This window comes from Dendrobates tinctorius, unplaced genomic scaffold (assembly GCF_039654945.1).
Source record: "Dendrobates tinctorius isolate UK_male_01 unplaced genomic scaffold, ASM3965494v1 ptg000069l, whole genome shotgun sequence".
NCBI classification, from domain to species: domain Eukaryota; kingdom Metazoa; phylum Chordata; class Amphibia; order Anura; family Dendrobatidae; genus Dendrobates; species Dendrobates tinctorius.
In genome coordinates, this window is record NW_027361737.1 from 3,853,070 (window position 1) to 4,141,427 (window position 288,358).

General features: G+C 44.0%; 1 protein-coding gene across 1 annotated transcript; it reads left to right on the plus strand.

Moving 5' to 3' along the window:
- Positions 1-48,948: 48,948 nt before the first annotated feature.
- AGTR1 (angiotensin II receptor type 1) lies at positions 48,949-223,139 on the plus strand. Its single transcript, XM_073581061.1, has 3 exons — positions 48,949-49,053; positions 49,161-49,193; positions 213,866-223,139. The coding sequence occupies exon 3, from the start codon at positions 213,910-213,912 to the stop codon at positions 214,993-214,995; it is 1,086 nt and encodes a 361-aa protein (XP_073437162.1). The 5' UTR covers positions 48,949-49,053; positions 49,161-49,193; positions 213,866-213,909; the 3' UTR covers positions 214,996-223,139.
- The last annotated feature ends 65,219 nt before the right edge of the window (positions 223,140-288,358 follow it).

Here is a 288,358-nt window from a genome sequence, read left to right on the forward strand (position 1 = left end):
ATCCTCATTATCAGGTGGCAGGCCTCTGTCAATTAGATCAGCTCCATTACCTCCTGTAGCCACCAGAGGGAGCCCAGAAAGAGAACTTGCGACTCCTCTGTCAATACAACCAGCTCCGCTACCTTCACTAGCAACCAGAGGCAGGCCAGAAAGTGAATTCACAACACTACCCCCCCTTGAGGAGGGGTCACCGAACCCTCATCCACGCCACCAGGTCAATCAGGATGGGCCCGGTGAAAAGCACTAACCAATCTATCGGCATGAATGTCAGAAGCAGAGACCCAAGAATTATCCTCCTGGCCATAACCCTTCCATTTGACCAAGTACTGGAGTCTCCGTCTAGCCAAACGAGAATCCAATATTTTCTTTACCTCATATTCCACATTGCCTTTAATAAATACAGGGTCAGGAGGTGCTGCCATAGGAACTACTGGCTCAACAAACCTCTTCAACAGAGATTTATGAAACATGTTATGGATCTTAAACGTAGCTGGAAGAGCCAATCGAAAAGAAGCAGGATTAAGAATCTCCAAAATCTTATAAGGTCCAATGAATCTTGTTTTGAACTTTAGAGACACAACCTTCATAGAAATATTCTTTGATGACAACCAAACCATATCACCCACTTTAAACCGGGGACCAATAGGCCTATGCCGGTTGGAAAACCGCTGGGCTTTTTCCTGAGAGAGGGACAACTTATCCACCACTTGGTCCCAAATCTGCTGCATTCTCTCTACCACAGTGTCCACACTTGAGCAGGTCGAAGATTCCACCTGCCCTGAAGAAAATCGAGGATGAAACCCAAAGTTACAGAAAAAGGGCGACATCAAAGTGGCAGAACTAGCTCTATTGTTTAGCGCGAATTCGGCCAAGGGCAAAAGTGAGACCCAGTCATCCTGATCAGCAGATATAAAACATCTCAAATAGGACTCCAAAGTCTGGTTTGTTCTCTTAGTCTGCCCATTGGTCTGAGGATGAAATGCAGAGGAGAAAGATAACTGAATTCCCAGATTGGAACAAAAAGCTTTCCAAAATCTGGAAACAAACTGGACTCCTCTGTCCGACACAATGTTCTCAGGAATCCCATGCAACCGAACCACCTATTGTAAAAACAAGGGCACCAACTGTGAAGAAGATGGCAACTTTGGGAGTGGTACAAGATGTACCATCTTAGAAAATTTATCACAAATCACCCAGATAACAGTCATTTTCTGAGAGACAGGAAGATCAGAAATAAAATCCATTGAGATATGGGTCCATGGCCTCTTGGGCACCGGCAAGGGCATCAACAACCCACTAGAACAAGAACAGGGCTAAGACCGAGAACAAGTCCCACAGGACGGTACAAAATTCCTGACATCACGAGATAAGGCAGGCCACCAAAAAGACCAACTCACCAAATCTCTGGTACCAAAAATACCTGGATGACCAGCCAATGCGGAGCAATGAATTTCAGGCATCACTCTCTTCCTCCACTGGTCAGGAACATACAATTTTCCCCTAGGACAACGCTCATGTTTGTCCTCCTGAAATTCCTCCAGGGCACGTCTCAAATCAGGCGAGATGGCGGAAAGAACTACCCCCTCACCTAGGATAGCAGTAGGCTCGGTCACAATAAGAGAATCCACAAAAAAACTCCTAGAAAGGGCGTCTGCCTTAACATTCTTAGTGCCCGAACAAAAGAGACCACAAAATTAAAACGTGTGAAAAACAAGGCCCACCTAGCCTGTCTAGGATTCAAGCGTTTGGCTGATTCAAGATAAATCAAATTCTTGTGGTCGGTGAGGATCACAACTTGATGTCTAGCTCTCTCCAACCAATGTCTCCACTCTTCAAATGCCCATTTCATGGCCAGCAATTCCCGATTCCCCACATCATAGTTACATTCAGATGGGGAGAATTTTCGAGAAAAGAAGGCACAGGGATTCATTTTAGAAGTCACCTGATCTTTTTGGGACAAAACAGCTCCTGCACCAATCTCAGAAGCATCTACCTCCACCTGAAATGGAAGTGAGACATCAGGTTGCCATGGAACTGGAGCAGAAGTGAATCTCCGCTTAAGCTCCTAAAATGCCGAGACAGCCTCTGGAGACCAATTCAGCACAGCCCCAGCCGGGGCTGGCGGACCACACAAAACTGAATAGACAAAACCAAATCAAATCTGAACAATAGCAAAGAACACTTAGCTTGAGCGTGCAGGGACTGAACTGGAAACTAAGACCTCAGGAGGCAGGAAAAATCACCAGCAGGGATAGGGGGAGTCGGCTGTCTTAAATCCAGTCAGAGACTCCAGATGTCCAATCGTCATCCTCATTATCAGGTGGAAGGCCTCTGTCAATTAGATCAGCTCCATTAGCTCTTGTAACCACCAGAGGGAGCCCGGAAAGAGAACTCACGACTCCTCTGTCAATACAACCAGCTCCGCTACCTTCACTAGCAACCAGAGGCAGGCCAGAAAGTGAATTCACAACAGTGTGGGTAGTGGTGGACCGCTTCTCTAAAATGGCCCCCTTCGTTCCGCTACCCGGTCTTCCAACTGCTCCTGAGTTGGCGCATCTGTTCATCCGGCACATCTTCCGTCTCCATGGTTTCCCTCTCCACATCGTTTCCAACAGAGGAGTCCAGTTCACCTCAAGATTCTGGAGAGCAGTTTGTAAACTGGTAAGAATTGAACTGGATTTTTCCTCAGCATACCATCCCCAGTCCAATGGACAAGTGGAGAGGACAAATCAAATCCTGGCTGGATTCCTGCGTCACTTTGTCAATGTGCACCATGACGACTGGGTAGACGTACTGTCCTGGGTCGAATTTTCCTACAACAGCCAAGTAAGTGAATCTTCTGGAAAGTCTCCCTTTCAGATTGTCTTCTGACTGCAACCCGGGATACCTCTTCCCATCTCCGGATCATCTGGCGTTCCGGCTGCCGATACTTGCTCCGAAGATTTTTCTAGGGTCTGGAGGGACACCAAAAACAGCTCTGGAGAAAGCCTCCCAGCGTATGAAAAGGCACGCGGACAAGAGACGTTTGGATGTGCCTATCTTTCGTCCTGGAGACAAGGTATGGCTCTCTTCGAAGTATATCTGTTTAAAGATGCCATCCTACAAATTGGGTCCCGGGTTCATCGGACCATTTGAGATCTTAAGATAAATTAATCCAGTCTCGTACAGGCTGAAGTTGCCTAATTCCCTACGTGTGCCTAACTCCTTTCATTTTTCTCTCCTCAAACCAGTAGTTTTGAGCCCCTTCTTTAAGGATCCGGGTACCACTCCTGACTCTGTCTCGGAGGATGATGTTTTTGAGGTAAAACATATCCTGGCTGTAAAAAAAGTAAGGGGTAAGACCTACTACCTGGTGGACTGGAGGGGTTTTGGTCCTGAGGAGAGATCTTGGGAGCCTAGGGAGAACACGCAGGCTTGAAGAGGAGAGGGTGTAAAGAGGGGGATACTGTTACACCCGGTCCCTGTCCTGGTGCGGCGCCCAGGTCTGCCACTGTTACACCTGGTCCCCGTCCTGGTGCTGCGTCCAGGCCTGCCGCTGCTCTCCGTTCTGGGCACTCACCTCAAGCCTCACATGCTGCCCTTAGGCAGCAGCCGGCCTCCTCTGGATCTCATGCTGCTGCTCAGCATTCTGGCCTCGCTCCTGCCTCCACCTCCTGGTATCCTGTGAGGAGATCTGTAGCAAAGGCGATTAGGGCACGCCCGCCCGCTCTCTTGCCTTCTTAAAGGGCAGCATGCATTATTCAAAAAGTGCAATTAACCAATGGCAGCGCACTGGCTGCTATTTCTGGCCTCTCCTCCATAGGGAGAGCACCGGAGCAACGAGTATCCATCATTGCTACATCTGGTTCTCATGCTAACCTGTCTGCACTACGTCTGCAGTCTCTGTGCATTGTCTAATGCTCTCTGTCTCCACAGCATGTCAGTATCCTGTGCTTCCTGGTTATATCTGCAACCATCTGGGCCTAAGCCATCCCATTCCGCTAACAGCTATCCGTATCTCAGGACTGTGTGAAGGTCACTGGAACCGACTCCTTACCATCTACCCAGATCCAGGACCCAGATCATTATGGACTCTGCTGTAACTATTGTTATCCCTTTTGGTTCCGCTGGGACAGCTGCCACATGTTCGGGGTCTAACTGGAGGTAGCACCTGTGTCCTCTGGGTATTCCATTCTGGCCCTGTCTGAGGGGCTCTACTATGGGTACCCGGGGCTCACTAGTCACGCCCCCCATGGTCCCGAGGTTCCACTTAAAAAATAAAAACGAATGTGAACTTCACCATCTCTGCCTCCACTTCCATTCGTTGCAAAATGTCACTTCTTTCTTTCCGAGCCTTGCCCCGTGTGTCCAAAACAGAACTTTCTGAATACATGTGGGGTATCGCCACACTCAGGAGAAAATTGGTAATAAACTGTGGAGTCCACTTTTTTATGCTACTTCTTGCAAAAGTGAAAAATTTGGGGCTAAAGTTACATTTTTGTAAAAAAAATTGAAAATTTTCAATATGAAGACCGATTGTTATCAAGTTCTGTGTAATGCCTGTGAGTTCAAAATCCTCACTATACCTCTAAATAAAATCAATGAAGGATGTAGTTTCCACAGTGGTATCACTTGTAGAGAATGCCTGCTATTTAGGCATATCAGGAGTCTTTCAAATGAGACCGTGCGCCTGCAATCTATATCAGCTAAATTTGTGTTCCAAAATTCAAATGAGGCTCCTTCACTTCTGAGCCCTGGCGTTTGTCCGAATATAGGTTTCTGATGACATGTGGGGTACCAGCACTCTCAGAAGAAACTGGGTGACAGATTATGTGGTCCATTTTCTCATTCTATTCCTTTTTAAAGTGAAAAAATTGGGGCTAAAGTAACATTTTAAAGGAAAAAGTACAATCTGTTTTTTTTCATTCCGCTTTGCATTTTTCTCCTGTGTAGCACCTGAAAAGTTGAAAAAATTGCTGATAGTCATTTTGAAATATTTCAGGGGTGTAGTTTTTAGAATGTTTTCACTTTTGTGAACTTTACAATTTATAGGCCCCTCCATTTAAATCTGAATAGATATCTTAAAGAAACAGGTTATGTAAAAAAAATGTAAAAAATGAGAAATTGCTGCTAAAATTGTAACACTTTTAACACCCTAACAAAATAAAATGGCATTTAAATAATGTTGCAGATGTAAAGTAGACATAAGGTATAATGTGCCACAAATCAACAATCTCAGAATCAGTGGGATATATTTAAGCATTCCAGACTTATTACCACATAGATATAAAAAATGTGGCCTTTTGATAAAGCTCAAAATTGGCTTCATCACTAAGGGATTAAAATATTAAGCTGCCCTGGAAAAATGAAAGCTATTGCTTGCTATGGTTACGGCTATGCTACAGTTTTGATAAACTAGTCAAAAAATATATTGTAAAGTTGTAGAATTTTTCATGTGTACCCTAATTAAGCTTTATTTATCAAGAACTTCAAATCATTTTAAAGCTATGAAAAATCATTTACAATTTGACATGAGCCATATAGGCTTTAAATTTGTTATGGACTGTAAGACTTCAATTCTTAAAGTAGAATCTAGGAGCAAAAAAAAGTGCAAATAGGGTCTTATCTGAGAATAACAATTATGTCAATAAAAATTATGCTAACCTGATAAGGTTGTGTGACACACAACAATGTGTATGCATGAAAACAGCTGCTGTAGATCAACAGGTCTTCCAACCAGGAAACAGGTAAAAAAAAAGGAGCCTTATGTGGGTTATGAAATGGTAGGGAATGAAAAGCCAAATGGAATAATGAAGGATTTTTTTGCTAAACCATGTGTATTAATGTGTTCACCTTCCACTGTCTGTGTATATGGTTTGTGTCCTGAGGAAGAAGTTTGGAATGACTTTGAAATGCGTTGACTAAAAAACCTGTAATAAAAAATCCTTTATTATTATATTTCCATTTGGATTTTCATTTCCTACCAGCAGCGCAAATAAACCACAGTTGGCTCATTTTTCTCAGAGTTCAATTCTTAACAGGGCTTCCATGTACCATCTTGCCACTTCTCTAAGCAAGTCCCAGGGAACACTTTCGTTTTCACCCTCTCATATCTATACAGAGAGGTGGCCTTCTCTGTTATGTCCCCCTGACTATATTCATGAAGTAGCTGCTGGCCGGTGAAGCAAGTTGGCAGTAGAGTACTTAAAAACCCAGGTCAGAACCAGAGGGCAGTACCAAAGACAGAATCAGTAAGCAGCAGCATAACCATAGAATTGCAAAAGTCAATTAGGCTGTGTGCCCACGTAAGCGTTTTTTAAGCATTTTTTGGGGTCAAACCACTTCAAAAACGCTTAAAACAACCATCCCATTCATTTTAATGCATGTTGGCCTTTTTGTGCCAATGGATGCGTTTTTTTCCGCATAAGAAATGCTTAGCGGTTAAAAATGCAGCATGCTCATTAATTTTGCAGCAAAGTCCACGTTTTTAGCTATTTCCTATGGTCCAGAAGACGCACGGAAAAAAACTTATCAAAAACGTGCATTTTTTTTTAGCAAAAAACACGCGTTTTCTGGGAAGGAGTCCGTTTCTGAAGCAGAAATTTTCTGCATATGTGGGCACATAGCCTTAAGGAGGAGTCAGGATCAATAGGCATGTGAAGGGTTAATCAGTCCAAAATCAAGTAAAAGAAAAATGATGTAATAAGTTGTGTCAGGTATCAGGAATAATAAACAGGAATATTGCACCAGAGTCAATATTAACACTTATAACTGGCAAAAGACGAAGAGACATGTGTAGTTTTAAATATGGTGCTTTGATGAAGAATTGGCCTGCTGACCAGGCCTGGCATTGGTTGGTCAGCAAGTCCTAATACATTGTCTAGCTATAAATTAAAACTATAATCTACTGGGCAAAAACAGGAAAAAGGGTACAGTCGAGTCTGTTCAGACAGTAAGAATAGAAAACTATAGGTGTTATCACTAAGGAATACATTCCTACAATAAGTATACTATTCACTGGTATTAGATGAACAGATCCACAGAGGTACAAGAATCCCAAGAAGCAGCCTCCTTGATTACAGACACAGGAAGGACAACAGGATGTCTCTTGTGGTCTTTTCCGTGAAGTTAAAATATAACTTATATTGTTACTTATATTAAAATAAAATCAAAAATTGAAAAATGCAGGACAAACAGACACATTTACACACATTGGTACTTTGTTACACCAAATAACCTTCTTGATGGTTGGTGTATAGTATGATATGAAACTGTATTTCAGGATCTAACCTAAGTTTTGCAACCCGTAGTGAGTAGGCCCATAAAGCTAACTGCAGCGAGTCATAATATATGTTACAAACCAGATCATGTGCAGAAAATGTTTCTGTAGGTTAATATACAGTATGCAAAGCATATTAAGAATCAATATCTAATTGCTGCTTCAACGCAAATCATGTGGCATAAGATACCAATCTTGAATCATAGAGTACCTTTATTGCACTAAAAAAGCAGCAAATCACTATCTACAGCATTACCTTTATAGTAACTAAGGATAATCAGCGTCAGATGACTCTGATACTCTTATATAGTCATTTGCAGCATTAGGGTATGTGCACACGTTGTGGATTTGCTGTGGATCCGCAGCGGATTTGCCCGTGGGGATCCACTGCAGATCCGCAAGAGATTTACAGTACAATGTTATTCTATTGAAAAAAAAAAACACTGTGCACATGCTGTGGAAAAATCCGTGCGGATACGCAGCAGTTTATTTTCCACTGTTTGTCAATTCTTTGTGCAGATTCCGCAGCGTTTTTACACCCATTCCATTATAAGAATCTGCAGGTGTAAAAACACATGCCAAATCCGCACAAAATCTGCAATAAATCCGCAGGAAATCTGCATAAAAAACCCGCAGATTTTGACCTGCGGATTCTGCCAAAATATTCAGATTCCGCACGGAAAACTCTGCATAACAATCCGCAACGTGTGCACATACCCTTAGAGATAAGGAGATATTAGAAGAAAAAGGGGCTTTTCTTTCCCCCATGTAGTGAGCTTAATATACTTTAAACTCAGAGAGCTAATCTGCTGGCTTCTCAGTATATTACTCCCTTCACCCCGAAGCCTGTTTTCACCTTCCTGACCTGGCCAAATTTTTACAATTCTGACCACTGTCACTTTATGAGGTCATAACTCTGGAAAGCTTCAGTGGATCCCACTGATTCTGAAAATACTTTCTCGTTACATATTGTACTTCATGATAGTGGTAACATTTCTTTGATATGACTTGCGTTTATTTGTGAAAAAAATGTAAATTTGGTGAAAATTTAGCAATTTTCAAACTTTAAATTTTTATGCTCTTAAATCAGAGAGTCATATCGTACAAAATAGTTGATAAATAACATTTCCCACAGGTCTACTTTACATCATATATATATATAAACTTATATTTGTTTTGTGTGTAACCATTATAAATTTGAACATGGTATGTAATAATATTATGGACTTCAATGGAGAATGAAAAAGAAGAGGTTGAAGAAGGAAATTACATCACAATTCTTTTTTCTTTAACCCCTTCACCCCCAAGGGTGGTTTGCACGTTCATGACCGGGCCAATTTTTACAATTCTGACCACTGTACCTTTATGAGGTCATAACTCTGGAATGCTTCCATGGATCCCGGTGATTCTGACATTGTTTTCTCGTGACATATTGTACTTCATGTTAGTGGTAAAATTTCATTCAAATAACTTGCGTTTATTTGTGAGAAAAACGGAAATTTGGCAAAAATTTTGAAAATTTCGCAATTTTCCAACTTTGAATTTTTATGCCCTTAAATCACAGAGATATGGCACCCAAAAAACTTGATAACTAACATTTCCCGCATGTTTACTTTACATCAGCACAATTTTGGAACCAAAATTTTTTTTGTTAGGAAGTTATAAGGGTTAAAAGTTGACCAGCGATTTCTCATTTTTACAACACCATTTTATTTTTACGGACCACATCACATTTGAAGCCACTTTGAGGGGTCTATATGATAGAAAATACCCAAAAGTGACACCATTCTAAAAACTGCACCCCTTAAGGTGCTCAAAACCACATTCAAGAAGTTTATTAACCCTTTAGGTGCGTCACAGGAATTTTTTTGAATATTTAAAAAAAAAATGAACATCTAATTTTTTTTCACAAAAAAAGTACTTCAGGTTCAATTTTTTTTATTTTACCAAGGGTAACAGGAGAAATTGGACTGCAAAAGTTATTGTGCAATTTGTCCTGAGTACGCTGATACCTGATATGTGGGGGGGAACGACTGTTTCGGCGCATGGCAGAGCTCAGAATGGAAGGAGCGCCGTTTGACTTTTTCAATGCAAAATTGTCTGGAATTCAGATCGGACGCCATGTCACGTTTGGAGAGTCCCTGATGTACCTAAACAGTGGAAACCCCCTACAAGTGACCCCATTTTGGAAACTAGACCCCCCAAGGAACTTATCTAGATATGTGGTGAGAACTTTGAACCCACAAGGGCTTTACAGAAGTTTATAACGTACAGCAGTACAATTAAAAAATCATATTTTTTCCACAAAAATGATCGTTTCACCCTCAATTCTTATTTTTCCAAGGGTAACAGGACCCTAAAAGTTATTGTGCAATTTGTCCTGAGTATGCTGATACCCCGCATGTGGGGGTAAACCAATATTTGGGCGCATGGCAGAGCTCGGAAGGGAAGCAGCGCCATTTGACGTTTTTGGCTGGAATTGAGATCGGACACCATGTCGCGATTGGAAAACCCCTGATGTACCAAAACAGTGGAAACCCCCCATATGTGGGAGAAAACTACTGTATGGGCACACGTCGGGGATCGGAAGGGAAGTAGTGACGTATTGGAATGCAGACTTTGATGGAATGGTCTGCGGGTGTCATATTGCCTTTGGAGAGCCCCTAATGTACCTAAACAGTGGAAACCCCCCACAAGTGACACCATTTTGAAAACTAGACCCCCTAAGGAACTTATCTAGATGTGAGGTGAGCACTTTGAACCCCCAAGGGCTTCACAGAAGTTTATAATGCCCGGGCATGAAAATAAAAAAATCGTATTTTTTCCACAAACATGATCAATTAATCCCGAATTTTTTTATTTTCCCAATGGTAACAGGAGAAATTGAACCCCAAAAGTTGTTGTCCAATTTGTCCTGAATACGCTGACGCCCCATATGTGGGAGAAAACTACTGTATGGACACACGTCGGGGCTCGGAAGGGAAGTAGTGACATTTTGGAATGCAGACTTTGAGGGAATGTTCTGCGGGTGTCATGTTGCATTTGGAGAGTCCCTAATGTACCTAAACAGTGGAAACCCCCCACAAATGACCCCATTTTGGAAACGAGACCCCCTAAGGAACTTATCTAGATGTGTGGTGAGCACTTTGAACCCCCAAGGGCTTCACAGAAGTTTATAATGCCCGGGCATGAAAATAAAAAAATCGTATTTTTTCCACAAACATGATCAATTAGTCCCCAATTTTTCATTTTCCCAAGGGTAACAGGAGAAATTGGACCCCAAAAGTTGTTGTCCAATTTGTCATGAGTACGCTGACACCCCATATGTGGGAGAAAACTACTGTATGGACACACGTCGGGGCTCGGAAGGGAAGTAGTGACGTTTTGGAATGCAGACGTTGATGGAATGGTCTGCGGGTGTCATGTGCGTTTGGAGAGCCCCTGATGTACCTAAACTATTGAAACTCCCCACAAGTGACCCCATTTTGGACACTAGACCCCCCACGGAACTTATAGAGATGTGTGGTGAGCACTTTGAACCCCCAAGTGCTTCACAGAATTTTATAACGCTCGGACGTGAAAATTAAAAAATCATTTTTTTTCCACAAAAATGATATTTTTGCCCCAATTTTTTATTTTCCTAAGGGTAACTGGAGAAATTGGACCCCAAAAATTGTTTTGCAATTTGTCCTGAGTAGGCTGATACCCTACATGTGGGGGTAAAACACTGTTTGGGCGCATGTCAGAGCATGGAAGGGAAGGAGCACCATTTGACTTTTTCAACTCAGAATTGGCTGGAATTGAAATCAGACGCCATGTTGCATTTGGAGAGCCCCTGATATGCCCAAACAGTGGAAACCCCCAATTCTAACTCCAACCCGAACCCAAACACACCCCTAACCCTAATCTCAGCCCTAACCCTAGCCCTAACCCTAGCCCTAACCCTAACCCTAGCCCTAACCCTAACCCTAACCCTAGCCCTAGCCCTAACCCTAACCCTAACCCTAATGGAAAAATGGAGATAAATACATTTTTTTTATTTTATTATTTTTCCCTAACTAAGGGGGTGATAACGGGGGGTTTGATTTACTATTTATGGCGGTTTTTATGTTTGGCGGCTGTCGCACGCTAAAAGATGCTTTTTATTGTAAAAATAGTTTTTGCATCACCACATATTGAGAGCTATAATTTTTCCGTATTTTGATCCACCGATTCATGTGAGGTCTTATTTTTTGCGGGACGAGTTGATGTTTTTATTGGTACCATTTTCGGACACGTGACATTTTTTGATCGCTTTTTATTCCGATTTTTGGGACGCAGAATGAACAAAAACCAGCGTTTCATGAATTTCTTTTGGGGGGGTGCGTTTACACCGTTCCGCGTGCGGTAAAATTGATAAAGCAGTTTTATTTTTCGGGTCAGTATGGTTACAGCGATACCTCATTTAGGTCGTTTTTTTATGTTTTGGCGCTTTTATGCAATGAAAACTATTTTATATAAAAAATAATTATTTTTGCATCGCTTTATTCTGCGAGCTATAACTTTTTTATTTTTTCGCTGATGATGCTGTGTGGTGGCTCTTTTTTTGCGGGACAAGATGATGTTTTCAGCGGTACCATGGATATTTATATGCGTTTTTTTTATCGTGCGTTATTACACTTTTTGTTTGGCGGTATGATAATAAATCATTATTTTTTGCTTCGTTTTTTATTTTTTAAGGGGTTCGCTAAAGGGGTTAACTAATGAGACAGTTTTATAGGGCCGGTCGTTACGGACGCGGCGATACCTAATATGTGTACTTTTATTGTTTTTTGTTTTTTTTATTTTCAAAAAATGGATTTATTTGGGGGAATATTTTTTTTTTTTTTGTAATTTATTTGGCGATTTTTTTTAAATTATTTTAACACTTTATTTTTATTTTTTTTTTACTTTATTAAATAGTCCCAGGTGGGACATCACTGTTCTGTGACAGATCGCTGATCTGTCACATCACAGATCACTATGACAGATCAGCGATCTGTCACAGGCAGTGCACAAGGCTTCCTCATGCCTGCGCTTTGCAGGCACTGAGGAAGCCAGCTTCCTGCAGGCCCCCGAATCCAAGATGGCGACGGGGGGCCTTCGGGGGCCTGCAGGAAAGGAGCCCCCGGCAGCAGCGCTGCACATTGCGCTGCCGTGGGGGGCTCAGGGAAGCACGGAGGGAGCCCCCTCCCTGCCGATGCTTCCCTTTAACTCCCGGTACACCGCGATCATGTTTGATCGCGGTGTGCAAGGGGTTTAACATGTCGGGGGCGGTCCGTGACTGCCCCTGACACATTGTGCCGGGTGTCAGCTGTGATAATCAGCTGACACCCGGCCGCGATTAGCGGCGCTCACCAAGTGGGCGCCGCTGATCGAGGTAGACGTACTATCCCGTCCATGGGCATAGGGGCCCGGGTCCCATGGACGGGATAGTACGTCGGATGTCAGGAAGGGGTTAATATATCTTTATTTAGCTCTATGGATTTACAAAAATGCATGAAAAAAATGCATTCTAAAACACTTAAAAAATGCAAGTATTTTCCACTGCATTTTTCTGCCAAGAGATGCATAAACCTTGTAGAAATTTCTGCAAGCAAATACACAATGTGCGCACATAGCCTAAAGTTAGAGTCTATATGTGTACGGGGACAGCAGTGAGCAGAAGGAGTGAGTGGGGATGTGAGTGGTGAGATAATTATTAGTTATTTTTTTTTTTTAGTCTAAATCTTACGCTTATAATGTTCCGGGGTCCCTTCAGACCTCTGAGCATAATAAGGGACATTCAATTTATAGAGAATAAATTTGCTACAAATCGAATTTCCTGGTGAAATCTGCATGTTTTGGTTAATCCGCACCTCATCTGATCAACTCACCTTCATTGAGCACTTGCACTTGGTTTGAACATTTTGTGTTGACAGGTTCCCTTAACCTTCATTGGCCCACATCATAAAGTATTCCTATTCACCCTGATCAATGTGACAAGCTTTTTAGAGCTGTCCTTAATGGGGTTTTCCAATTAACAATAGTTCATGCTAATAGATTTGGAATAATAAAAGTTTTCACAATTGAATTGTTTGAAAAAAAATGTTCCTGTGCTAAGATAATCTTGTAAATGTGTCCCCTGCTATGTACCATATAATGGCTGACTGTATAGGAACATGATGTTATCATGCTACAGCTCCTGGGCGTGTGGGGAAGCAAAAGAGAGGATACAGACATTACAGCATGGGGATCGCAGCTGACTCTTTTTGTGAGGCAAAACATTTCCTGCCTGTTTGTAAACCATGTTATACTTCAAAGAAAGAATTATTTGCAATCCCGAGCTGGAAAGTCTGTATACTCTTTTGCTCCCAGCCCAGGAGCTGTGGTATGATCAGACCATGTTCCTGCACAGTCAGACACAGCCATTACACAGTACACAGCAGGGGCACATTTCTAAGATTATCTCGGCACAGGAATAAAATTTTAAACACATTCCATTGTGGAAATTATTGTTGTTTGAAGATCTATTGATTAAAATGAACTTGTTTTCATGGAAAAACAAGAACCGGTAAACCTTTGAGACATATTTGATAAAATGTTTTTATGGCTTGGGAAAATAAATGGGAGTTATTCACAATTTTGAAAAAAGTCTAAATTAGTTTTAGTATGAAACTTGCAAGAGTTAACTAGTACAGTTTTTGAGGTTACCTTAAGAAACAAATATAATAAAACAATTCACCATAGTACTGTATTAGTGACACAGTTCTCTAAGGTCACTTATGCTTATAGATCATTTCTGCATGAAACAAATGTTCTGTTGGTTATCTGATAGGTTTAATACTGTATAATGAAGTTGGCTGCAGATGAATAAAATTGCTTGAGTGGTCAGCACACCAGTATATCAAGAAGAAACATTTGCCCATATTCGGATCTAGACATGATGACTAGAAATTAATTATTTACTATTTCTACATGTACTCTCTAAAAATGGATTCAGCAGCCGTAATTGTTTGCACAAACTAAGCAGTCAACATGAAAAACACTAATATTATAATGCGACAAGGGCTCATTAAAAACTTTAAACTTTACTAGGATTAAGAATATTTCCATCCAAATGTGTTTAGTTATAAAATATCATACATGTGTAAATATGATATTAAATGCAATCAAGGGTAAAGATGAGCAAGCTAGCTCGGAAAATGTTCGCCAATCTCAAATTCATCACAAATGTAGCACATTCAGATTTGTGTTCAGATTCCTGAGCATTTTTCTTTAAAGTCAGCAAAATTTGGGTACAGTTCGGTAAATGATCGCATTTCCACTAATGCTTTTGTTAGGACATTGGCTATGACAGTGGTGCTGTCTAATGAGCGGGGGGTGCATGTTTTATGACGGGATGGGTAAAGGTCAGAAGAGCGTCGAAGTGTAATTTTTTTTAAAATTAACTTAATGTATGTAGTATCCATCAGACAATCAGGACACAGAAGCCATCCACAACATCCAGACACAAGGGCTTCTGTCATTGGCTGCCAAAGTCATATGTCCCTCTCCATATAAAAAGCAGACATGTTGTTTTGCTTGTGCCATTTTGTCAGTGTAACAGCACAGAGAGACTCTTACTGCTGCTGCTGCAAGTTAACATATAGCTAGACAGGATCCTGTCCTTTGTGAAAACGACCTTTCTTCGATCATCTCAAGATCTCCTTCTCTACTCCCCCCTTATCTCTTCTTCCCACAACCGCATACAAGACTTCTCCCATGCTTCCCCCATACTCTGGAACTCTCTGCCACAACACATCAGACTCTCATCATCATCGGAAACCTTCAAGAAGTACCTGAAGACCCACCTATTCCGACAAGCCTACAGCCTGCAATGATCCTCGGTCTACTGAACCACCGCATGACCTGCTCTACCCTCTCCTACTCTATCCTCACCCATCCCTGTAGACTGTGAGCCCTCGCGGGCAGGGTCCCCACTCCTTATGTACTTGTGTGTCCTTTGTCTTACACATGTTTATTATACTTGTCTACATTTCCCCTTTTCACATGTAAAGCGCCATGGAATAAATGGCGCTCTATAAATGCATAATAATAATAATAATCTAACTTAGTTGCGCTAATACTGTTGCCCAGATAGGAGTCCACATTTCTGGTTAAAATCATTTGGACTAATACTGTGTTGCAGTTTGTACTCAGGAGGTCACATTTCATAATCAAAATTGTTTGGGCTAATATTAGGGAGCAGGCACCAGACCTCATCTCCTAATCTAAATTATTTGGGCTAATATTGGGGTGCAGGCACCAAGCCCCATTTCCTTATCCAAATCTTTTGGGCTAATACTGTGTTACAGTGAGAACTCAGGAGGTCACATTTCCTGATCCAAAACATTAGGGTTAATATTGGGGTACAGACAGGAGGACCCATTTCCTAATCAAAATTGTTTGTGCTAATATTGGGGTGCAGGTAGGAGTCCATATTTCCTAATTAAAACAGTTTAGGCTAATAGTGTGTTGCAGTTTGTACTCAGAAGGTCGAAAAGTATTTCCAGTTTGTCAAGGAGCATTTCCGGCTGATTCATTAATTACTCTGAATATTTCAAGGAATATTCAGAAAAAGAAGGGGGGAGCAGATCTAAGTGCAGAGTTTTAATTATGTCAGATAGAAATAAAAAATTATTTTCACCTTTTTGGTGTCTTGTTGCTCAGCGTATAACCCTGTGTTTGGATACTGGAGTAATCGTCTGTATCTGCTGGCCTGCAGCTCAAAACAGGTGGAACGAACTACCTTGTAGGAAATTCATCAGAGAATGCAGAAAAGGATTTCCAGTTTGTCAAGGAGCACTTCTGGCTGATTCAGTAATTACTCCGAATATTTCAAGGAATATCCAGTTTATTGTTAGACATAAAAACACAACGCGTTTCAGGTATACATAAAATTAGCCTTCATCAGGTAAAATCATATATATCTTTAAAAGACACATTTATATAGGGGGAAAAAAGTTCCACCCTTCAATCAATTATCATCAATTAAAAACACACCATGCTCTTTCAGCACAGCAGCCAGCCCTCGGTCCTAAAGTTGTAATCACGCAAAAGAATGTTTCTTTCCTACAAATGCCAAAGCTAAGAGCTTGAACTCCACCAATCTGCAATCTGTTGGCCATGGAAATGCTGCCTTTCCATCTGGTGGATACAGACAGTTTCCAAAAGCTGATGGCCATTGCAGTCCCCCAGTAGAAGTTGTCCTGTCGCCATTACTTTTATATGACATCATTAACACCTGGAAGAGCACACATGGCCAGGGGCATTACATTTCACACTGGGTGACTCTGGTGGCTGTGGGGGCAGGCAGGCAAGGGGCTGCTGCACAAGTCTTGATATACCCAAGGCTTGCTGGACAAACCTCTGTATTTAATGCTTCCTTCAAAGCTCTACCTCTTTTAGGGCCTCCACCTGTGCCTTCAACTTCTCCCTTAATGAGGCATGCATTCCAACAGTGCAGAGAGAATACCCCCCTGTACTGCGAAGTCAGCAATGGCTGTCTCAACTGAACCTGGAGGCAGGTAAGGCCATGTGCAGTAACAGTACGAGCCTTTTGGTGGCCCTACGCTGGGGCAACCTCACACACGTACCTTACATGCCTCACATCCTCATCCTTATAGTACAGTAATTACGGTGGCTCTGTGCTCATTTCCTCTGTTCACACCCTGCATGTCATTGACTTGCATCACTCTTGAGGTCTTTTGGCCTACCGGTTAACTGTTTGATATACGATGTGCCGACACAGTGGAATTCCACTCTGCACATGTTGCAGTGACTGTGGCAGCAGCGACAAGCCCTAGTGCAGTATGTCCTTTGCATAGCCTGGGCCAATGCAGTACGGACATGGTGCAAATCATGCTTGTGAAATGGGTAGAGATGAATGACCTCTGCACCCTTTCACACAGTTTCAAAATGGTGCTAAGATGGTTAGCGCTGATGATGCCATCATCAGCATCACTATTACAGTCATCTACATTCTGGAGCACACTTTGAATAGTCTGCATGAGGAGGTAGTGTTCCCTGAGGAAAAGATGGTAGCAGAGGAGGATGCAGAAGGAATTACAACATTTCTAAGTTACAGACTGTTGTTGAACAGGTGGGTGTCATGGGAGAGTGGATTACAGTGAACAAGGGGGGGCTAATGGTACTAGATAAACTGTTAGTAGATGTGCAGGAGCCGAGAAACAAATTAAGGAGGAAGAGATGATGGACAGGAAACAGTCAGGAGATGAAGCATCATGGAACTCATGGAAGCATCCGAGACATGAGTGTATTCTTACTGCACTATCTTCAACACAATTGCCATATTTGTAGGGTCAGAAATGGTGCTACTGGATTGCCACTCTGTTAGATCCCTGGCAGAAGAGTAAATTTTGCCAGATGGAGTATTGAAACACGCTTGTAGACAATGTTAAGAGTGCTTTTCCCCATGATAGCAGTGTAGACAGGTACATAGTGTGCATCTCAGTTATAGACTTCAAACCCTGGGAATGCTGTGTTTTCAATACAAAAACATTAGCAGCAGCAGTGTGGCATAAGCAATTTCTGTGAGTCATTTAACCCCTTCATGACCCAGTGTATTTTGACCTTAATGACCTGACCATTTTTTGCAATTCTGACCAGTGTCCCTTTATGAGGCTATAACTCAGGAATGCTTCAACGCATCCTAGCAATTCTGAGAATGTTTTTTGTGACATATTGAGCTTCATAGTACTGGTAAATTTAGGACGATGATTTTTGCATTTATTTGTGAAAAAAGCGGAAATTTGGCAAAAATTTTGAAAATTTTGCAATTTTCAAATTTTTAATTTTTATTCTGTTAAACTAGAGAGTTATGTGATGCAAAATAGTTAATAAATAACATTTCCAACAGGTCTACTTTACATCAGTACAATTTTGGAAACAACATTTTTTTTTGTTAGGAAGTTATAAAGGTTAAAAGTTGACCAGCGATTTCTCATTTTTACAACAAAATTTACAAAACCATTTTTTTAGGGACCATCTTACATTTGAAGTCACTTTGAAGGGTCTATGTGGCAGAAAATACTGAAAGTGACACCATTCTAAAAACTACACCCCTCAAGCTACTCAAAACTACATTCAAGAAGATTATTAACCTTTCAAGTGCTTCACAGGAACTAAAGCAACGTGGAAGGAAGAAATGGACATTTTAATTTTTCCAACAAAAATTTTCATTTGGCTGTAATTTTTTAATTTTCAAATGGGCAGCAGGATAAAAGTGATCCTAAAATTTGTTGGGCAATTTCTCCTGAGTACTCCGATACCTCATATGTAGTCATAAACCACTGTATGAGCGCAAGGCAGGGCTTGGAAGGAAAGGAGCGCCATTTGATTTTTTAAATGGAAAATTAGCTCCAATCGTTATCGGACACCATGTCACCTATGGAGAGCCCCTGTGTGCCTAAACATTGGAGCTCCCCCACAAGTGACCCCATTTTGGAAACTAGACCCCCAAGGAACTTATCTAGATGTGTGGTGAACACTTTGTTGCCCACTTTGTCCTGAGAACGCTGGTATCCCATATGTGGGGGGAACCACTGTTTGGGTACACGTCGGGACTCGGAAGGGAAGTAGTGACGTTTTGAAATGCCAACTTTGATGGTATGGTCTGCGGGCGTCATGTTACGTTTGCAGAGCCCCTGATGTGCCTAAACAGTAGAAACCCCCAGAAGCGACCCATTTTGGAAACTAGACCCCCCAAGGAACTTATCTAGATGTGTGGTGAGTGCTTTGAACCCCAAGTGCTTCACAGAAGTTTATAACGCAGAGCCGTAAAAATAAAAAAAATCATTTTTTTCCTCAAAAAATGATTTTTAGCCCACAATTTTTTAATTTCACAAGGCTAATAGGAGAAATTGGACCCCAAAAATTGATGTCCAGGTTGTTCTGAGTATGCTGGTGCCCCATATGTGGTGGGAGCCATTGTTTGGGCACACATCGGGGCTCGGAATGGAAGTAGGGACGTTTTGAACTGCAGACTTTGATGGAATGGTCTGCGGGTGTCGTTACGCTTGCAGATCCCCTGATGTGCTTAAACAGTAGAAACCCCCCACAAGTGACCCCATTTTGGAAACTAGACCCCCCAAGGAACTTATCTAGATGAGTGGTGAGCACTTTGAACCCCCAAGTGCTTCACAGAAGTTTATAACACAGAGCCGTGAAAATGAAAAATCTTTTTTTTCCGCAAAAATAATTTTTTAGCCCACAATTTTTTATTTTCCCAAAGGTAACAGGAGAAATTAGACCCCAACAGTTGTTGTGCAATTTTTCCTGAGACCCCATATGTTGGGGTAAACCACTGTTTGGGCACACATTGGGGCTTGTAAGGGAGGGAGCACCGTTTGACTTTTTGAAAGCAAAGTTGGCTGGAATCAACGGTGGCGCCATGTCGCGTTTGGAGACCCCCTGATGTGCCTAAACAGTGGAAACCCCTCAATTCTAACTCCAAGCCTAGCACCAACAAACCCCTAACCACAACCCTAAACTCAACACACCCCTAACCCTAATCCCAAACCAAACCATAACCTTAACCCCAACACACCCCTAACCCTAATCCCAACCCTAACCATAACCCTAAGCACAAGCTTAACCCTAATCCCAACCCTAACCCCAACACACCCCTAATCTTAACCATAATTCCAACCCTAACCCTAATTCCAACTTTAACCCTAATTCCAATCCTAACCCTAATTCTAACCCTAACCCTAATTCTAACCCTAACTCTAACCCTAACCCTAGCCCTAATGGAAAAATAAAAATATATATTTTTTATTTATTTTATTATTTGTGCCTACCTATGCGGGTGATAAAGGGGGTTATATACTTTTTTATTTTAATCACTGTGATAGAGCTTATCACATTGATCAAAATGTACCTGCGATGAATGAATGAATCTGCCAGCGGTGGCGCCCATCACCAATGGTGGTGGGACAGCGGGCCTCAGAAGGTGACGGGGGATGGGGATCAGAAGGCGGGGGAGTGAAGGGAAGGGGAGGGGGAGCAGATGCTGATGGTGGCGGGGGAAGATTGCCCCTGTCAGTTGGTGGGGGGTGGTCTGATTACTGTCTCCAGCCATGGCCGATGATATTTCAGCATCGGCCATGGCTGGATTGTAATATTTCACCAAGTTTCTTTGGTGAAATATTACTATCGCTCTGATTGGCTGCTTTACTTTCAACAGGCAATCAGAGCAATCATAGTCATGGGGGAGCTAAGGCATCTCCCTGGGGTGAAGCACAAGTGTTCCTGTATCTTCGGGTCGGGTGTCCTTTCAGTGACCTCGGTCACCTGACCCGCATGAACGCGATTTATACCATGATGCCTACATAGGCCACATGGGTTATATTGGCACAGCTTTTCTTGATGCCTACATAGGTGTCATAGGTCAGGAAGGGGTTAAAACATTTTTTAGACACATGCACCAGCAGAACAGAGTACAAGTCTGACACATAGTGAACTACTGAAGAGGATGGTGCAGGAGTATATCAAGCTCAATATCAATGCCATTAGAGAGGTTTGGACCCTTTCGCATTTTCGTCTTCAAAAATGGAAGAGTGGCCTGAGCTCGCCAGTCACGCCTTGGAGGTTTTGTCATGCCCGGCATCCAGCGCTCTCTCAGAACGTGTCTTCAGCGCTGCTGGTGGTGTCCTGATGGATAAGTGCTTCCGAATGTCCCCTGAAAGTGTAGACCATCTAACTTTCATCAAGATGAACAAGTCAGCAATCTCCAATGACATTTGCACCCCAGTGTCAGACTGGGCAGACTAGATGATGGTGTTGTTTTTAGTGTGATGCATGGATCTCGTGTTATTGCAGTCTATGACACCTTTGTCGTGGCTTCTGTGCCTGCTGTTACTACTGTCACTAATGTTACAAGCAATTTTTTGAAAGTAGTGTGTGACAATAAGTTTTGGAAATGTGGAGACTCCAAGTTGAATCTCCATCTGGTGGGTTGCCTGTAGTGGAAGGGGTATCAGAGGCTCATTATACTATTTTTTCTCTGGGGAAATTAATGCCTCTTTAGTGGTGTGTGGCAATAGTTTTTTTAAATGTTTGCACTCCAAGTTGGGTCTCCTTCTTGTGTGCTGCCTGTAGCAGTAGGGCTCCCAGACAAGTAAGCCCGCACTTACTTTCAGGCAACTACCTCTATTACTTTCCTTACATTTTTCTAACTTTAGTGGTCTACCAAGCTGAAATTTGTAGCACCTGAGTGTGGCTGAGCAAAAATCCAGTTGGAGCTGTTGCATGAGGCATCAGGGCTCCCAGCACAACAGGCTTACAATGTTCCCTCCCACCTCATCTTAATTGAAACCTCAATTCAAAGCTGTATATGCTGACCCAGATCCTAATACCTCAAGCATGGCCCATGGCTGACTGCTTCTGTGGCATTATCAAATTTCTACTGTGGGTGAATTGATCATCAGCCAACTATCTTTTCATTTTTCTACCAATAGTAGTCTACAAAACTGATGTTTGTGATACCTTAGCGTGGCTGAGCAAAAATCCAGTTGGAGCTGTTGCATGAGGTATCAGGGCTCCCAGCATGGCAGGCTTACACCGGTATCTCACCCACCTCACCTTAATTGAAACTTCAATTCAAAGCTCTAAATGCTGGCCCAGACCCTGATTCCTCATGCATGGCCCATGACTAATTGCTGCTGTGCCATTATCACATTTCCACTGTGGGCGAAATGATCAGCAGTCAACTACCTGTGTTACTATCCTTACATTTTTCTACCAATATTATTTTATTAAAATGATGATTGTGGTACCTGAGTGTGGCTGAGCAAAAATCCAGTTGGAGTTGTTGCATGAGAAATCAGGGTTCCGAGCACAGCAGGTTTACAACGGTCCCTCATCCACCTCATCTTAATTGAAATTTCAATTCAAAGCTGTATATGCTGGTCCAGAACCTGATACCTCAAGCTTGGCCCATGGGTTACTGCTGTTGTGCCATTATAAAATATCTATTGTGGGTTAATTGATGTCACTTTTTCAAGAGTCTGCCCCTAATTTTTGGAAAATTTTGGACACCACATTGTGTCTCCTTCATGTGTGCTGCCTGAATTTGGCAGGCCTATCAGAGCACCAGGCCGACATCTGTCACTCATCCACCTGTTACTGATCAATGTTTCAGCTACAAATGCTGGTCCAAGCCCTGTCACATGCATTCATACTGCACAATTATACCATTTATTATCTGGATCAATTGTTGCCACTTTTCCTGGTGTTGACCCCTAATTTGAGCTGTTTTGTAAGCTTTTTGCCCCCCCCCTTAAGGTGTAGTCTATGTGTTTGGTTTTGCCTCCCATTGACTTCAATGGGCTTTGGGTATGTTTGGCGAACCAGTCGGCTAATATGTTTGGTGAACATCGGGATGTTCGCCAAAGAGAACCAGACCTTGAAAGGTTCACTTATCTTTAATGCAGGGTATAAATACACATCCTGCAAGAGAGCAGCACGGATATATCAAAAATAATAAACAGGTAACTTTTGACTTGGTGACCGACAGGACCTCTTTAAGAAAAAGCAAACTATCAGGTAAAAAATAAAAAAAAATTCTAATACTATAGAAGACGTGTTTCCTTTCCAGCAAGGAGTAAAAATACAAGTAATTGGCCATAGAACACAAGCTGTTTGCCTCTTCTGTCTGAAGATTTTATTAATGTCTGTTAATTCCTGACTGGATGTCCAATAATAATTGCAATGTCGTCATTTTCCCGTTAATAATTGAAGCTGAGAAACATTGTACTCTTCACCCAGAAATAGCAGAACACTGTGCAATTACTCAGTCAGTGCCTCTTGTATTAAGAAAGTAACCCTCTTCTAGGTTATTAGCAATCATGAGCCCTACTGAGCCAATTTCCTATGCATGACGTTCATGTTAAAAGTAATGGGTAGGTTCTATGTTTTGAAAATTAGTTAATGGGAACTGAATACATTTTTAATTTTGAGCTGCAGTGGGGTTCATCTTAAATTTCCGGAACTGTCTGTGAGGATATTTCAGTAATTTAATTGTGCATAATTATTTAAGAAAGGCACATTACACGGCCAATTAGTTTTCTTCTTCTTTTTAATTAAACACATTTAAAATAAGGCCCAAAGTTATCACACAATTATGAGGCTATCATTTAGTAAAGTTGCCAGAATGGGCATTACATGCACCATAATAAGTTCTCATTTTTATAGCATTTAGCCTGTTTAAAAAAAACTACTTGCTATATTTTTTTCTTTTTCAGAATTTAAGAGAAATTAAAATTTTACTAACATATAAGGAAAACAACTCTAATGCAAAAGGATAAAGATGGAAACTCTAATTCTATCTATAGGTAGTTACCATAGAATCTAACCCTTTATTGAGACCAATAAATATTGCTATAACCAAAATGTATCTGACTGAATTAGAGATAATATCAAGCGATAAACCAAAAGAAAAATGGTGCCACAAGTATCCCATAAATAAATCAACTTTATTAAATATAAAATATCATACCAGATTTTGTTAAAAAACAAAGTAGCTCAATGGAGGGCTAATAACAAAGTTCCCAAGGCTATAGACAGTATCAGAAGCGTAGATACAGGGGGAGCAGAGGGGGCCATCGCCCCAGGATCCGTCACATGAAGGGGCCCACCAGGAGTCATGAGGCAGAAGATAGCACAGGAGAGCAGGAAGACTCTGCACGCTGGTAACACTGTGGCCAGATGCAGAATGTCCCCCCTGCACTGTACGGTGCAGGCTTACTGACCTGAAGAGCTTCTGTCAGGCTGCAGTGCACGCTCGGATTGGCTCAGGCATGCTGGGTCCTAGTGCCCACCCTGCATTTCACTCTGACACTTCCTGGTCCTGCCTCACTTCCTGCAAACTTCATCATTAATTGGGGATGGAATTTATTAGATTTATTAAATGAAGGCATGTCATGGTCACTGGGGGGTGAATGTGAGAGGATGGGGGTATTGTAGGAGCTGAAGTGAGGGAGGGAGACAGGGCACTGGGGGGTGAATGTGAGAGGGTGGGGGTATTGTGGGGGCTGAAGTGGGGGTAGGGGGCAATGCACTGTGGGGTGAATGTGAGAGGATGGGGGTATTGTGGGGGAGGGGGGACAGGGCACTGTGCACTGCAGTACTTAGCTCTGCCCTCAACAGGCCAGAGAAGTACGCCAGTGCAGGAGCGCTGTGCTGAGGAGACTGTGTGGATGACGCAGGGATGCGTCATCCACACGAAGCAAGCAAGAGGACAGGGATTGTAAGAAGATGGGCGGTGCTGGACCAAGACCAGCAACGCCCATCGGACCAGACCACCCAGTAAGTGAGCATAATTAATGCAATTTTTCTTCTCTTACAGGTCGGGTTGGGGGCAGATATACAGCATTATAGAATGCTGTATATTAGCCCTGAAAGGTGATGGCCGTATCACTTATTGGCCAAAACTGGTGACAGGTTTCCTTTAAGAAAGTAAAGTAACATTACATGGGTAGGAAAATTAAAGGAAAAGTGTATAAAATGCATACAGCGTGGTACAGTCAGTCTGTATGAACCCTGTTGGCCCAACATAGGTTTTGTTGCTACTTCATCAGGAGGTCATAAGTTAATAGGTCATACACATCCCAGGGGGTGACAGATTACCGTTAAAACACCACTCCAGCATTTTTTTTATTTCACCCTGGAATGGCACCTTAAAATCCAAGACCTCTACTGACTGTCTGATACCTTCCGGCATTTTCATCTGCTTTTGCAGCCGTTCTACTTCATCTCCTGCAGTTTGTGACCTGTCCCCTGCTCCAGTGTTTCATGGAGCGGCACAGAGATCCCTAATTAATGTGAGTCTATGAGAACCTCATTCTGGTCTTGTTCTGTCTTTCATAGACTTATATTGAGCACTTGTGACATAGCTTCAAACTTCTGGTCTGTCAGAAGCTGCGTTCACAAGTTTGAGCCATGGGATTGGAGTGGTGCCAAAAAACGGTGAATACGCCTGAGGATGAGTATATCACCGAGGAAGGGGACTTGCACTTAAAGGGAATCTGTCACCAATTTTTAGTGATATCATGTAAAGATATCACCCAATTGTGCATCCCATAAGGATTCTATTAGGACTTTTGATTCCCCCCTACCCCACACCTTTGATGCATAAATACCTTTTTTATCTTAGTGGAGATGTATGGAAGTCGCCGTGGTCTGGTCTGATGGGCAGGGCTTATTCGCCTTCTCCCCCCCCTCCTCGGCTTGCTGAACGTAATCTTCATCTGGGAATATCACAGATGCCGTAGTTTTCCACGCTTGCGCACTAAAAAGGCCTCCGGCGCTTGCGCAGTATGCTTTGCCCAACTGTGGGCAAAGCATATAATCGGTACTGCGCATGCGCCAGTATTTTTCAGCGCAGTTTATGCCCCGGAAGTCTTCACATGCAGGACACACTTCCGGGGCATAGACCGCACTGAAAAATACCGGCGCATGCGCAGTACCGATTATATGTTTTGCCCACAGTTGGGCAAAGCATACTGCTCAAGCGCCGGAGGCCTTTTTAGTGACAGACTCCCTTTAAGGCATCTCTCCAGTGGTGAAAAAAAACCTGCTGGAGTGGTGCTTTAATAATTTCATAAGCTATTTATTGTTATAATGTCAATTACGGCTTGAAATAAATGTCTGCAGTCACTTTATGTGACTGCAGACTGCCAAATCATTACAAGGAGCACCTGCTGCATGAGTTCCCAATATCACTGTCACTATCAAGTGCACGTGTCCACTAGAAAGATTTGACTTCTCTCAATAGAAGAGAATTGAGAAAAGCCGAGAGAGTCGTAATATTATGGCCTGCTCGAATCTGTGTTACTCGGGCCATTGTTACTGTACATGGTGGGGCTCAGGGGACATTATTAAATGTTAAGTGGGCACTTAAGAAGCATTATTGTTATAGGGGCACTCAGAGTATTGTGACTATCAAAGTTGCATATGGGGTATTATTACTTTTTAGGGAAAAAATGTGGAAGGCATTAGCACAGTGCATTAACACTTTTTACTATCTAGAGAGAACAAATGTGGCATTATTACTATGTAAGCAGCACAGTGGTGGCAGTATTATGTGGGGTGGTAAGAGGAGCATGGTTATTGTACCGCACAGTAGGTGCAGCAATAAGGACACATACAACAGCAGTGGATCAGTGTTTGGGTCAGCAGAATGAGATGTTTGTGCAGGTTGGGAATAGATGGGGAAGGTGCAGGAAATTTGGGAAGTCAGATTTGTCTTTGTTGTAATCTCTGCAGACAAGTCCTGTTTGGAGAAGTTGTCATGTTGGTCTGGGCCAGATGGAAAAGATGGGAAAAGTGAACAAGTCCATCAGAAAAAACATCAACTGTAATTCATCATCTACTGTATAACTGTGCAGTGATCTCTTATATGGTCTGCAGGACTGGTATCTACCACTCTATGTCACCATATAGTAATATCAGTGTTCGTTTCTATATAGAGTTATTTTCAATCACAGCGCGGTCATCTGCTGATGTTCCCCTATTCTCACAATTAGGGTGCTGTAGTCAGGATTGCCTGATTATGGGCCCACCCAGATTTTTCACCCCCCCGAAGCTGAAACCCTAGCTATGCCTCTGGTCAGTATTTAGTTAGTATGCTCACATACTGTATCTACTGCAGTTATTCCCTAGTGGCTAACATATGCATCAAAAAGAAGAGCACAGGATGCAAACTAACATAGTAATAATGTGAAGGTGTGTGGCTCAAGGCTCTTTTCACTCAGCTTTATGAGGGGCGCAGTGTAAAAGAAAGGTCTGTGTAATATAGCTATACATTATGGTTCTGATTCATCACTTTTCAAGCCGGTCTTGATGAGCGAGGATGGTGGTTCATTAAGAAGTGTATGCCTCTTAATGAATCAGGTGAGACGCAAAGTGACTTTCACCTCCATGTGCACCTTGCCCCTAATCTGTATGTAATGTAAAGTGCTGCGGAATATGTCGGCACTATAGAAATAAAATTATTATTATTATTATTATCTGACACCAGTCATCACTCCCTGTTATTCTCTTGTCCTGCCATTAGCTCTGCCCACTGATAACACCAAAAGTCGGACGTTTTTTGTGCAGTCTCATGTTGCGCAGAAATTTTGTGACTTTTTACGCCAATAAATACTTTTTGCGCCAATTTTCTGCCATAAAGTCTTTAATGAAGCAAAGCCTATGAGCTATTAATAGTAGTACCCTCACAGAAATTTGGATAAAAATGATTTATTACGGACTTCATTAACTGTTTCTTTAATCAGTCAAGCCTCTCCATCATCTGGGTGTTGTGATCTTTTTCACAATGATGCGATCAGCTGAGGAGGAATGCCTTGTTTATTCTTTTCTCTATCTATGAGGAAACCTGTCTACCAAGTGAAATGCATGAAAACATCATCAATGCAACATGATAAAGCAGCTGTAGGTTATTGTGGTCATGCAGCTTGCACTTCGTCTATGGAAGTTTCCAGTCTCTGCAAAATGTTTGCTAACATTAAGCAGAGATCCTACACATGGAATGTACATAGTAGAGAGCTGAAACCTTTATTCAGGATTTAAGCTTTGTAGAACAGCCATTTCAACCGTTATTTTCTTTGGTCCTTTTTTAATTTATCTAATTTATCAAGTCTGGTGTTTTTTTCACTGTAGCATTTATATAAGGGCAAATGCACACTACCGTTTTTCTCTTCATCCGAGTCCAATTATGCTGATCAGACTAAGAGCTCAACAGCCAGCGACAAGGCCTAAGGTGTTTTCATTTAGAGCTGGATCTTATCTGTCTTTAAAATTTTAGGCTTTTAGTCCTGGAGAGGCATACTAGGTTAGGGTTAAAACAAAGTGGTATGCCTTATAGGTGACTGTTGGGCTCTCACAAATTGGCCAATTTCTGCCCTAAGCACCTTCATTTTTAAGCATATTTTCTACAGCACCAATTTCATATATTCAATGGTGGTGAACATTAGAGATATTCGAATCAATCATCTTGAAATCCGCAGTCCAAGTGAATTCGAATAGTCAGCACTTAAATCACTATTTTACACATAGTAAAAGATTACATGAGTCATAGACTATTCAGGCTTCCCCCAAATTCCTTCCAGCTATCATGTGGTGCCATTAACCAGGAGACACTATCATAAACTGTATCTCTGATTATAATAATGCAGCAATTAGAATTGTTTGCTGGGCATGAACCTGAAAACTGAAATAATTACTTTCTGTTTGGGAGCTATAAAGCAATTCTGAAAATTGGAAACATCACCTGCAGTATGGGCATCTAAGATTGATCCTGAAATTTAGAAGCATCACTTTCTGTGCACGCAATTGTATAATGTAAGCACCACTTGCTATGTAGGTACCCTAGATGGATCCAGAAAATTGGAAGCATCACTTGCTGTGCGAGCATTCTAGATCAATCATGGAAACTGGAAGGATCACTTGCTGAGCATGCAAAGGTGTGACAAGAACTTTCATGTGCCTTCCCTCTTGAAAGACATTTGTAAAATGCGAGTTATAACATGGTTTTATTGTATTTTATTGAGTGGTGTAATATGTGGAATTCCATAGGGCCATATAGATATCAATTGATGCAGTTATTGTAGTGTAAGGTAACTAATGCACAATTTGAGTAATGTATAGTGTATAAGTAAAGGATATTGTTAGAACTAGGACATAAAGTTTAGTATAAGGCTTAGAGGTTAGATTAATAAAGGGAAATATGCAGTGGTGGGTATATTAGTAGTAGGAAATATTGTGCAGGTCAGTATATAGTTAATATGTTTGGTACTAATCCAGCATGGGAGGGGGTTAGGTCACATAAAATGGGGAGCACTTCCTGATTCGATTAGTTAGAAATAGTGAATAGTTAGAGTTCAAGGCCAGAGGGCTGGAGTCACAAGAACTACATAATGTTCTGGCAGTATGAGAACGTCAGCAACTTTCTTTGGACACTTCTTTAACATCTGGGGCCTATGGCCCAAACAAGGCCCTAGGAAGAGTGCTTTATTCCCTTCCAACAAGTGGAAGCCAGACAGGGAAATGTATGAGGGAGACGGGGCGAGCTCGAGAATGCTTCAAAGCCAAACGGAAGGTGCCGGGGACTGAGAAAACAAGTATGCCAAGGGATAGTTCAGACTGAACAAATGGAGAACATGAAGACATACTGTGCTTTATCATCAATTGAACTCGAACTATTAAGTGCAGTTGAGTTGGTTGATAAGAAGTGGGTGTCCCCTGATTTATGTGCAGCTGTTCCTGGATCTGGAAGCCTGGAGACAGCGGAGGCCTCTGGCCGAACCGTGATTGTTCTGTACTGCATACACAGCTCATGTGTATTCACTTCGGACACCTTGGTCACAAACATCGGGGCACCTCAGGGGTGTGTTTTGTCCCCGTTACTGTTTTCTCTCTATACGAATGATTGCATCTCTTCAGCAGACTCAGTAAAAATCTTGAAATTTGCCGATGATATGACACTGATTGGTCTCATCAGGGGAAATGCTGAAGACTTGTATCGGAGTGAGGTGGAAAGAATATGTGACTGGTGTAAAGCCAATAATCTTGTACTCAACACTAAAAAAACTGCTGAGATGGTTGTGGATTTTAGGAAAGATCAACATGAGATACTTCCAATCTACATCCATGACGAAGTGGTTCTTAGGGTCACAGAGATCAAATTCTTTGGTGTTATCATCTCTCATGATCTTAAATGGGGGAAAAACGTGGATGCTGTTATAAGAAAAGCACAACAGAGGATGTTCTTCCTGCGTCAGCTGAAAAGATATGGTTTGTCTAAGAATCTGCTGATCTTATTCTTTAATGCTGTCATCAGATCTGTGATTTGTTCCTCTCTGATAGTCTGGTATGGGGGAGCCACTGCGCATGACAAACTCCGCTTAAAAAGGACTTTCAGAACAGCAGAGAGAATTATAGGCTCCCCCCTGCCTAAAATCCAGGATCTTTATGATAAGAGTATTCGATCCCACGCATTGAAAATTTCATCCGATCCCTCTAACCCGGGACACTCCTCATTCCAACTACTCCCTTCAGGACGTCGCTTCAGAGTCCCCAAATGCAGCACCAACCGCCATATGAACAGCTTCTATCCACTCTCTGTTCAACAATTAAATCGTCATGTGTAGACTATATACTGTATCTGTCTTGTTAGATGTTACTTGTTGTATCTGTTGTTATATATTATGTTGCCTCTTTGCCACAAAGAATTCCTTGTATATATGTAATATGTACTTGGCGATAATAAATTTGATTGATTGATTGATTGATGTGAATTGGGACACTGTTTATTTGTGATGTGTCAGGGTGTTTGAAAACAGACCCTTGTCCATGACTATCGCCCTGGGCACCTTATGTGCATGCAACTGAATAATGTAAGTATCACTTGATATGTGGGACCCTGGATCGATCCTGAAATTTGGAAGCATCACTTGCTCTGTTGGTAGCCCTAGATCGATCCTTAAAAAGATGAAGCATTGCTTGCTGTGTTGGTTGTCCTAGATCAGTCCTGAAAATCGGAAGCATCATTTGCTGTGCCGGTCACACTAGATTGATCATAGAATTTGGAAACATCACTTGCTCTGTTGGTAGCCCTAGATCGATCCTGAAAATAGGAAGCATCACTTGTTGTGCAGAAGTCCTTGATCAATCCATAAAAATGGAGGCATCTCTTGCTATGTGGGCCACCTAGATCAATCTTAAAAATTAGAAGCATCACTTGCTGTGTGAGCATCCTAGATTAATCTTGAAAATTGGAAGCATCACTTACTGTGCATGCTACTGCATATTAGATGCATCACTTGTTGTGTGGGCACCCTAAATCGCACCTGAAAACTTGAAGCATTGCTTGCTGCAAGGGTGTCTTAAATCGATCCTGAAAATTGGAAGCATCATTTGTTGTACTGGTGTTCTAGATCAATCCTGAAAATAGTAAAATAGGAAGTATCAATAGCTGTGTAGGCACCCAAGATCATTCCTGAAAATTGGAAGCATCGTTTGCTGTACTGACACTCTAAATAAATCCTCAAAATTGGAAGTATTGCCTTGTGCATGGAAATTTTGATCAATTATGAAAAATGGAAGTATCATGTGCGGTGTAAGTGCTCTAGCTCTCTTTCCTTCTGTCTCTCACTGAGAGTAAGGGTGTGTATGTGAAGGGTAGTGGGGTTGAGAAATCTAAGGATCTGTCTGAATATCATCATTATCAATGCAATGGTATAGATAATTATGTCACGTTTAGAGTTGAGCGATACCAGCCGATACTTGAAAATATCGGATCGGAATGGATCGGCCGATCTTAAAAAAAAGTATCGGTATCGCCGATTCCGATACCGGGAACCAATGCAAGTCAATGGGGCCAAAATATCGGAATTAAAAAAACCCCTTTCTTTCCTTGTAGGTTAATTCTACATGAAGAAAAACAACTAAGAATAATGTAGAATGTATTGTGGGAGGTGGAGGAGACATTAAAGCCATAGAGGTTTAGCCCAATCAAATGGAATAGCAGGAATTAAACTTTTTTGTTAAAGATGTTAGGAGTTACAAAGATATTGACTATGTTAGCCTCATTTATATTTTGCCAGACATGTATGTCTTCTTCTTCTTTCTTCTTTCTTCTTCTTTCTTATTCTTCTTCCTTTTTTTACCTTCTTCTTCTTCTTCTTCTTATTCCTTTTTTTACATTCTTCTTCTTCTTCTTCCTTTTTTTACATTCTTCTTCTTCTTCTTCCTTTTTTTACATTCTTCTTCTTCTTCCTTTTTTAAATTCTTCTACTTCCTTTTTTTACATTCTTCTTCTTCTTCTTCCTTTTCTTACATTCTTCATATTCTTCTTATTCAACAATTATTATTCTACATATTCAACTTCTTCATCTTCTTCCTATTCTTCTTCATCATATTCTTGTTTGTGTCAGGCATTCCTGTAGTTGTTATCTGGAAAAGTTAGAAGTTTACACCTTCCGTTCTGCCTGTCACAAAAGATTTACAACAGGATTTGTCCGCGTTCAGTTTGGCCTGCAGCAGCAGGCCTTTTCCAGGGGCACCACGAGGAGGAACGGACTCACCCCCATACACTGCTTAGTCTTCTTCTGCTTATAAATAAGATAATATCATTTGCTCAGAGTATTAGTCTTATGCTTAATGTTCTTCTGCTTTGTTTTTTTTATGCTTCTTTGTCTTCTCTCTCTTGTTGTTCTGCATCTTGGTGGTTGTCTTCCTGTTCTTTGTCCTCTTGAACCAGCTGACGGTACTGGCACCGGGAGGGGCAGCAGAAGGAACAAGAGCCAATGGCACTACCGAGGACCAGCTGACGGTGCTGGAACCCGGTTACTAAGCAGGAGGTACCTGTGCTACAAAGCACTACCAAGGACCAGCAGACGTTGCCGGAACTCGGATACCGAGATGGAGGCACCTAGGCCAAAGGCTCTGACGAGAACCAGCTGACGGTGCTGGAACCCGGAGGGGTAGCATAAGCTGCAAGAGCAAATGGAAATAGCGAGGACCATCTGACAGTGCTGGCACCCGGAGGGGCAGCAGAAGGAATAAGAGCCAATGGCACAACCAAGGACCAGCTGACGGTGCTGGAACCCGGTTACTAAGCAGGAGGTACCTGTGCTACAAAGCACTACCAAGGACCAGCAGACGTTGCCGGAACTCGGATACCGAGATGGAGGCACCTAGGCCAAAGGCTCTGATGAGAACCAGCTGACGGTGCAGGAACCCGGAGGGGTAGCATAAGCTGCAAGAGCAAATGGAAATAGCGAGGACCAGCTGACAGTGCTGGCACCCGGAGGGGCAGCAGAAGGAATAAGAGCCAATGGCACAACCGAGGACCAGCTGACGGTGCTGGAACCCGGTTACTAAGCAGGAGGTACCTGTGCTACAAAGCACTACCAAGGACCAGCAGACGTTGCCGGAACTCGGATACCGAGATGGAGGCACCTAGGCCAAAGGCTCTGACGAGAACCAGCTGACGGTGCTGGAACCCGGAGGGGTATCAGAAGTTACCCCTGAAAAGCAAAGTTGGCATGCCGCAAGCTGGCCGCAGTTACCGAATCACACAGTCCTACAGGGGGTGCTTGTCCTACTGGCACTATGGAACAAGCCTTTCTTACCAGAACCCGCAGTCCACATAGGAAGCACCTAAACTGCTGGCACCCTAGCCTCGGCTAACCCAACCGCAACACGACATGGCAACTTGGGGTGGCAAACTGACATTGACACTTCCCGGAAACAGCAGGCAGGGCTGGAACCAAGCTGGGCAGGAGGGAGTACCCGTGCCAAAGTCAGTTATGAGCAGCAACTGGCGATGTTGGAGCCCAGGACAAGCACTTAGCAGGCTGAGGCCTGATGTGCTGTCAATTTGGAGGCAGCAGGACAGATTGCCATCAAAACAGCAGGGGAACAGCTGACGTTACTGAACCCCACAAACACAGGAGCTAGTGTTTTACTCTGTGAAGACGGCACTTCCGAGCAACAACTGGCTGTGTTGAAGCCCAGGGACAAGCACGGAGCAGGCTGAGGCTGCATTGAAGAAATTTTAAGATCGGTTGTAGACTACTAATTTGAACCAAGCTCCACTTAGGCCTGTGGCTTCACTGATTTTCGTATTTCCCCTGTCCTCCAACCCCGCCAGTTACAGCTCCGAAGTGGCGTCTGCACAATCCACACTTGTTCCTGTGTTACAGGTGTTCAGTCCGGTCAGTTAATCCCCTGATGTGTGTCCGGCAATGTCGCCTGCTCTGTCCACATTCCCATAATGGGAATGTGGACAGAGCAGGCGACATTGCCAGACACACATCAGGGGATTAACTGACCGGACTGAACACCTGTAACACAGGAACAAGTGTGGATTGTGCAGACGCCACTTCGGAGCTGTAACTGGCAGGGTTGGAGGACAGGGGAAATACGAGAGACAGTGGAGCCACAGGCCTAATTGGAGCACGGTTAAAAATCAGTAGTGGTATGACTGTGTAGGCAGCAGGAGACTTTGCCATCTACACAGCAGGGGATCAGCTGACGTTACTGAACCCCACTGAGACACGGGAGCAAGTATCTCTTTCCGTGTGGACGGCACTTCCGAACTACAACTGGCTGTGTTGAAGCCCAGGAAATAGGAGGGTGTAGGCAGAGTCCTACTGTATTTTGAATGAGGTGACAGCAGGAGAGACTGCCATCCACACAGCAGGGGATCAGCTGACGTTACTGAACCCCACTGAGACACGGGAGCAAGTGTCTCTTTCCGTGTGGACGGCACTTCCGAACTACAACTGGCTGTGTTGAAGCCCAGGAAATAGGAGGGTGTAGGCAGAGGCCTACTGTCTTTGTAATGCGGAGACAGCAGGAGAGACTGCCATCCACACAGCAGGGGATCAGCTGACGTTACTGAACCCCACTGAGACACGGGAGCAAGTGTCTCTTTCCGTGTGGACGGCACTTCCGAACTACAACTGGCTGTGTTGAAGCCCAGGAAATAGGAGGGTGTAGGCAGAGGCCTACTGTCTTTGTAATGCGGAGACAGCAGGAGAGACTGCCATCCACACAGCAGGGGATCAGCTGACGTTACTGAACCCCACTGAGACACGGGAGCAAGTGTCTCTTTCCGTGTGGACGGCACTTCCGAGCTACAACTGGCTGTGCTGAAGCCCAGGAAATAGGAGGGTGTAGGCAGAGGCCTACTGTCTTTGTAATGCGGAGACAGCAGGAGAGACTGCCATCCACACAGCAGGGGATCAGCTGACGTTACTGAACCCCACTGAGACACGGGAGCAAGTATCTCTTTCCGTGTGGACGGCACTTCCGAACTACAACTGGCTGTGTTGAAGCCCAGGAAATAGGAGGGTGTAGGCAGAGGCCTACTGTATTTTGAATGAGGTGACAGCAGGAGAGACTGCCATCCACAAAGCAGGGGATCAGCTGACGTTACTGAACCCCACTGAGACACGGGAGCAAGTGTCTCTTTCCGTGTGGACGGCACTTCCGAACTACAACTGGCTGTGTTGAAGCCCAGGAAATAGGAGGGTGTAGGCAGAGGCCTACTGTATTTTGAATGAGGTGACAGCAGGAGAGACTGCCATCCACACAGCAGGGGATCAGCTGACGTTACTGAACCCCACTGAGACACGGGAGCAAGTGTCTCTTTCCGTGTGGACGGCACTTCCGAACTACAACTGGCTGTGTTGAAGCCCAGGAAATAGGAGGGTGTAGGCAGAGGCCTACTGTCTTTGTAATGCGGAGACAGCAGGAGAGACTGCCATCTCCACAGCAGGGGAACAGCTGGCAGTGCTGAACCCCACTAACACTTGAACGAATGTGTTTGGCTCTGTGGAGACGACACTTCTGAACACCAACTGACGCTGTTGGAGCCCAGGATTAGGCGAGGAGCAGGCTGGGGCCTACTGGATTTTGGCAGGTGAAGGCAGCAGGAGACTTGCCATCTCCACAGCAGGGGAACAGCTGGCAGTGCTGAAACCCACTAACACTTGAACGAATGTGTTTGGCTCTGTGAAGACGACACTTCTGAACACCAACTGACGCTGTTGGAGCCCAGGATTAGGCGAGGAGCAGGCTGGGGCCTACTTGATTTTGGCAGGTGAAGGCAGCAGGAGACTTGCCATCTCCACAGCAGGGGAACAGCTGGCAGTGCTGAACCCCACTAACACTTGAACGAATGTGTTTGGCTCTGTGGAGACGACACTTCTGAACACCAACTGACGCTGTTGGAGCCCAGGATTAGGCGAGGAGCAGGCTGGGGCCTACTTGATTTTGGCAGGTGAAGGCAGCAGGAGACTTGCCATCTCCACAGCAGGGGAACAGCTGGCAGTGCTGAACCCCACTAACACTTGAACGAATGTGTTTGGCTCTGTGGAGACGACACTTCTGAACACCAACTGATGCTGTTGGAGCCCAGGATTAGGCGAGGAGCAGGCTGGGGCCTACTGGATTTTGGCAGGTGAAGGCAGCAGGAGACTTGCCATCTCCACAGCAGGGGAACAGCTGGCAGTGCTGAAACCCACTAACACTTGAACGAATGTGTTTGGCTCTGTGGAGACGACACTTCTGAACACCAACTGACGCTGTTGGAGCCCAGGATTAGGCGAGGAGCAGGCTGGGGCCTACTGGATTTTGGCAGGTGAAGGCAGCAGGAGACTTGCCATCTCCACAGCAGGGGAACAGCTGGCAGTGCTGAACCCCACTAACACTTGAATGAATGTGTTTGGCTCTGTGGAGACGACACTTCTGAACACCAACTGACGCTGTTGGAGCCCAGGATTAGGCGAGGAGCAGGCTGGGGCCTGCTGGATTTTGGCAGGTGAAGGCAGCAGGAGACTTGCCATCTCCACAGCAGGGGAACAGCTGGCAGTGCTGAAACCCACTAACACTTGAACGAATGTGTTTGGCTCTGTGGAGACGACACTTCTGAACACCAACTGACGCTGTTGGAGCCCAGGATTAGGCGAGGAGCAGGCTGGGGCCTACTTGATTTTGGCAGGTGAAGGCAGCAGGAGACTTGCCATCTCCACAGCAGGGGAACAGCTGGCAGTGCTGAAACCCACTAACACTTGAACGAATGTGTTTGGCTCTGTGGAGACGACACTTCTGAACACCAACTGACGCTGTTGGAGCCCAGGATTAGGCGAGGAGCAGGCTGGGGCCTACTTGATTTTGGCAGGTGAAGGCAGCAGGAGACTTGCCATCTCCACAGCAGGGGAACAGCTGGCAGTGCTGAACCCCACTAACACTTGAACGAATGTGTTTGGCTCTGTGGAGACGACACTTCTGAACACCAACTGACGCTGTTGGAGCCCAGGATTAGGCGAGGAGCAGGCTGGGGCCTACTGGATTTTGGCAGGTGAAGGCAGCAGGAGACTTGCCATCTCCACAGCAGGGGAACAGCTGGCAGTGCTGAAACCCACTAACACTTGAACGAATGTGTTTGGCTCTGTGGAGACGACACTTCTGAACACCAACTGACGCTGTTGGAGCCCAGGATTAGGCGAGGAGCAGGCTGGGGCCTACTGGATTTTGGCAGGTGAAGGCAGCAGGAGACTTGCCATCTCCACAGCAGGGGAACAGCTGGCAGTGCTGAACCCCACTAACACTTGAACGAATGTGTTTGGCTCTGTGGAGACGACACTTCTGAACACCAACTGACGCTGTTGGAGCCCAGGATTAGGCGAGGAGCAGGCTGGGGCCTACTGGATTTTGGCAGGTGAAGGCAGCAGGAGACTTGCCATCTCCACAGCAGGGGAACAGCTGGCAGTGCTGAAACCCACTAACACTTGAACGAATGTGTTTGGCTCTGTGGAGACGACACTTCTGAACACCAACTGACGCTGTTGGAGCCCAGGATTAGGCGAGGAGCAGGCTGGGGCCTACTTGATTTTGGCAGGTGAAGGCAGCAGGAGACTTGCCATCTCCACAGCAGGGGAACAGCTGGCAGTGCTGAACCCCACTAACACTTGAACGAATGTGTTTGGCTCTGTGGAGACGACACTTCTGAACACCAACTGACGCTGTTGGAGCCCAGGATTAGGCGAGGAGCAGGCTGGGGCCTACTGGATTTTGGCAGGTGAAGGCAGCAGGAGACTTGCCATCTCCACAGCAGGGGAACAGCTGGCAGTGCTGAAACCCACTAACACTTGAACGAATGTGTTTGGCTCTGTGGAGACGACACTTCTGAACACCAACTGACGCTGTTGGAGCCCAGGATTAGGCGAGGAGCAGGCTGGGGCCTACTGGATTTTGGCAGGTGAAGGCAGCAGGACACTTGCCATCTCCACAGCAGGGGAACAGCTGGCAGTGCTGAAACCCACTAACACTTGAACGAATGTGTTTGGCTCTGTGGAGACGACACTTCTGAACACCAACTGACGCTGTTGGAGCCCAGGATTACGCATGCCGCATGCAGAGGCCAATGGGCAGCGGTTTTTATGGAGGTTGTGGACTACTACTGATTCTAACCATGCTCCACTTAGGCCTCTGGCTCCACTGTCTCTACTATTTACCCTGGCCTCCAACCCCGCCAGCTACATCTCTGAAGTGGCGTCAGCACAATCTACACTTGTTCCTGTGTTACTGGTGCTCAGTCCCGTCAGTTGATCCCCTGATGTTTGTCCGGCAAGTTCGCCAGCTCTGTCCTCATTCCCACTACTGGTTATGGGAATGTGGACAGAGCAGGAGACCTTGCCGGACACACATCAGGGGATAAACTGATGGGACTGAGCCACAGGAACACAGGAACAAGTGTAGATTGTGCTGATGCCACTTCAGAGATGTAGATGGCGGGGTTGGAGGTCAGGGGAAATAGTAGAGACAGTGGAGCCAGAGACCTAAGTTGGGCACGGTTAAAAATCAGTAGTGGTTTGAATGTTGATGGAGCTGGTGACTCTGCCGTCCACACAGCAGGGGATCAGCTGGCATTACTGAACCCCACTAACACAGGAGCTAGTGTGTTTCTCTGTGCAGACGACACATCTGAGCGACAACTGGCTGTGTTGAAGCACAGGGATTATAGTTCAGGTGGTAGAAAAATGAACACACCAGCAGACCTGGATACAGTTGCCAACCACTAATTTAGTCTGTAAGAGGAATGGCAAAGTCTTTGGAGATCCAGGCCTTGTTCATTTTCAGAAAAGTCAGCCGGTCAACATTATCGGAAGATAGTCGCGTGCGACGGTCTGTTAGTACACCACCTGCGGCACTAAAGACACGTTCCGATAATACACTGGCAGCAGGGCAAGCCAGCACCTCCAATGCATACTGGCTAAGCTCTGGCCATGTATCCAGCTTTGAGACCCAAAACTTGAAGGGGGAAGAGCCATCTGGGAGTACAGCGACAGGGCAAGACATGTAGTCTGACACCATCTGACGGAAGCGTTGCCTCCTGCTGACTCGAGGCGTCGCTGATGGTGTAGACAATTGTGGTGGACACACAAAACTTTGCCACATTTGGGCCATAGTGGTCTTGCCTTGTGCTGCGGCACTGCCTCTGCTCCCTCTTTGTGCAGAGTTTCCTCCACTGCCTCGACGCACAGAGCTGCTTTGTAAAGCACTAGCAACAATGCTGTCGGGTGGAATGGAAAACATTATGGACTGCACCAGTGACTCTTCGTACTCCCGCATTTTACGCTCCTGGTTCAACGTTGGTATGAGCCTTTGTACGCTGTCCCGGTAGCGAGGATCTAGGAGGGTGTACACCCAATAATCAGCCGAGACGAGAATGTGGGCGATGCGGCGGTCGTTTCTCAGGCACTGCAGCATGAAATCAACCATGTGCTGCAGACTCCCAACTGCCAAAGAACCGCTGTCCCCTGTTTGAGGCGTGACCTCGGCCTGCTCTGCATCACCCCACCCTCGCTGTACATACTGAGTAGAGGTTTGTGTACCTCCCTCCTCTGGAGAGATGTCTTCCTCCTCCATCGACTCCTCCTCATCCTCCTCACAAACTGTCCCCTGCCTAGGCCTTTGTGAGGAAACACGTAGCGCAGACTGTCCAGAAGCAGATGGCATTTGGGACTCCTCATCCTCCACCTCTTCTGAAACCTCATCCCTTAGTGCTTGCAGTGTTTGTTGAAGCAGGCAGATAAGGGGGACAGTCATGCTGACTAGTGCATCATCTGCACTCGCCATCCGCGTGGATTCATCGAAGGCACGCAAAACGAGGCAGATGTCCTTCATAGAGGCCCACTCAATGGTGCTGAAGTGTGAACGGCGCACAGTGCGACTTGTTTGCGCCTGATGCAGCTGGTACTCCATGACTGCTGCCTGCTGCTCACACAACCGCTCCAACATATGTAACGTTGAATTCCACCGGGTGGGTAGGTCACATATGATGCGATGTTCCGGAAGGCCAAATCGTCGCTGCAGAGCAGCGAGGCGCGATCTTGCCGTGCTGGAACGTCGCAAGTGAGCGCACTCTATGCGGACCTTGTGCAACAGTGCAGCAAGATCCGGATAGTCCCTCAGAAAGCTCTGCACGACCAAGTTAAGAACATGTGCCAGACATGGGATGTGTGTGAGGTTGCCTAGGCCAAGAGCTGCCACCAGATTTCGGCCATTGTCACACACTACCAAGCCCGGCTGGAGATTCGCTGGCCCAAACCACACATCGCTCTCCAGCTTGATAGCATTCCAGAGCTCCTGCGCTGTGTGGCTTCGATTCCCCAAAGAAATTAATTTGAGTACAGCCTGTTGACGTTTGGCCACGGCTGTGCTCATATTGGTCGTAACAGGCTCCTGCTCTGCTGTTTCTGAGGAACTTGAGTAGGAGGAGGAGTCTATGTGTACAGACTGGAGTCCTGCAATCCGTGGCGTTGGAAGAACACGTACAGCGCCACTCTCCAGATCGGTACCCGGCTCCACAACATTGACCCAGTGGGCAGTGAGGGAAAGGTATCGTCCCTGTCCATGGTTACTGGTCCACGCATCGGTGGTCAGGTGGACCTTGCTACTAACGGCGTTTAGTAGCGCATGTTTTATTTTGCCCTCAACATGTTTCTGCAGGGCAGGGACGGCTCGCCTGCTGAAATAAAAGCGGCTGGGCACGTTGTATTGGGGGACTGCCAATGCCATTAAGTCCCGGAAAGTGTCAGTGTCCACCAGCCTGAATGACAGCATTTCAACTGCCAGAAGTTTGGCAATGCCAGCATTCAGAGACTGTGCTCGGGGATGGTTTGCCGAGTAAGGGCGCCTTTTATCCCATGCCTGTGCTACCGATGGCTGTGATGGATGGGAACGTGCTGCTATGGGTGTAATCTGACAGGGTCTCCGGACAACAGTGGCAGAGGTTCTTCCTTGGCGATCCTGTGAGGAAGCCGAACCAGCAGTGTGTGAGCTGGAGGAAGAGGGCCCAACACGAACTGAAGAGGTGGTAGGTGGTGCTGTACGTTGGCCTACGTCTTCAGGGTGTCTCTGCAACTCCAACTCGTGCTTGGTGCGCACATGTTTCCACATATTTGTGGTATTGAGGTTGCTGACATTTCTCCCTCTTTTGACTCTCTGATGACACAGCTTGCATTTGACAAAGCAAATGTCATCTGCAACTGTGTCAAAAAAGGACCACGCACTGCAACTCTTGTGAGCGCCCGGTTTGCCTTTGGAAGGAGGAATGCTCCTAACGGGTGCCGAAGTGGAGGGTACAGGCAACCAAGTCTTCCCCCTCCCTCTGCCTCCTGTTTTGGCCGGTAGGGGAATCTCTTCCTCAGAGCTGCTCCCACCACCTTCCTGTTGCTCACGCCATGATGGGTCAAGGACCTCATCATCTTCCCTCCCCTCTTCAAACAGCTGCTTCTCCGGGGTTGTCTCGCCAGCACCGTACGCACCAGAAAGTGGCAACTGAGTCTCGTCATCATCTGATGCGTACTGAGGTGTGCTGACCATAGGCACTGGCCCACTCGCCTCTTCAGATTCAGAGGGACAAAGAAGTTGCGCATCACTGCATACTCCCTCTTCTTCACATTCAGGAATGCTGCTTGGCTGGCCCCCTCTTTCCAAGCCAACAGATTCCGAGAACAGAAGTAGAGACTGTGATGGCTCCTGTCCATGTCTCTCTGACTGCCTGGGCACTTTGGCAGGTGGTGAAGAGACAGATGGTTGCTCTTCGGTGCTCTGACCCTGAGAGGATGCGGAAGTAATTGAAGTCGATGCGTTAGCTGCCATCCATCCGACAACGGCTTCAATTTGTTCCTCCCGCAGCAGTGGGGTGCGTTGAGGTCCTACAAAGCTGCGCATAAAGGACTGTTGCCTGCTAAAACTGGGGGATGCTGATCCACTGGTGCCCGCAGCAGGCCCAGAATCCCCACGTCCTCTACCTGTAGAATCCCCACGTCCTCTCCCTGCAGAATCCCCACGTCCTCTCCCTGCTGAAACTCCACGCCCACGCCCACGCCCCCGCGCCTTACTCCCTGCCTTCTTCATCTTGCAAGACTGCTTAAGATAGGCAAAAAAGTACAAAGGGGGGCCTTAGTGTGCTTATTCCTGAACAGCTGGTTACAGGTACAAGAAACACTAATTTTATGAAGTGTGTGTGTGTGGACTAGACTTTAATAGGAGCTGATGTGGCCTACACAAGTTCAAAATGTAGTGTTTGGTGAACTTTTTATGTGGTTTCTTTGTTTGAAACAAACTCAAAGTATGTGAACAAAGAATTGAAACTGATAGTATCACCAACTTTTTGGAGCTATTACAATGCAGGCAGGTAACCTACAATGCAAAAGATGAGGCTCCCAAAAAATTGGGTAATACTAATCTGGCTGCGCCGGCAGGGCACAAGCCAGAAAAAAAGGCTCCTCTATCTACTCCTATATAGTGTTTGCAACCAACCAATGTTGATGGATACGGATGGATGCACACTAATAGGAGAAGAAAAAATGAGCTGCACTCAAAGACAAATATGTGTGAGGCAGTGACGCACGTTGAGCGTCCTACAACCAGACGTAGCTGCAGGACACTCTACTCAGCGTGAGCTGCACTCACACACAGTCAGAGACCTCTCAGACAGCCGTCAACAGTGCAGCTAAGTGGGCACTGGCACTGACAGGCTGCAGAAAGGCTCCGCTGTGTACTCCTATATAGTGTTTGCAACCACCGTAGATGGAGACGGATGGATGCACACTAATAGAAGAAAAAATGAGCTGCACTCAAATAAAAATATGTGTGAGGCAGTGACGCACGCTGAGCGTCCTACAGCCAGACGTAGCTGCAGGACACACTACTCAGCGTGAGCTGCACTCACACACAGTCAGAGACCTCTCAGACAGCCGTGAACAGTGCAGCAAAGTGGACACTAGCACTGAAAGGCTGCAGAAAGGCTCCGCTGTCTACTACTAGTGTTTGCAACCAACGTATATGGATACGGATGGAAGCACACTAGATTGAAATTATGTAAAAAATGCAGCTCAAAAAATAAAAGATGTATGAGGCAGCAGTGATCACACTGGATGGCCTACAGCCTGACGTGGCAGCAGGACCCACTCCACAGCGTGAGCTGCACTCACACAGCCCTTGCAGACAGCTGTGAACACTGCTGCTAGGGCAAAGAACGCTACAGTGGTGGTTTATGTAGCCTGGGTAAAGCACTAGATGTTTGGTGGAATCGCTATTTCTAACTGTCCCTCACAGTCTTCTACAGCAGCCTGTCCCTAACTGAATTCACAGCAGAGTGACCAGAAATGGCGGCTGCGGTGGCTTTTATAGTGCATCATGACATCATTTCGGCAGCCAATCACAGCCATGCCAATAGTTAACATGCCTACATGCCTAACAGGATGTGCCCACACTTCGGAGGATTCCCATTGGCTTAATCAAAGCAAGCAGGCTCATAGCATGATGGGAACTTCCTATTCCGATTCCGATCCCGGAATCCGATATGAAAAAAGTATCGGAACTAAGTATCGGAATTCCGATACCGCTAATATCGGCCGATACCCGATACTTGCGGTATCGGAATGCTCAACACTAGTCACGTTACATATTTACAATAATATAATATTTATAGGAGCAAAAAGTTGACTTGCGATATCAGACTTAATGTACCGTCTATAGAACAGCTATCATAGCTTGCTATAGAGAGTCCAGTATGGTTACTGCAATAAGAATTGATAGTTGCAATGTGTTGCACTTATTTACGCTTCATAGATTATTGTCATTAGTCACTACCATGTTTAGAAAAAAATAATCCAATTGAGACTGCAGAATTCTCCCCAAGGGCTGACTGCTAAAAGTGTGGCTTACACATAATGGAATTTTCTTAACTTGACTAAGGATAATGAGCACACAAGGTGTTAGGTGGCAACTTTTCTCTGTCATTTGATTGGATTATTATAGGTATTTTGCTGAATCAGACATTCATTTAACTGCAGACATCAAATTGGCTAGCTTTCATTTAGAAAATATCCTACCTCATGGCCATCTTTATACGTGTCTCCATTTTGGATTCAAGTAAGAATGTATCATTTGGGTTGTTTCAACTGAAAATGATTGAAATATTTGAAATACAAGAAACTGATTGTAAGTAGCCAATAAGTGAAATCATTAGGAAAAGTTTTATATTATCAGGCACAACATGCCATTTCCAAAGAGATAATAATAAAGCCTAGATGATACAGTCATACTGTCATTAGTTCTTTTTTAGTAATTTTGACGATTACTCCACAGCCATAGACTGATCACAAGGCAGCAACTGTTAGTGATGACTTATTCATAATGTTATTCATAATGTGATCTCATGCTAATGAAGATGAAAACTTAATGAACACATTACAAAATTGACAACGTAATAGGAAAATCAAAACAATTTACCGTTTGCAATAATCTAGGCCTTACCGATGGTTTTAATAATGTGTCGGTACAGAAATACAATGTTAGAAATGTCTTTATTGAATCTTCTTCATACTGAAAGAAAATGTACAGGTTACATCTGGAAATTCAAGTCAGAGAATGTTCTATTTTTTTCATGCAATTTGTATTTCTTATGTTTCATGCAGAAATAAGGACTGTCCGTTCGCTTCAGCATATAATGGAACAAAATGACGCATTAGTGATAAATCATGAGTGTGAATGTGATCAGCTTGTTAGTTGATTTTTTTCTTGTGTACTGGTGCCCTGATCATTGTACATGTATGGGATAACATAAAACCTTCATGCAAACCACACTAGAGCACATCTATTACTATCAAATATAAATTCTTATTCATATGATATGTAGCAAACAAATATATCAAGGACAATAGAGGGATAAATCGCTACTTACACCGGAGCACTAATGAAAAATACGACCAAAACATCCCAAAAAACGTTTTTTAAAAAATAGAAAAGAGCTTTATTAGATACAACAAAGATACATGGAGACGGGGGGAGGCCAAAACCACATGCACATATGAGCAAAAAGGCGCACATGCTGAAAGGGTAAATAATATTACCGTCAATAGTTCAAAAGACCATGATATTATCCTATTGTATTGCACACTCTCAAATGGCCTAATAACAAACAGGCAAACATTGTATTATAAGTATATACAGTTAATCATCAATCATTATTATTATACGTGGTGAAGCGCCAGGGACAATGTGTAGCAGTACGCCCTCCCCGACGTGCGTTTTGGCCAGAAAAAGCCTTTGTCAAAGGTAATATTTATCCTTTCAGCACGTGCGCCTTTTTGCTCATATGTGCATGTGGTTTTGTCCTCCCCCATCTCCATGTATCCTTGTTGTATCTAATAAAGCTCTTTTCTGTTTTTTGAAAAAGTTTTTGGGATGTTTTGATCATATTTTTCATTAGTGCTATGTATGGGATAAAAGTATATTTAGAATTGAGAGTCCTCAGTGGTTGAAACCTTTTAATGGCTAACTGAAAAGATGGTAACAAATTGCAAGCTTTCGAGACTACACAGGTCTCTTCATCAGGCTAGACTAATGCAAAATCTGAAGAATAACATATTTGTACACAAGACAGCACATAAATAACTCAATAGATAAGACAAGTGATGTGAAGCGGAATAGTCATTATGGTGGAGTGATAAGCATAAATATTGGAGCAGTTCATAGATAAGCAGTGTGAAGGTTTTATTGCCCTCTGATTGCCAGTCTGGTTCTGTGTTGTGATGACCCCAGAAGGTCTGAGAGGCAAATTCCTTAATTGATGTAAAAAGACATAAATCCATGTGACACATTAATACCTGCACTGAATGTGTTGAAAGTTTTCATAAATTTGTACTCAGAGATTCTTCTCTCTCTCTGAGACTTGAAGTTACCTTTTAATACAAGTAATTTAATGTCCATCATGCTATGACCAGGGATACAAAAATGTTTTGCCACAGGTAGATCCATTCTTTTTTCTCTTATTGTGTGGTGATGAGAATTCATCCTTGTTCTCAGTTTTTGCCCTGTTTCCCCCACATACAGACCCCCAGTAGGACATTTAGTACAAATAATTAAGTACACCACATTAGATGTGATGCAGCTGAACGTACCTGGGATTCTTCTATCTACTGGCTAACATGGTACAAAGATATATATCTTTCCTGTATCATGTATGGGATAAGAAATACTGAACTTGCTGAAATGCATTTTCTTTCTGGTCAATATTCACAGGTTGCCAATGCACCTCAACACTGACTGACTTCCTAAGATTGGGGGTGATTGGCGAAATTACTGTCATGGAGAGCTGTTTGTGTTAAAGAAGTATGACAAGCATCAGAGTTCAATGCCATATTAATGTAGTTTATTAACTCAAGGAGGGGTGGCCATAACTGAATAGATTTTGTTTCTGCAACACAATCACAACCCACCTGAATATCAATAGAAGCATCTGTCCTTTAGACCTGTGGGTCACCCACAGTCGATAGCAGTCCGGTGTTCCTTTGACACACCTCAGTCTGCCTGGTATAGACCCTGCTACCTTTCACTGAGGTTGGGCTCTTGGTTGATGGTGACTTACCACACCACATTCTCTATAAGTTTCTCATTCTCTCCCTCAGGTCTATATATGCAGCTTCCAACCCCTTTGGGGCATTGCTTCACTTGTCTGGTCAGTCAGAAGAAATTGCATAACTATTGTAATTTCTACTTTTCTTCATTGTCTGCAGTCTTAGTTTTCTTTTAGTGTTGGCTGCTTGGCCAATTCTTCTATTATGTTAGGGCATAGCTATAAAAAAATGATTACAATGTAATGTGGTGGCTCGGTTCTAATGAGACAGATAGTCTAATTAATTGTGCACCTCTTGCTTTATTCCCCTTCCACATGGGCCAATCCAGGCCATAAAATGATCACCAATTGGCTATTTACAAACCAATCTTCAGTTGTTTACTAGCCTATTTAGATGAACAATCTATGTGCACAGAATTATCATTAGTATGAGTGTTCTGTTCCATAGAACAAATAATTGGGATTTACTGTATATCCTGCCATTTGACCATTTGTTATTCACTTCACTTTTAATGTTATTACTAATCAGTGTATATCACTTGTAAGGCCACATTCACATATGTGTGTCACTGTTTGAGAACAGACCACGATGCATGGACTGGCCATGATCTACTCACTTAAAGTTGTCAGCCTCATATATGCCTAGGAGAATGTCAAATTTGTTTCAGGGGACCAAGTTGTCAGCCTCAAATATGCCTAGGAGAGTGTCAAGTTTGTTTCATAGGTGGTGCAAGTATTGTAGTTCATATTCACTTAGGACCTATACTACCTTAAAGGCCGTTGAGCGATTCACGTACTTCCTAAAGAACTGAAGGGCAGAGCAGTGTGCAAATTACTTAAGGCCCCGTCACACTAAGCGACTTACCAGCGATCCCGACACCGATATCAAGGTGTCAGGATCGCTAGTAAGTCGCTATGTGATCGCTGGTGAGCTGTCACACAGACAGCTTCACCAGCGATCAGCACAGCGATGCCGAGCGCCAAGCATCGCTGGCCATCCCTGTAAAAAATAGAATCAAAATAAAAAATATAGTTATTCTCACCTTCCGACGTCCCATTCAGCCATCCTGCCTCTCTCCATGCTCCGGTCCCAGTGATCCTTTGCGAGAATGACCGCGAGATGTCATGGTCTCTTGGGATAACAAAGTCTCGCAGTCATTCGTGCAGAGGATCACTGGGACCGGAGCTTGGAGAGAGGCAGGATGGCTGAACGGGACGTCGGAAGGTGAGAATAACTATATTTTTTATTTTTTTTTATTATTTTTTACACCTGATCGCTGGTCTCCCGCCTGTCACACACAGCGATGCGTGCTGGCCAACGGGAGACCAGCGACCAAAGAAATGTCCAGAGGTTTCTTCCAGCGGTCAGCGATACCGGCAGGGGGGCCGGTCGCTGATCGCTGTCACACACAGCGATCTCGCTGGTGAGATCGCTGTTACGTCACAAAAGTTGTGACTCAGCAGAGATCTCGCTACCGAGATCGCTTAGTGTGACGGGGCCTTTACAGAAGGGAGTGTGTGCTGAAAAAAGAAAAGATCTCAGCGTGAGTAAAATAAACCATGAAATACAAAGGGGTTAAATATGTATTGTTAAAAAATAAGCCACCTAATTCTCAAAGAAACTGAACATAGATGCAGGTTAACGAATATAAACAGCAAAGAGATAAACCCTAGCTGATCTTTCACTAACTGGAAACGCAAAATAAACTATGACCAGCAGGAAATACCAGTAGGGGAAAGGCATATAAAGCTGTACCTGAAAGGTGATAGGACAGACAAATGAGTTACTGAAAACACACATAAAAAACTGCACCAAGGATAACAAAAACTAAGCACCTGGAGAAAAAGTGTATCTGCCATGGCTCAGTAGACAGAGAATCTGACCACATAGCACAGGCTCAAGGGCTTGAGCTCAGACACATGACAGAAAGCCTATTTCAAACTTCATTTTTCATTCATGACAAAATGTGTTAGTGTAGTTAATGTAGAGGTTTTGAAATGTAGATTATAAGTAATTCAATAATTGTTTCATAGCAAAATGCATTTCCTGTGAGCATGAGAGTATTACTATGTCTTTAAATGTTTGTCCATCCTGTGTTTTCTTAGTGTAAGATGAGATCAGCAGAGGCGTTCCCTGCCTCTGATGGAAAGGATAAGGGAGAAATCTGTTCTAACTGCAGTACAGCTGGGAGTGAAGGATCACAAAATTAACTGCTTCCTTGACCATCACAGATGCTCTGTTCCGCTCTAGTTGTAAGCTGATACCTGAGAGCCAGATTCTGTTTTTCAGGTAGGAGAGAGAACAGACCCTTCCCAATATATCCTTTAGTAACTTTTTATATTTTATGACCTGCTATATGATGAATATGTTGGATACTCACTGACGTTCTCTTATAGGTTGTCTACTTGCGTCCTCAAGCTGTGAACCAAGTAAGTGTTTCTTTTTTCATTCTTCTGTATAACGCAGCACATAAATCATATTCTTGTATAGTTTCTCCCTTGAGTTTTGCTCAAGTAATTAAATAAATTTAAGCTTGTCATAATTTACCTCTTGACATTTTTTCGTTGGCAGCATGTGTGTTTGGTGTGTTACTTTTGTTACAATGTAATGTTATCAGAACTATTGTCATTTCCATGTGTTTAATCTATGTTTAATCTATGGATACGTCCATCTCTCTATCTGTCTATCTATCTATCTATCTATCTATCTTTCTAATATCTATCTATCTATATAATATCTATCTATATTTCTAATATCTATCTCATATCTCTCTATCTATCTATCTATCTATCTATCTATCCATCTCTATCTATCTATCTATTTATCTGATCATGGTATCCATCCATCTCTCTATACCTAATTTGTGGTTAAACATAGGACTGAGAGTAAACTTTAATTAACTTCTTAGTGTTAAAGTTGCAAAGATAACAGCTTCAGCTCTTAAATATGCTGCTTAGTCTGACACTAGTAATGTACTTTCCTGCTCTCTGTAAATCAAGCAATTATCATTAATCATGATTTTACTTTAATGTAGTTTATTGAACACACAGCTTTGAGTGAAAGTCATGTAATATAGTAAAGTTCCATGTACATCTAAAAAGACAAAACTTTTCCAGGAGTGGAGGATAATGCTGGGAGAGGTTTACTACAATGGTCATTATAACTGCACGTTATATTCCTTTGTGAAGCAATGTGATTAGACTTTTAAGATTAATTATTGATGACTTGAATATTAAATTGTCTTGATATATTTTGATATACTGCATATTATTAAAATTGATCCACTTCAATTACTCAACTATTAGGTGACTCTGCTTAAGTAATATATTCCCGTCAGACCTCCTGACATGTCTGTTTGCATTCTCAAATCAATAACATTTCTTTTTTTTCTTAGTACTCTGCATTGTGAAGTTCACCTTGTTCTTTCTCCAGGAAGTTAAGGAATAAATTAACAATTGGTTATTACCCCAAACCTTGTCAATGGGGCATTCCCAACTTATACTTTGAAAATTAATTGAATCAGTTTAATTTAATACGTTTAATCAATGCTGCCAGTACACATTTGTGGGAAAGTGCCCTATCCCTTAGGAAAAGCAATATTGTGGTCATGTTAAGCCCACACTTTTAGGAGGACACAATGCAGAGTTTATACCGTAAGTGTTTTATTGAAAATGCAAGTATTCACTAGAGTAAAAAAAAAGAGAATATGTAACAAAATGTACTGATGTTTAAGGCAGACCTAGAGATATATGGGCTTCAGTGGTGATAATGGGTGCATACTTTTTTCTGGTATGGCAGCTTACATATAACAATGTAAGGCAATTATAAATAACAGATACTTTAGGCTTAGCTTTTCATTACATTATCATCTGTATGTGCTATCCAGTATAAGGTCTTATCTCTAGCAATAAAATAACTGACTACAAAGCCTCCTACCTACTCCTTAATAAAATATGTGCATCATTTATTGCATTCCTTTAATTGCGATGTCCCCCTTTCGCCTTTGGTACAAATAGAGAACATCTGTTGCTGCACAGTTGTTGATTAAATGTTCCTTTAAATAAACTTTAACACATTGTAGATTACATTCTTGATTATTCTAGAAGTGCGTTCACTCGATAAAACAGAAACATGGCACATTACTAAGGGAGTCTTCACAATGCACTTTTTCTAAGTGAAAGCACTCTAACTGTCCTCAGCTTTGGAGCTTATACCTACTGGATACTAAAGAGCATAATGCTCACATACTAAATATAACTCATAGATAACATTAATTAATTTCTTCCGTTAGGGAGATACTTGTTTTAGTTCAAACCTACACTTTCCATCTTGTAATTTTTCATTTAGAAGTCTTTTAGAACTCCCTAGTGAATATCTTTTTGCGTGCGTTGTTTGCTAGGCAATGGGCCAACAAAGCTTAAGAGGCTCCATAGTTGACAGGTGACGCTTCTTGGTCTCCTCACTACTGTAGCAATAAATCTATAAGTATATATAAGGTCTATAAGTATATATTTGGTAGAGCATTCAGTCCTGGCATAAGATTTATGTGTGCCTGTGGCTTAAAATTAAAGTCTGCCCAGGCAAGGTTATATTTTTGTAGAGTGTCAAGGCATCCCTCTTCTCCTAGACCAGTGTTTCCCAAATTCCAGTCTTCACAGACCCCAACACACCATGTTTTTAGGATTTCCTTAGTATTGTACAGGTGAGAGAATCGGTGGCAATCTTTGCTAGCTTGATAATAATTCCATCACTTGTGCGATAGTAAGGAAATCCTGAAATCATGATCTGTTTGAGGGCATGTGAACAAGACTTGGGAAACACTGTCTTAGATAAATAGGACTTGCCTTCTAGCAAGGTTTGCTTATGCTGACACCAGCATTTCTGCTCCTAGTAACCTTGTGGGAAATAATACCATTAGTCCCCAGTGGTTCTATTAAAATGATTTATGTCACACCGCCGCGGCCGCCGCCGCTCCTTTCCCTGCCGCAGCCGCCGCCTGCCTCGCCGCTGCCTCCTGACCACCGGCACACTTACCTGTCCTCGGTGTCCCTGCATGCTCCCGCTCTGTTTGCTGCTTCTGCTGCCCAACGGGCGCGCGGCCGCACTGTCTTTAGCAGCGCACGCGCATTTCCTTCCTCCATGGACGGCCGCTCCTCTCACTCTGTCCTGAGAGGACCCTGACCCGGAAGTTCTTTGCACATTCCCCTTATCAGGCCGCCTCTTCCTCCTGGCGGTGCCTGATTGTCAGTTGTGTCCCACAAGTGATTCTGGCCCCATGTCCTGCTGCGCAATTCTCTGCCTGCAGTCCCCGTTGCCTCTGCCTGTGTCTTATCTGCCCTCTCCATTCTCCTCTCTCCTAGAGCCTGCCTGCCCATGGTCCCGTCTTGTCTTGTATCTGTGTCTCTGCCGTGTCGTCCAGCCGGTGCCTCTGCCTTGCTGCCTTGTCCATGTTCCTGTCCTGCCAGCCAGCATTCCAGTCCTGACCATCAACTGTGTTCCTGCCCTGTCGGTTTTCCGCTAGTCTCTCCAGTCTCCCGCTGTGACTCCTGAGTCCATCCTCTGGGCACCAGCTGCCGTTGTAATAGTCTCTCTTGGGCCTGCTCCTAATGCTCCCTGTATAGGGGGTGGTCCACCAGGTCAGCTCGTCCAAGGGAGGTTCGTTGCCTCGGCCCAGCGGGTCCACCCCAGGAGTTCCTCCAAAGTTCTCACAATTTATTAATAAAAAAATATTTTGAATATTTTCATTTTGAGGGAGTTAAGAAATTATTAATATTGTTGAGTTAGTTTTAAGGTAACCCTGTTGACCACGATCCAAAATAAATTTGTATTGTTAATCTTTTGTGTAGATCATCACTTTATGCACAATATTAGACTGTCATGATCCATGCTAGATAAGGACAAATATAAAGCACAGGTAACCTTTTTTTTACCTAAGCTGTGCCGCCACCCAGAAGGAACTAGCGTTCCTGCGGGAGAATCAGTCCCGGATCATGGCTTTCTTGAAAACCATGGAGTCCCGTCTCTCGGTTTTACAGCCCTCCGATCCAGGAAGCGCGTCCCAGCTGTCCAGTCTCCAGCAAGAACTCGCCCAGCAGCGAGACACCCAAGCCCACATACTTAATTACATGGCCTCGGTGGATAATCGGCTGCTCTCGTTACAAATCGCTGCCTCGGCTCCCGCTCCGGTCCCACATTTGTCACCCCGTTTCGCTAAACCTCCGTGGTATAGCTGAGATCCCAAGTTGTGTCGGGGGTTCCTTAACCAATGCCAGTTGCACTTCGAATTGTTGCCACAACAGTATCCCACCGATCGAGCCAAAGTGACCTTTGGGGAATCTCATTTGGAGGGTGAGGCGCTGGCCTGGGTAAACCCCCTGTGGGAGCGAGACAATCCTGTGGTCTCCCAGCTCGCAACCTTTCTGGAGATTTTTCGTAAAGTCTTCGACGTGCCCGGTCGCCTGGTCTCTACCACCGAGTCCCTATTTAATCTTCGCCAGGGTACTCTCTCTGTGGGTCAGTACGCCATCCAGTTCCGTATGTTGTCCTCAGATCTAGGATGGAATAATGAGGCCCTGGTAGGGGCTTTTTGGCGAGGGTTGCTCGCTCGAATTAAGGACGAGCTGGCAGGGCGAGACACAACAACGTCCCTGGAGGACCTCATTTTCTTGGCAACGCGTACTGATCTACGCTACTAGTAGCATTCCTGTGAACCTGCCAGGGAGAGAAAACTTCCTCGTTCATCTCCAGCTACACGCAGTCCTCCCCACTCGCAATTCACCACCGTGGCTTCAGCACCAGAGCCCATGCAGGTGGATCGACTGAAGCCGGCTGAGCAGCGTCGCCAGGAGAGACTCCCACAAGGTCTTTGCCTCTATTGTGGAAGCTCCGCCAATCTTCTGCGTTCCTGCCCGGTGAAGCTGGGAAACACCTCCGCCTAGGACAGGTAAGATAGGCCTCCCTAGGTGTCACTGATACCTCTCTACCCTTGACTCTCTCCGTCTTGTTAAACCGGGATTCTAAACAATTCTTAGAGGTAGCCTATATAGATTCTGGGGCCGCAGGGAACTTCATCCAGCTCGAGCCGGTAAAAAAATTGTGGATACCTGTCAAGTCCTTGGAGACTCCCCGTCAGTTAGCTTCTGTCGACGGTGCTCCCCTGCGGGAGACCGTCACCTTGGTCACCGAAGAGGTGGAGTTACAAATTGGAGCCTTGCATCAAGAGAAGATAGCCTTTTTCGTACTGCCTTCATTATCCCATACGATTCTCTTAGGCCTCCCTTGGTTAAAAATACATGAACCTGTCCTGGATTGGCGGTCTGGAGACATTATTCGTTGGGGTCAGTCCTGCCAGACTTAGTGCCTCCATCCTGTTCAGCCTCTCAAGACTTCGCGGCTAGCCACGGTGCCTGCAGACTTGCCTTTGGCCTAGTGGGCCTTCGCCGACGTCTTCAATAAAAAGGAGGCAGAGTCCCCTGCACCGTCCATATGATTGCCTGATCGATCTTGTTCCAGACTCTACTCCCCCCAGGGGCCGAATCTATCCTCTGAATCCTCTTGAGTCCCAAGCCATGACCAAGTACATCCAGGAAAATTTGGCCAGAAGTTTTATCCGGAAGTCGTTCTCACCCGCTGGCGCAGGTTTCTTCTTTGTCAAAAAGAAGGACGGGTCTCTTCGTCTCTGTATTGACTACAGGGGCCTTAATGAAATCACAATCAAGAACAAGTACCCGCTGCCTCTCATCCCAGAGTTATTCGATCGGCTGCGGGGAGCATGGATCTTTACCAAACTGGATCTCCGTGGAGTCTACAACCTCATCCGTATTCGCTCCGGGGATGAATAGAAGACCGCTTTGAACACAAGGGACGGACACTATGAGTATCTGGTTATGCCCTTCGGTTTGTGCAATGCCCCCACAGTATTCCAGGAGTTTGTGAATGATATTTTCCGAGACCTTCTGTACTCTTGTGTGGTGGTATATCTGGACAATATCCTCATCTTCTCTCCAGACCTGTCCACCCACAGAAAAAATGTCCATCAGGTACTGCTGCGTCTGAGGGAGAATCGCCGGTATGCCAAGCTGGAGAAAGGCACCTTTGAGCAGTCGTCTCTCCCGTTCCTGGGTTACATCATCTCCGACTCAGGCTTATGCATAGATCCAGAAAAAGTGTCCGCTGTGCTCGACTGGCCGCGTCCTCATGGCATTAAGGCGATTCAGCGATTTATGGGCTTCACAAATTACTACCGGCAGTTTATTCCACATTTTTTCTCTTTGTCCGGTCCCATCTCCTCTTTGATTCGCAAGGAGGCTAATCTGGTCATCTGAGGCCGAGAATAACTTCCTGTCTCTGAAGCAAGCCTTCGCCACCGCACCCATGTTCCACCATCCAGTGGCTAACAAACCTTTCATCCTCGAGGTTGATGCCTCAGCAACCGGGGCCGGAGCAGTACTATCTCAGAGATCTTCCTCCAGACGGCTGGTTACTTGCGGTTTCTTCTCCAAAATGTTCTCCACTTCGGAACAAATTTATTCCATTGGTGACAGGGAACTGCTGGCCATCAAGTTGATGCTAGAGGATACTTATTGGAGGGAGCCGTACATCCTTTTAAAATCTACAAGGACCATAAGAACCTAGCCTACATCCGGTCGGCACAGAGACTCCACCCCCCGGCAAGCCAGATGGTCCCTGTTCTTTGGCGTTTTGATTTCGAGCTTCACTTCTGTCCTGGCAACAAAAACCTCAAGGCCGACGCTTTGTCCAAGTCCTTCGTGTCTGCGGATATTGAGGAGGAACCCACGCACATCATGGATCCCTCCAGGCTCATCATGGTCGCACCTCTCACTCTAACTTCGCTACCTCCTGGTAAAACTTTCGTGCCAGTGAAAAACCAGATGCAAGTCTTAAGCTGGGGGCATGCCTACAAACTTGCGGGTCATGTCGGTTTGAAAAAGACGCTCCATCGCGTGTCCCGCTACTACTGGTGGCCTACCCTTCTTCACGATGTCCGAAGTTTTGTTGCCTCTTGTCCATCCTGTGCCAAGAACAAAGTTCCTAGGCAGCTGCCCTCTGGTCGTCTACACCGCTCCTGGTCCCTTCGGCTCCGTTGCAGCACGTTGCAATGGACTTTATTACCTCGGTCTTCGGGCTGCACCGTCATCCTTGTAGTCGTGGACAGATTCTCCAAAATGGCACACTTCATTTCTCTCCCTGGTCTACCCTCAGCACCTGACTTGGCGAAAGTTTTCATCCATTATATCTTTCGTCTCCATGGTCTACCTCAACATATTGTTTCGGACAGAGGAGTCCAGTTCACCTCTCGATTATGGAGAGCCCTATGCCAGTCTATGAATGTCACACTTGATTTCTCCTCAGCATACCACCCGCTGTCCAGCGGTCAAGCGGAGCGGACTAACCAGAGCCTGGTGAATTATCTCCGTCATTTCTCTAATGCCCACCAGAATGACTAGTCTGACTTACTCCCGTGGGCTGAATTCGCATATAACAATCACACCAGCAAATCTTCTGCCAAGTCGCGTTTCTTTGTCGTCTACGGGCAACATCCAGGGGTACCCCTACCGGTCCCTCCTGTCTCGGGTGTACCGGCAGCTGATCTTCTGTCCGGGGAATTCTGCAGGAGACAAAGACCACTCTCAAGTTAGCACGTGACAAGATAAAAAGACACGCAGACAAGAGGCGCTTGGACCCTCCACTATACCATCCGAGTGATAAGGTTTGGTTATCCTCCAAGTTCATTCACCTAAAGATCCCTTCCCATAAACTAGGTCCCCGGTACTTTGGACCCTTTGAGGTCTTGGCTCGTATCAATGATGTCTACGGCTTCCCACCTCGCTCCGCATCCCTAATTCCTTTCACGTGTCCCTTCTGAAACCTGTTGTCCTCAATAAGTTCCATGCCTCTACTACCCATTCTCCTCCGCCTGTCTCTGCTGATGATGTGTTTGAAGTTCGAGACATTCTGTCCATGAAGAAGCAACGAGGGAGGACCTTTTTCCTGGTTGATTGGAAGGGGTTTGGTCCTGAGGAGAGATACTAGGAGCCTCGGGTGAATATCCAGGCTCCTCGAATCTTGGCTAGGTTTCTCTCCAGCCTGCGGAGGGGGGTGCGTAAGGAGGGGGTACTGTCACACCTCCGCAGCCGCTCCTTTCACTGCCGTCGCCGCTGCCTCCTGACCCCCGGCACACTTACCCGTCCTCAGCGTCCCTGCGTGCTCCCTCTCTGTCTGCTGCTTCTGCTCCCCGATGGGCACGCAGCCGCACTGTCTTTAGCAGTGCACGCGCACTTCCTTCCTCCTTGGACTGCCACTCCTGTCACTCTGTCCTGCGAGGACCCTGACCCAGAAGTTCTCGGCACATTCCCCTTATCAGGCCACCTCTTCCTCCTGGTGGTGCCTGATTGTCATTTGTGCCCCGCAAGTGATTCTGGCCCCACGTCCTGCTACGCAATTCCCTGCCTGCAGTCCCCGTTGCCTCTGCCTGTGTCTTATCTGCTCTCTCCGTTCTCCTCTCTCCTAGAGCCTGCCTGCCCGTGGTCCCATCTTGTCTTGTACATGTGTCTCTGCCGTGTCGTCCAGCCGGTGCCTCTGCCTTGCTGCCTTGTTCGTGTTCCTGTCCTGCCAGCCAGCATTCCAGCCCTGACCGTCATCTGTGTTCCTGCCCTGTCGGTTCTCCATCAGTCTTTCCAGTCTCCCGCTGTGACTCCTGAGTCCGTCCTCTGTGTACCAGCTGCCATGGTAATAGTCTCTCTTGGGCCTGCTCCTAACGCTCCCTGTATAGGGGGTGGTCCACCAGGTCAGTTCGCCTGAGGGAGGTTCGTTGCCGCGGCCCAGCGAGTCCACCCCAGGAGTTCCTCCAAAGTTCTCACAATTTATTAATAAAAAAATATTTTGAATATTTTCATTTTGAGGGAGTTAAGAAATTATTATTATTATTGAGTTAGTTTTGAGGTACCCATGTTGACCACGATCCAACGCAAATTTGTATTGTTAATCTTTTGTGAAGAACATCACTTTATGCACAATATTAGACTGTCATGATCCATGCTGGATCAGGACTGATATAAAGCACAGGTAACCGTTTTTTTTCCTAAGCTGTGCATAAGGTTTGGTTTTTGCCCCCGGTGGCCATTAGGATTATTGCACTGTTGTGTCGTTTGTTCTAAGTTTTCCCCCGGTGGTGGTGAGCATCATTGCACTCTTGTTTCTTTAGTTAAGTGCACATTATTAAAATGCAGGTGTGATTGCTGGCTCTGCCATAAAAGAGTCACATGTGTTGCAATCAGTGTTGGTGATAGTGTTCATTTCAACCATCCTTGGTGGAGGAAGGAGCTGGAGGGCAGCTCTGACAGAGTTGGTGGCAGCAATTCAGGAGGAGAGCTGCATGATGGTGGTGGACTCTGTTGCCAGGAGCAAGTGCAATAGAGTAAAGCTAAGTGGTGTTGTTTGTGTTTTTCCTTAGTGTGTATTGGCACAGCGGTGGGGCCAGTACCTGCGCCACCCAGCTCCCTAGCAAGGGATAGGTGTAGGGTGTGCTAGGGCGACAGGTTCCTGATCGGCGCCCGGTGCGGAACCGGCATAGGGAACGTTAGGAGCGTTAGGGACACTGACTCAGGGGAGTGCAGAAGGTCTCCACGTCCCCTTTCCCTATGGCAGGGCCCACCGTTGTAACTGTCTCCCTACCCCTTGCCTTGTTGTTTTAGTTACCGGCCTGCGAGTCGTGTCACACAGGACAGTATCACGTGCCGCGTCCTGTTGTTTTAGTTACCGGCCTGCTGGTCGCGTCACGCAGGACGGGTCCGCGTGACATTATCACAAACCGCAACTTTTTTTTCTGCTGAGCCATGGACCCAGTTCAGACCTTTGCCCAAATGCTGCAGACCCTTACTGATGAGATTAGGGGGCTGCGCCGTGAGTTGGTGCAGCAACTGCAGCAGTTGGTGGGCTTTGGGGGCTTGGTTCAGAGACAGGCTCAGCCAGAACCCAAGATATTCCTCCCTGACAGATTTTCTGGAGGGAGAGATCAATTCTTGGTGTTTCAACATGCCTGTAAATTGTATTTCAGGCTGTGCCCTCGTTCATCAGGGAGTGAGGAGCAATGGGTGGGAATCATTATGTCCCTTCTTAAAGGGGATCCCCAATCCTGAACCTTCTCCCTACCAGGCGATTCTCCATCTTTAGAGTCCGTGGACGAGTTCTTTGCAGCTTTGGCGCTTGTGTAAGGGGATCCTGATGGCGTCGCCCTGGCGGAATCTTGAATCCGTAGGTGTAAACAGGGAGCGCGGGTCACTGAGGAGTACTGCTCAGAGTTTAGGAGATGGGCCACTAATACTCAGTGGAATGACCCTGCACTTAGGAGTCAATTTGTGCAGGGTTTGTCTCCAAAGTTGCAAGATACTCTGGTGCAGTACGCCGCCACCAGGTTGCTGGAGGCCGCCATGTCCCTTGCCATCTGGATGGATAGACACCTTAGGGAAAGACATATACAAAAAGTGCCTCCTGATGTCCTCGCTAGGGAGGAGGACCCACGAGTGCGGACGGAGGAACTCGGGCAGACCGGTGTTGTTGATACAAAAAAGGAGGTGTCTGTGGCTCGTCGTGCTGGGGGGTATGCTTTTACTGTGGGAAGCCTGGCCATTTTATGAGAGCCTGCCCAGTTCATGCCAAGGATCCTGACAAACCCATGCAAGTTGGAGGAGCTAATTTGTGTACGGAGCTGCCTACGGTTCGGGGAGTGGTGTCGGCATGTTTGTACTGTGGGTAGACTGGTCATGTCCTGAAGGCTTGCCCATTGCGCGCCAAATTATCTGTGCCATCTGAGAAACCGCATTCCCCTGGTCGCTTGGAGGGAGGTGACCAGGGAGTATACATTTCCTCTGTTTTGCCCTCCCAAAGTACCATGTCAGCAGAGGTCTTGGCTGGCGGGGTACCGGAGGTGATACCGGTGCTTGTGGACAGCAGAGCAGGAGTCAGTCTGGTGGATGCTTGCTTTGTCCAGACTCATGGTCTGAGGTGTAGGACGCTAGCCCAGCCTATAAGCATCCGGGCCATAAACTCTGTTCCACTGTGCCAGGGGAGCTTGACCAAGGTCGTAGAGAATATCCATCTGTGTATAGGACATCATGAGGCGTCCTTGTCATGCTACGTCTTGGAGGGAATGCCAGTACATATTGTTTTAGGTCTCCCTTGGCTGAAGAGACACAACCTGGTAATAGATTGGCGGGCGAGGGAAGTGGTCAGCTGGGGGCACTCGTGCGAGGGCTGCTGCCTAGGAACTACTGTCTCTGCCGTCTCTCTGCAATGGACCTCTTCCTTTCTGGTGAGGGCAGCAGATGTGCTGCAGGTGAGTAGGGGCAAGTCTCAACCCTCGCCATTGGCCAACCCTGAGAGGCGCAGACCTCATGGTGGAAGGGGTTGGAGGGTGGTGTACCCCTTGGTGAGGTGCGGGGGTGTGAGTGTGGTGACACAGGGGGACGCCTCTGTTGTCAATCCCAGAAAGAGTTCTCCAAGTGGTGACAAACGAATGAGTGGCAATAAACGTTCAGGTCCGTACCTGTGTGTGAACGAGCGTGTATGGGTGGCCACCAAAAAACATCCAGTGGAAGTGTGTTGTGGAGTGTTACCAGCTCATTCCAAACATACACATACACAACCCGTTCCCCAGGTCAGAGCTTTGGAGATGTGTGTTGCCTCCAGAACATACGTTGCCAATACCAGGGGGCTCGTTTCTCATCAATCTGACATGCAGGTAGTTGCTGGGGTGAACTCTGGGTCTGGGCATCCCCGCTGTAGGTGGTTCCCTGATGGGGAGCGGTCTTGAGGGTCCAGAGGCTCCTCATTAAGGGGTGGGTACTGTCATGATCCATGCTGGATCAGGACTGATATAAAGCACAGGTAACCATTTTTTTTCATAAGCTGTGCTTAAGGTTTGATTTTTGCCCCGGTGGCCATTAGGATTATTGCACTGTTTTGTCGTTTGATCTAAGTTTCCCCCAGTGGTGGTGAGCATCATTGCACTCTTGTTTCTTTAGTTAAGTGCACATTATTATAATGCAGGTGTGGTTGCTGGCTCTGCTATAAAAGAGTCACAGGTGTTGCAATCAGTGTTGGTGATAGTGTTCATTTCAACCATCCTTGGTGGAGGAAGGAGCTGGAGAGCAGCTCTGACAGAGTTGGTGGCAGCGATTCAGGAGGAGAGCTGCATGCTGGTGGTGGACTCTGTTGCCTGGAGCAAGTGCAACAGAGTAAAGCTAAGTGGTGTTTCACTGTTTTCCCTGTTTGTGTTTTTCCTTAGTGTGTATTAGCACAGCGGTGGGGCCAGTGCCTGCGCCATCCAGCTCCCTAGCAAAGGATAGGTGTAGGGTGTGCTAGGGCGACAGGTTCCTGATTGGCGCCCGATGCGGAACCGGCATAGGGAACGCTAGGAGCATTAGGGACACTGACTCAGGGGAGTGCAGGAGGTCTCCATGTCTCCTTTCCCTATCGCAGGGCCCACCGTTGTAACTGTCTCCCTACCCCTTGTCTTGTTTTAGTTACCGGCCTGCGAGCCATGTCACACAGGACAGTATCACATGCCGCGTCCTGTTGTTTTAGTTACCGGCCTGCTGGTCGCGTCACACAGGACGGGTCCACGTGAAATAGACATTTGATTTTCCATAACATAAAGTGTAAAATTTACAAAATTGTAACATTTTTCTTTCTTTCCTGATCAATAAATTTTAGATATTTAATTTATTATTTTTTTTTATTATGCTTTGCTTATATAGCGCTATCTTATTCCGCACAACTTTACATACATTATCATCCCTGTCCCAAATGGTGCTCACAATCTAAATTCCCTATCAGCAGTATGTCTTTCGAAAGTGGGAGGAAACCGGAGACCCCGGAGGAAACCCACGCAAACATGGGGAGAACATATAAACTCCCTGCAGATGTTGTTCTTGCTGGGATTTGAACCTAGGATCCCAGTGTTGCAAAACAACAGTGCTAACCACTGAGCCACCTTAATGTCCTGTTGTTATATCATCAGTAGCACATACACTAGTGGTCTGTTGTTGGTCTTTTTGCTTGTGACAATGAGTTTGTGAAAGATGGAAGTTTTCCAAAATAAACTGTGCTTCTATATTAATGACGAGTGGGTGTATAGTAAATTAGATTGAGGAATGCTGATTTTTAACATGCATGCCTGACGTGTCTGAAAATGTGTCTGAAAGAGGAAACAAAAGTATCATTTCTAAGAAACATCTCTATCTACTTTGATACTTTTAAGCAACAAAAATGATAAAATGTAGAAATGTAACTGTAAGTTGTTTGCAGGGTTCGGTATGGCTTTTCTCTGGATAGAGATTACAGAAAGCTTTTATGAAGTGACTCTTTGTGAAAGTTTCCTACAGAGAGAAGCAGAGAACATCATGTTTATTTTATATTAAATATTTCTGTCTATAGTAATAAACAACATAAAATTAATGACCCCCAAATTCACATTCCATACCAGAAGCAAAATAAGTCACAGAATATTAGTTGTGTTTATTCTTGGAGGGAATTTTCTTTTTTTTTTTTTTCCTTCAACCTAAATCAGCTAAAAGAAAATAAAACTGCAATTTGCTAAATATTGTTGCTGTCTTCATAGAATATAGTATGCATAGGTTAGTTTAGGTTTTTAGAGTGAGGGTTTGTCAATCCTGTCTATTCATTTTGTATAACATTAACATTTTATATTATTTGTGTTAGAAAACTGTACAAAGCATGACAAAAATACGCACAAAGTCATACACCCACTGGAATGTTATGTCACTTTTTTTTATAATGATTAGGGATGAGCGATGTTGCCCGATATCGTATCGGAATTCCGATTTCCGATATTGAAAAAATATCGGATATCGAAATTTCCGATATCAATGCAAGTCAATGGGAGAAAAAAATCGGAATTACAAAATGACCACTACAGTGCTATATAATGGATAAAATGGAGGGGAAACACCTCAGGATAATGGGGAAGGAGTTTGCAGAGGCAGAGGAGCAAAAAAATTGCTAGAAAAATGCACAGAGCGAAAGCTGTAGCAGGAAAACTGGTCGCCATCTTCTTAACAGCGGTGTTTTTTCTTTGGGTTAGGATTAGTTGGGGTAGGGTTAGGGTTTATGGTTAAGGTTTATGGTAGGGTAAGGGTTAGGGTAACGGTTAGGGATAGTTAGGGTTAGAGTTAGTGATTTTACATTATTAAATTAAAACTGCCGGTGGTGGTGTCAATATGCCCTTTGACTGACATGTGTCCACATTCAGCTCACCTTGCTTTGCAGGAAGTTTCCCAGAGCACCCCGTGGAGGAACGGATACACTCCCTTTAAACCATGCTTAGTCTTCTTCTGCTGATTATATTACTGTTATTCAGTAATTATGCATATTGATATTCTGCTTTTGGTTCATGTACATCTGCTCCTACTGCTTCCTAAACCTCTGTCTATGGTTATCCTGCTATTGGCTGGTTGCAGAATGTCCCAAACCCAGAGGAAATACGCAGAAGTAACAGTAGGCACAGGAACTTGAGAGAACCAGCTGGTGAGTCTGGAACCCGTATAGGCAGCAGAAATCAGTATAAGAGCCAATGGAACTAACGGGCACCAGCTGACGTTACCGGAGGCTGATAACTAAGCAGGAGGTAACCTGTGCCAGAATGCACTACCAAGGACCAGCAGACGTTACTGGAACTCGGATACCACAAAGGAGGGACCTAAGCCATTGACTCTACTGAGAACCAGCTGACGTTACTGGAACCCAGATAAGCAGCAGAAGGTAAAAGTGCCAGTGGCTCTACTGGGCAACAGCTGACATTAATGTAGCCCGGATACCACAATGTAGTAGTGACATAAGTCAAAAGCCCTGCCGAGAAGCCCAAAAAACCCCCACAAAGACGCAAGTTCATGAGCAAAAAGACAGGAGTCCGGGGACATCTCCATCTGTCTTCTTGTCTTGGGTCTTCTGCATCTGTCTTCCTGTCTTGGGTCTTCTGCATCTGTCTTCCTGTCTTGCGTCTTCTGCATCTGTCTGCCTGTCATGGGTCTTCTACCGGAGTAATGTCTTCTCGGCAGAAGGTGCAAGAGCCACATTTGCCCCCGCAACCCGGACACAGTCTTCTTTATTCCGCAGTCGCAGCAGGGGAGGAGGAGGGCCTACTGGCACTGTTGAGACCAGCCTTGAGCGCCAGGTCCCGGAGTCCACGTAGGGGGCTCCTACACTGCCGACACCATGGATAACAGCAAACTGAGCCGGAATGATGTACGGCGGGGGAGTGGAACAGTGCGGCGGACACAACCGTGTAACGGCGAGCGATGTCGAAACACGGTTTGGAGCAGGAGGTACTCATGCCCTTGGGAACTCCCGAGAACCAGCTGGTGATGCTGGAACTCGGTTTACCCCTCGGGAGAGGCACCTGTGTCTGCACTTCACTGCCAGGAAACAGCCGGCGTGGCTGGATCCCGCCTCTTGTGCTTCTGCCTATAGGTGTTTGGCATCTGTCATCCTTTTTTTCCACTTTGGTCTAATGAGGTAAAGCTGGTGTTACTGTTGCCCAGAAACACAGCATGCTGTGAAAGTGGCAGTCACGGAAATGGGCACTAGCTGGCGGTACTAGAGCCCAGAAACACGGCATGCTGTGAAATCAGCAGTCACGGAAATGGGCACTAGCTGGCAGTACTAGAGCCCATGGAAAACAGTATGAGGTGAAAGAGTCAGTCACAGAACCAGGTGCTAGATGTTGGTAGTAGAGGCTAGAGCACTGGCATAACAGATGACGCTGTGTGCAACATAGGCACATGACAGAGCATGCATACTGCTACCAACCATGCATGTAACCTGTCTACTCTGGCCCAGGGCAGCAAAAGTCACCAGAAATCCAGGCCTGGTTCATTTTTAGGAATGTAAGCCGGTCCACATTTGCAGCGGATAGTCTGGTACGTTGGTCTGTTAGTACATTGCCAGCTGCACTAAAGACACGTTCAGAAATCACACTGGCACCAGGACAAGCCAGGACCTCCAAGGCATACTGGCTAAGCTCGGGCCATGTATCCAACTTGGAGACCCAAAACTTGAAGGGGGCAGATCCATCCTGAAGCACACTGACAGGGGTGGAGAGGTATTGTGCCACCATGTCACGGTAACGTTGCCTCCTAGTGCGTTGCACTGTCTGTGCTGATGGTGCCTGAACAGTTTGCGGGTTCAGAAACCATTGGAACAGGTTGGGTATACTGAACCTGTCAGTAGTAGATGTACTGCTTCTGCTACCGGCTTCTGAACGGATTCCGCTGGGCCCAGGACGCACTGAGGTGCCTGTTAGTGCACGCGCATCACTGCTATGCAGTGGAAAAGAGTACATGAGTGAAATATCCAGTGCATCTTGGTACTCCTGCATTTTCCGCGCCCGGTTCAATGGTGTAATTAGGCTTTGAAGGCTGTCCCGGTAACGTGGATCTAAGAGGGTGGCCACCCAGTAGTCATTTGTGTGGAGAATACGAGCCATGCGTGGGTCTTTTCTCAGACACTGCAGCATGAAGTCACTCATGTGCTGAAGGCTGCCAACTGACCATGCATTGCTGTCACCAGCTGGAGGAATGTGCTCTGGCTGCTCTGCATCACCCCATCCACGCTCTATCTGGTGACTACTAGTAGAGCGCTGTGTACTTTCCTCCTCTGGCTCATCCTCATAGTCCTCCTCATCCTCCTCGCTTGCTGTGTCCTGCCTGGACCTTTGTGAGGCACCCACAGAGCTTTGTACCAACCGGGCCGATGAAGATTGCCTGGTTGGTGCAAGTGTCTCATCATACTCCTCCTCCTCCAAAGAAACCTCATCCCTTAGTCCTTTAAGTGATGATTCTCTAAGGCATATAAGGCAAGAGTCAGGCTGAGTAGGGCAGCATCCTTGCTCAACATCAGAGTGGAGTCCTCGAAGCACTTCAAAATAGTGCATATGTCCTTCATGGATGCCCACTCTGTGGTTGTAAAGTGGGAGGGCTGAGATGTGTGTCGCCTACTTTGCGCCTGCTGCAGCTGCAACTCCATAATTGCAGGTTGCTGCTCACACAACCTCCGCAGCATATGCAAAGTCGAATTCCACCTGGTGGGGAGGTCAACAATGATGCGGTGCTCGGGCAGGCCCAATCTGTGCTGCATGGCTGAAAGGCGCGATGCAGCCATGCTTGAACGCCGCAAATGAGAGCACTTGTATCTGACTTTGTGCAGCAGCTCCTAAAGGTCAGGATAGTTCCTAAGGAAACACTGCACCACCAAGTTTAGGACATGGGCAAGGCATGGAATGTGAGTCAGACCACCTAGGCCCAGAGCCGCGACCAGGTTTCGGCCGTTATCACACACCACCATACCTGGCTGGAGGTTGAGCGGCGCAAGCCACATGTCGCTCTGCTCCTTGAGCGCGTTCCCCAGCTCAGTTGCGGTGTGGCTAACATCACCCAGATAAACCAATTTCAACACGGCCTGTTGATGTTTGGCCGATGCAGTGCTGAAATTGGTTGTTGTGGTACGTCTGGGTACAGGTGAGTCTGACGAGGAGTATGAGGAGGAGTCAATTTGTATGGAGGAGAGGCCTGCAATCAGTGGAGTTGGCAGGACCCGCGCACTTGCACTGTCTATTTCAGTTCCAGGCTCTACTACATTTACCCAATGGGCGGTGATGGAAATGTAGTGTCCCTGGCCATGCTGACTGGTCTACGCGTCGGTGGTCAGGTGGACTTTGCTACTAACTGCATTTTGTAGCGCATGCTTAATTTTACGCTCCACATGCTGTTGCAGGGCGGGGACGGCTTGCCTGCTGAAGTAGAAGCGGCTGGGAACGCTGTATTGTGGGATTGCAAACCCAAACATATCGATAAAGGCTGGCCTGCTCACCAGCCAGAATGGTAGCATTTCCACTGCAAGCAGTTTGGCAATGCGAGAATTCATGCCCTGTGCTCGTGGGTGGTTTGCCGAGTATGGGCGCCTTTTCTCCCATACCTGTGTGACAGATGGCTGCACACTGTATTGGGAGTGTGAGGATGCCAGCGATTGGGATGCTGATGAAGTACAGACAGTGTGCAGCCGTACAACACTGCCTGCAGATGCACCCTGGCATTCTGGCGAGGAAGCGGGAGCAGCTGTTTGCAAGCTGAAGTAAGAGGTGGCCGCTGTGGCTGAAGAGGTGGAAGGTGGGGAACCAGCTGCAGGTGGCGACTCATCTTGGGTGTGATGCTGCCACTCCACAGTGTGCCTCTTCCTGACATGCGTCAACATATTGGTGATATTAAGGTTGCTGACGTTCTTCCCTCTCCGCAGTTTGTCGACAAAGCTTGCATCTGACTACTGTAGAATCATAGAATCATAGAATCGTAGAGTTGGAAGGGACCTCCTTGGGCCATCTGGTCCAACCCCCTGCTCAAAGCAGGATTCGCTAAATCATCCCAGTCAGATGTCTGTCCAGCCTCTGTTTGAAGACTTCCATTGAAGGAGAACTCACCACTTCTCGTGGCAGCCTGTTCCACTCATTGATCACTCTAACTGTCAAAAAGTTTTTTCTAATATCTAATCTGTGTCTCCTCCCATTCAGTTTCATCCCATTGCTTCTAGTCTTTCCTTGTGCAAATGAGAATAAAGTTGATCCTTCTACAATGTGACAGCCCTTTAGATATTTGTAGACAGCTATTAAGTCTCCTCTCAGTCTTCTCTTTTGCAAACTAAACATTCCCAAATCCTGCAACCTTTCCTCATAAGACAGGGTTTGCAGACCGGTCACCATTCTGGTCGCTCTTTTGTGAACTTGCTCCAGTTTGTTGATGTCTTTTTTAAAATGTGGTGCCCAAAACTGGACACAATATTCCAGATGAGGTCTGACCAAAGAGGAGTAGAGGGAAATAATGACTTCACGTGATCTAGACTGTATGCTTCTGTTAATACATCCTGGAATTGCATTTGCCTTTTTTGCTGCAGCATCACACTGTTGACTCATATTCAGTCTGTGATCTATTGGTATACCCAAGTCTTTTTCACATGTGCTGTCACTTAGCCCAATTCCTCCCATTCTGTATATGCTTTTTTCATTTTTATTGCCCAGATGTAGTACTTTGCATTTCTCCCTGTTAAAAACCATTCTGTTAGTTGCTGCCCACTTCTCCAGTTTATTTAAATCTTTTTGAATCCTCTCTCTCTTCTCTAATATTAGCTATCCCTCCTAGCTTTGTGTCATCAGCAAATTTAATCAGTTTACCCTCAATTCCTTCATCTAAATCGTTGATAAAGATGTTGAACAATACAGGGTCCAGGACAGAGCCCTGTGGTATCCCACTTGAGACATTCTTCCAACTGGATGTGCAGCCATTTACGACCACTCTTTGGGTCCGATCACTAAGCCAGTTATGAATCCACCTAACAGTTGCCTTGTCCATTCCATACTTAGTCATTTTTTCAATAAGGATTGTATGAGAGACTTTGCCAAATGCTTTGCTGAAGTCAAGATATACTATATCTACAGCATTTCCTTGATCCACCCAATCAGTGATACCATCATAGAAGGAAATTAAGTTAGTCTGACATGACTTATTAGTTACAAACCCATGCTGACTCTGTTTAATCACTTCATTCTTATCCAGGTATTGACATACATGTTGTTTAATAATTTGTTCAAAGATCTTTCCTGGTATAGAAGTCAGACTCACCGGCCTATAGTTGCCTGGGTCCACCTTCTTCCCCTTTTTGAAGATAGGAACAACATTTGCTCTTCTCCAGTCTTCTGGCACTTCTCCTGTTCTCCAAGAATTTTCAAAGATTATGGAGAGGGGTTCAAAAATTTCTTCTGCTATCTCCTTCAGTACTCTGGGGTGTAATTCATCTGGACCTGGAGACTTGAATTCATTTAGGTTAGCTAAGTGTTTCCTCACTATCTTTCTGTTTATATATATCCTGGATTCTTCTATTCCCTTAATAGGACAGTGAATAACAGTTGATGTTACATTTCCTTTCTGAGAGAAAACAGATGCAAAATAGGAATTTAAAAGTTCAGCCTTCTCAACATCCTGTCTTACCATTTCATCATTTTCATCCTGTAAAAATCCTATAGCATCTTTGACTTTTCTTTTACTTTTGACATATCCCCAAAATCCTTTATTATTGCTTTTGACATCTCTTGCAAGCCTCAATTCATTTTCAGCTTTAGCTAATCTGATTTGTGCCCTGCAGGTTCTGCAGACAGCATTATATTCTTCTTTAGATATGCCTCCCTCTTTCCATTTTATAAACATTTTTTTCTTCCTTTTTAGCATGTGCTTAAGTTCTGTGTTCATCCATCCTGGTTTCCTTAAATGCTTCCTATTCTTCCCTCTTTTCGGAATTGTTAACAACTGTGCTTTGAGAATTTCATTTTTCAAGATTTCCCATCCTTCCTGGACATTTTTGTCTTTAAGGATATCCAGCCATTGGATCCCTCCAATTCTCTTTCTGAATCCCTTAAAATCTGCCTTTCTGAAATCTAACCTTGACGTCTGAGTCTTCACAGGTCTTCCGCCTCTAGTTATCCAAAATTCTAAAATAGCATGGTCGCTACTTCCTAGGGTCCCAGCCACTTTTACCTCCTCAACCATTTCCTCCCTGTTTATAAGGATTAGATCCAAGGTAGCAGTTCCCCTTGTTTTCTCCCTTACCTTTTGGAAGATAAAGTTGTCAGCAAGAGAGGATAAGAATTTCCTTGACCTGTTAGTTTTGCCTGAGAGAGATTCCCAACAAATGTCTGGATAGTTGAAATCTCCCATGACAACTATGTCATATTTTTTGGAGAACTTGGCCATTTGATGCATAAAGAGTTCATCCATATCTTCAGCTTGCACAGGCGGCCTGTAGTAAATGCCTACAATGGTGTCCTTTCCATTGTTCTGTCCTTGTATTCTTACCCAAACAGTTTCCACAGAACTCCCAGTCTCTGAAGCTTCAATCTCTGTGCAGATATACGCGTTTCGAACATACAATGCGACACCTCCTCCTCGTTTATCAGGTCTGTTTCTTGCAAATAAGTTGTATCCTTCTAGTCTTGTATTCCAATCATGTGTATTGTCCCACCAAGTTTCAGTGATTCCAATGACGTCATATTTCTTTTCCTGTGTTAGTAGTTCCATTTCTCCTTTTTTGTTGCCCATGCTTTGTGCATTAGTATAGAAACATTTTAGTTTGTGATTGGTTTCACTTTCTCCAATATTTTTATTAATTAGATTCTTTCGTCTTTGTTCTTCCTTTCCACTTCTAATAGCAGAGTTCTCAATAGCATTTGTCAGGTGTATGGCTTTTTCTGGTCTTTTGCTTCCCTTCCCATGTTGTTCTAGTTTAAAGCTCTCCTTACAAGTGTAGCAAGACGACTTCCAAATACATGCTTTCCAGTCTTCGTAAGGTGCACCCCATCTCTAGCAAGTAGTCCATTGTATAAGTAGTTCACTCCATGATCCAGAAATCCAAAACGTTGCTGACGGCACCATCGACGTAGCCAGTTGTTCACCTGCAGAATCTTATTCCACCTCCTTGTTCCATGGCCATCCACTGGGAGGATGGAAGAGAAGACCACCTGCGCTCCCAGTTCTTTTACTTTCTTGCCTAAGTCTTCAAAGTCTCTGCAGATGGTTTCCAGGTCGTTTCTTGCGGTGTCATTTGTCCCCACATGTAGTAGCAGGAATGGGTAGTCATCTGTAGGTCTGAACAGTTCTGATATCCTTTCAGACACATCTTTAATTTTTGCACCTGGAAGACAGCACATTTCTCTTGAAGTTATATCTGGTCTGCAGATAGCGGCCTCTGTTCCTCTCAACAGGGAATCCCCCATGACCACCACTCTCCGTTTCTTCTTCACAACATTTTTCTTTCTCCATCCAGGAGGACTCTGAAGGCGTACAAGGTTGCTGTTTGTTGGCAAAGTCTTATCCTGATGTATTTCTTCATCGTTTTCCTGCGTGAGAGCCTGGTACTGGTTTCTGAGCAGTATGGGTGCTGACTGCCTCCTGATCCTCCTGCTTCTCTGGGTCACATGTCTCCATTCCTCTGTTTCTTCAGGTGCACTTCGAATTTCTTCTCTTTCTGTAACATGAAGAGATAATTCTGCTCTGTCCAAGAACTCTTCACCTTCCTTAATGATCTTCAACGTAGCTAACCTCTGTTCGAGATTTTGCAACTTTTCCTCCAACAGGGACACAAGCTTGCATTTGTGGCATGTGAAGTTTGGCTTTTCCACTGTTAAATCTGTGAACATGTAGCACATGTAGCACATGTAGTAAATCTGTGAACATGTAACGTCATCTGCAACTTGGTCGAAAAAGGCCCATGCACCACAACTCTTGGGCGCACCCCTTGTGTTCTTTAAAAGAGCCCTGCTCCTAACGGGTGCTGAAGTTGAGGGAGCCGACAACCAATTTTTCCCTCTTCCTCTCCCACTTGGATGGCCACGCTGCGCCACACCTGCAAGCTCTTCCTCTGAGCTATCCCCACTTGCTTGCTGCCCCTCAACATGCCATGATGGGTCAAGGACCGCGTCATCCAATACACTTTCGTCAGCAGAAACTGGCAGCTGAGTTTCATCATCATCTGCTGACTGGGGTCTGGTCACGGTGAGCACTGGCCCACCCTCCACTTCTTCCTCAGACGGACACAGTGGTTGCGCATCTGTGCACACTACCTCTTCTTCAGCTGCAGGAATGCTGTCTGGATGGCACACAGATTCCAAGCCAACAGATTCTGAGAAGAGGATTAAGGTTGGCTCCTGGCCCTCTGAATATCTGGGCAATTTAGTGGGCGGTGAAGAAGCAGATGGGTGCTGCTCTTCAGTGGCCTGACCCGATGTGGTGGAGAGGTCCTGGGAGGATGCTGGGCTCATTGAGGTGGATTCCTCAGCTGCCATCCAACCAACAACGGTTTCTACTTGATCCTCTCTTATCAGCCTATGGCCCTGCGCTCCTAACAAGCTGCGCATAAATGACTGCTGCCGGGTGAACGTAGGTGCTGAGTGACTTGGGCCTGCTGCTGGCTCTGGATGTGCACCATGTCTAGCTGCTGATGTACCTCTTCCGCGGCCGCCGCGGGGACGTCTCTTGCTCCCTGCCTTCTTCATCTCTATCGATGGATTCAGAACGGCAAGACAGTAATTATTAGGAATTAGTGTGCTTATTCCTGTAGGACTACACACAGGTATAAGAAACACTACTGGCACTGTATGATGATGGTGTGTCTGCTACACTTTATTTGAATCTAGTGTGGCCTACACAAAGAGTAATGTGTGTTTGTGGCATTGGTGTACACGTTACGGTCGGATGTCACAGCATAGTAAATTACACTGCTGTGATACCAAAAAAAAGGATTCTCCGGGACTGGGCCAGGTGCTGTGTGGCACCAGCGACAGAGGTTGTTTGGGTCCCTCACAGCACAATCCCTATATAGTGTTTAACTTTGAGGAAAAAATAGGGGAAGGGGATTTAAGGGATGAAAAGAAAAGGCAGTGAGACACACACCACACAGTGCTGCAGCAAGAGGAGCTGCAGCAGCTGCAGTGAATGTGCTCTGCACTGTCTTACTAAGCACCTCACTGAGAGCCTGCACAGCACAAAAAATGAAACTGAGCGGGGTCAGTGAGGAAAAAGACTGCTTCTGTAACACACAGGGGCTGCTACAGTCGCTGAAAAACAATTCCTACGGCTATTAGAATCATAGAATCATAGAATCGTAGAGTTGGAAGGGACCTCCTGGGCCATCTGGTCCAACCCCCTGCTCAAAGCAGGATTCGCTAAATCATCCCAGTCAGATGTCTGTCCAGCCTCTGTTTGAAGACTTCCATTGAAGGAGAACTCACAACTTCTCGTGGCAGCCTGTTCCACTCATTGATCACTCTAACTGTCAAAAAGTTTTTTCTAATATCTAATCTGTGTCTCCTCCCATTCAGTTTCATCCCATTGCTTCTAGTCTTTCCTTGTGCAAATGAGAATAAAGTTGATCCTTCTACAATGTGACAGCCCTTTAGATATTTGTAGACAGCTATTAAGTCTCCTCTCAGTCTTCTCTTTTGCAAACTAAACATTCCCAAATCCTGCAACCTTTCCTCATAAGACAGGGTTTGCAGACCGGTCACCATTCTGGTCGCTCTTTTCTGAACTTGCTCCAGTTTGTTGATGTCTTTTTTAAAATGTGGTGCCCAAAACTGGACACAATATTCCAGATGAGGTCTGACCAAAGAGGAGTAGAGGGAAATAATGACTTCACGTGATCTAGACTGTATGCTTCTGTTAATACATCCTAGAATTGCATTTGCCTTTTTTGCTGCTGCATCACACTGTTGACTCATATTCAGTCTGTGATCTATTAGTATACCCAAGTCTTTTTCACATGTGCTGTCACTTAGCCCTATTCCTCCCATTCTATATATGCTTTTTCATTTTTATTGCCCAGATGTAGTACTTTGCATTTCTCCCTGTTAAAAACCATTCTGTTAGTTGCTGCCCACTTCTCCAGTTTATTTAAATCTTTTTGAATCCTCTCTCTCTCTTCTCTAGTATTAGCTATCCCTCCTAGCTTTGTGTCATCAGCAAATTTAATCAGTTTACCCTCAATTCCTTCATCTAAATCATTGATAAAGATGTTGAACAATACAGGGCCCAGGAGAGAGCCCTGTGGTACCCCACTTGAGACATTCTTCCAACTGGATGTGCAGCCATTTACGACCACTCTTTGGGTCCGATCACTAAGCCAGTTATGAATCCACCTAACAGTTGCCTTGTCCATTCCATACTTAGTCATTTTTTCAATAAGGATTGTATGAGAGACTTTGTCAAATGCTTTGCTGAAGTCAAGATATACTATATCTACAGCATTTCCTTGATCCACCCAATCAGTGATACCGTCATAGAAGGAAATTAAGTTAGTCTGACATGACTTATTAGTTACAAACCAATGCTGACTCTGTTTAATCACTTCATTCTTATCCAGGTATTGACATACATGTTGTTTAATAATTTGTTCAAAGATCTTTCCTGATATAGAAGTCAGACTCACCAGCCTATAGTTGCCTGGGTCCACCTTCTTCCCCTTTTTGAAGATAGGAACAACATTTGCTCTTCTCCAGTCTTCTGGCACTTCTCCTGTTCTCCAAGAATTTTCAAAGATTATGGAGAGGGGTTCAAAAATTTCTTCTGCTATCTCCTTCAGTACTCTGGGGTGTAATTCATCTGGACCTGGAGACTTGAATTCATTTAGGTTAGCTAAGTGTTTCCTCACTATCTTTCTGTTTATAGATATCCTGGATTCTTCTATTCCGTTAATAGGACAGTGAATAACAGTTGGTGTTACATTTCCTTTCTGAGAGAAAACAGATGCAAAATAGGAATTTAAAAGTTCAGCCTTCTCAACATCCTGTCTTACCATTTCATCATTTTCATCCTGTAAAAATCCTATAGCATCTTTGACTTTTCTTTTACTTTTGACATATCCCCAAAATCCTTTATTATTGCTTTTGACATCTCTTGCAAGCCTCAATTCATTGTCAGCTTTAGATAATCTGATTTGTGCCCTGCAGGTTCTGCAGACAGCATTATATTCTTCTTTAGATATGCCTCCCTCTTTCCATTTTATAAACATTTTTTTCTTCCTTTTTAGCATGTGCTTAAGTTCTGTGTTCACCCATCCTGGTTTCCTTAAATGCTTCCTATTTTTCCCTCTTTTCGGAATTGTTAACAACTGTGCTTTGAGAATTTCATTTTTCAAGATTTCCCATCCTTCCTGGACATTTTTGTCTTTAAGGATATCCAGCCATTGGATCCCTCCAATTATCTTTCTGAATCCCTTAAAATCTGCCTTTCTGAAATCTAACCTTGACGTCTGAGTCTTCACAGGTCTTCCTCCTCTAGTTATCCAAAATTCTAAAATAGCATGGTCGCTCCTTCCTAGGGTTCCAGCCACTTTTACCTCCTCAACCATTTCCTCCCTGTTTATAAGGATTAGATCCAAGGTAGCAGTTCCCCTTGTTTTCTCCCTTACCTTTTGGAAGATAAAGTTGTCAGCAAGAGAGGATAAGAATTTCCTTGACCTGTTAGTTTTGCCTGAGAGAGATTCCCAACAAATGTCTGGATAGTTGAAATCTCCCATGACAACTATGTCATATTTTTTGGAGAACTTGGCCATTTGATGCATAAAGAGTTCATCCATATCTTCAGCTTGCACAGGCGGCCTGTAGTAAATGCCTACAATGGTGTCCTTTCCATTGTTCTGTCCTTGTATTCTTACCCAAACAGTTTCCACAGAACTCCCAGTCTCTGAAGCTTCAATCTCTGTGCAGATATACGCGTTTCTAACATACAATGCAACACCCCCTCCTCGTTTATCAAGTCTGTTTCTTGCAAATAAGTTGTATCCTTCTAGTCTTGTATTCCAATCATGTGTATTGTCCCACCAAGTTTCAGTGATTCCAATGACATCATATTTCTTTTCCTGTGTTAGTAGTTCCAATTCTCCTTGTTTGTTGCCCATGCTTTGTGCATTAGTATAGAAACATTTTAGTTTGTGATTGGTTTCTCTTTCTCCAATATTTTTATTAATTAGATTCTTTCATCTTTGTTCTTCCTTTCCACTTCTAATAGCAGAGTTCTCAATAGCATTTGTCAGGTGTATGGCTTTTTCTGGTCTTTTGCTTCCCTTCCCATGTTGTTCTAGTTTAAAGCTCTCCTTACAAGTGTAGCAAGGCGACTTCCAAATACATGCTTTCCAGTCTTCGTAAGGTGCACCCCATCTCTAGCAAGTAGTCCATCGTATAAGTAGTTCACTCCGTGATCCAGAAATCCAAATCGTTGCTGACGGCACCATCGACGTAGCCAGTTGTTCACTTGCAGAATCTTATTCCACCTCCTTGTTCCATGGCCATCCACTGGGAGGATGGAAGAGAAGACCACCTGCGCTCCCAGTTCTTTCACTTTCTTGCCTAAGTCTTCAAAGTCTCTGCAGATGGTTTCCAGGTCATTTCTTGCGGTGTCATTTGTCCCCACATGTAGTAGCAGGAATGGGAAGTCATCTGTAGGTCTGAAGAGTCCTGATATCCTGTCAGACACATCTTTAATTTTTGCACCTGGAAGACAGCACATTTCTCTTGAAGTTATATCCGGTCTGCAGATAGCGGCCTCTGTTCCTCTCAACAGTGAATCCCCCATGACCACCACTCTCCGTTTCTTCTTCACAACATTTTTCTTTCTCCATCCAGGAGGACTCTGAAGGCGTACAAGGTTGCTGTTTGTTGGCAAAGTCTTATCCTGATGTATTTCTTCATTGTTTTCCTGCGTGAGAGCCTGGTACTGGTTTCTGAGCAGTATGGGTGCTGACTGCCTCCTGATCCTCCTGCTTCTCTGGGTCACATGTCTCCATTCCTCTGTTTCTTCAGGTGCACTTCGAATTTCTTCTCTTTCTGTAACATGAAGAGATAATTCTGCTCTGTCCAAGAACTCTTCACCTTCCTTAATGATCTTCAATGTAGCTAACCTCTCTTCGAGATTTTGCAACTTTTCCTCCAACAGGGACACAAGCTTGCATTTGTGGCATGTGAAGTTTGGCTTTTCCACTGGTAAATCTGTGAACATGTAGCAAGAAATGCAGCTCACCAAATGGCTCCTGTCCTCTTCCATCTTGAGATTTCTTAAAAACGATGAAAGATGAGCCAATTAGATCCAAGATCTCTTCCTATCTCCAACAGCAACCTATCCCTATCTGCTTTCACAGTAGAGTGAGGCTAAAATGGCAGGCGCAGCCTTTTATACTGCCTGATCACACCATCCAGCTAGCCAATCGCAGCGCAGCCCCTAGCTAGTAAGTTTGGACGCCTCCTACCAAGTTTAGGGGAGTTACACAATGTTGTCAGCAATTCTTCAGCTTCTGATTGGCTCCACGGAGCACTCAGAGGCTGAAAGATTATGGGATTTCCGATGTGAAAAAAATATCGGAATCGGAAATCGGAATTCCGATATCGCAAATATCGGGTCGATTTCCAATATTTCAGTATTGGAAAGCTCATCCCTAATAATGATCAAAAAGTTCCATATCGCCATGGTAGTCTTGTCAAAAGAGATTGAAAAGAAACCAATAGGTAACAATATCCATATCTCAAAATGATGTAACGTTACTGTACTACTTCCGATACACATTAGAAATTTGAGGAAATATGTCTGATGTTTATTCTAATATCACATGTCATTTTTTAAGGATTACTCATAAAGAAACAATGGGTTTTACTTCAAGTGTTGTCATTCGATTGGTCCATATCATTGTTTTTAAATAAATATAAAATATATATATATAATAATCTCTGGAGGCAGAGTTATCTTCCTGGCAGCGTCCTCCCCAGAGCCTTGAATAGGTCATTTATATAAAGTGATAAAAGATGATTTTTCCACAACAAGGCATCTGATATGAGACATACAGGTATCGCTCATATCTGCAGTCTATAACCTGTATGCCCATATATAAGTTTAGATAGGTCAAATGTGGTGACAGATTCCCTTTAAAAAAGTCTCACACTACAAACATTTATGGCATATTGTTTGCATTTAGTCTCTCAGCTGATTTCCAATAAACTAAAATGAATATGACTGTGCATGCCTGGTACTCTCCCCACCAGGAAGGATCTGAGAGAGTAAAAAAGTCAGACCTCTGTTCAAATATTTATTATTCATCTAACTAATATGACAATAATTGGAAAGCTTCTTTTTAAAAGGAACATGACATGATGCATCCTGCACTATGCTATAATGTACAAATGAATGCTGGGAACAGTCAACCACTACCCCTCCCCAAAATTCCTTACCAGTCATCACCAACCCCCCTGCAAAGTCACCAGTTTTGATATTTGGTCTGGAAGGGGAAAGGGGAAATAATTATAAAGCACCGGCCCTCTGGTGCCTAGTGGCAAATATGATCCTGGATATAGGCTTGCACTAAACCTTCTGTCTCCTCATGTAGTGCCCCACTGACTCTATGATATTGAGGTAAGGACACTCTGGGGCCAGTATTATCACTTCCAGGATGGCAGGTTTGAAGTAATTGTCCTGCTGCAGAATAAATTTGGTGTCAATCAGACACCTTCCTGGTGTTATTTCATGATGGATAAGTTTCGGCCAGTATTTCTTTGTATTGAGGATACGATTTATCCTGACCAAATCTCCAACTTCATTTGCTGCAATGCAGCTCCAATTTTGCAATAAATGTCCTCCATGGTTCATTGCTACCCAAAGTCACTCATTATTGCATTATTCCCCAGCCCTTCAGTGAACACAGTGACTTCATTCACATCTGGGAATGTTTGGCTTGCACAAAATAAGGCTTTGAGGAGATTTAATAGCTGTCTACATACACTCACTGGCCACTTTATTAGGTACAACCAATCACATGGCGGCAACTCAGTGCATTTAGGCATGTAGACATGGTCAAGACAATCTCCTGCAGTTCAAACCGAGCATCAGTATGGGGAAGAAAGGTGATTTGAGTGCCTTTGAACGTGGCATGATTGTTGGTGCCAGAAGGGCTGGTCTGAGTATTTCAGAAACTGCTGATCTACTGGGATTTTCACGCACAACCATCTCTAGGGTTTACAGAGAATGGTCCGAAAAAGAAAAAAAATCCAGTGAGCGGCAGTTCTGTGGCCGGAAATGCCTTGTTGATGCCAGAGGTCAGAGGAGAATGGGCATACTGGTTCGAGCTGATAGAAAGGCAACAGTGACTCAAATTGCCACCCGTTACAACCAAGGTAGGCAGAAGAGCATCTCTGAACGCACAGTGCGTCGAACTTTGAGGCACATGGGCTACAGCAGCAGAAGACCACACTGGGTACCACTCCTCTCAGCTAAGAACAGGCATCTGATGGCTACTTTCAGCAGGATAATGCGCCATGTCATAAAGCTCGATTCATCTCAGATTGGTTTCTTGAACATGACAATGAGTTCACTGTACTCAAATGGCCTCCTCAGTCACCAGATCTCAATCCAATAGAGCATCTTTGGGATGTGGTGGAACGGGAGATTCGCATCAGGGATGTGCAGCCGACAAATCTGCGCCAACTGTGTGATGCCATCATGTCAATATGGTCCAAAATCTCTGAGGAATGCTTCCAGCACCTTGTTGAATCTCTGCCACGAAGAATTGAGGCAGTTCTGAAGGCAAAAGGGGGTCCAACCCGTTACTAGCATGGTGTACCTAATAAAGTGGCCAGTGAGTGTATATCTGTAGGAATGTAACAGTGTATAGGCATCATTATTAGAGAAGAGCAAACATGTTCAGAAAACATTTACCAATCTCAATTTATTATTATCATTATACATTTATATAGCGCCATTTATTCCATGGCGCTTTACATGTGAAAAGGGGGAATATAGACAGGTACAATAAACATGTGTAAGACAAGGGACACACAAGTACATAAGGATAGAGGACCCTGCCTGCGAGGGTTCACAGTCTACAGGGATGGGTGAGGATACACTAGGAGAGGGTAGAGCTGGTTGTGCGGTGGTTCAGTAGACTGTAGATCATTGCAGGCTGTAGGCTTTTCGGAACAGGTGGGTCTTCAAGTTCTTCTTGAAGGTTTCCATTGTTGGTGAGAGTCTGATGTGTTGGGTAAGAGAGTTCCAGAGTATGGGGGAAGCACGGGAGAAGTCTTGTATGCGGTTGTAGGAAGAAGAGATAAGGGGGGAGCAGAGAAGGAGATCTTGAGAGGATCGAAGGTTGCGTGCGGGTTGGTACCGGGAGACCATGTCACAGATGTATGGAGGAGACCGGATGTAGATGGCTTTGTATGTCATGGTTAGGGTTTTGAACTAGAGCCTCTGGGCAATAGGAAGCTAGTGAAGGGCCTGGCATAGAGGGGAGGCTGGGGAATAGCGGGGAGACAGGTGGGTTAGTCGGGCAGCAGAGTGTAGGATGGACTGGAGTGGTGCCAGAGTGCTAGAAGAGAGGCCAAAGAGTAGGAGGTTGCAGTAGTCGAGGCGGGAGATGATAAGGGTGTGCACTAGTGTGCTTGTGGTTTCATGGTTGAGGAATGAGCAGATCCGGGAAATATTTTTGAGTTTGAGGCGGGGGAAAGATGATGAATTCTGTTTTGTCCATGTTCAGTTTGAGAAAGCGAGCAGAAAAGAAGGCTGAGATAGGAGACAGACATTGTGGGATTTTGGTCAGCAGGTAGGTGAGGTAAGGTCCAGATGGGTAGATCTGCGTGTCATCGGCGTAGAGGTGATACTGCAAACTGTGGGATTCTATGAGCTATCCCAGGCCAAAGGTGTAGATGGAGAAGAGTAGGGGTCCTTGGACTGAGCCTTGAGGAACAATGACAGACAGGGGGTGAGGTGAGGAGGTTGTGTGTGAGAGGGAGACACGGAATGTTCGGTCTGTTAGGTATGATGAGATCCAGGATAGGGCCAAGTCTGTGATGCCAAGAGATGAGAGAATCTGTAGCAGGAGGGAATGGTCCATGGTGTCAAAGGCAGAAGACAGGTCCAGGAGTAGAAAGACAGAGTAGTGTCGATTGCTCTTGGTGGTTAGTAGGTCATTAGTGACTTTAGTCAGGGCAGTTTCAGTTGTGTGATGCGGTCAGAAGCCAGAATGTAGCCGGTCAAAGAGGGACCAGGAGGAGAGGTGGGAGGACAGTTCAAGATATACATGCTGTTCCAGTAGTTTTGATGTATAAGCGAGAAGAGATATCGGGCAATAGTTAGACACAGAGGATGGGTCGAGGGAGGGCTATTTGAGGATGGGTGTGAGTGAGGCATGTTTGAAGGGTGAGGGAAAGACACCATTTGTAAGTGAAAGGTTGAAGAGGTGTGTTAGAGTTGGGATGAAGACTGTGGCAAAGTTAGTGGCGAGGTGGGACGGGAGCGGGTCAAGCGTGCAAGTGGTGAGGTGTGATCTTGACAGGAGGGTGGAGAGCCAGTCTTCTGTCATGGTGGAGAAGCTGGCTTTGGAAGAACAGGGCTGAGTGATTAAGAGGGGCATTGGGGGCTGCGGGCCAAAGCTTTCTCTGATCGCATCAATCTTCTGTTTAAAGAAGGAGGCAAAGTCTTCAGCAGAAATGAGAGGAGAGGGAGGAAGTGCTGTGGGACGAGTAGAGAATTGAAAGTGTTGATGAGCTGTTTAGTGTTGTGAGACAGGGAGGATATGAGAAATGAGAAGTACATTTGTTTTGTGGCAGACAGCGTGGACTAGAAGCTGGCAAGGGATTGCTTGTATGCGTTGAAGTGCTCAGTAGAATGGGTTCTCTTCCATCTCCGCTCAGTGTCCCTGGAAAACAGTCTCAGTTCTTTGGTCAGGCTGGTTAGTCAGAGCTGTCTGTTGATTGTAAGAGTTTTGCTCTGCATGAGGGGGGCGGCCGAATCAAGTGTTGCTGTTATTGTGGTGTTATGAAAAGTGGCAGCAGCGTCTGTGTCATGAAGGGAAGCTATGTCTGTAAGAGGGAGAAGGGACTCAGAGAGTGATTGTAAATTGAAGTGTTTGAGATTCCTGTCAGGGTGAGCGAATTTGTGGAGTGGGGGTTGTGCAGTAGGAGAGGAGAAGGAAGAGAATGTCAGTAGGTTGTGGTCAGACAGGGGGAGGAGTGAGTTAGTGAGATTAGTGAGGGAACAGAGATGGGTGAAGATAAGAACCAGCGTGTGACCATCTTTGTGAGCGATAGAAGTTTAGATGCAGCTGGGGTGATAGTGTCAATGGGGATGTTGAAATCGCCAATGATGATGGTGGGGATGTCAGCGGAGAGGAAATGGAGTAGCCATGTGGTGAAGTGGTCGAGAAAGGTGGAGATGGCTAGCTCTTAGGGGTGGTAGATGACAGCCAGTTGGAGATTGGAGGGGGAATAGATGCAGACGGAGTGCACCTCGAACGAGGAAAGAGTAGCGGAGGGAGTGGAATAGGGGTAAAGAAGCAGGTATCAGATAGGAGTAAGCCAACTCCTCCACCATGTTTGTTCCTGGGGCGAGGGGTGTCAGAGAGATGGAATCTGCCATAGTAAAGCGCAGCTGGAGAGGCAGTGTCAGAGGGAGTGAGCCAGGTTTCAGTGATGGCAAGGAAGGAGAGTTTGTTGGTGATAAAGAGGTCATGGATAAACGACAGCTTGTTGCAGACAGCGTGCGTTCTATAGAGCTCCAGGTAGGGGGACCGGGAGAGTGGGGGCTGGATGAATAGGTATGATGTTGTCATGGTTGCAAAAACGTGTAGAGGATTGTGGCAGTGTGCTAGAAATGAGTGTGGGGATGTGTTGAGGAGGGGATACGTCACCAGCAATGAGGAGTAGCAGACAGAGCGTTAGAAGGTGGGAGCAGGATAGGACATGTGGCCGTGTGTGTCTAGAGAAAAAGGATTGTGTGTGGAGGATCAGTTCAGAGGAAGAGGTGAGATGGCTGGGGAGGATGGAGGGGGAAATGACTAGTTCCTTACTAGGTAGGGGAATTACAGGAGTTAGGGAAAAATAAAGTAGTTTGGAGGTGATAGTAAAAAGAAGCCGAAACATTGTAGTGGTGTTATATAGTCCATTACCTTACAGTCTAATTCCAGTCCAATTCTAGTTTAATTCAGAGTAGTGTAATTAGAAATCTGTAATTTGAAATAGATGGAGCAGACTTTGTCTGGGGCAGACCCATGGTACTGAATATATGTGCAGCTAAGGACAATCAGGTGTGAGTGAAAGTAGGGTGTGACTTACCAGGCAAAATGCACAGAGTTAAGCTAAGGTCTTAAAAGGGTGGAGGGGTTACACAGACCACTCAGATGTGTGGTAAAGATAAGAAGAATGGAGTACAATTATGGATACAAGAAGCGGGTAAGCAAAGCATACCAGAAAAACAATGCAATTCACAAGGGGCATTCAGGAACATGGGAAAGCGGTGGAAATTCAGCAGTGCATACCAGAAACACAATGCAATTCACGTGGGGCATTCAGGAACATGAGAAAGCAGTGGAAATTCAGCAGGGCATACCAGAAAAACAGTGCAATGCACATGGGGCATTCAGGAACATGAAAAAGCGGTGGAAATTCAGCAGTGCATACCAGAAACACAATGCAATTCACATGGGGCCTTCAGGAACATGGGAAAGCGGTGGAAATTCAGCAGTGCATACCAGAAACACAATGCAATTCACATGGGGCATTCAGGAACATGAGAAAGCAGTGGAAATTCAGCAGTGCATACCAGAAAAACAATGCAATTCACATGGGGCATTCAGGAACATGAGAAAGCGGTGGAAATTCAGCAGTGCATACCAGAAAAACAATGCAAATCACATGGGGCATTCAGAAACATGGGAAAGTGGTGGAAATTCAGCAGTGCATACCAGAAAAACAATGCAGTTCACATGGGGCATTCAGGAACATGGGAAAGCAGTGGAAATTCAGCAGAAATTCTGCACAAGCGTAGCACATCCGGATTTGTGTTTGCTTTCACAAGCATTTTTACTCAAAGTCAGAAAAATCCGGTCACAGTTCGGTAAATCATCGCGTTTCCGCTAATGCTTTTGTTAATTACTTTGACTATGATAGTGCTGCTGTATGATGAGCCGGGGGAAAAGAGGGGATGTGTTTGATGAGGGGAGGAGGTGTGGAGAGGTCACAAGAGCATGTGAATAGGTTACAGGAGCAGCATGCATTTTTTTCCCCTTAACTTAATGTGTGTTGATTACAGCAGCCAATCAGGGCACAGAAACCATCCACAACGTCATGACACAGGTCTTCTGTGATTGGTTATTGAAGTCACATGTTCCTGGCCATATAAAAATCAGACATCTTGCTTTGCTGGTGCCATTTTCTCAGTGTCACAGTGCAGAGAGGTCGCTCCTGCGCTAGTGCGTGCACTGCTGAAAGTGAACTTGTCAGTTAAATAGATAAGATCCCGTCATGTGTGAAATCGATCTTTCCGGTATCGAAGTAAATTGTGCAAAAACTGCGTGGCAGTCTCTGGAAGCCCCATCAGCTTCTCCAAATCATTTGTGCTAACACTGTGCCTCAGTGGCAAATCAAAAAGGCCAGATTTCCACTTAAAAATCTTTCGGTCTAATATCGGGGTACAGCCTGAAGGGTCAATTAGCTGCTCCAAATCGTTTGTGATAAAATTGTGTGTTTCAGAGACAAATCAGAAGAACAGATTTCCACTTAAAAATTGTTAGGCCTAATATAGTGGGGGAGCCATGAGGCCCAATTAGCTACTTCAAATGGTTTGTGCTAAAACTGTGTTTCAGTGGCAAATCAGAAGGCCAGATTTCCACATAAACATCATTAGGCCTAAAATTGTGGTGCAACCACGAGACCCAACTATCTACTCCAAATGGTTTGTCATAAAACTTTTGCACAGTGCTCAATATTAGTGTGTGTGAGTGTGTGTGAGTACATGTATAGATTAGGGATGAGCGAGTATACTCGTTAGGATTCGGTACTCAGTAAGAAATGCGGTACTCGCGGTACTCGAATCCTGACGAGTATTTCACCACTCGCCTCGCAATATTCGGCACAGCCCACACAGTCTCCGCACAGCCCAGCACAGTCCAACACAGTCCCCGCACAGCCCAGCACAGTCCCTCACAGCCCTGCAAAGTCCCTACACAGCCCAGCACAGTCCCGCACAGCCCTGCACAGTCCCGCATAGTACCTGCACAGCCCAGCACAGTCTAGCACAGTCCCCGCACAGCCCAGCACAGTCCCGCGCAGCCCTGCACAGTCCCGCTCAGCCCAGCACAGTCCCGCACAGGCCAGCACAGTCCCGCACAGGCCTGCACAGTCCCCCAAAGTACCTGCACAGCCCAGCACAGTCCCGCGTAGCCCTGCACAGTCCCGCACAGCCCAGCACAGTCCCGCACAGGCCAGCACAGTTCCCGCACAGCCCAGCACAGTCCCCTCACAGCCCAGCACAGTCCCCTCACAGCCCAGCACAGTCCCGCACAGCCCGGCACAGTCCCCGCACAGCCCAGGACAGTCTTCGCACAGCCCAGGACAGTCCTGCACTGTCCCCGCACAGCCCAGGACAGTCTTCGCACAGTCCCCGCCCAGCACAGCACACACACACTTCCCATTTCTCGCATTTCCCACTGACTTACATTGGACTCGCTACTCGTTACGACTACCCGAGCATTAGGAGGTACTTGTAATTAGTACAGCGAGTCCGAGTATTTCACTGCTCGCTCATCCCTAGTATAGATAAAAACTGGAATGACAATATGCAATAGGGTCTTATCGGGATTAGAAAGGAAACAGTAAAATGGGACTTGCTCATCTTGCAGGTTTGTGAAAGCCACAACCCCTATATTAGCATTTAAGCAAAGATGTCTGCTGCAGACCCACCAAACAGATAGAAAGCAAACTTGGAAATATAAAACCTGTGCTGCAGAGGATCCAATATACATTAGGAGACCGGATGTGGTATCAATGCGGCTTTATTTATCTATGTGTTTCGAGGTGATCATAGCAGGACAAGCCACAATGATCATCCATACCACATCTGGTCTCCTACTCTATATTGGATCCTTGAGTCTTCATCCACTTTCATCTCCAAGTTTGCTTAATGTGTGTGTGAGTAGTGAGAGAGAGTGAGAGAAAGGGAGTGCAAGCTTGGAATTCCCTGTGTCTGCACTGTATATACATGATATAGACAAACTAGTGGCACACATCCATATATTATACAAAGAATCCAAAAAATAATCCATATACAGGGAGAAAAATGACTTTTTCAAGGGCTAATTGGCTAAAGATGTTAAGTGTGGGCTTCTTTTGTGATTAATCCCTTAAATAAAGATAGACAAATCCTGGTTGTTGGCAATTCTATTCTTCTGAACTATGCTGTAAGGTTTATCTGCTCTAACCAGGAATTATTGTCTGGAAGACTCCCTGTACCCATTGGGCATCACCAGAACAAACAGTATTCATTAAGGGTAATCTGTCAACAGGTTTTTACTACTTAGTCTGAGAGGAGCAATATGATGGGTCACAGACTCTAATTTCAGCAAAGTGTCACTCACTGAGCTGCTGTAGTGTTTTTTTTTTTATATAAAATCACTGCTTTATCAGCAGATTATTTGGCATGCTGCCAAATAGTCCAACCCCATTCATACTACTGATTGGCAGTTTTCTGTCTATTAACATTGTTTACAGCAAACAGTGGTGTGGGTTAGGTTATACGGAGCTCAGCATTCAGATAACTGCTATAATTTCTGCAATAAGCAACCCAGTAAGCGACACATCTCTGGAATCAGGGTCTCTGTCTCTACTTCATACTGCTTTCATATGCTATTGCAAAAACCTGATGACAGATTCCCTTTAACAGCTGTTCTGCAGCAGTGATTCTATGCAAGCTTGGACTGGCCCATAGTGGAACGGAGCAAACCCCTGGTGGGCCCTTATGCAGATATGAGCACTCAACCCCACTGCATGGGTAGTACTTTGCGTAATTCACTTGATTTACTCTGTACTGAAAAACAGCAGTGTATCATCACTCATTAACCAAACTACCCAGTTTACCATTATATAGAAGCATTCGTTCATTCGTGAATGAGGGAAGTGTAAAATTTGCATGCAGGTGAAAAGTGGGCCCCCAAAAGTCAATGTTACTGGTGGGTGCTTGGCACCCAGTCCGACACTGATTCTATGTATGTGCACCTGCAAGCTAAGGAAACTGTATGCATAGCTGTTGCATGACACAATACATACTGCAAATGTTTGTAAGCACAGATCATTGAAAGGAGAAAGAATTAGAGGTTACAGTTTAGTAAGGTTTTTCTTTCATATTTTACAACATTTGAAAGGCATTTATTAGAAAACTGGCCCCCACTTAAACACAGGTATTGGGCTAGATTCATTCTAGTTACACATGCTTACAAAACCTGAAATGGCATTTGTTTTTCTATAAAATTGTATTTTTACCTTACATACCGCAGATACAATGGTGACTATATTGTGCGTTGACTTACGGTTTATCCAAACATGGGGTCGACATTTCAGTGCTGGCGATAATAAGAGCAAATGGCATCTGCTACAAAAAAGTTTGCCGTCTCAACAAGTTCCTAAGACTTTAATACATCATAAGACATTTAAAAATGAATCACAATCTCCTTACAACAGTGCTGCAAATTAAAGGACTTGGCTAAAGTTTTTCTGTTGCGCATGACCTTCAAGTCTACGAATTGTAACATAGAGAAGAGATCAAAGACATTCGGTGTCTTCTGACACAGCTCAGGACAATCCAAAGTGATAGTTCCCAAAATCATGAACTGCACACTTTATGATTAGGGACCCAAGACATAAATTATAACTCCCAACTGGTAATTCTCACGTACAGTACAAAAGAGGTCTAAGGGCCGACCAATCTTTGTTGAGGAAAGAGCACAAATTGCCGTCACGGGAAAACACAAATGATCTGACAGCGATTAGAGTTACACAGCATGTCCATGTAATTGTATTAAACCAATTTGTATACATCCACAAACCCAATTAAAAACTATAATAGAAGCATGAAGGCACCATGTTCCCTGAACATTATCAGGCCTGAGAGCTTTACCATGAAATATAAAACAATAAATAGATAATGGTCAGTAATAGCACGCTATGGAGCCATAATGTATTTAATCAAGAGATTAGTGGAAGCGTGGCATTCACTCTGATAAAAAGCTACATTTTGAGTGGCAATTAGCCTGTAATTTGGTGTATATTGCTAGACATGTAGAATATGAACACATTAATTATTTTTTAATGAATGGCTCAGGTACATATTTATTATTACTCCTGTAGCTTACTGTAGGGTGAAATGGACTATTGACTTTAATGACACTCTAAAGTCAACCTAACAGCTGATATATGCTGCCCAATATACGGCTAGCATGGATCAGGCACTGGCTGTATGATCTCAGCAAGGTATGTTTGACTTTGAAATTTTGGGGCGATACAGACAATAACAGACTTTAATAGCTGCCAGGGACCGAGCCTTACTGGAGACTAATCCCTGTGGCTTCTTCCCACCCATTGCGCAGGTCTCTGCCTACTTGAGTGTATACGGATAGTCCTGTCAACATGCAAAAACTTTTGGAAACTCTGAAAATACTGAAGTTTTGCGTCTCAATTTAAGCTTAAACACTTTTTTTTTTACTTTGAGAAAATTAAGAAAAATAGCAACCTCCTGCCAGCTATTTTACTTGATTCTAAAATTTCCAAAATGAGTTATGAAAGAAATATATAATACCTTAACTCTCTCCAGCCATTTATTTTTCCTCCCTACAGCTCCTTGCCTGATCCACCAATCTTTCCTGGATCTCCAGTCTTCACAATGGTCTTCACCATCTCTGGGATTAAAGAAGCGCGCCTCCTCCCATCACAGTTTTTATCATCAAAATATAGCAATCATATTATATAGTACTATGTACTTACAATTGCTCATTCTGGCCTTCTAGCCAGATAATTCTTCTATTTTTCATTAGGTCTATGACATCACGTGATTAAAAACTGACTAGCTGAATCCTTCTAAGTTCTATGTAGAAACAGGAGGTCAGTTTTCCCTGCATGGTTCCATGAGTCGCTGTATATGTTCCTGGCAGGGGGAAGGAGGGAGCGGCTGGGTCAGAGGTTGAAGAGGGGAATGATTTTTGCTGGGAAAAGAGACTTCCTATTTCTACATAGAGCAGAGGAAAGAGAAGAATTTACAGAGTAGAAAGGCAAAATGAACAGTGCTATATAATATGATGACTTCAATATATTAAGGAGATGAAAACATTGATGAGATTGCTTCTTTAAGTAGACTTTAAAAGGTTATAACATTGCAAAACCTAGTCAGCAGTGGGTGCACCGAAGACTGCTATGACAATGGAAGAAGACTGGAGGCATCTAGAAAAGAACTGGAGGCAGCTAGAATGGGACTGGTAGATTGGTTAGTGAGCTGCGTGGACAGACAGATGAGGGCCAGAAATAGATGAGTGTAATTTTTCTTTTCTTTTAATCCATACATTTATTACACTCTTGTATACTCTAGGGACTGAAGAGACATCAGAGGATAATAAGGAATATTTGACTTGCACCAAATACATTCAATGCAAATTGACTTTCCTGTTTGAAGTCAAATGAATCTGCTGAATTTGAATTTCAGCTATGTTGCTCATCTCTACTAATTATATGAATTATTTCTAATAGTCATATGTATCAATGCTTAGCAGGACTCATAACCCACCATCTTAATAATTTGTCACAGAAGGTTACCTCACACAAATGAGTAGTGCAGAGCTCGAACAACCCCTTCTGAATCCCTGTTTCTCCTTAGTAAAATAATAACACCTATACTACTAGATATTGGTGAACCCAAACAGTAAAGATCAGGGTCCGTACTGAACGCCTAGTGTTCAGGCATGGACCCTGAACACAGACTTCTCCAGGAAGTCAGTGTTACCGTTCGAGATCGGCACCCCAAACATCAGGTTTCCCACACTGTCATCTGTCACCTGCATGACAGCATAAGAAACACTGCTTTCAGATGACATTGTGAGCCAGAAGCTGTGACCAGCGGTATAAAAAATACTGCCAGTCATAGGCGTAGGCTAATGAGAGAGTACTACTCCCATCAGCCTACACCTGCTGTCGCTGATAACAGTGAGAGCAGGCAACGCTGATGAGAGTTAAATCAGAAGAAAGAGAGACCAAAACAGTCCTATAAAATATAACAAATTTTATTAACAATATATTAAAAATACCAATTTATGGATACACATATACTGGTAACTAACAAAGATGTATAATGTGAGAACAGGATGCAAAAAGAAGCATTAAACACCACCAAAAAAGAAGAATATAAAGTGGATGGGAGACATTACATTACATTACATTACATATAAAGTGCCAGTGCCCATAATAATCCTAGCTAAAAGCTCTGTATTCAAACAAAGCATTAGGTATAATACCCATCTCCACCCAGTCCATAGTAGATCATGTATGCTAATAACTGGCACCTCATTCTCCTATGGTTTTCTGCTTGAACGGTCGCATAATGGCACCATTCAAATTGTAAACCATTTATCGCAGAGGTGAATTACGGCATGGGATAGTATGGTTTATGTTCACTTCAGATAGGTGAGAGTTATGGTTGTTTATTGCTTTTCTTTTTTACAGGGGACAAGGGCTTCAATGGAATGGGCATAAGGTGAGTATCATGGTTGTTTATTACTTTCCAGTTTTTTACATGGGACAAGGGCTTCAGTGAAATGGGTGTAAGGTCAGTATAGCTGTTTTTTATTTTTATTTCAAATACAGAAGTCCGTGTCTTTCTAATAAAGGATTTTATTCTGGCTGTATCTTTTTTACAGTCTAACTATGGGGTCAGTAATGGAGAGACGTCTTTTAGATGCCTCTCCATTACTAACCTGTGGGCTTCATGTCAGCAGCCATAAAAGAGATTACATCAAACCCCCCAATATTACCCTATTTGCTACCACCACCGGGCATGTGGGAAGAGCAAGGCTAAGTGCCAGATTTGGTGCTTCTTATTGAGGCACCATTTATGGGGTGGCTGAGGGCTCAGTCCACAGCTGTCTGTTTAGCCTTTGCTTGTTTGAAATTATGGAGGGATCCTACACCATTTTTTTCTGGAGTCTCCAAAAAAATAACCAGTAAAGGTTAACCAAACAGCTGTGAGCTGATATTCATAGCCTGGGAACCTTTAGGGATATTGCTTTCCTTCCTAGAATATTAACATCAGCCATTGGCTTTCCCTCTGCTGCTTATGAAAATTACTGCCGACCCCATGCAATTTTTTTTTTCATTTTCCCACCTACACTTTACTGTAATCCCATTTTTGTTTTTTTTTAAATATTTATTTATAGCACAGGCACCGACTAATCAGTGCTCCCATCAGCGGCACCTGCTCTCGCTGTAATCAGCAACAGCAGGTGTAGGCTGATGGGAGTAGTACCGTCTCATCAGCCGACACCTGTGACCAGAGGTAAACATTTTATGCTGCCATCTGCCAGCATGGGAACCGCAGCTCTCTAGCCTGCGGTAATAATCTTACCACTGATCAGAGGCTGTGTTGTCGAATAGTCATGCAGATGTCAGTGTGGCAAACATTGGATGTTTGGGCCCCCCCATTCATCTGAATGGGATCCGAGCTCAGGTACCTTTTGGGTACCAGAACCAAACTTTTTTTAGATGTTTGGCTGAACCCGCCTGACCAGAACATCTATGGGTTCACCCATCACTACTCACAAATGGTGCCAGCGTCATTCCAGTATTGTCAGCATTGTTACTGTATGTCACACTGTCCCTGCCACCAATCAATGGTTACTTCACTCTCTTCTCCATCTAACATAACTTGACATCTTGAGGAAGTGACAGCTACAGCTGCATTCTCACTTCCTCCGGATGTCCATAACATCTGAAAGAGGTTACAGTGGCACTAGAGGTAAGCTTAGCTGTTATAATTTTAGAATTTTACTGGGGTATACATAGTGATTGAGAAGGGATTGTCTAAGTAGAGGACATCTCCTTTTAGAAGATTAGTATAACATAAAGAGGATCCCTTACCAGAGCAAAAAGTGGCCAGTTTTTTTTCTTATTTTATTCCTCCTACTCCTCTAGAGTATTCTGTGTCTGTTTTTTGTTGTTGCTTTTTTAATCCTGTCATATGGTTCTAAAGATAGGCCTCTTTATCTATTGTACCCTGTATAGAAATTGTTATGATCTTTACCAATGGGGTGTTGCTCACAGGGTAATTATGCAGATAATCCTACGAGAAACGCCCTTTTGTACAGATAAAAATTAACATCTCTAGAAACACATAAATCAGAGGAATAACAATAAAGAGCAATCAGAGGAATAACAATAAAGAGCAAAAACTGGTCACATAATCTGGTAGCATGTTATCTTTAACACTACACAAGTCAATAACTAATGTCAAGTTAAGGCCCTTTTACATTTAGCGATGCACCAGCGATCCGACCAGCGATCCCACCCGGTCAGGATCGCTGGTGCATCGCTAAATGATCGCTAGTGAGCTTTCATACAGAAAGACCTCACAGCGATTCAGCAGCGACGCAGCGCACGATACTTACCATTCACACATAGCGATCCTGGCGTCCTCCCGCCCGCCTCCACGCGTCGCTGGACGTCACAGCAGGAAGTCTCAGCAGGAAGCGCCCGACGAGAAATGGAGCCGGACATTCTCGCGCGATCAGCGATGGACAGCGGGGGAGCCGGTCGCTGGTAAGTATCACACATAGCGATATCGCTAGCAATATCGCTATAACGTCACAAAACCAGTGACGTTTTAGCGATATTGCTAGCGATATCGCTTAGTGTAAAACCCCCTTTAGGTATAGAATTAGACTTTTTGTGATGTGACATTAATGTAAATTGACACAATTGAACCTCTACTAGATCTGTATGTTTTTACTGAAGGGATCAGTATGCACTTATGATACCGCCCATTCTGCTCGTTCACAGTGTTTTCAGAGGACATTCTAGGATAGAGCTAGATCTAAAGCCATGTATTACATAATCATCTCTGGTGTGTGTTTGGGAACCAGAGGGGTGATGTGAGAGGTACGAATAAGCATCTGGAATAAATGTGGCTTCCCATTCCTGTTTGGGAATCTCTTTTCCCAGGGGCAATGTTTTATAGTTGTAATATCCTATATAAGTCCTTTCCAGAAAGTTTGAGAAACAATAAATAATTATGCCTCCTTAAGGAATTAAAGAAGGATATCACCCCTGAGAGCATTTCATGCCATATCCAATGGAATGTTCTCCCCACAAAGAAGATTTACATGTGTTTTCTATTTTCACAAAATGTTGTGTATTTTGCATCCCTTCTACTGCATTCTAGCTAAAATAACATTTTTTTTTCTATCCAGTCATATCCAGACAGAAATTCTAGCTGAATCCTGTTCTACTAGCACTAAAATGTACACGGCAAAAGACCATATGCAACAAGCTGTCATCGCTGTTATTCTGTGAACACTGCAATAATTGATAGCAATGATCTGTTTGTACATTCCCATGGGTTAGTTATGATACTAAGGAAAGAATGCAATGTATTGGGGCAGCTTTTACTCTGGGATAGTGGATATTTACATGAATGCATCAAATGATCCTAAAAACAAACCACACATAAGTAAGTTTTCTTCTGTTAGGTTCACGAATATTGTTTCAGCAATTCCTCATCTCCAAGAAGGTCCAAAGTATATGAGGATCTTATGTGCGTTTGTATCAAGTACATGGGGTTCGGTTGGATTGAAACACGTTAAATGGGCTGGAAATTGATTTTTCTAAAATTATGATAATAGAAGTTTTTTATTCACAACGCATTTCAATGCCGTATTCGCATCTTCATCAAGTGAAAAAATGTCATTTGTTATTTTTCACTTGATAAGAACGCCAATACGGTACTAAAACGCATTTGAAAAAAAATCTTTATGATCATTGTTGAAGAATCAATTGACTCCAGCAGCGTAACCCAACTAATATGTCTTATCCAGCAGCTCCTTTTCTTCGTGCTGACATAGTTGTGCCTGTCACAGCTCCACCAGGTGACTGGTAACCAAGCATGCACCCACTCTGTCTCCATAAGGTATCACCCAATTGTGCGCTCTGTTCCCCACATCCAGGTGTCTTCTGTACCAAAAAAATGAGCTTTGCGCATAATAAAGAAAACAAACTTTTATTGACCTGCAAAACGAATCACCAATTGTCCACTGGGCTTTTCTTCATGTGTGAGGGGTCCTGATCATTTTTGGAAAACTATTTCTCTGTTCTTGATTGACACGTCCTAAAAAACATCAATCAAGAGCTGATTTGAGGGTCTCAGGAGGAGTTGTTGCCTGAGACACTTCACACATGTAGAAACAACAATCAGATACTTGGTGATTCATTTTATGGGTTGTGTGAGATAACAGGAATCTACACACATGATAGGGTTCCTTGAAGGTGTTGCAATGTTGACACATACCTGTCATTTCACCCAAAACCCAGTAAAATCTTGAGTTTGCTTTTCTCATACTTCCCCCAATAAATGTCAAACTGTTTCTGATGTACAGTCTAATAGCTCCAGGAATTGTCCTGATTCTTATGCTTTACAAATTGCTATCCATTTTTATGAGTAAGTGGTTTATATTCAAAAGTATTCTGCCAGTGCTATAAGTACTGAAACATGCGTTCCCTTACTTTCCAGAATCATATGCTCCTTTCATTGTCCAATGTTTGGCCTTCCCCAAGCAGAACGCCTACCGTTCAGTTGAAGCAGGAAAGCAGGAGGAGATAGACAAAAACCTGCACCCACTTCTGTAATCAGTCTCTGAACTTAGAGATGGATTACATATGACAGAAATGTGATAAAAAATACCTAGTGGCCACTACTTTGGTATAATTTTTTGGTGTTGAAAATGTCATTTTTTGTAAATATCAAGGGTATTTTGCAATTTTGTTAGTCATTGTGTTAGCCCTTAGATGAGCCAAAGTTTAAAACAAATAGCCATTAAAGTGACAGGGGATATAATTTTAATTTTCTCTACTATGCTATCAAGGAAAGATTACTAAAATAGGGGGTCTTCATGAGCAACTCACAAAAATGCTTGTTTTTTATGGTCTTTTCAGTTGAGATCTTTAGTGTCTTAAATTTAATGTTAGGAAAAACAGTCTTTGCAAAGCTGTGGTAATCAGAGGTAAATGTTGGTATGGTCTTTGGTAGTCACATGTGCCTCTACCATAACCGAAAACAAATCAGAAGGAAAGGTGCTCCATAGCTTATCAAAAAAGGTGCTCCATAGCATATCAAAAAGTCACAGACAGTAATTTTTTTACCCTTCGGAAACCCATAATAATTTATTATGAGTATAAGCATTCCATGTCTACAGCCAATAATTCTGACATGAAGACATCAGTTAATACAGTCAGAATAAACTTTATATGTTTCTTAAGCTTCAAAAAAATTGCACATGGCTCAGATTTTTTTTTTTACGGACAGGGCTAAAATGGGCCGTATTTTTACAAACTGTCCTGGAATTTCTGGACTGTTGGCAACCCTTACAGCAAGGTGGGCTAATGATCATTGGCCACAGCACAAGAGGGCATCACATTGGGAAGACCCTAAGATGTCAGAAGAGTTATACAAATGGTGCAAAGAGAAGTAAATAGACCAACAACTGCAGGTTGTATTCACAATTTCTGTTTGTACTACATCTCATCAGGTGTTCATTTGCCAAGATTGCCTGATACTCAGAAGTGTGTGTGGCCTCCACATGCCTGTATGACCTCCCTACAATGCCTGGACATGCTCCAGATGACGTGGCAGATGTTCTCCAGAGGGATCTCCTCCCAGACCTGGATTAAAGCATCAGTCAACTCCTTAACAGACTGTGGTGCAACGGGGCATTGGTTAATGGAATGAGACATGATGTCCCAGATGTGCTCGATTGGATTCAGGTCTGGGGAATGGACAGGCCAGTCCATAGCATTAATGCCTTTGTAGGGAAAGTGACCTGACGGACGGACTTGTTATTAGGAAGAAAGGACGCATTGCACACTTTTGACGGCTGTCAGTTATGACAGAAGGGAGACAGCTAGAAAAGTGTAGATGGAATGCAGTACCTTGGGTTGACCACAAGATGGCAGGGGAGAGTGTAAGTTCATGACTTGACAGCAGCTTAGGGCTTTAGAAACCGTTGGTCATGGGGGCGGAGTTACAGGGAAGCGGGAAAGTTATAAATTTGACAGGAGGGTTTCAGAAAGTTCCAGTCCCCGGGAGGAGCTCAAGAGGAGAGGAGCCTGTGGCAAAGTGGGTGTTGTGAGGAAAGCTCAACCGGGGGACTGAGGAGAGAGAAAGTCAGAGGGGTGGTTCTGACATAAAGTACCGCAGTACAGACGAGGCCTCGGAGGAAAACATACTAAAATGACGACGACCTCTGTAAAACTGCTGTTGGTGTACAGGCCTAAGGCGGCCACAGTGACCGTGTTGGCGGGTACGTCACTGAGTTATAAAGAAGGACGGTGTGTGTATCAACGTCTCAAGTGAAAAGTACGGTGTGTGTACCGGGGCCTGGAAACAGAGAGCCGGGGAAAAATTGCGGTGTATTGCTGGGGCCGTTAGACAGACGGTTAGAAATAAACTTGGACCTGTTGCACCCGAAACCTGCCTTCATTTTGTGTCTGTGACGTCTTTGCGCGGTAAGAGAGGGACCAAACCCCCTGTCCGGCCCTCGACCCTACACCTTCATCATGGAGGAACTGCTGACACACTTCAGCCACATGAGGCCCAGCATTGTCAAGCATCAGAAGGAATCAGGGTCCACTATACCTGCATATGATCTCACAATGGGTCTGAGGATCTCATCCTGGTACCTAATTACAATCAGGATACCTCTGACAAGCACATGGAGGGCTGTGTGTCCCTCCATAAAAGATCCACCCCACACCATTACTGACCCATTGCCAAACCAGTCATGCTGGAGGATGTTGCAGGCAGCAGAACATTCTCCATGGCATCTCCAGACTGTCACATCTGTCACATGTGATCAGTGTGAACCTGCTCTCATTCGTGAAGAGCACAGGGTGCCAATGTCGAATCTGCAAATCTTGGTGTTCTCTGCAAATGACAATCGGACTGCACTGTGTTGGGCTATAAGCACAACACCCATTTGTGGATTTTGGGCTCTCATACCACCCTCATGGAGTCTGTTTCCGACAGTTTGAGCAGACATATGGATGTTAGTGGCCTACTGGAGGGCATTTTGCAGGGCTCTGGCACTGCTCCTTCTGTTCCTCCTTGCACAAAGGAGGAGGTAGCGGTCCTGCTGCATGGTTGTTGCCTTTCTATGGTCCCCTCCATGCCTCCTGATGTACAAGCCTGTCTCCTGGTATTTGCCCATGCTTTGGACACTGTGCTGACAGACAAGGAAATGGCATTATAAACAAGAAGCCTACACTACTTATTACGAAAACTGGAAAAATTAAATGTGACCAGTGGAATATGAAAAAAAGCTTCTGTGTTATTGTGATACATGCTAGATTTATTTGCAGACAATGATAAATTTTTATTGGCAATTGGAGACTTCTCTGTGGTTAATGTTTGTTGTTTGTGTAATAATATCCGGAGTACTTGTCAGAATATAAAACCACATGAAAAATACATTCAAAACAACTTCTGTCAAGATAGCCATCTACCACATCTAATGACTCAGAAAAACATAGTTCCAATCTTTCTTGTCCTGACTTTATAAACGATGTTTGTTTGGATTAATATTTGGTCAATCCAAACTGCAAAAAAGACAGAATGTTCCAAATTGCGAGCAAATGAAATCATACAATGATCATCCAAAGCAAGTGAGCAGAACATGACTTTACACTGAGGCTATCATAGCATAATTAAAGCACAATCATTGTTTAAATTTTTATTTCATGAATCAAAAGTACACATGAATAAAAGGCAACTTTGTAATATCAGAGAAATCTGCTTCTATCATTGGTGGAATTGATCATTATTTTTCAAAATTCTCAATTCTGAAGTAAAATCTGCAGTCAGTGAAGACAAGCTTTTCCATTAAAGGGAATCTGTCACACCATTTTTCAAGTATCAGCTACCGGCATCACCATCATCATTTTGTAATGCTGTAGATAAGCCCCTGATGTAACCTGAAAGATAAGAATAACGAGTTATATTATACGCACCCAGGGGTGATCTGGGTCCAGTTTTGGTCCGATGGGTGTCACGGTCTGGCCGGCGCCTCCCATCTTCTAATGGTGACGTCATCTTCTTTGCTGCCTGTTGTGGCTCCTGCGCAGGCGCTCTGCTCTGCCCTGTTGAGGGCAGAGCAGAGTCCTGCAGTACGCAGGTGCCGTGAGAGGTCCGGCGCCAGCACACTGCAGTTTTCTGATCTGTCCTCAACAGGGCAGAGCAGTGCGCCTGCGCAGGAGCCACAACAGGCAGCAAAGAAGAGGATGTCACCGTTAGAAGACGGGAGGCGCCGGACCGCAACACCGATCGGACCAAGAACGGACCGCCCCCGGTGAGTATAATATAACTCACTTTTCTTATCTTTCAGGTTACATCGGGGGCTTATCTACAGCATTACAGAATGCTGTAGATTAGCCTCTAATGGCGGTGCCGGCAGCTGATACTCGAAAAAAGGGGTAACAGATTCCCTTTAATGAGATAGGAGATGACAGATGCTACTGAAGAGATTCTATGGAGATTGGAGGAGGAGTAGCTAGATAAAGAGCTACTCCCCATTCCCCCATCCCTCCTCTACACAGAATCTGGTAAAAACCACCTGCCATCTCCCATCTCTGTAATGTAAATATCTGTCTTCACTGTATACAGATAATAACCATGAATTGAAAATGAGTATCAGTCATGGTGGAAAAATAAACAGATTTCTCTGATAAGATATATTACAAAGTTGTTTATTTTCATATGTACTATTGGTTTATTAAATAAAAATTAAAATGACAATTATTTTTAACCCCTTTACGACATTAGCCATAATAATATGACCATGTCGAGCCCCCCCTTTTTGCGCCGGAGTCCACACCTTTCCGGGCACATGACAGCTGGTCTATACAGCTGACATATACCCGCAAAAGTTGTCAGTCTCTGACAGCGACATTTAACTCATGCTTACTGGAAGTGCATCACTAATCCCGTCACACGATCGAGGGTCAATGATGGGTCGACATGACAACCAGAGATCTACAGCAGACCTCTATGGTTGTCATTGCCAGATTGCTCTGAGCACCGAACCGTGGTCGGCGCTCATAGCAAGTGAGCATTTTTGCTACACACAGGCGATCTGATCATTGCCTGTATACAGCAGAGGCGATCAGAGTACTGCAGCTTCTTGTCTCCCATGGAAACTATTGAAGCATGCAAAAAGTAAAAAAAAAAATGTTTTTAAAAATGTAAAAAATAAAAACTATATTAAAGTTCAAATGATCACCCCATTCGAAATAAATAAAAAAAATCAAACAGACACATATTTGATATCGCTGCATTCAGAATCGCCTGATGTGATGGTCACGTGTGACTGGACACACTGCCTCCAGCAGGGCGAATTTATATGACACACGCGACCCTGGATACACCGCCTCCAGTAGGGCAAATTTAAATAATAAAACGTGCAGCCGGATACACCACCTCCAGCAGGCGAATTTCAGAATTACACGTGAAATTGGATACACCGCCTCCAGCAGGGCTAATTTAAATAGTAAGGGGAAACACCAGGGAAACCGATGCAATGGAGGGCCCTGCGATAGGGAACGGGGACGTGGAGACCTCCTGCACTCCCCTAAACCAGTCTCTACACTCCTAACAGTCCCTATACAGGCTCCGCACCTGTCCCCGAGCTGGAACCTAAGAACCCTAGCTCGCCCTGCACCTTTCCCTTACTAGTGAAATGGACGGTGCAGAAACTAATCCCACCACTGCACTGAAACACACATAAGGGAAGTCACAAACGGGGATAACACCACTTAGCTTTGCTCTGTTGCTATTGCTCCAAGCAACAGAGTCCACCACCAGAATTCAGCTTCCACCTGAAGCTACTACACCAGAGCTCTGCCTGAGCTGCAAGGAACTCCTCTCAGTTGTTCCTCCCTCCACCAGACTTGGTTGGAAATGAGTAATATCACCAATAGTGAGTGAGAGCACATGACACACCTTTATAGTTAAGCCAGAGGAATCACACCTGTTTGTGATTCCCATGTAATAGCGCTAACCACCAAACTAGAACAAAAGACACCACTGTGCAATGACCCTAATGGCCACCAGGGGTAAAACCAAACTTAAGCACACAGCTTAAGGAAATAAAAGGTTACATGTGCTTTTATCTGTCATCATCCAACCAGGATCATGACACCTGATCTATCAATATAAAAAAGAATTAACCCGATCGCTAAACAGCGCAGTGAGAAAAAAAAATTCAAAACGCCAAATGCAATAACGTGCAATCAAAAGCTCGTCTCTACACCAAAACGGTATCAATTAAAACGTCAGCAAAAAATAAGTCATCACCAAGCCACAGATCACAAAAAATGGAGACGCTACATGTCTCGGAATATGGTGCAATTTTTTTTAACAAATTTTCGATTTTTTTTTCACCATTTAAATAAAAGGAACCTATACAGATTTGGTGAATGTGAACTCATAATAACCTGGAGAATTATAACAGCACGTCAGTTTTAGCATTTAGTGAACATGGTAAAAAAAATGGCTAAAAAACAGAAATTCAAAAACTGAAATACCCCTAGTCGTTAAGGGCTTAAAGAATGAGACATTCACTGCAGACTCTACAAATCACAAAGACAACTATAAATGCCACACATGGTTATTATCATTAGATGACCCAATGAACATTTACAATACATACCTGAATTTCCTGAATTTGGGGAATATAATAGACAAAAATTGCCCATTTTTCTAATGTTAATACAGTTAGGTCCATATATATTTGGACAGAGACAACATTTTTCTAATTTTGGTTCTAGTCATTACCACAATGAATTTTAAACAAAACAATACAGATGCAGTTGAAGTTCAGGCTTTCAGCTTTCTTTTGAGGGTATCCACATTAAAATTGGATGAAGGGTTTAGGAGTTTCAGCTCCTTAACATGTGCCACCCTGTTTTTAAAGGGACCAAAAGTAATTCTGGGTCGCCCTCCCAGGGCCTTGGGGTACTCGGTACCGGGCCGGTGTCAGCGGGATGTGTCACAGCAGCAGTGACCCGGTCCGTGGCCCTGGGTGCCCAAGTAATGGGGGAGTAGAAATGGTGGATTATAGTTAATGGAATAGTTTGTGATGCCACCTGTGGTGCTCGGCAAGGGAGTTGTTAAGCCGACGCTGCATACAGATCCGCTGGGACTGATGGTATGGTGCAGCTAAGATGTAAAAGCTCCCCACAGGTGAAGCTATAGTCCCAGGGCAGTGTAGATGTTGTCGGCACGGGGATGTAGGAAGCAGACAAGACACTGCGGGGTGCAATTTCTGTACCTTTACTTGGTAACTGCAGTCCAGGGTCCTGATTACAGATGGTATTTTAGCAGGCTAGCCTGGAAGCAATTCAGGATTCTCTCTCAGCAGATGGGTTGTGAAGTCTCCTTACTAGCGCTTATTCGAATGAAGTACTCCCAGTACTGAGTTACACTGGAGTTCCTCCGGACAGATGTTCTCAAGAACCTCACTTGCACGGCAGACAGCTGTAGCCTATCTCGGGGACTCCTCTCTCCTGAGTCCTGGCTCACTATCCAAGCTGCTGTTGTGCCCTCAAGTCTTAGATGGGAGTAGGGCATTTACAGCCTCCTACTCCTCTGGTGTCTGTTGCAGGACCGTTAGTATCCGTACAACCGTGGAGACCAGGCTCCAGTTCATGCGCTCTCTCCAGAGATGAGCTCTTCCTCTCAGTTCTATCTCAGCGCTCCTTCCACACATCTGCACACTTCACCCTCCGCAGACTAACTAACTCACTACCCCTTCCTCTTGGCCCTCAGAGAGCACTCCTCCCCTTAATCCCGGTTCAGAGTTCCCCCTGCTGGCCTGGAGTGAAACTGTGTTGCATGCATAGATTGACTGCGAGAGAGACCCATCATTGCCTCCAAGCCTGGCATTACCCTCCCCTGGAGGATGGCAAAGCCACTGTGGCGACCATACCCCTGGGGGCGCCACACTTGGACGATTGACTCCAAGGCTATTTCAAGGACAGGTGTGGGCAATCCCTTTGTTATGTCATTCTCAATTAAGCAGATAAAAGGCCTGGAGTTGATTTGAGGTGTGGTGCTTGCAAGGATTTGCTGTGAAGGAAACTTGCGGTCATAGGAACTCTCCATGCAGATGAAACAAGCAATCCTTAAGCTGCAAAAACAGAAAAAACCCATCCGAGAAATTGCTACAACAATAGGAGTGGCAAAATCTACAGTTTGGTACATCCTGAGAAAGTAAGAAAGCACTGGTGAACTCATCAATGCAGAAAGACCTGGGCACCCACGGAAGACAACAGTGGTGGATGATCGCAGACTAGTCTCCATGGTGAAGAGAAACCCCTTCACAACAGCCAATGGTATCAATATCCAACTCTACCATAAAGAGAAGACTGCATGAAAGTAAATACAGAGGGTTCACTGCACGGTGCAAGCCACTCATAAGCATCAAGAATAGAAAGGCTAGACTGGACTTTGCTAAAAAACATCTAAAAAAGCCAGCACAGTTCTGGAAGAACATTCTTTGGACAGATGAAACCAAGATCAACCTCTACCAGAATGATGGAAAGAGAAAAGCATGGCGGAGGTGTGGTACAGCTCATGATCAAAAGCATACCACATCATCTGTAAAACACGGCGGAGGCATTGTGATGGCTTGGGCATTCATGGCTGCCAGTGGCACTGGGTCACTAGTGTTTATTGATGATGTGACACAGGACAGCAGAATGAATTCTGAGGTATTCAGAGCCATACTGTGTGCTCAGATTCAGCCAAATGCAGCCCAACTGATTGGTCATCGCTTCATACTACAGATGGACAATGACCCAAAGCATAAAGCCAAAGCAACCCAGGAGTTTATTACAGCAATGAAGTGGAATATTCTTGAATGGCCAAGTCAGTCACCTGATCTCATCCCAATTGAGCATGCATTTCACTTGTTAAAGACTAAACTTCAGACAGAAAGGCCCACAAACAAACAGCAACTGAAAACCACCACAGTGAAGGCCTGGCAGAGCATCAAAAAGGAGGAAGCACAGCGTCTGGTGATGTCCATGAGTTCAAGACTTCAGGCAGTCATTGCCAACAAAGGGTTTTCAACCAAGTACTAGAAATGAACATTTTATTTACAATTATTTAATCTGTCCAATTACTTTTGGTCCCTTTAAAAACAGGGTGGCACATGTTAAGGAGCTGAAACTCCTAAACCCTTCATCCAATTTTAATATGGATACCCTCAAATGAAAGCTGAAAGTCTGAACTTCAACTGCATCTGAATTGTTTTGTTTAAAATTCATTGTGGTAATGTCTAGAAGCAAAATTAGAAAAATGTTGTCTCTGTCCAAATATATATGGACCTAACTGAATGTTGACTTCCAATTCAATCAATTATTATACGCTGGGGAAAATAAGTATTTGATATACTGCCGATTTTGCAAGTTTTTTTTGCAGGCATAAATCAACTGTGAGAGAAAGAATCTTAAAAAATCAAGGAAACCACATTGTATTATTTTTACATAATCAAGTTGCATTATTCTACATGAAAAAAAGTATTTGATACAATAGAAAAACAGAACTTGATATTTGGTACAGAGACCTATGTTTCCAATTACAGAGGTCAAACATTTCCTGTAGTTCTTGACCAAGTTTGCACTACAGCAGGGATTTTGGCCCACTCCTGTCTACAGATTTTCTCCAGATCTTATAGGTTTCGAGGCTGTCATGGAGCAACATTGAGTTTCAGCTCCCTCCAAAAATTTTCCATTGGATTCAAATCTGGAGTCTGGCTAGGCCACTTCAGGACCTTGAAATCATAGAATCATAGAATGTTAGAGTTGGAAGGGACCTCAAGGGTCATCATGTTCAACCCCCTGCTTAATATAGGATTCACTAAACCATATCAGACATGTCTGTCCAGCCTCTGTTTGAACACTTCTATTGAACATGAACTCACCACCTCTCGTGGTAGCCTGTTTCACTCAAAATGATTTCTATGGAGCCACGCCATAGTTACCCTGACTGTGTGTTTTGGGTCATAGTCAGGCTGGAAGATCCAGCTATGACCCATCTTTAATGCTCTTACTGAGGGAAGGAGGGTGTTGGCCAAAATCTCATAGTACATTACCCCATCCATCCTCCCTTGAATACAGTGCAGTCGTTCTATCCCCTTTTCAGAAAGGCACTTCCAAATGATGATGTTTCCCTCACCATTCTTCATGGTTGAGAGGTGTTTTTGGGATTGTACTCATCCTTTTTCTAGCTCCAAACAGCGAGTGGCGTTGTTACCAAAAAGTTCTATTTTGGTCTCTTCTCGTTACATCACCTTCTCCCATGTCTCCTCTGGATCATCCAAATGACGAACTTCAAATGGGCTTGGACATGTGCTAATGTGAGCAGTTGGACCTTGCATGCCCTGCAGTATTTTAATCCATGATGACGTAGTGTGTTTCTAACAGTAATGTTTGAGACTGTGGCCTCAGCTCTTTTCAGGTCATTGACCAGATCCTCCCATGTAGTTCTGGGCTCATTACTCACCTCTTTAAGATTCATCCTTAGCCCACAAAGCAAAATCTTACATGGAGAACCAGACTGAGAAAGATTGACAGTCATCTTGTATTTCTTCCATTATCTAATAATTGTGCCAACAGTTGTTGCCTTCTCACCAAGCTGCTGGCATATTGTCCTGTAGCCCATCCCCGCCTTGTGCAGGTCTACAATTTTGTCCCCAGTGTCCTTACACGGTTCTTTGGTCTTAGCCATGGTGGAGAGGTTGGAGTGCGATTAAGTGTGTGGACAGGTATCTTTTATATAGGTAATGAGTACAAACAGCTGCAATTAATACAAATAATAAGTGCAGAGTAGGAGGGCTTTTGAAATAAAAACTAACAGGCAGAATTCTTTCTGGTTGGTAGGTGATCAGCTACTTATTTCATGCAATAAATTGCAATTTAATTATTTAAAAACCATACAATGTGATTTTCAGTTTTTTGTTTTTAGAGTTTGTCTTACAGTTGAAGTGTATCTGGGGCTGTGCTGAATCACCGTCCATATGTTACTGCTTGTGCCAGTTTGTTGTCCCCTGTTATATTGGTCTCTTTTTGCTTTGCTTTCAGAATATACCAGAGTGCTGATATAGTGGGGGCGAAGTCGTGCGACTTCAGTGTTTTTTGTGCATCAGACGTGTTGGACTTTTGCAGGGTTTTTTGTGTGATTGCAAGCAGAGTCTTTTCCTTTCCTGTCCTGTCTAGTCAGTGTGGGCCCCATCGTTTGCTCAGTCTATTTTTCTGCCTGCATTTGTGCTTTCATCTTGTCTCACTGAAAATATATGTTTGGGGGCTATCTATTCCTTTGGGGTCTGCTCCGGGGCAGTTTAGAGTTCCCCTTTCTTGCTTTAGGCTTAGTTAGCTCTCCGGCTGTGCTGGGGCATCTAGGATCATTGTAGGTACGCTACACTGCTACTGCTAGTTGTGTGGACAGGATCAGGGGTCAGTAATCTGCTTAGTTACTAACCTCTCTGGTTTTCTGTGGCTTAGCCTGGGCCTGCTCTACTCCTCGGTGACCCATTCATAACAATTTCCCCTTTAACCATTTATCTCCCTGTGAGGAGTTTACTGCTCTGTTAGATTAAACTGTTAAATTTGTTAACCCTTGCTCTGCCTCCTGTCCGTCACTGCATTCCGCAACCTGCTTACGCTATGATAAAAATTACAGACCTCTCCATTCTTTGTAGGTGGAAAAACTTGCAAAATCGGCAGTGTAGCAAATACTTATTTTCCCCACTGTATACCACACGTATTGATAATTGGATCGATCTGTGGCAAATCCAATTTGAATTGAATTTCCTAAAAGTCTAAGGTCCCTGCAAAAAGCTCCCAGTGCCATTTCACACACTGTTGAAAAATCACAGGGCAGGCTAATGATGACAAGCACGGCCAGACAGGCTTCCCAATAATGTCATGCATCACATGGTCTAGAGCAGCCAATCAAGCAAGTATAAAAAATGGGGGAAGCAAAGCAGCTCCATTTTATGTTTTTACTGTGTTGAGATAAGTTAGAGCATGCAGCTCATTACTTATAGAGACAAAAACAGACACTAGTGATGAAGAACATTTCGTTACATCAATAGGAATGAGAGATTGAGCAGGTGGCAGTAGCAGTGCCCAGTGTAATGAGTAATGTATTCAAATTACACAAATTTCTCATCCTTCTTGCACTATAAAAGTTTGGAATTCCTCTCCCTTCTCATATCCCCCTCTCTTTACCTCTCACTCATTAGTGATTTTTTTCATACGCAAAAACTGTACGACAATCATCAGTGCTTTGATCAAACAGTCATCAGAGTTAGGTCAGGGCGACAGCTTTTATAATTAGAGTTTAGTCAGGGTTTCAACAGTTTTCTTGGATGAAAAAATGAGCGGATGAAGGTTTATAAAGCTTCTAATATCTAACAGTCCATAAAAATGGACAGCACAAGTATAGCATCTAAGTGTTCTGCAATTTTTTCATGGATCTACAGACTTGAAGTGGCGAGTTTGATCTGAGGCTCAGATCCCAATCAGACACGTCTCTGTGATTTTGAGCAGCTCACTCATTCCATAAAAATGCACAGACATGTAAACAGCCCAATAGGTTTTATCCAGGAAAAACACAGAATTCGTATGTAGAAAACTGATGTCTGAATGAGCACTAAATATCATGTTTCCTCCCCTGTTAAGTTCACACTGGGATGAAATGAATGACTAATCTGACATTGGTATTTGTGTTTAAAACACTCTCCTAAGTAGAATATTCTCTATTTTAATTGAACCCAATAATATAGAATGGAGCTTTGCATTCAGATTTGATGCTGCAATTTTCTATAAATAAAAATTTAGGAAACAGCAAGATAAAAGACATCTCTACCTACATAGGTGCCGACTATGCTACACGACTGGCATGTGCCTATAATAGAAATGAGCTGTTAACCCTCAAATGCTGCTTTCAATCTTTGGTCCAGGGGTGCAATATTCTATGGGACTTTTGCAGACCCGAACTCTCAGGGTGCTGATAGGCTGCACTTAGATCAAGGGGCCTGCTGAAGGTCCCAATGGCTGCCATTTCAGTACTCCTATGAAACACAATCAAAAGCTTGGCTTCTTAAGAAACTTTGATTTTATCTTTATAGTACAATGTGTTGCAATATATTGAATAAGCAATCCAACAATTGTAGGCTGAAGGACTTAAAATATGCTAAAAATGTTTTTAAAATTGTGCAAAAATTACTTTTAAGTGATTTTATCAGCTAACATGTGCCCCTAATAGATGCTGGTGGAATCTTGATCCACCCACAGCTGTTAACATTGTAAATGCCGCTGTCAATCTCTGACAGCAGCATTTAACATGATTTTGTCATAAGCGTGTCCTAAGCACCGAACATCAGCACCCATGTCTCATGACTGCGGGTCGCTGATGGGTTGGAATGACAACCTGGGGTCTGCAGGTCTTGTGGTTGTCATTGCCAGATAGTTTTTTTTTATTTTCATAGTTCAATGTTATAAACATCTGTGAAGCACCTGGGGTTCACGGTGCTCACCACACATCTAAATATACTTCTTGAGGGGTCTAGTTGTCACTTGTGGGGGTTTCAACTGTTGAGGCACATCAGGGGCTCTCCCTATGGGACATGGCATTCACTAATGATCCCAGCAAATTTTGCATTCTAAAAGTCAAATGACTCCCCTTCCCTTCCAAGCCCTGCCGTGCGCCCAAACAGTAGTTTTTAGGATCATATTCCTCGCCAATCATTACACTGATGCCTCTACCTTGTGCCAGTCCTTACACTGGCTACCCATCCACTCCAGAATCCAGTACAAACTTATTACCCTCACCCACAAAGCACTCCAAGGCTCAGCACCACCCTACATCTCCTCCCTCGTCTCAGTCTACCACCCTACCCATGCCCTCCATTCTGCTGATGACCTGAGGTTAGCATCCTCAATAATCAGAACCTCCCACTCCCGTCTCCAAGACTTTACATGTGCTGCACCAATTCTTTGGAATGAACTTCCCAGGTCAATATGAATAGTCCCCAATCCCTACAATTTTTAGTGTGCCCTGAAAATGCATTTATTCAGATTGGCCTACCGCCTCAACACATTAACCTAACTATCCCTGTGTGGCACAGTCAAAAGTTTTACCATAACCAGGTTCCCCGTATCATGTTCCCACATGCTTTATGCATCTATCAGCTCTCTGTGTCTGTATTGTTACACATTTAACATTATGGCTGATCCAAACAATCAGGGCAATTGTTACCACCCACCTTTCGTGTCTCCCTTTTTTCCTCATAGATTGTAAGCTTGCGAGCAGGGCCCTCATTCCTCTTAATATCTGTTATGATCTATGTGATTATTGTTATGCTGTAATGTCTATCGTCTGTACAAGTCCCCTCTGAAATGTAAAGTGCTGCGGAATATGTCGGCGCTATAGAAATAAAATTTATTATTATTTATTATTATTAGTTTTCTCCCACATATGGGGAATCAGTGTACTCAGCAGAAATTGCACAACAAATTGAATGGTGCAATTTGTGGTGTTACAATTATAACAATGCAAAATTTAGGGCTAAAAAATATTTTAGTGGGGAAAATGTGATTTTATTTCATGGCTCAACATTCTAAACTTCTGTGAAGCATCTGGAGGTTCAACATGCTCACCTCACAGCTAAATACATTCTGTGAGGGGTTTAGATTCCAAAATGGAGTGACTTGTTGGGGATTTCTACTGTTTAGGCACATCAGAGGCTCTCCAAATGGGACATGTCCTCTATTGATTCCAGCAAATTTGCGTTCTAAAAGTCAAATGATGCTCCTTCCCTTCCGAGCCCGGCCGTGTGCCCAAACAGTAGTTACCTCCCTCATATAGGGTATGAGCATACTCAGGAGAAATTGCACAAATAATTGTATGGTACAATTTTTTCTGTTACTCTTATGTAAATGCAAAATTTGGGGCTAAAGAACAATTTTGGGGGAAAATGTGATTTTTTTATTTAACGTTATAAACTTCTGTGAAGCACCTGGGGGTTCAACGTGCTCACCATACATCTAAATACATTCTTTAAGGGGTCTAGTTTCCAAAATGGGGTCACTGGTGGGGGATTTCCACTGTTTAGGCACATCAGGGGCTCTCCAAATGGGACATGGCATCTGCTAATGATTCCAGCAAATTTTGCGTTCAAAAAGTTAAATGACGCTCCTTCCCCTCCGAGCCCTGCCGTTTGCCCAAACAATGGTTTTCCCCCACATATGGGGTATCAGCATGCTCAGGAAAAATTGCAGAACAAATGTTGGGGTTCATTGTTTTCTGTTACCCTTGTAAAAATAAAAATAATTGGGGTCTAAAGTAAAATTTTTGTGAAAAAAAAGTTAAATGTTCATTTCTTTTTCCACATTGCAAAAATTCCTGTAAAGCACCTAAAGGGTTAATAAACTTCTTGAATGTGGTTTAGAGAAGCTTAAGGGGTGAAAAATCACTTCAATAAAATAATAATCTTTATTTTTATATAGCGCTAACATATTCCGCAGCGCTTTTCAGTGAATTTTGTTGAAAATGAGAAATCGCTGGTCAACTTTTAACCTTTATAGCTTCCTAATAAAACAAAAATTAGTTTAAAAAATTGCTCCAATGTAAAGTAGACATGTGGGAAATGTTATTTATTAACTATTTTGTGTGACATATCTCTGATTTAAGGGCATAACAATTCAAAGTTTGAAAATTCCAAAATGTTCCAAATTTTTGCCTATTTTCTGTTTTTTTTTCCAGCAAATAAACGCATGTCATATCGAATAAATTTTTCCCCTATCATGAAGTACATTATGTCAGAAATAAGAGTCTTAGGCCTCTTTCACATGTCCGTATATTTCCCGTACCGCAAAAAACGGTACCTGAGATATCCGTGTCTGTGTGTGTACTACGTGTGGCAGACATGTGGCAACCGTGTGCCACCCGTGTGCTGCATCAGTACCACACAGACAGCCACTGGGGAAGAAGCGCTACAGTAAGCTCTGTTTCCCAGTGGCGGGTGCTGAAGCTGGCTCTCATCATTCTCCCCTGCTCTGCCGGCGAGAAGAGTAGAATGATAAGCGTTATATTAACGTCCGAATGACAGCAGGTGGGGGCATTTGGGACTCTTACCCCCATCATCCGCATCTACTGTCACTGTTATTTGCAGCAGGTGTCAGATGATGGGGGTAAGAGTCCCAAAAGCTCCCACCTGCTGTCGTTTGGACTTTAATATAACTCTCATCATTCTCTTCTGCTCGCCGGCAGAGCAAGGGAGAATGATGATAGCCAGCTTCAGCACCCGCCGCCAGGGAACAGCGCTTACAGTAGCACATCTTCCCCTGTGCTGATGCGTGTCACACGGAGGACATCAATGTGTGTTCTCCATGTGCACATGTGCTGATGGTATAAAACGGACATGTCAGCGTGTTTTGCCCATGGTCATATGGTCCGTGGAAACACACTGACATGTGCACAGATCCATTGATTGGACTGGGTCTACATGTGTACATGTCTCTGGTATGTGTGGTGACAGTTGAAAAAGTATCATACTAACAAAATTATATTTTCTTGAAAAAATTATCCACGTGCAAAGAAGGTCCGCATTGAGACATTCTGTGGCATGATTTCTCATAATCATGCTTTGTTTGAAGATTTCTCATGCGAATTGCCTCTTCAGAGTCAAAGCGGACCAGAAATTTAATGCGACCTATTGGAAGCAGCATTCCTAAAATTCATTATCAACCCTTTAACCCCTTCACTACCTTAGGTTGTTCCATTTTTGAGTTTCCGTTTTTTGCTCCCCTTCTTCCCAGAGTCATGACTTTTATGCTTTTCTATCATGGCCATTTTCCTTTATGGCCATGTGAGGGCTTGTTTGAGGGACAAGTTGTTCTTTTGAAGGACACCGTTAGTTTTACCATATAGTGTACTGGAAAATGGGGAAAAAAATCAAAGTGGGGTGAAATTGCAAAAAAAAAAGTGTGATTCCTCAATTTTTTTTTACCATGTTCACTAAACACTAAAACTGACCTGCCATTATAATTCTTAGGCTGGAGTCACACACAACGATTAAAAAATCGGTCCGATTTTTACAGTATGAAATCGCACAACGGTTTCTTGTCCAGGGATCCGTCTGTCATCCGAATTTCCGGCGATGAACCGATTTTATTCGCATCTAAGCATCAAATTGACATCCAATGCCAAAGCCTGATGCTCTTTCCTGTTGACCTGGAGAAGTCTTGCGATTTTATCGCAAGTCACACGTGTGGTCCGTTTGCAATCCGATTTTTAATCGCACCCATAGACTTGCATTGGCGAATCCGATCCGAAAATCCGTGACAATCATAGAATCATAGAATCATAGAATCATAGAATCGTAGAGTTGTAAGGGACCTCCTGGGCCATCTGGTCCAACCCCCTGCTCAAAGCAGGATTCGCTAAATCATCCCAGTCAGATGTCTGTCCAGCCTCTGTTTGAAGACTTCCATTGAAGGAGAACTCACCACTTCTCGTGGCAGCCTGTTCCACTCATTGATCACTCTAACTGTCAAAAAGTTTTTTCTAATATCTAATCTGTGTCTCTTCCCATTCAGTTTCATCCCATTGCTTCTAGTCTTTCCTTGTGCAAATGAGAATAAAGTTGATCCTTCTACAATGTGACAGCCCTTTAGATATTTGTAGACAGCTATTAAGTCTCCTCTCAGTCTTCTCTTTTGCAAACTAAACATTCCCAAATCCTGCAACCTTTCCTCATAAGACAGGGTTTGCAGACCGGTCACCATTCTGGTCGCTCTTTTCTGAACTTGCTCCAGTTTGTTGATGTCTTTTTTAAAATGTGGTGCCCAAAACTGGACACAATATTCCAGATGAGGTCTGACCAAAGAGGAGTAGAGGGAAATAATGACTTCACGTGATCTAGACTGTATGCTTCTGTTAATACATCCTAGAATTGCATTTGCCTTTTTTGCTGCTGCATCACACTGTTGACTCATATTCAGTCTGTGATCTATTAGTATACCCAAGTCTTTTTCACATGTGCTGTCACTTAGCCCTATTCCTCCCATTCTATATATGCTTTTTTCATTTTTATTGCCCAGATGTAGTACTTTGCATTTCTCCCTGTTAAAAACCATTCTGTTAGTTGCTGCCCACTTCTCCAGTTTATTTAAATCTTTTTGAATCCTCTCTCTCTCTTCTCTAGTATTAGCTATCCCTCCTAGCTTTGTGTCATCAGCAAATTTAATCAGTTTACCCTCAATTCCTTCATCTAAATCGTTGATAAAGATGTTGAACAATACAGGGCCCAGGACAGAGCCCTGTGGTATCCCACTTGAGACATTCTTCCAACTGGATGTGCAGCCATTTACGACCACTCTTTGGGTCCGATCACTAAGCCAGTTATGAATCCACCTAACAGTTGCCTTGTCCATTCCATACTTAGTCATTTTTTCAATAAGGATTGTATGAGAGACTTTGTCAAATGCTTTGCTGAAGTCAAGATATACTATATCTACAGCATTTCCTTGATCCACCCAATCAGTGATACCGTCATAGAAGGAAATTAAGTTAGTCTGACATGACTTATTAGTTAGAAACCCATGCTGACTCTGTTTAATCACTTCATTCTTATCCAGGTATTGACATACATGTTGTTTAATAATTTGTTCAAAGATCTTTCCTGGTATAGAAGTCAGACTCACCGGCCTATAGTCGCCTGGGTCCACCTTCTTCCCCTTTTTGAAGATAGGAACAACATTTGCTCTTCTCCAGTCTTCTGGCACTTCTCCTGTTCTCCAAGAATTTTCAAAGATTATGGAGAGGGGTTCAAAAATTTCTTCTGCTATCTCCTTCAGTACTCTGGGGTGTAATTCATCTGGACCTGGAGACTTGAATTCATTTAGGTTAGCTAAGTGTTTCCTCACTATCTTTCTGTTTATAGATATCCTGGATTCTTCTATTCCCTTAATAGGATAGTGAATAACAGTTGATGTTGCATTTCCTTTCTGAGAGAAAACAGATGCAAAATAGGAATTTAAAAGTTCAGCCTTCTCAACATCCTGTCTTACCATTTCATCATTTTCATCCTGTAAAAATCCTATAGCATCTTTGACTTTTCTTTTACTTTTGACATATCCCCAAAATCCTTTATTATTGCTTTTGACATCTCTTGCAAGCCTCAGTTCATTTTCAGCTTTAGCTAATCTGATTTGTGCCCTGCAGGTACTGCAGACAGCATTATATTCTTCTTTAGATATGCCTCCCTCTTTCCATTTTATAAACATTTTATTCTTCCTTTTTAGCATGTGCTTAAGTTCTGTGTTCATCCATCCTGGTTTCCTTAAATGCTTCCTATTCTTCCCTCTTTTCGGAATTGTTAACAACTATGCTTTGAGAATTTCATTTTTCAAGATTTCCCATCCTTCCTGGACATTTTTGTCTTTAAGGATATCCAGCCATTGGATCCCTCAAATTCTCTTTCTGAATCCCTTAAAATCTGCCTTTCTGAAATCTAACCTTGACGTCTGAGTCTTCACAGGTCTTCCACCTCTAGTAATCCAAAATTCTAAAATAGCATGGTCGCTACCTCCTAGGGTCCCAGCCACTTTTACCTCCTCAACCATTTCCTCCCTGTTTATAAGGATTAGATCCAAGGTAGCAGTTCCCCTTGTTTTCTCCCTTACCTTTTGGAAGATAAAGTTGTCAGCAAGAGAGGATAAGAATTTCCTTGACCTGTTAGTTTTGCCTGAGAGAGCTTCCCAACAAATGTCTGGATAGTTGAAATCTCCCATGACAACTATGTCATATTTTTTGGAGAACTTGGCCATCTGATGCATAAAGAGTTCATCTATATCTTCGGCTTGCACAGGCGGCCTGTAGTAAATGCCTACAATGGTGTCCTTTCCATTGTTCTGTCCTTGTATTCTTACCCAAACAGTTTCCACAGAACTCCCAGTCTCTGAAGCTTCAATCTCTGTGCAGATATACGCGTTTCGAACATACAATGCGACACCCCCTCCTCGTTTATCAAGTCTGTTTCTTGCAAATAAGTTGTATCCTTCTAGTCTTGTATTCCAATCATGTGTATTGTCCCACCAAGTTTCAGTGATTCCAATTACATCATATTTCTGTTCCTGTGTTAGTAGTTCCAATTCTCCTTGTTTGTTGCCCATGCATTGTGCATTAGTATAGAAACATTTTAGTTTGTGATTGGTTTCTCTTTCTCCAATATTTTTATTAATTAGATTCTTTCGTCTTTGTTCTTCCTTTCCACTTCTAATAGCAGAGTTCTCAATAGCATTTGTCAGGTGTATGGCTTTTTCTGGTCTTTTGCTTCCCTTCCCATGTTGTTCTAGTTTAAAGCTCTCCTTACAAGTGTAGCAAGGCGACTTCCAAATACATGCTTTCCAGTCTTCGTAAGGTGCACCCCATCTCTAGCAAGTAGTCCATCGTATAAGTAGTTCACTCCGTGATCCAGAAATCCAAATCGTTGCTGACGGCACCATCGACGTAGCCAGTTGTTCACCTGCAGAATCTTATTCCACCTCCTTGTTCCATGGCCATCCACTGGGAGGATGGAAGAGAAGACCACCTGCGCTCCCAGTTCTTTCACTTTCTTGCCTAAGTCTTCAAAGTCTCTGCAGATGGTTTCCAGGTCGTTTCTTGCGGTGTCATTTGTCCCCACATGTAGTAGCAGGAATGGGTAGTCATCTGTAGGTCTGAAGAGTCCTGATATCCTGTCAGACACATCTTTAATTTTTGCACCTGGAAGACAGCACATTTCTCTGTAGTTATATCCGGTCTGCAGATAGCGGCCTCTGTTCCTCTCAGCAGGGAATCCCCCATGACCACCACTCTCCGTTTCTTCTTCACAACATTTTTCTTTCTCCATCCAGGAGGACTCTGAGGGCATACAAGGTTGCTGTTTGTTGGCAAAGTCTTATCCTGATGTATTTCTTCATCATTTTCCTGCGTGAGAGCCTGGTACTGGTTCCTGAGCAGTATGGGTGCTGACTGCCTCCTGATCCTCCTGCTTCTCTGGGTCACATGTCTCCATTCCTCTGTTTCTTCAGGTGCACTTCGAATTTCTTCTCTTTCTGTAACATGAAGAGATAATTGTGCTCTGTCCAAGAACTCTTCACCTTCCTTAATGATCTTCAACGTAGCTAACCTCTCTTCGAGATTTTGCAACTTTTCCTCCAACAGGGACACAAGCTTGCATTTGTGGCATGTGAAGTTTGGCTTTTCCACTGGTAAATCTGTGAACATGTAGCAAGAAATGCAGCTCACCAAATGGCTCCTGGCCTCTTCCATCTTGAGATTTCTTAAAAACGATGAAAGATGAGCCAAATTTCGGCGCGCGGTTTTTCCGATTTCCTCTTTTCAGCTGCAACGGCCAAAACCCAGTGATCGTTGAGCTCGCGGAGACTCTTCACTTATCCCAGAAGGCACTGGGAATATGCAAATGATCTCCTCAAGACTCTTCCCCTGCGATTGTCTCGGTCCGAGGAATGGATCCGATAAAAAAACGGATGATGGGAGCAGCACCATAGAATAACATAGGGACGAATGCAATGCGATTTTTTATCGCATTGCATTTGTCCGATTTTTTCGCTAGTGTGACTCCGGCCTTAAGGTCATTTTGAGTTTGTATATACCAAACATATATAGGTTCTTTTTATTTAAGTGTGGAAAAATAAAATACCAAATTTGTAAAGAAAAATAAATATAAATCGTCATTTTCAGAGACCCGTAGCATCTCCATTTTTTGTGATCTGGGACTGGTTGAGGGCTTATTTTTGTTCATGCCAAGCTGATATTTTTATTGATATCATTTTGGTGTAGAATAAATGCGATCTTTTGATCGCTGTTATTGCACTGTAATGCAAGTTTGCGGCGACCAAAGCATAATTCTGTTTTGATTTTTTTTCTCATTATGCCGTTTACTGATCGGATTCATTCTCTTTACATATTAATGGATTGGGCATTTCTGAATGTGGTGATACCAATTATGTGTATTTTTTTATTGTTTTATTTTGAATGAGGGGTGATTTATACTTTTATATATTTATTATTTAGTAATATTTTTTACAACTTTTTTTTAATGTAGCACCTCTGCTCTGTATAGCAGAAATGCTCACTTGTTTATGACGATGAACTGTGAAAATAAAAGAAAACAATTTCCCCACAAAAATGTTTTTTTAGTCCCAAATTTTCACAAGGGTAATATGAGAAATTGCATCATATAATTTGTTATGCAATTTCTCCTGAGTACGCCGATACCCCATAGGTTGGGGAATGCTACTTTTGAGGCACAGTACAAAGCTCAGGAGGTGCCATATTGTAGTTCAGATTTTGCCGGAATGGTTTGATGGTCCCTGAAGAGCCAGAACAACAGAAACCCCCATATGTGAGCTCATTTTACAAACTACACCCCACAATGAATTCATCTATGGGCAAAGTAAACATATTGACACCGCATGTGCCTCACAGAATTTTATATCATTGAGTGGTGAAGAAAAAATAAATTACATTTTTACCAAGTTTTTAATTTTTCTAAGGGCCAATAGGATTTTTTTTACAACAAACTGAGGTGCATTTTTTTCCAAGTGTGCCAAAATCCAACATGTAATTGTGAAATATTTGTCAGGCACAGTGCAATGCTCCTAAGGGAAGGAGCGCCATAATATAGTCCAGATTTTACTGTTATGGTTTGCGGGTACCATGACCCACTGGTACAGCCCCTGAGTTGCCAAAACAGCAGAAATTCATCTAGGGGTGCGGTGATCATATTGACACCATAGGTGTATCACAGAATTTTATACCATTGGGCAGTGAAAAAAAAATAATTACGGTACATTTTTACAATCAAAATTTTGTTTTAGCCCCAAATTTTATATTTTTACACAAGACGTAGGTAAAAATGGCACCATATCATGTCCCACAATTTCTACTGAATGTGGCAATACCCCATATGTACAGGCTGTACAATACTGCTTTGCCACACAGTGATCCTCAGGTAGAATAGAAGGCTATTTTCCTCCTGGAGCACATATTTTCCTAGAATACTTTGCAGACTCCATATACAGAGCCCCTAAGTGCTATACATCGGGTCACCATGGTAACAATCGGGACCCCATGATGATGTTGCGGGGTCTCCAATCCAAGAGCAGAGGGGCTATCTTCACTCTGCCTGCTCTCAAAACGCTGCAATCTACAGGGTGGGCCATTTATATGGATACACCTAAATAAAATAGGAATGGTTGGTGATATCAACTTCCTGTTTGTGGCACATTAGTGTATGGGACGGAGGAAACTTTTCAAGATGGGTGGTGACCATGGCGGCCATTTTGACGTCAGCTATTTTGGATCCAACTTTATTTTTTCAATGGAAAGAGGGTCATGTGACACATCAAACTTATTGATAATTTCACAAGAAAAACAATGTTGTGCTTGGTTTTAATGTAACTTTATTCTTTCATGAGTTATTTACAAGTTTATGACCACTTATAAAATGTGTTCAAAGTGCTGCCCACTGTGTTGGATTGTCAATGCAACCCTCTTCTCCCACACTTGACACACTGATAGCAACAACGCAGAAGAAATGCTAGTCTAAGGGGGTCAGATTCCTTGCAGAAATGCTCGGACCTGACACCCATAATGTGGTGGTGCACCATCTTGCTGGAAAAACTCAGGGAACGTGCCATCGTCAGTGCATAAAGAGGGCAACACATCATCATGCAGCAATTTCAGATATTCAGTGGCATTGAGGTTTCCATTAATGAAGAATGGCCCCACTATCTTTGTACCCCATATACCACAACATACCATCAATTATGGGTGTCAGGTCCGAGCATTCCTATATGAACAGCTTCCTGGAAAGTGGATTGGTCATCGTGGGCCAGTTGAATGGCCACCAAGCCTCCCGATCTGACCCCCTTAAACTTTTATCTTTGAGGTCAGCTATTGGCAATCGTCTATGCTGTGAAGATGCGAGATGTGCAGCATCTGAAACAAAGAATACTGGAAGTCTGTGCTAGCGTTTCTTCTTTAAAGTTACATTACAACCAAGCACATCATTGTTTTTCTTGTGAAATTCTCAATAAGTTTGATGTGTCACATGACCCTCTTCCTATTGAAAAAATTAAAGTTGGATCCAAAATGGCCGACTTCAAAATGGCCACCATGGTCACCACCCATCTTGAAAAGTTTCCTCTTCCCATATACTAATGTGCCACAAACAGGAAGTTGATATCACCAACCATTCACACTTTATAGAATCCTAGAATCGTAGAGTTGGAAGGGACCTCCTGGGCCATCTGGTCCAACCCCCTGCTCAAAGCAGGATTCACTAAATCATCCCTGACAGATGTCTGTCCAGCCTCTGTTTGAAGAGTTCTATTGAAGGAGAACTCACCACCTCTCGTGGCAGTCTGTTCCACTCATTGATCACTCTAACTGTCAAAAAAATTTTTCTAATATCTAATCTGTGTCTCCTACCATTCAGTTTCATCCCATTGCTTCTAGTCTTTCCTTGTGCAAATGAGAATAAAGATGATATTTCTACATTGTGACAGCCCTTGAGATATTTGTAGACAGCTATTAAGTCTCCTCTCAGTCTTCTCTTTTGCAAGCTAAACATTCCCAAATCCTGCAACCTTTCCTCATAAGACAGGGTTTGCAGACCGGTCACCATTCTGGTCGCTCTTTTCTGAACTTGTTCCAGTTTGTTGATGTCTTTCTTAAAATGTGGCGCCCAAAACTGGACACAGTATTCCAGATGAGGTCTGACCAAAGAGGAGTAGAGGGCAATAATGACTTCATGTAATCTAGACTGTATGCTTCTGTTAATACATCCTAGAATTGCATGTGCCTTTTTTGCTGCTGCATCACACTGTTGACTCATATTCAGTCTGTGATCTATTAGTATACCCAAGTCTTTTTCATATGTGCTGTTGCTTAGATCTATTCCTCCCATTCCGTATATTTCTTTTTTCATTTTTATTGCCTAAATGTAGTAATTTGCATTTTTCCCTGTTAAAAACCATTCTGTTTGTTGCTTCCCACTGCTCCAGTTTATTTATATCTTTTTGAATCCTCTCTCTCTCTTCTCTAGTATTAGCTATCCCTCCTAGCTTTGTGTCATCAGCAAATTTAATCAGTTTACCCTCAATTCCTTCGTCTAAATCGTTGATAAATATGTTGAACAATATAGGGCCCAGGAAAGAGCTCTGTGGTACCCCACTTGAGACATTCTTCCTACTGGATGTGCTGCCATTTATGACCACTCTTTGGGTCTGATCACTAAGCCAGTTATGAATCCACCTAACAGTTGCCTTGTCCATTCCATACTTAGTCATTTTTTCAATAGGGATTGTGTGAGATACTTTGCCAAATGCTTTGCTGAAGTCAAGATATAATATATCTACAGCATTATTTAGGTGAATTCACATAAATGGCTCACCCTGTAGTTTGGGCACTGCATTTTGGGGATTAAAGTGCCAAGAGCATTGCAGGGTTGTTCCTGGCACTGAGTGCTGGGTGTCAGCTGTCAGAATCAGCTGACACCTGGTAGGAATTGCGCACACACAGTGTCTGTGTGTGTGTGAAAACACGTGGACCTATCCAAACATCGTACATAAGAGAGACAGAAGATTCGGCACTGCTCCTTAACCCAAAAGCAGTTCCATGACTGCTATTCAAGTCGAAAATCACACACCTGGACCGACCGCCAAAATACCGTCAGAACGGGTGCTCAATCCAGAAAAGCAAACATGTAATCTGATTTTGTACAAAAAAGAAAAAAAAAAGTGATGGCACTCACCGTTCTGTCGTGAAAATTCTTTATTAATTAAAAGGCATTGGCACGGGAGGAACGTACAGAGAGTGGACAACGGCCATTTCACGCACTTGCACTTCAACGGGTCCCCGTTGAAGCGCAAGTGCGTGAAACGGCCGTTGTCCACTCTCTGTACATTCCTCCCCTGCCAATGCCTTTTAATTAATAAAGAATGTTCACGACAGAACGGTGAGTGCCTTCACTTTTTTTCTTCTTCTCTTTTACATCATCTCTCAATGATGTAAGGATATGTCTAAGGTGGTAAATGAGTTAATAATGTGGCTCTAATTTTACATGGATGATCCTCATATTTTAGGTATCATTGGAAATAAAACTAAAGGAGTTTTATTCTTGGTAAATCTAAATACTGTATATACTCGTGTATAAGCTGACCCATGTATAAGCCGACCCCTCTAGTTTTGACACAAAAACCTAGGAAAACTTATTAACTCATGTATAAGCCGAGAGTGGAATCCATAGACTATGCCCCCATATGCTGCTCCATAGTTTATGCCCCCATATGCTGCTCCATAGAATATGTCCCCATATGCTGCTCCATAGATTATGCCCCCATACGCTTCTCCATAGAATATGCCCCCATATGCTGCTCCATAGAATATGCTCCCATATGCTGCTCCATAGATTATGCTCCCATATGCTGCTCCATAGATTATGCCCCATATGCTGCTCCATAGTTTATGCCCCCATATGCTGCCCCATATACTATGCCCCCATACGCTGCTCCATAGACTATGCCCCCATATGCTGCTCCATAGATTATGCCCCCATATGCTGCCCTATAGGATATGCCCCCATATGCTGCTCCATAGACTATGCCCCCATATGCTGCCCCATAGAATATGCCACCATATGCTGCCCCATAGATTATGCCCCCATATGCTTCTCTATAGTTTATGCCCCCATATGCTGCCCCATAGACTATGCCCCCATATGGTGCTCCATAGACTATGCTGCTCCATAGATTATGCCCCCATATGCTGCCCCATAGGATATGCCCCATATGCTGCCCCATAGACTATGCCCCCATATGCTGCCCCATAGAATATGCCCCATATGCTGCTCAATGCTGCCCCATAGAATATGCCCCCATATGCTGCTCCATAGATTATGCCCCCATATGCTTCTCCATAGTTTATGCCCCCATATGCTGCTCCATAGAATATGCCCCCATATGCTGCTACATAGATTATGCCCCATATGCTGCTCCATAGTTTATGCCCCCAATATGCTGCCCCATAGGCTATGCCCCCTTATGCTGCTCCATAGAATATGCCCCCATATACTGTAAAAAAAAATCCATACTCACCTCTCCTGGGTCCATCGCCACTGTCTGCCGCTTCTTGTGTCAGTGACTGTTCAGCCAGCAGAGGGGTGGCGTGCACTAACCATGTCACTGCGCCTCCTGCTGCCTAAATGTCACTGACACAGGATGCAGCAGAGACAGCGGTGAGCAGCGATGGACCAGGGGACAGGTGAATATTGCTATACTTACCTGTCCTGCCACGGTCTCTGCAGCCTCACTTCTCCACTGTCTCCCTTCCTGTCTTCAGCAGTCACGTGGTACTGCTCATTACACTCATGAATATGCGCATATTCATGAGTGTAATGAGCGTTACCACGCAACCGCTGAAGACAGGAAGGGAGACAGTGGAGAAGCGAGGCTGCAGAGACCGCCGGCAGGACAGGTAAGTATGATCTGTGACACCCCCGCTCCCCCTCCCCCACCGACCCCCAGGTATATGACCCATGTATAAGCTGAGGGGGGGACTTTCAGACCAAAAAAATGGGCTGAAAAACTCAGCGTATACACGAGTATATACGTATACTGCTTTTTATGCATATCCAGATTAAGCTTATTTGTAATCATATGTATAAGAATTGTGTTTTTGCATTCTGTATTCCATTACTGTTTTTGAACATACTGTAAGATTACATTGAGAAGAAATTTACCTACAACATCTCATAATAGTATTGTATATTTTAAATTATTCTTTTTAGACTTTTTCTTCCCTAGCACTTCTATATATCGACTGTTCCATCACCAGCCCCTTTCATACCTGACCACACATCTCCTATTTGTGACAACATTTCTTTCCCTGCTTTCTATTTTCCAGATCTCTCCTTCAACAGCTCTCCTATATACTGTGTGCACAATTTTTAGGCCATTTGTATTTTTCATGATTGATTTTATCATTTAACATGTACAGTGCTGTCGATGAATTCAAAAGGTTAATAAACCTGAAATTTGAATATTTATAAAAATAAAGTTGAGGTTTTTTATTGCTTAGGAGAATATATGTGTGTGCAGAATTATTGTGCAACTCTCAGTGTGTAGAATTATTATACAACCAAATGAAATACGTAAATTTTCCCATATCAGTTGTGTATTTTCATCAGTTAAAGTGAGAATAATAATCAGTCTACTCAAAATGTGCAAAAATACATTTCTGACATTTTAACATTCTTCTTTAATCTTTGATAATTTATTTGAGTCTTTATTTCTCAATAGTTATTTTTGCGACCCTGTTGAATATTTGCAGAAAAACTTTTGATGGTTCTGTGGTCACGCCCCAATATTTTAGTAATCCCTCTGTAGGACTTTTAATAATTTTTTACTCTGGGTCAGTTAAATCTCCTTTTTGGTCTATTTTGCTGAGGAAAACGGGCCACCTAATAATTCAGCACAGGACGCAACATCCCTCAAATACCTAATCTGCTTCATCCAATAAGCATTCAATAAGCATATGATCAAAATACTGGCTTTACTAATAATTTTGCACAGTTTGTCAGACCAGTTCTTTACCAGCTTTCTAATATGCCACCGCACTTCTTCACAACTCTTCAATGTGTTAAATCTTCTTCCAGTTTCACATTTTACAAATCTTGGACATTTTTTTAATGCCTTGTAAATGCTTTCCAACCTTCCAACCATATTGCTGTATCAATAATGAGATTTCTCATGAATAATTTTGGCTGACTGAATTTCTTGAAAGCATAACAGAATTATAGCTCCACAAATAACTAAGTCTCTGCTCATAAATCCTTGAGATGAATTGGCTGGTCAGAAACTCCAAACACTTAAAAATAGTTCCATGTGTGTTGCAAAACTGGAAACAAACACCTTTCGTTTCACGTAAAATCATCTACATTGTGCTCCAACGTTCCAAAGTGTTTGGTTTCATGAGGAAATGAGAATCTGATCTACTAGAATGTACTTTATGAAATGTGATGTGGATGCACACTTCATGGTTTATGAATATCCTTTAATATCGATATTAAGGAGGCGATTTATCAATATTTTTACCCCCAGAACGCTGGCAAAAACGATTTGAAAAGTTTCAGCATTTTTGCACAATGCAGAGTTGTTTTCACTCTGGTTTGAAGCAGCGCCATGAAAATGGACGCAGCTGGGGTAGAGCCAGGAAGGAAAGGTGCATGGCTACGCCTGCTAATTAAATTCAGCAAGAATGCCTGCATTTTTATGCCAGAAATGCCACTCCAGTCTGCAATCTGGAGTAGCATATCTGTCGAGACGCATGGATAGAAGCACGGTCATGCAATGGTTTTGCCCTTGCGCTAAGCTCAACCAATGAATTCTCAATCTCCTCTGTTACATCATTCTTAGCTGGAGTACTTCTGTGCTGCACCTCTAAGCCCTGGACCATTAGTTTTGATTCTAGAATTGCCAGTTTCAAGTTTGCCAAATTCATTGCCCAATCTATCCTGGGAACAGATATTTTCAATACTCTCTGCTATCTCTTTAACTCTTGTTACTCAACCACAATAACACCTTTTTCTGAAAACCATCTGAAAAAAAAAACACTTAGAAAGTGCTAAAAAGAACTAACATATGTACTGCATTGTTCAAACAACTTGCTGTGCATATGTTCAGTATTTTTCAGCTTCTTTTAACAGATTCAAGCTGCGAAGTGATTGAAGGAACTGACCTGACCATGCCTCAGGTGATCACTAGTTTATACATACAGATTTAAAAATAAAACAGCAGCAACAAAGCCACCACAAGAACAATCGGAAGAGTAGAAGACGCGTCAGAAAAATTACTTTCCTGAAGAGTCTTCTGCTTCTAAAACTCAGTGGGTATGTCGGCATCTAAAAGGCATTGAGTGCACATACTCTATTTGATTGGTCTCCTGGATAAAATTATCAACTTGTCCCTTTTGTGTCACTTTTACTTTCCTGTTTGCATTGTAAGCTCTTTCCTCTTGGTTATTTTTTTCTTTATTTCTTATTTTCCGTTTGTCTCACCATGGAATATATAATCAAGAAAAGCATAATTTTAGCTGCAGTCAAAAATAGACATTTCAGGGTTTCTCTACACAGTTATTTACAAAAATGCCCTTTAACCATGTCTAGAGGACCTGCATTATACTGTACTTCTATGGTCAATATAAATGGAGATTGTTTTATAGACAGCAGCTCTTTCATATCAAGGAAAACCTGCTTACCTGTCCACTAGGAGTCAGCGTGTACACCAATTCCATATTTCAATTCTGATTTAAACCCTAAATATAATCTATATGACATGGTGCTGCTCTCTCTCCCAGCTATAACCTCATTATAATGTGCAATCTTAAAGTTGAGACGTGGAGCTTGATGTTAACAAAAATTGAATTGGGTAATTTGCCTGCTGTCTTAAAAAAATACATTTTTTTCACAATTTTGCCTGGCTGTGCAACAGAAAGGCAAAGTTAAGTTAGCTGTGGGCTGGCCTAGATTTGTGACATCATTTTCTAACAATTTCCATTAAAAATTCTAGTAAAATTGTTAATCTAAGGTGACACCTCCTTATGTAACCACACTCATTGAAGACTAAAAACACACATACACAAAAGTTTGCAAATTTTTCATAAAATGTTATTGTTTATTTTGTCAGAATCTTCTACATTGTACCAATATAGTTGTGCCTAAGGCTACTTTCACACATCAGTTTTTCGCCGTCAGATGCGATCTGGCGTCGCGCTGGAGCGCCGGATCAGTCAAATGTTAGGTAAAACCGGTTATAACGGATCCGGTTTTGTGCCGGATCCGTCTTGCGCATCCGACCAAAAACCGGATCCGTCTCATCCGTTTCATCCGTTTTTCCATCCGTTTTTCGACGGATTACGACGGATCCGGTTTTTAAAAACGCCCCTTGGGGGCTTCCAAACGTGATTGGCTACTGAAAACCTATATATACCGTGTTCCTACAGCCCATCTTTGACAGGTTGTAGAGGAGAAAGTGCAGGTTGGAGAGAAGAGCAAGTGACTGGCAAAGATGGATGTTGTGATAGGAAACATTTTGAAGAATTTGGTGGATTTTACAGTGGAGGCGAATCATTTGAGGGTGACTGTTCTGGAGAAGGAGAGAGCGAGACAGCAGTGCATCATGCATCAGCGACGTTCGACGCCGTTTGTGGATCCACCCCATCACAGCCAAGAGAATGACGCGTGAGGTGTATTCTATTCTGTAAACCCTGTTTTATGAGGAAAGGTTGCAGGATTTGGGATTGTTTAGTTTGCAAAAGAGAAGACTGAGGAGAGACTTAATAGCTGTCTACAAATATCTAAAGGGCTGTCACATTGTAGAAGGATCAACTTTATTCTCATTTGCACAAGGAAAGACTAGAAGCAATGGGATGAAACTAAATGGGAGGAGACACAGATTAGATATTAGAAAAAACGTTTTGACAGTTAGAGTGATCAATGAGTGGAACAAGCTGCCACGAGAAGTGGTGAGTTCTCCTTCAATGGAAGTCTTCAAACAGAGGCTGGACAGACATCTGACTGGGATGTTTTAGCGAATCCTGCTTTGAGCAGGGGGTTGGACCAGATGGCCCAGGAGGTCCCTTCCAACTCTACGATTCTATGATTCTATGATTCTATGATTCTATACTCTGCATGGACCTTAGACGAAACCCAGAGAAATTTTTTGCATATGGTCGGATGAAAATTAAGAATTTTGACTACTTTGTGGAGCGCATTGCAGACTTCATAAGAAGATCAGACACCTATTGCCGCTTCTCCATTTCACCGACAGAGCGTCTGATGGTGACTCAAAGGTAAGCCACATTTATTGGATCTGCTCGCTTCAGAGCACACTTTCACTGGAATGTTGTTGGTGGTAGTTTGTATTTCCAAGTGTTATAGCTGAGTTTTGGTATGTAATGTTGTGATTTTGAACTAATTTTTTTTTTAAATTCCCCCCAGATTCCTTGCAACTGGAGAATCCCTTTCGTCACTCCATTTCCAGTACAGACTTGGGATTTCCACCATATCTGGAATTGTGAAGCACACATGCCGTGCACTGTGGGACTCTTTAGTTAATGAGTTTGTACCAGAGCCCACAACAGAGAGGTGGATTGAAATTGCTGACAGGTTTCTACAGATATGTCATTTTCTGAATTGCTTGGGCGCTGTGGACGGGAAACATATCCGCATTGTAAAGCCAGCAGGATCGGGATCAGAATATTTCAATTACAAGAAATATTTTTCCATCGTCCTCATGGCCATCGCTGACGCAGAATACAAATTTATTGATGTTGATATTGGGGCCTATGGCCACTCCAATGACTCTCAAGTTTTCAAACTGTCTGCCATGGGGCGTAAACTGTATGGAAACACCTTCCAGTTCCCACCCCCTAAACCGCTGCCGCAAACATATGGCCCACCTATGCCTTTTGTATGTGTAGGGGATAAAGCCTTCCAGCTGTCAGAACACCTTTTGAAACCATACTCTAGTAGAGGATTGACAAGAACAAAACGCATTTTTAATTACCGCCTCACAAGAGCAAGAAGAATGGTGGAGTGCGCTTTTGGTATTCTGACAGCCAAATGGCGTGTCTTATTGACTGCGATCAACCTCAAGACTGAAACTGTGGATGAGGTGATCAAAGCTTGCGTGGTCCTGCACAATGTTTGTTATCTGCAAGGAACCCATTTCCATTGAGGACACCTCTGAAGAAACCACCTTGCAAGATTACCAAAACATTACCAATAGAAGTTCTGTGACGGTTTCACGAATGAGGGACAATTTTGCCCAATACTTTATGTCACCTCAAGGAAGAATAGACTGGCAGGATGACATAGTTTGATAAATTTCTGCCCTTAACCAAAGTCATGTACCTTCTGTACCAACGGTATACCTCAGCCAACCAAAGTTGTCTACCTTGTTGTGGTTTATCAATTTTTACCTTTTGGCCACAGTTGTGTCCCTGGTTGTGTTTTAGACAAACTATTTCACCTTTTAACAAAAGTTGTGTACATTGTTACGTAATCCCCAACAAGATGCACAACTTTTGCTAAAAGGTGAAATACTTTGCCTAAAACACAACCAGGGACACAACTGTGGATAAAAGGTAAAATTTATTTACCTTTTACCCAAAGTTATGTAACATAGTAACATAGTAACATAGTTTTGAAGGCTGAAGGAAGACCTTATGTCCATCTAGTTCAGCCTATTTTTAGTGCAACTGTTCTGCATTGTTGATCCTGGGGAAGGCAAAAAACTCACAGAGTTGAAGCCAATTTTCTCCATAGGGAAAAAAATTCCTTCCCCTAAGCTGGGTCAACCATCTACCTATAATATTCTGTTATTCGTAACCTTCTATACTGTTACTCACAAGAAAAGCTTCCATTCCTTTCTTAAATTCATTCAGTGAGTTGGCCATCACCACTTCCTCAGGAAGAGAATTCCAGAGCCTCACTGCTCTTACCGTGAAGAACCCTCTTGTATGCTGGTGCAGAAATTGCCTTTCCTCCAAACGAAGAGAATGCCCCCTTGTTCTTGTCACAGTCTTTGGTACAAACAGTTCATTGGAGAGGTTGCTGTATTGCCCTCTGATATACTTGTGCATATATATTAAGTCTCCCCTAAGTCTTCTCTTTTCTAGAGTAAATAGACCTAATTTTGATAACCTTTCTGGGTATTGTAGTGAACCAACTCAATTTATTATTTTAGTAGCCTGCATTTGAACCCTTTCAAGTTCAGTAATGTCTTTCTTGAGCGCCGGCGTCCAAAATTGCGCACAATACTCCAAGTGTGGTCTGACGAGTGATTTGTACAGAGGGAGAATTATGTTTTCTTCTCGTGTCCCCAGACCTCTTCTAATGCATCCCATGACCCTATTTGTTTTGGTGTACCTTGTTTAGTATACCCAATAATTTTTACCTTTTCTATAACCAGTATTTTACCTTTAGTTTAAACAGATTTTGCCGCAGAAATAAATGACTGACACCAATTGTAATACAAAAATTTAACTTTTATTGAAACTTTTTTTTTTTAATAAAATTTTTGTAAATTTCAATAGAAAACTTTTTAATAAAGCTTTAAACATGCAAACTTGTTTTTTATTTTCATCACACAATCATAAATTAGTGTAGTGTGGGGTGGAAATACTGCTGGAGGGGCTGCGGGACACTTCGACACTGGGAGTTTGGAGAGAGGACTGGGATGGTGGTGGGGAAGGAACAGTTAGAGGTGAAGGGGTGGAAAAAGCAAGAGAATGGGTGGACATGTTGGAGGCAGAGCAGGTGGTGTGTGGTGGAGTGGAGGGTTGAGCAGGGGTTGGAGTAGCAGATGATGTGGTTGAGAAGTGGTAGGGGGTAGGAGTTTGGTACGGGGTAGGAGTTTGGTACGGGGCAGGTTGCTGGAAGTGGGGAGGTTGCTGGTACTGGGGAGTTGCGTTGCTAGTACTGGGGAGGTTGCTGGTATGGAATAGGAGGGGGAGGAGGTACAGTGGCTGGAGGGGGTGCAGGTGGAGGAACTACTGGGGTGGGAGGAGGAGGTTGGGGGGTAACCTGCAGTAGAGCAGCGTGGCACGAATGCATTACATGCATCTGCTGGCTAGGAGAGAGCGTTGCTATGTGCTCCACAACAGACCTGAAAAACGTGTGGTTTGGCGAACTTCTTGCTTCTGAATGCATGGTTTGCAGAAGTGTCTTCAACTCCAGAATGGCAGAGTTGATCACCAGAAAGCCTGCGGATATTTGCTCTGACAAGACTTTAAGACAGTTCTGGAAAGATGCATTCAGATGCAAGAACTCTGGAGCATAGGTCTTTTCCTGACCCCTCTGCCGCTGCCGCCCAGTACCCGCAGGTGTACTAGAGGTGGCAGCGGCAGAAGGGTGGGGTAAAGGCAAAGCGATCTCCTCACCAGTGGATTCATGTAATGTAGGCGGCCACGATGCTCCAGCGCTGGTGGATGTGAGAGATGGATCGAATGTGAGGGAAGGCTGGGAAGGTGCAGATGGACCGGGGTGGTCGAAATGTCCCTCGGTGGCGGCCTCCTCAGGGATCGCCCCAGAAAAATCCCACCGTGCAGGCTCCTGAGTGCTGGTCACCGTGCTGTGGAATAAAGAGAAGAAAATCCAATTAATATAGTGACATGGCATGGCCCTGGCTGAAAAAAAAATTAGACATGTAACATTTTTTTTTTACATGGGGTGTGTAATATTTACCTTCTGGTGACCATTGTTTCCCGGAGGAACGACAGGGCTCGTGCACACTTGCACTTGCTACTGTGTCCTCCAGATCCACTCGGGGCCCGCATCTCTTTGTTGAACTACTTCTTGAAACCATCCCTCACAGACCGCCACCGCTTCACAATTCTCTCCCCTGATACGAGAAAGCACAAAGTGGTTGGTATACAACATCAGTGTTTCCCAAACTCCAGTGCTCATGCCCCCCACGGGTCATGTTTTCAGGATTTCCATAGTGTTGTTCAAAAGGAAATCCTGAAAACATCACCCGTGGGGACCACGAGGACTGGAGTTTGGGAAACGCTGCTTTACATCCAGCAACCGGAACTGTATTTACTTACGCTGTTGAATCTGGGCCCGAGCATCGAGGTCCTCCCAGCGGTCCACGAGGGGCGAACAGATTTCCTCCCAGAGCCAAGGGGTCACAATAAGATCAGCATGGCGGCGGTCCCCCATATTCCACAGCGGCTCCCTTTCTCTGACCAGATCGATGAGGAGGTCCACGTCAATCCCCCCTCCTCACCGTCGGGAGCACGCTGTGAAGCCTGTTAAAGAAAAAGAGAAAAAAAAACATTAGCCTCCACACTACTAAGAAATTTAAAAATAAAAAGGAAAAAAAAAATTATACTTACACGATAGTGACCGCCGCGTCGCTCACGCCAACGACCCTGGGAGGCACTGCGAGGACCTCTTGGCCGAGCACCAGATTCGGAAGAGTAAAAAAAAAATTAATAAATTATGTGCTTGGATGTAGGCATATTTGTTGTTTGCTGTGTGATGTCTGCACTAAATTGTTTTTTATGTGTTGTGTGTAGTGTGATGTTGTGTTTCTGCGATGGATGCAGGAAACTTACCAATTGCGAGCCCACTCCAGGTATCTGTCTACCCCTTCGTTCTTCTGGGAGATCCTCTTCAGCTTGTGATTCCTGTTTTGAAATAAAAGCCAATGAATAGACATATATTCCAGAGATGATGGATTGTGGAAATAAAAAATTACCGTTAAACGCTGACGATGCGAGGGAGGGCTCCCAGAAGAAGAAGATGTGGTGTCCTGCTACCAGCCAGACTCCGTTCCTGTTGCTGCTGCTGGTGCTGCTGGTGCTGCTGCTTCTATAGGGCGGCTTCTGCTGGGGAGTAAAGAGAAACAAAGGGCCAATGAATATATTGATATTCCATGGCCCTGGCTGAAAGACAAAAAATTGGTTAAGTTTTTGAGGAATGGGGGATGTGATAATTACCGTCTGTCATCTGCTGCTGGATTCCCCTCTGCCTGTTCATCAAGGTCCCTTGACTCCATTTGGGGTGGTGCTGGTGGTGCGGTACTCTCCTGCCTTCTCTTGCGGCTGGCTCTTCTCTTGGCTGGCATATTGGCTGTGGCTGAGGGTCCCACTGTCATGGTTTTATATATGTTTGCTGTGGGCAGGGCTACTGAGTATGCTCAGACCCAAAAAACAGATCCGGTCACTGGATCCGGCTTTGGCCGGATCTGGCACATTGCGGCGCTCATAGACTTTCATTGTGTTAAAAAGACGGAAGCGCCGAATCCGGCGCTTCCGGCTTCTTCGCCGCAGACAAAAAACGTTACAGTTGCCGTTTTTTCCAGACGCCGGATTGAGACATATTGCCGGATCCGGTAAAAACCGGACGAACCGCATGTCCATCCGGCGCTAATACAAGTCAATGAGGAAAAACCGGATCCGGCATTGCATTTTGTCGGATCCGGTTTTACTAAAAATAGCCGGAACTTGCCTGACGGCGAAAAACGGATGTGTGAAATAGGTCTTATCTGGTGGAGCTTTATATAACCATGTTTCTTTCACTCAACATAATTTCCTTAGCCTTTCTCAATACACATTTGTTATCAATCCCATGAGGGTCATTATTGAATCTTCAGGGGTTAAACTTCTAACCCTATTTATTCTTTTAAGATATGCCAGAAAGCATGAAAATTTGAACATGAGAGATTAATTTTAGGACATTTACGGAAGGACAGAATCTTGTTTTACTTAAATTCTCACTACTTTTACATATGTTTTCTATTTTGTTTAATCTTGTACCAACATTTCTCATGCTTTATTTTAACAGATCCTAAAAATCAGTTTCATCCCACGTAGAGATGAGGGAATATATTTGAATGAAATTGAATTTTACTTTAACTTTATAAAAATATACATTAGCCAAAATGCAGATTTTTTTGTAATTAATTTATACACACCATGGAATCAGCTAAATAATTCTGGCCACTATCTTTCTAAACTATAAAGGTCTATCATAAAGTTGAAGTTAGAAAAAAAATAGCTTATACACAGCTTACTGCTCACCACTCCAGCCCCTCCTCTCCTCACCATTATCCGTCTGGTGGTTGTGAAATTTTCTGATCCCCAATGCTCTCACTGAAATCCATGGACTTCTCATAGTGAGCAGGGATTGTCAGATCTCATGAGGTTCATGCACTCACAAAGTTACAGTGCATGTCGTGATGTCATGACTAGAGATGAGCGACTTTGCCTTTTTATGGTCGAGTCGGGTTTCATGAAACACGACATTCTCAAAAGACGTGTCGAACGAAATCGGCCGACTATAGGGAAAAGTTGGAGGCCGACTGAAACACGAAACCCAATGCAAGTCAATGGGGAAGCAAAGTCGGCAGGGAGTGGAGGACAGTAAACACACCTACAGTGCCCATTTCAATGCCAAAAACATCAATTCTTATTACTGAAGCTTGTCAATCTTAATTTACTTCATAATAATAGTTACGCATTGAAAACTGGGGGTTATTTGGCTAAAGTTGTGGGGGTTAGGGCTTGCTCCAGGTTTTCGTGTGCCCTGGGCCAAAGAGTGTCAGTGCTCTCCTTTCACATATACCACACCTCATTATGCTCAGATACGGCACAGAAATATAGGTATAGTACAATGACAAATACTTCACTGCTTACATGACATGACTGATCTATTTTAAATTGTACAATAGCGCAAAAAAGGACAGTATATTACTCCATACAGTATTATGGCCACCACATTGTGCGCCATACAGAATAATGAGCCCCATATATTTCTCCATATAGAATAATTGGCCACATATAATGTTCCATACAGTATATGATGAGCTCCACATAATGCTACAGTGTATGATGGTCCCCATGGACGATGCTCCAGTGTGTTATGGGCCCAAATAATGCTCCACATATAATGGGCTCCATTTCTAATGCTCCAGTGTATTATGGGCCCTGTAAATGCTGCTCCAGTGTCTGATGTCCCCAATCTGGAATGCTCCAGTATATGATGGACCTCATGGATGATGCTCCAGTGTCTTATGGGCCCTAATAATGCTCCATATATAATGAGCCCCATTTCTAATGCTCCAGTGTATCATGTGCCTCATAGATGCTGCTCCAGTGTCTGATCTGCCCCATTTTAGAATGCTCCAGTATATGATGGGCCTCATAGATTATGCTCCAGTGTCAGATGTCCCCCATTTTGAATGCTCCGGTATATGATGGGCCCCATTTTTAATTAACCCAGGCATGGTATGTGAAAAGAGATACATAGAGTAATCTGAAGTGTGTGCTGCCGCATCCTTCACTTTTGGTGTGGGTAAAGGACACAAGGAAAGTGGTTCCTCCTGACCAGATGCCCGCACTTACGACTCAGTGCTTGCATTTTTTTAAACTTCAGAAGAGTAGGTGATAGAGCTGGAGGCTGTTTCAGCAATGTAAGCCAAAAACAGTTCCTGATGCTCCGACTTTAAAAGCAGTCTACCTACTCCCAGAAAACGGAGCCTTACAGGCCTTCCAGAGCTACACCATGACGCAGGCTGAACACCTCCTGCCTTAGCTGCTATTGTGTTTTTGGCACTACCAGCAGATGCACCACCACCACCATCAGTACCAGGTGGCGCCCCACACCCACGTCCGCTTCCTCTTCCACCATACTTCCTCATGTTTTAGAAAATTGACCCAAAATGCCATCAGATATATGGTACTGTATTAGAAGCGTACAGTTCTATACAGTCAAGGGATAACAGTAAATCTCCGTATATATTTCATGAGTCATACACAGATGCTCACAGGCTCAGTATGGATTACCCAATAAAATAAAAAGGTGAAAAAGGGTACAGTATCACCAGATACAAGGTATATATAGTATAGTGTTAACCATTCTGAATCTCCGTATACATTTCAGGAGGCAGACACAAACGCTCTAAGGCCCAGTATGGATTGCACAAGAATATGAAAAGCTGTAAATGGGTAATGTAACACAAGTGTACAGCTGTATACAGTGTTGGCCAAATTTGAAATCTCTGTATATATTTCCGGAGTCACCCTCAGACGCTCACTCAGTCTGGGTTTAACCATAATAAAAAAATGTTGTAAAAAAGGTACTGGATAACAAGATAGCAAGTATATATATTATAGGTTACAATTGAAATCTCCATATACATAGTGCCGTAGTCAGTCTCAGACGCTTACTCAGTATGGATTTGAACGTAATACTAAATGTCGAACAAAGGTACTGTATAACAAGATACAAGCTGTATTGAGAATAGGGTAAAAATTGGTATCTCCGATTCACCGTATATATAGAAGGCGTAAACCACACACGCTCACTCACAATGGATGATACCGTAATACAAAATTTTGAACAAAGGTACTGTATCAGCACATACCAAGTGTATCCAGTCTAGGGGTAATTTTAAATTTCCGTCTATACTTCTGGAGTCAGACACAGACATTCACAGTCTCAGTATGCATTACACCAGAATTTAACAAGTAGAAAAAGGGAAAGGTAGTCGAAGCATACAACAGTATACAGTGTTGTGGTACTTTTAAATCTTCGTATAAATTTCAATCTCAGTAAGCCAGTCCAGACTCTCCGCTACTGGAAACTACATGGATACAAGTACAGATGGAAAGTCGAGTGTTAGCAGAAATTTGGGAATTACTCATCGTGGGAAAACTTCCCAGTACATGTTGCAGAGGCGATGCAGACCCTCAATTACTGTGTCTGTGGAGACAGCAAAAACGGTTCTTTGTGAAGAAAGGAATGCTTTATTGCAGTAGCGTGGATCACATCACCGTTACTCGTCTCCATCAAACTGTTATCACAGGGAGAGATGTAGACATGGTCCTCACTGCCTATCATGATGTGTCTGGTCATTTTGGAGTGCAAAAGACAGAAGCCACAGGCCGTAGGCCATTCTATTGGATTGGCATGAGAGGAGACATTGAAAACTGGTGGCAGTAATGTCACACGTCTGTGACTATCACAACTGTGAAAGGTGATCATAAACCACCACTGCATCCGCTTGTAAGTTGACGTCCATTACAAATGGTAGCCATTGATCATCTGAAGGTAGAGGCCAGCAGGAAAGGCCATAGCTACATATTACCCATCATCGATCAATAAACCAAATTTCTAGTGGCCGTCCCTGTGAAGGATTTAACTGCCCAGACTACACAGCGGTGGAGCAGGGAGAGGTAAGTATTGCAACTTGCAAGTACTGGTACAGGGCCCCTCATAGTACGCTGGTGTGTCTGACGGCGAATAGGCCCCCCCACCATCAGAGACACTGTATTGTACTATGAGGGGCCCTGTGCCAGTGCCGTTGGCCATCTGTGGGCCCATCCACCTGTTCAGAGCAACGGCACTTGCCCGGGTGCGCCAGGTGTTGACCCGAGCCATTGGGGGTGTGGGCAGCCCACTTAGGGAGATTTAAAAAATGGCATGTGTTGGCTGAACATTCAGCTGCTGCAACGGGTGGAATTGGGCAAGTCCGAGGAAGAGGAGGACAAAAGCGAGGCAGTTTTCTGGCAACCTATGTGTCATCAGGGGAAGGTGGGACAAAATCCTTTGAAACCCATGCATGGTTCATTTTAATGAAGGTTAGATCATCTACATTTTGGGTAGACAGATGGGTCCTTTTTTCTGTCAGGATTGATTCAGCAGCACTGAAGACTCTTTCAGATAACACACTAGCAGCATGGCAAGCGAGTTCCTGTAAGGCATATTGTGCCAATTCAGGCCAGGCGTCCAGTTTAGAGGCCCAATAGTCAAAGGGGAATGACCTGTGAGGGAGAACATCGATATGGGAGAAGTAGTTTGTAAATATAGTTGACAACTGTTGTCTCCTGTCACTTTTAATCGATGCAGTATTAGCAGTCGTGTGAGCGGTACTTGAGAAATCATTCCACAACATGGTCATTCAACCCCTGTCTCCAACGCTACTTCGGCTGTGTGCAACACGAACACCTCTTCCATTGTGCCCACCTCGGCTTGTGGGAGAATCAGCACCGCTGCTGTGTGCTGGGAAAGCCTCAAACAAATGGTTTACCAGAGTTGCTTGTTTGTTAGCCAATATTATCTCTAGGTTCTCCTGTGGCGTGATGTTGTGTAATTTGCCTTTGTAGTGTGGACCGAGGATGCTGGCCAGCCAGTAGTCGTCATCCCTCATCATTTTGGCAATGCGGGGGTCCCTTTTTAGGATCAGCAAGGCATAATCGCACATGTGGGCCAATGTTCCAGGTGTCAATGATGCACTGCCAGTGGTGGGTGGAGGAGCACTTTCTGGCAAATTCACATCCCTACAGTCACGCACAAACACTGTACCTGACCTTGGAACGCCAACATTTTCTCTTGCCCCCTGAGAAGCATCCTCCTGCCCAAAATAATCATCCCCTCATCCTCCTCCTCCTCTTCCTCTTCTTCCTTCACCTCGTCCAGGACAGTTCCCTGACCAGACAATGGCTGACTGTCATCAAGGCTTCCCTCTTCCTCCTCCTCTGCTGCAGACACTTGATCCTTAATGTGCGTCAAACTTTGCAGGAGCAGACGCATAAGTGGGATGCTCATGCTTATGATGGCGTCATCTGCGCTTATCAGACGTGTGCATTCCTCAAAACACTGAAGGACTTTACAGAGGTCTTTCAACTTTGACCACTGCACACCCGACAATTCCATGTCTTCCCTCAAACTGCCTACCCCTGTATCCTCCCACAAATGCATTACAGCCTGCGTCTGTTCGCACAGCGTCTCAACCATGTGCAGGGTGGAGTTCCACCTTGTTGCAACGTCTATGATTAGGCGGTGCTTGGGGAGGTGGAGCAATCGCTGCAGCTTCTGGATACGAGTGGAGTGGACGTTTGAATGACAGATGTGCTAGCACAGTCTTTGCACCTTATGGAGCAGGGATGTTAACTCCGGATAATTATTAAGGAAGCACTGCACCACCAGGTTCAAAGTGTGAACGAGCTTTCACTGATAGAGGAGGAGGATCGAAAGCCTACAGCCAACTGTTTCCTATACCGTGGGCTAGGCAGCACTGTTCCTCCGCCGTTGTCCCCAGTGAAGCCTGCATCCTCCACATTAACCCTGTGCGCAGTGATGAACATGTAACAGCCCTGGCCATGTCTACTGGTCCATGCATCTGTTGTGAGGTGCACCTTTCCACTCACTGACTGTTTTAGTGCATGGACAATGCGGTCTTTCACATGCCGGTGGAGGGCAGGGATGGCTTTTCGAGAAAAGAAGTGCCGACTGGGTAGGTCATAGCATGGGACAGCATAGGCCATGAGGTCGCGGAAAGCTTCGCTTTCAACTAAATGGTAGGGCATCATCTCTAATGAGATTAGTTTGGCAATGTAGGTGTTCAAACAAAGTGTACGCGGATGAGATGATGAGTACTTTCTTGTCGTACTCAGAGTGTCTGGTAGGGTGAGCTGGACTGGAGAGCTGCATATGGGGGAAGTAGCGGTGGACCGGACGGAGTGAGAGGGGGTTGGTGATGGTATTGGTGGTGACGGCCTAGATTCAGTGTTGTGTTACAAAACCATTGTGATTCCCTGAGTGCTTTGGCCTTGTGACGACACCTTCACATTTAGTGCTGGTGGTGTGCTTCATGGTGGCGGTGGTCTTACAGTGGGTGAAGTGATGGAGCATTGCTGGCTTACCTTCAGTCGGAGCAGGTGCACATGAATACCTGAGGTTTTGTAGTCCGTCCACGCTTGCAAGTGCATGTTGATTAAATGTCTAAGCATGCAACTGGTATTCAAATTTCTGAGTTGTTTACCTTGGCTAAAGGTCCTTCCGCACTTCTTACAGGTAACCTTTGCCTCATCAGTAGGATTTTGAACAAAGAAGTGCCACACTGTACTCTTCCTACTATGGTATACATTTTCTGGCCTTGCACGCTGTGCTAAGTTGACCGTCTGGCCAAGTTGTCCTGCAACTCTTTTAGTTTTTGTTTCACGTTTTTGGACAGCTACGGGCCTGGCAGATAACCACTGCTGCGATGTCAATGCCTGCGGCAGATCGTTCTCCTTATCTGAACTATTGCCAGCACCACCGTCCTCCCCCAATGGATGCCAATCCGGGTCAAGAACTGGCTCATCCATCACCTCTTCAAAGTCATCTGCACCTTCCTCTTTACCTTCCTCTGTGTCACCGTGTAAGGTGATATAGTATACGGGAAGGGGCACCTGAGTTTCATCAGGGTCAGATTCTGGCTCAATAGACTGCGAGGGCAATGTAGTGCTCTGGGTCGATGTACCAGCAGAATCATCTAGCAGTGGCTGTGCATCAGTGCACTCCATGTCAGATTCATCTTGGACTGGGGAATTCAGGATTTGACTGGATAACCCAGGCATGCTATGTGAAAAGAGCTCCATGGAGTAATCTGCAGTGTGGGCTGTCGCATCCTTAACTTTTGGTGGGGGTGAAGGACACAAGGAAAGGGGTTTTTCCTGACCCGAACGCTGCACTGACGACTCCGTTCTTGCAGGTTTTGAACGTTCAGAAGAGGAGGCAATAGAGCTGGTGGCTGTTTCGGCAATGTACGCCAAAACCTGTTCCTGATGCTCCAGCTTTAAAAGCGGTTTTATTACTCCAAGAAAAGGCAACCTTACAGGCCTTCTTGGGCCAGACGATGGCGCAGGCTCAAAACCTCCTGCCTTAGCTGCTATTGTGCTTTTGCCAGAACCAGCCGATGCACCACCATCATCAGTACCAGCTGCGCCCCCCTGCCCACGTCCTCGGAATCTTCCACCATACTTCCTCATGTTTGGGAAAATGTACCAAAAATACCAGCAGAGAGATGGTACTGTATGAGGAGCGTCCAGCTGTGTAAGGTGTATTAAAAAATTAAATCTACGTATATATTTTGTTAGTCACAGACGCTCTCACAGTATGCTTTGGACCGTAATCCAACAAGCAACTATACGCAACTGTATCAGAAGCGTACAGCTGTATACGTTTTTTGTGTAACTAACAATCTCCGTATATGTATTTACGGAGTGTCACACACACACGCTGACTCTGTATAGATGTGTGTTGTGAGTTCATTTTCCCCTTCACTACTGAGGCCCGAGGAACTCCCTCTTCTGGTGAAGAAAGGTAGTGAGCCTGATTGTCAAACACCTGGGGCTGATGATGATGACTGGCTGAGTGGAGTTAATGACTAGATATAAGGCTGCCGATGCCCTTCTGGCCTGCGGGTGATTTCTCTGTGGACTTCTAGGAAGCCAGTCTGATTCCTGCTTATCTAAAGCTAAGATTTCTGCTTTGCCTTTTTGCATTAGTGTTTTGTTTTCCTTGCTTTTCTGGATTCTGCCATTCCCTGCTGGGGTGAGCTGAATCTCCTTTTGCCTGTTGCTCTGTCTTCAGAATATTCCTGAGTACTGACATAGCCTTTTTTTAAGCCTAGCGTCTTCAGGGCCTTTTTTACTGTCAGTTTGTTGGCTCTTATTTTCATAGGGTTTTTTCACGGATTGCAGACAGCAGCCTCCCTGTCCTTTCCTGTCTAAGCTAGCTTGGGCCCCATCTTTGCTCAGTCTATCTTTCTGTGTTTTGTTCTTTCTTCTTGCTTCACCGTCATTATATGTGGGGGCTGCCTTTTGCTTTGGGGTCTGCTCTGGGGCAGTTTAGATTTCCCTTTCTGTCTTTAGGCTATGTAGTCCTCCGGATGTGATCGAGGGGCCTAGGGCATCGTAGGAGCCCCCCACGGCTACTGCTAGTTGTGTTGATAGGTTCAGGGGTCTGCAATCCGATAGCTGCCAACTTCTCTGGTTTTCTGGACTTAGCTAGCATTTCTATTTTTGCCTCCTACGGTGACTCAATCATAACAGAATCACCCGCCATACCGCAGATCCTAGGGTACTCAATTGCAGGAAAGAATTGTATAGAAAAAAAAAAAAAAAGTGTGTATATTTTTTCCTCTATATCTCTGAGGCCGTAGGGGGAATTTTTTTTTCTCTCAATGGAGATGGAGCAATTGTCTGATCGTGTGGAGCATGCTGCTGAACCAAAGATTCCTACACCTGATGTATTTTTTGGGGATCGGTCTAAATTTTTGAATTTCAAAAATAATTGTAAATTATTTTTTGCCTTGAAGCCTAACTCGTCAGGGAGCTCTGCGCAGCAGGTTAAAATTGTCATCTCTTTGCTGCGTGGCGATCCCCAGGATTGGGCGTTTTCTTTGAAACCAGATGATCCTATTCTGACTAATGTGAACGCATTTTTTCAGGCCTTGGGGTTGTTGTATGACGAACCTAATGCCATTGATCAGGCTGAAAAGACCCTGCTGGCATTGAACCAGGGTCGTGATTCTGCAGAATTGTACTGTCAAAAATTCCGAAAGTGGGCAGTACTTACTACCTGGAATGATAATGCCTTGGCTGCTCTCTTTCGGAAGGGGTTGTCAGAAGCCGTAAAAGATACTATGGTGGGATTTCCTGTTCCCTCTGGTCTTGACGATTCTATGTCTTTAGCCATTCAGGTTGATCGGCGTTTGCGCGAACGCAGAGCTGCACGAGAGGTGTTGCCACCTGTTGAACAGATGTCTGAACCTATGCAATGTGATAGAGTTTTTTCCAGAGAGCAGCGTCAGGAGTTCAGAAGGCGTAATAGGTTGTGTTTTTTCTGTGGAGATGCCTCGCATGTTATTTCTGTCTGTCCTAAACGCGAGAAATGCCTTGCACACACATTTTCTGTTGGTGGTGTTCAACCTAAGTTTCTTCTGGCTATTACTCTGATCTGCTCCCTGTCCACATTTTCCGCCAAGGCTTTTGTGGATTCGGGAGCAGCTCTAAACCTAATGGACTTGGATTTTGCTAAACGTTGTGGATTTCCAATGACACCTCTGCAGACGCCTATCCCTTTGAGGGGGATTGATGCTACTCCTTTGGCTAAAAATAAACCTCAGTTTTGGACCCAGGTGGTAATGTGAGTCGCCCCAGACCATCAAGAAAATTGCAGGTTTTTGGTGTTACATAATCTGCATGATACTATTGTTCTGGGGTTTCCCTGGTTACAAATTCATAATCCAGTTTTGGATTGGAAATCTGTGTCTGTGGTGAGTTGGGGTTGTCGGTGTGCCTTTAGTGAGGCTCCGGTGTTTTCCACCTCTCCTCAGTCGCATGATGTTCCTGATTATTTGGCAGACTTTTATGATGTATTTAGTGAGAATGAGTCTGCGTCTCTGCCTCCTCATAGGAGTTATGACTGTGCAATTGAACTGAGCCCGGGGTGTAAATTTCCCAAGGGTCGGCTCTTCAATTTATCTGTACCCGAGCACGAGGCTATGCGATCCTATATTAAGGAGGCGTTGGAGAAGGGTCATATTAGACCATCCTCGTCACCCTTAGGTGCCGGGTTTTTTTTTGTAGCCAAAAAGGATGGATCATTAAGACCTTGTATTGATTAAATTGATTAACGTGCTCTCAACAAAATTACTGTTAAATATCAGTATTCGTTACCCCTGATTTCTGATCTATTCTCCAGAGTTAAAGGTGCTTGCTGGTTTACCAAGCTTGACCTCAGGGGGCGTATAATCTTATTCGCATTAAGCATGGGGATGAATGGAAGATGGCGTTTAATACTCCGGAGGGACATTTTGAGTACCTGGTGAAGCCTTTTGGGCTCACTAATGCCCCTTCTGTCTTCCAGTGCTTCATGAACGATATTTTCCGAGATTTTGTCGATAAATTTTTGATTATCTATCTGGATGATATTTTGATCTTCTCCAAGGATTGGGATTCTCATGTGGAACATATTCGGACTGTGTTCCGGATCTTGAGGGAGAATTCCCTGTATGTCAAAGGATCTAAATGCCTTTTTGGAGTACAGAGGATTTCTTTTTTGGGATTTATTTTGTCCCTGTCAACTATTGAAATGGACCCGGCCAAGGTACAGGCCATTTACGATTGGGTTCAGCCCACTTCTTTGAAGGCCCTCCAGAAGTTTTTGGGTTTTGCTAATTTTTATCGGAAATTTATAGCAAAATTTTCTAGTATTGCCAAGCCATTGACTGATTTGACTAAGAAGGGTGCTGATGTGTTAAATTGGTCTCCGGAGGCTGTTTCTTCCTTTCAGGAGCTGAAGCGAAGATTCACCTCCGCCCCGGTTTTGCTGCAACCTGATGTCTCACTTCCATTCCAGGTAGAGGTGGATGCTTCTGAGATTGGTGCAGGAGCTGTTTTGTCCCAAAAGGATCCTGTAACATCTAAAATGAATCCCTGTGCTTTCTTTTCCCGAAAGTTCTCTCCATCTGAACGTAACTATGATGTGGGGAATCGGGAACTGTTAGCCATGAAATGGGCATTTGAGGAGTGGAGACATTGGTTGGAGGGAGCTAAGCATTAAGTCGTGGTCCTCACTTACCACAAGAATTTGATTTACCTAGAGTCGGCTAAGCGCTTGAACCCTAGCCAGGCTAGGTGGGCCTTGTTTTTTACACGTTTTGATTTTGTGGTTTCTTTTCTTCCTGGAACTAAGAATGTCAAGGCTGACGCCCTCTCTAGGAGCTTCTTTGCTGATTCTCCTGTGGTGACCAAGCCTGCTACCATCTTAGGCGAAGGGGTAGTTCTTTCTGCCATCTCGCCCGATTTGAGACGTGCTCTGGAAGAGTTCCAGGAGGACAAACCTGAGTGTTGTCACAGTGGAAAGTTGTATGTTCCTGACCAGTGGAAGAAGAGAGTGATGTCTGAAGTTCATTGCTCTGCTTTGGCTGGTCATCCAGGTATTTTTGGTACTAGAGATCTGGTGAGTCAGTCTTTTTGGTGGCCATCCTTGTCTCGTGATGTCAGTAATTTTGTGCAGTCCTGTGGGACGTGCTCCCGGTCCAAATCGTGTTCTCGCTCTAGAGGGTTGTTGATGCCTTTGCCTGTCCCCAAGAGGCCATGGACCCATATTTCAATGGATTTCATCTCTGATATGCCTGTCTCTCAAAGGATGACTGTTATTTGGGTGATTTGTGATAGGTTCTCTAAGATGGTTCATCTTGTACCACTCCCTAAGTTGCCATCTTCCTCTGAATTGGTGCCCCTGTTTTTACAACAGGTGGTTCGCTTGCACGGGATTCCTGAGAACATTGTATCTGACAGAGGAGTCCAGTTTGTGTCTAGATTTTGGAGAACTTTCTGTTCCAAGCTGGGAATTCAGTTGTCCTTCTACTCTGCTTTTCACCCTCAGACCAATGGGCAGACAGAGAGAACAAACCAGACCTTGGAGTCATATTTGAGATGTTTTATTTCTGCTGATCAGGATGATTGGGTTTCATTTTTGCCCTTGGCCGAATTTGCTTTAAATAATAGAGCTAGTTCTGCCACTTTGATGTCACCTTTTTTTTGTAACTTTGGGTTTCATCCTCGATTTTCTTCAGGGCAGGTGGAGCCCTCTGCCTGCCCAGGTGTTGACACTGTGGTGGAGAGAATGCACCAGATCTGGGACCAAGTGGTGGATAAGTTATCTCTCTCCCAGGAAAAGGCCCAGCGGTTTTCCAACCGACATAGGACCATTGGTCCCCAGTTCAAGGTTGGTGATATGGTGTGGTTATCATCAAAAATATTGCTATGAAGGTGGCTTCTCCTAAGTTTAAGCCTAGATTTATTGGACCTTACAAGATTTTGGAGATTATTAATCCGGTCTCTTTTCGTTTGGCTCTTCCTGTCACATTTAAAATCCATAATGTGTTCCATAAATCTTTGTTGAAGAGGTTTGTTGAACCTGTTGTTCTGGGGGTTGCACCTCCAGACCCTGTATTGGTTGAAGGTAACATGGAATATGAGGTAGAGAAAGTACTGGATTCCCGTCTGGCTAGACGGAGACTCCAGTATTTGGTTAAGTGGAAGGGTTATGGTCAGGAGGATAATTCCTGGGTCTCTGCCTCTGATATTCATGCCAAAAGTTTGGTGCGTGCCTTTCTTCGGGCTCACCCTGATCGCCCTGGTGGCGTGGTTGAGGGTTCGGTGACCCCTCCTCAAGGGGGAGGTACTGTTGTGAGTTCATTTTCCCCTTCACTACTGAGGCCCGAGGAACTCCCTCTTCTGGTGAAGAAAGGTAGTGAGCCTGATTGTCAAACACCTGGGGCTGATGATGATGACTGGCTGAGTGGAGTTAATGACTGGATATAAGGCTGCCGATGCCCTTCTGGCCTGCGGGTGATTTCTCTGTGGACTTCTAGGAAACCAGTCTGATTCCTGCTCATCTAAAGCTAAGATTTCTACTTTGCCTTTTTGCATTAGTGTTTTGTTTTCCTTGCTTTTCTGGATTCTGCCATTCCCTGCTGGGGTGAGCTGAATCTCCTTTTGCCTGTTGCTCTGTCTTCAGAATATTCCTGAGTACTGACATAGCCTTTTTTGAAGCCTAGCGTCTTCAGAGCCTTTTTTACTGTCAGTTTGTTGGCTCTTATTTTCATAGGGTTTTTTCACGGATTGCAGACAGCAGCCTTCCTGTCCTTTCCTGTCTAAGCTAGCTTGGGCCCCATCTTTGCTCAGTCTATCTTTCTGTCTGTGTTTTGTTCTTTCTTCTTGCTTCACCGTCATTATATGTGGGGGCTGCCTTTTGCTTTGGGGTCTGCTCTGGGGCAGTTTAGATTTCCCTTTCTGTCTTTAGGCTATGTAGTCCTCCGGCTGTGATCGAGGGGCCTAGGGCATCGTAGGAGCCCCCCACGGCTACTGCTAGTTGTGTTGATAGGTTCAGGGGTCTGCAATCCGATAGCTGCCAACTTCTCTGGTTTTCTGGACTTAGCTAGCATTTCTATTTTTGCCCCCTACGGTGACTCAATCATAACAGATGTGACTGTAATGCGAACGGCAAATATACAATACAGTTTGAGAATCGGACAGCTCTACGGTGTCTGTATGGAAAATTGTCAATCTAAGCATGTCGAGGTGAGGAGACTTAAAGCCGCAATGCTCCTCTGGGAAATATGCTAATTATGCAAATTGTCTCTTCAGAGAGGAAGAGGACTAGAACTCTAGTGACACCTATTGGAGGTAGCAATCCTAAAATTCAATGTTGACCCTTTAACGAGCCTAGTTACATGACTTAGGATAAAAGCCAAGCCAGAATCTCCATTTGCAGACACTGTGTTTCGAGGTACTGCCCCATATCAGTGCAAAGTGGGAGATCTGGTTTGACAGTTACAGCCAAACCAGATCTCCCACTTTGCACTGATGAGGGGCAGTACCCCGAAACACAATGTCTGCAAATGGAGATTCTGTCTTGGCTTTTATCCTAAGTCATGTAACTAGGCTCGTTAAAGGGTCAACATTGACTTTTAGGATTGCTACCTCCAATAGGTGGCACTAGAGTTCTAGTCCTCTTCCTCTCTGAAGAGACAATTTGCATAATTTGTATAGGGACTGACACACGCTATCTGTGTCTAGTTTTGACCGTAATCAAACATCAGATATTCGAAACTGTTTGAAAAGCGGACAGCACTCTAAGGTGTAGGTCTGGAAAAACGGGAAAACTCCTCGGCTTTTTCTTCCACAGTCACACCCAGATAGCTTCTTTTTGTCCGTGATACCAGCCGGTACACGGCAGTGTGTGAGGAGCGTACCCTGCTATATGGTGTCTGTATGGACAATTGTCAATCTTTGTCTATTTGTATAGGGATTGACATACGCTGCCTCTGTCTAGTTTTGACTGTAATCAAACAGCAGATATACAAACTGTTTGAAAAGCGGACAGCACTCTAAGGTGTAGGTCTGGAAAAACAGAAAAACTCCTCTGCTTTTTCTTCCACAGTCACACCAAGATAGCTTCTATTTGTACGTGAAACCAGCCGGTACACGGTAGTGTGTGAGGAGCGTACACCGCTATATGGTGTCTGTATGGAAAATTGTCAATCTCCATCTATTTGTATAGGGACTGACACATGCTGTCTCTGTCTAGTTTTGACCATAATCAAACAGCAGATATACAAAACTGTTTGAAAAGCGGACAGCACTCTAAGCTGCAGGCCTGGAAAACGGAAAAACTCCTCGGCTTTTTCTTCCACAGTCACACCCAGATAGCTTCTTTTTGTCTGTGATACCAGCCGGTACACGGTAGTGTGCAAGGAGCGTACACCGCAATGTGGTGTCTGTATGGAAAATTGTCAATCTCCGTCTATTTTTATAGGGACTGACATGCTGTCTCTGTCTAGTTTTAACCGTCATCAAACAGCAGATATACGAAACTGTTTGAAAAGTGGACAGCACTCTAAGGTGTGGGTCTGGAAAAATGGAAAAACTCCACGGCATTTTCTTCCAGAGTCACACACAGATAGCTTCTATTTGTCCGTGATACAAGGCGGTACACGGTAGTGTGTGAGAAGCGTACACCGCTATACGATGTCTGTATGGACAATTGTCAATCTTCGTCTATTTGTATAGCGATTGACATACGCTGCCTCTGTCTAGTTTTGACTGTAATCAAACAGCAGATATACGAAACTGTTTGAAAAGTGGACAGCACTCTAAGGTGTAGGTCTGGAAAAACGGAAAAACTCCTCGGCTTTTTCTTCCACAGTCACACCGAGATAGCTTCTTTTTGTCCGTGATACCAGCTGGTACATGGTAGTGTGCGAGGAGCGTACACTGCTATACGGTGTCTGTATGGAAAATTGTCAATCTCCGTCTATTTGTATAGGGACTGACATACGCTGCCTCTGTCTAGTTTTGACTGTAATCAAACAGCAGATATACGAAACTGTTTGAAAAGTGGACAGCACTCTAAGGTGTAGATCTGGAAAAATGGAAAAACTCATCGGCTTTTTCTTCCACAGTCACACCCAGATAGCTTCTTTTTGTCCGTGATACCAGCCGGTACACGGTAGTGTGCGAGGAGCGTACACCGCAATGCGGTGTCTGTATGGAAAATTGTCAGTCTCTGTCTATTTTTATAGGGACTGACATACGCTGCCTCTGTTTAGTTTTGACTGTAATCAAACAGCAGATACACAAAACGGTTTGAAAAGCGGACAGCACTCTGAGGTGTAGGTCTGGAAAAACGGAAAAACTCCTCGGCTTTTTTTTCCAGAGTCACACACAGATAGCTTCTATTTGTCCGTGATACAAGGCGGTACATGGTAGTGTGTGAGGAGCGTACACCGCTATACGGTGTCTGTATGGACAATTGTCAATCTCCGTCTATTTGTATAGGGACTGACATACGCTGCCTCTGTCTAGTTTTGACTGTAGAGTTGAGCGACTTTTGGTTTTTTAGGGTCGCGTTTCATTTCGTGAAACCCGACTTTTCCAAAAGTCGGGTCGAGCAAGATCGTCCGATTATAGGGAAAAGTCGGGGTCGTCCCGAAACACGAAACCCAATGTAAGTCAATGGGGAATAAAAGTCGGCAGTGAGAGGAGGACAGGAAATACACCTACAGTGCCCATTTGAATGCCAAAAGCATCAATTCTTCTTACTTAAGCTTGTCAACCTTAATTAACTTCATAATACAAGTTACGCACTGAAAAATGGGGGTTATTTGGCTAAAGTTGTGGGGGGGGGGGCTGGCTGCAGGTTTTCATGTGCCCTGGGCGAAAGAGCGCCCCTTTAACACATACCACAACTCATCATGCTCCGATACGGCAGAGAAATAGCGGTATAGTACAATGAAAAATACCTCACTTTTTACATCTCATGACGAGGCCCATCTATTTCTCCATACAGAATCATTGGTCCCATATAATGTTTGAAACAGTATATGATGAGCTCCACATAATGCTACAGTATATGTTGGTCCCCATGGATGAAGCTCCACTGTCTTATGGGCCCAAATAATGCTCCAAACATAATGGGCCCCATTTCTAATGCTCTAGTGTATAATGGGCCCTGTAAATGCTGCTCCAGTGTCTGATGTCCACCTTTGGAATGTTCCAGTGTATGGTGGGCCCCATCTATCATTCTCCAGAGTATAGTGCTCCCCAAAAATTGCTGTCCCAACATTGAAAACAATCAAATAAGTCTCCTCGCTAGGGAATCCCTGTACTTGTCTGGATTCCTCGTCGTCCCCATCTTCCATCTCACTGCACAGTATTTCAACTTTGCAAGTGCTGTGATCCTGAGCAAGCAGGGGGGGCCCACTCGTTGGCAACGGCACTGGCACAGGGCCCCTGATAGTACGGTGGTGTGTCTGATGGCGGGTGGGCCGAACCTGCACTTTCATCTGCAGCTTCCTCTTTGTCACCGTGTAAGATGGAACTGTATATGGGAAGGGTAACCTGAGTTTCATCAGGGTCAGATTCAGGTCGTGTAGCGTGCGAGGGGAATGTAGTGGTCTGGGTCAATGTACCAGCAGATTCATCGAGCAGTGGCTGGGCATCAGTGCACTTGTGTCGCCCCCAGTAGTACGGTCGCCACAGTGGCATCTTCCTAGGGAGTGTGATGTCATGCTTGGGAGCAATGAACGATCTCTCTAGCAGGTTAACTGATTGGGCGGCGTTATTCCCACAAGTCATGACCCTCCAAACAGCGTTCATGAAGGCAAAGTGTTTGTTTTACGTGGGCAGTATGGTTGCAAAGCTGAACCTTAAAGGAATGTCCAGAAGGGCACCACCAGGAGTGGAGCCTACGGTTAAATTCGACTCCACCTGGGAAACCTCAACCATGCCAGCTACAGAACAGATGCACACATTGCAAGCTTAATTCCGTTAACGAACGAGACTCCGTCATGCCCCGCGGTCCGAGTCCGGCTTACTAGAGGGACACGGGAGGCTCTGGCACATGAGATTGGCCAATAACTGGTGTGTCATGCCCTTACATGTCCGTGGCTGCATGTGCGTTACACTGAAAAGGCCAGCGTTTGTCGCTTACAGGTGCAGATAACCCGCTGAACAACGTTAGTGATGGGGATCACTGATTACAATTATTACCCGCGAACAATGATTTCCCAGTAAGTGCAGGTCAACCGCAGTTCCGGAATTAGGCCTAACCGTCATTACTGAAAAAATGAAAAACTTACGTGTGCAAACCACAGGTGCTGTAGCTTGCTTAACAGCTCGCCAGCCGTTCTCACGCCCAGTATGGATTACACGTGATTGCACAAAGGTGAGAAAGGGTACCGTATCCCCAGATAACATGTATGGATAGCGTACACATTCAAAATATATGTCTATACATCAGGAGGCAGGCTCAGACGGTGTTAGGCCCAGTATGGATTGCACGTGATTGCACAAAGGTTAGAAAGGGTACCGTATCCCCAGATAACATGTATGGATAGCGTACACATTCAAAATATATGTCTATACATCAGGAGGCAGGCTCAGACGGTGTTAGGCCCAGTATGGATTGCACGTGATTGCACAAAGGTTAGAAAGGGTACCGTTTCCCCGGATAACATGTATGGATAGCGTACACATTCAAAATATATGTCTATACATCAGGAGGCAGGCTCAGACGGTGTTAGGCCCAGTATGGATTGCACGTGATTGCACAAAGGTTAGAAAGGGTACCGTATCCCCAGATAACATGTATGGATAGCGTACACATTCAAAATATATGTCTATACATCAGGAGGCAGGCTCAGACGGTGTTAGGCCCAGTATGGATTGCACGAGATTGCACAAAGGTTAGAAAGGGTACCGTATCCCCAGATAACATGTATGGATAGCGTACACATTCAAAATATATGTCTATACATCAGGAGGCAGGCTCAGATGGTGTTAGGCCCAGTATGGATTGCACGTGATTGCACAAAGGTTAGAAAAGGTACCATATCCCCAGATAACATGTATGGATAGTGTACACATTCAAAATATATGTCTATACATCAGGACGCAGGCTCAGACAGTGTTAGGCCCAGTATGGATTGCACGTGATTGCACAAAGGTTAGAAAGGGTACCGTATCCCCAGATAACATGTGTGGATAGCGTACACATTCAAAATATATGTCTATACATCAGGAGGCAGGCTCAGATGGTGTTAGGCCCAGTATGGATTGCACGTGATTGCACAAAGGTTAGAAAGGGTACCGTATCCCCAGATAACATGTATGGATAGCGTACACATTCAAAATATATGTCTATACATCAGGAGGCAGGCTCAGACGGTGTCAGGCACAGTATGGATTTGACGGCCCAGACTACACAGCGGAGGAGCAGGGAGAGGTAAAGATTGCAAATGCTGGGGCCCTGCCCAAGCAAGGGGGGCCCACTCGTGGGCGTCGGTACTGGCACTGGGCCCCTCATAGTACGGCGGTGTGTCTGACGGCGGGTGTGCATCACCACCGTCAGATACACTTGATTGCACTATGAAGGACCCTGTACCAGTGCCCGCGCCCAAGAGTCGGCCTACCCACCTGTCCAGGGCAACAGCACTCGCACGGTGTCGTGCGCTAGGTGGTGACCCCGGCCATGGGGGGGGAGGCAGCACAGTTAGGGAGCTTTAGAAAGTGGCATATGTTGATGTTGGACATTCAGCTGATGCAAAAGGTGAAATAGGTCAAGTCCCAGGAAGAGGTGGACCAAAGCAAGCCATTTTTCTGTCACCCTATGTGTCATCAGGGGAAGGTGGGACAAAATCCTTGGAAACCCATGCATGGTTCATTTTAATGAAGGTTAGATCATCCACATTTTGGGTTGACAGACGGGTCCTTTTTTCTGTCAGGATTGATCCAGCTGCACTGAAGACTCTTTCCGATAGCACACTTGCAGCTGGGCACACGAGCTCCTGTAAGGCATATTGTGCCAATTCAGGCCAGGTGTCCAGTTTAGCGGCCCAATAGTCAAAGGGGAATGACCTGTGTGGGAGAACATCGATATGGGAGGAAAAGTAGTTTGTAACCATAGTTGACAACTGCTGTCTCCTGTCACTTTCCATCGATGCAGTATTACCAGTTGTGTGAGCGGTACTTGAAAAATCAGTCCACAACATTGTCATGAAACCCCTGTCTCCAACGCCACTTCTGCTGTGTGCACCACGAACACCTCTGCCAAGCTGCCCCTGGCCCGTACGGCTCGTGTGAGAACCATCACCGCTGCTGTGTGCTGGGAATGCCTCAAGCAACCGATTTACCAGAGTTGCTTGTTTATTAGCCAATATTAGGTCAAGGTTCTCCTGTGGCATGATGTTTTGTAATTTGCCTCTATAGCGTGGATCCAGGATGCTGGCCAACCAGTAGTCGTCATCGTTCATCATTTTGGCAATGCGTGGGTCCCTTTTTAGGATCCGCAAGGCATAATCTGACATGTGGGCCAATGTTCCCGGTGTCAATGATGCACTGCGAGTGCTGGTTGGAGGAGCACTTTCTGACAAATCCACATCCCTCCAGTCACGCACAAACCCTGTACCAGACCTTGCCACGCCAACATTTTCACTTGCCCCACGAGATGCATCCTCCTCCCCTAAGTAATCATCCCCATCATCATCCTCCTCCTCCTCTTCTTCCTCCACCTCGTCCAGGAGAGGTCCCTGAGCAGACAATGGCTGAATGTCATCAAGGATTCCCTCCTCCTCTTCCTCCTCATCAACATTGGCTGCAGACGCCTGCTCCTTAAGGTGCGTCAAAGTTTGCATGAGCAGACGCATAAGTGGGATGCTCATGCTTAGGATGGCGTCGTCTGCGCTTACCAGCCGTGTGCATTCCTCAAAACACTGAAGGACTTTACAGAGGTCTTTCAGCTTCGACCACTGCACACCTGTCAACTCCATGTCTGCTCTCAAAGTGCCTGGCCGTGTATCCTCCCACAAATGCATTATGGCCTGCCTCTGCTCACACAGCCGCTCCACCATGTGCAGGGTGGAGTTCCACCTTGTTGCAATGTCGATAATGAGGCGGTGGTTGGGAAGGTGGAGCAATCGCTGCAGCTTCTGCTTACGAAGGAGTGTACAGGCGACCGGCGGATGTGCGCGCACAGTCTTCGCACCTTCTGGAGCAGGGCTGTTAACTCCGGATAATTTTTGAGGAAGCACTGCACCACCAGGTTCAAGGTGTGAGCCAAGCAAGGTATATGGCTGAGTTTTGAAAGGGCTATGGCTGCCACAAAATTACGGCCGTTATCACTAACTACCTTGCCTGCCTCAAGATGTACACTGCCCAGCCATGACTCAGTTTGTCGCTTCAAGTACTCGGCCAGCACCTCGGCGGTGTGTCTGTTGCCCAAACACATCATCTGCAACACAGCCTGCTGACGCTTTCCACTAGCTGCTCGATAGGGGGACACATCGTGTGCAACAGTGGCAGCTGCAGATGGAGTGCTCGTACGACTGCGCTCTGTGGACGAGCTTTCGCTTCTGGAGGAGGAGGAGGAGGAGGAGGGTCGAACGCCTACAGCCAACTGTTTCCTATACCGTGGGCTAGGCAGCACTGTCCCACCACCGCTGTCCCCTGTGGACCCTGCATCCACCACATTAACCCAGTTCGCAGTGATGGACACGTAACGGCCCTGGCCATGCCGACTGGACCATGCATCAGTTGTGAGGTGCACCTTGGGTAGGTCATAGCGTGGTACTGCATAGGCCATGAGTTCGCGGAAAGCTGTGATTTCCACCAACCGAAAGGGCATCATCTCAAACGAGATTAGTTTGGCAATGTGGGCGTTCAAACCCAGTGTACGCGGATGAGAGACTGAGTACTTTCTTGACCTACTCATAGTGTCTGGGAGGGTGAGCTGGACTTGAGAGCTGCATATGGTGTAAGTAGCGGTGGACAGGGTGGACTGAGAGAGGGTTGATGATGGTGATGGAGTTGGTGTTCTTTCTGATGGCCTAGAATCAGTCTTTCGTTGATATAACAGTGGGATTCCCTGACTGCTGTGGCCTTGCAACGACACCTCAACATTTGCTGCTGTGCTAACCGGTGGGCTTACAGTGGGGGAAACAATGTAGCGTTGCTGACTACCTTCGTTGTGATCAGTTGCACATGTGGCACTTGAGGTTTGGTGTTGTGTCCACGCTTGCACGTGCATGCTGGTTAAATGTCTAAGCATGCAACTGGTATTCAAATTTTTCAGATTTTTCCCTCGGCTAAAGGTCTTTGCACACTTCTTACAGATAACCTTGGCCTGATCATGAGGATTTTGGTCAAAAAAGTGCCACACTGCACTCTTCCTACTTTGGCAGACATTTTGCGGCCTAGCACGCTGTGATCTTTTGACCCTCTGGACAAGCTGTCCAGCAACTCTTTTGATGTTTGGAACCTGTCTTTGGAGTGCTCCGGGCCTGCCAGATAACAGCTGTTGCGATGTCGATGTCTGCTGTGGATGCTCCTCATCTGAGCTATTGGAAGCAGCACCCTCTTCCCCCAATGGATGCCAATCTGGGTCAACAACTGGGTCATCCATCACCTCCTCTTCTATGTCATGTGCACCTTCCTCTGTGTCACCGTGTATGGTGGTATAGTGTGCGGGAAGGGGCACCTGAGTCTCATCAGGGTCAGAATCTGGCTCTGTACACTGCGAGGACAATGTAGTGCTCTGAGTGAATGTACCAGCAGAATCATCCATCAGCGGCTGTGCATCAGTGCACTCCATGTCAGATTCATCTTGGCCTGGGTAATTCACCATTTCACTTGATAATCCAGGCATGGTATGTGAAAACAGCTCCATGGAGTAATCAGTAGTATGGCCTGCATCATCCTTCAATCTTGGTTGGGGTGAAGGACACAAGGAAAGGTGTGGTTCATGAACATGAGCCTCCAATGACGACTCAGTGCTTTTACTTTTTACAACTGAAGAAGAGGAGGCGATAGAGCTGGAGGCTGAGTCAGCAATGTAAGACAAAACTTTTTCCTGATGCTCTGGCTTTAAAAGCGGTTTGCCAACTCCTAGAAAACTAAGCGTTCGAGGCCTTATGTAGCCAGACGATGACGCAGGCTCAACACCTCCTGCATTCGGTCCTATTTTGCTCTTGCCACTACCATCAGATCCACCACCAACACAATCATTACCAGCTGCCAACCCCCGCCCAATTCCACGGCCTCTTCCACCAGCCTTCCTCATTTTTGGTAGAAATGTAGACAAAATCCAACAAACTATATAGTAATGTAAAACAAGGTACAAGGTGTCTATAGGACAGGGGAGATTTTGAATTTCTGCAGACACTTGTGGACACTGGACACTTTTGGATTGTGTGAGGGCCACTGATATCTGAGCGCTATGTCACAGGCTCGATGGCACAGCTGTGACAAAAGTGACGAGAGGATAAGGGAGATTTTGAATTTCTGCACACACTTGTGGACACTGGACACTTTTGGATTGTGTGAGGGCCACTGATATCTGAGCGCTATGTCACAGGCTCGATGGCACAGCTGTGACAAAAGTGACGAGAGGATAAGGGAGATTTTGAATTTCTGCACACACTTGTGGACACTGGACACTTTTGGATTGTGTGAGACCCAATGAATATCTGAGCGCTATGTGACAGGCTCGATGGCATAGCTGTGACCAAAGTGACTAGAGGATAAGGGAGATTTTGAATTTCTGCACACACTTGTGGACACTGGACACTTTTGGATTGTGTGAGGCCCAATGAATATCTGAGCGCTATGTGACAGGCTCGATGGCACAGCTGTGACCAAAGTGACTAGAGGATAAGGGAGATTTTGAATTTCTGCACACACTTGTGGACACTGGACACTTTTGGATTGTGTGAGACCCAATGAATATCTGAGCGCTATGTGACAGGCTCGATGGCACAGCTGTGACCAAAGTGATTTGAGGATAAGGGAGATTTTGAATTTCTGCACACACTTGTGGCCACTGGACACTTTTGGATTGTGTGAGGCCCAATGAATATCTGAGCGCTATGTGACAGGCTCGATGGCACAGCTGTGACCAAAGTGACTAGAGGATAAGGGAGATTTTGAATTTCTGCACACACTTGTGGACACTGGACACTTTTGGATTGTGTGAGGCCCAATGAATATCTGAGCGCTATGTGACAGGCTCGATGGCACAGCTGTGACCAAAGTGACTAGAGGATAAGGGAGATTTTGAATTTCTGCACACACTTGTGGACACTGGACACTTTTGGATTGTGTGAGACCCAATGAATATCTGAGCGCTATGTGACAGGCTCGATGGCACAGCTGTGACCAAAGTGACTAGAGGATAAGGGAGATTTTGAATTTCTGCACACACTTGTGGACACTGGACACTTTTGGATTGTGTGAGGCCCAATGAATATCTGAGCGCTATGTGACAGGCTCGATGGCACAGCTGTGACCAAAGTGACTAGAGGATAAGGGAGATTTTGAATTTCTGCAGACACTTGTGGACACTGGACACTTTTGGATTGTGTGAGGCCCACTGATATCTGAGCGCTATGTCACAGGCTCGATGGCACAGCTGTGACAAAAGTGACGAGAGGATAAGGGAGATTTTGAATTTCTGCACACACTTGTGGACACTGGACACTTTTGGATTGTGTGAGACCCAATGAATATCTGAGCGCTATGTGACAGGCTCGATGGCACAGCTGTGACCAAAGTGACTAGAGGATAAGGGAGATTTTGAATTTCTGCACACACTTGTGGACACTGGACACTTTTGGATTGTGTGAGGCCCAATGAATATCTGAGCGCTATGTGACAGGCTCGATGGCACAGCTGTGACCAAAGTGACTAGAGGATAAGGGAGATTTTGAATTTCTGCACACACTTGTGGACACTGGACACTTTTGGATTGTGTGAGGCCCAATGAATATCTGAGCGCTATGTGACAGGCTCGATGGCACAGCTGTGACCAAAGTGACTAGAGGATAAGGGAGATTTTGAATTTCTGCAGACACTTGTGGACACTGGACACTTTTGGATTGTGTGAGGCCCACTGATATCTGAGCGCTATGTCACAGGCTCGATGGCACAGCTGTGACAAAAGTGACTAGAGGATAAGGGAGATTGGATTGCTTTTAAAAAAGCAGTTTGCAGAGCAGTGGGTAAACAGCAATGCCAGCCTGTCAGGAAGCTTTAAAAGGCAGCCCAACAACCAACACCACTGATACACCACAATATAGCCTCCCCTTGCACTGCACACACAGTGACTGGTGTGTTGTGCAGGCCAAATCGCTAGCAGCAGAAGCAGTTTTTTTTTCTTCTCAGCAGGACAAAAAAAAAAAATTGGGATTGCTTTTAAAAAAGCAGTTTGCGGAGCAGTGGGTAAACAGCAATGCAGGAATGTCAGGAAGCCTTAGAAGGCAGCCCAACAACCAACACCACTGATACACCACTATATAGCCTCCCCTTGCACTGCACACACAGTGACTGGTGTGTTGTGCAGGCCAAATCGCTAGCAGCAGAAGCAGTTTTTTTGTCTTCTTCCCTGCCTAACGCTCTCCCTACAGAATCAGCAGCAACCTCTCCCTATACTGAGATCGGCAGAAGTAAGATGGCGGTCGGCGTGCACGCCCTTTTATACCCCCTGTGACGCCCACCAAAGCAAGCCAATCACTTGCATGCCCTTCTGAAAGATGGTGGTGACCCCTGCCTATGTCATCACGTTGCCCACAGTGTCCGTGGATCCTGATTGGCTGAAAAAGAGCGCAAAACAAACTTTTGAAACGCGACTTTGGCGCGTAAGTCGCCGACCTCGTGGCCGACCTCATCCTAGGGTCGGGTTTCGTTTCATGAAACCCGACTTTGCCAAAAGTCGGCGACTTTTGAAATTTTTCGACCCGTTTCGCTCAACTCTATTTGACTGTAATCAAACAGCAGATATAGGAAACTGTTTGAAAAGTGGACAGCACTCTAAGGTGTAGGTCTGGAAAAATGGAAAAACTCCTCGGCTTTTTCTTCCACAGGCACACCCAGATAGCTTCTTTTTGTCCGTGATACCAGCCGGTGCATGGTAGTGTGCGAGTAGCGTACACCGCTATACGGTGTCTGTATGGAAAATTGTCAATCTCCGTCTAATTGTATAGGGACTGACACACGCTGTCTCTGTCTAGTTTTGACCGTCATCAAACAGCAGATATACGAAACTATTTGAAAAGCAGACAACACTCTAAGGTGTAGGTCTGGAAAAACAGAAAATCTCCTCGGCTTTTTCTTCCAGAGTCACAGCCAGACAGCTTCTATTTGTCTGTGATACCAGCCTGTACACGGTAGTGTGTGAGGAGCGTACACCGCTATACGGTGTGTGATAAAATGAACGTTCAGTAACTCACCAGGACAAAATAATAAAAGTTGGAGTGCTTTGAAAAAAGCAGTTTGAACAGCAGTGTGCAAACAGCAATGCAGCTATCAGGTAGCCTTAAAAGGCAGCCTAATCACCACCAGCGCTGCTGCACACAACACAAATCTTCCCCTTTCACTGCACACTAACTGTACAGTGAAAAGTGCTATCAGCAGAAGCAGGTTTTTTTTCTTCTTCCCTGCCTAACGCTCTCCCTGTTCAGAATCAGCAGCAGCACCTCTCCCTATTGTAAGATCGGCAGAAGTAAGATGGAGGTCGGCGTTCACAGCCTTTTATACCCCCTGTGATGCCACACAAAGCCAGCCAATCACTTCAATGCACTTCTCTAAGATGGTGGTGGCCGCTGCCCATGTCATCGCGTTGCCCACAGTGTGCGTCCACCTTTATTGACTGAGGAAAGGCGCTGGAAGCATTATTTGAAATGCGACTTTGGCGCTCTTATCGGCGACCTAATGGCCGACCTCACGCTATGGTCGGGTTTCGATCGGCGAAACCCGACTTTAGGTAAAGTCGGCTATTTTTTAATTTGACAGACCCGTTTCGCTCAACTCTAGTATGGAGTTAAAGTATTCGGACCCAAAATGAGATCCAATTTGTCCTGAGTACACTGATACCCCATATGTGGGAAAAAACTACTGTATGGGCACACGTTGGGGCTTGGAAGGGAAGTAGTGACGTTTTGGAATGCAGATTTTGATGGAATGGTCTGCGGGTGTCATGTCGTGTTTGGAGAGCCTCTGATGTGCCTAAACTGTTGAAACCCCCCACAAGTGACCCCATTTTGGAAACTAGACCCCGCAAGGAACTTATCTAGATGTGTGGTGAGCACTTTGAATCCCTCAGTGCTTCACAGAAGTTTATAACGCCCGGGCGTGAAAATAAAAAAAATCATATTTTTTCCACAAACATGATCTTTTAGTCCCCATTTTTTAATTTTCCCAAGAGTAGCAGGAGAAATTGGACCACAAAAGCTGTTGTCCCATTTGTCTTGAGTATGCTGATACCCCATATGTGGGAGAAAGCTACTGTATAGGCACACGTCAGGGCTTGGAAGGGAAGTAGTGACGTTTTGGAATGTAGACTTTGATGGAATGGTCTGCGGGTGTCATGTCGCGTTTGGAGAGCCTCTGATGTGTCTAAACTGTTGAAACTCCCCACAAGTGACCTTATTTTGGAAACTAGACCCTCTAAGGAACTTATCTACATGTGTAGTGAGCACTTTGAACCCCCAAGTGCTTCACAGAAGTTTATAACGCCCGAGCGTGAAAATAAAAAAATCGTATTTTTTTCCAGAAAAATTATAATCTTTGCCCCCAATTTTTTATTTTCCTAATGGTAACAGGAGAAATTGGACCCCAAACATTATTTTGCAATTTGTCCTGAGAAGGCTGATACCCCATATGTGGGGGGAAAACTTTGTTTGGGCGCATGGCAGAACTTGGAAGGGAAGGAGCACAGTTTGACTTATTCAAAGCAGAATTGGCTGGAATTGAGATCAGACGTCATGTTGCATTTGGAGAGCATGTTATGTGCCTAAACAGTGGAAACCCGTCAATTCTAACTCCAACCCTAACCCCAACACACCCCTAACCCTAATCTCAGCCCTAACCCTAGCCCTAACCCTAGCCCTAACCCTAGCCCTAATTCTAACCCTAGCCATAGCCCTAACCCTAATGGGAAAATGGAAATAAATACATTTTATTTTTAATTTTATTATTTTTCCTTAACTAAGGGGATGATAAAGGGAGGTTTGATTTACTATTTATGGCGGGTTTTTATATTTGGCAGCAATCACATGCTAAAAGACGCTTATTATTGTAAAAATAGTTTTTGCATCACCACATTTTGAGATCTATAATTTTTACATATTTTGACCCACAGAGTCATGTGAGGTCTTATGTTTTGCGGGACGAGTTGACGTTTTTATTGGTACCATTTTCGGGCACGAGACATTTTTGATCGCTTTTTATTCCGATTTTTGGGACGCAGAATGAACAAAAACCAGCATTTCATGAATTTCTTTTGGGGGGTGCATTTACCCCGTTCCACATGTGGTAAAATTGATAAAGTGGTTTTATTCTTTGGGTCAGTACGATTACAGCGATACCTCATTTATGTCATTTTTTATGCTTTGCCACTTTTATGCAGTGAAAACAATTTTATATAAAAAATAATTATTTTTGCATCGCTTTATTCTTGGAGCAATAACTTTTTATTTTCTCACTGATGATGCTGTATGGCAGGTCATTTTTTGCGGGACAAGATGACGTTTTCAGCAGTACCATGGTTATTTATATCCGTCTTTTTGATCGCGAGTTATTGCCCTTTTTGTTCGGCGTTATGATGATAAAGCACTGTCTTTTGCTTTGTTTTTTATTTTTATTTTTTAAGGGGTTCGCTAAAGGGGTTAACGAATGGGACAGTTTTATAGGGTGGGTCGTTACGGACGCGGCGATACTAAATATGTGTACTTTTATTGTTTTTTTTTTTTATTTCCAAAAAATGAATTTATTAGGGAATATTTTTTTTTATTTATTTAGCGATTTTTTATAAATTATTTTTACACTTTTTTTTTTACGCGATATGCTGTGCTGCTCTGGGTGTCTCAGGGAAGCATGGAGGGAGCCCCCTCCTGGCCTATGCTTCTCTAAACCCCCGGTACACTGAAATCATGTTTGATCGCAGTGTGCCGGGGGTTAACGTGCCGGGACCAGTCCGTGACCGCCCCTGACACATAGTGCTGGGTGTCAGCTGTAATAATCAGCTGACACCAGGCCGCGATCGGCGGCACCCCCCCTCGGGAGCCCCGCTGATCGCGATGATGTACTATCTCGTCCCCGGTCATAGGGGCCCGGGTACCGTGGACGGGATAGTACATCAGATGTCAGAAAGGGGTTAATTAAACCTGAAAGTCTACACTTCAATTGCATCTCAGTTGTTTCCTTCTAAATCAAAAACAGAGCAAAAAGATTTGGTTACTGTCAAAATATTTCTGGACTTCACTGGAAATATGAATCAGACTATGTGGTTGAAATCAAATTGTAAAAGTGAGAAAACACTGGAGAGAATATGATGTGAACAATTTAGCTTCCCTTCTTGGATGAGAGATAAATACCCTTCTGGTTTGTTCCTTTTTTCCGCAATCCACAAGGTCAAACAGGAAATAATTTACTTAGTAATTTGGCAGACAATAAAATATTTGAGAACTCTATCGCCAATTTATCCAGAACATTAACAGAATAGACACTGCTTGAGTCATTATCACAAAGAGCAGAAACACAATACTGGAAAAGTCATAATTGGGCTATTCTAATTCTGGAAAATAATTGCTTTATAATTCTGTTAAAGGGTAGCTATCAACAGAAAATGACACATTCTTTAAATCAGGTTTTTATGTAAAATGTATTTTTTTTTTATCACAAACTGTATTAGAAAATAAAAAAACTGAAATCTTGCAATTTTCACACTGGCCACTGGGGATTTTTTAGACTCTACTTCCTTTTGTTTCAGGAAAAAATACATGAATAACGCCACAATAGTCGTATCCCGACCTTTTCTTTTGTACTGAAGTGTCTAATCAGTCTGCGCAAAGGTCATTGTGAAGGGAGGAGAGCAGGCTCAGCTGTGACATCTCCTATTGTGATGATGGTTTCTGTGTTATCCGCTGTGTATATCGATGTTCCCTGTAATCATAATCCTGCTGTCAATAATGTGGAGCCTTTTCTGTAAACTTTTTCTGTGAGGAAAGAATGTCTGAGTCTAAAAAAAGACCCAGAGGCCAGTGTGAAACTTGCAAGATTACTATTTTGTTTTTTTTTTTAAATCAATGTCATAATATGAAAAACTGCCATAAATTATTATTATTATTTATTTATATAGCACCATTGATTCCATGGTGCTGTACATGAGAAGGGGTTACATACAAATTACAGATATCACTTATAGTAAACAAACTAACAATGACAGACTGATACAGAGGGGAGAGAGGACCCTGCCCTTTCGGGCTTACATGCTACAGGATGGTGGGGAAGGAGACAGTAGGTTGGTGGGTTGCAGCAGTTCCGGTGTTGGTTGAGGTGATATCACAGGTAGTGGTGAGAGAGAAGGAGGTAGCGGGGTCATTGCAGGCTGTAGGCTTTCTTGAAGAGGTGGGTTTTCAGGTTCTGTCTGAAGGATCCAAATGTGGTTGATAGTCGGACTTGTTGGGGCAAAGAATTCCAGAGAATAGGGGCTATTCGGGAGAAGTCTTTGAGGCGGTTGGGTGAGGAGCGAATAAGTGTGGAGGAGAGAAGGAGGTCTTGGGAGGACCGGAGATTACGTGAGGGAAGGTATCGGGAGATTAGTTCAGAGACATATGGGGAGACAGGTTATAGATGGCCTTGTAGGTCAGAATTAGTAATTTGAACTGGATACGCTGAGGGAATGGGAGCCAGTGAAGAGATTTGCAGAGGGGAGAAGCGGAGGAGTAGTGTGGAGAGAGATGAATTAGTTGGGCGGCAGAGTTAAGGATGGACTGGAGAGGTGCGAGGGTGTTAGCAGGGAGACCACAGAAAAGGATGTTGCAGTAGTCGAGGCGGGAGATGAGGGCATGCACAAGCATTTTAGTAGATTGAGGGTTGAGGAAAGGACGGATTCTGGAAATATTTTTGAGCTGGAGGCGACAGGAGGTAGAAAGAGCTTGGATGTGTGGTTTGAAGGACAGGGCAGAGTCAAAGGTTAGTCCGAGGCAGCGGACGTCTGGTACTGGGGAAAGTGTGATGTCATTAATTGTTATAGCTAGGTCGGGTAAAGAAGATCTGTGAGATGGAGGAAAGATGATGAGTTCAGATTTGTCTACATTGAGTTTGGGGAAGCGAGAGGAGAAGAAGGAGGATATGGCTGATAGACACTCTGGGATTCTGGACAGCAGAGAGGTGACGTCTGGGCCAGAGAGGTAGATCTGAGTGTCATCAGCATAAAGGTGGTAGTGGAATCCGTGGGACTTTATGAGTTGCCCCAGACCAAGTGTATAGATTGAGAAGAGTAGGGGTCCTAAAACAGAGCCTTTGGGGACTCCAACAGAGAGAGGGTGGGATGAGGAGGTGGTGTGGGAGTGGGAGACGCTGAATGTGCGGTTGGAAAGGTATGAGGAGATCTAGGATAGGGCAAGGCCTTTGATGCCGAAGGAGGAGAGGATCTGTAGTAGGAGGCAGTGGTCAACTGTGTCAAATGCAGCGGACAGGTCTAGAAGCAGGAGTATAGAGTATTGTCCATTTGATTTGGCTGTAAGTAGGTCGTTAGTAATTTTGGTCAGGGCTGTCTCAGTGGAGTGATGGGGGCGGAAACCAGATTGTAGTTTGTCAAAGAGTGAGTTAGATGATAGGTGGGAGGAAAGTTCAGCGTGGACATGCTGTTCCAGGAGTTTGGAAGCGAATGGGAGCAACGATATTGGGCGATAGCTGGACATAGCGGTTGGGTCGAGGGTTGGCTTTTTAAGGATAGGCGTGATTGTGGCATGCTTGAAAGCAGAAGGGAAGGTACCGGACGTTAGTGATAGGTTGAAGAGGTGGGTTAGGGATGGGATAAGTGTGGTGATGAGGTTGGGGAGGAGGTGCGATGGGATGGGGTAAAGTGCACAGGTTGTGAGGTGCGATTTGGAGAAGAGGCGATTAAGTTCCCCTTCAGTGATGTTGGAGAGTGAGGTTATGGGGTTTGGGCATTGGTCTGGTATACAAAGGGGTTGTGGTGGTTGAGTGATGAATACTTGCCTTGTTTGGTCAATCTTGTTTTTGAAGTGTGTGGCAAAGTCCTCGGCAGAGATGAGGGAGATTGGAGGAGGCAGTGGTGGGCGGAGGAGGGAGTTAAAAGTTTTGAATAACTGTTTTGGGTTGTAAGATAGGGAAGATACGAGGGTTGTGAAGTAGGCCTGTTTAGCAGAGGTGAGGGCAGATTTGAAATCGAGTGTTGCCTGTTTGAATGTGGTGAAGTCATCTTGCGAATTTGTTTTCTTCCAGTGCCGTTCTGCAATCCTGGACACTTGCCGGAGCTTTTTAGTGGTGTTATTGTACCAAGGTTGTCTGTTGATACGTCGCATTCTGCCATGAACGAGAGGGGCAACTGTGTCAATAGCTGATGCGAGAGTGGCATTGTAGAAAGCAGTGGCACTGTCTGTGTCATGGAGTGAGGATATGGATGCCAGTGGTAGAATAGAGTCAGAGAGCGCGTGGGTGTCTAGGTGTGCAAGGTTTCTGCGGGGGGGTGCATGTTGCTGGACATGGATGCCAGGTGAGGAGGACAGGGATGAGAAAGTGAGTAGATGATGGTCAGACAGAGGGAGAGGGGAGTTGGTGAAGTTAGAAAGAGAGCAGAGATGGGTGAAGACCAGGTCTAATGTGTGTCCATCTGTGTGGGTGGCTGAGGAGGACCACTGAGTAAGTCCAAAGGATGAAGTATGGGACAGGAGTTTGGAGGCTGCTGACTGAAGGGTATCAGTGGGGATGTTGAAGTCACCCATGATGATAGTGGGGGTGTCAGTTGAAAGAAAATGAAGAAGCCAGGTAGAGAATTGGTCAATGAAGGCAGTGGTCGGGCCTGGAGGTCGGTATATGATGGCCACTTGGAGGTTGGAGGGAGAGTAGATGCGGACAGAGTGGACTTCAAAAGAGGGAAGGATTAGGGAGGGAAGAGGTGGGATTGGGTTGAAGGTGCAGTTGGAAGAAAGGAGATGACCCACTTCTCCACCGTGTCTGTTGCCAGGGCGAGGAGTGTGGGTAAAGTGGAGGCCGCCGTAACACAGCGCAGCAGGGGAGGCGGTGTCAGAGGGTGTCAGCCATGTTTCTTTGAGGCTGAGGAAGGCAAGATTGTGAGAGAGAAGGAGGTCATGAATCACATGGAGCTTAGTGCATATGGCATATGGAGCGGGCATTCCAAAGTGCATCCGAGAGAGGGAGCAGGGGGTTGGGTGTCAATGGCACAGGTTTTAAGTTGGAAAGGTTGTGGTAGTTCTTATTAAAAAGGGAGCAGTAGGAAGGGGAAGTAGTGGGGGGTGAGAGCTGTGGGGGTCCAGGATTGGGAGATATGTCGCCAGCAGTGAGGAGAAGCAGAGAAAGGGAGAGCAGATGGGAGAAGGAGAGTGGGCAGCTTGTTTTATGTTTCATTCGGACAGATTTGAGGTTGAGGAGCAGTTCAGCAGAGGAGGTCAGATGTGGAGGAAAGAGGGAAGGGGAGATGATTATTTGGTTAGAGGGTGCTGGGGTTTGGGGATAGCGAAGGAGAGTGAGGACTAAAGGAGCAAACACTGTGAGGGCATATGTAAACATGGTGAAGAAATAAGATAGGTTGAGAGAAGCTAGGTCCAAGTAATAAAAAGGGCTTACTCAGCAGACATACCCAAAAGAGACAGGTAGATAGTGTGGGGTCCTGACTACTGCCGAGACTAACTGCCGTAGTAATAACTGCATTTTCGAGATACTTTTGCTGCCGTGATACTTATGCTGCAGGGAGACACACATGCCTGACCAGCAAACGTGCCCCCCTAGAAGGCATCTGAATATATAAGACTGAGTAGAGGATCAGGTGAGAGGGATTGTGGGAACTGATTTGAGATAAATTACCAATTGCCTAGCACACCAGGGGATGTTAGACAATCCAAGGCACAGGGCCTGGCTACATCCATATGCTAGTAACACCTTACACCTGATAACATCTCTACTGGCCCCAAGATGCCTATACAGCAGTAAGTATTGAGTTCAATGCAACAAATGAATTTAGCAAACATTCAGTAGGCACTGTTATATACCATTAAATGAAAGGTTGCACTAGATGTCAGCAAGCAGGGATTGTAGCAGAAGAGATTGTACCATTAAATGAAAGGTTGCACTAGATGACAGCAAGCAGGGATTGTAGCAGAAGAGATTGTACCATTAAATGACAGTTTGCACTAGATGACAGCAAGCAGGGATTGTAGCAGAAGAGATTGTACCATTAAATGAAAGGTTGCACTAGATGACAGCAAGCAGGGATTGTAGCAGAAGAGATTGTACCATTAAATGAAAGGTTGCACTAGATGACAGCAAGCAGGGATTGTAGCAGATATATAAACAATATTTAATTTTCTCATAATAGCTTCCCTTAACTCAAAAATTAACATATTACAAAAATTAAGTTTAAACTAACAGCCAATGTTAACTCTTGCCCGGAAAATGATTTGAAGTTGTAGTTGCAAGTATTATAAAATATCATTTTATACTTTTATCCAATTTTTTTTAGAGAGAGTTCACTTATTTTAAAGAAATTGGATTTGCAAATGTAAGCCTTTCCTGACATGAGCCATACATATATTGTTCTGCTGTGTTCCTCCCGCAATCAGCAGTATATGTAAGGCGCCATGATCGCTCAGCCTCACGCTCAGCGTCACTGTGATCAGGGGCGGGTGTCAGCTCTGTGTGAGAGCTGACATCATGCAGCAATGCCCACCAGGGCTGCCACTAGGAATTTCGGGGCCCCATACTGGCAAAATTTTCGGGGCCCCCTTGAGACTCCGCCCAGGCTCCACCCCTCGAACTGTCCACAGCCCCACTGCCCTCTCTTGGAAAAACTCCACTTCTCACCAATCACACATTAACTGTTCCCATCTCCAGATCACACACATAGCCAGCAGCTCTTGTTATGGCCAAAAGATTTTTTAAATCTGCCACCACAAGGTAGACTCTTTTGGCTGGGCCCTACTCTACTCTAACCTATTAAATATTTGATAAAATATCCAATACAATTTAGGTATATTTATTTATTTTTCAATTTTTAAAATGACCAATAATAACACATCCAAAGGGACAAATACCACCACACCATGCCCAGACACCATATTACCACCACATGGTGACCAATAATACCACATACAAGGAACAAATACAGCCATACCATGATCTCCAGACCACATATTACCACCAGTGACAGAATAATAGCACATACAAGGGACAAATACCACTGCACCATGACCAGACCACATATTACCAGCACATGGTGACTGGATACTACAATACTGAACATTAATAAAAAAACATATTACTATCACCATAAGTGCCATTATACACAGGAGATCTGTACTTAGTACGTAGTGTCTGTGTACAGTTAATACAGTGATCACCAGTGACAGTATACACAGGAGCACTGTATATAGTGTCAGAGTACAGAGTACAGTGATCACCGGTGACATTATACACAGGACCTCTGTATATAGTGCCAGTGCACAGGTAATACAGTGATCACTGGTGACATTGTACAAAGGCACTCTGGATATAGCGTATAGTGTCAGTGTACAGGTAACACACTGACTCACCAGTGACGTCTCTAGGTAAAGTCCTTCATCTTTGCTTTTTATCTTTCATCAAGCACAGATCGCCATCACGTCTTCCAGCCAGGGCTCGTCTCTGCAGGAAATAACACAGTTATCTAGAGCTCCACTTGCAGAACACATTACTTAATTTTTTTCCCAGCTTCAACAATACACCAGATAAAGAAAAAAAGGTGACATAGTGTCACTCTGCACAGTAACAGAACCTCCCCCAATTTAAAACAGTATCCTCAAAAAATGAAATAAATACATCACTGCAGTAATAATATCCCTTAACTAGCCCCTATGGTAATAATATCCCCCATCCTGGCTCCAGCCATATTTTCTCTCATCCTGCCCTCATGAGCATCCATTCTGCCCCCACATGATCTCCAGCTCCTGCCCCATCTGTCTACATCGTATCCATCCTGCCCCATGATCCTGCACCATGTGTCTCTCATCCTGCCCCCTGTGTCTCACATTCTGCCCCTCCTGTGTCTCACTGTCACATTCTGCCCCCTCCTGTGTTTCACTGTCACATTCTGTCCCCTGTGTTTCACTGTCACACTCTGCACCCTCCTGTGTCTCACTGTCACATTCTGCCCCCTTTTGTGTCTTACTGTCACATTATGCCCCCATGGTCATTCTGCCCCCGTGTCTCGCATTCTGCCCCCTCCTGTGTCTCACCATCACATTCTACCCCCTCCTGTGTCTCACTGTCACATTCTGCCCCATGTCTCACATTCTGCCCCTTCCTGTGTCTCAATGTCACATTCTTCCCCCTCCTGTGTCTTACTGTCACATTCTGTCCCCATGTCTGCATTCTGCCCTCATGTCTCACATTCTGCCCCATGTCTCGCATTCTGCTCCCTCCTGTGTCTCACTGTCACATTCAGCCTCCTCCTGTGTCTCACTGTCATATTCTGCCCCATGTCTTGCATTCTGCCCCATGTCTCACATTCTGCCCCCTCCTGTGTCTCACTGTCACATTCTGCCCCCATGTCTTGCATTCTGCCCCCATGTCTTGCATTCTGCCTCCATGTCTTGCATTCTGCCTCCTTGTCTTGCATTCTGCCCCCATGTCTGCATTCTTCCCCATGTATTGCATTCTGCCCCCACTTTCTGCATTCTGCTCCCATGTCCATTCTGCCCCGTGTCTCACATTCTGCCCCCATGTCTTGCATTCTGCCCCATGTCTGCATTATGCCCCCATCATGTCTGCATTATGACCCCATCATGTCTGCATTCTACACCCATGTCTGCATTCTGCCATGTCTTGCATTCTGCCCCCATGTCATGCATTCTGCCCCCATGTCTTGCATTCTGCCCCCATCATGTCTGCATTCTTCCCCATGTCTTGCATTCTGCCCCCATGTCTTGCATTCTGCCCCATGTCTCGTATTCTACCCCCATGTCTGCATTCTGCCCCCATGTCTCGTATTCTGCCCCATGTCTGCATTCTGCCCCATATCTTGCATTCTGCCCCATGTCTGCATTCTGCCCCCATGTCTGCATTCTGCCCCCATGTCTGCATTCTGCCTCCATATCTTGCATTCAACCCCATGTCTTGCATTTTGCCCCATGTCTTGCATTTTGTCCCCCGTGTCTACATATTTGGCCCTGTGTGTCTTCAATCCTGCCCCCTGTCTCCATATTTGCCCCTGTGTGTCTCCAATCCTGCCCCCTGTCTCCATATTTGCCCCTGTGTGTCTCCAATCCTGCCCCCTGTCTCCATATTTGCCTGTGTGTCTCCAATCCTGCCCCCTGTCTCCATATTTGCCTGTGTGTCTCCAATCCTGCCCGTCTCCATATTTGCCCCTGTGTGTCTCCAATCCTGCCCCCTGTCTCCATATTTGCCCCTGTGTGTCTCCAATCCTGCCCCCTGTCTCCATATTTGCCCCTGTGTATTTCCAATCCTGCCCCCGTGTCTCCATTCTGCCAGGGAAACATATTGCCCCTTTGAATAATAAAATAAAATAAAAACTTTCTTCTTACCTGACCTTGCTCCTGCGCTGAAGATGGAGCTGCTGCTGTGTGAGCTGAAAGGACCTGTGGTGACGTCATTGTCATGTGATCAGGGGGCGGAGCTGATCAATGCTGAAGGCCTGTGATAATGATGACGTCACCACAGGTCCTTCAGCATTTCTCTAACTTTCAGATGTCGGGCACTGTGGTGGCTCTGCTGATGTGTGCACAGCAGGCCCAGCTGCAGCGCACACTTGGGGCCTGACCACAGTGCACACTTGGGGCCCGCCCGGCGCGCATATGACGCACAGCACTTGGGGCCCGATGACTGGCAGCACAGGAGCGGGGCCCCTGATCTGTGGGCCCCCTTCTGTACTGCTGTTCACCGGGCCCCATACAGCAGTAAGGGCTGTCATGCCCTGATGGCGGCCCTGATGCCCACGATCAGTGCTAGCACCATTCGCGACCATTTAGCCCCTCTGATGCTGACAGCGTCAGTAGTGACATCAAGGAGCATCGTGCAGGGAATGGGCTCCCTGCGCGCTTCCATCAAGACAACGCGATACGATTCATGGAGACCCCAGGCTGCAAGATGGCTGCAGGGTCCTTCAGAGAAGGTGACTTTGTAGTGCCTGCAGAGAGCAGAACGTGAGAATCCTCCTTCCCTGCATGTCAGATGCTGATGTGATGCTCTGCAGTGCAGAATCATTGCAAAGCATCAGATCAGCAATATGATGCAATACAATAATGTCCCATCCTGGGACAATGTAAAAAAGTTTAAAAAATTATTAAAAAGTGTAAAAATATAAAAAATAATTTTTTAAAAATCACCAAATAAAGAACAAAAAAAGAAACAAATATTTTTTCAATAAAAACATTTATTTATGTAGATAAAAAATAAAGAATAAAAGTACACATATGTATCGCCATGTCTGTAATGACCTGCTCTATAAAACTATTTCACTAGTTTACCCCATCAGTGAATACCATAGGAACGGAGTAAAAAATAAATAAAACCAACTCTTCACATGCTGTTAATTTTTTCATTCTGCCTCAAAAAGATCGCAGTAAGTTTTGGTGCACATTTTTCATGCACTCACTGAGCGCTTACATTGGGATTTCCGTGTAAATCTCTAAAATTTTTGATTCAGACAGAAAACCTGGTGGAAGAATCCCTATAAATAGGCAGATGGAGGCACTGTGGACGTCATAGGACTTGTGATCCGGCCTTGTCCATCTTTTTAGGATTGCATAAAAGTGCCGTCGGCCATAGTTTTGTGCACTTCTGAAAAGGACAATACTGAACAGAGGCAAGACAGGGTCCACAGTAACTCTTCTGCCTCATTATAGTGAATAGATCCATCTGAGGTTTCATCTGTCTTGTTATTCGGAGATTTAGATGGAAACCCTGATGTAAGTGCTCAGCGTAGAGCACTGAATAGATTTGATCCCAAAGGTTATGTAAAATGCTCCCAATTTTGAGCTTCAACTCAATCCACAACAAAAGCAGCAAAAGCAAGCCCTCACTCAGGTAATCTGTTAACGGAAATATACAGGGCTTTCACGTTACTGGTAGCACAAAGGCTCTGGAATTGCAAAATGGTTCCTTGCCCCTCAAAAGAAATTCAGCAAATTCTCCATTTCCAAATCCAAATGCCCCACTCCCTTTGAGCTCCAGTGTGTTTAAACCACATGTAGAGCCCACATGTTTGGCATTTCTAGGAGAAAAAAGGGAGCAAATGAATCCAAGTAGTATAAAAATATCAAAATCCTTTATTAAATGCGAGCACAGATAATATATATAAATAACTCCTTGAGAAAGCGCCTCCTGAGCGCGAAACGTACGTCAGAGGTTTGTTCCAAGGCTGCGGGTAACTGTACACCACCTGGTAAGCTTTTTCCATATGACTGTCGTTGATATATGATGTAACTTATGATGAATGTTATTGATTCTGCTTGCCGTCATTAGCCCTATTGCCTGATTACACATCGTCTGGTTGCCCTGAGGATATTTTGTCCAGCCTATATGGCGATTATTTGGCATTTGTAACAGCCCTTGTGTCGGCATATTTTACAATCTATCCTGGCTAATGTTATATACAGGTGCAGTCTTTTTTTTTTTCACCTCCACCTCCCTTCTTAATATTGGTGTCTATTTGTCATATGCAACTTTGCTGGTTATTTATATATTGTCTGTGCTCGCATTTAATAAAGGATTTTGATATTTTTATACTACTTGGATTTGTTTGCTCCCTTTTTTCTCCTAAATTTGTATGTTTATGGAGAGGAACATAATATTATTATGACGGCTTATTTCCATGGATTGCTGCATTGTGTTTTGTTGAAGTATTGGACTCATGTTTATTTCTAACTATGTTTGGCATTTCTGTAGCAAGGAGAGCCGGGCTAATTTACAGGTGCATGTCTGGAAGCATGAGCTTGGCCTAATGTAGTGGTCACTACAATGACAGTTTGCAATTTTCACTCAGCAACATCCACTGCTGCTTGTTTCTGGAAAACACCTTTGGAGTCAAAATCGTCATTACATCTGTAGATAAGTTCCCAAAGGGTTATAATTTCCAAAATGGAGTCACTTGAGGGGGATTCTGCTTTTCTTGCACTTAGGGGCTCTTTGTATGGAAGCAGCAAACTATTCTACTAAAATCTGTGCTCTAGGAGGCAAAAAACGCTCTGTCTCTCCCGAGTCTCTCCGCATGGCTAAGCAGTACTATACATCCACATCTAGATTCAGCAGAAATTACACAAATTTTAGTGCCATTTTTACCCATTTCCCAGTATGAAAATGCAAAACTTGGGGCTAACACACAATCTTGGTGGTAAAAATGTAAATAATTTTTTCTTCACTGCCCAATGGTATAAAAGTCTGTGACATACCTGTGTTGTCAATATAATCACTGCATCCCTAGATAAATTCATTGAGAGGTTTGGTTTGTAAAATGGAATCACTTATGGTGGGATTCTGCTGTTCTGGCAGCTCAGGGGCTCTTCCAATGTAACAATGCACCCTCAAACAAGTGCAGCAAAATCTGCACTGTAAAATGGCCTTTCTTCCCTTCTCAGCTTTGGACTATGCCTGAAAAGTAGTTTTTGGCCACATATGAGGTATCTGTGAACTCAAGAGAAATTACACAATAAATTTTGGGGTCCATTTTCTTCTTTTACCCTTGTAAAAATACAAAATTTGGAGCTAAAAAGATTTTTGCTGGAAAAAATAGATTTTTTTTATTTTCACGGCTTAACATTATAAACTTCTGTGAAGCACCTGTAGGTTCAAGGTGCTCAATACTCATCTGGATAAGTTCCCTAAGGGGTCTAGTTTCCAAAATGGTGTCACTTGTTGGGGGTTTCCACTGTTTAAGTACATTAGGATCTCTCTAAATGCAGCATGGCATGCGATAATTATTCCAGCAAATTTTACATTCAAAAAGTCAAATGGCGCTCCTTCCCTTCCAAGTCCATTTTCTCCTATAACCCTTGCAAAAGTAAGAAAACTTAGGTCTAAAAAAAATTTTTGTGAAGCACCTGAAGAGTTCATAAACTTTTTGAATGTGGCTTTAAGCACCTTGAGGGGTGCAGCTTTAGAATGGTGTCACTTGTGGGTATTTTCTGCCATGTAGGCCCCTCAAAGTCACTTCAAATGTGAGGTGGTCCTTAAAAAAAGGTTTTGCTAATTTAGCTGTAAAAATCAGAAATTGCTGGTCAACTTTTAACCCTTATAACTTCTTAACAAAAAAGTTTCAAAAATTGTGCTGCTGTAAAATAGATATGTGTGAAAAGTTATTTGTTAACTATTTTGGGTGACATATCTCTCCGATTTAAGGGCATAAAAATTAAAAGTTTGAAAAGTGCAAAATTTTCTACATTTTCACCAAGTTTCCGATTTTTTCACAAAAAAACACAAGTCATATAGAATAAATTTTGCCACTATCATGAAGTACAATTTGTCTCGAGAAAACAATCTCAGAATCACTGGGATCCATTGAAGTGTTCTAAAGTTATGACCTCATAAAATGACAGGGGTCAGAAATGTATAAATTGGCCTGATCAGGAAGGTCAAAATAGGCTTCGGGGTAAAAAAAAATTTTTTTTTTTTCATGATATAATTACCTAATAGGGATATACTAGTCTGTATAACTAGATCAGAAACCTTACAACCCTTTTAAATAATTATTCAGTAAAGACTCTTTATAGTTTCCCCTTGAGGGAACTGGGTATATTGTTGAATTGTGCATGAGCACACATTCTGTTAGCATTGTTTATTAGGGGGTCACACTACTGGCATTCTCCATGATGGGGACACTGCTGGTGATGTTTATGAAGTAGTCACTTTGTTGGTAATGTCTTTTAAGGAGGTCAATTTGCTTTCAATGTTTATTAAGAGGGTCACTCTTCTGGCAGTGCTTATCAAGAGGGTCACTCTGCTGGCAATCTTTATTAAGCGGGTCACTCAGCTGGTGATGTTTATGAGGTGATCACTTTGCCAGCAGTGTTTATTAGGGGTTTCATTCTGTTGGTGACATTTATTATGTGGTTACTTTGCTGGTGATGTTTATGAAGGGGTCACTCTGCTTGCAGTGTTTATGAGGTGGTCACTTTGCTGGTGATGTTTATTATGGGGTTACTGTTCTAGTGATGTTTATGAGAGGGTCACTTTGCTGGTGATGTTAATGAGGGGGTCACTCTGCTGGCAGCGTTTACAAATTGGTCACTTTGCTGGTAATGTTTATTATAGGGTTAATATGCTGGTTATGTTTTTGAGGGGGTCACTCTCGCAGTGCTTTTGAGGTGGTCACTTTGCTGGTGATGTTTATGAGGTAGTCACGCTGCTTGCAGTGTTTATGAGGATTTCACTCTGTTGGTGACGTTTATTAGGGGTGTAGTCTGCTGGCAGCATTTATGAATTTGTCACTTTGCTGGTAAAGTTTATGAGAGGGTCACTCTGTTTGCAGGTTTTATGAGGTGGTCACTTTGCTGGTGATGTTTATTATGGGGTTACTCTTTAGTGAAGTTTATGAGGTGGTCACTTTGCTGGTAAAGTTTATGAGAGGGTCACTCTGTTTGCAGATTTTATGAGGGGGTCACTTTGCTGGTGATGTTTATTATGGGGTTACTCTTTAGTGAAGTTTTAATGGCAACTAAGTCATGCTACAATGTAGTCTGGCACCTAAAGGCTGTCATACAGTTTACAGAAAAGTTTGCTACACCCATCAACTATCTTGTGTTCCTATGTGTATCAGGGCCCTCCAAATTTTCCCAGATGATGTCAGGATAAAAAGGATCAGACATGTTAAATGTCAATGCTATAGCATTTTCTTTCCTTTTATTTTCTGGAGGGGGGAGCTGCTAATTCCCTCTGCCCATTGAAAATACTTGTACTTTCCAGCACAAAGATATAGTTAGCCAATCAGGGCTGTGCTCCCTCTCTTCAAAAACCCTACAGCTGCCGCTAGCATTGCCTCTACAGCAAGAATGGCGATGACAAAGGATAGAGCTTTTAGTTCTTGCTACAGACATACATGGCAAAAGTTACTATCATGTTGAACAAAGATTTATTGCTATTGAGTTACCAAACTTATGAACTGATGGCTCAACTGGAACAAAAGGTTATTGGAAATCTGCTGTTTCTCACACGGAAACAGACAAGTCAACAGCAGAGCAAGACATACAATGATTACTACAAAGATTGCACAATAAAAGCCTTACTTAATGAGATTATTTTGTCCTTTCCATATCTTCATTAATCATAAAATGCAGCAGAGCCAGCCGTGTTTTACACAATGAACTCTGCAAATTGTAGCTAGATTTGGCATAAACCATCATTTTACTGTCAGCTTCAGACATATATCATAAGTACAAGACATACATTAGTGTTACTATATCCAGTGGACTATGACTTAATGGGTAATTCGGTAGAGAAGAATTAGTAACTGGATCATTAGTTTGAAATTGCACAGAAACTTGATAGAAGCAGAATAATGGTGTGAGGTGAGAAGAGTGTTATCTAGGCTTTTAAGGGCAAATATTCAGTTCACTAAATTAGTAGTTGTCCCAATTTCAACGGGTAAATTTGCAAAGAATTTGTAAACACAAACAACTTTGCAATGCACCTCTTATTATGTTCTCAATGTTGGAGGGATGTTTAATTATATGGTGTACAGCTTTTTGCCCAGGTTATGGAGCGCCCCGCGGGGCCTGGGGGTACTCGGTATCAGGCCCGTCGACTTCCATGGGGGACGGTGTCACGGCGGCGGCGACCCGGTCCGTGGCCCAGAGGCGTCCAGTAATAAAATAGGGGAAGGTTGTGTGGTATTTTTGTGGTAAAAATAAAGATAATGTTTATAGATGGTGAAATACGTGACGCCACCTGTGGTATTCTAGTCAGAGGTGACCAGCGCTGCGGTGTTGTTCCTCTGGGATGGATGTTGGGCGCAGCTATGATGTTGTAGCCCTCCACAGGTAGGGCTGTAGTCCCAGGGCAAAGATGTTAAATAAATAGTAAAAGTGGCTGTAAACGTTGGGGTGCAGATAAATGAGAGAAAGACACAGAGAGGTGCAGTTTCTTTACCTTTTACTGGTAATAGGTTGCAGTCCGGAGTACCACATACAGGTGATGGAATGAGTCCGGCTCGCCTGGAGGCTTTCAGGGGATCCACCTTGCCAGGTGGGGATTTAGGACCTTCCTTTCTGCGTTTTGTGTGTGGGTCTCCGCTGTATATAACTATGCTGCTACCCTCTATTCGTGATGGTTTCACTAACCTGTACGGCTGTCAGCGTGAGCCTATTCCATGGGTACCGTTCCCTTCACCATCGGCCCCTGGCTCCTTATCCGCTGCTGCGCCCTCAGGTGATTAATGTGCACAGGACTTTACAATCCCTTGTACTTTCAGATTCAGCTATCAGGACTTACAGCTCCTGTCAGCCTAGGACTCTGATGTCCCTTTTCTCTTTATTAGCGCTTCACTCAGGGGTCTGCTATATGCAATATTTTAGCTTCCCTAGAGTCTCTGCTCTTGTCTTTTCCCTCTTCACAGATTAGCTCTCTGTCTTAATCTGACAGGATCTCCCAGAAAGATCTCTTTTACCTCATGTCCTCACGTTGTAACTGTCATTATCATTTCTCCTCACAGCTCACAGCTGCTTCGTTTCCATGACAACCCCCTCAGCTGATTTCTAGCTGACTCACCAACCCCCTCTGCTGGCCAGAATTTAAAAGGCATCTCCCTTTTCTGACCTGCAGCAGGAAATTGTGATTTAATCTATGCTGCCTGGCATGGGGGTCCCTTTCCTGCCTCCAAGCATGACTTTATCCATTAGAGGGAGGTAATGTCACTGTGACAACCGGACTCTGGGGTGTCACAGTTACAGTCCACCCTGCAGTCTCAGAATGGTCTCTCACCCATTTAAAGAGCACACGCCACTTGTAGGACCTGTGCTTTACAACCTGCTTGTGCTGCTCTGAAGCTGTTGGATCACTAGATCCATCCAGCCTCACTATGCCTGCTCTTCACCTATGCTGCAGAGGCAATGCTGCCTCTGCTAGCAGTCTGGAAGAGAGTGCAAGTCAGAAAATCTGCACAATAGTTTTGCTTGTTCAGAATGTTAATCTTCAGGAGCATAATGCCTCCAGCAACAAATAATCCAGGAGACAGTGGAGTGGTGCCCACCTGAGTAAACTACATGCAAAAAGCCCTTTAACCCTCAAGCTAAATAACCTGCACAAAATGCAGAGACTTGTTGGCTATCGTGCCTTTTACCAAGCACCCTGGACCCATTCACAATTAGCCATCCATTGTCTATATCCCTAAAGATCAGAAGAGAAAAATGGAAGAGAAAAAACACTTAGGATACATTTGTTTACCACAAGCGTAGGCAACATTTTTTGATCAAAGGTCCACTTTGTTATACTGAATTGATCCCAAGGCCCACAAAATATGTAAGGGTACTGTGAGGTAGCGCTGTCATTCACGTAGGGGATACTCGCTTAGCCGCCACAAAACCAGATCCGGCACGGGTTTTTTACAAAACAATCATAGTCCCTTCGGTTTATTCAGCATCATAAACCATCACAGCAACAGAAAACAGCATATAATCAGCATAGCGTCCATTACAGAGTTTCCCTCTGTTATCCTGTAGTCATATAAGTTATGCACTGTTCAATGCGCAGGCTTCCTTGCCCCAAGTTATCTCACCGTCAGGGTTTCCTCATGCTGCTTCACCATGCTGCACACGTTCATTCCCTCCAGGGAACTAACAGGCACACGTCACCATTACTCACAGCCACTTCACAGGCTGTTAGCCAGGAAGCCCCATCTCAGCGAGACCTTCCACACTGGACCAACCGGGTCCCAGCATTCACCACATGTGACCTACCCTGGCCACCTTATACGGTCCGTAGTCACGGCCACCGGGTCACATGGCTATGACCTCATCACAGGTCCTTGAACCATTCACACACTTTTATCACAACTTTCTCGAACACACCCCCTGGGTGGGTTTGTAGGTAACTGGGCCTGCCCATCTCCCCAGTTACCTGGAGACTTCTCCCTGACACATTGAAACAACACCTCAGCAATATCATTGCTGATCAACACACACACATAAGTCTCCATCTCAAGGCCACCCACCTTGAGATACATAACGGTCCCTCAGGATTCTGCCACTCATCCTCTCTCTTGGGACTTCCAGACAGCACCCCCTAGCGGACACAGTGGTCACTACACCACAGTACTTACATTAATACATCTCCAGAACCACCATCAGTACATTAATATTTCACCTGAATCGCTGTAAGTACATGAATACCTTAGCAGAATCAAGTTTTGAATATTTGAAGAGATTTAAAGATTTTCTGCTGCAAAAAATCAGAGTAAACACACTATAACTTACACTAAGTTTTGGGAGCAGAAATTGAATAGAAACTCCAAATCCTAATTATAGTTTGAAAACCTCAAATTTTGAGAATTTTTTTGAGTTTCAAATATCTATGTACCACATCACCTGAGCAATTAATTATTGCTACATCTGTAGATGATTAGAACCACTGGCAGTACATGAATGCAGCATTAGAACAACCGTCAGTACTTGAATGCAGCACCAATGCCACCATCAGTACATGAATATTGTCATCAGACTGCAGACCATATAGGAAACACAGTACTGATAAGATGTAGTCATTATCAGTATAAATGTTTGCATCAGGTACCTTGCAGATGACATCTCCGACTGAAATCATTATCATTCCTTTTTTTTCTATAAAGTACAGATGCCATGATGAAATTTCACACCCATAACTCATCTTTGTATATTTTCATCTTCTCCTATCTTGGGCAGCACATTCCAAAACTGTGCCCTTAAAATTAAAAGTATCGTTATATTGCAAGTAGTGTTGAGCTTTCCGATACCGCAAGTATCGGGTATCGGCCGATATTTACAGTATCAAAATTCCGATACCAAGTACCGATACTTTTTTCGTATCGGATACCGGAATCGGAAGTCCAAAATGCAATGAGCCACTTTTGTGGCTCTGATTGGCTGCCAAAATGACGTCATCATGATGGGCTGTCTGTGCGCATCATGATGCGCCGTCAGTTCGGGCCTTCGAACTGTCCGGGGGTCTGTGCCGGCCTGCCGGTGGTCTGTGCAGGCTTCGGGGGTCTGTGCCGGCCTGCCAGGGGGCTGTGCCGGCCTGCCGGTGGTCTGTGCAGGCTCCGGGGGTCTGTGCAGCCTGCCAGGGGGCTGTGCCGGCCTGCCGGTGGTCTGTGCAGGCTCCAGTGGTCTGTGCCGGCCTGCCGGGGGGCTGTGCCGGCCTGCCGGTGGTCTGTGCAGGCTCCGGGGGGCTGTGCCGGCCTGCCGGTGGTCTGTGCAGGCTCCGGGGGGCTGTGCAGGCATCGTCCAATGGGACTACAAGTCCGATCGGGCGATGCCTGCTACCATGACAGTGATTGACACATTAGCCAATGATGGGACAGTAGTAGTCAAATCATCCGGCTAATGTGTTGAATGTAAAAAAAAAAAAAAATTTACATGCTACATACATGCTACATACATGCTACATACATACAACATGCATACTACATATATACTACATGTAACATACATACTACATGCAACATACATACTACATACATGCTACATACTACATGCATGCTACATACATGCTACATACATACTACATACATAATACATATATACTACATGCATGCAACATACATACAACATATATACTACATGCATGCAACATGCATACTACATATATACTATATATACTACATGTAACATACATACTACATATATACTACATGCTACATACATGCTACATACTACATACATGCTACATACTACATACATAATACATATATACTACATGCATGCAACATACATACAACATATATACTACATACACTCACTGGCCACTTTATTAGGTACACCTGTCCAACTGTGTGTTAAGACTTAATTTCTAATCAGCCAATCACATGGCGGCAACTCAGTGCATTTAGGCATGTAGACATGGTCAAGACAATCTCCTGCAGTTCAAACCGAGCATCAGTATGGGGAAGAAAGGTGATTTGAGTGCCTTTGAACGTGGCATGATTGTTGGTGCCAGAAGGGCTGGTCTGAGAATTTCAGAAACTGCTGATCTACTGGGATTTTCACGCACAACCATCTCTAGGGTTTACAGAGAATGGTCCGAAAAAGAAAAAAAAATCCAGTGAGCGGCAGTTCTGTGGCCGGAAATGCCATGTTGATGCCAGAGGTCAGAGGAGAATGGGCAGACTGGTTCGAGCTGATAGAAAGGCAACAGTGACTCAAATTGCCACCCGTTACAACCAAGGTAGGCAGAAGAGCATCTCTGAACGCACAGTGCGTCGAACTTTGAGGCAGATGGGCTACAGCAGCAGAAGACCACACTGGGTACCACTCCTCTCAGCTAAGAACAGGAAACTGAGGCTACAATTTGCACAAGCTCATCGAAATTGGACAGTAGAAGATTGGAAAAACGTTGCCTGGTCTGATGAGTCTCGATTTCTGCTGCGACATTCGGATGGTAGGGTCAGAATTTGGCGTAAACAACATGAAAGCATGGATCCATCCTGCCTTGTATCAACGGTTCAGGCTTGTGGTGGTGGTGTCATGGTGTGGGGAATTTTTTCTGGGCACTCTTTGGGCCCCTTGGTACCAATTGAGCATCGTTGCAACGCCACAGCCTACCTGAGTATTGTTGCTGACCATGTCCATCCCTTTATGACCACAATGTACCCAACATCTGATGGCTACTTTCAGCAGGATAATGCGCCATGTCATAAAGCTCGAATCATCTCAGATTGGTTTCTTGAACATGACAATGAGTTCACTGTACTCAAATGGCCTCCTCAGTCACCAGATCTCAATCCAATAGAGCATCTTTGGGATGTGGTGGAACGGGAGATTCGCATCAGGGATGTGCAGCCGACAAATCTGCGCCAACTGTGTGATGCCATCATGTCAATATGGTCCAAAATCTCTGAGGAATGCTTCCAGCACCTTGTTGAATCTCTGCCACGAAGAATTGAGGCAGTTCTGAAGGCAAAAGGGGGTCCAACCCCTTACTAGCATGGTGTACCTAATAAAGTGGCCAGTGAGTGTATATACTATATATACTACATGTAACATACATACTACATATATACTACATGCTACATACATGCAACATACATACTACATACATGCTACATACATACTACATACATAATACATATATACTACATGCATGCAACATACATACAACATATATACTACATGCATGCAACATGCATACTACATATATACTATATATACTACATGTAACATACATACTACATATATACTACATGCTACATACATGCAACATACACACTACATGCTACATACATGCAACATACATACTACATACATGCTACATACATACACACTACATGCTACATACATGCAACATACATACTACATACATGCTACATACTACATACATGCTACATACATACCACATGCATGCAACATGCAAACTACATATATACTGCATATATACTACATGCATGCAACATACATATATACTACATACATATAGACATACAGTACATATAACATAGAGTACATACTCACCGACACTTGTCACTTTGATCCCCGAAGCCATTGTCCCCTTGAGGAATAAATATCAAAATAAAAAACACCAATATACTTACCCCGATCCGCAGAAGTCCACGAGGGTCCCACGTCCATCTTGCGTGGAGAACAGCAGCATCAGCTGATGCTACCGTTCTCTACCAGCTCCAGGAATACAATGACGGAAGGTAGGTATCCTTCCGCACTGTATTCCTCCACCACTTTAAAAAAAAAAAAAGCCCCTAGTCTCACTTTATGCCATTGCTGTCGGGGTAAGTATATTGGTGTTTTTTTATTTTGATATTTATTCCTCAAGGGGACAATGGCTTCGGGGATCAAAGTGACAAGTGACAGTGAGTATGTACTCTATGTTATATGTACTGTATGTCTATATGTATGTATTGTATGTAGTATATATGTATGTTGCATGCATGTAGTATATATGCAGTATATATGTAGTATGCATGTTGCATGCATGTGGTATATATGTAGTATGTATGTAGCATGTATGTAGTATGTAGCATGTAAGTAGTATGTATGTTGCATGTATGTAGCATGTAGTGTGTATGTTGCATGTATGTAGCATGTAGTATATATGTAGTATGTATGTTACATGTAGTATATATAGTATATATGTAGTATGCATATTGCATGCATGTAGTATATATGTTGTATGTATGTTGCATGCATGTAGTATATATGTATTATGTATGTAGTATGCATGTAGCATGTATGTGGTATGTATGTTGCATGTATGTAGCATGTAGTATATATGTAGTATGTATGTTACATGTAGTATATATAGTATATATGTAGTATGCATGTTGCATGCATGTAGTATATATGTTGTATGTATGTTGCATGCATGTAGTATATATGTATTATGTATGTAGCATGTATGTAGCATGTATGTAGCATGTAGTATATATGTAGTAAGTATGTTACATGTAGTATATATGTAGTATGCATGTTGCATGCATGTAGTATATATGTTGTATGTATGTTGCATGCATGTAGTATATATGTATTATGTATGTAGTATGTAGCATGTATGTAGCATGCATGTAGTATGTAGCATGTATGTAGTATGCATGTTGCATGTAGTATATATGTAGTATGTATGTTACATGTAGTATATATGTAGTATGCATGTTGTATGTATGTAGCATGTAAATTTTTTTTTTTTTTTTTACATTCAACACATTAGCCGGATGATGGGACTACTACTGTCCCATCATTGGCTAATGTGTCAATCACTGTCATGGTAGCAGGCATCGCCCGATGGGACTTGTAGTCCCATCGGACGATGCCTGCACAGACCCCCCGGAGCCTGCACAGCCCACCGGCAGGCCGGCACAGCCCCCCGGCAGGCCGGCACAGACCCCTGGAGCCTGCACAGACCACCGGCAGGCCAGCACAGCCCCCCGGCAGGTCGGCACAGACCACCGGAGCCTGCACAAACCACCTGCAGGCCGGCACAGCCCCCCCGGCAGGCCGGCACAGACCCCCGGAGCCTGCACAGACCACCGGCAGGCCGGCACAGCCCCCCGGCAGGCCTGCACAGACCACCGGAGCCTGCACAGACCACCGGCAGGCCTGCACAGACCACCGGAGCCTGCACAGACCCCCCGGCAGAGCCCCCCGAAAGGCCCGTACAGACCCCAGAGAGGCTGTACAAGGCAAAAATAGGATTTTTCTTATTCCGATACCGGAAGTCCCATAGACTTGAATGGGACTTCCGGTATCGGAATCGGCGATACCCGATATTTTTTTTAGATCAGCCGATACCATCCGATACGATACTTTTAAGTATCGGACGGTTTCGCTCAACACTAATTGCAAGATGAATAAAAATATCTCCCATGCTGTGCACCTAAATAACTAATTGCCCTTCGCTGTACTCCCTGCTCAAACTTTGACCCCCACACTGTCCCTCTTATAATACGTTAACTTCACACTGCACCCCTTATAAATTATAACCACATCAGTGTCTTTTCTAATAAAGTTAAACCACTATGGTTTGTCCTTATGTTATGAACTATAACTGCAACGCTGTCAGGATGCAGCAGACCCATATAGTAAAGATGGCAACACAGGTGCAAAATACTGATGAGACAACCACCCACAACCTACCATTTCATGGGGGGGTGATTGCTTAGTGTTACATTGAACAAAAGTGGCTTTTCTAGAATGCTGGTCACACACAGGTAATGCACAGTGTCTGGCTTATAGCCTATTAGTGGCGCCCATACTATTAGATTAGGTGGACTGCCCAGAAGTATCTAAGTGCCCCCCATGAGAACAGACACCCTAGTTTACAAGGCCACAAATGATGGGCTTGGCTGAACCCTGAAAAATGATTTGCAAAAAAATATACATAATATATATATTCTTAGATATTTGCAGTGCTGCTTGCCTGTACGAGTAGTGATTACTACAGATCATTTGGATTTAAATTGCTGACATTTCCACATCAGGTATATTGTTTCAATAATCGTTTAGGGCTTGTTAAAACCATGCATTTTGGCTGCATTGCTTCCTTTCATTTTTCAAGAGTAAAAAAGGCTGCACTTTACAGTGCTAGCATGGTAATTGAGATTTCTGAAATCACATGTGAATGCAGCTTATTTTTTCTTGCGGATATGAACCATCAAAGCGTTTTTATGACTTTGCACTATGTCAATTCTTTCAGTATTTTTGCAGCATTTTTCACCAATCAACACCATGTCTGTGGATTGAAATTCTGTTTTGGCTTTTTATCCTAAGTCATTTGGCAAGGCTTCTTAAAGGGTCGATATTGACTTTTAGGATTGCTACTTCTAATAGTTGGCACTAGAGGTCTAGTACTTTTCCTTTCTGAAGAGATAATTTTCATAATTAATTTCAAAGAAGAGCATTGCAAGGCTAAATTTGTTTCTCTCGACACAGAGAAACATTACCTCTTGGAGCCCAGTCAGATGCCTATCACCTAACCAAACCAGGTCTCACACTTTGCACTGCTGAGGGGCATCACCCAGAAACAGTGTCTGCAAATTAAGATTCTGGTTTCACTTTTATCCTAAGCATTGTGGCGATGCTCATTAAAGGGTCAATATTGACTTTTAGGATTGTTGGAGTTCTAGTCCTCTTTCTCTATAAATTTGCACATCACCAATCAAAAACGTATGTAAAAAATATCAATAACACACAGTACTTTTCCTGCCAACACTCTAGTTTTTGATGCAGAGAAATCTGCTGCAAATACTCAACTGGTGCACATACCGTATATACTTGTGTATAAGCTGAGATTTTCAGCCCATTTTTTTGGTTTTAAAGTCCCCCTCTCGGCTTATACAGTTGTGGCCAAAAGTATTGACACCCCTGCAATTTTGTCAGATAATACTCAGTTTCTTCCTGAAAATTATTGCAAGCACAAATTCTTTGTTATTATTATCTTCATTTAATTTGTCTTAAATGAAAAGACACAAAAAGAATTGTCCTAAAGCCAAATTGGATATAATTGCACACCAAACATAAAAAAGAAGGTGGACAAAAGTATTGGCACTGTTCAAAAAATCATGTGATGCTTCTCTAATTTGTGTAATTAACAGCACCTGTAACTTACCTGTGGCACCTAACAGGTGTTAGCAATAACTATATCACACTTGCAGCCAGTTGACATGGATTAAAGTTGACTCAACCTCTGTCCTGTGTCCTTGTGTGTACCACATTGAGCATGGAGAAAAGAAAGAAGACCAAAGAACTGTCTGAGGACTTGAGAAACCAAATTGTGAGGAAGCATGAGCAATCTCAAGGCTACAAGTCCATCTCCAAAGACCTGAATGTTCCTGTGTCTACCGTGCACAGTGTCATCAAGAAGATTAAAGCCCATGGCACTGTGGCTAACCTCCCTAGATGTGGACGGAAAAGAAAAATTGACAAGAGATTTCAACACAAGATTGTGCGGAAGTTGGATAAAGAACCTCGACTAACATCCAAACAAGTTTAAGCTGCCCTGCAGTCCGAGGGTACAACAGTGTCAACCCGTACTATCCGTCGGCATCTGAATGAAAAGGGACTATATGGTAGGAGACCCAGGAAGACCCCACTTCTTACCCCGAGACATAAAAAAGCCAGGCTGGAGTTTGCCAAAACTAACCTGAAAAAGACTAAAATGTTTTGGAAGAATGTTCTCTGGTCAGATGAGACAAAAGTAGAGCATTTTGGGCAAAGGCATCAACATAGAGTTTACAGGAGAAAAAAAGAGGCATTCAAAGAAAAAAACACGGTCCCTACAGTCAAACATGGCAGAGGTTCCCTGATGTTTTGGGGTTGCTTTGCTGCCTCTGGCACTGGACTGCTTGACCGTGTGCATGGCATTATGAAATCTGAAGACTACCAACAAATTTTGCAGCATAATGTAGGGCCCAGTGTGAGAAAGCTGGGTCTCTCTCAGAGGTCATGGGTCTTCCAGCAGGACAATGACCCAAAACACACTTTAAAAAGCACTAGAAAATGGTTTGAGAGAAAGCACTGGAGACTTCTAAGGTGGCCAGCAATGAGTCCAGACCTGAATCCCATAGAACACCTGTGGAGAGATCTAAAAATGGCAGTTTGGAGAAGGCACCCTTCTAATAGCAGGGACCTGGAGCAGTTTGCCAAAGAAGAATGGTCTAATATTCCAGCAAAGCATTGTAAGAAACTCATTGATGTTTACCGGAAGCGGTTGGTCGCAGTTATTTTGCCAAGTATTAGACTGAAGGTGCCAATACTTTTGCCTGGCCCATTTTTGGAGTTTTGTGTGAAATGATCAATGTTTTGCTTTTTGCTTCATTCTCTTTTGTGTTTTTTCATGTAAGACAAATTAAATGAAGATAATAATACCAAAAAATTTGTGATTGCAATCATTTTCAGGAAGAAACTGAGTATTATCTGACAAAATTGCAGGGGTGTCAATACTTTTGGCCACAACTGTACATGAGTCTTATACCTGGGGGTCAGCAGGGGAGGGGAAGCGGGGGGTGTCAGAGATCATACTGACCCCCCTGACGCATCTCTGCAGCCTCCCCGCTTCTCCCACAGTCTCCCTTCCTTCAGCGGTCACGTGGTACTGCTCATTAATCTCATGAAAATGCGCATATTCATGAGTTTAATGAGCGGTACCATGTGACCGCTGAAGGAAGGGAGACCGTGGGAGAAGCGAGGGGGCTGCAGAGACCACGCCAGGAGTGGGTAAGTATATGCAGTATTCACCTGTTCCCGTTCCATCGCTGCTCTCCGCTGTCTGCCATGTCCTCTGTCAGTGACGTTTAGGCAGCAGAGGGTGGGATGATGTGGTTAGTGTGCTCCGTGCCCTCTGCTACCTAAACAGTAACTGACAGGATGCAGCAGACAGTGGTGAGCAGTGATGGAATGGGAACAGGTGAATATCTCAGGTGCCGGGTCCTGAGCCAATGGCGACACCGGCAACTGTCCCCCATAGCGTGTCGGTGTCTCAGCCTGCTCAGGACTTGACACCTGGCCCCCAGGGACGAGAGGTAAGTCATTTTTATTTGCAGCAGCAGCATATAGGGGCATAATCTATAGAGCAGCATATGGGGGCATAATCTATGGAGCAGCATACGGGGGCATAATCTATGGGGCAGCATATGGGGGCATAATCTATGGAGCAACATATGGGGGCATAACCTATGGAGCAGCATATGGGTGAATAATCTATGGAGCATCATATGGGGGCATAATCTATGGAGCAGCATCTGGGGGCATAATCTATGGAGCATTTTATGGGGGCATAATCTATGGAGCATCTTATGGGGCCATAATCTATGGAGCATCTTATGGGGCATAATCTATGGAGCATCTTATGGGGCATAATCTATGAAGCATCTTATGGGGCCATAACCTTTATGGAGCAGCATATGTGTCATATTATTCTATGGAGCATCTAATGGGTCCATTATTAACCTTTGTGCAGCATTTTATGGGGTGTATTTTTCATGGAGCATCTTATAGGGCCATCATGAACTGTATGGAGCATTATATGGGGCTCCTGATTCAATATGGATATTCAAAAACATTTAACCTACTGATGTCTCAATTCATTTTAATTTTATTGGTATGTATTTTTATTTTTCAAATTTACCAGCAGCCTGCTGCATATTCCACTCTAGGCTTATATACGAGTCAGCTTTTTGTGGCAAAATTTGGGGGGGTGGGCTTATATACAGGTCGGCTTATACACAAGTATATGCGGTATGATAATGACTGCAGGGTAGAATACCTTCTAAATATAACATCCAACTGAACATGCTATGATTGTTTTCAGGTTAATGTGGCATTCATCAGGAAAAAAAAATCTTACACCATCCTAAGAAATTAATAGGGTCACATAGATTTCTAGGAGTGCTTCATTTTAGCTCATTACAATGAACCTTTTTTTGTTGCCATAATATAGTTAATGCCAGATTAAATATTGTGACCAATTCTGCAAATGTTTTCCATCCATTGTTCTATTAACTGTAATTTACAACAAATGGAATAAAACATGAAAGGGAAGCTGTTTTGTTAAGGAATCTGGACAAGTTTAAAAATGAAGTAAGAATTTAAGAACTCTTAGTCTTTACACATTTTTACAGTGAATAATCTTTCCGTATACTTCTACTATTACTTTTTCTTCTAGTAGATAGCTTACTTTATGGAGAACTCTTTTCACACTAGCATCAAGATTTGTGCCATAATAGTAAACATAGATCACCTTTTAACAATTTCTAGTGGATCCTAGTGGATTCTGATAGATTATTGTGACTTATTACAGAAAATGATATTGCATCGACTGCTCTGGTACCAAAGAGACACAGAAATCTGATGAAACAGACCTTAACCCTGACATGAGCAAAACCAAAATTTGCCAATTTATTTCAATCTGCAGTAAAAAAAAAAAGCAGAAGTGTTTGCTATGTTTTTCATTATTTTTCCTCATAATTAGTGTTGAGCATTCCGATACCGCAAGTATCGGGTATCGGCCGATACTTGCTGTATCGGAATTCTGATACCGACATCCGATATTTTTTCAATATCGGGCATCGGAATCGGAAGTTCAAAGTTGATTGACAGCCGAAATGACGTCATCATGATGCGCGGTGTGTGCGCATCATGATGCGCCGTCATTTCGGGCCTTCCGGGGGTCTCTGCCGGCCTGCCGGGGGGCTGTGCCGGCCTGCCGGTGGTCTGTGCACCCTGTGGGGGTCTGTACCGGCCTGCCAGGGGGCTGTGCTGATGTCCGGGGGTCTGTGCAGGCATCGTTCGATGGGACTACAAGTCCCATCAGGCGATGCCTGCTACCATGACAGTGATTGACACATTAGCCAATGATGGGACAGTAGTAGTCCCATCATCCGGCTAATGTGTTAAATGTTTAAAAAAAAAAAAAATACTACATACATACTACATACATACTACATGCATGCTACATACATACTACATGCTACATACATACTACATATATACTACATGCATGCTACATACATACTACATACATACTACATGCATGCTACATACATACTACATGCTACATACATACTACATGCTACATACATACTACATGCATGCTACATACATACTACATGCTACATACATACCACATATATACTACATACATACTACATGCATGCTACATACTACATGCTACATACATACCACATATATACTACATACATACTACATGCATGCTACATACATACTACATGCTACATACATACTACATATATACTACATGCATGCTACATACATACTACATGCTACATACATACCACATATATACGACATGCTACATACATACTACATGCATGCTACATGCTACATGCATACTACATACATACTACATACATACTACATGCATGCTACATGTAGTATGTATGTAGTATGTATGTAGCATGTAGTATGTATGTAGCATGCATGTAGTATATATGTAGTATGTATGTAGTATATATGTAGCATGTAGTATGTATGTAGCATGTATGTAGTATGTATGTAGCATGCATGTAGTATGTATGTAGTATGTATGTAGCATGTAGTATGTATGTAGCATGCATGTAGTATATATGTAGTATGTATGTAGTATATATGTAGCATGTAGTATGTATGTAGCATGCATGTAGTATGTATGTAGTATGTATGTAGCATGTAGTATGTATGTAGCATGCATGTAGTATATATGTAGTATGTATGTAGTATGTATGTAGCATGCATGTAGTATGTATGTAGCATGCATGCAGTATGTATGTAGCATGCATGTAGTATATATGTAGTATGTATGTAGTATGTATGTAGCATGTAGTATGTATGATGCATATATGTAGTATGTAGTATGTATGATGCATATATGTAGTATGTATGTAGTATGTATGTAGCATGTAGTATGTATGTAGTATGTATGTAGCATGCATGTAGTATATATGTAGTATGTATGTAGTATGTATGTAGCATGTAGCATGTATGTAGCATGCATGTAGTATATATGTAGTATGTAGTATGTATGTAGCATGTAGTATGTATGTAGCATGCATGTAGTATGTATGTATGTAGTATTTTTTTTTTTTTTTTTTTACATTTAACACATTAGCCGGATGATGGGACTACTACTGTCCCATCATTGGCTAATGTGTCAATCACTGTCATGGTAGCAGGCATCGCCCGATGGGACTTGTAGTCCCATCGGACGATGCCTGCACAGACCCCGGACATCAGCACAGCCCCCCCCGGCAGGCCGGTACAGACCCCCACAGGGTGCACAGACCCCGGGCAGTCCGCACAGCCCACCCGCAGGCCGGCACAGACCCCCGGCAGGCCGGCAGAGACCCCCGGAAGGCCCATACAGACCCCCGAGAGGCTGTACAAGGGCAGGAAAGGGTTTTTCCAATTCCGATACCGGAAGTCTCATAGACTTGAATGGGACTTCCGGTATCGGCATCAGCGATACCGATACTTTTTTTAAAGATCGGCCGATCCATTCCGATCCGATATTTTGAAGTATCGGACGGTATCGCTCAACTCTACTCATAATAGAATGTTCTTAGTCTTACAAGAGCTGAAGTATTAAAATTTGAGAGACCTCAGTGGTTGATATGATTTAATGGCTAACTGAAAAGATGGTAACACATTACAAGCTTTCTACACAGGTCTCTTCATTAGGGATAGGGAAACACAAAATGTGAAAAGTCACATATTTATACACAAGAGGACACAGAAAAAATGCAATAGATGAGACAAGTGACAAGAACCAGAACTATCAATGTGGGACAGGGAGAAAACAGTTGTGGCCATAAATATTGGAACAGTTCATAGGTAAGAAAATTTGAAAGTTTATTGTGCTATGATTGGGGTCTGGTCCATGGTTGTGACGCTCCCAAATGGTCTGAGGAGCACATTCCTTAGTTGATATAGAAAGACATAAATCAATGCAACACATATATTCCTGAAATGAGTGTGTCAAAGGTTGTCATAAGTTTATACTTACAAATTTTTCTGCCTCTCTAAGATTTGAATTTACCTTTTAATACAAACAATTTCATGTTCATGATGCTGTGATCAGGGATGCAAAAATGTTGGGTCACAGATAGATCTGTTCTTTTTTCCTTTATTGTGTGATGATGAGAATTCATCCTCGTTCTAAATTTTTGCCTTGTCTCCCCTACATACAGACTCCCGGCTGGACATTTGGTACATATAATTCGATACACTACATTAGATGTGTGAATGTACCTGGCATCTTGTAGTCCTGATGTGAGTTGGGGGGATCTTTATCTTTTCCGCGGTCATTATAAATAGACAGGTTTTACATTTTTTCTGTTTGCAGGGAATGGAGATAACAGGGAGCTTCTGACAATGATGGTTCTTAGATTTTGGGTTGCCTAAAACACAGAAGTAGGGATTTATATATGGAAATATAGATTGTAATTGGGCATCTTTTTGTTATAAAAGTTGCAGTTTCCATGCAGATTTGTTTAGCACCTTCAGATTTGGATTGTAGCTGACTACTAGAGGCACCCAGTTGCTTTCTTGTTTCATTTTGTAATGTAAAAGATGATTCCTTGATGTTCTGGTGAGTCTTGGAATCTGGTTTTCAATTGTTCTTGGATAGTAGCCATGGTTCAAATAGGTTTTTCTGCGGCCACCAAGGTGTTTGTCTCTGCCCATTGGGTTGGAACATATCCAATTGTATCTGATGGCTTGTCTGTAGACAATAGCTTTTTAATGTGTTTTGGATGGAAGCTGTCTCATTTAAGGCATATTGGACAGTCAATTGGCTTCTGGTTTCTCTATTTAATTGTCCTATAGCTTAATGATGGTGTCCAAAAAGTAAATTTCAAAGCAGGAGCAGTTGAGTGTTAAGTTGATGGGATGAAATTGATTAAAGGGAATCTGTCACCTATTTTTTCGTATATAAGCTGCAGCCACCACCGTCAGGGGCTTATCTACAGCATTCTTTAATGCTGTAGATAAGCCCCTTATGTAACCTGAAAGATAAGAAAAACAAGTTAGATTATACTCACCCGGGGGAGGTCTGGTCCGATGGGTGTCGCGGTCCGGTCCGGCGCATCCCATCTTCATGCGATTATGTCCTCTTCCTTGCTGCCTGTTGCGGCTCCTGAGCAGGCGTACTTTATCTGCTCTGTTGAGGGCAGAGCAAAGTACTGCAGTGCGCAGGCGTCGGGAAAGGTCAGAGAGGCCCAGCGCCTTCGCACTGCAGTACTTTGCTCTGCCCTCAACAGGGCAGATAAAGTATGCCCACCTGCACAGGAGCCGCGACAGGCAGCAAGGAAGAGGACGTCATCGCATGAAGATGGGAGGCGCCGGACCCGGACCGCAACACCTATCGGACCGGACTGGACCCCGGGTGAGTAAAATATAACTCGTTTTTCTTATCTTTCAGGTTACATTGGGGGCTTATCTACAGCATTACAGAATGCTGTAGATAAGCCCCTGATGGCAGTGGCTGCAGTATATATATGAAAAAATAGGTGACAGATTCCCTTTAAAGTGTTCATCGAACGTCTTTAGCTTTATTTCCCATTGCTGTACCAGTTTCTTATAGATATACGTTGTTTTCAAAATCAAAGTAGTTGTGGGTGAGAATGAAATTTGTAAGTTTCACCACAGAGCTGAAGTAGGAATGATGTATTATCATGTGCTGATTTCACATAAGTATTTCGCAATAAAGAATGATTAATTGCCAATAAATGGGACCTAAATCTATAAAGAATGTAAAAATCTATAATCTTTTTCAGTTATATTGTAAGTTAATATAGTATTTAATGTTTTATGCAATTTCTAGTTTCATTGAGGGCTTCTCATAGTTGATTTTTGAAGATATACCACAATATCATCTGACTCTGACAGATAAATACCTTTTAGATATAAAAAAAAAAGCCTTGCTATCACTTTGTTTGGAGGCATGCAGAGGTAAATTAAGTCCTAGTAAAAGCATGCTTGCCAGTGATTGAAAACCGCTTTTAGGCAGATTCAGGAAAGGGTCGCAGATACTTGTCAACTCCTCCAGAAGTCTGGGAGGTCTTCCTATTCCCGGGTGCCTCCCAAACGTTCCAAAAGAGTCATCGAGTGTATCCATTAAAAAGAACTCTTAAAAAAGAATGCTTAAACTGAAAGGTTGTACAGAGCAGCAGTATAGTAGTACACTTGAGCCCTAAAAGTAAGCATTAATACAAAAGGGATAACCATCTTATTTCTAATCAGTACAGGAGAGTGGCTAATGAAGATTAGGATTTTCTCCTTTCTGAATCCACCCAAATTTTTTGCCCTGAATATCGCTGTCTTATGTGACATATTCCTGCCTCTCTTTAAAACTCATGTGTCTGTGTTTGATTCCTAATCATCCAGACCTGCATCTACAAAGTAAATTAGAGAACTTAAATATTTGGTGTTGATGCACAGGATTGCATTCTATGCCCCTCCATCAGTGCTCATTTGTAGGGTCTGGGCTGTCAGGGAGGTGACTTGGATTGCATAGGGGCAATGATTAAGAAAGAAAAAATTTGCACAGAAAATCAGAAGATCATACTGTAAATTAAAGGGGTTTATCTGGGATTTTGGTATTTTTGGCTATTTGGAAAAGATCTTACGAGCAGGTAGTTAGTTGCTAAATTCCTGCCTTTTCTGCCCTATAATGACCTGTTCCAGCTCAGAGGAGACACAGATTGCTTCTGCTGGTTGCAGAACACTGCCTTCTCTTCTGCTCTGCTCTGTCAATGGCAGGAAGCCGACTGTCAATCAGTATGACATCGGCAATGACACCCTATCAGCAAAGCAGGCCCAAAAAGACAGAGCTGCTCTGTTGGTGTGAAATCAAATTGTCACCCCAGGTTTTCGCTTGCATTTTCCTCTGCTGATTGTACATATATGGGGCTAACACCATGTTAGTATTACAGACTGCTGTGGAATAACAGTTTTCTGTGATTTTGCCATGTACAGTATATTCTAGTATATTGTTCCATTTCTTAGTTTACATTTATCATTTAACATGGTCACATGGCAGGGCTCAGAAGGGAAGGAGTGCCATTGGAGTTTTTGAATTCAAAATTTGCGGGAATAATAATTAACAGTCTCCATGTCGCATTTGGAGTGCCCCTGGTGTGTCTAAACAGTGGAAACACCTTACTTTTGTTCAGATGTATGATGATTAAGCATAGATTTTTTTTACCTTTTTTTGCGGTGTTCGCAAAAGGGTTTAACTAGTAGGACAGTTTTATATGTTAGGTACTTCGGACATGGCAGTACCAAATATGTATACTCGTTTGCTTTTTTTCATAAAATTATTTATTTATGGGTACAATTTATATATATATTTATTATTTTGTGATTTTTTTTTTGCAATATTTTTACTTTTTTTCACTCTTTTTTTTACTTTAGGACTTTTACTTTTTGCAGTCTGATCACTTGTAAAGCATAGCAAAGCAGGAACAATGTTATGCTTTACAAACTGTCAGCGCTGCACTGACAAACTTTCTACCGCAAGGGGGCTCCCTCCCTCTGCTTGCCTGCTAAATACTGTAATCAATTTTCATTGCAGTATTTAGGAGGTTAAAGTGCCCAGAGCGTTGAGGGCACTGCTCCTGCACTGAGGGCTGGATGTCAGCTGTCAGAATCAGCTGACTCCCGGCGGCCATTGGCCGCGCACAGCCCCTGTGCATGGAATATGGCCATGACGTATCCTTAAGTCATAGGTCAGTAAGTACCAGCCTACCATGACGTTTGGATACATCCAATGTCGGGAAGGGTTTAACATCTCAAATAAAGAAGTGTAAACATAGTCCAATCCAGGGTGTTGAATTAAAAAGATGAAGTTTATTCTTCCATAGAAAGCAGAACGTTTTGACTCAAGGTGGACTTATATAGTGTGGTTAGCAACAAGCGCCAGTCACTTCACAGGCCAAGCCCACCATTATGAAACACACTGTTTATACATATTATACATAAAAAAGCAATCCCAGATATACAGTGTCAAGCAAAAGAGTAACAATGTTTTGAACTTCTGACTTTCAGGCTCCATATCTTCTCATCTATTACTTCATCGAGCTTGAGACTACCATCATTTAATAGACAATCTTCTTTGATATCTCATACATACATTTGACTTGCAAATAATTAGCACATGGTTATTTATGCAGTTTCTTGTCATGTCACTACATTGCTACTGTTTTGCCCCTAAAAATCAACATTTTAATTTTTATTATTTTGTTAGTGTTTTGTAAATCTACCTTTGGCGTTCAGCACTGCCTGACTCCTTCTGGGAATGCTTTCTTTCAAATTCAAACATGTCACGACTGAAATATGATTCCAGGTCTCTTCTATACGTTCACAGAGTTGGTGCATACTGGTGGAGTCTCCTGGGTATATATATACAGTTTTCTCTTCCACTCTACCCACAAGTGTTCAATTGGGTTGAGCTATGGGGACTGTGGGGGCCAATCCAGCACCTCTAATTTATTGTCATTGAACCATTTCTTTGTCAGTCTTCACATATGCTTCAGGTTGTTGTCTTGCTCGAACACTATGTCATCCTTTTCATAACTTGGGTGTACAAAGCAACTCATCTTGTAGGATACTCACATATAGCTCAGCATTAAGACCACCATTGATGCAAGTCAAGCATCTAATGCCTTTGGCTGTGAATCAACCCCATATCATCAGACTTCCTTCACCAAACTTGATAGTTCCTTCAATTTCCCAATCCGTTAGGCTCCTTTTCCCTTGATTCTTCCAGAGCCATTTACACCGATCAGAGCATAATCTGTTGACTTTTGTCTCATCGCTCCAAGTCACCAAGTCATTTCCAATTTTCCACTGTCCATTTTTTGTTCTTTTTTGCGAACTCGAACTGATGCTTCTTATGACGATATTGAAGTCGAGGCTTCTTCACCTTTTATCGAGCCACCATTCCAGACTTGTGTAATGCACATTGCATAGTACTTGCATGGATGTCTGTGATCTCATTATTACGTAGCATAAGAGCCACCTCCAATGCTGTGTTTGTCGCACCAGAACTGATAAACCTTGTGATGAGCAGATTTGTTGACTCTGATATTTTGCCTGGACATCAACCTCTTGGTTTTTGAATACATGGATGGACTTCATTTCATTTTCTTACAATTGTCATGGCACTCACATATTGCAGTTCGACAATTTTCTTGGCCAAGAGACCTCTATCGATTAGCTGGATGATACCGTTTCTCTATTCATGGGAAATCTTCTTCATGGCTGCTCCTTGATTTGAACCAGGGATCTTTTGCTTGGGAATCAACCTAATATTACACTCAGCTGTTAGAGAATGTGAGAGCAGTTTGTAATTTGTAGTATTCAATTGAAAAGATTTTTCTTCCACCAAGAGAAAAATAGTAACAATGCAATGACATGACAAGAATCTGCATAACTTATCATATGCTAAATAATTACAAGTCAAATTTATTTATAAGATATCTAAGATGATTGTCTATAAAATGATGGTAGTCTTACTTTCGAAGCAGTAGTGAATGGTGAGATATGGAGCCTGAACTCAAACGTTTAAAGCATTATTACCCTTTTGCTTGTTACTGTACATACAGATCATTAACAGATATGGATGTTTAACACATAAATATACTCTCCATACATGTTATAAATAACATATTTTGTATACATCCACTGCGAGAATCCACCAATGATAAAAAGGCATCATCGTCCAGGAAACCAAAAAGAAATCACATCCCACCAGCTACTGAATATACATTTCTAATTATTAAATTATCTGACACAAGAGCGCAGCAGTAACATTCCAATAGGAGATGTGTGTCATCTCATCCAATCAAAGAAAGGCATCCAATTACCTAGGTAACCAAGATCCAATTAGTTTTAACAGGCTGTACAGTCTAGTGCGCATGCACGAGAAGCGTACAATCGTGTCCCTGAATCCATGCGCATCAAAGGGTAAGCGATCATGTGACCACAATCACCCCGATGTGCAGGACCTGCACACACGATTGAACTGACTTCCACCTCACCACAGTCTCACTCACATGACTGCGGCAGCAATGACGTCAGAGTGACACGAATGTCACCTGAGGTCAGCCAATCCTGGCTCAGATCTTGACATTATGAAGGTGACAGCAACCCACCCTCCTATAGAGCACAATGGGTAATGTGCACATTATGCAAAAATGGAAAAAAATAAGAAAATACAAATGAAAAAGTGGGGAATAAAGGAAAAGAGTAAAAAAAGGGGGGGAAGTGAGGAGGAACTAAAGTGAGGGAAGAAGCTCAATTGAATGAATAACATCATACAATTTGATACATATGTAGGTGTTATGTCAATAATGACAGAGTCGGTCTATCATCCCACACCTTCATTCATGTCACTTCCCCAGAGGAAAGACAATCACCTGTAGAAAGAAAAAAAGACAAAGAATTAAAAACAAATACCAATGAGAACACCAAGAAGAGGGAGTTCATGACAGACAACTTTGTAAATTAAATTTAATATTTAATCCTTTAGGTAGTAAACTGTCTAGATCAAAAATCCATTTTAGTTCTTTTCTTTTCAAAAGTTTGTCTGTTGCCTCCTCGGGCGGACACTGTCAATCACTCTGAACCTCAGTTGGATCACTGAAAGTCTCCACAAAATGTCTTAGAACAGGCAATTCAGTGAGGCCTGTCCTGATAGTGCTTTTGTGATTGGATATACGATCCCTTATCTACATAGTGGTCTTCCCCACGCAGAGCATGCCCCAGGGGCAAAAGATCACATAGACTACAAAGCTACGACATACATGTATTTCTCTCTCTCAAAAAATATTGTTTCCCCATAAAGAGGTGACAAAAAGAGTCTCCAATAACCATGTTGCCACAACAAGTGCAACCCATGCAAGTAAAATTTCCAAACCTGCGGGCGCTCAACATGGTTTGTATTGATGTTTTAACAGGGTCAAAATTCGATCTAATCAATCTATCTCTTAAATTTCTGCCTCACCTATATGATAGGAGAGTCAGGGACCTGAAGTTTTCAGTAGAGGGTTAACCTCTATTTAGTAGAAACCAGTATCTACTCAAAATGTCCGATATATCCGCTCACTAGCCGAACAAAAGGTAGAGACAAATGGAATCCCTTAGTGGACAGTTTAGGGTGTGTACCCCATCAAATCTTTACAATTGAGACCCAATTTGCCTAATCCTAATCAATTGACTCCAGGGTAACGAATCAACCATTCTTCGTGGATGATTGCTATCAAATCTTAGCAGGCTATTTCTGTTTGTACATTTAACAAACAGATCTGTGCACAGTTTATAATTTTCTTTATAGATAAGTGTGTCAAGAAATTGTAGCTCATTTGTATTGTGAATAAATGTGAACTCCCACTCTGGAAGCACATGATTGATCTCATTTTATAAAGCATAAAGGTTGCCGTCTCATAACATCATCAATATAGCACAACCAGGCTCGAGCGTGGCACCATAAGGTGGAATTGTACTCATACCTATTCTCAAATACCGCTATCAAAATACAGCACTAGTAGATCCACTCCTATATAAATGTATTGTAGCAACTGGATAGGAATTAAAACATAACTTTTATTTTACAAATAAGAATCAAAGTGCAAGGTGCTCAAAAACAAACAACACATACAAAAGACTGGTGTGCTGGTATGCAAATCCTATACCATCAAAGTATGCATAAGTACAGTCATGGCCAAAAGTTTTGAGAATGACACAAATATTAATTTTTACAAAGTCTACTGCTTCATTTTTTCTAATGGCAATTTGCATATACTCCAGAATGTTATACAGAGTGATCAGCTTAACAGCAATTACTTGCAAAGTCAATATTTGTCTAGAAAATGAACTTTATCCCCCAAAACACATTTCAACATCATTGCAGCCCTGCCTTAAAAGGACCAGCTAACATCGTTTCAGTGATTGCTCCATTAACACAGGTGTGGGTGTTGATGAGGACAGGGCTGGAGATCAATCTGTCATGATTAAGTAAGAATGACACCACTGGACACTTTAAAAGGAGGCTGGTGTTTGGCATCATTGTTTCTCTTCAGTTAACCATGGTTATCTCTAAAGAAACACGTGCAGTCATCATTGCACTGCACAAAAATGGCCTAACAGGGAAGAGTATCGCAGCTAGAAAGATTGCACCTCAGTCAACAATCTATCGCATCATCAAGAACTTCAAGGAGAGAGGTTCCCTTGTTGCTAAAAAGGCTCCAGGGCACCCAAGAAAGACCAGCAAGTGCCAGGACCGTCTCTTAAAGTGTTTCAGCTGCGGGATCGGGCTACCAGCAGTGTAGAGCTTGCTCAGGAATGGCAGCAGGCAGGTGTGAGTGCATCTGCACGCACTGTGAGGTGGAGACTCTTGGAGCAAGGCCTGGTCTCAAGGAGGGCAGCAAAGAAGCCACTTCTCTCCAGGAAAAACATCATGGACAGACTGATATTCTGCAAGAGGTACAGGGAGTGGACTGCTGAGGACTGGGGTAAAGTCATTTTCTCTGATGAATCCCCTTTTCGATTGTTTGGGACATCTGGAAATCGGCTTATTTGGAGAAGACCAGGTGAGCGCTACCACTAGTCTTGTCTCATGCCAACTGTCAAACATCCTGAAACCATTCATGTGTGGGGTTGCTTCTCAGCCAAGGGAATGGGCTCTCTCTCAGTCTTGCCTAAAAACACAGCCATGAACAAAGAATGGTACCAGAATGTCCTCCAAGAGCAACTTCTCCCAACCGTCCAAGAGCAGTTTGGCGATCAACAATGCCTTTTTCAACATGATGGAGCACCTTGCCATAAAGCAAAGGTGATAACTAAATGGCTCAGGGAACAAAACATAGAGATTTTGGGACCATGGCCTGGAAACTCCCCAGATCTTAATCCCATTGAGAACTTGTGGTCAATCATCAAGAGACGGGTGGACAAACAAAAACCTTCAAATTCAGGCAAAATAAAAGCATTGATTTTGCAAGAATGGACTGCTATCAGTCAGGATTTGATCCAGAAGTTGATTGAGAGCATGCCAGGGAGAATTGCTGAGGTCCTGAAGAAGAAGGGTCAACACTGCAAATATTGACTTGCTGCATTAACTCATTCTAACTGTCAATATAACATTTTGTTGCTCATAATATGATTGCAATTATATTTCTGTATGTGATAAAAACATCTGACAAACACACATAAAAACCAGAGGCCAGCAGATCATGTGAAAATATAATATTTGTGTCATTCTCAAAACTTTTGGCCATGACTGTATTTCCATTTATATTCTGCTTATAATAAAGACACCTGTTGATGCGGTATTAGAAGGTAGATGCAATGTATTACATGCCCCAACCCCAATATTGCATCTTCTCAGCTAGAATTTCAGGTATCATAATGCATCAAAAGATAATGAGGTACTAGGAAATAGGCGTAAAATCATATACGCCCTAATACCAATGTTGCATCCTCTTGGCCAAAATTTCAGATATCATATTGCACCAACATATGCTCTTTTAAATACAGCAGCTCAAAATACTTTTATTGGTGCTCTATGTAATGAAATGCCCACAGATGTAGATTCTATTGCAGCTGACCACATAGGCCTATTGCTCTTTGGGTTATACCCGAATCTATTATCAAAATCTATTGCAACTCTCCACATTGGCCTATTAGTCTATACTGCAGCAGAATCAAATACAGGATATTGCATTATATTAATCCATTCCAGATTTACCAAATAAACAGTGACACAATGTTTAGCCCAGTTTCCAAAAACCGTACTACATATCATACAAAAATGCTCACCGTGAGGTATACAGTAGCTATAACCTAGGTCTACACATAAATATAAATCATAAATAAAGTGCACTGTTTAACATTGGCACAGCCAGTTTCACCCCTAAATGAGCCACAGTCATAAGCTCACACTTCCTAGGGGATTTAATGATAACACATGAATATACAAGTCAGAATTACAACATCCTAAATAAGATCATGCATACCCCTGTTTTAACCACATTCTGCTGATAGGGGTTGGTTAACATGACATGCAAAAAGACCCTGTGGCATATAAAAAGGAACGGTCTCACCGATTTTCAGGTTCTGGTCAAGAAAGCCTACATCCCCATAGTGGTGAATGTGCTACCCCTTCTCCCGACGCGTTTCATTTTGCTCATCAGGGGAGTCAAAAGGGGCCACAGTAGCCAGGCGGCATAGGTGGCCGTTTCGTGCCCAAACCGCCATAATGTGTACATCGTGGTAGCGCGTCATTCATTTTTATATTGGCGCCTTGCTTACCGGAGGAGCGAATACTTCCGGTTTCCTATTCTTTTCACTTCCTGTAGCTGGACCGCTAGCGTCATCAGCGCGTCCATTCTGTGGAACGCTTGGCGCACTGAGAGCGCGACCGTCAGCCACTGGGCATGCGCAGATTAGCGCTGCTCCTATTGGAGGGGAGAAAAGACTGACAGGCAAGAGTCATGAATGTGTACGTCCCCTAGGATAAATGACGTGTTCACCCTGCCGCAGCCAGTCAAAGCGTATGTGCCATAACTAGGCGCTTTTAGTAGGGGATGTTAAATACTACAAAGAGGTAAAACACATCCCCCATAACAACCCCTCTCTACAGCTCCTAAATTTCGGCCAGATCTTAATGATCCCTGCAGTAAAGCTAATGGATCATTAACTAATTAACTATATGCAAGTTCCAAATCCAGTAAGGACCATTTAAAACATTTTTGGATATCCTAGAGGATCCAGATACACACATCAGTACATAGGGAAACACCAAGCTCAAAAAATCTTTCCTGGTAGAAGAAAATACATACAAAAACACGGAGAAAAACAAAAAACAGATGAATAGGGAGGCTGTTAAATAGATGAGACGTCTAGGAATTGGAAAAGAGACACGTATTTTTTATCCATATATACTTATACCAACTGACTTCCTTGGACGTAAAACACCGAAGGGTGAAAAGGGAAAGATATACTATTCTCTCCCTAAAGGCCCTAGTTTACCTGAGCCCTACCTCACGTGGAGATTGGCACCCTTGGACCTGCACAGATGGCGTCCCCACCATCCAAATGGGTTTGGATGGTAGGAGATGGATGTTAAGACAACTTCCCAAACAAAACATTTGGGCTGCTCTTACATTAGTTGCTGTCATCCGTAGGGCTTGCAAAGTCGCCAGAAATCCAGCGCTTGTTCAATTTTAGAAGAGTCAGCCAATCTGCATTTTCCATTGACAGGCATGTGCGCCTATCGATTATGATTGCACCAGCCAAACTAAAACCCCGCTCAGACAACACACTTGCAGCAGGGCATGGCAGCACCTCCAAGTTGTTGAAGGAGAGGTCGGGCCAAATGTGGGGCTTGGACAACCAATATCTAAAGGGCACTGAAAAATAAGGAAGGATGCTGGTATGGTCACTTAAGTAGTCCTTCACCATCTTAGTCATCTTCTCCCTCCTCATCATAGTTGCACCCACAGATGACCCTTGCTGATGTGACAGTCTCATGAAAATGTGTCAGTTGGTGGACATCCCCCCCCCGAGTTGCACCTGGTGTGCGTAGCCCTCCCCTGTAATCCTTGTGCGTGAAAAAAGAAGGTGCATCTGCCAACAGCGCTGTCTGAGATTAATCTTTTTAGCAAGTCTTCCACAACGGCCCTCTGCCATACATGCACTGAAAATGGCATGTCTGCCTACGACATGAGAGAAGCAAATTTCTCGTTGTACCGTGGGTCAAGAAAGGAGCACAGCAAATATTTCATGATGGACAAAATGTGCTTCACGCAAGGGTCTTGAGAAAAGCATCTGGACATGAACTCTGCAGACTACAAATAGTTAGAGATGAGCAACTTTTCCTTTTTTCGGACCCGACTTTCTTAAAGTCGGGTCGAACGAAATCGGCCGACTATAGGGAAAAGTCGGGGTCCGACTGAAACATGAAACCCAATGCAAGTCAATGGGGAAGCAAAGTCGGCAGGGAGTGGAGGACAGTAAACACACCTACAGTGTCCATTTCAATGCCAACAACATCAATTCTTATTACTTAAGCTTGGCAACCTTAATTTACTTTATAATAATAGTTACGCATTGAAAACTGGAGGTTATTTGGCTCAAGTGTTGGGGGGTAGGGCTGGCGGCAGGTTATCGTGTGCCCTGGGCCAAAGAGTGTCAGTGCGCCCTTTTAACACATACCACAATTCACAATGCTCCGATACGCCACAGAAATATAGGTATAGTACAATGAAAAATACTTCACTGCTTACATGACATGACTGATATCTATTTTAAATTCTACAATAGCTCAAAAAACGGACAGTATATTACTCCATACAGTATTATGGCCACCACCTAGTGTGCCATACAGAATAATGAGCCCCATATATTTCTCCATACAGAATAATTGGTCCCATATAATGTTCCATACAGTATATGATGAGCTCCACATAATGCTACAGTATATGTTGGTCCCCATGGATGATGCGCCACTGTCTTATGGGCCCAAATAATGCTCCATCGAGTCCATATATAATGGGCCCCATTTCTAAGGCTCCAGTGTATAATGGGCCCCGTAAATGCTGCTCCAGTGTCTGATGTCCCCCATTTGGAATGCTCCAGTATATGTTGGACCCCATGGATGATGCTCCAGTGTGTTATGTGCCCAAATTATGCTCCATATATATGCATATGGGGGAACTAGCATTGGACATGACGGACTGAGAAGGGGTTTATGATGGTGAGGGTGTTGATGGCCTAGATTCAGTGTTTCCTCGCGAAAATATTGTGATTGCCTGACTGCTTTGGCCTAGTGACTACACCTCAACATTTCTTGATGGTGGTGTGCTTAGCGGTGGCCTTACAGTGGGGGAAGCGATGGAGCGTTGCTGGCCAACTTCGGTCGGAGCAGGTGCACATGTGCTACCTGAGGTTTTGTTGTCCGTCCACACTTGCAAGTGCATGTTGGTTAAATGTCTAAGCATGCAACTGGTATTCAAATTTCTTACATTTTTCCCTCTGCTAAAGGTCCTTCGGCACTTCTTACAGATAACCTTTGCGTCATCAGTATGATTTTGTTCAAAAAAGTGCCACACTGCGCTCTTCCTACTATGGTACAAATTTTCAGGGCTTGCACGCTGTGCTAATTTGACCGCCTGGTTAAGCTGTCCTGCAACTGTTTTAGTTTTCTTGCCAAGTTTTTTGACAGCTATGGGCCTGCCAGATAACCGCTGTTGCGATGGCAATGCCTGCTGCAGATCCTTCTCCTGTTCTGACCTATTGTCACCAGCACCCTCTTCCCCCAATGGATGCCAATCCGGGTCAACAACTGGATCATCCATGACCTCGTCTTCAATGTCATCTGCACCTTCCTCTGCACCTTCCTCTGTGTCACCGTGTAAGGTGGTATAGTATGCGGGAAGGGGCACCTGAGTTTCCTCTGGGTCTGATTCGGGCTCAGTAGACTGCGAGGGCAATGTAGTGCTGTGGGTGAATGTAACAGCAGATTCATCTAGCAGTGGCTCTGCATCAGTGCACTCCATGTCAGATTCATCTTGGACTGGGGAATTCAGGATTTGACTTGATAACCCAGGAATGGTATGTGAAAAGAGCTCCATGGAGTAATCTGAAGTGTGTGTTGCAGCATCCTTCACTTTTGGTGTGGTGAAGGACACAGCGAAAGGTGTTGTTCCTGACCAGAGCCCTTCACTGACAACTCTGTGCTTGCAGTTTTTGTAACTTCAGAAGAGGAGGCAATAGAGCGGGAGGCTGTTTCTGCAATGTAAGCCAAAACCTGTTCCTGATGCTCTGGCTTTAAAAGCGATTTACCTACTCCCAGAAAAGGGAACCTTAAAGGCCTTCTTGTGCCAGATGATGACACAGGCTCAACACCTCCTGCCTTAGCTGCTATTGTGCCTTTGCCAGAACCAGCCGATGCACAACCACCACCACCACCATCAGTACCAGCTGCCCCCCCCGCCCACGTCCGCGGCCTCTTCCACCAGACTTCCTCATGTTTGGGAAAATGTACCAAAAATACCAGCAGAGAAATGGTACTGTATGAGTAGCGTACAGTTGTGTAAGGTGTATGTAAGAAGTGAAATCTCCGTATATATTTTGTGAGTCACAGAAGCGCACCCAGTATGTATTTCACCGTAATCCAACAAACAGATATACAGTACTGTATCAGAGGTGTACAGCTGTATACGTTGTTGGTGAAACTGTCAATCTCCGTATATGTATTTATGGAGTGTCACACATACACGCTGACTCTGTGTAGATGTGACCGTAATAAGAACACCAGATATCCGATACTGTTTGAGAATCGGACACCTCTATACGGTGTATGTATGGAAAAATGTTAATCTCCGTGTATTTTTTTACGGAGTCACACACATATAGCATGTATTTGTCTGTGATACCAGCCGGTACACGGTAGTGTGTGAGGAGCGTACACCTCTATACGGTATGTGAAAAAATTTACGCTCAGTATCTACTGTGCAGAAAAAAGGAATAAAAGGATTTTTTTGCTTTTAAAAAAGCAGTCTGCACAGCAGTGTGCAAACAGCAATGCAGCTATCAGGGAGCCTTAAAAGGAAGCCTAATCACCAGCAGAGCTGCTGCACAAAAAAATTGTGAAAAAATGAAAGATGGGTAACTGTGCAGAAAAAAGGAATAAAAATATTTTTGCTTTTAAAAAAGCACTCTGCACAGCAGTGTGCAAACAGCAATGCAGCTATCAGGGAGCCTTATAAGGCAGACTAATAACAACCAGAGCTGCTGCACACAAATATATCCTCCCCTGTCACTGCACACAAACTGTGGTGTTGTACAGTGACATTCGCTATCAGCAGAAGCTATTTTTTTGCTTTTTGGCCTGCCTAATCACTCTCCCTATTGAGAATGAGCAACAGCAACCTCTCCCTATGCTAAGATCGGCAGAAGTAAGATGGCGGTCAGCGGTCACGGCCTTTTATAGGCACTGTGACACCACACAAAGCCAGCCAATCACTTCAATGCCCTTCTCTAACATGGTGAGGGCCGCTGCCTATGTAATCGCATTGCCCACAGTGTGTGTCCTTGATGATTGGATGAGAAAAGGCGCTGGAAGCATTGTGGGTAACGCGACCTTGGCGCTCAAGTCGGCGACCTCATGGCTGACCTCACGCTATGGTCGGGTTGCGATCGGCGAAACCCAACTTTAGCAAACTTCGGCTAATTCTGAATTTGGCCGACCCGTTTCGCTCAACTCTACAAATAGTCAAACATTCATCGTTCTCACAAGTAAGAACACTTACCATCCTCTCCTCTTCATGACCCGTAGCCTCCTCCTCCTCCTCTTCAGGCTATCCGTGCTGGACAGGCATGAAGCTGGGATTGGGAGTCCCCTCTGTAGCGCAGACCAAAAACTCCTGGTCCACCTCCTCCTCCTCCTGTTCCTCGTCATCACTTAATATGGCTTGAGAATACTGTGTGAGGCTGGGCTGAGTGGTAACAGCCAGTGTAAAATCTTGCACCATAGCCACCTGCTCATCATTCAAAGCTTCCTCTTTGAGATTCTGCAGCAAACGTTTTAATAGAGCAGTGAGATGGTTACGCTGACAAAAGTGTCATCAGCGCTCACAGTCTTGGTGCAGGACTCAAAGTTTTGAAGAACCTCAAAAATGTCATCGATTCACACCTACTCAGCAGTTGTTATGTGTGGGGGTTGAGTGTTACTCTGATGGGCATTGAGAAGCTGGAATTCAGACACTGCTCTCTGCTGCTCCCTAAAGGCCCCGTCTCACTAAGCAATCTCGGTAGCGAGATCGCTGCTGAGTCACAACTTTTGTGACATAACAGCGATCTCACCAGCGAGATCGCTGTGTGTGACAGCGATCAGCGAGCGGCCCCCCTGCCGGTATCGCTGATCGCTGGAAGAAACCTCTGGACATTTCTTTGGTCGCTGGTCTCCCGCTGGCCAGCACGCATCGCTGTGTGTGACAGGCGGGAGACCAGCGATCAGGTGTAAAAAATAATTAAAAAAATAAAAAATATGGTTATTCTCACCTTCCGACGTCGCGTTCAGCCATCCTGCCTCTCTTCACGCTCCGGTCCCAGTGATCCTTTGCACGAATGACCGCGAGACTTTGTTATCCCGCGAGACTGTGACATCTCGCAGTCATTCGTGCAAAGGATCACTGGGACCGGAGCGTGGAGAGAGGCAGGATGGCTGAACGGGACGTCGGAAGGTGAGAATAACTATATTTTTTATTTTGATTCTATTTTTTACAGGATGGCCAGCGATGCCGGGTGCTCGGCATCGCTGTGCTGATCGCTGGTGAAGCTGTCTGTGTGACAGCTCACCAGCGATCACATAGCGACTTACCAGCGATCCTGACACCTTGATATCGGTGTCGGGATAGCTGGTAAGTCGCTTAGTGTGACGGGGCCTTTAGTCTTGCCAACATATGAACCACTTAGCGCCTCAACACATTTATCTAACTATCCCTGTCTTGCGCATTCAAAATTTTCTTCATAGCCAGGATCCTTGTAGCTTGCTCTCACATACTGTATGCATTTAATAGTCTTCTGTGTCTGTACTTTTACATATACTGGTTGGTAACCAGTTTGTGCAGGATTACATGAACACCCGATTCCTTACATTATGGCGGATCAGAACAATGAACGTAATTGTTACCATCCACCTTTCTTGTCTCTCATAGATTGTAAGCTTGCGAGAAGGGCCCTCATTCCTCTTGGTATCTGTTGTTTATGTGATTATTTTTATTCTATAAAGTCTTCAAACAGAGGCTGGACAAACATCTGTCTGGGATGATTTAGCGAATCCTGCTTTGAGCAGGGGTTTGGACCAGATGGCCCAGGAGGTCCCTTCCAACTCTACGATTCTATGATTCTACGATACTATTGTCTGTACAAGTCCCCTCTAAAATGTAAACTGTTGCGGAATATGTTGGCACTATAAAAATAAAATTATTATTATTTATTATTATTATGATTATTAAAGGTCATATTATAACATATGGGCAGGTCACAAATCAGTCGGTGGCGAGGCACGTTAAAGCACTGCTGCAGCAAAGCTAGTCCCCCAAAAGCCTGAGATGACTTTTGGAAATTTGCGCTGACACGCCATATCTAGGCAAGTACTTCCAGCAAGTCAGGGTATGTTTTTACAAAATGCTGTACAACCAATTTCAGCACGTGGGCCATGCATGGAACGCGTTTACCAGCTTGCCGAGCTTTAAAGCCACCACCAAGTTACACCCATTAACGCACACAGCCAGACCTGATTGGAGGTTCAGTGATGAGGAGAGCTACTGATCAGTCTGTTCTTTTATCACCTTCAACAGCTCGGCTGCATTGTGAGCTTTATCAGCTAAACAGATGAGCTTCAGCAGAGCGTGCTGCAGCTTTGCCAAGGCAGTGCTGCAGACCTCCTAGCTTGAGAGTGATAAGGAGGCTACATTCGGTGAGGAGAAGGAGAGACCGGAACTGAAATACGTGGAGACTGAAACCCTGATGGAAGTTGGGACCTATTCTTGGTGTGGGTAACATGTGTGATGTCCCAGCCTCTGACTCTGTCCCAGACTAAACCAGGTTCAGCCAGTGTGCAAAAAAGGAAATGTAGCATCCCTGTTCACAAGAACTTGTCCACCTGTCTGTGGGAAAAGTAGACCTTCCTTGTGACTGTGTTGGCCAGAGTACTGCTGATATTGTGTAACACGACTGCTTATGTAACGAGCTGACGGCACACCAGGAAAAATACTGTCGGATTGTAATAGAGTACCATGTGGCTACCTGCAAGAGGTCATGGAAAGACTCAGTTCCCACAAGTCAAAATGGCAACATTTTCAGGGCTACCAATCTGGCTATGTGAGTGTTTAGTGATTTGGCCTGTGGGTGAGTGGATTGATATTTCTGCTTTCTGTTAAATGTCTGGGGCAGGGACAAGTGAACGCTGTGCTGGGACAACGAACTGGACGTGGTTGCTGACTGTTGTGTCTGTGCAACTGCAGATTGTGGGCAGGAGGCATCAGCACCTGCTTCATGGACAGCAGATTGAGAAGGCTGTAACACAGGGGAAGGGGCGGTGGTTTTACCATTAGTCCCAGGAGTTTTGCCCACCTACTGGGGTGCTTGGCTGACATGTGCCTTTGCATGCTGGAGATCCTCAGGTTGGCAGTGTTCTTGCCTCTTCTTAGCTTGGTGTGGCAGATGATTCAAATTACAGTTGAGAATCTCGCAAGTGAGTTTGAGCCCTAACCCACAGAATAAAGTTAAAGGGGTTGTCTAAGTTTGGCACAAAAGTCTGCAGTCACTCTATGTGATGGTAGACTTGTTGATCCTCACAGTATGCACTGTAAGAATTCTCCAATGTCGGTGCAAAGAAGTTGGCGGTCTAATGACCGCAAGTATGGAATATGAATACCCCCAGAGACATTCCAACTAGACATGCATGGCCTCACCCAGTCACAGTGTTATGCAGGCTTTTGCGCCAAATCTGAGCAACCCCTTATACACTTTATTTGGGCACAGCAATGAATAGAGTAAAATTTATAGTGAGAAAAATGGAGCAGAATTGTTGTTTTGTTCATATTTCTTCTTAAAAAGAGTTAAGAAAAGTTATGTGTACCCCATAATGATGCCACCAAAGAACAAAAATAGTCGTGAAAAAACAAGTCCTTATATGACTGACTATATCACAAAAAATGTAAAAAGTTCTCGTACCTGGAAAGTGACAAATAAAAAACTTTAAAAAAAAATCTGCCATAAAGGGCAAAACTGTTTGTGACGCCAAAGGGGTTAATAATATTAACACATTTATTATTTTCATTTGTCTGATTAATTGTAAAAATTAGAGATTTGCTAGCAGACTATAGACTACATCCTGGTTAAAACCAAAAGCTCCTAGTTCCCAGCTCTCATCTCAAATTATAGCATTTGTAAGAACATTAATCAAGTAGGATGTAACCAAGGAGCCCTCACTTCCCATTTGTTTTCTAGCCTTTAATTGGAATGAAAGGTGAACTTTCAGACATAATTGAATTTCCTGCATTTCGTCTTCTCCTATGTGTGACACTGATCGCTGGAGCAAAGCTGTTTTATAGGTTCATTTCAAATAGTATGTCATCCTAATTATAGCCCAGGGGCTTTGTAAGAGGTAATGTCATTTGTGTGTGATCTACAAGGCCAATCACAAGGCCTTAATGTGTTAATATATAAATAGAAAGATGACTATTAGGGACAGGATCCATTTCAAATCATTAATATTTTCCATGTTTTTTTTACTAAGATTAAGGATGATAAATTGTTTATTTTTTGGTTTTTAAATATCCAAACTCCAATCACTTTGAAAATGCAATGTCCTGAATTGTGCAGTGCACTAAATCAGGCTGCGGATTTCATAAAATGTCTCTACAAATATCAAGTAATTGCTGAAATTTGGGTGATCAAATGAATGAACAGTAGAATGCATTCCTGTGTACATCTCTGTACTTTGCTAATGCTCATAAGCTACTTTATGGGCTTGTGTAGACGACCATATTTTCGGTCCAAGTGAGATGTGACAAAACTTTGGATCGCACTAGGACCAATGTTAATATATGGGACCGTGCACATATCTACTTTTTTCCTCGGAGTGAGTCTGTCCGAGTAAAAAACTGCAGCATGCTCGATTTGTATCCGATATTCGAATCACACTCTGCCATGCAAGTCAATGAGTCGGTGGAAAAAATCTGACTGTGCTAAGATTACACCTGAATTCCGTCCGATATTCATGGACTGACAGAATGGAGAAAAGGAAGATTTTTTTTTTACATCCTCTCCTCATCCGAGAAAATTGGAACACACTATGATAAAACTCTGATCAGAGATCGGAATGTCATGAGCGTATTCGACCCAATTCTCTCTGATAAGACAAAATATGGATTAAAAACACACATGTGACATGCACAATGTGAACAAGTCTGTTGGACCATGTTTACACCACCCTGACTGAAACACAAACAAAAAGCACAGAATGACAAATGTGCAAAAATACCTTGCAATAAGACATATAACAGTATACAGCAAGTGCTGATAAAAGGTCACAACAAACACAGGGTATTTAGTCGATACATTTTTTTGCAAAAAAATGTATGCCAAGCTGCTTCACCAACGTCAAGGTAACCCGTATTGAAGCAATCCCTATCTAATGTATTTAAAACCTGAACATATGAACAGTGTCTAAATGAACAGGATACAGACAGGCGCTTTCTGGCATGGGCACGTGGTGCAAGACAGCTCCTTATGTGCATGTCACACAAGAGAGGGGTGGGGTCTCAAATAATTCATAAGCACGAAAAAAACTGGATTAAAAACACTCATGTGACATGCACAATGTGAACAAGTCTGTTGGACCATGTTCACACCACCCTGACTGAAACACAAACAAAAAGCACAGAAAGACAAATGTGCAAAAATACCTTGCAATAAGACATATAACAGTATACAGCAAGTGCTGATAAAAGGTAACAACAAACACAGGGTATTTAGTCGATACTTTTTTTGCAAAAAAATGTATGCCAAGCTGCTTCACCAACGTCAAGGTAACCCGTATTGAAGCAGTCCCTATCTAATGTATTTAAAACCTGAACATATGAACAGTGTCTAAATGAGCAGGATTAAGACAGGCGCTTTCTGGTATGGGCACGTGGTGCAAGACAGCTCCTTGCGTGCATGTCACACAAGAGAGGGGTGGGGTCTCTCAAATCATGCATAAGCACGAAAAAAACTGGATTAAAAACACACATGTGACATGCACAATGTGAACAAGTCTGTTGGACCATGTTCACACACCCGTTTGCAAAAAAACGTATCGACTAAATACCCTGTGTTTGTTGTTACCTTTTATCAGCACTTGCTGTATACTGTTATATGTCTTATTGCAAGGTATTTTTGCACATTTGTCTTTCTGTGCTTTTTGTTTGTGTTTCAGAGAAAATATGGTGGAGTGACCCTAGCTTAAAAAGAATACTTGAAGCTCTTTTTTCTAGTCTCATTAATTTTTGATCCAACATTTTGAAGTAGTTGTTCGCTACGGACCACCCCTACTTCTTGTACAAGATTCTGTACCAAGATCACTAGAGGAAGCAGGAAAATCCAAATTTCCTATGCAACATCACTGCAGAGGAGACGAAGCATTACAATAAATTTATTGGCCTGGCCATGAAATGCAAGATCTAACCGGGTCCTGGTAGAAACTTGTTAGCAGATCTTCAACGAGTGGAATCTCTCTATTGCATCCATATGCCTTAAGCACCTGAATGGATAAATTTTGTCTTAACCACGTTAAAGAAGTAAGATATACCAAAACTTAGATATCACCTCAATATTTAATATTACCAGACAGTGTGGTCTGACTTTTGATGTGTAAGCTGTATTTTTTCCTAAATTACCCATATCATGCATTACATTGAAGATAACAAGGTAATTAATTATCTAATCAAAATTTACTCTTATTTATCAATTCTCTGCAAATTTGCTGATTTATTAAAGGACTCTCCCATCTTCTCTTTTCAGTAGCCTGATTTTTCCCAGCCGGCCAAATTCTTCGTTGCTCATTGGTCATGTCTGACTGATTGACCAACAGCGTTGTTAGCACACTGGTTCGGACTGTGCATTTTAGTTGCAGATATATGAGGCAGCGTTGCTTCGGCAGCATCGGAGGAGAGCATTAGCACTGAAAGTGGCCCAGATTGAGAGCTAACGGTGTGCTCTAGTGATCTCAGTTAGCTTCAGTGCAGGGCTTACAAGCTCAAGAGAAAAAAAGTGGTTAGCACTGCCCCAGTCCCATAGGCAGTGAGCTATACACACAAAAAATGGAAAAACAGTGATATCTGGAAAAGTGTTTCAAATGTTAGTAAATAGTTAATGAGAAGGTTACTTGTTTTCACAAGCAATTTTCAATTATGTTCATATTTGAAGATGACAATACCTTTTCATGTGTGTAAAAAAACATGTTAAGAAGAGATTAATTTTTGGGAGCACCACTATGTAAATGATAATGCGAAATGCGAAACGTAAATTGAACATGCTTTTTTTTTTAGAATTTTTATTTACATTGAATGTACTTCGGCAGTAGAAGGCCTGTAGACTCAGTGAATTTATTTGACATGATAAATGATCAAATTATACTTGATAACTTCATTCACCGGCTACATGTAAAAAATATGTTTTCCCAGGTGTTTCAACAACACCAGATTCTCAAGCAGAGATCTGGAAACTGGAGACCTGTTCTTTTCTGCTGCTCTATAATTAGTATCCTTGAGCACTGATAAGATAAAGCTGAAAAATCTGCAGTGTTTTGTGGGTCATCAGCTACAGGAATATAGCTACAGATATAATTATCCTAAAAATAACCAGCATGGCAGATTGTAGAGCGAGAATTATTGCCAAACACAAAAGAGCAGCTTCAGAAATTAAGATTATTCATCTTTGCTCCAAAATTAAATGATAATCACATTAACATAAAGTATCCTGTTTCTCGGCCTCTTGACTTAATAGACAATTATCTCTTTACAATATTGTGCCTTAAATATAAGTGTCTACCTAAGTGAAAATGAAATTACAGATTCATTCACTTGAGCATTATAGTTCATATTACAGATAGATGTTCATTTAGTTACAGTACCGCCATCTCTTTAGAGACATCAAGGGTTATTCGCAAATGGAGAATATTAGCACAAACATTTATTTCCAGATGCATACTGGGAAGAAATCACATCCTCCTCCCTCATAGCTCTCTAGAAAATCACTCACTGGTGTACTAATCTACCAGTAATTGCAGGCCAAAAATTTGCACGAGGTTCATATGCATATATCACATTGCTGAAGCCAGAGAGTGAGCCATATTTATAGACCATATAGACTTGACATGAAATGGATTGTCAAGTCCAATGTCACTTGGCCTGATTGGCCGATAATCATTTGTACAACGCAGCTATGAAAGTGTTAAAGGTGATATGTGCTGTCAGTTCTTCAAGTTACACCTCTACGAAATGTGATCACACTGGGTCTTTTGAACCAGAGAGGCCACTGGTAGGCAGTCTATCTAGTTCTGCTAGGTTATTTATTTACCAGTCTCGAATACTTAATATGGTAAACTCCAAATTTCGATGAATAATCTATTAAAGGGATATTCTAGTCTATATAAATTATTAAAATAAATTATCCATTTAATAGGAAATAATTTTTAGATTGTTGAGGGTTCCAACTCTGGTTCCTCCACTGGTGCCCTATTCTATATCAAAATGATGACTTGTGTCCCACATTCTTAACTATTTTTCCTGTGGCTTCAGAATACTGGCCAGAAAGAATTGAATGAAGTTGCTGGTCACAAATACACCAAAGTACATGACATTGATGAGGATAGCATCTATAACATTACGTAGGTAATAGGTTGTGCTCTTCTCACTTCATTTCCTTAGTGTATTATTCTTTCAAGCGGTGGGTGTCCCAAGAGTGGGACCCACGTCAAAGTAAAAATTTGTTGATAAGTTACGTAGACTTGTCACCAACTCAAGAGTGGAAAGTTTTTCAACTTATTTAATTTCATTTCTGATGCTTCAATTTTTGTCTTTTTCATTCAGTTCCAGAGATATGGGCTTTTTGAGTTAGTACAAATTTTTATTGTCTTTGCCAAAATGGCATTGCTCACGGAATTCTTTTGCCGTGATTCTTCTGGTAACTCTGAATTACTACCATATGAGCAGTACATCCTTGATAAAAAAAATGTTTTAAAAAAATGTAATAAATCAAAATGCCCATATTTCTGGGACCATATAGAGGATTTTAAAAATGGAATTTTCAAAGGAGCAATAGGAATAAAATAAGAGCAAAGTTAGCCACTTTTTACCTGTTGACAAGTCCTCGTTATTTATTTATTTTACCCACTTTTTCAATGTGTTTCCTATAAAAAGGGGGTTTTTTTTGTAGAAGACATTACACTAACAGTATTTCGCAATTTATTGTTCCGGAAAATATAATGTCTGCACTGAACTTTATGGAACACTGTGGTATGCCTGTAATTTTCTTTGAAAAAATCCAACAATAAAGATACCATACTCCATTGAATACCACAGCAGGGAACTATGTTTTCCTAGAAGAATTGTATATTTCTATAAGGCATTCTTTTCATCTATATGGTCGTCTAACCTTTTTCATTCTAGCATGGCATTGAAATCCTGAAAGGAAAATAACACAAGAATGGATACATACCATAGTTTGCCAAGGCATCATTAACATACATCCAATTGCATCAATGGTTACACCTGACTCTTACAGAATCCAGATCAGAAAACACTATATGTCATGTTTTTAGACTTTGCCCACTAGTTTTGCCATAGAAACTGGTGAAAAAGCCTCATAACAGCTGATGTCAAAGCAACATCATTTGGTATCAGTTAAATATGGCACAAGAAAACTGATCCGGATGGTACGGTTAAACAGAAATCTGACCTAATACCGCGCTATAAGAAGCACCACTGGGAAGCATTTATTAGTACAAATATGACACTTTCTATAACTTCTTGCATGTAGCTCTGCTGTGCACACACACGCGTCTTGTATATAACAAAATGCTAATCAAAATTAATGTTTAGAAATAAAGATAATGTTCCAAATTATTCGACTACTTGTGAATCCAAAGACATTAATCATTTTGCTTGTGTGCTTATATTTTAGGTGTAAGAGTATAAAAGAAAACTGTGAAACATACAAACCTCAAGATGCAGAATATTTCATCACATCAGGTTGAAGTTTCGTGCTTTACAGCAGGAAGACACAATTACATATTTATTGCTGTTCCAATAATCTACAGCACAATATTCATTATAGGAGTCTTTGGAAACAGCTTTGTTGTCATCGTGATTTACTGTTACATGAAGATGAAGACCGTGGCCAGCATCTTTCTCATGAATTTAGCTATTGCTGATTTGTGTTTTGTGATCACATTACCATTATGGGCAGCCTACACAGCGATGCACTATAACTGGCCCTTTGGCAACTTTTTGTGTAAACTATCCGCAGCAGCAGTCACCTTTAATCTTTACACCACTGTATTTTTGCTTACCTGTCTCAGCATTGACCGATATATAGCCATTGTCCATCCAATGGTATCCCGTATTCGTCGGACAATAATGGTTGGTAAGATGATTTGTATCTCCATTTGGATCATTGCATGTCTGGCAAGCCTACCTACATTCATATATCGTACAGTAGTACCCCTCAAGGACAATATCACAGTGTGTGCTTTCTTTTATCCCACCAACTCTTCAAAAACAGTTTTGACTGGGATGAACATAACAAAGAATGTTCTTGGATTCTTTGTTCCCTTTTTGATCATCTTAACAAGCTACACCTTAATTTGTAAGACACTGAAGGCCACCTTCCATGGTCAGAGGGGCAAGACTAGGAATGATGACATCTTTAAGATGATTGTGGCCATTGTTCTGGTGTTCTTCTTCTGCTGGCTTCCACATCAAGTTTTTACCTTCTTGGATACTTTAATTCAGTTTCAGGTTATTGAAAACTGTCAATTTGAAGACATTGTAGATACAGGAATGCCTATCACTATTTGCATCGCCTACTTCAACAGCTGTTTGAACCCTTTTTTGTACGGCTTTTTTGGAAAGAATTTCAGGAAACACTTCCTACAACTTCTGAAAAACATACCACCAAAACTTCGGTCACATACAAGCGTGAACACGAAGTTGAGTACACTTTCATATCGTCCATCAGAGCACCTTAATGCTTCATTGAAAAACTCGTTGCATTCGAGTGAACACGAAGAAATACACATTAGACACATCTAAAAGAGTAATTGCTACTATTCAAAGATTTTGAGTTAACACAATTGGCCTTGGAGCCTTGAAATCAATGTTCACTTTTGTCGATTCAATCACATCTGTCCAGTATCAAAAACCTACAAAACTTACAACACATAACCAGTGGCCACTAAACTTTTGCTGTATAAAGAGATTGTATCATTTATTATAATGGATAATAAGATAGCAACACAGACTTTTAAAATGAAGCTGTCTCATTGTACATGCAGTTTCTTCTCCAAGTATCATATTACAGAGTCAGAGATTCTGAACAGATTGAAAAAACATTTTAACTTGCATTTTATTCATTGAAATCCCTACTGATTTAGGCCTTAGTAGTCAAGTGGGCGGTCTTAAACAGTGACTGACAGCTATCTACGTATACACATTTATAAAGGAAGGCTGTGAATTATGGATTTGAACCACTTCTTTGATTGTGAAGTCCAGACTGAGCTATGACTTAAATACATAAAAGGTAGACTGAATCTTTTTCCATAAAACTGTGGATGCATTTACTCAGTTCTTGCAGCCTATAAAATGCATAGCATTATCAAGCTGACAGTTTCCCTTTAAAGGGGTAGTCCGGCCTTAGGCTACTTGTCTGGAGTCACTCTATGCGACTGCAGACTTTTGAAACCTCACATAGCGTGCTGTGAGGATTGTCCGGTGCATTTGCAAGGAGTGGGCGGTCATGTAGCTACAAGCATGCAATTTGCATACTTCCATCTACATTCCAACTAGACTTGTCCGGCATTGCTCAATAAGCTTGCATTGAGGGTGGCCATGCACGTCTAGTCGGCACTCAACCGCATGTATGCAAATCGAGCGAGCAGTGGATACAATGCGAGGTTTCACAAGACTTGTAGCTTAAAGCCCCCATCACACATAGCGATCTCGCTAGCGAGATTGCTGCTGAGTCACAAGTTTTGTGACGCAACAGCGATCTCACCAGCGAGATCGCTGTGTGTGACAGCAATCAGCGACCGGCCCTCCTGCCGGGTATCGCTGATCACTGTGGAAACCTCTGGACATTTTTGGGGTCGCTGGTCTCCCGCTGGCCAGCATGCATTGCTGCATGTGACAGGCGGGAGACCAGCGACCAGTGAGCAGGAGCTGGTAACCATGGTTCACATCGGGTTTCTAAGGGGCGCGCGGCACTTAGAAACCCAATGTGTACCTTAGGTACCAGCGCGCTGATGCAGGGAGCTGGCAATCAAGGTACACATCGGGTTTCTAAGAGCCGCACGCCCCTTAGAAACCCGATGTGTACCTTGGTTACCAGCTCCCTGCATCAGCACGCTGGTAACTAAGGGTACACAGTGACGAGCACGCTGGTCGTCGCTGTGCTCATCGCTGGTGAAGCTGCCTGTTTGGCAGCTCATCAGCGATCATGTAGCGACACACCAGCGATCCTGACACGTTCATATCGTTGTCGGGATCGCTGGTTAGTCGCTATGTGTGACGGGGACCTAAGGCCAGACAACCCTTTTAAGAATAGTATATGTACAATATGAAAACATCACAAGAAAGCTTAAATTAAGTAAAACTTATGAATGAATTGATAGAATGATTGAATGGAAGAATACGCTAACGATCATTAATGACTATACCTCATTATTTGTAAAGAATGTTTCATAATATTTTATTTTTATGTAGAGATTATTTACACAAGAAATGATTATATATAAGTGTGTGTATATAGAATATGTAAATAAGGAGTCAGTGTCACAAAATACAAACTTATTCTTTACATAGTTAAGAGATTTGCAAAGATTGATATAAAATTGGTATGTCGTTTTACAAATTGCCAATATCAGCCAATAAAGCTTTATGTTATACATGCATGCATGTGCATGTAGCCTAACTATTAACACTAATTTAGAAAGAAGATTCCAAAAGTGATAACATTAAAGAAGACTAATGTTCATTGCCTTATTGTCATGTTGGCCTCTAAGCACGGGACACAATTTTATGGGTTGGCCAGTATTAAAAAAAAACAGTATGCTTTACCAGAAACAGCACCACTTCTGTCTAAAGGCTGTGTCTGGTGTTGCAGCTCGACCTCCTTTACCTAAAAGTGATGTACTGCAGTGCCACCTACACCCCATACAAAAGTAGAGACAATTTTACAATACAAAACAGCCTATATTTAAATTCAGCACAACTTTAAGTTGACATATTAAATGGTCAATAGCTTAAAGGGGATGCACAACACTTAATATTTTTGATAAAGGAGTCATCCGGTCTTAAGCTACAAGTCTGCAGTCATTTTGTGGAAGTGCAGACTTGTGAATCCTCACATTGCTCGTACTGCACTCTTTGTCGATTCTCCAGCACCGGGAGGATAGGGTGTGTGACTGCAAGTATGTTATTTGCATACGTGCGGTCACATGCCGACTGATGGGTGCATCCTCACTCAATGCAAGTGTATTGAGCCAGGCCAGATGCAGTTTAGTTGGAATGTGGCTGGGAGTATGCATATTGCATACTTGCGGTCATATGGCTGCCCTCTCCCGAAACAGGAGAATCCTCATAGCGTGCAGTGCTCATGGTGTGAGAATTCACAAGTCTGCAGTCACAATGAGTGACTGCAGACTTGTAGCTTAAGACTGGACAACCCATTTAAGCATTAATGTTTTCAAAATAAAAACAGAGGAATTTTTCACTTTCTACCACTCCAACGCAGGTTATTTTGTTGCTCCAGAAACTAAGCCTGTGTCATCCAGAATTCAACCATACTCATGAAGACCGTGATTGGCAGTGGTAGTCAGGTGACAAGAAAAGAGCATAGTCAGAGGTTTCTTTTACGACGTGACATACTGGTGTTTTATGCAGCCATTCACATGCTTCAGGGGTTATTTTACCATCTGGATGGTGCAGGCATTGCTTCTGGAGGTGGTGAAAATTTATGGGGTTAAAGAAGAGAGCAATTGAAGCAAGTTCACTCCTGAAGCGCTATGCAGAAAATAGCCCTTTCAGTCATCACGAAGGCCAGCAAATTTCATTACAAGCTTCAAGATATTTAATAGGTAAATGAATGTTTAGAAAGTTCTTAGTTTACAGTAGAAGAGGGAGATGAGGAATGGCCTGACAGCTACATGGCGGCTCTCCCCTCTCTCTGATGTCAGCACGGTGCCCATCCAGCTTTGATCTAAACAGTTGAGCTACTTCAGACTGGTTACTACGGATACACTACCTAACAGTGGCGGCCTTTTCACCACTGCTAGACGGTACGTCTCCACAGAGCCACATATTCATCTGTGCTACACAGTCACACAAAATGTAGGGCATATTTTGAGAATAAGATCTATTTTTTTTATTTTGCCTGGAGTTGTCATTTAAAGGAACTTGTCACCAAGATTTCACTCCTCATATTTTTAAATCCTGTTAGGCATTTTTAGTTTGAAATGAGTCTGACATTTTTCTGAGGGCTTCGACAAATCGCCTTTCCTGTCACTTGATTGACAGCCAGCCCTCCTGCCTATGTTCATTCAAGAACTAATGGTTGTGTATTCAGTGTGGTACTCAGTAAATGTGCCATTTGTGCCCTCAACTTCTCTCTTCCTTAACTGTACATCACTGGATCCGCTGGACTACAGCGACCCTGTCATCTCAGGTCTGGTGTCAGATTTGGAGAATGTTGAGGGCCAGAACAGCTGTGAATTATTGGCTGGGAGACAGAAACAGGGTGAAAGGATGGAGACAGCCGCTCTGGTCACATTTTACACTTCTTCTCCATAGCAGACTGGAAAAATGATGACGCTAGCACAGGTATATTGTAAAATATACCAAAAAATGTAATTTAAAATAACAATTAGAGATTGGAATGTCAAGATTGGCTGCAAAAATGTCAGCAACTGAAAATCTATTTCAGAATGGGGTTGGTACTGCAGTAAAACGTCATTCAGATGAAGGAAAGCATAGCATATTCATCACTGGGCCCTGTCTTTTCGTTCGGTGCTTTTTTTTTTCAAATGCGTTCTAAACAGATCCTTTAACAAAGTGAGAGAGATATTCTTTCAACATCGGAGTACAATACTGGGCCTGATACAGAGATAATACAAACCACGCTAACAATGTGCAGACAATAATCCAACAAGGGAGATTTATGCTCTAAAGTAGAAATTTTCCAACCTTTCGCTCGTTAAGAGCTCAATTCAGTTCTGAGAAATGGTCACGAGCCTCAATTCTGTGCAAAATAACCATAGAAACCCTTTGTGTGCCCCTCACTCAGAAGGTTAAAACATCCTGAGAAGCTCCTTATAAAAAAGTAATGCCCTTAGTGCCCCCTTAAAAAGTAATAATGGCAAGCGTATCCACTTGTAAAGGATTTTTGCCCTGAGTTTCCACTTATAAATAAGTAATGCCTGTAGTGATCCCTTATAAAAGTAATAAATGCCCGAGTGTCGCTTATAAAGTAAGCATGCCAATAAGTGCTCCGATGCCAAGTAATAATGGCCCTGAGTACCCTCCTCAACAAGTAATGATGACCCCTGTGGACGCTTATACAATGAATATGGCACTCTCCTGAGTAGTCAGCCATGAGCCACACATCAAGGGCCCACAAGTCACATGTGCTCATGAGCCATTGTAAATGCAGTTCTGGATTAAAATACTTTGTTTAGGATCAGCCCAATATAAGCAATCCAATGTACTTGAACGTGAAGTTTGATATTTCTAAATGTATACTTAGAAATGGTGTTCATCGTTGGACATACTCCAGTCCATTATTTTTCATATAAAGTACTATCAACATCCTTTCTAAGTAAATATGTTGGGATTGCTTAAGACATGGGAAATATATTGAGACAGGGGGTATAGGCATTTGACCTTATATTTTGTAATATTTATACTGTAATTCCAGTCAAAAATATTCAATTCGACTTGCAGTTTTTGAAAGGACCTTATTGATTTCCATTTCCACCTATTCATTTTCAATAGGCCCATATTCATTTTGCATAAGGTTCGGACATAAGTCCCGATGGGACCAAGGAACAGGTGCCAAAACGTTGTGTGAAAGCACCCTTACACCCTGCTGTACTGTGTTATTTCTGATCTCAGTAAAGAGCTGTATGTGATTATGACTGCAGACAGTCAGTCATTACATGTGTCACACTGGTAATACCCCATTTTAGTTAAAGTAAACTCTAGAGGCAGATTCTCATGCAGATCAGTGTCCAGCCCTATGTCTGAAACAGCATCATTTACATATAACAAGTATGTGGATTTCTCTGGAACAAGAAATTATATCACAGATATCAAGTTATCATTTTATTCAACTTCCTATGACCTGCAGTCCATATACATGACTTAGGAGGGTCCACGCTATTGACTTATGCCCTTTAAAGCATCACTTGCATATGAATGAAAATGCTAATGTTTTGGAATTGCAGCACAATAAATAGACAGAAGTCTGGAATTTAATAGAAAATCCACTAAGGTGCACTAAACAGTAAGGCTTACATTAAATAATCACTATTGTTCCAACAAAATTAGCATAAAATACATGCAAATATATGACTTTTTATAAAATATTTAATCAGAAAAAAGGTGCTTCTTTCTCCACCCATCAGTAATGTTTCCTTTCTCCTGCTCCTTGAACTCATCTTTCACTTTGAAATAGAGCAAAGAACATCTTCATAAAAAAAGACTGACTTCGAGATCACTGAAGGATCGTGTTAAAGCTCTTATCGAGGCTTATAGTAGGGGAAGTAGAGATGAAGGAATGAGCAGAGGGAGAAGGAAAATGAAAGAAAAACATAGACACATAGAGATGTGTGCTGGTACAACTTTCTATACTTTCTAGTAAGTGGGTATCTCACCCCTGAACTGGATTCACAGCTATACTGTTCAGTACTGTTGCATAATGTTCTCTATGTGGCTTCATTTGAAACATGTGTTACATAGACATAGCTGGAATCATTCAAGTGTGTGCTAATGTATGGAACATATCATAGTATTGAGTCTCCACCCACTAGCTCAGAAATAACTAAAAATAAAGACATAAGTGTTGAAAATGCAGGATTCAAGTTATATAATGGCAATAAATGGTGTTCTTCCTCATGTGCACACACATGAATGTTAATTCTGAACAGTCATCTGAAATGACAGAGCAGCTTTCAGGTCAGATAGTTTAAGAAATCTGCCTTAGATGTCTGCAACATTTTTTGAGGCATCCAGTTGTATTGATGTATTAACGTCCACATTGTGTTATGTAGTTGAACTGTGTAAGAACATTAGAGACATATGATGGAAACATTTCCTCTCATTTGAAATATAATATGGCCCAAACAAAGTATCTTCCAAGCCTAAGAGTAGTCTCAATATCAAATTATTTTAGCTATGTGTCATGCAACAGAAAGAAGAAAAAATATGGATTCATAGTGTAGATCAGTGGTCTTTCCTCGAGAACCAAAGGTCTGAGAAATAGTTGTGAGCCACATCCAGAGCCTCCTATTCCAAGAATAATGACAGCCTAAACTTCCCTGCAGAAATCACATTGAGACCTCATGCCACCCCTCTCTTACAGGCAGTATACTTATGTATTTTCACATCAGACACTCTGACAGCATCATGGGCAACAAGTCAATGAAAATAGCGACATAGAATGATCAAAAATTGTTTCTTGATTGTAATTGTTAATTGTAAAATAAATATTAGAATTGTTTTCAAACACAATTTTTAATTATGTGAAAAATTCATTATAAATATTTGTGTGTCCTCCCATGTGTTTGTGCTTAAAACAGATTTATATTTGTTCTACCATATATTTAATGATCAGTATTATCATTTTTATGATCTCCTATTATCATTCAGCCCTAAGTTTCAGCGTGCCCATACCAGCCTGTTGTATTGGTCTACATATGAAGGGAATTACTATAATTATTGTGAATAATGTTTCTTTATTGCAAGAAATGAAGGGGGCTAAAGGGAATAAACATTATCAGATGTTTGATGTTTTAAAAAATAGATTGCAGGCATTGTGTAAAATAATTGAGTTTTTGGAAAGTGATAGAACTTGCCGAATTGTGGTGTTAAGATATTTGTCACAACATCTTAAAGTCACTGATGGAAAAACATTAAACATCTACATGGAGGACATGAAGGCATAAAATATAGATTATCATGTCTTAGATGCAAGTTAAAAGGATAATATGGGATTTTTGCATTTTTTACTTATGGGGCTAAGAACTTATGGGCAGGTAGTTACTAACTACCTGCCTGCTTTATGCTGGATCAGAGTGGTCACAGAAAGTTCCTGCCTGTGATTCTGCAGCTTAGGTTGGTGTCACAGCAGCCTCTTTTGTTTCTCTCTGCTCTGTTGCTCTGTCATGGTGATTGAAAGCCAGCTGCCTAACTGCGAGGTGCTGGCTGTCAGTCAGCATGACATCAGCAGTGACACCCCATTGACAGAACAGACCAGAAGAGAAAGAGCTGTTCTGTTGACTTGTGGTTAAATAAAGCAGCAGAATCGCCGGCAGGAGCAGTCTGGGACTACTCTGAGCATATAGAGATTGGTGCCCAACAAAACAGACAGCCTAAGGCTTTTTTAATTACAGCTGTATCCTGCCTACCATTAAAATTGTATGCTTTCAACCTGGGAGAGGCTTATAAGATTAGGGTCCCATAAAAGGGGTATGCTTTGTCATCGCTGATACATATTCATATATTCAATGTTTGCATATTATAGCAGTTCAGAGTGCAGCTGTATTTTCTTGGTTATATTCTGCAGAACAGACAGAATGTTAGCTGCTACCTGCCTGTAAGAGTTCTTACTTCCATAAGAAAAAGTCCGGGATAACTCCCTTAGATTCCCATAATTTGTATACATGTTATAGTCTACACTGTACTGTACTCAAGGTGAATGTTAGGGCTTTCAACAATGGATCTTTTAATTTACGCTTACATTTTGATAATATTATAGAATATACTGTAGTAAATGATACGTACCTCACAGTTGTTCTTTATAGTGATGTTTTATATTTATTCTTATGTATGAATTATAGTATTGGTGGTATTGTTTTGTTCTGGGCAAGCAAAGGTTCAGCTGTTGTGCTTTCTGTGAAAAATATGTACTTTAAAAATGTGTATTAATTTCAGTGTCTTAATAAAAATGACTTTCAAAATTGCAATTCTTATTAAATACGTTACTACATCAGAATATACGTTCAATTTGACATACTAATATATAGTAATCTAATATATAAAGCTCAAGTGTGTGTATGTGTGTATGTCCGGGATAGGCATCCGCACCGTCGCAGCTACAGCCACAAAATTTGGCACAGTCACACGTCTGCACCCCGAGAGTGTCCTAAGCTATGTTGTGAGGCGAAATTTTAACCCCGCGCATTCCAATTCACCAAACAATTTTGCCCCTATCTACCTAATGGGGAAAAAGTGTGTGTGTATAAAGCCCCGCCCCTCATTATGATGTCATAATGGTTGCCATGGCGACACTGATGTCATCATAGGCTGCAAGCCCCGCCGCTCATTATGATGTCATAATGGTTGACTATGGGATGGAGGATGTGTGATGGGTATATGGGCACTGGACTATGGGATGGAGGATATGTATGACGGGTATATGGGCACGGGACTATGGGATGGAGGATGTGTGATGGGTATATGGGCACTGGACTATGGGATGAGGATATGTATGACGGGTATATGGGCACTCGACTATGGGATGGTGAATATGTATGATGGATATATGGGCATGGGACTATGGGATGGAGAATATGTATGATGGGTATATGGGCATGGGACTATGGAATGGAGGATGTGTGATGGGTATATGGGCACTCGACTATGGGATGGAGGATCTGTATGATGGGTATATGGGCACGGGCCTATGGGATCGTGGATATGTATGATGGGTATATGGGCACGGGACTAAGGGTTGGAGGATAATTATAATTTGCTATAACTAACCACAGTTAGTTACTATGCCCGGGCAGTGCCGGGCTCTTCAGCTAGTCAGTTCATAAGTTTAAAGTGCGGCCCCAAATGCTAAAATATAGCACCATCACACATGAACATTTTGGTTGTATTTACATGCGCTGAGTTCATGCCTTTAAATGAGCGTTATCAACAATATTGAAGTTGTTCGACGCTTGTTTCCTAGCCCCTTTACTCCGGCTGAGAAAGAATGATGGGCACAGAATGATCAGTAGTATATTGATGAATAGGTAGCATTTTGATTGTTTAGTATAATGCACACCATAGTCGTACACATAGTATAATGCACACCATAGTCCACCATATAGTACAATGCACACCACGTTGTCCTCCACAGAGTATAATGTGCCCTATAGTCCTCCATATAGTGTAATACACTCCCCATAGTCCTCAATATAGTATAATACACTCCTCATAGTCCTCCATATATTATAATACACTTCCCATAGGCCTCAATATAGTATAATGCATCCCACAGCCCTCCATATATAATGCCCCAATAGTCTTCCGTATAGTATAATATACTCCCCATAGTCCACCATATAGTATAATGTGCCCCATAGTCCTTCAAAGGATATAATACACTCCCCATAGTCTTTAATATAATATAATACATTTCCCACAATATAGTATAATGTATCCCATGGCTCTCCATATAGTATAATACACCCAATAGAATTCTATATAGTATAGTGCATCCCTCATAGTGAAAAGCATGCATAAACTTCCATACAGCACAATGCATTCCCCATAGTCCTCCATAAAGTATAATGCAGCCCCATTTTGTACACAGAATATAATGCATTCCTCATAGTTCTTGATAGAGTAAATACAGTCACTATGGAGTATAACCCAGCCCCCATAGAGTAAAACGCAGCTCCATAGAGTAAAACACCATCCCCATAGGGTATAACACAGCCCTCATAGAGTATAATGCAGCCCCATATAGTATACTGCAGCCCCATAGAGTATAATGCAGTCCCATTGAGTATAATGCAGCATTATAAAATATATGTCCCATAAAGTATAATGCAGCCCAAATACAGTATAATACAGTCTCTATAGAGTATGATACAGCCACATAAAGTATAATGCAGCCCCATAGAGTATACTGTAGCCTCAATAGAGTATAATGTAGGCACATAGAGTATAATGTAGCCCCCATAGAGTATAATGTAGCCCCAGAGTATAATGCAGTCCCCATTATAATGCAGCCTCATAGAGTATAATGCAGCTCCATAGAACATAATGCAGCATCATAGAGTATGATTCAGCCTGTTTATAGTATAATGCAGCTTCATAAAATATAATGCAGCAATCAATATAGAGTATAATGCAGACCAAATATATCATAATACAGCCCAAAAGAGTATAATGCAGTACCATAGAGTACAATGCAGCCCCCATAGAGTATAAGGGAGCTTCCATATAGTATAGTGCAGCCCAATATAGTATAATGTAGACCTATAGAATATGATGCTGCCCCATATAGTATAATGCAGCCCCATAGAGTATAATGCATCCTTATAGAGTATCATGCAGCCTCAGAGTATAATGCAGTCTCATAGAGTACACTGCAAGCCAATAGAGTATAATGCAGCCACATATAATATAATGTAGACCTATAAAATATAATGCTGTTCCATATAGTATAATGCAGCCTCACAGAGCATAATGCAGCCTCAAAGAATATAGTTCAGCCTCATAGAGTATAATGCAGCCCCATAGGGTATTATGCAGCCTCATAGAATATAATTCAGCCTCATAGAGTTTAATGCAGCCCCATAGAGTATAACGCAGCCCCTATAGAGTACAGTATAAAGCAGCCATATAGAGTATAATGTAGCCCTATAGAGTATAATTGAGCCTGCAAAGAGTGTGATGCAGATTCCATAGCGTATAATGCAGCCTCATAGAGTATAATGCAGCTTGTTTATAATATAATGCAACCCCATAGAGTACATGGAGGATAATGCAGCCCCCATAGAGGATAATGCATCACCTTTAGAGGTTAATGCAGCCCCTATAGAGTAATATGCAGTCTCATAGAGTATAAAGCAGCCCCTATAGAGTATAATGCAGTCTCATAGGGTATAATGCAGCCTAATAGAGTATAATATAGCCTAAAATAGTATAATACAGCCCAAGGAGTATAATTCAGCCCCAAAGAGTATAATGCAGCCTCAAAGTGTCTAATGCAGCCTGATAGTGTATAACACAGCCCCTTAGGCCTCTTTCACACATCAGGTTTTCGCCGTCAGGCGCGATCCGGCGCTTTTGACAGAAACCGGATCCGGCGAAATGCAATGCCGGATCGGGTTTCCCCCCCATTTACTTGCATTTGCGCCGGATCGCGCCGGATGGCCATGCGTTTCATCCGGTTTTCGCCGGATCCGGCAATGTGTCGTGATCCGGCGTCTGGAAAAACGGCTACTGTAACGTTTTTTGTCTCCGGCGAAAAAGCCGGACACGCCGGATCCGGCGCGTCCGGCTTTTTCACACAATGAAAGCCTATGAGCGCCGCAATGCGCCTGATCCGGCGAAAGCCGGATCCGGAGGCCGGATCCGTTTTTTTGGTCTGAGCATGCTCAGTAGCTCTGCCCACAAGACATATATAAAAGCAAGACAGTGGGACCCACAGCCACACCCAACATGCCACCCAAGAAAGCAACCAAGCGCAGCAGGAGAAGGCAGGAGACCACTGCAGCACCATCAGCACCACCACCACCCGAAATGGAGCAGCAAATGGAACATGCTGAGGAGGGGAGGCCAGCAGCAGATGAGAGACGGTAATTATCAAATCCCCCATTCCTCCAAACTAGGGCTATTGAATATCAAGATATTCATTGGCCCTTTGTTTCTCTTTATTCAACAGCCGCCCAATAGATGCAGCAGCAGCAGCAGCAGCAGCAATGGCAGCAGCTGGAACACCACCCACAGGCATGGAGTGTGGCCACCAGGAAGACAGCACATCATCTTCTGGGAGCCCTTCCTCGCATCGTCAGCGTTTGACGGTAAGTTTTTATTTCCAAAATCCATCATCTCTGTAATATATGTCTATTCATTGCCTTTTATTTCAAAACAGGATTCACAAGATGAAGAGGAGCTCCCAGAAGAAGAAGGAAGGGGTGGACAGACACTTGGAGTGGGCTCACAATTGGTAAGTTTTTTGCATCAAACGCAGAAACACAACATCACACTACACACAACACATAGAAAACAATGTTCTGCAGACCACACACAGCAAACAAATGCCTACATCCAAAGACATAACATTTTTTGTTTTCTTCTCTAGTCTTCCCAATCTGGTGCTCGGCCAAGAGGTCCTCGCAGTGCCTCCCAGGGTCGTCGGCGACAGCAACGCGGCGGTCACCAGCGTGTAAGTATAAATATTTTTGCTTTGTTTTTTTGCACTTTTTATTTCATTTCTTTTGTGGAGGCTAATTATGTTATTTTTGTCTTTTTCTTTAACAGCCTTCACAGCGTGCTCCCGACTCTGACCGTGAGGATGGAGGACTCGATGTGGACCACCTCATCGTTCTCGTCAGAGAAAGGGAGCCGCTCTGGAATATGGCTGACCGCCGCCACGCTGACCTTATCGTTACCCGATGACTCTGGGAGGAAATCTGTTCGCTCCTTGTGGGCCGCTGGGAGGACCTCGATGTTCGGGCCCAGATTAAAGAGCGTAAGTATATACAGTACCGGTTGCTTGATTTAAACCAGTGTTTCCCGAACTCCAGTCCTCGTGGTCCCCACGGATCATGTGTTCAGGATTTCTATTTACTATGGAAATCCTGAAAACATGACCCCTGGGGACCATGAGGACTGGAGTTTGTGAAACACTGATGTTGTATACTAACCACTCCTTTCTCATTTCAGGGAACAGAATTGTGAATCGGTGGCGGTCTGTGAGGGATCGTTTCAAGAAGGAGTTCAATAAAGAGATGCGGGCCCCGAGTGGATCTGGAGGACGCAGGAGCAAGTACAAGTACGCACAAGCCCTGTCGTTCCTCCGGGAAACAATGGTCACTAGAAGGTAAATATTACACACCACATGTGAAAAAAAATGTTAGATGTAACTTATTTTTTTCAGCCAGGGCCATACCATGTCAGTATTTTAATTGTTTTTTTTTCTCTTTATTCCACAGCACGGTGAGCAGCACTCGGGAGCCTGCACGATTGGACCCTTCTGAGGCGATCCCTGAGGAGACCGGCACCGAGGGACACTTCGACCGCCCCGGTACATCTGCACCTTCCCAGCCTTCCCACACATTCGACCCATCTGTCCCATCCACCAGCACAGGAGCATCGTGGCCGCCTACATTACATGAAGCTGCTGGTGAGGAGATCGCTTTCCCTTTACCCCACCCTTCTGCCCCTGCCACCTCTAGTACACCTGCGAGTACTGGGCGGCAGCGGCAGAGGGGTCAGGAAAAGAGTTATGCGCCAGAGTTCTTGCATCTGAATGCATCTTTCCAGAACTGTCTAAAAGTCTTGTCAGAGCAAATCTCCGCAGGCTTTCAGCAGATCAACTCCAGCATTCTGGAGGTGAAGACACTTCTACAAACCATGCATTCAGAAGCAAGATCTTCGCCAAACCACACCTTTTTCAGGTCTGTTGTGGAGCGCATGGCAACACTATCTCCTACCCAGCAGATGCATGTAATGCATTCGTGCCACGGTGCTCTACAGCAGGTTACCTCCCAACCTCCACCTCCCACCACTGTAGTTCCTCCACCTGCACCCCCTCCAGCCACTTTCCATCCTCCCCCTCCTATTACATCTGCACCCCCTCCAGCCACTTTCCATCCTCCCCCTCCTATACATCTGCACCCCCTCCAGCCACTTTCCATCCTCCCCCTCCTATTACATACCAGCAACCTCCCCAGTACCAGACATCTCCCCACTTCCAGCAACCTGCCCCGTACCAAACTCCTTCCCCGTACCAAACTCCTTCCCCATACAACTTTCCATCAACATCATCTGCTCCTACAGTCCCTGCCCAACCCTCCACTCCACCGCCCACCACCTCTTCTGCCTCCCTCATGTCCACCCATTCTGTAGCTTTTTCCACACCATCACCTCTAACTGTTCCTTCCCCACCACGATCCCAGTCCTCTCTCCACACTCCCATTGTCGAAGTGTCCCGCAGCCCCTCCAGCAGTATTTCCACCCCACACTACACCGAGTTATAATGTTTTTTTTGTAATAAAAATGCCCATTTGGTTGGTTTCAAACCTTTATTAAAAAAGTTTTTTTAACTTTAAAAACAGTTTACACAAAAAAAAATATTTTAAATAAAAGTTAAATTATTGTTTACACTGGTTGTCTGTCATTTCTTTCTGCGGCGAAATATGTTTAAAAAAAAGGTTAAATACAGGGTATTTAAAAGGTAAAAAGGTATTCAAAACCAGGTATATAACTGTGGGTAAATTTTAGCTTTTTGCCACAGTTGTGTTCCTGGTTGTGTTTGAAGCAAAGTATTTCACCTGAAAAGTTGTGTTTATTGTTGGTGATTTCCTAACAATGTACACAACTTTTGTTAAAAGGTGAAATACTTTGCATAAAACACAACCAGGTACACACCTGTGGCCTAAAGCTAAAAATAGTAAGACCATGACAAGATAGCCAACTTTGGTTGGCAAAGGTATATACTGTTGGTCCAGAAGGTACACAAGTTTGGTTAGGGCACAAATCTTTCACACTCTGTCATCCTGCCAGTGTACTCTGCCTTGAGGTGACATAAAGTATAGTGCAAAATTGTCCCTCATTACTGAAACCGTCACAGAACTTCTAGTGGTAATATTTCCAATGACAACATCCATCTTCGCCAGTAACTTGCTCTTCTCTCCAACCTGCACTTTCTCCTCTACAACCTGTCAAAGAAGGGCTGTAGGAACATGCTATATATAGTTTTCCAGTAGCCAATCCCGTTCGGAAGGCCACAAGGGTCAATTTTAAAAACCAGATCCGGCGTAATCCGTCGAAAAACGGATAGAAAAACGGATGAACCGGATGAGACGGATCCGGTTTTGTCTGTCAAGAACAAGATGGATCCGGCAGAAAACCGGATCCGGCACATCAGGTTTTACAAAACATTTGCCGGATCCGGCATTCCGGCACGACACCGGATCGCGCCTGACGCCGAAAACCTGATGTGTGAAAGTAGCCTTAGAGTATAAGGCAGCCCCTATATAGTATAAAGCAGCCCCATGGAATATAATGCAGCCCCCCATAGAGTATAATGCAGCCTTATAGAGTATAATGCAGCCCCATAGGGTACATAGAGTAATAGAGTATTATGCAGCCCCTAAAAAGTATAATGCAGCCCCTATAAAGTATAATGCAACCTCGATAGAGTACAACATAGCCTCCAAAGAGTATAATACAGCCTCAAATAGTATAATACAGCCCAACAGAGTATAATATAGCCCATATATAGTATAATGCAGCCGCATAAAGTATATCTCAGCCCCATAGAGTATAATGCAGCTCCATAGTGTACATAGAGTTAAGCGCAGCCCATATAGAATATACTGCAGCCCCCACATAGTAAGATACAGCCCCATAAAGTATAATGCTGTCCCATAGAGTAGAATTCTGCCCCCATTTAATATAATGCAGCTCCATATAGTATAATGCAGCCCCATGGAGTGTACTGCAACCTCATAGAATAATGCAGCATCATAGAGTATAATGCAGCCCCAGAGAGTAGTATGCATCCCCTGTAGAGTATAATGTAGCCCCCATAGAGTATAATGTAGCCCCATAGAGAATAATGAAACCCCATAGAGTAAAATACAGCCATATAGAGTGTAATGCAGTCCTATAGAGTATAATGCAGCACCATAGAGTATAATGAAGCCCCCATAGTGTATAATTCAGTGCTCACAGAGTATAATGCAGCCCAATATGGTATAGTACAGGATCACAGAGTATAATGCAGCCTCAAGGAGTATAATACAACCTCATAGAGTATAATTCAGTCCGTATATAATATAATGCAGCCCATATATAGTATACTACAGCCCCATATTGTACATAGAGGATAATGCATTTCCCATAGAGGAAAATACAGCCCCCATAGATAACACTGCAGCCCCCATATAGTATAATGCAGTCTCAAAGAGCATAATGCAGCCTCATAGAGCAAAACACAGCCTCAGATAGTATAATTCAGCCTCCACAGAATATAATTCAGTTCTACAGATTATATTGCAACCTCATAAAGTATAATGCTGCCTCATAGAGTACAACGCAGCCCCAAAGAACATAATGTAGCAACTATATACTATATGCAGCCCCATAAAGTATAATGCAGCCCTCATGGAGTATAACGCAGCCCCATAGATTATAATGCAGCCTCAAATAGTATAATGCAGCCCCCAAAGAGAATAATGCAGTCCCATAGAATGCACAGGGTATAATGCAGCCCCCATAGAGTATATTGCAGCCCCCATAGAGTATACTGCAACCACAAATAGTATAATGCAGCCTCAAGTAATATTTCACTCCAGTCTAATGGCCACCACATAATCACTGATTCAAAAATAAATAAATAAATACTAATCAGCTCTCCCCCTTCCCCCACTGCTTTGGTCTCTGCAGCACATCTACTTAGCAGTTCCACTGCTTAGCACAACCTGGATCTTGATGAAATGACATCATCATGCCCTCCTCATCAAAAGCAGAGGGGGAATGATGGGAGAGAGCGTGTCACCTAATACTCTCTCATCCATCATTCATTTCAACTGTATCAACATTTATGATGCTGATACAATTGAATGCGCGATACGGAGTGGGAAGAAGCCGGCACCGGGCTGCTCTGACTCATGAGCCTCATAGTGGCTATGTGGTGTGCCGCTATTAGCAGCAAAACACTGGCTGGGGGTGTGGGGGTTCTAGGGAAATACTTGGTTTGCCAGCCTCTAAAGCCAGCCCTGATAATATAGAAAGCTTTATATCAAATAAAAAGCTTTGTCATATTAGAATACATAATAATTAATCAATTCAACATAATTTGGATGTCATAAAACACGTTGGAGTTTAATCTTCTCAGAATATATAAAATTAGAAATACATTATCAATTCAATACATTGGTCATGGGACTATGGTGTCACCAGAGGTCCTTGTACTCATCTATCCTTGGAAGCTTTAATGTAGTGAAGGACTGACATTACAATGCAGTTTATGGTCTGTAAAGTCAGAATGACATGGCCTCTGGACCTGAAGCTGGTTGCTATCTGGCTGGGGGCCCCTTTGGGGTTGGTGGCCCTGTGCAATTTTCCTGTTTTTTCCTTCCCCTAACACTGACCCTGCCTAATATCATCTTAAGATGTTCTTGTGATTTCCATCCTTGTGGGTCACTAAGGAAATACATGCTTTGGAAAATTGTTTCCTTAAAGGAGTTGTTCACTACTCAGACAAACCTTTCTCAATTACTATATTCCTCCATGTAATATAAAAACATTTTATACTCATCTCCGGTGCTGGTGCTATTCCATTAATGTCAGTGCTGGATTCTCGGAGTTTGAGTGACATTTTTATTTTACTAGAACCCTGCAGTCAATCAGCAGCCTCTAATTGGCTAATTCACTCTCACTTCCTTCACATGAAACTGACATCTGGAGAAAGTGAGAGAGATCAGTAGCAGTTCTGACTTACTTCCCATGTCATTTTCATCTGAAGAGATAATTAATTGGCCTATTAGCGACCAATGATTGGCAACAGGATGCTGACACTGCTGGATTGGAGTCGGCACCAGAGATGAGTATAAAATGTTTTCATTTTAATATAGTAATTAAAAAGATGTCCAGATAATGGACAAACCCTTTAAATCAATCCTGTGTCTACAAAGAGACATTTTTAGGGACAACATTTATGTCCTAAATGTATGTATTTTGAACAAAAATAATTTTTTGTATTGGGTTTTAATAAAAATTTAGCATTATTTCCTTCTTGGAGGGTCTTTGCTCTTGTGTACATCACTGGCTGCAGAATACAGAACTGAAAGTCCATCAGTGAGGCTGTTTTAAAGGTGGAGTTTTTAACTGTTTTATTTGAATTTTCTGAGCTCCGCTCACATGAGAGAGGTTCAGTTCATCTCTCCATTGATGTGGTCTATGGGAATAAATGAGCTGAAATTAGCTAAGAAAAAGACAAATAAGAGATCAGTAGCAGTTCTGACTTACTTCGCATGTCATTTTCATCTGAAGAGATAATTAATTGGCCTATTAGCGACCAATGATTGGCAACAGGATGCTGACACTGCTGGATTGGAGTCGGCACCAGAGATGAGTATAAAATGTTTTCATTTTAATATAGTAATTAAAAAGATGTCCAGATAATGGACAAACCCTTTAAATCAATCCTGTGTCTACAAAGAGACATTTTTAGGGACAAAATTTATGTCCTAAATGTATGTATTTTGAACAAAAATAATTTTTTGTATTGGGTTTTAATAAAAATTTAGCATTATTTCCTTCTTGGAGGGTCTTTGCTCTTGTGTACATCACTGGCTGCAGAATACAGAACTGAAAGTCCATCAGTGAGGCTGTTTTAAAGGTGGAGTTTTTAACTGTTTTATTTGAATTTTCTGAGCTCCGCTCACATGAGAGAGGTTCAGTTCATCTCTCCATTGATGTGGTCTATGGGAATAAATGAGCTGAAATTAGCTAAGAAAAAGACAAATAAGAGTTGCAAACTCTCCCTCAAAATAACGTCATTGACGGATTCTAAAATAATTCCATATGTAATGCAAAAACATCATAAATTTCCTTTATTCTCTTCTTTCCCAATGATAGTTCAATGCTAAATACCATGTTACTTTTAGTCATGCATAACCATTAACCACTTTCTGACATTTGTCATAATAATACGTCCCTAGGCACTGGGCCTATCTAACCAGGGCCTATCTAACCAGGGATGTATTATTACTGCACGAAACACATCCACGCACAGGGGTGGTGCGTGGGTAATCGACGCAGGGTGTCTGCTGATTCCGACAGCTGACACCCAGCACTAAGTGCCAGGAGTTGTCACACATAGCTCCCGGCACTTTAATCTCTGAAATGCTGTGATCGAAAGGGATTACAGTATTCCGGGAGCTGGCAGAGCTGACAGCCCCTCTGCCTTTGGATCTGAAATCAGGCGGCGTGACGCAGGGTGCAGATCGTTGCCATGGTGACCCGATGTTGTCATGACAACATCCAAGTCACCAGAGCTAGAAAACTTGCTGATCATGCGCAGTGAGACCAAGTAAAAAAGTAAAAAAAAAAGTAAAAGCAAATTTTTTAAATAGTTATAAAAATATTTTTTTAAAAAATCGAAAATAATCTTAAAAAACAAAAGATTTTGTGTTTATAAATAAATATTTGTATGAAAAAAATACAAACAATAAAAGTACACATATTATTGCCGCATCCAAAATAACCCTGTCCACTAGTGAACACCATAAAGAAAATGAAGGAAAAGAAAGTACCATAAAGAAGGTAAAGTGATAGACAGCAAAAAAAAATTGAATTTAAGGCCAAAAGACCAAAATTTTTAGCAGACGGTTGGACGAGGCGTGTCACAGATATACTGCACTATAAAATATGTGGCCTTTTTTGTGGGGGGGGGGTCAGCAAAATAGTGTCAAGAAATTGTTTAAGACACTGAAAAAAAAATCTACTCAACCATACCACATAAAAATTAAATAATTCTCTGCGCACTCAAAAGGGATTTTTGGGACCCCTTTAAAATTGCAGGATTTTCACGCTGTGCTAGGAAAAGGATCTGGCTGTATTGTGCACTGTCAAAAAGCAAATGGAGAAAAAAAGGCTCTGGATTGCTTTGCAATTAAAAAAAAGCTCTATTAACCCTGACCAAAAGATTTTTCCAAGCCAATAACACCTGGGGCTAGATACCGTATATACGGTCATTGTATCCTACAAGTAGCAGCAGTGCACAGGAAGGGAATGGACCCTCTTGAGGTATGCAATGATATGTATATACATACATACAGTGCCTGCAGGCCTTGCACTGATGTGTATAGAGAGATTTACTCTAACCTACCTACCTAACACTGGAACCTATATACTCTGGAATTAGTCCTTAGAAGGACTGTTGGTTTAGCTGGATTTGAGTAGTTTACAATGGTAGAACCCACACTGACTAATAAATCCCCAAATCTGACCCTATATTGGCAGCAGCTTTCCCTACACTATCTAAATCCGGAGCTGAATGCGCCGAGCAGGGCAGCGGCTGGTCTCTTATACCCCTGATGATACTGTGCAGCCAGCCAATCACTGCACGACCACAATAAAGATGGCTGTGGTGTTTCATTGCCTGGCAGATAATCCCTGCATCATGATTGGGTCACATCCCCCAAAAAATCTGGGTGGAGACCCAAGTTCCCGCCGAGTAATCCTGGAAATGCTCAGTTCTCGACGAATACACTGAGTACCGTGATACTCGGGCGAGTAACGAGTGTTATGACTGAGTCACCGTAGGAGGCAAAAACAGAAATGCTAGCCAAGTCCAGAAAACCAGAGAAGTTGGCAGCTATCGGACAGCAGACCCCTGAACCCATCAACACAACCAGCAGCAGCCGTGGGGGGCCCCCACGATGCCCCAGACCCCTCGATCACAGCCGGAGAAATAGCCAGGCCCAAAGAAAGAAAGGGGAAAACTAAACTGCCCCAGAGCAGACCCCAAAGCAATAGGCAGCCCCCAACATATAATGACGGTGAAGCAAGATGAAAACACCAACACAGGCAGAAAGACAGACCGAGCAAAGACGGGGCCCAATCCAGCTAGACAGAAAAGGACAGGAAGGCTGCCGTCTGCAATCCGCGAAAAACCCTATGAAAACAAGAGCCAACAGACTGACAGTGAAAAAGGCCCTGAAGATGCTAGGCTTCAAAAAAGCTATGTCAGTACTCAGGAATATTCTGAAGACAGAGCTACAGGCAAAAGGAGATTCAGCTCACCCCAGCAGGGAATGGCAGAATCCAGAAAAGCAAGGAAAACAAAAACAAAACACTAATGCAAACAGGCAAAGCAGAAAAACTTAGCTTAGAGGAGCAGGAATCAGACTGGTGTCCTAGAAGTCCACAGAGAAATCACCCGCAGGGCAGAAGGGCGTCGGCAGCCTTATATCCAGTCCGTGACTCCACTCAGCCAGTCATCCTCATCAGGTTCAGGTGCCTGATAATCAGGCTCATTACCTTCCTTCACCAGAATAGGGAGTTCACCAGACCTCAGTGACGAAGGGGAAAATGAACTCACAACAAACGAGTAATAGCAAGCTTGTTTGCTCATCACTACTTAAGAGCAATAACCTATTATTTATCTTTGACTACATTTACAAGGGAGGAAGCCCAATTTATCGTGGACTTACTAGAATTTGCGCTTAAACACAATATTTTCCTTTTTGGGGTCCCTCTACCTACAGCTCCAGGGGACAGCCATGGGGGCGACCTTTGCGTCCTCCTATGCTAATCTGTTCTTGGGGCTGTGGGAGAGGGACCTTTCCTCTCAGATCAACACGCATCAATGGATCGCGTCTTTTTTTTGGGTGTGGTACATTGATGATGTGTTCTTGATCTGGCAGGGCACTCCAGAACAGTTGGTTTCCTTTTTGAAGAATTAAATAAGAACAATTTGAATCTACGTTTAACATACAAATTTCATACAGACACAATAGAATTTCTGGATGTCACAGTGAAACGTGACAGCAGAGGCTTTTTACAAACCGACTTATTCCGCAAAGAGACAACCACGAACTCTGTGTTACATGCAGAATCAGCCCATCCTCCACAGGTTATTAAGTCTATACCCACTGGACAATTCTTAAGGGTTCGTCGGATATGTGTTATGATTGGGTCACTGAGGAGGAAAGCAAGACCAAGCTAAGCCACAGAAAATCAGAGAGGTTGGTAACTAAGCGGATTGCAGACCCCTGATCCTATCCACACAAGTAGCAGTAGCCGTGGAGCATACCTACGATGAGTCTAGACGCCTCAACACAGCCGGAGAACTAAATAAGCCTAAAGCAAGAAAGGGGAAATCTAAACTGCCCCAGAGCAGACCCCCAAAGGAATAGATAGCCCCCAAACATATATTGTCGGTGAGACAAGATGAAAACACAAACGCAAGTAGGAAAATAGGCTGAGCAAACGATAGCGCCCAAACTAACTAGACAGGACAGGAATGGAAAGACACTGCCTGCAATCATGCAAAAAACCCTGCAAAAAATGACCAACACGTCTGATAGAAAAAACACTGAAGTCACTAGACTTCTCCCACTATATCAGCACTCTGATATATTCTGAAAACAGAGCAAAGAGAGGCCAATCTAATAAGGGACAAAAACAAACAGGCACAAATAGTAACATAAGGAAGGAAATTCAGCACAGCTCCAGCCGAGGATGGCAGGCCACACAAAACTGAAATAGACAAAACCAAATCAAATGTGAACAATAGCAAAAGAACACTTAGCTTGAGCATGCAGGGACTGAGCTGGAAACTAAGACCTCAGGAGGCAGGAAAAAATCACCAGCAGGGACAGAGGGAGTCGGCTGTCTTAAATCCAATCAGAAACTCCAGATGTCCAATCGTCCTCCTCATTATCAGGTGGCAGACCTCTGTCAATTAGATCAGCTCCATTACCTCCTGTAACCATCAGAGGGAGCCCGGAAAGTTCACTAGTAACCAGAGGTAGGCCAGAAAGTGAATTCACAAGAGTACCCCCCTTGAGGAGGGGTCACCGAACCCTCATCCACGCCACCAGGCCGATCAGGATGGGCCCAGTGAAAAGCACAAACCAATCTATCGGCATGAATGTCAGAAGCAGAGACCCAAGAATTATCCTCCTGGCCATAACCCTTCCATTTGACCAAGTACTGGAGTCTCCGTCTAGCCAAACGAGAATCCAATATTTTCTCTACCTCATATTCCACATTGCCTTTAACCAATACAGGGTCAGGAGGTGCCGCCATAGGAACAGCTGACTCCACAAACCTCTTCAACATAGATTTATGAAACACGTTATGGATCTTAAACGTAACTGGAAGCGCCAATCGAAAAGAAACAGGATTAAGAACCTCCAAAATCTTATAAGGTCCAATGAATCTTGGCTTGAACTTTGGAGATGCAACCTTCATAGGAATATTCTTTGACGACAACCAAACCATATCACCCACTTTAAACCGGGGACCAATGGTCCTATGCCGGTTGGAAAACCGTTGGGTTTTTTCCTGAGAGAGGGACAACTTATCCACCACTTTGTCCCAAATCTTCCTCATTCTCTCTACCACAGTGTCCACACTTGGGCAGGTCGAAGACTCCACTTGCCCCGAAGAAAATCGAGGATGAAACCCAAAGTTACAGAAAAAGGGCGACATCAAAGTGGCAGAACTAGCTCTATTGTTTAGTGCGAATTCGGCCAAGGGCAAAAATGAGACCCAGTCATCCTGATCAGCAGATATAAAACATCTCAAATAGGACTCCAAAATTTGGTTTGTGTTCTCAGTCTGCCCATTGGTCTCAGAATGAAACGCAGAGGAGAAAGATAACTGAATTCCCAGATTGGAACAAAAAGTTCTCCAAACTCTGGAAACAAACTGGACTCCTCTGTCCGACAAAATTTTCTCAGGAATCCCATGCAACCGAACCACCTGTTGTAAAAACAAGGGCACCAACTCTGAAGAAGATGGCAACTTTGGGAGTGGTACAAGATGGATCATCTTAGAAAATCTATCACAAATCACCCAGATAACAGTCATTCTCTGAGAGACAGGAAGATCAGAAATAAAATCCATTGAGATATGGGTCCATGGCCTCTTGGGCACCGGCAGGGGCATCAACAGCCCACTAGAACGAGAACAGGGTTTAGACCGAAAACAAGTCCCACAGGACTGCACAAAATTCCTGACATCACGAAATAAGGCAGGCCACCAAAAAAACTGACTCACCCAATCTCTGGTACCAAAAATACCTGGATGACCAGCCAACACGGAGCAATGAATTTCAGACATTACTCTCTTCCTCCACTGGTCAGGAACATACAATTTTCCCATAGGGCAATGCTCAGGTTTGTCCTCCTGAAATTCCTCCAGGGCACGTCTCAAATCGGGCGAGATGGCGGAAAGAACTACCCCCTCACCTAGAATGGCAGTAGGCTCGATCACAATAAGAGAATCCGCAAAGAAACTCCTAGAAAGGGCGTCCGCCTTAACATTCTTAATGCCCGGAAGAAAAGAGACCACAAAATTAAAACATGTGAAAAACCAGGCCCACCTAGCCTGTCTAGGATTCAAGCGTTTGGCTGATTCAAGATAAATCAAATTCTTGTGGTCGGTGAGGACCACAACTTGATGTCTAGCTTCCTCCAACCAATGTCTCCACTCTTCAAATGCCCATTTCATGGCCAACAATTCCCATTCCCCACGTCATAGTTACGTTCAGATGGGGAGAATTTTTGAGAAAAGAAGGCACAGGGATTCATTTTAGAAGTCACTGGATCTTTTTGGGACAAAACAGCTCCTGCACAATTCTCAGAAGCATCTACCTCCACCTGAAATGGAAGTGAGACATCAGGTTGCCGTAGACCCGGAGCAGAAGTGAATCTCCGCTTAAGCTCCTGAAATGCTGAGACTGCCTCTGGAGACCAATTCACCACATCAGCGCCCTTTTTGGTCAGATCAGTCAGTGTAACATAGCAACATAGTTAGTAGGGCCGAAAAAAAGACATTAGTCCATCCAGTTCAGCCTATAAAATTCTGTCAGAATAAATCCCCAGATCTACGTCCTTCTAAAGAACCTAACAATAACTGTAAGATACAATATTGTTACGCTCCAGGAAGAAATCCAGGCCTCTCTTGAACCCTTCGACTGAGTTCGCCATCACCACCTCCTCAGGCAGGGAATTCCAGATTCTCACTGCCCTAACAGTAAAGAATCCTCTTCTATGTTGGTGGAAAAACCTTTTCTCCTCCAGATGGAGAGAATGCCCCCTTGTGACTGTCACCTTCCTTGGTATAAACAGATCCTCGGAGAGATATTTGTATTGTCCCCTTATATACTTATACATGGTTATTAGATCGCCCCTCAGTCGTCTTTTTTCTAGACTAAATAATCCTAATTTTGCTAATCTCTCTGGGTATTGTAGTTCTCCCATCCCCTTTATTAATTTTGTTGCCCTCCTTTGTACCCGCTCTAGTTCCATTATATCCTTCCTGAGCACCAGTGCCCAAAACTGTACACAGTACTCCATGTGCGGTCTAACCAGAGATTTGTAGAAAGGCAGTATAATGCTCTCATCATGTATATCCAGACCTCTTTTAATGCACCCCATGATCCTGTTTGCCTTGGCAGCCGATGCCTGGCACTGGCTGCTCCAGGTAAGTTTATCATTAACTAGGATCCCCAAGTCCTTCTCCATGTCAGATTTACCCAGTGGTTTACCGTTCAGTGTGTAATGGTGATATTGATTCCTTCTTCCCATGTGTATAACCTTACATTTATTATTGTTAAACCACATCTGCTACCTTTCAGCCCAAGTTTCCAACTTATCCAGATCAATCTGTAGCAGAAAACTATCTTCTCTTGTATTAACTGTTTTACATACAAATTTTGTATCATCTGCAAATATCGATATTTTACTGTGCAAACCTTCTACCAGATCGTTAATAAATATGAGAATAGGTCCCAACACCAACCCCTGCGGTACCCCACTGGTCACAGCGACCTAGTTAGAGAAAATACCATTTATAACCACCCTCTGCTTTCTATCACTAAGCCAGTTACTTACCCGTTTACACACATTTTCCCCCAGACCCAGCATTCTCATTTTGTGTACCAACCTCTTGTGTGGCACGGTATCAAACACTTTGGAAAAATCAAGATATACCACATCCAATGACTCACCTTGGTCCAGTCTATAGCTTACCTCTTCATAAAAACTGATTAGATTGGTTTGATAGGAGCGATTCCTCATAAACCCATGCTGATATGGCGTTAAACAGTTATTCTCATTGAGATAATCCAGAATAACATCCCTTAGAAACCCTTCAAATATTTTACCAACAATAGAGGTTAGACTTACTGGCCTAATATTTCCAGGTTCACTTTTAGAGCCCTTTTTGAATATTGGTACCACATTTGCTATGCGCCAGTCCTGTGGAACAGACCCTGTCACTGTAGAGTCTCTAAATATAAGAAATAATGGTTTGTCTATTACATTACTTAGTTCTCTTAGTACTCGTGGGTGTATGCCATCCGGACCCGGAGATTTATCTATTTTAATCTTATTTAGCCAGTTTTGCACCTCTTCTTGGGTTAGATTTGTGACCCTTAATATAGGGTTTTCTTTGTCTCTCGGCATTTCACCTAGAATTTCAATTTCCACCGTAAATACCGTGGAGAAGAAGGTGTTTAATATACTAGCTTTTTCCTCATCATCTACAACCATACATTCTCACAATTTTTTAATGGGCCTACACTTTCACTTTTGATTCTTTTACTATTGATATAGTTGAAGAACAGCTTGGGATTAGTTTTACTCTCCTTAGCAATGTGCTTCTCTGTTTCCTTTTTGGCAGCTTTAATTACTTTTTTAGATAAAGAATTTTTCTCCTTATAGTTTTTTATAGCTTCAACGGTGCCATCCTGCTTTAGTAGTTTAAATGCTTTCTTTTTACTGTTAATTGCCCATCTTACTTTTTTGTTTAGCCACATTGGGTTTTTCCTATTTCTTGTCTTTTTATTCCCACAAGGTATAAACTGCTTACAGTGCCTATTAAGGATGTTCTTAAACATTTCCCATTTATTATCCGTATTCTTATTTCTGAGGACATTTTCCCAGTCAACCAGATTAAGGGCATCTCTAAGCTGGTCAAACTTTGCCTTCCTAAAGTTCAGTGTTTTTGTGACTCCTTGACAAGTCCCCTAGTGAAAGACAAGTGAAACTGTACAATATTGTGGTCGCTATTTCCTAGATGCCCAACAACCTGCAGATTTGTTATTCTGTCAGGTCTGTTAGATAGTATTAGGTCTAAAAGTGCTGCTCCTCTGGTTGGATTCTGCACCAATTGTAAAGATAATTATTCTTGGCTATTAGCAGAAACCTGTTGCCTTTATGGGTTTCGCAGGTCTCTGTTTCCCAGTTAATATCCGGGTAGTTAAAGTCCCCCATAACAAGGACCTCATTATGGGTTGCAGCTTCATCTATCTGCCTTAGTAGTAAACTTTCCATGATTTCTGTTATATTCGGGGGTTTGTAACAGACCCCAAAAGAGAATTTTGTTACTATTTTTCCCTCCATGTATTTCGACCCATATGGACTCGACATCCTCATTCCCTTCGCTAATATCTTCCCTTAAAGTGGACTTTAGACAGGACTTTACATAAAGACAAACCCCTCCTCCACTCCGATTTTTACGATCCTTTCTAAACAGACTGTAACCCTGTAAGTTAACTGCCCAGTCATAGCTTTCATCTAACCATGTCTCGGTTATTCCCACTATGTCATAGTTACCTGTAGATATTTCTGCTTCTAGTTCTTCCATCTTGTTTGTCAGGCTTCTGGAGTTTGCGAGTATGCATTTTAGAGAATTTTGCTTTGTTCCATTCTCCTCCCTGTTGATTGTTTTAGAAATTTTCTTACCTCCCTTCTGAGTATGTTGTCTTGGATCTTCTTTGCCACACCTCATATCATTCATCAGTATAATATCTGGTCTCATGTTCTTGCCTAACATTTTTCTTCCCATCCCCTCTTCTAGTTTAACGCTCTCCTGTTTTTTTAGTTTTTAGTTTTAGTGGTTTGAGAATACCAGAAAAATTACCTACAAATTTACGATAGAAATTAGCAAAACCCAAAAACTTCTAGAGAGCCTTCAAAGAAGTGGGCTGAACCCAATCATAAATGGCCTGTACCTTGGCCGGGTCCATTTCAATAGCCGACGGAGACAAAATAAATCCCAAAAATGAAATCCTCTGTACACCAAAGAGGCATTTCGATCCCTTAACATACAGGGAATTTTCCCTCAAAATCCGGAACACAGTCCGGACATGTTCCACATGAGAATTCCAATCACTGGAAAAGATCAAAATATCATCCAGATAAAAGATCAAAAACTTATCCACAAAGTCCCGGAAAATATCGTTCGTAAAGGATTGGAAGACAGAATGGACATTAGTGAGCCAAAAAGGCATCACCAGGTACTCAAAATGTCATCTTCCATTCATCCCCGTGCTTGATGCGAATAAGATTCTACGCCCCCCTGAGGTCAAGCTTGGTAAACCAGCAGGCACTTTTAACTCTGGAAAATCAGAAATCAGGGGTAACGGGTACTCATATTTAACAGTGATTTTGTTAAGGGAACGATAGTCAATACAGGGCCTTAATGAACCATCTTTCTTGGTCACAAAAAACCCCAGCACCTAAGGGTGAAGAGCATGGTCTAATATGACCCTTCTCCAATGACTCCTTGATATAAGATCGCATAGCATCATGTTCGGGTACCGATAAGTTGAAAAGTCGACCCTTGGGAAATTTACACCCGGGCATTAACTCAATTGCACAGTCATAACTCCTATGAGGAGGCAAAGACGCAGACTTACTCTCACTAAATACATCAGAAAAATCAGCCAAATAATCAGGAATATCATGAGACTGGGGAGAAGTGGAGAAAACAGGAGTGTCATTAAGAACACACTGACAACCCCAACTCACCACAGACACAGATTTCCAATCCAAAACAAGATTATGAGTTTGCAACCAGGAAAAACCCAGAACAATAGTATCACGCAAATTGTGCAGCACCAAAAATTTACAATTTTCTTGGAGGTCCGGGCTGACCCGCATTATCACCTGGGTCCAAAACTGGGGTTTATTCTCCGCCAAAGGAGTAGCATCAATACCCCTCAAAGGGATAGGAGTCCGCAGGGGTATCATGGGAAAACCACAACGTTTAGCAAAGTCCAAATCCATCAGATTCAAAGCTGCTCCTGAATCCACAAATGCCTTAGTGGAAAATGTAGATAAGGAGCAGATCAGAGTAATTGCTAAAAGGAACTTAGGTTGTACTCTGCCCACAGCAAATGTGTGCGCAAAACGTTTCTCTCGTTTAGGGCAGACAGAAATAATATGAGAGGCGTCTCCACAGAAAAACACAGCTTATTACACCTTCTAAACTCCTGACGTTGCGCCCTAGACAAAACCCTATCACATTGCATGGGTTCAGACTTTTATTCAAAAGGCGGCAACGCCTCTCGTTTAGTTTTACGTTCACGTAAACGCCGATCAACTTAAATGGCTAATGACATAGAATCATCAAGACCAGAGGGAACAGGAAATCCCACCATAACATCTTTTATGGTTTCTGGTAAACCCTTCTGAAAGAGAGCTGCTAAGGCACCGTCATTCCATGTAGTAAGGACAACCCATTTTTGGAATTTTTGACAGTATAACTCTGCAGAATCCTGACCCTGGTTCAATGCCAATAGGGTTTTCTCTGCATGATCAATAGCTTTAGGTTCATCATACAACAACCCCAAGGCTTGAAAAAATGCGTTCACATTAGTCAGAATAGGATTTCCAGGTGTCAGAGAAAAAGCCCAATCCTGGGGATTGCCGCGCAGCAAGGAGATGACAATTTTAACCTGATGCACAGAGCCCAACGATTAGTTGGGCTTCAAGGCAAGAAATAGTTTACCATTACTCTTAAAATTCAAAAATTTAGACCGATCCCCAGAAAACACATCAGGAGTAGGGATTTTTGGTTCAACAGCAGGTGATTGAGCGAGATAGGCGGAAATTCCCCACACTTCAGCAGCGAGCTGCTCAACATGATCAGACAATTGCTTAATCTCCATTAAAAAAAAAAAAAAATCCTCCTACGGCCCCAGAGAAAAAGAGGAAAAAATATATAAAAAAAAATTCTGACACTTTTTTTTTTACAGTTCTCTCCTGCTTTTGAGTACCTTAGAATCTGCAGTTTAGGCTGGTGATTCTGCTATGATTGGGTCACTGAGGAGGAAAGCAAGACCAAGCTAAGCCACAGAAAACCAGAGAGGCTGGTAACTAAGCGGATTACAGACCCCTGATCCTATCCACACAACTAGCAGTAGCTGTGGATCGTACCTACGATGATTTTAGACGCCTCGACACAGCCGGAGAACTAAATAAGCCTAAAGCAAGAAAGGGGAAATCTAAACTGCCCCAGAGCAGACCCCAAAGGAGTAGATAGCCCCCAAACATATATTGTTGGTGAGACAAGATGAAAACACAAATGCAGGTAGGAAAATAGGCTGAGCAAATGATGGAGCCCAAACTAACTAGACAGGACAGGAAAGACACTGTCTGCAATCACGCAAAAACCCTGCAAAAAATGCCCAACATGTCTGATAGAAAAAACACTGAAGTCACTAGACTTCTCCCACTATATCAGCACTCTGGCATATTTTGAAAACAGAGCAAAGAGAGGCCAATCTAATAAGGGACAAAAACAAACTGAAATGACCAGAGACTACTTCCCTTTTCCCAACCCCAGAAACCCAAATTGGGATGTTACATATGTGGGAAATATGTGGCATGCCCGAATATTGAAAATGCAGTGACATTTCTCTCCTCTGATGGCAGCAAGGAATTTAAAATTACTACATGTTCTACAAACGCGGTTATATACAATGCTCGTTGCCCATGTAATAAAATCTATGTGGGACTTACAACTAGAGCTTTAAAAATGAAGATTAGAGAACATGTTCACGATATCCGTGCTGCCAAGGAGGAGGCGAATGCTGATTAATTACGTATGCTGTCTAAATATTTTAAATTGTAGCATCAGTGTAATTCCAATGGCCTTAAAGTTAGAGGTATAGATCGAATAGCTTTGGGTGTTAGAGGGGGAGAGGTTAGTCGTCCTCTTGAGTGGTTGGAGACCAAATAGATCTGGACTCTGAGATCAATGTATCCACATGGCCTTAATGAGACTTGTAGCTTTGCTCTATTTTCAAAAATTGTTGTTAACTGGCACCTATTGAATCATAGAATCGTAGAGTTGGAAGGGACCTCCTGGGCCATGTGGTCCAACCCCCTGCTCAAAGCAAGATTTCGCTAAATCATCACTGACAGATGTCTGTCCAGCCTCTGTTTGAAGACTTCCATTGAAGGAGAACTCACCACTTCTCGTGGCAGCCTGTTCCACTCATTGATCACTCTAACTGTCAAAAAGTTTTTTCTAATATCTAATCTGTCTCCTCCCATTCAGTTTCATCTCATTGCTTCTAGTCTTTCCTTGTGCAAATGAGAATAAAGATGATCCTTATACAATGTGACAGCCCTTGAGATATTTGTAGACAGCTATTAAGTCTCCTCTCAGTCTTCTCTTTTGCAAGCTAAACATTCCCAAATCATGCAACCTTTCCTAATAAGACAGGGTTTGCAGACCGGTCACCATTCTGGTCGCTCTTTTCTGAACTTGCTCCAGTTTGTTGATGTCTTTTTTAAAATGTGGCGCCCAAAACTAGACACAGTATTCCAGATGAGGTCTGACCAAAGAGGAGTAGAGGGCAATAATGACTTCACGTGATCTAGACTGTATGCTTCTGTTAATACATCCTAGAATTGCATTTGCCTTTTTTGCTGCTGCATCACACTGTTGACTCATAATCAGTCTGTGATCTATTAGTATACCCAAGTCTTTTTCACATGTACTGTTGCTTAGCCCCATTCCTCCCATTCTGTATATGCTTTTATCATTTTTATTGCCCCAATGTAGTACTTTGCATTTTTCCCTGTTAAAAACCATTCTGTTAGTTGCTTCCCACTGCTCCAGTTTATTTATATCTCTTTGAATACTCTCTCTCTCTTCTCTATTATTAGCTATCCCTCCTAGCTTTGTGCCATCAGCAAACTTAATCAGTTTACCCTCTATTCCTTCATCTAAATCGTTGATAAAGATGTTAAACAATACAGGCCCCAGGACAGAGCCCTGTGGTACCCCACTTGAGACATTCTTCCAACTGGATGTGCAGCCATTTACGACCAATCTTTGGGTCCGATCACTAAGCCAGTTATGAATCCACCTAACAGTTGCCTTGTCCATTCCATACCTAGTCATTTTTTCAATAAGGATTGTATGAGATACTTTGTCAAATGCTTTGCTGAAGTCAAGATATACTATATCTACAGCATTTCCCTTGTCCACCCAATCAGTGATTCCATCATAGAAGGAAATTAAGTTAGTCTGACATGACTTATTAGTTACAAACCCATGCTGACTCTGTTTAATCACTTCATTCTGATCCAGGTACAGACATACATGTTGTTTAATAATTTGTTCAAAGATCTTTTCTGGTATAGAAGTCAGACTCACCGGCCTATAGTTGCCTGGGTCCACCTTCTTCCCCTTTTTGAAGATAGGAACAGCATTTGCTTTTCTCCAGTCTTCTGGGACTTCTCTTGTTCTCCAAGAATTTTCAAAGATTATGGAGAGGGGTTCAAAAATTTCTTATGCTATCTCCTTCAGTACTCTGGGGTGTAATTCATCTGGACCTGGAGACTTGAATTCTTCTAGGTTAGCTAAGTGTTTCCTCACTATCTTTCTGTCTATAGATATCCTGGATTCTTCTATTCCCTTAATAGGACAGTGAAGAACAGTTGATGTTACATTTCCTTTCTGAGAGAAAACAGATGCAAAATAGAAATTTAAAAGTTTGGCCTTCAAAACATCCTGTCTTACCATTTCATCATTTTCATCCTGTAAAAATCCTATAGCATCTTTGACTTTTCTTTTACTTTTGACATATCCCCAAAATCCTTTATTATTGCTTTTGACGTCTCTTGCAAGCCTCAATGCATTGTCAGCTTTAGTAATCTGATTTGTGCCCTACAGGTACTGAAGACAGCATTATATTCTTCTTTAGATATGCCTCCTTGTTGTGAGTTCATTTTCCCCTTCACCATTGAGGTCTGATGAACTCCCTCTTCTGGTGAAGGAAGGTAGTGAGGCTGATTACAAAGCACCTGAGCAGAAAGATGATGACTGGGTGACTGGGATTGCTGACTGGATATAAGGCAGCCGACGCCCTTCTGCCTTGCGGGTGATTACTCTGAGGGATTCTTGGAGACCAGTCTGATTCCTGCTCCTCAAAAGCTAAGTTTTCTGATCTACTTTTTGCATTTGTGTTTTGGTTTTGTTTTGCCTTGGTTTTCTGGATTTCTGCCTTTCCCTGCTGGGTGAGCTGATTTCCTTTTTGCTCTGTCTTCAGATAATACCTGAGTACTGATATAGTCTTTTTGAAGCCTAGCGTCTTCAGGGCCTTTTTCCCTATCAGTCTGTTGGCTCTTGTTTTTGAGAGGGTTTTGGCGGATTGCAGACAGCAGCTTTTCTATTCTGTCCTATTTAGTTAGCTTGGGCCCCATCATTTGCTCAGCCTATCTTTCTATCTGTGTGAGTGTTTTTTCATCTTGCTTCACTGTCATTATAAGTTGGGGGCTGCCTATTGCTTTGGGGTCTGCTCTGGGGCAGTTTAGATTTCCCTTTCTGTCTTTTGGCAATGTAGTTCTCCGGCTTTGATTGAGGGGTCTAGGGCACCGTAGGAACCCCCCACGGCTACTGCTAGTTGTTGTTGTTAGGTTCAGGGGTCTGCAATCCGATAGCTGCCAACTTCTCTGGTTTTCTGGACTTAGCTAGTATTTCGGTTTTTGCCTCCTACGGTGACTCATTCATAACAGAATCACCCGCCATACCGCAGATCCTAGGGTACTCAATAGCAGGAAAGAATTGTAAAAAAAAAAAAAAAAAAAGTGTGTATATTTTTTCCTCTATATCTCTGAGGCCATAGGGGGAATTTTTTTTTTTCTCTCAATGGAGATAAAGCAATTGTCGGATCGTGTGGAGCAGCTCACTGCGGAAGTGCGGGGAATTTCCCCCTACCTTGCTCATTCACATGCTGCTGAACCAAAGATCCCTACTCCTGATGTGTTTTTTGGGGATCGGTCTAAATTTTTGAATTTCAAAAATAATTGAAAATTATTTTTGCCTTGAAGCCTAACTCATCAGGGAGCTCCACGCAGAAGGTTAAAATTGTCATCTCTATGCTGCGTGGCGATCCCCAGGATTGGGCGTTTTCTTTGAAACCAGATGATCCTATTCTGACTAATGTGAACGCATTTTTTCAATCCTTGGGGTTGTTGTATGACAAACCTAATGCTATTGATCAGGCTGAAAAGACCCTGTTGGCATTGAGCCACGGTTGAGATTCTGCAGAATTGTACTGTCAAAAATTCCGAAAGTAGGCGGTCCTTACTACCTGGAATGATAATGCCTTGGCAGCTCTCTTTCAGAAGGGTTTGTCAGAAGCCGTAAAAGATACTATGGTGGGATTTCCTGTTCCCTCTGGTCTTGACGATTCTATGTCATTAGCCATTCAGGATGATCGGCGTTTACGTGAACGCAGGACTGCACGAGAGGTGTTGCCACCTGTTGAACAAGTGTCTGACCCTATGCAATGTGATAGAGTTTTGTCCAGGGAGCAACGTCAGGAGTTCAGAAGGTGTAATAAGCTGTGTTTTTTTTGTGGAGATGACTCGCATATTATTTCTGTCTGTGCTAAACGAGAGAAACGTTTTGCACACACGTTTTCTGTGGGTGGTGTTCAACCTAAGTTTCTTCTGGCAATTACTCTGATCTGCTCCCTGTCCACATTTTCTGCCAAGGCTTTTGTGGATTCGGGAGCAGCCCTGAATCTAATGGACTTAATTTTGCTAAACGTTGTGGATTTCCGATGACACCTCTGCGGACGCCTATCCCTTTGAGAGGGATTGATGCTACTCCTTTGGTGAAAAATAAACCTCAGTTTTGGACCCAGGTGGTAATGCGGGTCGCCCCAGACCATCAAGAAAATTGCAGATTTTTGGTGTTGCATAATTTGCATGATACCATTGTTCTGGGGCCTCCCTGGTTGCAAATTCATAATCAAGTTTTGGATTGGAAATCTGTGTCTGTGGTGAGTTGGGGTTGTCGGTGTGCCCATGGTGAGGCTACCGTTTTTTCCACCTCTCCTCAGTCGCATGATGTTCCTGACTATTTGGCGGACTTTTATGATGTATTTAGTGAGAATGAGTCTGCATCTTTGCCTCCTCATAGGAGTTATGACTGTGCAATTGAACTGAGCCCGGGGTGTAAATTTCCTAAGGGTCGGCTCTTCAATTTATCTGTACCCGAGCACGAGGCAATGCGATCCTATATTAAGGAGGCATTGGAGAAGGGTCATATTAGACCATCCTCTTCACCCTTAGGTGCCGGGTTTTTTTCGTGGCCAAAAAGGATGGTTCATTAAGACCTTGCATTGATTATCGTGCCCTCAACAAAATTACTATTAAATATCAGTATCCGTTACCCCTGATTTCGGATCTATTCTCCAGAGTTAAAGGTGCTTGCTGGTTTACCAAGCTTGACCTCAGGGGGGCGTATAATCTAATCCGCATTAAGCATGGGGATGAATGGAAGACGGCGTTTAATACTCCGGAGGGACATTTTGAGTACCTGGTGATGCCTTTTGGGCTCACTAATGCCCCTTCTGTCTTCCAGTGCTTCATGAACGACATTTTCCGAGACTTTGTGGATAAATTTTTGATTATCTATCTGGATGATATTTTGATCTTCTCCAAGGATTGGGATTCTCATGTGGAACATGTTCGGACTGTGTTCCGGATCTTGAGGGAGAATTCCCTGTATGTCAAAGGATCGAAATGCCTTTTTGGGGCACAGAGGATTTCATTTTTGGGATTTATTTTGTCTCCGTCTCAACTATTGAAATGGACCCGCCCAAGGTACAGGCCATTTATGATTGGGTTCAGCCCACTTCTTTGAAGGCCCTCCAGAAGTTTTTGGGTTTTGCTAATTTTTATCGGAAATTTATAGCAAAATTTTCTAGTATTGCCAAGCCATTGACTGATCTGACTAAAAAGGGTGCAGATGTGTTGAATTGGTCTCCGGAGGCTGTTTCTTCCTTTCAGGAGCTGAAGCGTAGATTCACTTCTGCCCCGGTTTTGTGGCAACCTCATGTCTCACTCCCATTCCAGGTAGAGGTGGACGCTTCTGAGATTGGTGCAGGAGCTGTTTTGTCCCAAAAGGATCCTGTAACATCTAAAATGAATCACTGTGCTTTCTTTTCCCGAAAGTTCTCTCCATCTGAACGTAACTATGATGTGGGGAATCGGGAACTGTTAGCCATGAAATGGGCAATTGAGGAGTGGAGACATTGGTTGGAGGGAGCTAAACACCAAGTCGTGGTCCTCACTGACCACAAGAATTTGATTTACCTGGAGTCGGCAAAACGCTTGAACCCTAGACAGGCTAAGTGGGCCTTGTTTTTTACACTTTTTGATTTTGTGGTCTCTTTCCTTCCTGGCACTAAGAATGTCAAGGCAGATGCCCTCTCTAGGAGCTTCTTTGCTGATTCTCCTGTGTTGACCAAGCCTGCTACCATCTTAGGCGAAGGGGTAGTTCTTTCTGCCATCTCGCCCGATTTGAGACGTGCTCTGGAAGAGTTCCAGGAGGACAAACCTGAGCATTGTCCCATTGGAAAGTTGTATGTTCCTGACCAGTGGAAGAAGAGAGTGATGTCTGAAGCTCATTGCTCTGCATTGGCTGGTCATCCAGGTATTTTTGGTACTAGAGATCTGGTGAGTCGGTCTTTTTGGTGGCCCGCCTTGTCTCGTGATGTCAGGAATTTTGTGCAGTCCTGTGGGACTTGCTCCCGGTCTAAACCTTGTTCTCGCTCTAGTGGGTTGTTGATGCCTTTGCCGGTCCCCAGGAGACCATGGACCCATATTTCAATGGATTTCATCTCTGATATGCCTGTCTCTCAGAGAATGACTGTTATTTGGGTGATTTGTGATAGGTTCTCTAAGATGGTTCATCTTGTACCACTCCCTAAGTTGCCATCTTCCTCTGAGTTGGTGGCCCTGTTTTTGCAACAGGTGGTTCGCTTGCATGGGATTCCTGAGAACATTGTATCTGACAGAGGAGTTCAATTTGTGTCTAGATTTTGGAGGACTTTCTGTTCCAAGCTGGGAATTCAGTTGTCCTTCTCCTCTGCTTTTCACCCTCAGACCAATGGGCAGACGGAGAGAACAAACCAGACCTTGGAGTCGCATTTGAGATGTTTTATTTCAGCTGATCAGGATGATTGGGTTTCATTTTTGCCCTTGGCCGAATTTGCTGTAAATAATAGAGCTAGTTCTGCCACTTTGATGTCACCTTTTTTTTGTAATTTTGGGTTTCATCCTCGATTTTCTTCAGGGCAGGTGGAGCCCTCTGCCTGCCCAGGTGTTGACACTGTGGTGGAGAGAATGCACCAGATCTGGGACCAAGTGGTGGATAAGTTATGTCTCTCCCAGGAAAAGGCCCAGCGGTTTTCCAACCGGCATAGGATCATTGGTCCCCAGTTTAAGGTTGGTGATATGGTTTGGTTATCATCAAAAAATATCGCTATGAAGGTGGCTTCTCCTAAGTTTAAGCCTAGATTTATTGGACCTTACAAGATTTTGGAGATTATTAATCCGGTCTCTTTTCGTTTGGCTCTTCCTGTCACATTTAAAATTCATAATGTGTTTCATAAGTCCTTGTTGAAGAGGTTTGTTGAACCAGTTGTTCCTGGGGTGGCACCTCCGGACCCTGTATTAGTTGAAGGTAACATGGAATATGAGGTAGAGAAGATACTGGATTCCCATCTGGCTAAACGGAGACTCCAGTATTTGGTTAAGTGGAAGGGTTATGGTCAGGAGGATAATTCCTGGGTCTCTGCCTCTGATATTCATGCCAAAAGAAAAGATTGGTGCGTGCCTTTCATCGGGCTCACCCTGATCGCCCTGGTGGCGTGGATGAGGGTTCGGTGACCCCTCCTCAAGGGGGAGGTACTGTTGTGAGTTCATTTTCCCCTTCACCATTGAGGTCTGATGAACTCCCTCTTCTGGTGAAGGAAGGTAGTGAGGCTGATTACAAAGCACCTGAGCAGAATGATGATGACTGGGTGACTGGGATTGCTGACTGGATATAAAGCAGCCGACGCCCTTCTGCCTTGAGGGTGATTACTCTGAGGGATTCTTGGAGACCAGTCTGATTCCTGCTCCTCAAAAGCTAAGTTTTCTGATCTACTTTTTGCATTTGTGTTTTGGTTTTGTTTTGCCTTGTTTTTCTGGATTTCTGCCTTTCCCTGCTGGGTGAGCTGATTTCCTTTTTGCTCTGTCTTCAGATTATACCTGAGTACTGATATAGTCTTTTTGAAGCCTAGCGTCTTCGGGCCTTTTTCCCTATCAGTCTGTTGGCTCTTGTTTTTGAGAGGGTTTTGGCGGATTGCAGACAGCAGCTTTTCTATTCTGTCCTATTTAGTTAGCTTGTGCCCCATCATTTGCTCAGCCTTTCTTTCTATCTGTGTGAGTGTTTTTTCATCTTGCTTCACCGTCATTATATGTTGAGGGCTGCCTAATGCTTTAGGGTCTGCTCTGGGGCAGTTTAGATTTCCCTTTCTGTCTTTAGGCTATGTAGTTCTCCGGCTGTGATCGAGGGGTCTAGGGCACCGTAGGAACCCCCCACGGCTACTGCTAGTTGTTGCTGTTAGGTTCAGGGGTCTGCAATCCGATAGCTGCCAACTTCTCTGGTTTTCTGGACTTAGCTAGTATTTCTGTTTTTGCCTCCTACGGTGACTCATTCATAACACCTCCCTCTTTCCATTTTATAAACATTTCTTTCTTCCTTTTTAGCATGTGCTTAAGTTCTGTGTTCATCTATCCTGGTTTCCTTCAATGCTTCCTATTCCCTCTTTTCGGAATTGTTAACAATTGTGCTTTGAAAATTTCATTTTTCAAGTGTTCCCATCCTTTCTGGACATTTTTGTCTTTAAGGATATCCAGCCATTGGATCCTTCCAATTCTCTTTCTGAATCCCTTAAAATCTGCCTTTCTGAAATCTAACTTTGACGTCTGAGTCTTCACAGGTCTTCCTCCTCTAGTTATCCAAAATTCTAAAATAGCATGGTCACTACCTCCTAGGGTCCCAGCCACTTTTACCTCCTCAACCATTTCCTCCCTGTTTATAAGGATTAGATCTACAGATCCCCTTGTTTTCTCCCCTACCTTTTGGAAGATAAATTTGTCAGCAAGAGAGGATAAGAATTTCCTTGACCTGTTAGTTTTGACTGAGAGAGATTCCCAACAAACATCTGGATATTTGAAATCTCCCATGACAACTATGTCATATTTTTTGGCGAACTTGGCCATTTGATGCATAAAGAGTTCATCCACATCTTCAGCTTGCTCAGGCGGCCTGTAGAAAATGCCTACAATGGTGTCCTTTACATTGTTCTGTCATTGTATTCTTACCCAAACAGTTTCCACAGAACTCCCAGTCTCTGAAGCTTCAATCTCTGTGCAGATATACGCGTTTCTAACATACAATGCGACACCTCCTCCTCGTTTATCAAGTCTGTTTCTTGCAAATAAGTTGTAGCCTTCTAGCCTTGTATTCCAATCATGTGTATCGTCCCACCAAGTTTCAGTGATTCCAATGACATCATATTTCTTTTCCTGTGTTAGTAGTTCGAGTTCTCCTTGTTTATTGCCCATGTTTTGTGCATTAGTATAGAAACATTTTAGTTTGTGATTCTTTTGTCTTTGTTCTTCCTGTCCAATTCAAGTAGCAGAGTTCTCAATAGCATTTGTCAGGTGTGTGGCTTTTTCTCGCCGTTTGCTTCCCTTCCCACATTGTTCTAGTTTAAAGCTCTCCTGATGAGTGTAGCAAGGCGACTTCCAAATACATGTTTTCCAGTCTTCGTAAGGTGCACCCCATCTCTAGCAAGTAGTCCATCGTATAGATAATTCACTCCGTGATCCAGAAATCCAAATCCTTGCTGACGGCACCATCGACATAGCCAGTTGTTCACCTGCAGAATCTTATTCCACCTCCTTGTTCCATGGCCTTCCACTGGGAGGATGGAAGAGAAGACCACCTGCGCTACCAGTTCTTTCACTTTCTTGCCTAAATTTTCAAAGTCATTGCAGATGGTTTCCAGGTCGTTTCTTGCTGTGTCATTTGTCCCCACTTATATTAGCAGGAATGGGTAGTCATCTGTAGGTCTGAAGAGTCCTGATAGCCTGTCAGACACATCTTTAATTTTTGCGCCTGGAAGACAGCACATTTCTCTTGAGGTTATATCAGGTCTGCAGATAGCGGCCTCTGTTCCTTTCAACAGGGAATCCCCCATGACCACCACTCTCCGTTTCTTCTTCACAACATTTTTCTTTCTCCATCCAGGAGGGTTCTGAAGGCGTACAAGGTTGCTGTTTGTGGGCAAAGTCTTATCCTGATGTATTTCTTCATCGTTCTCCTGCGTGAGAGCCTGGAACTCGTTCCTGAGCAGTATGGGTGCTGACTGCCTCCCAATCCTACTGCCTCTCTGGGTCACATGCTTCCATTCCTCTGATTCTTCAGGTGCACTTCGAATTTCTTCTCTTTCTGCAACATGAAGAGATAATTCTGCTCTGTCTAAGAACTCTTCACCTTCCTTAATGATCTTCAATGTAGCTAACCTCTCTTCGAGATTTTGCAACTTTTCCTCCAACAGGGACACAAGCTTGCATTTGTGGAATATGAAATTTGGCTTTTCCACTGGTAAGTCTGTGAACATGTAGCAAGAAATCCAGCTCACCAAATGGCTCCTGGTCTCTTCCATATTGTTATAGTTATAGAGATTTCAAAACAATGAAAAATGAGCCAAAAATTGCGCCCCAATAGGCGCGCGGTTTACCGATTTCCTCTTTTCAGCTGCAACGGCCAAAATCCAGTGATCATTGAGCTCGCAGGGCTCTTCACTTATCCCAGAAGGCACTGGGAATATGCAAATGATTTCCTCAGGAATCTTCCCCTGGCTTACCGATTTCCTCTTTTCAGATGCAACGGCCAAAATCAAGTGATCGTTGAGCTCGCGGAGACTCTTCACTTATCCCAGAAGGCACTGGGAAGATGCAAATGATCTCCTCAGGACTCTTCCCCTGATTTCTCTGATCCGTCTGTCTCAATTTTTATCACACCTTATTTTTTATGCTTACTAATATTAATTTGTATTTATTACAGAGCATGATATATTATGTCTGTTTAAAGTGCATTCACACAGTTGAGTACCCTGAGGACAGTATCCCAAGTGAACCAAATGGGAGAAAAAATGTGTGGACTAATTTCTCCATTTTGCCTGATGATCTACTCATCATCCCTGCTGGAAAAATATTGCAAACTGGATACCCATTGAAATATTCACCAATTTGTCTTTAGATTTTTTTTATATAAGTATAGTCTATTATATTATATATTTATGATCTGCACTATATCATACTTTGGGGATAGGGTAATTAAGGTTAATACTTCTGTGATATTTAGCCTTACCTGTTATTTGTGCACTGTTCTATAAGTTCATTATTTACCTACTATGGGTCCATATATTTTTGATCTTAAGGTTTTGCTATTGTGGTGTACTGACCACTGTGTCTGCTAGGGGGTGCTGTGTGGGTGTCCGAGGAGAGAGGATGAATGGCAGAGTCATGAATGACCATTATGTATCTCAAGGTAGGTGGCCTTGAGATGGAGACTGATGTGTGTGTTGATCTGCAGTGATATTGTGTCAATGTGTCAGGGAGAATTCTCCAGGTAGCTGGGGAAGACGGGCAGACCCAGTTACCTAGAAACCCACCCAGGGTGTGTGTTTAAGAATGCTGTTGCAAAGTGTGTGTGAAGGGTTCAAAGACCTGTGATGAGGTCATAGCCATGTGACTCGGTGGGCGTGGCTACGGACCATATAAGGTGGCCAGGGTAGGTCATATGTGGTGAATGCAGGGACCCGGTTAGTCCGTTGTGGAAGGTCCCGCTGGGAGATGGGGCTTCCTGGCTAACAGCATGTGATGTGGCTGTGTGTAAAGGCTGCCAGCATCTGAGAGTTCCCAGGGGAATGAATGAATGTCTGGAGTATGAAGCAGCCATGAGGAGACCCTGACAGGGTGAGATAACTTGGTGGCTAGAAAGCCTGCATATTGAACATTGCATAATCTGTATGACTACAGGGTAAAAGAGTGGAGCTCTGGCATGGACACTATGCTGTTTAAATGAACTTTATGTTATGGCTGTGGGTTTATGGTGCCTGAATAAACCGCATGGAGTTATTGTTTTATGGAAAACCCGTGCCAGACGTGATTATTTGGCTGCCAAGCGAGTGATCCCCTATGTGAATGACAGCGCTACCTCACAATTGGTGGAGATTGCAAAGGGCAATATTGTAGCCTTGTTGCTGGGAGCAACCGAAGAGGACTGCAAAATTCGGTTGCTAAGGGCAACGCTGAGCCAGGAGGGCTGACGGTCGAGAAAGCCGTTTAATATGCTGACTGGCCACGTGTGTGTGCAGAGCCTGTGACGGCCTGCATTTGGGGAAGCCACTGTCCGGCTGTGGTTCTAGAACGGTGGGGCGGCCTAGTGAGTAAGGCACTGTCCGGATCGGTGAGCCCAGTGTGGCCGCTTCCCCAGGAGAAAGAGACTGGTGATTGCTAGGGTGCCTCTGCGGAGAAGAGGTAGCCGAGGACTTGTGTGGCCGACACAGGTAACGGACAGGTGTTTGTGTGGTACTGACCAGGGTCAGTGAGTAAGACTGTGTACCTGGAGGGTTCAGTGAGGAAAGGTCCTGGAGGGTCAGTGTTGGAAGATTCTAGGAGAAAGAATCAGATCCCGGGAGCATGTGGTATGACCTTGGACCTGGTGAGGCGCGAGTGTTGGGCAGTCTCAGGCGGAGACGGATGTCCTGAAGAGCACCCGCAGAGCCCCTTGACCTGGTGAGGCTGGTGTGTGGGGAGACCCTGAGAGGAGGGTCACTCCCTGAATCGCACCCAGTGCACCCTGTGTGTTGGAGAGTCTCAGGCGGAGACGGAATGTCCTGAATAGCACACAGACAGGACACGTGAGTTTTGTGTGGTGTTTTTTTCTTTTCTCCACTCAGCCTGCGGTGGCTCAGTGGGAGTCAAGAAGGTGACAAGCGGCTTTCTGTAACTCAGCGGGGTTACGAAGGGGACAAGCGGCTTCCGGTAACTCAGCGGGGTTATGAAGGTGACACCAGCAGCTGTGTGTGAAGGGCAGCCGGTGGTGTCGAAGATCGATGACAGCAGGAGCTGTGGTGGTGCCAACAAGGGCTTGTGTGGTATCGTAAGAGACATAAACTGTGTGGTGTGAACTGTGGTCTGAGAAGACCGGTATAACGGACATGGGGAAATCCCGAAAGGGGGTGGTGGCCCAAATTGGGGTGGTAGCCCAAAAGGGGGTGGAGTCCCAAATCGGGGTGGAAGCCCAAAAGTGGGTGGAGGCCCAAATCGTGGTGGTAGCCCAAAAGGGGGTGGAGTCCCTAATTGGGGTGGTAGCCCAAAAAGAGGTGCAGTCCCAGAGGTGGGCGGTGACCCAAATTGGGGTGGTGGTCCAGAAAGGGGCCGGTGTGGCAAAAGAGGAATCGCTGTGTTCCTGTATGTTGTTTCCAGAATGTGGGATATTCTTTCCGGATGATGACTGGCCGCAAGTGTGTACTGTGATGCTGCATCGGGAAGGAATCTCGGGATGGTTGGACTCAAAGAGTCAGGTGACTCTGGTAGGAACTCCTCTCACTTTCTGTGTGACCAAGAAAATGGTCCAGGTTCACTGTAAACATGGGGTCACGGTGAACTGTGCGGTAGACAGAGCAATGTTTGAGGGGATCAGAGGCAGTGAGTGCCAAGGTGGCAGTATACCACCAGAATTAGTGTATGCCTTGGAGTGGGGTCGGGACTTTGTCAGGTTTGATGACATATCCCTGGAGGGTGGAGACGTTCCTACGGTTGGGCTAACCGATACTAAGACGGTGACTGCTCCTGACGTGGAGAGGTCAGAGGTAGAAGTGACCGGGAAAAGGGGTACGTCAGCCCAAGGGATGGACCTGACATCTCGTGACAGGACTGATGTGTGTGCTTCCACGTCCTTCACTTTTGGTGTGGGTGAAGGACACAAGGAAAGGGGTTGCTCCTGACCAGAAGCCTGCAGTTACGACTCGGTTCTTGCATTTTTTACAACTTCAGAAGAGGAGGCGATAGAGCTGGAGTCTGTTTCAGCAATGTAAGCCACAAACAGTTCCTGATACTCTGGCTTTAAAAGCAGTCTACCTACTCCCAGAAAAGGGAGCCTTACAGGCCTTCCAGAGCTACACCATGATGCTGGCTCAACACCTCCTGCTATTCTGTTTTTTGCACTACCAGCAGATGCACCACCACCACCATCAGTACCAGGTGGCCCTCCACGCCCACATCCGCATCCTCTTCCACCATACTTCCTCATGTTTTTTAAAATAGACCCAAAATACCAGCAGATATATGGTACTGTATCAGAAGCATACAGCTCTATACAGTCTATGGATAACAGTAAATCTCCGTATATATTTCATGAGTCATACACAGACGCTCACAGGCTCAGTATGGATTACCCAATAAAATAACAAGTTGAGAAAGGGTACAGTATCACCAGATACAAGGTATATATAGCATAGTGTAAACATTCTGATTCTCCGTATACATTTCAGGAGGCAGACACAAACGCTCTCAGGCCCAGTATGGATTACACAAGAATATGAAAAGCTGTAAATGGGTTATGTAACACAAGCATACAGCTGTATACAGTGTTGGGGTGATCTTAAAGTTCCAAATATATTGCCGGAGTAACAGACAGACGTTTACAGGCTCATTATGGATTACATCAGAATCTAAATAGCTAAAAAGGTTACTGTATCAGAAGTGTTCTGCTGTGTACAGTGTTGGCCAAATTGAAAATATCGGTATATATTTCCGTAGTCACCCTCAGATGCGCACTCAGTTTGGTTTTGACCATAATAAAAAATGTTGTAAAAAAGGTCCTGGATAACAAGATAGCAAGTATATATTTTTTATGGTACAATTGAAATCTCCGTATAAATAGTCCCGTAGTCACTCTCAGATGCTTACACAGTATGGATTTGACCGTAATGCTAAATGTCGAACAAAGGTACTGTATAACAAGATACAAGTTGTATCGAGTATAGTGTAAAAATTGTTTCTCCGATTCACCATATATATAGAAGGCGTAACCCACACACGCTCGCTCACTCACTATGGATGATGTAGGGAAGGTGGACTGTGTGGCGCAGTGTTGGTGTGAAACCGCTAAGATAAAGAGAAAGGGTGCAGTGTTTTAGCTTGCCCATTGGAGGGCAGTGGAGAGTGTAGGAGTGGGACTGAATAACTGCCATTGGTCAGGGAAACTGTTAGGTGATGGTGGGCGGAGTTACCAGAACTGGAACTATAAAAGGCTCAGGGAAGGTTCTGGAAGAGTCAGTCAGCAAAGGGAGCACAGTAAAGAGGAAGTTCTGCTGAGGAAATAGAGACAGTGGAAAGACTCCAGAGAGGACTGACAGTTGGGGCAGTCACGGGGGGTGGCCCAGAGGACGGTAGCCGCAGACGGAGACGGCCTGGGGCTATCATACAGACGGTGTGCTCAGACTGGTGCAGCGCTGTGGTGGTTGGGCCTAGGCCAGCCACAGTGGAAGAGCCACAGAGGACGCCACAATTATAGTTACAAAGGAAGTGAAGGTATCGGGGCCTGTGTACAGAGAAATGTGAAACGGCTGTGGTGAATTGCTGTTGTCAACAGAAGGATGGGCACTAAAAACGGACCTGTTCAATACAAACTCTGTCTCAGTCTCGTGTTTGTCTGCGGCAAGAAGAGGGTCCCCCCCACAGTTAGTTATCCTACAGATGATACCTTAATATAAATTTTTGAAACAAGGTACTGTATCAGCACATACCAGGTGTGTCAAGTCTAGGGTTATTTTCCGTCTATACTTCCGGAGTCAGACACAGACACTCACAGGCTCACTATGTATTACACCAGAATTAAAAAAGTAGAAAAAGGGAAAGGTATTCATAGCATACACCAGTATACAGTGTTGTGGTACTTTTAAATCTTCGTATATATTTCAATCTCAGTAAGCCAGTCAAGAATCTCTGCTACTGGAAACTACATGGATACATGTTGTGAGTTCATTTTCCCCTTCACCTTTGATGTCTGATGAACTCCCTCTGCTGGTGAAGAGAGGTAGTAAAATTGATTGGGATAGGAAGAACCTGTTATCTGAACAGGTGGAGTGTGATTGGACATCTGGAATTTCTGAGTGGATATAAAGCAGCCAACGCCCTGCAGGGTTTGCTGGTGATCCTTTCTGCTCTGAGCTCTGGCATCCAGTTTTAGTTCCTGTCTACTAAAAGCTAAGTTTTTGCCCTGTTGGCATTGAGCCAGGGTCAGGATTCTGCAGAGTTCTGTTATGAATGAGTCACCGGAGGAGGAGAAAACAAAAATACAAGCTAAGTCCAGAAAACCGGAGAGGTTGGTAGCTATCGGATTGCAGACCCCTGATCCTATTCACCACAACTAGCAGTAGCCGTGGGGGGTTCCTACGGTGCCCTAGACCCCTCATCACAGCCGGAGAACTACATAAGCCTACAGAAGGAAAGGGGAAATCTAAACTGCCCCAGAGCAGACCCCAAAGCAATAGATAGCCCCCAACATGTATTGTCGGTGAAAAACAGATGAAAACACAAACACAGACAGAAAGACAGGCTGAGCAAACGATGGGGCCCAACTAACTAGATAGGACAGGACAGAAAAGATGCAGGCTGCAATCCGCAAAAAACCCTCCAAAATGTCCCAACTGTCTGATAGGAAAAAAGGCCCTGAAGTCGCTAGACTTCAAAATCACTATATCAGCACTCAGGTATATTCTGAAAACAGAGCAAAGAGATCAACTGATCAGAGACAAAAATGGAATTCAGCCAGTCCCAACCAGGACTGGCTGAATACAAACACTAAGGAAACCAGACAAAATCTCATGGAATAATAGCAGGGCAAAAACTTATCTTTTAGTAGACAGGAACTAAAACTGGATGCCAGAGCTCAGAGCAGAAATGATCACCAGCAAACCCTGCAGGGCGTTGGCTGCCTTATATCCACTCAGAAATTCCAGATGTCCAATCACACTCCGCCTGTTCAGATAACAGGTTCTTCCCATCCAATCAATTTCACTACCTCTCTTCACCAGCAGAGGGAGTTCATGAGACATCAAAGGTGAAGGGGAAAATGAACTCACAACAGATACATGTATAGACGCAAAGTCGAATGTTAGCAGAAATTTTGGAATTACTCATCGCGGGAAAACCACCCGGTAGATGTTGCAGAGGCGATGCAGACCCTCAATTACTGTGTCTGTGGAGAAAGCGAAAAAGGTTCTTTGTGAATTATGAAGAAAGGATTGCTTTATCGCAGTAGCGTGGATCACATCACCGTTACTCGTCTCCATCAAATTGTGATCACAGGGAGAGATGTACCCATAGTCCTCGCTGCCTATCATGATGTGTCATTTTGGAGTGCAAAAGACAGAAGCCACAGGCCATAGGTGATTCTATTGGATTGGCATGAGAGGAGACATTGAAAAATGGTGGCAGGAATGTCACACGTCTTTGACTATCACAACTGTGAAAGGTGATCATAAACCACCACTGCATCCGCATGTAAGTTGACGTCCATTTCAAATGGTAGCCATTAGAGTTGAGCGACTTTTGCTTTTTTAGGGTCGCGTTTCGTTTCGTGAAACCCGACTTTTCCAAAAGTCGGGTCGAGCAAGATCGTCCGATTATAGGGAAAAGTCGGGGTCGTCCCGAAACACGAAACCCAATGTAAGTCAATGGGGAATAAAAGTCGGCAGTGAGAGGAGGACAGGAAACACACCTACAGTGCCCATTTGAATGCCAAAAGCATCAATTCTTCTTACTTAAGCTTGTCAACCTTAATTAACTTCATAATACAAGTTACGCACTGAAAAATGGGGGTTATTTGGCTAAATTTGTGGGGGGGGAGGGCTGGCTGCAGGTTTTCATGTGCCCTGGGCGAAAGAGCGCCCCTTTAACACATACCACAACTCATCATGCTCCGATACGGCAGAGAAATAGCGGTATAGTACAATGAAAAATACCTCACTTTTTACATCTCATGACGAGGCCCATCTATTTCTCCATACAAAATCATTGGTCCCATATAATGTTTGAAACAGTATATGATGAGCTCCACATAATGCTACAGTATATGTTGGTCCCCATGGATGAAGCTCCACTGTCTTATGGGCCCAAATAATGCTCCAAACATAATGGGCCCCATTTCTAATGCTCTAGTGTATAATGGGCCCTGTAAATGCTGCTCCAGTGTCTGATGTCCACCTTTGGAATGTTCCAGTGTATGGTGGGCCCCATCTATCATTCTCCAGAGTATAGTGCTCCCCAAAAATTGCTGTCCCAACATAGAAAACAATCAAATAAGTCTCCTCGCTAGGGAATCCCTGTACTTGTCTGGACAGGTGCTGTAGCTTGCTTAACAGCTCGCCAGCCGTTCTCACGCCCAGTATGGATTGCACGTGATTGCACAAAGGTTAGAAAGGGTACCGTATCCCTGGATAACATGTATGGATAGCGTACACATTCAAAATATATGTCTATACAGCATGAGGCAGGCTCAGACGGTGTTAGGCCCAGTATGGATTGCACGTCATTGCACAAAGGTTAGAAAGGGTACCGTATCCCCGGATAACATGTATGGATAGCGTACACATTCAAAATATATGTCTATACAGCATGAGGCAGGCTCAGATGGTGTTAGGCCCAGTATGGATTGCACGTCATTGCACAAAGGTTAGAAAGGGTACCGTATCCCCGGATAACATGTATGGATAGTGTACACATTCAAAATATATGTCTATACAGCATGAGGCAGGCTCAGACGGTGTTAGGCCCAGTATGGATTGCACGTCATTGCACAAAGGTTAGAAAGGGTACCGTATCCCTGGATAACATGTATGGATAGCGTACACATTCAAAATATATGTCTATACAGCATGAGGCAGGCTCAGACGGTGTTAGGCCCAGTATGGATTGCACGTCATTGCACAAAGGTTAGAAGGGGTACCGTATCCCCGGATAACATGTATGGATAGCGTACACATTCAAAATATATGTCTATACAGCATGAGGCAGGCTCAGACGGTGTTAGGCCCAGTATGGATTGCACGTCATTGCACAAAGGTTAGAAGGGGTACCGTATCCCCGGATAACATGTATGGATAGCGTACACATTCAAAATATATGTCTATACAGCATGAGGCAGGCTCAGACGGTGTTAGGCCCAGTATGGATTGCACATCATTGCACAAAGGTTAGAAAGGGGTACCGTATCCCTGGATAACATGTATGGATAGCGTACACATTCAAAATATATGTCTATACAGCATGAGGCAGGCTCAGACGGTGTTAGGCCCAGTATGGATTGCACGTCATTGCACAAAGGTTAGAAAGGGTACCGTATCCCCGGATAACATGTATGGATAGCGTACACATTCAAAATATATGTCTATACAGCATGAGGCAGGCTCAGACGGTGTTAGGCCCAGTATGGATTGCACGTCATTGCACAAAGGTTAGAAGGGGTACCGTATCCCCGGATAACATGTATGGATAGCGTACACATTCAAAATATATGTCTATACAGCATGAGGCAGGCTCAGACGGTGTTAGGCCCAGTATGGATTGCACGTCATTGCACAAAGGTTTGAAAGGGTACCGTATCCCTGGATAACATGTATGGATAGCGTACACATTCAAAATATATGTCTATACAGCATGAGGCAGGCTCAGACGGTGTTAGGCCCAGTATGGATTGCACGTCATTGCACAAAGGTTAGAAGGGGTACCGTATCCCCGGATAGCATGTATGGATAGCGTACACATTCAAAATATATGTCTATACAGCATGAGGCAGGCTCAGACGGTGTTAGGCCCAGTATGGATTGCACGTCATTGCACAAAGGTTAGAAAGGGTACCGTATCCCCGGATAACATGTATGGATAGCGTACACATTAAAAATATATGTCTATACATCAGGAGGCAGGCTCAGACGGTGTCAGGCACAGTATGGATTTGACGGCCCAGATTACACAGCGGAGGAGCAGGGAGAGGTAAAGATTGCAAATGCTGGGGCCCTGGCCAAGCAAGGGGGGCACACTCGTGGGCGTCGGTACTGGCACTGGGCCCCTCATAGTACAGCAGTGTGTCTGACGGCGGGTGTGCACCACCACCGTCAGAGACACTTGATTGCACTATGAGGGACCCTGTGCCAGTGCCCGCGCCCAAGAGTCGGCCTACCCACCTGTCCAGGGCAACGGCACTCGCACGGTGTCGTGCGCTAGGTGGTGACCCCGGCCATGGGGGGGAGGCAGCACAGTTAGGGAGTTTTAGAAAGTGGCATATGTTGATGTTGGACATTCAACTGATGCAAAAGGCGAAATAGGTGAAGTACCAGGAAGAGGTGGACCAAAGCAAGCCATTTTTCTGTCACCCTATGTGTCATCAGGGGAAGGTGGGACAAAATCCTTGGAAACCCATGCGTGGTTCATTTTAATGAAGGTTAGATCATCCACATTTTGGGTAGACAGACGGGTCCTTTTTTCTGTCAGGATTGATCCAGCTGCACTGAAGACTCTTTCCGATAGCACACTTGCAGCTGGGCAAGCGAGCTCCTGTAAGGCATATTGGGCCAATTCAGGCCAGGTGTCCAGTTTAGCGGCCCAATAGTCAAAGGGGAATGACCTGTGTGGGAGAACATCGATATGGGAGGAAAAGTAGTTTGTAACCATAGTTGACAACTGCTGTCTCCTGTCACTTTCCATCGATGCAGTATTACCAGTTGTGTGAGCGGTATTTGAAAAATCAGTCCACAACATTGTCATGAAACCCCTGTCTCCAACGCCACTTCTGCTGTGTGCACCACGAACACCTCTGCCAAGCTGCCCCCGGCCCGTACGGCTCGTGTGAGAACCATCACCGCTGCTGTGTGCTGGGAATGCCTCAAGCAACCGATTTACCAGAGTTGCTTGTTTATTAGCCAATATTAGGTCAAGGTTCTCCTGTGGCATGATGTTTTGTAATTTGCCTTTATAGCGTGGATCCAGGATGATGGCCAACCAGTAGTCGTCATCGTTCATCATTTTGGCAATGCGGGGGTCCCTTTTTAGGATCCGCAAGGCATAATCTGACATGTGGGCCAATGTTCCCGATGTCAATGATGCACTGCGAGTGCTGGGTGGAGGAGCACTTTCTGGCAAATCCACATCCCTCCAGTCACGCACAAACCCTGTACCAGACCTTGCCACGCCAACATTTTCACTTGCCCCACGAGATGCATCCTCCTCCCCTAAGTAATCATCCCCATCATCCTCCTCCTCCTCCTCCTCTTCTTCCTCCACCTCGTCCAGGAGAGGTCCCTGAGCAGACAATGGCTGAATGTCATCAAGGATTCCCTCCTCCTCTTCCTCCTCATCAACATTGGCTGCAGACGCCTGCTCCTTAAGGTGCGTCAAAGTTTGCATGAGCAGACGCATAAGTGGGATGCTCATGCTTAGGATGGCATCGTCTGCGCTTACCAGCCGTGTGCATTCCTCAAAACACTGAAGGACTTTACAAAGGTCTTTCAGCTTCGACCACTGCACGCCTGTCAACTCCATGTCTGCTCTCAAAGTGCCTGGCCGTGTATCCTCCCACAAATGCCTTATGGCCTGCCTCTGCTCACACAGCCGCTCCACCATGTGCAGGGTGGAGTTCCACCTTGTTGCAATGTCGATAATGAGGCGGTGGTTGGGAAGGTGGAGCAATCGCTGCAGCTTCTGCATACGAACGGAGTGTACAGGCGACCGGCGGATGTGCGCGCACAGTCTTCGCACCTTCTGGAGCAGGGCTGTTAACTCCGGATAATTTTTGAGGAAGCACTGCACCACCAGGTTCAAGGTGTGAGCCAAGCAAGGTATGTGGCTGAGTTTTGAAAGGGCTATGGCTGCCACAAAATTACGGCCGTTATCACTAACTACCTTGCCTGCCTCAAGATGTACACTGCCCAGCCATGACTCAGTTTGTCGCTTCAAGTACTCGGCCAGCACCTCGGCGCTGTGTCTGTCGCCCAAACACATCATCTGCAACACAGCCTGCTGACGCTTTCCACTAGCTGCTCGATAGGGGGACACATCGTGTGCAACAGTGGCAGCTGCAGATGGAGTGCTCGTACGACTGCGCTCTGTGGACGAGCTGTCGCTTCTGGAGAAGGAGGAGGAGGAGGAGGGTCGAACGCCTACAGCCAACTGTCTCCTAGACCGTGGGCTAGGCAGCACTGTCCCACCACCACTGTCCTCTGTGGACCCTGCATCCACCACATTAACCCAGTGCGCAGTGATGGACACGTAACGGCCCTGGCCATGCCGACTGGACCATGCATCAGTTGTGAGGTGCACCTTTCCGCTCACTGACTGCTTGAGTGCATGGACAATGCGGTCTTTCACATGATGGTGGAGGGCTGGGATGGCTTTGTAAGAGAAGAAGTGGCGACTGGGTAGGTCATAGCGTGGTACTGCATAGGCCATGAGTTCGCGGAAAGCTGTGCTTTCCACCAACCGAAAGGGCATCATCTCAAACGAGATTAGTTTGGCAATGTGGGCGTTCAAACCCAGTGTACGCGGATGAGAGACTGAGTACTTTCTTGACCTACTCATAGTGTCTGGGAGGGTGAGCTGGACTTGAGAGCTGCATATGGTGGAAGTAGCGGTGGACAGGGCGGACTGAGAGAGGGTTGATGATGGTGATGGAGTTGGTGTTCTTTCTGATGGCCTAGAATCAGTCTTTCGTTGATATAACAGTGGGATTCCCTGACTGCTGTGGCCTTGCAACGACACGTCAACATTTGCTGCTGTGCTAACCGGTGTGCTTACAGTGGGGGAAACAATGTAGCGTTGCTGACTACCTTCGTTGTGATCAGTTGCACATGTGGCACTTGAGGTTTGGTGTTGTGTCCACGCTTGCAAGTGCATGCTGGTTAAATGTCTAAGCATGCAACTGGTATTCAAATTTTTCAGATTTTTCCCTCGGCTAAAGGTCTTTGCGCACTTCTTACAGATAACCTTGGCCTGATCATGAGGATTTTGTTCAAAAAACTGCCACACTGCACTCTTCCTACTTTGGCAGACATTTTGCGGCCTAGCACGCTGTGATCTTTTGACCCTCTGGACAAGCTGTCCAGCAACTCTTTTGATGTTTGGAACCTGTCTTTGGAGTGCTCCGGGCCTGCCAGATAACAGCTGTTGCGATGTCGATGTCTGCTGTGGATGCTCCTCATCTGAGCTATTGGAAGCAGCACCCTCTTCCCCCAATGGATGCCAATCTGGGTCAACAACTGGGTCATCCATCACCTCCTCTTCTATGTCATGTGCACCTTTCTCTGTGTCACCGTGTATGGTGGTATAGTGTGCGGGAAGGGGCACCTGAGTCTCATCAGGGTCAAAATCTGGCTCTGTACACTGCGAGGACAATGTAGTGCTCTGAGTGAATGTATCAGCAGAATCATCCATCAGCAGCTGTGCATCAGTGCACTCCATGTCAGATTCATCTTGGCCTGGGTAATTCACCATTTGACTTGATAATCCAGGCATGGTATGTGAAAACAGCTCCATGGAGTAATCAGTAGTATGGCCTGCGTCATCCTTCAATCTTGGTTGGGGTGAAGGACACAAGGAAAGGTGTGGTTCATGAACATGAGCCTCCAATGACGACTCAGTGCTTTTACTTTTTACAACTGAAGAAGAGGAGGCGATAGAGCTGGAGGCTGAGTCAGCAATGTAAGACAAAACTTTTTCCTGATGCTCTGCCTTTAAAAGCGGTTTGCCAACTCCTAGAAAACTAAGCGTTCAAGGCCTTATGTAGACAGACGATGACGCAGGGTCAGCACCTCCTGCATTTGGTCCTATTTTGCTCTTGCCACTACCATCAGATCCACCACCAACACCATCATTACCAGCTGCCAACCCCCGCCCAATTCCACGGCCTCTTCCACCAGCCTTCCTCATTTTTGGTAGAAATGTAGACAAAATCCAACAAACTATATAGTAATGTAAAACAAGGTACAAGGTGTCTATAGGACAGGGGAGTTTTAGAATTTCTGCACACACTTGTGGACAGTGGACACTTGTGGATTGTGTGCGGCCCACTGATATCTGAGCGCTATGTGACACGCTCGATGGCACAGCTGCCTGTGACCAAAGTGACGAGAGGATAATGGAGATTTTGAATCTCTGCGTACACTTGTGGACACTGGACACTTGTGGATTGTGTGCGGCCCACTGATATCTGAGCGCTATGTGACACGCTCGATGGCACAGCTGCCTGTGACCAAAGTGACGAGAGGATAATGGAGATTTTGAATCTCTGCGTACACTTGTGGACAGTGGACACTTGTGGATTGTGTGCGGCCCACTGATATCTGAGCGCTATGTGACACGCTCGATGGCACAGCTGCCTGTGACCAAAGTGACGAGAGGATAATGGAGATTTTGAATCTCTGCGTACACTTTTGGACACTGGACACTTGTGGATTGTGTGCGGCCCACTGATATCTGAGCGCTATGTGACACGCTCGATGGCACAGCTGCCTGTGACCAAAGTGACGAGAGGATAATGGAGATTTTGAATCTCTGCGTACACTTTTGGACACTGGACACTTGTGGATTGTGTGCGGCCCACTGATATCTGAGCGCTATGTGACACGCTCGATGGCACAGCTGCCTGTGACCAAAGTGACGAGAGGATAATGGAGATTTTGAATCTCTGCGTACACTTTTGGACACTGGACACTTGTGGATTATGTGCGGCCCACTGATATCTGAGCGCTATGTGACACACTCGATGGCACAGCTGCCTGTGACCAAAGTGACGAGAGGATAATGGAGATTTTGAATCTCTGCGTACACTTGTGGACAGTGGACACTTGTGGATTGTGTGCGGCCCACTGATATCTGAGCGCTATGTGACACGCTCGATGGCACAGCTGCCTGTGACCAAAGTGACGAGAGGATAATGGAGATTTTGAATCTCTGCGTACACTTTTGGACACTGGACACTTGTGGATTGTGTGCGGCCCACTGATATCTGAGCGCTATGTGACACGCTCGATGGCACAGCTGCCTGTGACCAAAGTGACGAGAGGATAATGGAGATTTTGAATCTCTGCGTACACTTGTGGACAGTGGACACTTGTGGATTGTGTGCGGCCCACTGATATCTGAGCGCTATGTGACACGCTCGATGGCACAGCTGCCTGTGACCAAAGTGACGAGAGGATAATGGAGATTTTGAATCTCTGCGTACACTTGTGGACAGTGGACACTTGTGGATTGTGTGCGGCCCACTGATATCTGAGCGCTATGTGACACGCTCGATGGCACAGCTGCCTGTGACCAAAGTGACGAGAGGATAATGGAGATTTTGAATCTCTGCGTACACTTTTGGACAGTGGACACTTGTGGATTGTGTGCGGCCCACTGATATCTGAGCGCTATGTGACACGCTCGATGGCACAGCTGCCTGTGACCAAAGTGACGAGAGGATAAGGGAGATTGGATTGCTTTTAAAAAAGCAGTTTGCGGAGCAGTGGGTAAACAGCAATGCCAGCGTGTCAGGAAGCCTTAGAAGGCAGCCCAACAACCAACACCACTGATACACCACAATATACCCTCCCCTTGCACTGCACACACAGTGACTTGTGTGTTGTGCAGGCCAAATCGCTAGCAGCAGAAGCAGTTTTTTTGTCTTCTTCCCTGCCTAACGCTCTCCCTACAGAATCAGCAGCAACCTCTCCCTATACTAAGATCGGCAGAAGTAAGATGGCGGTCGGCGTGCACGCCCTTTTATACCCCCTGTGACGCCCACCAAAGCAAGCCAATCACTTGCATGCCCTTCTGAAAGATGGTGGTGACCCGTGCCTATGTCATCACGTTGCCCACAGTGTCCGTGGATCCTGATTGGCTGAAAAAGAGCGCAAAACAAACTTTTGAAACGCGACTTTGGCGCGTAAGTCGCCGACCTCGTGGCCGACCTCATCCTAGGGTCGGGTTTCGTTTCATGAAACCCGACTTTGCCAAAAGTCGGCGACTTTTGAATTTTTTCGACCCGTTTCGCTCAACTCTAGTAGCCATTGATCATCTGAAGGTAAAGGCCAGCAGGACAGGCCATAGCTACAACTTAACCATCATTGATCAATACACCAAATTTCTAGTGGCAGTCCCTGTGAAGGATTTACCTGCCCAGACTACACAGCGGTGGAGCAGGGAGAGGTAAGTATTGCAACTTGCAAGTGCTGTGGCCATGACCAAGCAGGGGGGGCACAATCGTGGTCGATGGTACCGGCACAGGACCCCTCATAGTACGCTGGTGTGTCTAATGGCGAGTGGGCCCTCCCACAGTCTGAGACACTGTATTGTACTATGAGGGGCCCTGTGCCATTGCCATCGGCCATCAGTGGGCCCATCCACCTATTCAGAGCAACGGCACTTACCCGGGTGCACCAGGTCTTGACCCCAGCCGTTGGGGGAGGGGTGGGCAGCCCAGTTAGGGAGGTTTAAAAATTGGCATATGTAGATGTGTTGGCTGGACATTCAGCTGCTGCACAGGGCGTAATTGGGCAAGTCCGAGGAAGAGGAGGAAAAAACCGAGGCACTTTTCTGGTAACCTATGTGTTATCAGGGGAAGGTGGGACAAAATCATTTGAAACCCATGCATGGTTCATTTTAATGAAGGTTAGATCATCTACATTTTGGGTCGACAGACGGGTCCTGTTTTCTGTCAGGATTGATCCAGCAGCACTGAAGACTCTTTCAGATAACACACTAGCAGCAGGGCAAGCGAGCTCCTGTAAGGCATATTGTGCCAATTCAGGCCAGGTGTCTAGTTTAGAGGCCCAATAGTCAAAGGGGAATGACCTGTGAGGGAGAACATCGATATGGGTGGAAAAGTAGTTTGTAACCATAGTTGACAACTGCTGCCTCCTGTCACTTTTAATCGATGCAGTATTAGCAGTCGTGTTAGCGGTACTTGAGAAATCATCCTACAACATGATCATTAAATCCCTGTCTCCAACGCCATTTCTGCTGTGTGCACCACGAACACCTCTTCCATTGCGCCCACTACAGCTCGTGGGAGAACCAGCACCGCTGCTGTGTGCTGGGAAAGCCTCAAACAAACGGTTTACCAGAGTTGCTTGTTTGTTTGCCAATATTATCTCTAGGTTCTCCTGTGGCATGATGTTGTGTAATTTGCCTTTGTAGCGTGGATCAAGGATGCTGTCCAGCCAGTAGTCGTCATCCCTCATCATTTTGGCAATGTGGGGGTCCCTTTTTAGGATCCGCAAGGCATAATCACCCATGTGGGCCAATGTTCCAGGTGTCAATGATGCACTGCCAGTGGTGGGTGGAGGAGCACTTTCTGGCAAATCCACATCCCTACAGTCACGCACAAACACTGTCCCTGACCTTGGAATGCCAACATTTTCTCTTGCCCCCTGAGAAACATCCTCCTGCCCAAAATAATCATCCCCCTCATCCTCCTCCTCTTCCTCTTCTTCCTCCACTTTGTCCAGGACAGTTCCCTGACCAGACAATGGCTGACTGTCATCAAGGCTTCCCTGCTCCTCCTCCTCCGCTGCAGACGCCTGATCCTTGATGTACCTCAAACTTTGCATGAGCAGACGCATAAGTGGGATGCTCATGCTTATGGTGGGGTCATCTGCGCTTACCAGCCGTGTGCATTCCTCAAAACACTGAAGGACTTTTCATGAGGTCTTTCAGCTTTGACCACTGCACACCCAACAATTCTATGTCTTCCCTCAAACTGCCTGCCGGTGTATCCTCTCACAAATGCATTACAGCCTGCCTCTGTTCGCACAGCCTCTCAACCTTGTGCAGGGTGGAGTTCCACCTTGTTGTAACGTCTATGATCAGGCGGTGCTTGGGGAGGTGGAGCAATCGCTGCAGCTTCTGCATACGACTGGAGTGTACGGCCGAGTGATGCATGTGCGATCACAGTCTTCGCAACTTATGGAGCAGGGATGTTAACTCCGGATAATTATTAAGGAAGCACTGCACCACCAGGTTCAAAGTGTGAGCCAGGCAAGGTATGTGTGTGATTTTTGCACGGGCTATGGCTGCCACAAAATCACAGCCGTTATCTGACTACCTTGCCTGCCTCGAGATGTAGACTGCCCAGCCATGACTCTGGTTGTCGCTGCAAGTAGTCGGCCAGTACCTCCGCTGTGTGTCTGTTGTTGTCCAAAGACATCATCTTTAACACAGCCTGCTGATGCTTACCACTAGCTGTTCGATAGTGGGACACCTCGTGTGCAACACTGCCAGCTGCGGATGTAGTGCTCGTGCGACTGCGCTCTGTGGACGAGCTTTCGCTGATAGACGTGGAGGAGGAGGAGCGAAAGCCTACAGCCAACTGTTTCCTATACCATGGGCTAGGCAGCACTGTTCCACTGCCGCTGTCCCCAGTGGAGCCTGCTTCCACCACATTAACCCAGTGCGCAGTGATGGCCATGTAACGGCCCTGGCCATGCGTACTGGTCCATGCATCCGTTGTGAGGTGCACGTTTCCACTCACTGACTGTTTTAGTGCATGGACAATGCGATCTTTCACATGCCGGTGGAGGGCAGGGATGGCTTTTCGAGAAAAGAAGTGCCGACTTGGTAGGTCATAGCGTGGGACAGCATAGGCCATGAGGTCGCGGAAAGCTTCGCTTTCAACCAAACGGTAGGGCATCATCTCTAATGAGATTAGTTTGGCAATGTGGGCGTTCAAACACAGTCTATGCGGATGAGAGGATGAGTACTTTCTTGTCCTACTCAGAGTGTCTGGTAGGGTGAGCTGTACTGGAGAGCTGCATATGGGGGAAGTAGCGGTGACCCAGATGGATTGAGAGGGGGTTGGTGATGGTATTGGTGGTGATATCCTAGATTCAGTGTTGTGTTGCAAAACCATTGTGATTCCCTGAGTGCTTTGGCCTTGCAACGACACCTCCACATTTAGTGCTGGTGGTGTGCTTAATGGTGGTGGTGGTCTTACAGTGGGGGTAGCGATGGAGCATTGTTGGCTACCTTCAGTCGGAGCAGGTGCACATGTGCTACCTGAGGTTTTGTAGTCCGTCCACGCTTGCAAGTGCATGTTGATTAAATGTCTAAGCATGCAACTGGTATTCAAATTTCTGAGTTGTTTACCTCGGCTAAAGGTCCTTCCGCACTTCTTACAGGTAACCTTTGCCTCATCAGTAGGATTTTGGACAAAGAAGTGCCTCACTGCACTCTTCCTACTATGGTAAACATTTTCTGGCCTTGTACGCTGTGCTAAGTTGACCATCTGGTCAAGCTGTCCTGCAACTCTTTTAGTTTTTGTTCCACGTTTTAGGACAGCTACGGGCCTGCTAGATAACCGCTGCTGCGATGTCAATGCCTGCTGCGGATCATTCTCCTTATCTGAACTATTGCCAGTGCCACCCTCCTCCCCCAATGGATGCCAATCCGGGTCAAGAACTGGGTCATCCATCGCCTCCTCTTCAAAGTCATCTGCACCTTTCTCTTTATCTTCCTCTGTGTCACCATGTAAGGTGGTATAGTATGCGGGAAGGGGCACCTGAGTTTCATCAGTGTCAGATTCTGGCTCAGTAGACTGCGAGGGCAATGTAGTGCTCTGGGTCAATGTACCAGCAGAATCATCTAGCAGTGGCTGTGCATCAGTGCACTCCATGTCAGATTCATCTTGGACTGGGGAATTCAGGATTTGACTGGATAATCCAGGCATGGTATGTGAAAAGAGCTCCATAGAGTAATCTGAAGTGTGTGCTGCCGCATCCTTAACTTTTGGTTGGGGTGAAGGACACAAGGAAAGGGGTTTTTTATGACCAGAACCCTGCACTGATGACTCCGTGATGCAGTTTTTGACCGTTCAGAAGAGGAGGCAATAGAGCTGGTGGCTGTTTCGGCAATTTACGCCAAAACCTGTTCCTGATGCTCCGGCTTTAAAAGCGGTTTTCCTACTCCAAGAAAAGACAACCTTACAGGCCTTCTTGGGCCAGAGGATGACGCAGGCTCAACACCTCCTGCCTTAGCTGCTATTGTGCTTTTGCCAGAACCAGCCAATGCACCACCACCATCAGTACCAGCTGCGCCCCCCTGCCCACGTCCGCGGCCTCTTCCACCATACTTCCTCATGTTTGGGAAAATGTACCAAAAATACCAGCAGAGAGATGGTACTGTATGAGGAGCGTCCAGCTGTGTAAGGTGTATTAAACAAATTAAATCAACGTATATATTATGTTAGTCACAGACGCTCTCACAGTATGTATTGGACCGTAATCCAACAAGCAGATATACGGAACTGTATCAGAAGTGTACAGCTGTATGCGTTTTTTATGTAACTAACAATCTCCGTATATGTATTTAGGGAGTGTCACACACACGCTGACTAGGTATAAAAGTGACTGTAATGCGAACGGCAGATATACAATACTGTTGGAGAATCGGACAGCTCTATACGATGTGTGTAAGGAAAATTGTCAATTTCTGTGTATTTGTATACGGTCTGACACATGCTGTCTCTGTCTAGTTTTGACCGTTATCAAACAGCAGATATACGAAACTGTTTGAAAAACGGACACGACTCTAAGGTGTAGGTCTGGAAAAATGGAAAAACGCCTCGTTTTTTTTCCAGAGTCACACACAGGTAGCTTCTATTTGTCCATGCTAGAAGGAGGTACACGGTAGTGTGTGATGAGCGTACACCGCTGTATGGTGTGTGTATGTAAAATTGTCTAGCTTCATGTATTTGTATACGGACTGACACACGCTGTCTCTGTCTAGTTTTGACCGTTATCAAACAGCAGATATCCGAAACTGTTTGAAAAACGGACACGACTCTAAGGTGTAGGTCTGGAAAAATGGACAAACTCCGCGGCTTTTTCTTCCAGAGTCACACCCAGATAGCTTCTATTTGTCCGTGATACCAGCCGGTACATGGTAGGGTGTGAGAAGCGTACACCGCTAGGCGGTGTCTGTATGGAAAATTGTCAAGCTCCGTGTATTTGTATACGGACTGACGCACACTGTCTCTGTCTAGTTTTCACTGTAATCAAGCAGCAGATATATGAAACTGTTTGAAAAATGGACACAACTCTAAGGTGTAGGTCTGGAAAAACGAACAAACTCCTCTGCTTTTTCTTCCAGAGTCACACCCAGATGGCTTAGAATCATAGAATCATAGAATCATAGAGTTGGAAGGGACATCCTGGGCCATCTGGTCCAACCCCCTGCTCAAAGCAGGATTCGCTAAATGATCCCAGTCAGATGTCTGTCCAGCCTCTGTTTGAAGACTTCCATTGAAGGAGAACTCACCACTTCTCGTGGCAGCTTGTTCCAGTCATTGATCACTCTAACGGTCAAAAAGTTTTTTTCTAATATCTAATCTGTGTCTCCTCCCATTCAGTTTCATCTCATTGCTTCTAGTCTTTCCTTGTGCAAATGAGAATAAAGTTGGTCCTTCTACAATGTGACAGACCTTTAGATATTTGTAGACAGCTATTAAGTCTCCTCTCAGTCTTCTCTTTTGCAAACTATACATTCCCAAATCCGGCAACCTTTCCTCATAAGACAGGGTTTGCAGACCAGTCACCATTCTGGTCGCTCTTTTCTGAACTTGCTCCAGTTTGTTGATGTCTTTTTTAAAATGTGGTGCCCAAAACTGGACACAATATTCCAGATGAGGTCTGACCAAAGAGGAGTAGAGGGAAATAATGACTTCACGTGATCTAGACTGTATGCTTCTGTTAATACGTCCTAGAATTGCATTTGCCTTTTTTGCTGCTGCATCACACTGTTGACTCATATTCAGTCTGTGATCTATTAGTATACCCAAGTCTTTTTCACATATGCTGTTGCTTAGCTCTATTCCTCCCATTCTGTATATGCTTTTTTCATTTTTATTCCCCAGATGCAGTACTTTGCATTTTTCCCTGTTAAAAACCATTCTGTTAGTTGCTGCCCACTTCTCCAGTTTATTTATATCTTTTTGAATCCTCTCTCTCTCTTCTCTAGTATTAGCTATCCCTCCTAGCTTTGTGTCATCAGCAAATTTAATCAGTTTACCCTCAATTCCTTAATCTAAATCGTTGATAAAGATGTTGAACAATACAGGGCCCAGGACAGAGCCCTGTGGTACCCCACTTGAGACATTCTTCCAACTGGATGTGCAGCCATTTACGACCACTCTTTGGGTACGATCACTAAGCCAGTTATGAATCCACCTAACAGTTGCCTTCTATTTGTCCGTGATACCAGCCGGTACACGGTAGTGTGTGAGGAGCGTACACCGCTAGACGGTGTCTGTATGGAAAATTTTCACGCTACGTGTATTTGTATACAGACTGACTCACGCTGTCTCTGTCTAGTTTTGAATGTAATCAAACAGCAGATATACGAAACTGTTTGAAAACGGACACAATTCTATGGTGTAGGTCTGGAAAAACGGGCAAACTCCTCGGCTTTTTCTTCCAGAGTCACACCTAGATAGCTTCTATTTGTCCATGATACCAGCCGGTACATGGTAGTGTGTGAGGAACATTCACCGCTAGACGGTGTCTGTGTGGAAAATTGTCAAGCTCCGTGTATTTGTATACGGACTGACACACGCTGTCTCTGTCTAGTTTTGACTGTAATCAAACAGCAGATATACGAAACTGTTTGAAAAACGGACACAACTCTAAGGTGTAGGTCTGGAAAAACAGGCAAACTCCTCGGCTTTTTCTTCCAGAGTCACACCTAGATAGCTTCTATTTGTCCGTGATACCAGCCGGTACATGGTAGTGTGTGAGGAACATACACCGCTAGACGGTGTCTGTGTGGAAAATTGTCAAGCTCCGTGTATTTGTATACGGACTGACACATGCTGTCTCTGTCTAGTTTTGACTGTAATCAAACAGCAGATATACGAAACTGTTTGAAAAATGGACACAACTCTAAGGTGTAGGTCTGGAAAAACGGACAAACTCCTCGGCTTTTTCTTCCAGAGTCACACCCAGATAGCTTCTATTTGTCCGTGATACCAGCCGGTACATGGTAGTGTGTGAGGAGCGTACACCGCTAGACGTTGTGTGAAAAAATGAATGCTCAGTAACTCACTAGGACAAAATAATAAAATTTGGAGTGCTTTGAAAAAAGCAGTTTGAACAACAGTGTGCACACAGCAATGCAGCTAGCAGGTAGCCTTAAAAAGCAGCCTAATCACCACCAGCGATGCTGCACACAACAAAAATCCTCCCCTTTCACTGCACACTAACTGTACAGTGAAAAGCGCTATCAGCAGAAGCATTTTTTTTTTCCATCTTACCTGCCTAGCACTCTCCCTGTTCAGAATCAGCAGCAGCACCTCTCCCTATTGTAAGATTGGCAGAAGTAAGATGGCGGTCGGCGTTCACAGCCTTTTATACCCACTGTGACACCACACAAAGCCAGCTAATCATTTCAATGCCTTTCTCTAAGATGGTGCTCGCCGCTGCGCATGTCATCGCGTTGCCCACAGTGTGCGTCCTCCATCATTGGGTGAGAAAAGGTGCTGAACGCATAATTTAAAACGCGACTTTGGTGCGCTGATCGGCGACCTCTTGGCCGACCTCACGCTAGGGTCGGGTTTCGATCGGTGAAACCCGACTTTGGTGAAAGTCAGCGATTTTTTAATCTGACCTACTGTTGTGGATGGATTTACTTTTGATTTGGGTAGATTTACCCCTGTGCATACTGTGGCCTGTCCTAATTAGACAGAGTCTTATTGAGCGCTCAAAGAAGGAAAGATGCCTGACTTGGTTGGCAGCAATACCTCCCAGCAAAACTCTGGAAGTTTATTGAATATACTTGGTTTTATCAGTTGTACAGAAAGGTGTGGCTACTCATTAACATAAAGGCTTTACTTCTTAGCTAATTGGTCAGTTTTAATGCATAAACATATATGGGCGTCGACCTAAGGTGACTTAAGCATCAGATGATATACTGCTCTTTGTCTTACAATGTCAGCAATGTTCTGATATCGGCTGGCACATCTGGCCTAAACTTCCTCTTTCTATGTCTGGGACAAATATCACAAGACAATGCTATCATAAGATACCATCTGCTCCCCAGACTCTCTCATGGGGGGGCAGTAGGTCATTTCCACCAACTAGTTACAAGGTTCAAACTGTGAATATGTATCTGTGTGCATATAAGAATATATATAAGTACATGAGTATATAGCAGTATATGGAGTATATAGCCTATAGCAGGTAAGTGAGATCTATATGAAATACATATACATATGTATTTCCATAACAATCCCCCCTTAGATATCACTTGCCCTAAAACCCTGCTCCTGGCCCAAAGCGCTGCAACTCTTTTATGCTGCCAGTGGACTGACATATGCCTAGTGCATACATCCTCCTCTGTACAGACTTTCGCAAATGGGCGGTCAGGAGATCTGTCCCTAAAGGGGGTGTGGTGCAATGTAATCAATGTCTCTTAGTTAGCAGTCTATGCAGTCAGTGCATGTGTATTCTCTTTCAGGTAGGTAATTTATTCAGTCAGGGAGGTCATCCACAGCATCATTCTAGCTCAGGTGTATCTTCTGGTATGAAGGCCTTTTTCTGCAGTGTGATGCGTGGATCCATGTGGGGTTTCCCTCCAGGTCGGTGGCGTCAGCACTTGGAGAAGGGCCATCGGATCTGGGATCGAGTGCTTCTCTTTACAGATGTTTTTTTTTTTTTTTTCACCAACACTCAGCAGTCTCCTGACTTCAGGACGTGCATACCAGGCACCGAATCTGGACCTGGCAATGAGGGAGAAAAACTCGAGAATGGACATTATCAAAATTCTTGATAAATTCAATTACACATACAGACAAAGTATCATATTGCATAGTCAACTGCTAAGTAAAGAATACCCCTTAACTGGGTTTTTTACCCAAATAAAGTCTCATATTGGTGACAGCTTTCTCTGAGCCTATGGGAGTGTCTAATGCCAGGGTTTGTCTGTCTCTTGGGCAAATTTTTTAACATGCTGCTCTTAAGTGTCCCACCTAGTCTATGGTGTGGGATGAGTAGTGTGTAGGTCTACGTCTGACCCTACTGCTGATCAGATCCCTTTTGTAAGGTTTGCTGTGTATGCGGGTCCCTGATCACTTGCTATTGCTTCTGGAAACCCCATATCTGCACACTATTTTTGAGAGTAGCTTCTTTGCAGTAGTCTTCGCCAACTGGTTCCTTACTGGGAAGTCTTCAAGCCAGATGATGTGGGGGAATTTTTCCCGCTTGTCCGATGTTAAATTTGTCGGTGGCCAAACAGCTGCTGGGAATCTTTGCTATTTAGGTGTGAGTTGAGTCCAATCAGGTCATTCATCTGTGTCTTCAATTCTGTATGGGGGCCATGTGCCCATTGAACCACCGTAGGGTACACACTTTGAGATAGACTGGGTCTGTCTTGATGTAGACGTTTTGATGTAGACGGTTTCTTGGAGCCCAGTGCTTTTGGCCTTCAGCATCCAGCTCTCCTTCTCCTCCTTCCGAGTCTGATCCTGTTACTTCTTGTACAGGTTTCAGGAAGTCATCTTGTCAGGTTTAGTGACTGGGTTGTGGTAATTGACATTCTCTGAGCTGATGATGGGATTTTAGCTGAGGTTCCGTCTATGTCCGCGCCTCCCTCTGTATGAAGACTCGGGTTAGACTGTGTCAGAGGAGGACTTGGGACTCTTTGCATTGGTACAGGTCCAGTCGGTATTCTCCGGGGATGAGGGGGAAGGTCAAACTGTTGTAGCCTTGGGATGCCTTCGGACTCATGCAGCTCATCTCGGGGGGACGGGGTAAGTGTTGCCATGGACTGCTAACCGTAGGACTGTGCTGGAGAAGAAGCTTCCCCACGAGAGGGTGGTGGAGGACAATCTTCTGGAATGTTCTCCATCAAATACGTCCTTTCTGGAAAGGTAGGCACCATTCTTCTGCCTCAGAATTCATATCCACGTCAGAGTCTTCGTCCTGGAAGTGATTCAGCTTGTTGGCTGGTGGAGGAGGAGGCAGCACTTCTGTCCAATTCAGAGATGGCATCTTCAACGGTTTTCCCATTGACTTCTGTTTGCCAGGTTTTCTCATCTTCAGTCGTCATGTAGTAGCCGTCCACCTCTACGACCCCTCCCATTTTCCATATTGTCTTCCTCTGGCTGCTTCTTTGGCTGCCACGTCTGCTGTTGATGCCCCGTGTCTCTACTGTGTTCAGTTTTCCGTGTGCCTTGGCCTTCAGCACTGCCACCACTTTTAGTAGTTGAAGAACGTCCAGCAGGTCTCTGATGGCTCCATGGTGCTTCACGGTCGATCCGCTTGCTGTGATGAAGTTTCTTGCAGCCCAGATGGGTCCGAAGTCAGGTGCCATGTCATGCGAGTACCTGGAAGTTTTTGTTCTTCGCAATCTGGCAGGTCTTTCGTCAGCTTTATCAGCTCCGCTTCTTGGGCTCTTGGGCTGACAACCTTCTGGACCATAGAATGTCTTGATTACTGGTCGCTGCACATCCCGTGTGGAACTTTCCTTCATCATTTGCAAGGCTGGAGCCATGTACGGTATCTTGCAGATTTTTCATCTGAGGGTCCGTATCCGCATCCCCCCTTGGGAGTGGGAGTAGAGACAGGTAACGGCTGAGAGCACTGAAGAGTGGTGGAGAGCAGCCTTGTCAGGAGGGCGTGTGCTGCGGGTATTGTTTTTTCATGCAGGAGGGCCCCCCCCTTGCAACTGGATCCAGGCCAGCTGAGAGGTAGTCTAGAGGCCTTTGGTTTTCCTCCGTGGGTCTGTTTTAAGCCTGGCCAGTAGCATGACCTTCTCCATCTTGGTCCTTCTTTTTCCGTTTTGGTCAGGACGGGATGGCTTCTCGTAGTCAGGGAGGCCTAGAGTTGGTGCAGAGACTATGAAGTCTTTCAGTTTCCTGTACGAGATGAAGGTTGCAATGCGTTGATGCAATTGTACAGAGGCTGCATTAAGCCTGGAGCACCAGGGATCCAAGTTCTGCAGTACGAGACTAGACTAAGGAAGGACTGCATCTTCGGAGTTGTTGAGGGAGCCATCTTCTCCTCCGCGGCCCTCCGGTCATCTGTCAAGTGTTTCGTCTAGTGGGCGATACAGTGTCTTCAGGAACTTGCTTTTGACACCACTGGACTCTGTTTTGCAGAACTTACGTTGCTGCTCTGCCAGGCAGAGTAGAGGAGACATGGAAAATGCTGTGCAGGTAGCGGTGTCGATGACTTCTGCATGCTCCGCAATCCAGTTGGTGGGGACGGAGGGCAATGCTCTGGCGAGCTGTGAAAAGCTGTTCTGGGCCCTCTTGGGTCTCACTGTCCATTTGTTCCGCACCCCCCTTGTGCGTTTTCAGGAACTGGTCGTCCAGGTAAGGGGGAACATTGAGGGAAGCTTCGGGCAGATCCATTGCCGTGAGCACCGTTGCTGTGGCTGGCACGTTTGTCAGCAGAGTGTGCAGATCTGGCACAACTGGGGTTTCAAACATGGTTGCATCGCTCACAGTCCTCAGGTTATACTCCATTCAATCTGATCTGCTTCTCCTTTCACAGTCTTCCTCTTGATCGAGAGAAGCTGGGACCGCATGATGATTCCCGTGAGTGAGGCGGCTCAATCTGGCCTTGCTCTTCACAGTGCCGTGAGTGACTCCCATCTTCTGGCACAGGGCTGGCAGGAAACCAAACCGTTTGCTGGGGTCCTTATTTTTCATCAGAGGTGACGTTCAGCTGAGCTTTCTTGCTCTCACAGGGGGTCTTTTTGCTGGGGCATCTTCTTTACCAGCCAGCAGCAGTTCCTTTCACCCAGCTTGATTTCTGGTCAGCATCTTGTTAACCAATTTGAGATGCTGAGTGGCTGTCTTCTGGTCCAGGGCCTGGATTAACTTCAGGGAGCACCTTCAGAATCTTGTCCAAGATGATCCTCTGGTGCTGGAGCCGGAAGCAGTGCAGCCATTTCACGAAGCGGGTGTGGTCCCTCTGGGTTGAGAGTTTTCCTGGCCCATGCCAAAGTTCTTAGGCCGTTTCTTGAACAGCAGTTCCACTTAGACCTCCAGGGCAGTCAGAGGCAGTTTAGCTCTAGGTGATGAGCTGCGGATGCTGGGCCTTCGGAGCGTCCGGGGTTGTAGACTTGAGTGACACCTGCACTGGCGCAACTTGAAGTCTCCCTTGGGCCATAGGATTCTGGGTGCTATGTCCAGCACCTCCTTGGGTAGGCTTGCACCGGTTGTTCGAGCGAGGCTCTTGTAGGGCCACCAGCATGATTGATTCTTCTTGGGTCTGAGGTGGGGATGATTTTCACTTCTGACTGCACCAGTGTCCACAAGGAAAGATATGACAGCCCCCAGTGATTTGAGGTATTGGGTCCGCTGATGGGGTTTCACATGTCAGGGGCGTGACGTCTGGCGGACTTGGTTTGCCTCTGTCTTATGGACAGGGTTCTTCATTGTCTTCTGTGTTTCTTTCTTGGCCTATTCCTCTGCGTGATGACCTGGGTTGCCGGGGTGCTGTGCACTGGTTCCGGAAATAGCCAAGGTTGCCACAGTTGAAACACTTGACAGGTCTTCTGTCTCTGCAGGGTGGTTGCTCCTACATGTCAGTGGCCATCACGGGAGGGCCTGTCCTCCGTACTCCTGAGAGAGACTCAATTCTTCTGGCTACTGTAAGCAGGACATCTACTGCTATTGTCCTGTACTCAGGCCTGGCCACTATCAGCAGTCTCTTGATTGGTTCTCTGAGGCTGGTTTCACATTTGCGTTTTTTAGCGCTGGAAAAAAACGCTAACCTGCGCATGCGTTTTTTCCCCTATATTTAACATGGGTGCGCATACCTGCGCGCTGCCATGCGCATGTATGCGATTTTCATGCGCTGCGTTTTTTTGGGGTATGCGTTGGTATTTTCCAGACGCAGCATGTTGCATTTTTTGGCCCTGCAAAAAAGCGCATGCGCACATATGCGCACGTTTTGTGCTAAAAATGGCCATTATAGCCTATGGGTGCGCATATGTGCGCATTGGCATGCTTATGTATGCGTTTTTTTGCACAAGCGTTTTTTTTTTTAACCATGGAATTTAGGGGTTTGGGTTAGAGTTAGGGTTAGTTAAAGGGGTTTAGGGTTAGGGTTAGGGTCAGGGTCAGGGTTAGGGTTGGGGTTAGGGTCAGGGTTAGGGTTAAGTATGGTTTGGTTAAGGGTTAGGGTCAGGGTTAGGGTTAGGGTTAGGGTTAGGGTCAGGGTTAGGGTTAAGTATGGTTTGGTTAAGGGTTAGGGTCAGGGTTAGGGTTAGGGTTAGGGTTAGGGTCAGGGTTATGGTTAAGTATGGTTTGGTTAAGGGTTAGGGTCAGGGTTAGGGTTAGGGTTAGGGATAGTTAGGGTTAGGGTTAGGGTTAGGGTCAGGGTTAGGGTTAGTTAGGGTTAGGGTTAGGGTTAGGGTTAGGGTCAGGGTTAGGGTTAGGGTTAGGGTTAGGGTTAGGGTCAGGGTTAGGGTTAGTTAGGGTTTAGGGTTTGGGTTAGGGTTAAGTATGGTTTGGTTAAGGGTTAGGGTCAGGGTTAGGGTTAGGGTTAGGGTTAGTTAGGGTTAGGGTTAGGGTTAGTTAGGGTTAGGGTTAGGGTTAGGGTTAGGGTCAGGGTCAGGGTTAGGGTTAGTAAAGTCTTGGTTTGGGTTAGTGTGAGGGGCCACCTAATGTTGGAAAAAAACGCAAACGCGGTAAAAACGCACTAAAAACGCTTACAAACGCATAAAAACGCTGCGTTTTTTTCATGCATGCTCATAAAAATGCTTGAAAAAAACGCAGCAGTTGTATGCTTTTGTATGCGTTTTTTTAATGCGTTTTTTTGCGGGAAAAACGCGCTGCAAAAAAAAGCAAGTGTGAAACTAGCCTCAGTCCATGCACAAAGGCCTGTGCCAACATCTGTCCGTGTATCTGATCATGAATAGTAAAGCCAAAAAAAATTTGGAATACTTGCCTCACTCTGCCATGAAACCTGTCTAGAGACTCTGTCTCGGCTTGTCTCATGTTATGCAGGCTGAGTGCTTGTCTGGCGTTGGCCCACTCTCTAAGCTGTTCAATTAGCTTTTATCCTGATTCCCAGGAATGCACATCTAATTCTGATGGAAGCTTGAAGTGTTTCTTCATGATTTTAGAATACTGAACACCTGACTAGGGGTGAAGGGCACATAGTGTAAGAGTTCTGGCTCTATCCGCCCCTAGTACTATGCAGCATAATCTCCTCTTCATGTTCATCAGAGGAGGAACTGTGCCACTGTGTGATTGTCTTTCTGTGTGTGTGTGTGTACTTCCCCCCCTTCTGAGACTGCAGCTTCGTTTGGCACATAGGATCTTCAGTCTCAGAGTTAGCAGGTGCAGTGTCTGATGGCCCACACCTTCCTTCTGCTATCTGTTGTATCGGGAGGGCACCTGTGTTGTCATGTGTGGGGAGTGATTCACTTTCTTCTCCCAGTGTCATAACTGTCTCTTTAGAGAGAGTCCCCTGTGGAACTAGGGACACTTCATTGTCTGGATCTGGCACTGGGCCAGCGGGTGACGATGAACTGAGAGGTGGGTGAGAAAAAAGAAGAAGAAGAAGAAAGGGTGGAGGAGATGGAGAAGACAAGGAGGAGGGAAGAGGAGACGGGTGCGGTGGATGAGAGGGATGAGAGGTGGGAGTTGGTGATGAAGATAGAAAGGGAGGAGAGATAGGAGAGAGAAAAGGAGGAGGAGGAGGAGGGATAGGAGGAGAGACAGATGAGAGAGGGGAGGAGATTTTGCATTGTGAGAATAGCAGAGATAGAGGGAGGAGGGAGATGGGAGGAGGGAAGAGTGAGGAGAGAGAAGATGGGGGGGCGGACTGCTTCCCCCCCCTGCCGTCACGGAAGGCATTCTTAGACCTGTGGCCCTTCTCAGACTGCACAGATTAGTATGAAAACACTTTTTCCTACACGTAAAACAAAAAAAAACAATCCTGTCTTGTTCACACTATCTGCTAGCACCTACTGCGGCGTTAAATGCTCACTTTAAGAAATGCAGACTGCAATTGAGCTCAACTAGCTACTTCCCTTTTTTCCTTTCAATACATTATGCCATGCTACAGCATACGGAGCTGCCCGTAGAAACCGACATGCTTAACTTTCTGAATAACACCTACTGTGTCTGTTCCAAAAACTTCAAAAAAGGTAAGTGATTAAACCTTTAAACACCTTGCAACCCCTTTTAACCTGCTTAAAAGGGAACAAAACAAGAATATTTAGTGAATAACCCAACGCAGGTAAAAATTCTCTTTTTAACAAAAAATTGAAAGAAAGAAGTGAAAACTAAAGCTTAAAAAACTGATAAAATTTGTCACAAAAAAACGTGGAAGAAAAACTCGGAAGAGAAATTAAAAGAGATAAAAAAGGAAAAATTTTTCTCTCTTTTTTTTTCCTTAAAAAGATTTTTAAAGGATGAAACCCCAAAAAAATTGATAAAATCAAAAATATATAGTATATAAAACTTTAAACCAACAATAAAAGGGTTAATGTAGGATGTAGAATGCAGGCACCCAACTTCCTCTTTTTTTTTTTTCCTTGCCTGCGTCTCTCAGTGAAATCTGGGAACAATGGGAAACCCAAAAAAAACAGACTCAAAATGACCGAGCTTTCCCGAAAATTCTCATACTGCAGTAACAAGAATGAAAATCTCCACCAAAAATGCAAGATAAAAGATAAAATAGGGAAAAACAGAGTCCAAAATATAACAATATGAAAAAAAAAAAAAAAAATATATATATATATATATATATATATCAGGGGCACACCCTGCAGGCAAAAGAGGAAGTTTACAATAAAAAAGGCAAAACTCTTTCTGCTTCAGATCTTTGCGGAAACCTGCAATAAATTCACATACAGACGTCCAGGGAGAGAGATCGAAAGCCCTTGTCTTGTGACGCGTATGTGAAACAGCTGCTGGTAACCGATAACTGCCAACCACACTGGGTGCACTGCGCTGGTGACCCGGGAATGTTAACACGCTGTACCGGACGTCCTGACCGGCTCGTCAGTATCAGTAATGTGATAACTCCCACTATGTTGCCACCACCTGATGCCTGGGCCGGCTTCTCCTGTCCTTCCCTGTGACCAGGTGTGTTGGTGGCAACCTGTCAAGTGGTTTGGCTCGCAATAGCTCCCCTAAGCTAACACCACCGCGTGGCCTGGCGTGGGCGCTGTGGTCCCTTCCTGTGCACGGGTGTTTGTTGTGATAGCTTGATGTGAGATTTGCCTCGTGATATCTCCGTAAGGCCCCCACCACCTGTCCCTAGGCAAGGCTTCACCTGTCCTCCCCCTGTGTCCAGGTGTATTTGTGAGGACCTATCTGAGTGGGTCAAACTCCCCTGTTATCGGTCTACCATCAACCATAAACACAAGTCTATCACAATTTCCCACCAACTCTCCCACCCGGATCTTAGACACACAGGATCACAGTAGACACTTAGCTTATCCCAGGGTTTGGATTTCCTCATGGACTTTTCAACACTACCTGGGTTTGGTGACCACACTGACCGGCTAGAGTTGCAGACCCAGACTGGGCACAGGGAACATTCAGGTAAGATAACTAGATTTTCTTACCTTACTTATGGAGTTGCGCAAATCTCCGTTCCCATGAGCCAAGACCTTGGCCGGCACCTCTGTCCTCTCCGGTCAGCAGGATCCCCGTGCGTTTTCGTCCACGGCCCCACGTTGGGCGCCACTTGTTGTGGATGGATTTACTTTTGATTTGGGTAGATTTACCCCTGTGCATACTGTGGCCTGTCCTAATTAGACAGAGTCTTATTGAGCGCTCAAAGAAGGAAAGACGCCAGACTTGGTTGGCAGCAATACCTCCCAGCAAAACTCTGGAAGTTTATTGAATATACTTGGTTTTATCAGTTGTACAGAAAGGTGTGGCTACTCATTAACATAAAGGCTTTACTTCTTAGCTAATTGGTCAGTTTTAATGCATAAACATATATGGGCGTCGACCTAAGGTGACTTAAGCATCAGATGATATACTGCTCTTTGTCTTGCTCTTTGTCTTTGTCATTGCTACAATGTCAGCAATGTTCTGATATCGGCTGGCACATCTGGCCTAAACTTCCTCTTTCTATGTCTGGGACAAATATCACAAGACAATGCTATCATAAGATACCATCTGCTCCCCAGACTCTCTCATGGGGGGCAGTAGGTCATTTCCACCAACTAGTTACAAGGTTCAAACTGTGAATATGTATCTGTGTGCATATAAGAATATATAAGAGTACATGAGTATATAGCAGAATATAGAGTATATA

Bases quoted from the DNA above. Each gene is read 5' to 3' on its own strand.
- AGTR1 (XM_073581061.1), top strand. From the start codon at position 213,910: ATGCAGAATATTTCATCACATCAGGTTGAAGTTTCGTGCTTTACAGCA.